This window comes from Hippocampus guttulatus, chromosome 8, assembly GCF_054856545.1.
Source record: "Hippocampus guttulatus isolate MCC_2025c chromosome 8, RoL_Hgut_1.0, whole genome shotgun sequence".
In the NCBI taxonomy this organism is placed as follows: domain Eukaryota; kingdom Metazoa; phylum Chordata; class Actinopteri; order Syngnathiformes; family Syngnathidae; genus Hippocampus; species Hippocampus guttulatus.
This window is the reverse complement of record NC_141268.1, coordinates 5604836-5875000: the sequence shown is the minus strand read 5'-3', so window position 1 is coordinate 5875000 and position 270165 is coordinate 5604836. Positions and strand designations below refer to the sequence as shown.

The following is a 270165-nucleotide window of genomic DNA, read 5'->3' as shown; positions in this document are numbered from 1 at the left end:
AGGTCGGCCTTGAGGTCAGGAGTCTCAAGCTGTGCGAGCGCAGATAGCAGAAGCCGCCGGCGCTCGTATTTTTGTTTTGAGAGCTCCGATGATGGATGTGGCAGCCAAGGTGATTCACGAGGTAGCTGTGGTCACTTTGGCGTTGGAATGGAAAGGCAAAGCCTTGGTCTCTGAACCCATCCTGTTTGAATCATTTGGTGTGTTCACAACACTTGAAATTACATCTGCTTCAATTTTGTCATCCCGCGTTCACGAATTCTGAACAGATTAACCTATACATGTATTCTTAATGTGGAACCTTTTCACGGCTAAGATGCTGGAACATATTGTACCCATGTGCACTATGTTGAAGTGATGAAGCTTAATTTAGGGACGAACATCTTTGCATGTTGGGGAGGAGCTGCGATGTTAGTGGAAGCTATGGAGAGGCTTTACCATATGTGCATGTACATTTTTGATTCAAAATCAATATGAAAGCTTGATAGATTTGGAAGGCAGCACCCTAGTTGACTCACAGGGTTTGATTCCGGCTCTGGCATTCCTGTGTGGAGTTTGCATGTTCTCCTTGTGCCTGCGTGGGTTTCCTCCAGGTACTCTTGGTTTATTCCGGCATTCCAAAAACATGCATGGCAGGTTAATGGAATACTCACAATTAGTCACGCCCATAATGACAGCAAATGCCATAGAAAATTGATGGACGCCACAACAGAAATGTGAGGCTTCTTCAACACACAGACAGAGGAACGAATATGGTGGCCTTGAAGTGCAATAAGGCTAAGTACTACTGGAGGGAGTGTAGCTGATCTACGTACCTGTAGATGAAGGTGGTAGTAGATTACAAATGTATCCATCCATGTTCTAATCCGGTTACCCTCACAAGGGGCGCAGGGTGTGCTGGAGCCTAACCCAGCTGGCTTCGGGCAGTAGGCGGGTTGCCAGCTAATCGCGCACATAGACATGCAACTGTTCACCTTCACACTCACACCTAGGGACCAGAGTGTTCCATTAACCTGCCATGCATGTTTTTGGAATGTGGGAGCAAATCGAAGTTGGTCACAAATCAAAAACCTGCAAAAGAGTGAATCCGTAATAACTGAACAAGAACGTTTAGTGACTAAATGCTCTATTGAGTTTTTACTGCTCCAAGTAGCGTACATATGTGAAGTATCCCTTTAAAAACCACATGTGGCCCTTGCGCACAAAAGTGATTTAGGGCTGCATTGCTTTTTACTCAGCTTTTTTAAGGCTCTGGGAACGAAAAGTAACTTTTAGACCCTGGAAAAGCTATCACCTGTTGCCTCAGCTTCATCATTAATTGTACATTGTATGTAAAAATTTACGAGTGCCACTTTTCATTCATTTTGCTGCGATATGATGACTTTGCCTCATCCAGAGGTAAATGTGATATGATGTTGATTGTGGCGATTCCGCTTAAAATAACAGCACACTGTAGGGAGCTGTTCTAAGTCTCCCTCTGAACCCTCGCTTACCTTCATTGTTGCCAAAGTGTGTCTAGAGACATGTGGAACGGTAGGCAGGCTACGGTAAGAGGGAAAATAGGAAGCATAATGGCCTCAGGAATGGAGCAAGCCATCAATAATGCAGAAGAAGGTGCGCTTAATGCCCCCCGTTAGTCGAACAGGTCCACAGGCCGCCGGGACAGTTATTCTTCCTCCGCCGCAGACACTCGGCAAGAGGCCGCTACATCAAGGCTTTATGGCTCTGCGCGCACACTGCCTCTTTTGCCGACCTCTGTCCCGCAAGAGCTGTTAATGGGTTTTTATCAAGAGCCCGCCCGAAAAGGAGAAGCCATCTTGGCCCGCTCTCTTAAGAGGGTGGACAGCTGTAATCAAAGGCGAGTTCAGACAAAGGGAACCATGTCGTTTCAGGCTGAGGTTGAGTTGGGTGATGGACAACAGTGTACAAATACTACAAACTACAAAAGCCATCACAAATCGTGTCAGCTTAAGATGGAGAAGAGGAGATACAACAATGAAGCACAATATGACAGAAGAGGTTAATACAAAAAGACATCAATGCCATTGTTGACAAATATAGCATAGCTAGTGACAAGGAAGACGACAATGAAGAAGCTGAAAACGATGAAGAAAGTAGCAGACAGATGTGTAGGAAATAAAGACAACAAACAGGTGATGAAGCGAGAAAGATGGAGATCAACAATGAAGAAGATAACAAAGAAGACATTCCAACATTGTCAAAGACAGCAATGCCGATGAAGAAGAAGAGGAAGAAGCTGAGGACGACAAAAAACCACAGAAGACGACAACCAAGATGGAGACAATGAACAAAGCAAACAAAGACAAAGCTTAACATGACTACAAAGATGACAGCAATGCAGAAGGTGGCAATAGAGAAGACAACAAAGGTCAAGAATATGAAGACAAACTGAAGAAGTCAATGAAGCAACAAAGAAGATGGAGTGGAAGATGACCACAAAGAAAATGATGACAAACATGATATCTACGTCAACAACCATGACAACTGTGAAGAAGCTGAAGAAGACTAAGCAGACATTGACGCAGATGACAAGGGCAACCACGATGGCAATGAAGAAGAAGCCAAAATTGACGACGACAAAGAAAAAGGCAGATGATTAAGACCACAAAAATGTAGAATAGATGATGAAGAAGACAGAAGAGACGACACAGAACATGAGGAAGATGACGGAGAAGATGACAATGGAGAAATTGACTAAATAAGTTCAACATATTTGCCAATTAGTCGACCTAAGTGACAAAGAGACAAATACAAACTATGAAGACAATAAGAAGCTGACAAAAATGCAGAAGACGAGAATGACGACAGGAAAGACACCACTACAGACAGCGGCAAAGACGAGGACACAGGCAACAGAGATGTCGACGATGAATAACAAAGATGAAGACGAAGAGAAGCAGATGAAGATGACAAAGACGACGGAGTAGGAGACGACAACAAAGGTGATGACTACAAAGAAGCTGAAGAAGAAGACTGGCATTCAGGAGGATGGCTGCGATGAAGAGGATGAAGCAGAAGAAGATGGCGAGAAAGACGACAAGCAAGACTGCTACACAGACGACTACTAAGACACCACTGATGAAGAGGAAGGACAAAAGGACAACGAAGAAGACGATGAAGCAGAAGATGACTACAAGGAGAAGAGAAGATGCAAACGCCACACAAGAGGGCCTCGGACGGAATTGGACCGCGGAATGTGTTGTCTGTGTGGCATCCATGTTAACCACGATAGCATCGTTTTGCTATTTTGCTGGCACAACACTACAGTATTTATTACAATCACTAAAGTCTTTAAACCGCGGCAGCTATCGTTTTAAGTAATGCGTACATTGTATCAAATCAGCGAGCGCTTCATTTGGAAGCAGCGTCAACGCACCCCGCTTCATCTTGCAGTACTTGGCCGCCATCTAGAGGACAAACTCCAAAAGTGCAAGCTCAATCTTGGACTGTTGTCCCTTTCACTGTAGCAGCCCCGCCCCCCACCTCCCCGCTGAACAATGTTGGGTTGCGAAAATACACCTACTATTACTGCTAATTAAACAAAAACATAAAATAGCTCAATTAAAATCTATTTCAATCGAAAGAAATGAAAAAATAAGTGAAAGTATATAAATTGTATTTTAATCAAAATCAATTAGCTTGTGTGAATGGGCCTAATGTGGCCAATGACAGATGGCGTCACAATAACAACAGTCCCTTGCATTACAATCAAATACTGTAGTTGAATAATTAACGTGCACATGAGCTGATATCAAAGTAAAAGATAAGATGAGGGGTGGACAGTGGCTTCAGATAAAGGCTAGTTAGGTTATTTTCAGATACGTTACTTTGACATTGAATCAGTTGCTGTGAAGACTCAAATGAACAACAGTGTTTCACTATGTAATATATGGGTAACCAAAATATTAAAAATAGCTGTCAGTAGATTTTGCAAAAAACAACCACAATGATAAAACCATATTTTACATAAATAACTATCTGATTGTGAAATCTACAAACCCAATTCCAATGAAGTTGGGGCTTGTTTCATTTTAAAAGCATGGTGGTGGAGCTTAGAGCCAAAAAGAATTGTCAATGTCTCAATGTTTATGGACCTCATTACCCTCATTGTCAAGGGCGTTGCTAAGGGTTAAACAAATAATCTGGAAGTGTTGCGTTTAAAAAAAAAACGGAAATATGCTTATAATTGTTCAGCCATTGATATTACTCAAAAACATGGTTGGCCAACTTTACTTTACATTAGGGTTTTAAGGATCTCGCCTGCAAAGGTCGTACGTCTGGACTGTCAATCATCCCCTCTAGTGAACAGTCTTGCCAGAACAAATTGGGACACCAGTTCAATCAAATGAAAACTGAATATAAAGATTTACAAATCATGTTCAACATATATTTAATTGAATACCCTATAAAGACAAGATATTTAATGTTCAAATTGACAAACTTTATTGTTTGAAGCAAGTAATCATTAACTTAGAATTTCATGATTGCAACATTTTCCAAAAAAGTTGGGACAGGTGGCAAAAAGCAAAATTGAGGAATGCTTACCAAACACCTGTTTGGAACATCCCACGGGTGAACAGGCTAACTGGGAACAGGTGGGTGTCAAAACTGGGTATAAAAGAGGAGCTTTGTGGAATTATTCAGTCATTCCGAAGCAAAGATGGGGCAAGGTTCACCACTTTGTGAAAATCCGTGCGAGAAGATACGCAAACAGTTTAAGGACAATGTTCCTCAGTGTAGAATTGCAAGGAATGTAGGGATTTCATAACCTACTGTCCATAATATCCTCAAAAGGTTCAGAGAATCTGGAGAAATCACTGCATGCTAGGGGCAAGTTCGAAAATCAACATTGAATGTCCATCACCATCAATCCTTCAGGCGGCACTGCATCCAAAAACAACATCAATTCGTGAAGGATATCACCATGTGGGCTCAGGAACACTTCAGTAAACCAACGTTAGTAAATGCAGTTCAGCACTACATCCGGAGGTGCAACTTAAAACTCTACCATGCAAAGAAAAAGCCATTTATCAACAACAGCTAGAAACACCGCTGTCTTCTCTGCGTCTGAGCTCATCTCAGATGGACTGATGCAAAGTGGAAAAGTTTGGTGGTCTGGTGAGTCCACAAATTGATTTTGGAAATTGTGGATGCCGTGCCCTCTGGGCCAAAGAGGAAAAGAACCATCCAGGCTGTACACAAAGTCCAAAAGCCAGCATCTGTGATGTTATGCGGCGGCGTTAGTGCCAATGGCATGGGTAAATTACACTTCTGTGAAGGCACCATTAATACTGAAAGGTACATACAGGGTATGGAAAATCATGTGTTGCCATCCAAGCAACGTCTATTTAATTGACACCCCTGCTTATTTCAACAAGACAATGCCAAATCACATTCTGCATGTGTTACAACAGTGTGGCTTGCATGCGGTCCAGACCTGTCTCCCAGTGAAAATATGTTGTGAAAGAATTCCACCGAGATGTACAAAGCTTCAACAGTTCAAGTCCTCAGTTCCCAAACTTTGATGGAATGTTGTTTTTTAAAAAAAGGTGATGTAACACAGTGGTAAACATGACCATGTCCCAGCTTTTTTGGAATGTGTTGCAGCCATAAAATTCTCAGTTAATGATTATGAGCTAAATCAATTCAATTTGAACATTAAATATCTTGTTTTTGTTGTGTAATCAATTAAATATAGGTTGAACATGATTTGCAAATCATTGTATTCTCTTTTTATTTATGTTTAACACAACGTACAAACTTCAATGGAATTTCCTTTGTAAAATCGATGATTATGCCTCTCATTCGACTGAACTGGTGTATCTTTTCTTCTGGCAAGTGCCAGTACACAAGAGGAGGTGCTTGACAGTCCAGACATTGGACTGTTGCAAGCCAGATCCTGAAGTCAGGTCCAAAAATATCGAGACGTCAACAATTATTTTTGGCTCGAAGCTCCACCACGATGGATTTAAAATGAAATAAACAAGATGTGCTTTTACTGCAGACTTTGAACATGATTTAAAAAGTGGGAAACATGTACAAACTTGTGATTGCAACACCGTTCAACTGATTTTAATGTGAATACACTCAAATAGGGCCGAGTGAAAATCTGCAGCACATCTTGTTCGTTTCATTACAAGAACAATCGTGGTGGTGTTTAGAGGCAAAAGGATAAGACATGTGTCCATGTGCCAATATTTCTGGCCCTGACTGAGGCTAGAGTGAATATATGCATCAGAAGATGATGGTAGAAACTACACAGAACCTGAGGCTGAAACCTGTACCGTAGATGGGGAAGGGCAGAACCTGTATAAAATAAATCACAGAACCCAAGAAGCAGAGCATGAAGGTAGAAAATGTGCAGATAACCAGTGGGTAGAACAACAACACCAAACTCTTGCAGCAGAACCGCATTTGAGGGTTTCAAATGGGTCAATAAATGTTTTTCACATTTACTAATGAGAAATAATGACGTAACTGTTGTTGTAGGCTAGTGACTGGAGACTACGTGTTCCGATTTACGGACAAAATCCTCTGAATCCATTCAGTTCTTATATTTAAATTTGTATTTATGTCATGAAGTTGGTGGATGTGCGTGGTGCGTTCAAAAGCTTTAGGATGCTTGTAGGAAGCTTTGTGCATGCTGCTGCAGGATTACTGGCAGCCAGTGGTTTTTTTTTTTTGGGGGGGGGGGGGGGGGTTGACTGAGACAAATACCGCTGGTCGTCACATGGGTGCTCAGAGGAAGCAAGAAAAAAAAAGCGAGATCGCTTCCTGAAATGCTCCTCGTCACTAGCCGCGTCTTTCGTTCGCCTCCTTAGCGCGAATCATTTGATTTCTCTCCTTTTTATTTTGTTCTTTTGTTTTTGTTGTGCGAGTCCGTGCTGACGATGATAAGCAAAGTGAAAAGCGCCATGTCCACGCTGGTGGGAGGGATGATGCCCCACGGCCACCACCACCACCACCACCATCACGGCGGCGGAGGCGGCGGCGCGCAGTCCGGGGGAGCTGACGGCCTGCCGCCGCGCTTTCCCTACGGCCGCCCGGATTTCCTGGAGCTCACTCCGGAGCTGCTGCAGTACTCTACCGAGCACGTCTCGCGGCCGGTGCTCACGCTCAAGCGAGGCAGGAAGCTCCCATGGCACACCGGATACGCCGAGTAAGTGCCTGACTAGCGTTCATTTGGGGGGGGGGTTCTTCGTGCATTTTTTGTTATTGTGGCGCGCGTCATGACCGAACGTGTTTGACGTTTGCAAGTGACAAGTGCTCGTGCAGGATGTTCACCAGCTCACAGTGTACTGCCGCATCCGCAGCAGGCACTAAAATCAAATGCCGCTGCGCTGGCTCACTGTGGTTCTACTGCAGAGGTTTTTCCCCTTCATCTCCTCTTGTGGCGCCCACTCATTATTTTCTGTTGTGAATGTTGATACCGCTCAGTTTCTGCTGTGGGGGTTCTACCATCAGGTTCAGATGCTGGGTTCTATTCTCAGGTTCTGCTATCCAGGTTCTATCCTCCAGTTCTGCTGTGCAGATTCTTCCATCAGGTTCTGTTCTGTAGGATCTACTTTGGTTCTGTTTCAAACGTTCTACCAATCTCTTCTGCTCCAAAGATGGATCCTGTAAACCTCAGCTGTGTCGTTTCTCTCCTTCCATTTCTGCTATACAAGTTAGCTTGCTGTGTAGGTTCTAAAATCCGGTTCTACCGCGAAAGCTCTAACCTCTAACTTCTTTTTCTGTTGCATAGGTTCTACTCCGTAGCTGTTGCTGCTTAATTTTGATTAGGCCCCATAACTGCTTTTGCCTAGTTTCTATACCCATTAGTTGCAGTTGTACATGTTGTACCCTAGTGTTGTTTACCTCAAAGGTTCCACCTTTAGTTCAAAATCCAGGTATCACCAACATGGTCCCCTTAGTAACCACACGAGTAGCTCATGGGCCTGTGAATTATCCATTAAATGACTGCTATATGTTCACTGAACACCAAAATATGTTTTTTTCAAATATTCAATGCTTTAATCCTAATTTAGGGTTAGGGCCAAATTTGACCCTTTGGGATTTAAGGGTAGCGTTTGAGTAGCAGAATTTATAGGGGCCAAATTTGACCCCGTGGGTTCTCCAGGGGGGCGTCCCGGTAGTGCAGTGGTTAGCACGTCGGCTTCACAGTGCAGAGGTACCGTGTTCGATTCCAGCTCCGGCCTCCCTGTGTGGAGTTTGCATGTTCTGCCCGGGCCTGCGTGGGTTTTCTCCGGGTGCTCCGGTTTCCTCCCACATTCCAAAAACATGCTGATTGGACGCTCTAAATTGTCCCTAGGTGTGAGTGTGGGCGTGGATGGTTGTTCGTCTCTGTGTGCCCTGCGATTGGCTGGCAACTGATTCAGGGTGTCCCCCGCCTACTGCCCGGAGATGGCTGGGATAGGCTCCAGCACCCCCCGCGACCCTAGTGAGGATCAAGCGGTTCGGAAAATGGATGGATGGATGGGTTCTCCAGGGTTAGAAGTGATCATTTAGACAACTGAATACTTGCATGGATGTATAGAAATATAGTGTTTAGTACGGTACTTCTTGTTAAATCAGTGTCTGTTGTGAGAAACCATTAATGTGATCAGTGGCTTGACTCTTCACATCATTATTGATGCCATATCATTAAAGGTAATGTGGGCAAATTTGTCATTTCATAAGGTTGTATCAAAGTGGTAGCCCTTCACATTAATCACTATCCAACATGTAGCTATGTCGCGTTTTCACCATCAGTAATAGGCTTCGGTTTCTGCTGTGGAGTTTCGACCATCTTCAACCTGCCTTCCATCAGGTTCCCCTGTACATGTTCTGACCCTTGACCCTTACCCGTAGGTGCTGCTCTTGTGTTTAAATGGATTGGTCCCACCCTCAGGTTCTTTTTATGACTTGGCGACAGCTGGCTCAGTCTCTCTCGTTTCAAACCAGGAAATTGGCGTGTGCAGTGAATTCCTTCTCGCATCGCTCAAGGAACGCCTAAGTCTGTAGGCCAATCAGCTGACCGTGTGTTTTCGAAGCACTCAGGAGGAGGTTCTGAAAAGCACTTTCATTGTAACTGCCCTCCCCGAAAAAATGTAATGAAAAGCGACTACACAGGGCGTTACCTGGCTGTTTCGGAGTGGAAAAGTAGCTTATATGTCTTGACACTTCCTTAGTTCTTATACATATCTTCAAGAGATGTCAAAATGAATCGATGAATCCACAATGAATCGTTTAGCAAATTCATGAACAAAAATTTTAGTACTCGAGAGACGTTCAATTTAAAATTGTCTAAATCCTCAAATTTCAGCTGCCTGTCAACAGTAATTATTCTCTGATTTCGGTAGTCCTTCATGAAAGCAAACTGCCTGTCTTTTCTTTTTAATCAGAATAAGACATTTGCAAACATCTGCTTTTACTTTGGCAAACAATGACAGAACCAGTAAATGAATCCGTTTCAAAAAGCTTTGTAAGTACCGGTACATCAATCCTTCCCACGTGATACTATTTACTCTTTTAGTTTTTAATTCATCACTAAACACTACCAAATAATTAACAATAATATGTTCATCAACAGCAATGGGGGGGGGGGGGGGGAAATGTTTTAAAATTCACTTCAAAGCAAAATCTATTTTTTTTCCGAAAAAGATTTGATAATGACAGCCCTCATATGTTCGTTCTATCACTCAGCTCCTCCTGCATTGCTTCTATCCCCCAGCTACTACTGCATGGTCCCATCCTCAGCTTTTGCTGAGCTATAACACTCTTGTTTGTAGGCATCGCAGTAAGTTTTATTTAGAGTTCTATCAGCATGCATTCATGTTATGGGCGATTGTTTTTGTTTTATTGTCTTTCAGTTTACAGCAGGTGTTTTAGACTATTGCTACACCTGCACCACACTTACTGGAATATCCACATTTGTCTCAAATGCGCTGTGTGGCGAAACATTCCCTGCTGTGCGATAACATTTCCACACATTCCACTCCCTCTGTGTCAGTATTACTGAGTACAAGGCAGTATGTTTTGTTGAGGGGCTGGGGGTAGGCGTTGGAGGTAACAACGCGTGTGTTCATGCAGAGACTCTCAAAGGAGTGCAACTGGGGACGAGAGAAGTTTCTGGATTGAACTTAGTGTAATGGATGTGACAGTTAAGTTGGTCCCTGTGTGTGCACGTTGAATTTTGAGTTTTGGCATGGAACTGGTTTTAATCGATGCTCACTGATGCGCCGACACGGTGAACGTCAATACAACCTCGAGAGTGCACTTAGTCTAAAATGCTTTTGTCTAATCGCTGCATGGTCATCTACAAGAGGCACATTTTCGTGCTTTGAGGTTCTCCAACAGTCCAAGAAACACAGACACTAAGGTAAAAAAAAAAAAATAGACATCAATGGCAGGGTTTTTTTCCTCCCCATCATTATTAATTAACTTGGAGATAATAATTACATGCAGGACACTCACAGGCCACAAGCTAATCCCCTGTTAAGTACTTTGCATTACAACAAAAGCAATAATACAGGATGCATGGTTTTGCAATTGGCTTGGATAATATTCACCCAATGGATACAACATTTGGTATTTTCGGAAACATTCGGAAAAGCCAATACAAGAGCAAAAGGGAGTTAGTTCAACAGTGTATGCCAGAATACGAGGTGTTTCAAAAATAGAGCATTACATGGATTTCAGTGTGAGCAAATGCAATATTTATTCAAATATTGTTCAACGAGTAGTTCAAAAACTGGAGCATTATTTTGAGGGCCCAACCACCAGTTGGTGTGGAAGCCCTCCTGGTATTGCTGTGTGCCATTTTATGGACTTCAGCATATCCAAAACTCACCAGTTTCTGGCAAATGATTATATCCTGCATGGGACAAATGTATGTTTAAGGTCTCCCATGTGTGACATTACAACCCACATTTTTTCTTTCCTTACACAATATGAAGACTCTCCTGAACTTCCATTAACAACCCATGCTAAATTTAGCTCCTCCCTGACATACAAAGCTCATTAATTATTTCAATTATGCCGGTACTTTATTGACGCAGTTGTCCTATTAGCCAGGGCTTTGGTGTCAAATTGTGGCCTTTTAGGGCATTACAGAAAGAGCACAACGATACCTACCGGTACATTGACAAGTTGTTTTTTCCAGAATAGGCTGAGGATAGGTTCCACAGAAAAGAAAAAAATATGTACACTTTTGAATAGAGAACTATGACTAGGTGGGATTTTCACTGTACCACATGACGTAAGCTATCAAAAGCTGATTTGCAACTTTTATTCTGCTTTGGCATGGAAACCCACTGAATGGCACAATGCAGGAAGTTGACACACAATTTATATTGCAACAACTATAAATTGTATGTAACGTCTGGCAGGCATGCTTTTTTATTTTTTTTAAACTGAACACCTCAGCTTCCTTCTGTTGAACTCTTTGCTCATTCCACCACACAGAATCCAAATCTTAACAGTCACTCAGTCGTGGCTTTTGGTCACATGATGCGGTCATTGATTTGATGTTTGGTCTCGCATACTCCCACTCCACTGACGCGAGGTTCAATGAAAAGCTCACTAAGCTCATGTGACAAGCATGACTCACAAGCGTTGGCTGCGCTTCAAAGCCTCCACTTGTGCTACGACTGTAAACCGGCATTTGTGAGTGAGAGAAATTATTTTAAAATCAGAGATGGTCAAAATGTGTTTCATCAATTAATGGTTAGTTGAATGTCTATTTCTCACCTCTTGAAGCTTTTGAAGCAAAACTGTAGAGATGAAATGGTACCAAAAATAATAATTATATATAGAGTGCAAAAAGAAAATTTAAATATATCAATTAAAAATAATCACTATGTCCTGTTTGACATTAAAGTTGTGAACAGCAACAACTAATGTGAATTTTCATGTATGCGAGACAAAGTAAAATGTAATTGAAATGTCAACAGTTATATAATTAATAGTGTTGAGACTATCACATCATTGATCTGATTGATGGATGTCCAACATGTCGATTGCAATCGAACATGAGAGAGCAGTCTGCTCCCAATTCGACCACGAGGGATGTTGGGAGTTATGTTAGTGCCGGGGGTTGTGTATTGTGTACTTTTTATTTTCATTACATATTTTATCTCAGTGTATCCTACAATTTGTGCTTCCTGTCGGTCTCATGTCCACAAAAATGTTTTTGTTTTTTTGTAAATAGACAAAGTACAAACCCAATTCCAATGACTTATGGGTCATGTTTACCACCGTGTTACATCATTGTTTCTATCAACAACATTCAATAGGCGTTTGGGAACTGAGGACCCTAATTGTTTAAGCGTTGTACATGTAGGTGGAATTCCTTCCCTTCCTTGCTTGATATGCCTCTTCAGCTGTTTAATAGTCCAAGGTCACCGTTGTTATTTTATGCTTCACAATGCACAACACATTTTTAATGGGAGACAGGTCTGGACTGTCGGCAGGCCAGTCGAGAACCTGCATTATTTTACTACCATGTTGTTGTAACACTTGAAGAATGTGATTTGGCATTGTCTTGCTGAAATAAGAAGGGGCCCCCATGAAAAAGTCTGCATATACTGAACATTTCAACATTCATGGTACCTTCACAGATGTGTCAGTTAACCATGCCATTGGCGCTAACAAACACGGCCCCGTACCATCACGGATGCGTTTACAGTCACATTCACACCAGTGGTAAATTTAGAGTCCCAAATTATTGTTATATCCATTTTTTTTGGAATGTGTGAGGAAGTAAGAGTATCTGGGAAAAAAAACATGTGCAAGCACGGGGAGGAGAACTTGCGCACTCCACAAGGCTGGGATTTGAGCTGAGAACCTTAAAAGACATATCCATCCATCCATCCATATCCTGAACCGCTTAATCCTCACTAGGGTCGCGGGGGGTGCTGGAGCCTATCCCAGCCGTCTTCGGGCAGTAGGCGGGGGACACCCTGAACCGGTTGCCAGCCAATCGCAGGGCACACAGAGACGAACAACCATGCGCGCTCACACTCACACCTAGGGACAAATTTAGTGTGTTCAATCAGCCTGCCATGCATGTTTTTGGAACGTGGGAGGAAACCAGAGCACCCGGAGAAAATCCACGCAGGCCCGGGGATACCTTGCAAACTCCACACAGGGAGGCCGGAGCTGGAATTGAACCCTGTACCTCTGCACTGTGAAGTCGACGTGCTAACCACTGGACTCCCGGGCCGCCCACACATAGACATATCTTGAAACATAATGTTTGCTCTTTAACCCTCGTTATATTTGTTTCTTGGAGAACCGTAATAATATTCCAGCAGCATACCGAAAACACTACTTTTCGTAATACCCGTAATGTGTTTATCATCATTATTCCAAATGTCTCCCTCATCAACACTTGACTCAACAAACACCCCTTGGACATTATTTGCGCAAATACGATATTGAAAAACCAAACATTGTTGGCTGGGTCAGAATAAAGCACAAGCAATTGGAGGGTAGGGCTGCGGGTTCAGAATGTAGAAGAGTGTCTCTCTGTGCTGGTTGTATGCCAAAGAGCCCAGCATGCATTGGCCTTGACAGCAAAGTTTAAACGACTGTCATGAGACCTTTAAGTCTCCCTCACCATTAGTCCTAATGTGCACCATCCCTGCCGTGCCAGTCCTCTGCTTTCAACTGATTAGATAGTGGGGAGAAAGCTTCTCCCCCCCTTTTGGAGGGGAGAAATATAATCCAGATTTGTTGGATTTGTCCATTTGGGCCTTTCCCATATTAGGCTTTTCTGTGGCGATTGGAATCAGCTAAACTATTTGGAAAGCGAGTGGTCATAGGTTGTGTTTGAGTTTCCCTTTGTTTGCATGTTTATTGGCTCTTCCTGAGGTCTCCTCTCCTGCTTGTTTTGTGTTCAGATCACAAGGGAATATTCCTAATCCTCTCCCTTTGTGACGCCAATCCATAAATTAGCAAAACTGTGCAATGGGCTTGAAGTGCAAATGTGATGTCAAATGTAAATGACAGTGACAAGATTTCAAGGTACAACAGAACATAAACAAATAAAATCTAAACAATGAGATTTAATACATAATTGGTATTGTCTAGAAATGTGTGCGGGTGTGTGTGTGGATGTGTGGATATTCCACCCCCCCCCCCCACACACACACAGTCCATATATAATATAAACGCTTATTATCGCTCTTTTCACGCCAACTCATTCCCAAGTGCAATTTTTTTTCTTCAGGAAAAACATCCATCCACCTATTTTCTAATTCGCTTATCCTCGCAAGGGTCGCGGGCGTGCTGGAGCCTATCCCAGCTGTCTTCGGGCAGTAGATGAGGTACACCCAGACCACCATCCACGCTCACTCTCACACCGAGGAACAATTTTGAGTGTTCCATTAACCTGCCACGCATGTTTTTGGAATGGCGGAGGAAACCGGAGTACTCGGCGAAAACCCACGCAGGCACCGGGAGAACACGCAAACTCCACACAGGAAGGCTAGAGTCGGAGTCAAACCCTGCACCTCTGTACTGTGAGGTGGATATGCTAATCTGTCAACCACCGTGTTGCTGAGGAAAAACATAACAACCTAATTTTGGTCTTATTGTGGTGGCTGGAATAGATTAATTAGAGTTTCATTCACTTTCAGTCAGAAAGATGATTTGGATTACAAACATAGTCATGGAAAAAAAATAAACTCTGAATGAATGCCCTCCTTTAATGATTTTTGTGCTGTCACTGAGTGCTTCCTGTATAATAAAATCAGTATGTACAATAATCAGATTCTGCATTGTAACATAAATTTGCACAATGGACAATCAATGCTGCAGCGCTTCACGTTAATGCCATTTTCCTCTGCACAGGCTCCTCGGCACAGGCTCATAATTAATCTCTTTTGCAAGTTCCCTGTGGGTCATACTGTATTTGGATCCCGTCCCACTTTTTCCACGACTCGCTGGGCAAATAAACAAACATTTTTATTATTCTGTGTCGTCCCACTAACTTATGGCTCTTGTGCACCAGGGTGATCAACGCCGGCAAGAGCATGCTGAATGAGGACCAGGCCTCCTGCGAGAAGCTGTTTGTGAGGAAGCCCAACAGCAAACAGCGCAACTCCACTCTGCTGGATGACAACGAGGTGAGCCAATGGCAAAACTGCAGTGATGACATCCAATCGGACGCCGAGCGAAGGGATGTGAGCTAAAAAGTCTGGCAAGCGATGCTCACTCATCATTTATAGTGTTCACTGTGTTGTCCTGATGGCAAAGTCACTGAGGGGCGACAACGGAGCCAAAAATCCACAGTCATCCCATCACTCCAAATGCTCCAAATGCCAGTAAAATGCGATAAGCACATACTGTAACTAGAAATATTCTGCGACATAAGAAAGTAGTACAAATGGCCCTCTCCTGGCTGCTCTTAACGATATGTTTTAGTCAAAAGCATTAACCATCCTGTTACATTTATTGTGAACAGCAATAATGTTCCTCGGTCAGTTTGACCCCTAATCCCAAAGTGTCAGAAACAGCGACAACAAAATTCTAAAAATAGTCAACCTCCGTGATTCACAGGGGACAACGAACCCAACTCTAAAAAAATTGCCTATGCTAGTAGTTTAAACGGTACAATAAATACATCACAAACTATGATCCCAAAAGAGATCAGTTGTGTCTTAAAATGTTGGTGGACTGCTGTTACTTGCAGAAAGTTAACAGTAAATAAACACTTGTCAGTGTGGCATTTATAGCTCAGCTACCTCACACCTCTTCGATTGAATGTCTTATAAAACTGACACAGATGAGCCGTTTCTGAACTCTTGAAAGAGTCTTCGTTAAAAAAAAAAAAAAAACCCACCAGTCTGACCTTTCTCTGCACTTTGCCAAATCTTATGTTGGAGATTTTATAAAAATTGGTTATATTCTTGGTCTGACATGGAGAAATGATCCCGATACAAAATTTAGTCAACTGTCATTGCTGGGCAGATAATCGATGATGACGGTGTACCTAGTGGTCTGACGTATTATGATCTCAAGCATCTTAACTCATTCAATCCCAGCCATTTTCACTGGAGCAACCACCTCAATCCCAGTGTTTTACTGGATTTTGACTGATCTTGCAAGGCCCACAGAATATTTGGTTCTAATGCTATGTAAACATCGAGCCTACTCAAATAAAGTTTGACTCTCTTCTTTCAGCAGAAAAAAAAAGAGAAATTCTTCAGCAATCGGCATTACAAAATGGCTAAGTTTAATGAAAATGGCATTTCCTGGGCAAAAAAGGGAGAAAAAGAGCTTTTTGTAAAAGCATGCATTTCAAGCACATGAGGCACCACTGCCACCTACTGCTCGCTTTTTACATGATTTACTATGCAAACGGCTTATTCTCATTCAGATTGCATCAGACCCTCCTCTCTATGACGCAAAAAAAAAAGATTTAGACGTACAAGTACGTCCTTGGTAGGCAGGGCCTAATTTTAAAAAGATTTGTGGAATGAAAGAGTTAATAACCTTTAAAATTAATCATGTATTTTCATTATTGTTTCAGGATGGCACTGGGATCCCCCTCTACTTCTGGGGCGTCTTTGACGGTCATGCCGGTTCTGGTGCCGCCATCATGGCCTCCAAACTCCTGCACCGCCTAATTAGGGACCGTCTGGGCGAGATCTTTCATTTGCTGAATAACCACGAGGGGGCGCCACCTCCCATCTGCTTGGCCAAGAACGGCAGCCCCTACCAGGCTGAGATCAAGAAGGGGGCAGCGCAGGAGTCGGAGGAACCTGACGCTGTCAGCGATTCAGCTGTGCGCTACCACATGGAGAAGGTTGTCAGCCTGGAGAGCCTCGTGATGGGCGTGATTGAGACTGCATTCAAGCAGATGGTGAGTAGACGTGAGATAGCAAATTTGTCAATAGGGAGACAATCATAGACCCATTCAAGTGTAATTAGGCGGATTGGTGCGATGGCTCACTTGGAATAACTGTTTCTCATTCTTCTTTCGAGGAATGAAACACTTTTTTAGGTACCTCAACATACATGAAAACCAATGCCTTCTGATTGTGTTGAGGCAACGAGGCCTCGCTTGGTCTGAAAACTCACCAGTTTTTAGCAAGTGCGTTTATGCTGGTGAAAATGTCGGGGGTTTGGAACACAACGCCCAAAAACTCACTCAATGGTGCTCTCCTAGAAAGTCTGAAGAACTGACACCCCGAATTGAACACAATGTCGGCCATTTAGTTATGACACCACCACTTCTAGTAAATTCTAGCACTTGTACTTGAAGAGAATTCGCCCAAAATTGCAGTAATTCGAAGCAGGCATCTAAGACCTAAACAGATGGCCGATGCTGTATGGTGAGGATGTTTTTTTTTGTTTGTTTGTTTGCTTTTTGCCGATGCCATCTCAAGTACCGTCTAAGTTTGATGGTCATTTTGCGGTTTTGCCATGATTATTATGTGTTTCCTTTTGCACATGTGGCTTTTTTTCAGGATGATCTGATCGAAAAGGAGAAAGTGTCATATGCTATATCTGGCGGCTGTTGTGCCTTAGCTGCCATTCATCTCATGGGAAAACTTTATGTGGCCAATGCTGGAGATAGCAGGTGAGCTCTATTGTGTCGTGACTATCATTTGTTAGACCCCTCCTATTAAAAAAAAAAAGTGCAGCTTTGTTATTTCCTTTTTATTGATTGATTGATTGAATTGATTAATTAATTTATAAAGTTACTAGTTTGTTATAGTTATTTTGATGTAGCAGTGACTTTTTACCTTTGTAATTTTTGCAAATATTATACACTTCTTCTGATTTGTGTCTATTTCTCCTCAACTTGTGTGGGGCGGGGGGAGCATATAATATCATTTGATTTTATTTATTGGCATTTTCCAATCCAATATTCACCCAAAAATATTCTCATTAGACCCTTTCACATTTTTGATGTCCAAAAGGCACAGACGTGGTTAATTTGCACAGAATATAGCTCAGTGATAGAGCGTGTGCTTTGCATGGGTGAAGTCTTGTTTTCAGTCCCCAGCATTGCAGTCATTTTTGGATTAAATTTAAAGCTTTGAAGCCGCAGTCTGTTGGGACTTTGAACCATATTGTTGTAGGTTAAATACCAGCTGAAAGTAATGCATGTTTGCACCAGGCACCTTCAGGGTTTTACCACTGCTGTGCATTTCTGAATAATGCTTTATTATATCCATACAGCATCACAAACAGGTTTATACTGTGCTGTTCTTTTATGGGTATCTCATCTGCCCCCTAGTGTTAGTTTTACTTACTGCAGCCTTCAGAGGACTAAATGTGTTGCTTAAGGAAAACACACACATGCACACTCACACAATCTTACTGTTGCACTTCTTGTCACTGCAGGGCTATAATAATCCGGAATAAGGAAATTGTTCCCATGACCAACGAGTTTACACCAGAGTCGGAGAGACAACGGCTACAATATCTGGTACTTTTCGTGTTGACATGATGCACTATTGAAACCACTGAAATGTTTCCTTTTTTGGGGGGGAAACCATCTGGCTTGTTAAAAAAAAAAAAGTCCCCCCCAATATGAAATATCTGTTTTGCCTTTATATTTGTAATGAGCATATAGAAAGGAAACCACCCATCCATTGGTCATGGTTATTTGCATTTCTGCCTCACAGTTCCAAGGTTCTGGGTTGGATTCCCGACGATTCTTCTGTAGAATTTGTATGTTCGAATTGTCCGTGGGTGTGTTTTCTCTGGGTACTTTGCCATTCCAAAAATATTTGGTTTAATCACACTAAATTGTCGCTAGGTGTGAAATGGTTCACTGTAAGGCTGTCATGATATCATATTTTTAGAATCAATTATTCCATTGATTAATCAAATATTTGGATAACATTTTCTTTTGTATTACAATACCATTTCCCCCCCATTACTGTTTGTTAACCAAATATTGTTGTTCCTTTAGTATCTTTTTTTTTTAACATCACACAAGTAATTGATGTTGTATTCACCTTTTTTTAAACTGATTAGGTGACTGGTTTGCGCATTGTTTTCCAAAGTAAAAGCAGATGTTTGCAAATGTCTTATTTTTATTAATCAGTCTGCTTTCATGAAGGACATCAGAAATCAGCAAATAATTACTGTTGAGTGGCGGCTGAAATGAGGATTTTTGACGAATTTATTTTGGGGAAACAATGTCTCTAAATGATTACTTGATTAAAAAAGATGTTGATGAATTCGATAACTGATTAGTTGTTGATTAACCTATTTATTTTGACACTTCTCGTTCATTGTTTATATGACCCCGGTGATTCATTGGTGACCAATCTAGGGAGTAATCCTCTTTTTGCCTAAAGTTAGCTCTCTATCCTCTCATTATTGACCATCATGAGGACAAGCGCTCTTGAAAATGAATGGACGTTGGACTAAAGACAGTTTGACATGAGTGTTCTTGGTTTATTGGCAGGGCTTCCTGAGGCCTGAACTCCTGGGCAATGAATTCACTCACATTGAGTTTCCGCGCAGAATCCAGCAAAGTGAGCTGGGCAAGAAGATGCTGTACAGGGACCACACCATGAGTGGCTGGTAAGCCCCGACAGCGCTCACTAATTCACGCTCATTCGTTCACTCACAGCTGCCAACTTCTGTCGGTTGACTTCCGGATGTCCATTCAAGGGCATATTCTCCCACGTGCTTAAGTCATAAAAGGCACGCTGCTGCGCACTTTTTCAACTGCACAGATTCTCCCACCGATTTAAGTGTGTCACTTACGCACCTTCATGAAATGTACGCACTCTCGGTGGAGCGATCACGGCGGGATGCTGTCAAACCTCTCAGAGCGCGCATTTTCCCGTAGACTTAAGGGTCTTTCGGCCTCTGCGCTCCGGAGGCTGCACTAAGGTTTCACACTTCTCAAAGGCAAAACATCATATATTGCACGTTATGAGGCATTTTGCAGTCGCTGAGTTATGACTGTCACTGGCCGACTCTGCTGATTCGTTCTGTCGGAATGACGTGTGGACAGAGGTACCTGTCCCATATACGCTCACTGACTTCCCAACGGCTGTGTATGTGACACTACTATATTACAATGATGGCCTAATGTTGACATTATATCATATTAATTGATGAAAAAAAGGATCGGTGCGAGCGGACTGTCTTCTTCACCTGCGAGGAGCATTTCCATGTGCAGATGGGACTTGCAGTTCAATTGCCGATCACAAACAGTGCAGGTTCCATCGTACGTGCTTTAAGTTAGAGATTTTTGGGGGTATTTAGTATGCAATGTGCGCAGTTTGGCAACCTGGTCAGCTCTAAATCCGCACGGTCTCTGAAACATTCTGTTAATAGCACGATATTCTGATTAAATTACTTGTTCTTGGATATTTATTAAAAAGTGAATGCAAAAGCACATGCTCCTTCAAAGTAGCCTGTAAATAAGCCTGGCAGAAGGTACACATCACTAGCGATAACTTCCGGATCCATGATGCAAGTTAATGTCACAATCACCGGATCTCAGTGGAATTTTTATTTCTAATCAAAGCTACACGAGATTAGGTCCCACCCTCAGACTTCACCAAATCACGCCTCTTTGGTGGTTGCGCACATATTTCCAGGTTACGCATGGTGGATGTGTCAGGAGCCTAGACGGGAGAATCGCCGCATCTTGAAAGCGGGTAAGAAAGGTGCGTAAGGAACTGACTTAAGCGTGAATGGGAGAATATGTCCTTAAGTCTCGAAAACAATAGCACACTATTTTTAATCTTCCTTGATCGATTAAAAATAGCTCAACACAAGAGGCACGTTTGGTTTCCGGCGGTTCTTAATGTTTTTCATTGGATTGTTTTAAATGTATTTTTTTAGACAGATGCTGTGATTATAAAATGCAGTTTCTGTAGAAAATGCATGTGAATGCTTAAGAGCTAAAACTACACTGAAAGACTGAAATTAATTGAATTGTTGAAATGTGGAATGTGAGACTTCAATTTGGAGTGATTCAAAAGGGTCAAGAAAGGAGTAGGTAGATTTATACAATACAGTATCTCTTAATTTGGGAATTTTATTGTGGAAAATCATTTGATCTTGAATTTCTTTGGACGGTGGCATGATGCATTGTTTCTTGAAATCTTATAGCCTCCTTCACGTTCTGTTACAGATTATATTGAAGCGATTTCTTGATTCAACAAGTATGGTTGTAATCAGGTTTGGGTGTGGCTTTTGAAATTTAACTCGCCTTACCCAAATTTGTGGTTTGTCACAGTGACTTTGTGATATTATAATAACAACACATCAAAGCTTGGGAAGGATCAATATGATGGCTCTCTGAGTTCTAGTGGAAACAAAACGGCGCCACTGTGTGGTTGACGGCTCATCGGTGGAAAGGAAATGCCAAGAAAAGACTTTGATGCTGTAACTGCAAATTTATCCCCGCAAAGCAGACTTGCACGGCAAAGAACGTGGACATCACAACACTCCGTGCATATGGTCAATTCAGTCGGCCCATGACGATAATTTCTCCATCGACTATTCCCTCGATCAATATAATACAAAAAGAATAGTTTTTCCGTGCTAGATAAATAATCATTTATATGCACTTTTGTTTACCTATGTGATCAACATTCAGTCGCGCTGCTTCGTTGCTCGCTGTCGGTCACGTTGCTTCTTCTCTGCAAGATGACACTCACAAGCACACGTACAACCGAGGGTGAAATGTTTTTTGAAGAGAGTTTAAAAGGTTTGCTTTTACTGTTTCAGTTAGGTTCCTGTCCGGTCGGTTCATTGGCACGTTCAACTATTTTTCTCATTTATTGATGTGGCGCTACTGAGTTCAGTAGCAATAATTGTGCCAAATAGCGCTCATGCTAGCTGGCGCAGCCATGTGCATCGGCAAGCAGCTGTCCTCTTTGGTGCTCTTTTTGTCCTATTTCGTTGCTTGTTTATGCACGGTTCAGCAAACATCGCTATGCCCGCCAGGAACTTAAAGATACTAGCAACTGGCATCAAATACCCATTTAGAATGCCAGAATTGACAGCAAGATCTGCGTACCGAGTCTGTATCGCTCCAAAGCAAGATCTCTGGTGCACAGAGATCTTGCGATGGAGAGATTACAAAATTTATCGTGACAGGCCAAGAGTTCAGAGACATTTATTTTTTACTTTTTTTATGCTTGAATCGCTTGAGAAATGTGGGAGCAGTAGAATGTAAACTGTTTTTTTCTTTTTGGGTGGAATAGCAATAACATATTTTTGTGCTCTTCAGCATTCACACAAACAGAACTTTACTACTTGTGCAACCTCAGGTATTGTCGACTTTAGAGGTACCAGTGTCCAGAATAATTGTGACTTTTTATTGAAATTTTGGCGCTGTCTTGTTGCAGGGCTTACAAGACAATCGTTGAAGATGATCTGAAATTTCCGCTTATATACGGAGAGGGTAAAAAGGTGAGATGCAGCTCCGGCAAAACATTCAAAGCATTTTTCAGGTCTGTGATGCTTTATCGGCAATTCGAATCAAAACACATTTTGACACCTGCACTCTATAAATATGAGTCTGCAACATCATGCACTGATTAGTACTCAGTTTCTCAAATAAAAGAAACTCTGCACATAACAGGGACAAAATCAGCAAGAATGTGCTTACTGCTCTGCTAGTTTGTGGTGTACTCGAGAGGATCAATACATACCTGTCAACCTTGGCTAATACCTGCCCTTATAAACGATTACGATTCCCCTTACAAAGCAACAAAAACCCGTACAACGGCTTACCGCGCATGTGCACATCATGCTTTATCAATCCGACCGTATGCAGCGATGACAAAAAATATACGATTGAGGATTACTTTTGCTGGTTTGCCGTGACAATAGTAGCGATCGACGACAGCACTGTCGTTGGCTACCAGCAGGTGAGACGATCTGGATTTGAGCCAAAATAGTCTTTGTGAGATGGGTTCACAATTGTTTTTTTGTTTTTTTTTCCGTATAAACGTTGTAATACGCCGTACATGATTTGAAATGATTAAAAAAAACTTATAAAATATGGGGAAAACGTACAAGTTGACAGGTATGTCAATACCGCACAACGCGCACATAAACATTGCTTCACTTAATACGGTAATCATCCCCATGAGCCAGATGTCTGTTGTAGTACCAAGACTTCCCTGTGATAGGCAACATCATGCCACAGGGGAAAAAAAAGATTTGTGCAAGATTTTTTTGTGTAACATTAAAAGGTGCTGGCCTGGCCATTTTTGTAGCAGACCAGTAAGGGAAACAAATCACAGCGAACACACTCCTCACCCCAGGATAATCGCTGAGTATAATTTCTTAGAGACATCCAATAATTGTGTCTTTGCCAGCTTTCCTTGAGAAAATACTCCATTTATGTGTCTGATTAACAACGTGTGTGTGTGTGTGTGTGTGTGTGTGTGTGTGTGTGTGTGTGTGTGTGTGTGTGTGTGTGTGTGTGTGTGTGTTAATCAGGCACGCGTCATGGCGACTATCGGAGTGACTCGTGGTTTGGGGGATCACGATCTGAAAGTGTATAGCTCCAATATTTATATCAAGCCGTTCCTCTCGTGCGTCCCAGAGGTGAGCACCCACCTTCAAACATCCTGTAAAAATGATCAGCAACAACTTTTTCAGTATCAGCCAAACATTTTTTTTTCTGTCATCTTGTTTTGTGATGATAATACACTTAGATAAACTTTAGTACCTTTACTTCAGCAAACAGACGTTTGATCATTCTCATGTTAATATTTATAGATCCATCAAGAATAACACCTGAATGAATACACTCTTCTGACAGGTGCAAGTCTACAACTTTGATGACAACAAACATGCCCCAGACGACGTCCTAGTCATGGGCTCAGATGGACTTTGGGATGTAACCACGGACAAGGAGGTGGCTGACGCCGTCTTAGCCTACCTGGCATGTTGCGATCCCTCGGACCCCATGAGGTAACTGCAATCTGCCTGTCATGAAGGCGACAGTCTGGCATGTGTCATTAACGGGTTTTAAAATTGGCTCTGATCGTGACCTACCTCACGAGAGCTTAGATCTATTCTTGACTAACCATGCAGTGAAAGGCTACTATGAACACCACTGATCAAAACACGAAAATCCGAGAGCAGGGGTTTCATGGAAAGTCTATCCAGTGCAAGTTTATCCTGAGGGCTGCAATGGATTGATATAAATTTGGGGACAGAAAAACAGAAAACGGGCTCTCTCTGTTTGCGAACCATCGGCAATGGAATGGTATGCTTGGTGTGCTGAAATATGTTTACAGTGTGCTTAAAAAGTGTATATTGATAAGTTCATGTGAATTTTCCAAACGTTTAAAGGGTGGGTGGGGAATACCTATATATGTGGAAAAAATGATCCAGTCTTTCTATAAAATGTATTTTTCAGGGGTTGTGTTGCAGACCCATCTGCAGTTGGTGAAAATTTGCACTAGAGACCATTAAAAAATATATCTGATTAGTTTTACCCCATCCATACCAAACATGTTTAAAAATGGTAGAACACATTTTTTTTAAAAAGACATATTTGCATGTAAGAAAATACAGAATGTATTGTCATTGATATGTATCCATGTATCTTTAAGAGGCGGGGCCTTATACTGGGACTGTTAGTCTGTGTGTGAGTGTCTGTGTTAGAGCTGATGCCAACAGCTGCTTCTTCATTGAGTGTGGTCATTCTGGTAATGTTTATACTGTTCCCCCGGCGTTCAATAAATAGCTTAAAAGTGCATCAGCAGCTGTGGCTCTCCTTTCCCACGTGCCAGGCATTCCAGTGATTTTCCAAAGTTAATTAATGACCTATATTTATAGAGGGGATATGTGTGTTTTCTGCAGGTACACACTGGCGGCACAGGACCTACTGATGCGCTCCCGAGGAGTTCTGAAAGAGCGCGGTTGGCGGCTCCCCAACGACAGGCTGGGCTCGGGAGACGACATCACTGTGTTTGTTGTCCCATTGGCAGGACACGAGGCAGAGACATGAGACATAACATCTCCCAGCTCAAAAACAGAGTGGCGACCACCCCCATCCCACAACCCCTCCCAAAGAAGACTTGGGTCTGAGCAGCACCTTCATCCACCTCCAGATTTTGGACCCTACACCTCCTGACTCATAACAGAAAAATTTTCACTGGTGTCGACTTCCTTGGCGATGGTTGCTGGTGAAATTTAACCCCCCTGCGTAGTACTTACTCTTCACATTCAAGGCTGGGCAGCTAGTTTGAAAACTCAGCATGGACTGTACATCTTCACACCTCTCACAATTGTGATTCCTTTTTGCATAAACGAGCCTCTCTGTAGCGTCACGATTGTGAGGAAACCAAAGAGATGCCTCCGTGGCACCAGGATGGAATGAAAACATCATGAAAAAAAAGAAACATGGGGTTGAAGTAAATGGACTTTTTCCTGCACCACACACGTAATCATTATCAGTCTGTATTCTCCTTTGTTGGTGATGAAGGTAGGACAGCACTTGAAGAATGTTTGCACATATGTTGTCTTTGGTGTGGAAAACAGCAGACACTCTACATGTTAAGCATGAAGGATCAGAATCATTGCTTTTTTGTTATTTTAGGATAACGTTAACGTCTAGGTATAGTAAGCTGTGATAAAATTCACACATATGCCTTATTAAACGATGACTAAAGTATTTGTATTGTCATACCATGTGAGAAATATGACCTTAAATGTACCGTATACCTCTCTTCTATTGTTTTTGTCATGATGATCGTGATTTAGATTTTCCATATATTTTTAAAGAGTACGGAAAATGTTTTATTTTTTATCTTTCTTATCCATAAGTGCTTGTTTAGGATGGTGACCTGTATTATATAAGATAAGGCCGGCTGAAATGTGAATGATGTCATGTTCCTCCTTAGAAATAAATCACAATTTCCCATTTGCCTCTCTAGACTATTATATTTGTTTATTATTATATTATTTTGTTAGCATAGCACCTTCTAGCATGTTATAGGTTTGATCAGTTGTAATTAGGGATAGCACCTGAATAACAGTAACACACAAAATCCTCTAACTTTCTTGATGCCTTTATTACTCTGGTTGCTTTCTTGCACGGCAATTGTTGCCTAGCAACTGTTGGCATTTTATCAATTCTCAGTGAAATAGTGCTCAGCTACAGGGCAAGATGTAAACTTATCAATCTGCCTTAGTACTTTCACATCTCACATCTTGGTTATATATTCCCTTTGCAACTGTTGGCTTATTAGCTTTTTATTAGTAGTTGTACCTGAAGAAAAGGCAAAATGTTAATGTGTCAATCATTTATTTTAGAAATGTGTTTTAACAGTTTGCTATCTTTGTGGGACATAAAGTACACAGCAAAACGTAAGTGATCTTTCTCGACACTTTGCTTACACTGGTTGTTATCTTGTTAGCATTTCAGCCATTCTAATTAGAAATAATTCCTTAATACAGGGTGAGATGTAAAATTCGTATTCATCTGCCTTAGCGTTTTGGCTCCGCAGGTTGCTGTTTTTAAGGAATATGTTAGCATACCATCTAGCTTTAAATCACAATACTGTATAGAATCACATAAATCAGCATTTATACATTTGCCATGCCCCACGTACATTTCCTACATTTAAATTGATTCTAGTTCAGTGTGAGGTCTTAAGCATTCACAAGCAATTTCTACGGGACTTGTATTCTATATTGTTGATTACCACTCCTTGTGCTAATGTCCTTCATTGATTAGAAACTGATTTATTTACGACAAATAACGTATCTCTGTTCAATTAAGCTGTGGATCCACTTGTTGCAAGTCATACAATAGAATAATTGATTCATCTTTAACCAAATAGGCCCAGATGTCACACAAAATAGATTTGTGAGTAAATTGAGGCATGATCGTTTATGTATTGAATGAAATTTTATTTGGCGTGGTTGAGTGCAGTGACATTTTGTAAATACTGTATATGCCATAGCACAATAAGCTTGGGGGTGGGGGGACTGCTATCTGCAATAATTAAAGCTTTAAAATACATTAAAATTAAAAGCATACTAAAAAAATGTGATTCTGAACACCATACAAATATATTAATTTAAAAAAAATAATGAATCAGTCATTGCTGAAAGGATGATTACATATTGTACAACAATATTAAATTATTGCTGGTTCACGGTGAACAAGGTTCCAACTTCCAACTTGAGCGCTCCACGCCCAGTAAATCGGCCTACCACCAACAGCACCTCCTGTTGCATTGGACTGGTAGTCCTTTCACACTTTACAGATGATGTCATCTTCAACCAGTGAGGGAGGCAAGCGAATGACTCCTACCGCCATGCAGCAGTAGCTTCATCAACAGCACATTACATTTTCCGAAAACTCGAATAGTTCGTCTTCAAAATAAAAGTAGCTGTCGTAAAGTTATCCTTGAGGTTCGGATAATTCTCCTATACAAGCTTATAAATGATAGAAAAGTAAATTCAAACGTTGCGGGGTCATTTGGTTGATTTTAATAAAAAATGGACCATATTTTTTAGATAGGTGTAATATTTATTACAGAAACGTAGGCGGAAACAGTTGGGTAATGTCAGCAGGCAGGTGGGCGGGGCTTGTTCTCCTAGCTGTGTAGCATTTGGCGAGCACTGCAGTGAAGAAGAAGGCGAAGAAGAAGTCACTGGGAAGGAAGCTCCAACAGGGAGTTAATATCTCGGACGAAAACTCTAGTTGTTGGCGAGAAGGTATTTAAGATTTTTCTTTTTCGTGTTGCGGGGTCGAGGCTTTTCTTTTCTTCATATTATTCCTTTCGCGTGACACAATAGTTGTGACTCATATAGGGTGGTGGCTCCTGCTCCAAACATTGACCCTTTTCCCTTTTTGGACAAACTAATCTCTGCGCTTCCTAACCAGTGGTTGACTTTTATCTTTATTTTATTTTTATGTTTATTTTATTTGAAATGTTTATTTATAAAGTTGGTAGTGTTTAAGTATTTAGAGCAGATATATTACCCACCCTCCTTCGCTTTGTACACTTTTTTTCACCGCAGCGACCTGTATGTAAAAGGAGGAGGTAAATCTAATGAGCCGCCGTGTCTATTCGAAGAAACCGCTCCAGTTCCTCATTATTTATTCATTTATTAATTATCAGTAGACATCGCCAAACTCAACAAAACGTGCATAATGTTATTTTATATACGTTCTGTTACGTTAGTTGGAGGATTTGACAATACGTTGAGCAACCTCAAAGGTCCTAGAAAAATCATTTTCTCTAAGAAGAAAACGTTTCCCCTCTGGAATGTCCCCATGTTCTCATCTGCATTCCCATGGGAATGACTGGATCACAGGGTTATGTCACAGAACCTGTAAATGTGTCATTTCAGTTGGTCTTTGCTGAGACTAAAGTAAGCATTGATCATGCAATTTGGAGTGTTAATAGATCCAGAAAGGCACACTAAGCAGTAAAACAATACAGACTGTATACAAAACTCCCGGCGGGGGTTTGTTCAGGTGCAACCTATCGAAATGGCCAAAATCCCCAGATGCCAGGTAGACTGCAAACTAAAACCAAAAGTTTGCATTTCACGGTACAGTACAGGTTTTCTCAGTTGTTATGTGTTCTGCCATGCCGTACACGTGTGACAGATTTGTGAACAGTAGATGCACTGCTGGCCGGAGAGTGTTTTCTAACACTTCGTGGCCTGCTTGTGTTTCGTTTGCATCAAACTTTGTTGCCAAGTTATACGACTTTTGCAGTTCAGCTTCACTAATTTGTCCAATTCAGCAAGTTTGATTGTGGTGGCGATCTATGGAATTCTGAACCTGAGCTTGTTCAGATAAGAATCCTGGAAATGACCAAAATCCCTGGAAAAATGTCATCGTGAAACAACATTGGCACACCATTTGTACATTTGCTGGGAACTAATATTTTGTAAGACTGCACGACTGTCCGTGTTTTATGTTATGTGTTGTGTTTATTATTTTACTTTATGTTAACTGTTTTGTTAAGTGCTTTGTTACAGCTGCCGCTGTTGTGAAAGCGCTATATAAATCAGCATGTATTGTATTGTATGGTATAACGTACCAGGCATTTCATTTTCAAATCAATAAAACGTTGCCAACAAGTTTTGCCCACATTAATTGGTTAAAAAGTCAGTTTTTCAATGAAGCCTCACCCATCTGTTTGATTTACAGTGGAACCTCAAGTTACGTATGTCTCTTTTTATGATCAATTCAGGTTATGCACATATGCGGACAAAAATCACTGAGCTACGTTATGTGACAAAAATCACTGAGCTACGTTATGTGCTATTTTCGGTATCTTGGCATGGACGACGGGGTGGATGATTTGTTTTTATTCCACGTGCAGTCGTCAGAGGCTATATAATGTTGTTAGATTTGTGCCACAATTATAAGCACCTCAGGGAAGACGTTCTGAACCACTGAAGAAGTGCATGAGTGAGTGTGAGCGGCATATATACGCTGAATGAAATTATGGCTTAACCTTAACTTGGTTCAAATAAATGATCTGTCGCCTCAGTGCATATCAAGATTAGGTAGTACAGAGCATACTAAAATGCTGCCAACTGTTCCGCATTGTTCGTATTTTGTTCGGGATATCTCTAAACGAGATAGCATGATGACCAGAACAAGCGGGGTTGCGCATATGAAACGGGCAAAAACCTTTGGTAGACAAATGTGATCTAGGTTTGCATGGCTAAGTGGTAGAGTGGTCATCTTCCCAACCCAGAGGTTGGGGGTTCAATCCCTGGCCATTGCAACCTTGTTAAATTGTCCTTGAGCAAGATATTGGCCCCCCCCCCTCGTTGCTTCTGATGCTGCGTCATCAGTTGGTAAATGGGGAAACAGTGTAAAGCGCTTTGAGTACCAAACCAAAGAAAAACGCTATATAGGTGACAGCCCATTTACCATTTATCTAGCGACCAATACAATGCTTATATCGTGACATACACTTCAGCCATATCACATATGTAGAGAGAAGTTCCGCCTCTGCTACGATCATCCAATCACAAATAATTGTATGACATGTTATCGTAAACTAGTCTAAAAATCATTTTATTTTTGTCTGAATACTCCAATTTACAGTCTGTATTTTTATTTATTTGAATGTTACATCTGTAATTATGAGTACAAATGGTTAATGTCGGCGAAATCATGTCAAAATAGCTGTCCACACATGTCATCATGAGGCGGAAGTTCCACCTATGTATAACATACATTCACCCAAGTCACAGATGCCAGAAGCGGCCACATTGTATGAAATACTGTCGGTCCCAACTCCTTGACCCTTTTCTAAACAAGTGAACAAAGCGCTAAACTGTCATCATGGAATTGAGTGTTGGAAGGAGTTTGCGCCGTGTTTTTTCTCATGTTGTGTAACCAAGTTCTGTGCACCACACAAGGCTAGGAAGGCGGCAGAACGGTATTGTTAACTATTTATTTTTTGCTCTTAAACAAATGAGGGAGGTCGCTGGTGTTAGTGTAAGCAAGGCAATCAAAAATTATGTAAATGAGCAAAAGAAGTGTGTAAAAAAATATATCTTTTTAATCACAATGGGAGGTTCCACTTCATGACACTTTTTGAGCAGCAAAAGAAACGCCAATATCAACTCGTGCAGCTTGACCGCAGCGTAACACACAATGCAAAATGCCACAGACGAGCTCACAAAACTGGCATTGACATTGTGCTGTTAGAAGCCAATACTTGAACAGAAGTAGTGTAGCAACACATGTTGACAAAAACTGGGACCTACAACCATCAGCATATTGTGCGAGACCTCAGTTTAGCCAGCATGCAAGGATTAGTGCTGCCTCTTTTTTTGCGACACTTATTTTGGGAAAAGGACTGGCCTCAGTCTTAAGAGTGCTCGGGAAGACTTTACAGCCAAAGTTGAAAGCTAAAATTAGTTGCTAGCTGTGGTGAGGTCATATTTTTTTTCTTTTTTTTTGTTTTTTGTTTTGTACCGTATTCTCCGGACTATAAGTCGCAGTTTTTGTCATAGTTTGGCGGGGGTGCGGCTTATACTCTGGAGCGACTTATGTGTGAAATAATGAACACATTCTATCATTTGACATGTTATTTTCACATTAAACCGTAAGAGGGGGCTCTAGGCCTGTGTTGATGCTTTCCACATTGACAAAAAAAAAAAAAAAAACTACGATGACTATGACGTCAGCGAAGTAAAAGAGGAAGCACCGTCCGTCTCTTCTACCTACGAAGTTGGCAGAGTTGCTTAAAAGTGACACAGAGGATGAAGATTTCATTGGATTTAGTGATTTGGAGTGACACTGATGGTTTGGTAAACTTGTTAGCATGATCATTATGCTACAGTTATCTGAATAACTCTTAATATGTTGCGTGAACATACCGGGCATATTCTCAGTTCAATGTGTATGCGTCATGTAACGTTAACATATCGTACTCTTATTCAGCCTGTTTTTATTTGCCTTCAAAGATGGCATGTCTGTTCTTGGTGTTGGATTTTATCACATAAATTTCCCCCCAAAATGCGACTTATACTCCAGTGCGACTTATGTATGTTTTTTTGTTCTTTATTATGCATTTTATGGCTGGTGCGACTTATACTCAGGAGCGACTTATAGTCCGGAAAATACGGTACTTGTATGTACTTGCACCAAGTAAGATGATCGCACTGCTTTGATGCTAGAACAGAGAACTTCTATTTTCATATGGTATTAGCAAATGTAAGGTATAAGCTCAGTTCTGTACGTTGATGTTCCTACTAGTCACTATTGCAAACTCCCTCACAAGATTAATCGAGGAGCATGTCTGATCCTGCATATGATCTGTTTTTCGCGTCAGATTTAGAGCGGTAAGATGTTTTCAAGTGCTGCTTCAAGGTAGCGGGGACAGTTGGCACCCCCGGTTGGCTCTCCCTCTGCTCCTTTATAAACTTGTTTGCCCCACTTACCAGGCAGACTTTACTGGCATGCTTTCTCAATTTTATACAGTATTCTGGCATGTTAATTTTTAATCGGATGCGTGAAAATGAGAACAACCCAAAATCATGGGGGATGTTTGTTGTTGTTGTTCTTCTTCTTCTTTTTTGTTTGTTTTTATTTTAATTTCAAGGTTAGATGATTGGGAAAGCAAAACTTTCCTTTGCAGTCAATTTTATTTGGTAATAATTCCTTTCAAAGTCAAAACCCAGTAGCCAAGTAATGATGAGGCAATAATTCTGTGTGTGTGAGAATATAACTTGTGCGTGATATATCACGTTGATTTAAAAAAAAAAAAAATCAGGAAGCAAACCCGATCCTACAATTATGTGTGTGGTAGCAGAGGCTACATAATGATGTTAGATTTGATTCACAATTACAAGCACCGAATAGAACATTTGAAGCACATACGTGTGTTTTCAGTGCACACAAGCCATTACTGTATACCATGCCAGCGGAACCAGTGAAAATGTGCCGAACTAGCAAAAAAGTACATGCATGCGCGCTTGCTCACGTGTGTGGGATTTCTCCATTGAATGAAAGTGTGCCTTAACCTTAACTTTATTCTAACAAATGAGCAGTCAGCACTTGTAATTAGATTATTTTCTGCATTGTCATATGATCAACCACCTGCAGATGGATACGTGATGTCAAAATAAAGGACTTGCTCGCTGCGACCCGCTCAGTGTCACATTCATGAAATAGAAATAAAATAAAAAGTTATTGAAGGAAAATAAGAGTACTTCAAGTCACATTCAGGTTTTTAACTGTAGTTTCTCTCTGAACACTGGGTGGTACCCACGTGACCTTGAAGAAGAAATCTGACGTGGCGTCATATTGTGGTGCTCTGATACACCGTAGATACGTGAGTAAATAAAGAAATATGATTATTGACATTTGTGCAGCTGTCGAACGTGAATGTGAACAAGTCCAGACAGCAACCGCTCCCCTTTCTGAAAGTCTTTGCGGGGATTGAAGTTTTGAGATGCGCGCAACTTGGTGAACTCATGGATGTTTTTTTTTTTTGCTTTTCTTTTCATGACGCCGATGAACAGAAAGCAGCAAACACTGGACAGGCGGGTAGTGATCAAGCCGCTCCGAGTGCATTACGTGGCCCAATACATTTTAATTAATACAGTTATAAGCACATTAATCCTTGTCATTTGTGTTTCTGTTTCCAGCAGCTGAATGTCATGTTTAAATGCTAACATCTGTCGCTTTTTAAATTTTTTTCCCCTACAAAAGCCGTGACTTGAACTATAATTCCTTGACATCATTCGCAATGCATTGTGCATTGCTGATAAAACAATGGAAAGAACAGCCAGTAACATATCTATACCTATTTTCTTATGATACACACAAATAATAGTAATTGTAGCGAAGCACTTAGGGAAAAATATGCTACTCCCTTACCAGTACAATATGATACATAAGGTGATCGATCGGCCTTTAGAGGCTTTGATCGGATTCACCGATCACACACTTAATCGCAAATATCGATTGATAGTTATCAGCCAACGATCGATCAAAGCATCTCGAGTGAAAAGAATGTCAAAACTGAAATGTCAATTTAATTTTTATTTTTATTTTGGGGGGGGGTAAAATATTTTAATGCAACCATCCTATCTCTCTGTTGTGCTGGTCAACTGAATGTGTTTGCACGCCTCAGTAGAAAAGGTTTGGACATCCCTGCTGTGGAATAATGGTGCGGAGATGAATTGTCAGCCTCTGTCAAGTGGCGACATCCAAGTGTGCCTTCCCAAAACACGTTTTTGCGTGCTTGTTGGGGCTCATCCTCGTGAATGCCGATCATGATTAAATCTGCGAGGTGGCCCTACCTCGCAGGACAGGGTCACGTTCTGCTTTGCGGTAGCGCCACTGAATGTGTTGTGTAACCGCCATCGGCCCCTAAGCCTCAGGAAGCCTCCTTAGAGAAAGAAAGGCGGTGTGTTCATTAACCCAGCACATTGCTGGAATAGTTGCGCCGCTGACTCGGTGTGTCTCAGTGGGTCTGCGCTAAACGCCGCTATTCTTTCGTGCCTTTTACAACGTATGCTTTGTGATTGTTTCCATTGCCAAGTCGCGTGCGATGCACCCCATGAACCAGTTTATCGTCGACTATCTCCGTACTTAATTTGATTCAGTATTCCCAATGTGTGGCTGGGTTTTCCGTTAGACCGGAAAAGTTTGTTTTGTTAGAGCTGTTTGCCGTCTGCTGTTTTCCCTTCAATGAGCTCATTTAAGAAATACACTCAATTTCCAGTAAACGGACGCATCAGAAGCAGAACGGGAAAGCCAGGATTTATTCGCAGGTACTTTTCAGGCATTATTGCAGTGTCCAAAAGAAAATTAGAGGTCATTGGGTCTGTGACATTGTGTGTTTGTTTCAATTCCAGGTATACATCAAATTGGATTGATTTTGATACAAACCAGTTCAAGCAACTTTGCCATCAAGTAGAAATAGAAGTGGTTCATTAATTTAAGAAAATTGTTCTTATCGCATGACTAAATGAAGAACAACGTGCTAATTATGACATGATTTCCATTTGTTAACAACATCGACAAAGCCGGAGAAACCCACAAATGACTCACTTCTGTTGTTTCAACTCTGAGGTGGACTTCACAAGAAACTCTTTTAGCTTTTTTTTTTTTTTTTTTTTAATGAAGCAAAACACTGTATTCGTTTGCACGTGTGCACACACAAGTGTGATTAATCATAAGTGCAGGTTCGCAGGTCCAGGCAAAGTGGAATGGCCTCCACAAAAGCTCTGCCCTGGCTTCACGGAACAGGAAGTGGATTCTTTTTCTTTTGTGCGTGAGGGTGGTTTTGTGCTTTTCTCCCACTTAAAGTGTCACACTCGCTTCAAATAAAACCAAGTACTGTCGTATTATAAAACAGGTATGGAAAAACTGTGATGGAGCTAGTTGAGGATGGGGAATTCATTTAACTGGCAGCTTGTTACTACCCCTCCTCTCTAAACTTGATTGTCCTCCTCTTCTTTTTTTCTGCTTGGAGCATTTTGGTCTGATTTTCTTGGCAAGTGAAGGTCTACAGTGACGAGTTGTGTGTCAAGTCCATCTTCCAGGTGTATAATACAATGACACATGGTCTGTCATAGAAGTACGCTTCTAAACAAATACGTTTTCTTTTTTTGACATCTTTCAATATCGTGCAACTGCCATACAGCTTGCTGGGGTGGGAGAACAGCTTGAAGTCACCCATTTACTTTCCCGTGTTTCTGTTTCCAACTGACTCCAGTTCCACTTTGCAGTAATGACGCAAAACTTTAATTTTGACAATTTTAAGGACAAAAACAACCCCAAACCCTCGGCATAATCAATGGATGGATATTTCTGACGATTGTGATTTCTGTCCGGCTGGCCGTAGCAACAAATGTCTTTGCAGAAATGTGCGACATGGGCTCAATGGCATTGCAAATCTGACTCAGACCTCTCCCAAATGTAAATAAAAATCTCATGGGTATCAGATATCTGCCAGTGCGAGTGGAGCATAAATGCGCAGATAAGATATACCCCGTCCATGTGATCTTGACGCCATCCAAAAAAAAAACAATTGGTGACAAATACACACCCACGTCTGTCCAAACAACACAACGCATGCTGTAAACGTAAACTACAGAGAAAACAGTGAAGGAGCAGTTCTACACGGCCAAACTGGAGCTAACTAAACACTCTGCAACGTTGAATATTTGTATTATGTTTTTTTTGTTAACTTCTGTGTTCACTGCCTGCTTTTAATACCTTGCTGTTTTATTTTCATTCAATTTGAGCAACTGCGGGTTGTTTCATGTGTTCTTTCGGTGATAACCACAAGCTGTGAGCTGTGTCACTTGAATGATACATGAAAATAGAACTCGGCTATAAGCATTACATTGGAATTGGGCACTTAATTCTGTCCCGCTAACTTCAACATGATTATTTATATCCCTGGCAGATATGGCGGCCATACGGAAGAAGCTGGTGATTGTCGGCGATGGTGCTTGTGGGAAAACGTGCCTCCTCATCGTTTTCAGTAAAGACCAGTTTCCTGAAGTCTACGTGCCGACGGTGTTTGAGAACTATATTGCTGATATTGAAGTGGATTGCAAACAGGTTTGTATCACGCTTGAAATCCAAACAATGGTAGGGCGCAATCCTCTGTGTTTTTATTCTAACCAAAAAAAAAATAAAAAAATAAACAAGTTTTGACTGGTCCGACATAGGAGGAAGAAAAATATATAAATAAAACTGCAATAAATAGAAAGCTATGGTCACAAATGAAAATGTGTAGTAAAGCCGCAGAAACTGAACTGCGATGTGGCGAGGGGAGAAATGTATTGCAGAACAACGAACATGTAAAACAAAATAACATTTCGCATGTGACACACAATTACACAGGATTTGCATGTAATGCAAGCGTACCTGTGATGCTGTAGTACCGAACGACAACTCTGGACTCCCAATTCATGTTAATCTGTTGTTTGGGCAGCTATGGCTCAGGAAATGGAGTGCGTCATCCAGTTACCGAAGGGTTGGTTGTTTGAAACCCGCTCTGCCCGAGTCGTGTGTCGTTCGTTCGTTGGGCAAGACACTTCACCCACCTTACCTCCAGTGTCACTCACACTGGCGTACGGCTAGGTGTGAATGTTTTTGTGGTGGTGGAGGGGCCGTAGGTGCATACTAGCAGCCACGGTTCCGTCAGCCTGCCCCAGGACAGCTGCGGCTACAGGACGTAGGCTATCGCCACCAGAGCGTAATTGTCTGAGCGCATAAAAAATGGGGACACATGAAACTTCATTCCATCCATTTTCTAATCCGCTTATCCTGACGAGGATCGTGGGCATGCTGGAGCCTATCCCACCGGTCGTCGGGCAGGAGATGGGGGGGACACCCTGAACCAGTTGCCAGCCACTCGCAGGGCACACATAGACGAACCACCATCCACGCTCACACTCACACATAGGGACAATTTAGAGTGTTCCATTAACCTGCCATGCATGTTTTTGGAATGTGGGAGAAAACCCGAGTCCCTGGAGAAAACCCACGCAGGCACAGGGAGAATATGCAAACTCCACAAAGGAGGGCCAGAGCCGGAATCAAACCCCAACACCTCTGCATTGTGAGGCAGACATGTTAACCAGTATTATTATCACTACTAGTCCTCTAGAAAGCATGCATTCTAGATTGAACATTTTTGACAGTGCATTTTCCAGAAAACACTTCATTGCCCCAGGTAAATTAAGTTAGCAACTGGATATATCTTTTTCATTCAAGGAAACATATAATGAACTTTTTTTACAGTCTCAGTTTCCAGGTTTTACGCCAAAGGATTGAGAATATACGCGTGGGTGCGTGCGTGCGTGCGTGCGTGTGTGTGTGTATTTGCTCATCAAAGTTCTGAGTGTGAGCTTCAGATAGATGTCTTGTTCTGTCGGGATTTGTTCCCTTCACACAGGATCACCACTTCGTAGCATAACAGGAAATGTGTCTACCTCCCAGCTTCCTGTTCAGACGGGGAACGAAGACGTACTTCGTCCTTGCAAATCCCCCGCTCCATCCCTCAGGACTTTTTTTCCTCCCGTGCGATAAAAGTCTCTCATTTCCTGTCATTTTGGCACTTGGATGAAAGGAAATTCAAATTCACAGTGGACTTTGTTCCACTGGGGGATCACTGTGACTTTTAGAGGATTTACACCCCACCCCTCCCTCTAGAATTAGACCGTTATACAACCAGATAAAATGGATTTGTGCTTTCACTGAAATCTCTCACCTTCAAGCCGATCCGACCTTCTCTAAAATTAGATGTTTCTGGTTCTGTTTTTCCTCCCAAAAGTCGAAAGCCCATGGGAGCACGGTCGCTACACTTGCTTATGCAACGTGCTGCCACCTCCTACCCTCTTCCTCTGCAGACCTCTATTTTGGGACTGATGCCTGCACTCTCTGGAAGGCATCGTTTTTGAGTTTTAAGTGAAGGGTCTTTTTGGTTTGCCATACTCTTTTTACCTTCAATTACCAAAAGATTGCAGCAGGGCAAGAAGTGGCTCTTGTTTGCCCATATGCAAGCACAGAAGGTACTTTGATGCCTGCTAATCTCCGACTTCCCCTAATTGAATTAATCAGCGGGAGATTAGGCCAATCCCTGTGTAAATTTCCACAGCGGTGACAACACAAATAAGAAACCGATTAGGTCTGAGTGATCATCTTCTCTGCAAATTTCAGCAGAAAAATACATAACTTTTCCAGTTTAACCCCAGCAACTAGGGCACACATCGGTGATGCCTTGAATAGAGAAGTGAATCGTCCATTAAAAACGAACACCAAATCAGAGTTACCTAGTACTACATAAGCGGGTGGATTTAAAATTTATGGAAAGAAAACCCTGGGGTTCTGCCGTTGGCCCGGGTATGGCAAGGGATTTAGTTACACAGCCTACCCTATGGTTGTAATTGGCTGTACAGTACAGGTGGGTGGGATGAGCAGTGGCTCATTTGCATGAGGCAGAACTGAGCTTTCAAAACCTGTATTTCAAGTATGATGCAATTCTTGATTAATTTGTGTTTGCTAGCCAAAGATTGTAACAGATTATTTTTTGAACACCCAGGACTTGTTCTTGACTTTGAAAAAAATACTAATACTGTATTTTCCGCACTATAGGGCGCACCAAAAAGTCTTCAATTTTCTTAAAAGCTCACCGAACGCCTTAAAATCCGGTGCGTCTTTTGTATGGTCATTACGGTAATACGTCGACTCCAAGATGGCTCCTTCCTGGAGACATGCTTCCAATGTTATAACTTGCTGTTGGTTCAGTGAACTGTGTCGCTGCTTTATTAAATAAGTATGTGTTGCAGCGCCGAAAAAAGGAGAGCTGTGGTGTTGATTTTTTTAAAACAGTCTCAACAAATACAGGTACGTCTTTGTCTATCTCCGTGCTTTCTTCCATTCGACTCGAGAGGCGTTCAAGACCGCCACCGAAAAACGTAAACTAATGATTACTTCCAATGAAACTACAAAAATTGAAAATAATACATAAAAACTGAAAAGCAAGCGAGGATATAACAAAATAAATTATATTGCCCCCCCTACAGAATTTATATTGTGATTTCATCATTTGTGAATACACAACAAAGGAATAAATAACTACGACTGACATCTTGTGTTATTTCAAGATGTGACTTCAAGATGGCGCCGCGAGAGTGGCTGCCTTTCCAGCAGCTCCTATTTATTTTGTTCTTCCACTTCTTCCTCTCATAACTTTGCTGCTGTGAAGTGGGAATTTCTCCATTGTGAGACTATTGAAGGTTTTCTCATTTTATCTTATCTGATTGTACGGATAAAGTACAAGTCTTCTCTGATTGGAGCTACGATAAAGGAAAATGCCAATGGGGTTTTCAGAGGCGGTCATTAACGCCTCTCGAGTTGACCAGAAGAAAAGAAGGGAAGGAGACGGACAAAGACACACCTAAGTTTGTTGAAAAAAATGAGAGCTGTGTTTGTGGGTTTATAATTTTTTTAAACGCAGACTTTATCAATGGTTTTCACAGTCTCAGCAAGTCCAGGTACTGTATGTCTTTGTCCGTTTCCGTGCTTTCTTCCGTTCCACTCGAGAGGCGTTCATGGCCGCCTACGAAAAACGTAAGTTACTTCTTACTTCAATGAAACCACGAAGAAAATCAAGCGAGGAAATCACAAAATAGTTCTGTAGGGAGATATAGAATTTATTATGTGATTTCCTTGCTTGGTTTTCTGTTTTGATGCATTATTTTCAATTTTCGTAGCTTCGTTTAAGTACAGTAATAGTTAATTTACATTTTTCAGAGGTGGTCATGAGCGCCTCTCAAGTTGAACGGACGCCTCGAGTTGAATGGAAGGAGCGTAGCACCATCTAGTGGACGCATTGTAGATTGCGCATTTTAGTCCGAAGCGTCTAATGTATGAAAAAAAAAATACAAAATTGCCATTCATTGAAAGTGCGCCTCATAATCCAGTGCGTCTTTTCGTGCGGAAAATACGGTATATTTCCTTTTAGGCATCGTAGGGAAAAATGTCTCACAGGCACTTTAATTCCTACATCGCTACTTTTGGCAGGAGAGGAGACAATGCTCAACACTAATGTAGTGACGATTGTTTGTGTAGCTTTCCGCTCTAGTGATTAATTTCTTCTCTGAATAATATTGCAGGCTCCTGAAACGTTTTAACAAGGGAGTCTTTTTTTTATTTTTTATTTTTGCTACTTTTCATGCAGGTGGAGTTGGCCTTATGGGATACCGCAGGTCAGGAGGACTACGACAGGTTGAGGCCTCTCTCCTACCCAGACACTGACGTCATCCTGATGTGTTTTTCCATTGATAGCCCGGACAGTTTAGGTATTTTTGGATTCGCGAGTAGTTTCCCCAAGCTTCACAGAAAATGTTTGGATATTTGAGATTATGTCAGTACATAAGCAACCTGAAAGCAAATGGGAGTAATGTAGCTAAGAACATTGTTGCCTTGAGCACCCTGCAGAGCTATCAATCATGAGAAGTGACACTGCACTGCCTGTCCCCCTTTTTATAGTCATCTCCCTTGAGCATTTCATCTCACTCTCTCTGTCTCTCGGTCACTTGGGACAGAAAACATTCCAGAGAAGTGGACGCCTGAGGTGAAGCACTTCTGTCCCAATGTTCCCATCATCCTGGTAGGGAACAAGAAGGACCTGAGGAATGACGAGCACACACGGAGAGAGCTGGCCAAAATGAAGCAGGTACACGTTCAAAGGACTGGAGAATAGTACCTTTTCAAAATCAGGCTGTAGACACAATTAAACGATTTCATTTTATGGAGCTGGAAACTCATCGGGTCAAAACACAGATATGGTGGTAGCCCCGTAGCTACTTCCCAGCACTAAATGGAAGATGTTTTGGGGGGGGGGGGGGGGGGTTATGTGGCCTTCAACTTGGCTCCCTCAAATTTGTAGATATCCTGGACATGGAGAAATGAGGTTTGCTGAAGCCGGAAATGCTCCAACATTGCAATGCAAATATTAAAAAACGAAAAAAACCCCCAAACAATTTAGGCACTGACCAATACCTTGTCAAGGATTCTGCAGAGATGAACATGTGGAGCAGAGGTTTTGAGTTATTTTCGGTGAGGAGGTGTTTGTCCGAGACAGGACAGTGAGAAAACGGGGTGCTGCAGCCAATTGGAGACTGTGGAGTCTGCATCCTTGAGTTAGCGACCAGCCGTGGCAAACCTGGGTAGAAAGTAAGAGCACCTGGTCCTACCAATGGAAAAGCATCACTGGTCGAAGTGGAAAAGGAGACTAAATAGCAGCGCAAGAGCCCTTCGGTTTAAATGGAGTTCCATTCCTCCGCTAGCAACGGAACCCAAATATGTTGTTAAATCTGAGTCGGTAGTCGTAAGGTACTCATTTCTGAAATCAATCAAATGAACAGTGTGTTAAATACGTCGGAAACTGATGTGACAAACCGAGTTCATTGTGCGCAATTTGTAACCTTGGAACATAATTTTTGGGACCATTGTAAACCAAGAACTTCATATCTACCATGCAGGAGCCAGTCAAGACTGACGAAGGCCGCGAGATGGCCAACAGAATCAACGCCTTTGGCTATCTGGAGTGTTCTGCCAAGACCAAGGATGGCGTGCGGGAGGTGTTCGAGATGGCCACCAGGGCGGCGTTACAAGTCCGCAAGCGCAAGAAGAGAAGTGCCTGCACGCTGTTGTGAGCTATCTGTCAAGACGCCATTGTGAAAATCAAGAAACGAGGTGTGAGAGAGAAAAAACACAAAAAGGACTTACCTTCCCCGCCCCCCCAATGGCATCTTTGTACTGTAACCTGCATTTCATAGTAGGAGTCAGGCAGGTGAATTATACGCAAAACATACAGGAAATGAACTTTGTCTATATTAGAAATTGTTGTTTGGAAAAAAAAATCTTTGTTGATTTCCTTTACTTTGTGTTTAAAGCAAAAAGCATGGTTTCTTTGATCTTTTATAACCCGCAGTGATTTGAAGCGCATGTTAGGATGCCATATTGTCGAGCGAGGGCAGGTAGTTCTTCGCCAATATCCCGTCCCGTCCAAACCGTTTGCCCCGCTAAATTGACGCCTGTGTTAAAAGCTAGTGCCTTTTTGTACGTTTTCTACATCCCTGGTTACTTCTCATTGTGTTGTCATTGCAAATTACGCCAAGGCTTTCTTGTTGAGAGCGACAAATGGCTGCTGTTCTTGCTCTTGACTCGGGCGCGTCACGGGTCAATTGCCTCCGTGCTTCTGTAACGTGACAAACGCACAACACAGAAGTGCTTGCCACGCCACTCACTTTGTGATTACCAGCATGCGTCTACAATTGGCATGGTGGAAAGCGGTCAAAACAACATGAGCAAGTTTGTACGAGTGACAGATTCTGCAAAACTTCCCTGAACTAAGGGGCAGGCTTGATGGATTCTGCTCACTGGCGTCCCCACCCGCCACTGGAATCTGCGCTCGACTGGTTAGCCTGGAACTCGTGTCTGGTTAGCGTCGTTTGCTCGCGTGGGTTTCCAGCAGGTCGTCATTCTTTGTGTATTTTATGGGAGTTGAGTGAGTGACAGTGAGGAGTTTGCTTTTCCCCTCCTGGTGCCTTCTCTGTTCTGGTGCGCCATTGGCATTCTCTACCAGACCTGGTAGACCAGTTGAGCTTGCATTTTTCCGTTCTTGCGGCTCGAATGCAAACATTTCATTTGTAGCTTACACTATTCAGTAAGGGATACTGCTATTCAGCTATTTCAGTATGAATATAAAAATGCACTACACACAGTTTCCATTCAAGTGATAGGTATTTCAATATTTTTTTAGTCCTGCTGGAGGTTGAGATATGGGTAATATCAGCTGCTATAAATTTTCCAAGTCTTGTTAGATGTGCAAAGATGAGTATGAAAAAGTCGGCGAGTGTAGAGAATTTTTGGATGTGGCAGCAAAGACATAATATGGAGACAAAGCGGCCATAAACACCGACCGTCCTACACAATTAAAATAGTTCTCACCGCCTGTGTCCGAAAACAAGTGGAAATGAAGCAGAGACTGTTTCACTCAACGACTTGGTGACAGCTTATCTTTATCTAGCTGAAACAAGAGTTATGCAAAAAGTACTGAAACACTTAAGAGTTGGACATGGACATTCAACATTGTAGAGAAGGTCAAATCAACCTCAACGGAAAGATGACCAATGTTTCACTCTTTGGTGGTTGTCAAGTTGGGCTCTGCTTGTAAAATGACAAAATTACATTTTCATCATGCAGCGGGAGCTCCAGAACGGTCATAAAACGCTTCCTTAACTGCACTGGCAATGTGTCATGCTTTAACAATTATGAACTGACTCACCCCTGTCATACGTTAAACTGTTAATCTCTCTGTAGCAAGCACCACTTGGTCACACGAAATGCAGGCGATCCAAATCATATCCTCCCATTCTCAAGCTGAGAGTCCTGAATGGTAAGCAGGAAGTCAAAACCTGCCCCCCCCCAAAAAAAAGTAACCTGAAACATTGTCCACATGACAACTAGTGATGAGAGTAAATGTCACTCGTGTCATTCTTTCAAAAAGTACATTAAACCCCCATGAAGAATGAATCTGCTTATGTTGACTGAAGTGAGGTGGAGAAAGATAAGATAAGATAAGAAAACCTTTATTAGTCTCGCAATGGAGAAATTCCAGATTCACAGCAGCAAAGTTATGAAAGGAAGAAGTAGAACAACAAAATATAGGGTGCTGTGATATCACATTATGACAGTTTGGCGTTGGAATAAAACAAATGTACTTACTGGCAGGGATCAGACAGTTCCCTGAAGGCATTCTAACTCGCCTTGTGCATTCTTTCAAGGTCCAGCCAACAACCTTGCTCAGGCAGACTGCATCCCTCCCCATTTGCCTCCGCTGCGCATTGATATACATGAACACGTGTTTGCATGGAGGCTGCTTGTGCCCGTCAAATTTCTGTTGCAGGATATCCTTATGAACGTACAGCAAAGATGAATTGTCTGCTGCAGCTGCTGCGCAATAATGCAGAACAAGCACACTGACGTGACAAGACCGTTCTAATCAGTGAACAGAAATCTTGTCCCTGGAAAAATGTAGTTATTGGATAACGGTAGTCAAATAGCAAGCAGAGCAGCATTCCCGGAGTGCACCGTGCATGCGTTTGCTTCTGCTCAGTGTCATGTCACTTTCTTTTCTCCCTCTTCTCTCAAAGACTATTTGAAATGACAATGCAGATAAAGAGACAAACTCACTGGCAAACACAGCTTTGCTAACAGCGAATGTTTTATCTCAAGTGAACATTGTTAATAAACAATTTTTGCGATAAGACGAAATGGCCATGCTGGGGATTTTTTGGGAGCGCGTTTTAAACTCATGACAATAGTGTCCCAATTTATTGATCATTTCTGAATTCATTTTGAGTGACTCTGTTCCTTACAGATAGATTTTTAGATATGGATCGAGCAAGCTGCCTCCCAAGTGAAAATAGAATGATGCCCAGATTGATATATGCTTTGCAAACTACATATTGGGTGTATTATTTGTCATTGTTTAAACGTCACTCTTGGTATGCTCTCTATTTCACATTCATTGTGCACATATTACTGGAGCATTACTATTACCATAAAGTATACTAGTAATGTGCAATTGAACCTGTTGTGCAGCACCGAACCAACCATCCATAGCATCTATTTTCTAATCCACCTATCCTCACGAGGGGTGCTGGAGCCTATCCCATCTGATTTTGGGCAGTAGGTGAGGTACACCCTTGAACTGGTTGCCAGCCAATCACAGGGCACACATAGACAAAAAGCCATTTGCACTCACAGTCACACCTAAGGACAATTTAGAATACAGTGGTACCTCTACTTCATACGAAATTTTCAAGTTACGAAACGTCTCAACAGGAAAAGATTGTCTCTTCTTACTAAATACATTTCAAGATACGGAAGGGAAAAATAAAATATGGCCAGCTGGTGGCAGCTCCGAGTTTCCTGAACGCAACATACTTATAGCTGCTCTGCCATTGGCTATTACCGAGCATCATCCTGGCAACCCATTGGCTAAGAGGGACTTCTACCGTATGTGTCTGAGGTGTTCTGATAGTTTTACGTTAATTAAAATCACCCAGAAAAATACGCGTCTCTTGTTACAAAATTTTCTAGTGAAGAAATTTCATCCAAAACCAATTAATTTCGTAAGTATAGGTACCACTGTCTTACATTTACCTGCCATGCATGTCTTTGGGACGTGGGAGGAAACCGGAGAACCCGAAGAAAACCCACGCCGGGACGGGGAGAACATGCAAAGTCCACACAGGAAGGCCGGAGCCGGAATTGAACGCTGCACCTCTGCACGGTGAGGCGGACGTGCCAACCAGTCGACTACCGCAGAACCCAAGCGTTTGGAGGAATTGCTTCTAAATGAGTTTCAGATTTAGTTCTTGAATCTTCAGCTTTAGTGACCTCTCTTGGTGAAAAACAAGAATGCAGCAGATTTAAAACAGGCACGCATACGAATCAAATACAGGATCATATATAATACAAACGGATTATATATATATATATATATAAAGTGATGAATGTGTATATTGTAGTGATTGGATTTTTTTGGAGGAAAGTGTCATATTTGGGGTGTGCCTGTGTAACTTTTGTGGCATGCGGAACCCCCCCCCCCCTTTTTTCTTTTTTTTTTTTTTTTACACCAGACGCATGCATCTAAGAGGCGGCATACTACGGAGCCCCTAAGGGGACATGGAAGGGAAAAAAAACTTTGCGAGATCTCGCAAAGTTTTTTTTTTCCTTCCATGTCCCCTTAGGGGCTCCGTAGCGGCAGAACATAAGGTCTCATCAGAAAAACTCAGACATCCAATACATATTTTCTCAGGGAACATCTCCCCCTGAAATATCAGCAGAACTGGCAATCGATTGCGCCACTATCCATTCACTGATCAAATTACTGTAATCTTTTGGCCTCCATTCCAAATCTTCATCCACCGGAATCCCTTTCATAACTCCTTGTACCACCCCGCTCTTGCCCAGTACCTTCTTTGCACTTATCATTTTCCCCAATATTCACAAAGGTGAAAACCTTCTCTGCACCTCATCTTTTAAACTTAACACATTTCCATCTTTCAGTACCTTCACAAAAATATCCATCCATCCATGCATTCAAAATAAATGCTACCCGAATGTGTTACATATCCATCCAACCTGCGGGCGGCGGCACCGAGCAAAGGAGTGTAGCGGAAATACAGATACGCATTCATCTGTCCTACAAAGCTTAAAGAAGAAGAACGAGGGGGGTCGACTTTGTATGAAGACAACGAAGTGGTAGACTTGACGGGATAAAACCAGATCATATTCTCTTTTGAAGGTAACTACGAACTCAGTTTTGATGTCCTAAAACAAACGTGGTTTCTCTATACTTTAAAGAAAAAGCTCACACCGATTCTTTTGCATGTGAGCTAACCTAACAGCTAATGGCTAAAACAGTAATGGACGTACGACAGCGACCGGAGATATGTACGAAAGAGGACGTGAGGTACGATTAAGTATGCGACTGGATATGCTCGTTAATCACGGAAAACGATTTTGGTTTGCTCTTTTGGGGTTCATATTGCCCCCGCCGCTCCAACTTTAGCCGTTAACTGGGGCTTTCGCCTCCTTTGGCGGCGGACTCCATATTGTCTTTTTCACAGTCGCGTCGAACCAGGCATGCAGGGGCGCAAAATACAGTAATTTCCCGCTTGATTTGAACCAACATTTGATGACTAGAGACGATAATCGCCTTACAAAAGGGTGCTTGTGTCGGTTAGTGCAATTGTGTGGGGGAATATACTGACGAAAACGTGATTTGAACGCTGGTTTATACGCCACAGTTCGTCGTTGTATCGCGTAAACTCTGGTTGTCGTTGCAAGTACGCCGCCTAACGGTTATGAGCGGTATGAAGGATGGCCAAAGATAAAGTTGTCCCGAAGTCAATCAACCCACTTTAATTCGATTTAATAATTAAGCACTTGCTATTTATAATTGAAAATATGGGCATAACATATTCGTAACAACACATTCGTATGTGTTCAAAGTGTATTTCTTAACACTTTACTAAAGGCAAAAAAAAAAAAAAACTTGGCTAGTATGCATTAAATGTGGCCCCTAAGGCTGGGTGATATGGCTGAAAAGTATGTCATAATGTAAGTAATTATCAGTCAACATTGATATAACTACTCCCAAAAAGTTAGGGATTTTTGCCTTTCAGATGAAATTAATGGAAAATATAAAAAGTTCACGTTACAGCGATATCATGAAAGTAGGACATTTATTAGAGGGGTGCACTCATGTTGTTCACAAGTCGATTTATTGTCGGCTGAGGCATGTCATCCCACTCTTCTTGAAGGCCAGCCGTCAGGTCTTTGAGGTTCTGAGTTTCGAGCCTCTACATGGCGAGTCAGCTGATCCCACAGGTTTTTCAATAGGATTCCATTTGAGGTATACCAGTCTCCAACAGCTGTTCTCTCATAATGCAACCTCGATGAACTTGAGCATTGTCCATGAAGATGAAATTAGGCCTGTGTTGTTCATGTAGGGGCACAATCAGAATCACCTTTATTGTCATTGTATTATATACAACGAAATTTGGGTGACACTCCTTAATACATTTCGTAAAAAAATAAATAATAAATAACGGTTTAATTAATACTAGAGCTGTCAGTTTAGCGCGTTATTATCGGCATTAATTTAAATGAATTTTAACGGGATTAATTTTTTTCTCGCGAGATTAACGCGGCACACGTCACAGCAGATGTTACGTTGCTTTATAAATAAACCAGAAACAAAACAACAAGCACGCTGCACTGGTCCACGCACATGTTTGTTTTGCCGGCCACGGCAGCGCGAGACACTGAAAACGGATACTTAAAGAGTTTATGAATGGAAAGTTTACTTTTAAAAAGTTGCCGGATTGTTCCACTGACAAGACCAAAGTTACCTGTATGTTTTGCAGTCGTAAACTGAGCTATCATCATAGCACGTAGAGTCTGAAATACCACTTAATGGCCAAGCACACAGCTGACGTGAGTACTCCACCCCCTCGTCTCAGCTATGGATCATTTCAAAGCGAAGAAAATGGATGACACGACGAAGAACAAATTTGCTGAAGCCATAGCTAAATGTATGGCCACTGCATACAAGCCTGTCAACATTGTCCACAGCTCGACTCAAGTTGAAATCATTCGCATTGCATCTAAGACTCCACTACAGATTGCCAGCGAGAGCTTCCATTACAAGCTATGAACAGAAATTGTATGAGAAGGCTATGGTACACCAAGCGGGAGAAGACACTATTTCGGGAGAGAAATAAGAGACTAGGTTGATGAGCCTCTGGTGAATAAAGAGCAGGCATTCTGTTGAGTTCGATGTATGCCACTGACACGATTGTTACTTCTTTGGAACAATTTTGTGTGGAAGGTTACCGTGTTCCGTGTCCATATAAATAATGGGAGTGAAGCTTCTCTGTGTTCGTCTGACAGCGACGGTGCGCTGAGGCACGTCGAGAGTTCAGCGGTGCAGTGGTAGCGACCTAGCGACCACACTGAAAATTAAACGTCTCCAGTGTTGTCATCGAACCAAGTGTAGTCGTCCGAAATAATGTCTACACAAAACCATAACCATAGAGAGACTTCCGCGCAAGAAGGACCAACAGAATCAACATACAACTGCTGTGTTCAAAGCAAGCTTGAGAAAAACGAAGTATGCAACCATGGCTTAAATCCACTATAGGCTGAGTACTAGTTTACCTTAGATGTGCACTTTATAATTTTATATTGCTCTGTTTTGATTCCATAAAAAGAGCTGTTAAAGCAGCTGTTGTGTGACAAAGTATTTTTTTCACTGTTGTTGATGGACAGTAATATTGTGTGAGAGATTATGTGTGAATAACTGCTCCAAGTGAAAAATGTTGATGCAAAATTGAAAATCGAAATTGTTATTTCAGTAAATATTTGCATTTTGCACATAGAAAACTGATTCATGTTTCCATGTTGATGAGAGCATTAAAATGGGGGAAAAATAGGACAAAAAAATATAAAAGGAAATTCAGAAATGATAAAAAATGCGTGAGTAATCACGATTAATTTTCAATTAATTTGAGTTAATTATCCATCCATTTTCCGAACCGCTTGATCCTCACTAGGGTCGCGGGGGATGCTGGAGCCTATCCCAGCCGTCTCCGGGCAGTAGGCGGGGGACACCCTGAATCAGTTGCCAGCCAATCGCAGGGCACACAGAGACGAACATGAGTTAATTATGACAGTTGCATTTTTAATTAGATTAGGCGTAGAAAAAAAAAAGTAGTGTGTTTCCGGTAACCTGACCGACCGAGAATTTCTACGTCGAAAAAAAACTTTACGGTCGGCATTTTTTTCAAACAACCCTCTCCATTTTTGTGTAGAGGGTTTACATCGGTGCAAACTCTCGCGATATTAAAGTTGAGCGCGTGCGTCGGTTGCCCTGTCGTCTGTCAACAACATTGAAACATGGCGGCGGCCACGATCTGCGACGACAGTTTAAACCGCGTTTTCTGTGTTACAGTTGCATGCTCGCACCGTAATGTTAAGAAAATAGCATCCATTGATGTATCGAAAAAAATCAGTGAACTATTTGATGAACACCATGGGCAGAGTAAACACCGAGGGCGGAGGAGGACGTCGGCGGCGGCGCGCCCCAGCCCCCCGATTCCTGAGCCTGGGAGTAAACTAAGGATAGCGGCGGGTTCAATGTCTTCTTGTTTTATGTTTTATGGTTATTTTGTTTACATTTTTGATGGAAAAAAAAAGATAAAAAATAAAGTAAACTTTGTCCGGCCTACCGACCCTATGCTGAAATTTCATGTTACCGGAAACATACTATCTTTTTTGTTTGGCCTTAAATATTTTAATCGTTTGACAGCTCTAATAAATACAAAACTCAGCAACAACACACTGTTAATATTACTCACTGGATTAATAATGTTATCTGGGTAATTTGAGTTTGTCACTGTACCATTCACAAAGTGTAGGGCAGTCTGTCCCGACTGTACACACCTGCCCACACTGTAACACCAAAACCTCGTACGGTGTCAACACTGGCTGATGCGAAGTGCTCTCCTTGATGTCTCCAACATCGCTGGCGACCATCATTTCAACGTGAATGGACTTTCATTAGAGAACAGCACTGAGGCCCACTGGTCCCTCGTTAAGTGTAAAATGCTCTTTGACCCATGCAAGTCGATGATGCCTGTGCCCGGTGGTGTGGTAAGGTAATCTTGTGGATTGTCTTGCTCGCAGACCACACCGATATAAAAGGTTTCCATTGGTCTGACGTGACACTTGGGTGCCTCTCACCTCCCTTAAACGTGCCTGGAGTTGAGTGGCATTCATCAACCAGTGTCTCGGGGCATTATTCACAATGTCGCGGTCATCAGCACGGGATATGGCCAAACCCAGGTTTCCTGAAACATGTCCTCTCATACAATTGTTTGTCATCTCTTTCAGACATTGGTCAAATTGATTGGAACCACCATCCTCAACTCCCAGATTGCTCCAAGGTATTTACGAGGCTGTTTGCTAAACAGTTTTACCTCCTACAATAATATTTTGCCTGCCAATTTTTGTATGTGAAGCCTTCAATTTTCTTTGGATGAAACAATTTCCGTCGGGCCATCAACATCTTTCAAATGCAGACGTTTGCCTGATGGCAAGACACTTAAGGAGCCTTTTGGTTTCGGTATTTTTCAAAACTATTTCATTTCTCCAAAATAATGATTCCTCAAAGACATTTGCATTTGATTTACCATTGGTGAGGAGGGCTTGCCAAAGGAGAACAAGGAAGCATCCATTAATGTGTCGATTATGCCGTCTCAGATCTTGATTTTTACAGCATTCAAATACTTGATGTCGTTTTGGTCAGTAAGAGTTGATACATTTTCACATGGGCTCATCAGACTGAACAGGCGATGAATGGTGTGCCTTTATTTTATTTGTTTTATTCCCATATTGGGATGTGCCTTTGCCAAGACCAACGTTCTCTCATTGTGTAGGGGGTTCTCGGTCTTGAGGTTAAGAATGGCGCTGAATGAACTAGTTTGCCCAGTGACTAAAGAATGCATAAATGCAAGAAGGCATGCTCTCCTGCTTTTCCTGTTTTTTTCCCATTTGACTGGTTTATTTTCTTACCCTAGAAGTGTCTTTCATACAAATATTTATTATGGCTTTACTACGTTAGCATGGGGTAGTGATGGACTTTGGCGTGTTCTGACTTGCGTAGCTGCCATATATGTCAGTCGTAAACCAAAGGACACTCTCTACTCAACTGTTTTATAATATTAGACCAGTGCTTCTCAATTATTTTCTGTCATGCCCCCCCCCCCCCCCAGGAAGAAGAAAACATCTCACCCTCCCGCGCGACTATAAATAGTATAATGTGTCTATAAAATTGTTATAAGTACAAAATTACATAAAATCAATAAATAATAATGCATTCAAACTGATCACCAACATTAACTCAGGAGCACAATATTAAAAAAACTTTAACCTGCAAAACAAAAATATATAAAATAATGTGTGGTGATTTTTTTTTTAAATCAAAGATGATGTCTGGATCAATGGCTGCAAATGAGCACGTTTTGCAATGCACAGCTTTTCGAAGCGAGGTTGAAGCAGGACACAGCAACTCTCGGCTCCTGCTCAATGTGTAGCCGGGGCCTGTATTTTAGTTTACTAAAGTAGCAGTCACAAAGCGTCATGATTGTTGGCAATATTCGGCATGGTTTCGCTGAAAAAAAACAAGGGGCTTATCAGCGTGATTGGGGTGTAATGTCTTTAAGTGACGCCTTAATTTATTTGGCTTCATGCTGTCCGCTACCAACATTTTTAGACACAGTAAGCACACTGATCTTTCCGCGTCTGCCACCTTCGTCACAGTGAAGCCAAGCGCTACATACGCCTCGTCATATTTCCTCCCTTCGAATGCTCCCTGCGCAAACTCTGACAATGAGAACGCCACTGCCCCCTAACGTAGTAGAGGTGCAACTGCACTTTTTTCAAGGACAGTAAAAAGAAAATCTAAATAAAAAAGCATGTTCTCCGAGGTCAAACGCGCCCCCCTTGACAGAGCCTCGCCCCCCCAGCGGGGCACGCCCCACTATTTGAGAAACACTGTATTAGACTGAGGCCTCACACATTTTTAATTGGGACGACATGGATCCAGATCTCCGTTTTGCCACCAGTGCGAAATGCCCCCCATACAAATTGCTGTGGGGAACCTTGTTGGTGAACTTGTGCGGCCATCAATAAAACCAACGAAAACAATCCCAGCCGTTTCATTGTCCCAATCGTTTGTTGCATCAAATTCAAACCATGGATACAAATATACAAATCGTGTTTTTTAACGAAATGTGCCCGGCCGCTATTTGCTCAAGAATTTCCGAATCGCTGACAAGTTTCCTGCGCCGTTTGAATTTCCCCATTTCCAATACGCTCCGTCTTTGCTCCGTTTACAATTTTTCATCCTACAGAGAAATTTTAATCTCTTCTGTCACCCCATTGACATGTTTCAGGATCGTGGATGCTTGTATCCATCCGCTCAATACTAAACATTTCCGAGCATTTCCGAACATACGAGGAACGAATCCGCAAAACCTTGGGATCAAGTCATGTCTCGCCGAAGAAGCCGGAGTCCATCGCCGGTGCAGTTCTCACGCACCTGTAGCAGTACCGATCCCCGGGAAATGGAGCGAAGGATTTTTGTTGGGAATTTGCCGACATCCGACATGGATAAGAAGGATTTGGAAACTCTTTTCAGTCCGTATGGAAAGATACTTGGTCAGTAAATACTTCATCATGAGCAACAAAATTCACAAGAATTCTAGATAATTGTCTTATCTAATTTGCAGCTTTCATTTACCTTTGACTTCTAAGCATGTAACCCTGTAACTTTATTGCATCAGTGCTTGACTAAGTGGGTAGGTATCCACTACAGTGTTTCTTTGTACCATTTAAAATGTCCCTTTTTCAGGCGTTTCCCTGTTACGTGGATATGGATTTGTACAATTTGAGCGTGTAGAGGAAGCTGAAGCTGCAAAGCTGGCCCAAAAGGGTCGAATTTATAAAGGTTATAAAATAGGTAAGCCTTGACTGCACCAAGTATGACGATACTTCTTATGCATAAGCTGTGTAACAAGCAGAATTAAAAAAAAAAAGATGCTACTACATGAAATAACTGGACTAAATACAAATTATCTTCTGTTTTGGGTGATCAAAGTTGGCTTTATGAAGTCAAATACAGCACTAGGATGTATAATAGATTATGACATCATTCCTTCCCATGTTTTTTGCCTTCTCTGCATGGAAACTTGTTGAAGACATTTTGAATGATCAGCATACACACTAAATAAACATATTTGTACAATTAGTTTAATTTCCCACAATTGTCTTTGCATTTACTTCGGAATGGCCTTAATGCGTCGTCGAAATCTGCCACGCCACCAACTTGTCGACGGAAAAGAATTTTCTCCTCGTCATTTCAACTCCTTGCGCTGCATTTTTGACCTCTCGTCCAATAAGGAAGCCCAAGTTTGGAGTAATGGAGCGCATTTTCATTTTGGACCGTGGGAATTTCTTTGACGTGGCCAATTTCCGTCCGTTCTGCGCATTATCTGATTGACTTGCCATTGTTTTTTTTGTTCAACGTTTGGATTGATTTATTTTCAGATGTAAATATGGCAGTGGAGCGACGGTCCGCTAAACCTCATTCCCAGCAGAGCCCTCCACGCAGGTAAAGTAACACAAATTCGGTGGGAAGACCTACCATCGCCTCCAAAGCAGCCGGTCAAAAACCAACAACTTAAACGAGATTTTAAACCTTCAATGGTTATGGCTGATGGACATATGTAAGCTTTTATAGAGGTGTGCAAGCCAGTATTTTGGAAGTTATTTCCATTATTTCACAAACAGGAATTTCAACAAGTAAAAAAAATAAACCTTATAAGGGAATGTCAATATTTGTCTTCATATTCACATCTTTTTAGCCTCTCATTTTGTTCTGACTGCTCCATTTACAGTTTTTAATGAGGGATGTTATCTATCATAGATCTGTCGAATAATACATAGTTCAGAATTAAAGTGAGACAAAATAGAGTGGGTAACTTCTTGATGTCAGCAGCTACGAGAAGGTCAGATACTGGTACATTGACGCTTGGGCAAAACCCCTCCAGGCAGCATACTGCTCCGTACTGCATTTTTTGTCAAAACAGGTGTGAAGAACATTCAGAGATTTTTCCCATCCTTATGAGACATAAAAATGATGAGGATTGACCCTTACTTCTATACTTTCTGGCCTCTTCCTGTATCAACTGAGCGCTTGCGTCCTAACCTTTTGTACAGATTTTCTTCAATCGGTGTGGAAAATGTCAACAGGTCAAGCAAGGCGAAAAGGTACTTCATTTCAAACATGAAAGAAAGCGCTGTCCGAAAATAAATCTGACTCCACATTTCCCAACCATCGTCATAATGTGACGACAGGTATTAAAAAAGCCGCTAGCATAAAACAGCAGTAAACTTTAGCGGTGGCCTGCAATTTTTCATAAATGTTGGTCAGGTGTATCCAGAGGAAAGTGTGTTAAAGGTTGCATCAAGACACCTTTCCAAAGTAGTTTGAGAATTTTAAGAACCCTCCCCAAAGTAACTGGATCATTTTTGCTCAAATAGCAAAGGAAAGCTGAAGGGGGGGGACGGAATCCAAAGACATCCCTGTGCAGTCCTCCAAGCTGCCCCGAAATCGTGGCGTTTTGCTCCTAAAATTTGAGACAGGACAACTAAAATGTTGTCAATATATTGTAATTACCATTCTTGGAATATTTATTTGTTGCTGACAAACTTCTACTCTTCCCCCCTACAGCCCATTAATTAGTAATACTGTAGAGAGAAAATTAGTTGAGTGAATATTTACCTTGTCAGTCAACTTTCAGTTTGTGCCCCCAAATTTTCTGCTTATGCACCCCAAATTTCAGGTGAAGGGCCACTGTTGGTCCGGAGCCCTGCAGTGAGTCAAGAAAAATTCTCAGATAATTGTTTTCAGCCAACCACTAAAATTGGTTTCGACTACAGTCTCTGAGCGTGACAAGTTGCTCATTTTCTGTGAATAAAATTTCTACTGCCTTCAGTAATGAACTTGTCTCTTGACAGGCTGCGCTGTGTTAAAATAAACTTATTATCCATCATGTGACCTGCCATTCAATATGCCGGCATGAAAGAAATTTCTCTCCATCTGCTGCATCCAGCAATTTGCATACCAACTGCAGCGGGTTCTCGGTTACGACAGTCCTGACGTTCAACATTTTGCGGTTCAGAACGGGGTGTACCGTACGAATACGCGTTGACACAGCACGAGAAGGCGCGCGCACTCACCGCTGTGTTCATCACTTTGCATCGTGTTTTGTTTGTTTCGTACTTACGGACTTGTTAATGAATTTGGGTTATGTGGCGGCCCTGTGAACAAAACTCTGTTGGAAGAGAATCTCCTGTATATGCTACAAACATGGTATCAAGTATTGGTGTTATTCTGCTTAACCCTGGGTTTATTTTTGGTCTTCTGTACTTGCACGAGCATCCGCGTGATGGCTCAGACTTGGTGACCACTTTTGAATCCGCTTTTTAAGAAGCAAATATTGAACACATTTTGGTAGATCCCAACACCTATTCAGAAGTAAAATTAAAGATGCAGTGCCAAGAAATTCAGTTTTGATCCTGGGCCAGTATTTTATCTCAAAGTGAGCTTTGACAAAATCATTTAAAGCAGAGGTCCCCAACCTTTTTTGCCCCACGGACCGGTTTCATGTCAGACAATATTTTCAGGGACCGGGGACAACAATATAATATGATATGACCTGCATGAAAAGTGAGGTATTTTCAAAACATAATAAACACGAATCATGACACGAGGAACGTCCTCTGGTCGCTATGGTAACGTTTAAATGTGCCTTCAAAATAAGATACGCCGCAAATAAAAAGTGCATGCAAAATACGACTCACCATCGCCGCTTATTATGCAGGGATGGCAATTTTCCGCGAATACGTGGAAATCCGCCGTTTTATTTCTTAAATTGATCGTTTTTGTGAATCGTCTAAATCCGTTGAGAAAATTTTAGGGGGGTCAGGTACCTTATCGTCGAGTTTTCACGAGCTCTCCCGATCAGTCTTTCCATCTTCCGATTGGACGTGTATAATGTCTTACTTGTTGTGATTGGTCGCCCCGTACAGGCCACGCCCCTTTCCGCTTTTTTCATCACTAGCCATTGCCATCCCTGATTATGCAGAGTAGGCTTGGTGCGTGTGAATCTCCCATTGGGATAAAGCCGTATTTGAAATGGGACTCCTGATACTGTTTATTCATTGTAATGAATTAATTGTCTCTTTATTGAAAGTCATAGGCTCCTCTTCTGTCTCCTGGCTGGGCCTTTTTACCCTTCCCGAAAAAACTTTTCAACGACATTTGTTTTTTATCCATTTGCTAGCTCCTGGGTTTCATTTCCCATCACGTGACCAAGAAGCGCGCATTCACCTGCGTCAAGTGTGACATACTGTAGACTGATATAACAGAGAATCCGATAATTTTTCAAAATAAAACAACTGATTCTGAAATGAATAAAATGGTAGGAATGTTATTTATTCTTTCTGTGCGGCCCGGCTCCAAATGGCCCGGCGGTTGGGGACCCCTGATCTAAAGAGTTTCTACAGCTTGCTTATGACACATCTGTCAGAATTTCCTAGACTGGTATCACAACAGGTACATTTTCGTGCACTCCTGGAAGGATACTTCCGGGATCTTGGGCAGATCTGTCGTACTCGTCTTGAAATCGTACCCTCGATGACCCCCTTGAAGTTTGGCGAAAGGGAGAAAATCATATGGACCCAGGTCAGGTGAGTGGGGAGGTTGCTCAAGGACAGCGTTTTTCTTCAGCCGGAAACTGAGGAGGCTTGTTGTTCTGCCTCACCTCTGGTCTCTTGCCGCACGCCCAACAAAGCCAACGCCGCAGGATCTCGTTTTACTGGGATATCATCTGGCACACATCGAGGGAAAGCTTGTAGTCTGAAGATTGGGTTTTAACTTTTGTAACACCAATCATGGAAGTTCTCACACGCCTCATCCACTTTGATGCGTATCGGTCATTTGTCACATGAGCAGACTTTGCATATTTTACCCCAGCCTCAATTTTGACAACCGTTTCCGCCCATTGGGACCTTGTAGGAATTATTTCAGGAAGTATAACGTTCTAGGGCAATTTTGCATATTTCTTTCATTTATTCCTCACATTACGTTTGAGGAATTATTTTATTTGCCTTTCTGAATGTGTGACTGCTTATTTACAGCATTGGTGTGACTTTTGGGGAAATGACACTGAAATATCCTGAATGAACTACAATTAAAATGTGGATTTTTGTTTTTAGCGCTGGTTTTAAGACCATTTGGAACAAGGACTTGTTGAAAGAAACACTGGAGTCTCCCGGACTGCATTTATTTGGCCCAGATGTACATTTCAACTATTCGTTGTCATATTAAAGCTTGTATTTGAGGCATCCATGATATTGTAAAAGAAGCTACAGAATGTACCATCTCACTACTTTTGCCTTCTTACTCAGGCCATATGGCGGTTACGGGGACGGCAAGGATCCCCGACCTCGGTCCCGCTCACCAGTGTTTCCCCGTGATAACCGAGATCGCGATGCACGTGAACCTCGAGATCGTGATTCCCGTGACGGGAGGGACCCTGTTAGAGATTCCGGCCGAGAGCAAAGAACAGGAAGCCATCCTCGCGACCATGAGTACCGCTACCGCGGTTCGGAGAACCGAGACAAGGACCTGAGAGGCGGGCCGAGAGATCCTGGCTACAAGTAAAGTCTGCATTGCAGCTGGAACCAACCACATGAAAGACTTTTGTGCTGAATCCCTCTTAAATGTTTTGATACAGCAGAGAGGAATATGACCGTTACTACCGTGGTGGAAATCCCGCAGATGACTACTTTGCCAGAAGGAAGGATGACCCGTACAGGGACCAGTACAAAGACCCATGGAATGGGAGGCGTGAGGCTGAAGGTATGTCATCCCTGTGTTTCAAGTGATGGGACATTTCCAAACTCCATCAAGGCTACCATGCATTCCTTGTTTTAATCCACCATGGCCAATTGTGCGCTTTAGCTGCTATTTGGGAGGTTACAGGCACGATATGCCAAAAAAGAAAAGCAGCACTCACTTAAATGTCCGACAACCAAACGTTAATTCTTGTATGGACCAATGAGTCAATTGGGCAGGAAAAAAAATCTGAAATAATGGATTTGACTGTTCAGTATTATAAATGTAGCTGCTTTTACTCTGTAGGTCCCAATTTTCAATTGAATGCATCTTTTCTTTTTTTTTTTTGGGTACACTTAGACATTATGGCCTTGTTTGCAATGACGACACAAGTGAAACAAATTTCGACCACTAACTCGACAAGAGCCATTCACAATAGAGGTAAAGAAATACATGCCATGAACAAATACAAAACAGTACGCATTAGTATATACTGTAGTTGGTCTCCGCCGACTCTTCTCCTGTTGGTTTAAACGTGGGTCATGTTGGCATTTCTCCACTGGCCACTGTTGGCAATTATTTTGCTTCGGGAATGAGCGCCATATCTCTCATGTACCATAATTTGAGTACATTTAATTGTCTAGACTTAAGATGTACTTTACAGTGGGTGCATAGACCTTATCAATTGGCATTTCAATGACATCAGGCTTCCATTGACCGTGTACTTGAGTGCTGTGCTCATGAGGTCTTGCGATGAAGCGGAGGAACTGTTTATTTATATTTAATAAACAGGTGTTTGTGGAAACTCCAGAAGTCTTTGCTCCTTTGGCTGTCCGGTGGCACATGTCCAGGGCTGGTTTCTTCCTCGGCTCACACCACCACGTTAGTTTGTGCCACTTGAGAGCAAAGATTTTTTTTTTTTTTAACTTTAACCATACACAGTAAATCCAGCCACAACATGCGTGCCAGATAAATTGCGCATTCGAGAACGGGAGTGACCGATTGCGTACTGAGAGCGAGTTGACTTCACATGGTGCTTTTTGAACCTAAAAAGATGCTGAATGCTAGCCTCTTTGTCGTCAACAACAGATGACCGCGCCCGTCTGGAGGAGCGGCGGCGTAATGAGCTCTATCGACAGTACTATGAAGAACTGCAGCGCCGCCATGACACCGAACGCCCTGTTGACTGCTCTGTGATCGTCGTCAACAAGGCACAGAAGTAAGGCGGCGCTCTCTTCCTCTGAAAACATCAATTCCAAGTCAAGAAGTCCGAGCACTAGTCTTTTCGTGTTTTTTCAATTCGTGTGTGCGTGGGTTTGTTTAACCCACAGCAGGGAGTATGCTGAGACGGTCGGGCGCAAAGTCCATGACTTGGGCATGGTAGTGGACCTGATCTTCCTCAACACCGAGGTGTCCCTGACTCAGGCCCTGGAGGATGTGGGCCGCGCTCGCACTCCGTTTGCCATCATCATTACCCAGCAGCATCAGGTGCACCGATCCTGCACGGTCAACATCCTGTTTGGCACGCCTCAAGGTAACTTAACTATGCTATATTTAGTAACATGCACTATACACAAATTTCAATGCAGAACCGACTTTATATGCTGTTATCTAGTATCCAGAGATTTATGACTATCCCAACATAGTGTGCAAAGATATGCTCAGGTACCACTGAACTGTTTTTCTTTTTTTTGTTTTGTTTTTATAAATGGCTAATACAGTAAGTGTTTTTTAAATAATAACGTAATTTTTACTTTCTTACTGCGTCAGTGTAATTTATTTATAGACTGTGACATGTTTCAACTTGCAAATTTGAGTTCTCACCGTCGCAGGAATGGAAGTTTGAAATACACACGCGGAACCAATGTATTTCCAATTTCAAGTTGGAAGCCCAAAGCACTTTTTCCCTTCACAGATGGGCAATTGAGAAATATTATGGTAAATTTCCCAATTTATCCCATTGACCGCATTCACAAGAACCACTTTTCACTTGTACCCGTTTCATACTCAAACAGCCTTGCTCCACAATTAGTGGTCTCTTCTCAATTACACTTTTTTGGGGCTGTCTGGTTACAATGGAACCACTTTTCAAAAATAACGGAGTGGTTCTAATGTAACAAGTAACTCCACTGCACACTCCCATTCACTGGTTTTAAGTGAGCGAGACAGAGCTGACCGCCGGCCATCGCCAAATGATAAAAATACATTTTAAACAGTATGCACAGTTGTTTTACAACAATACGTATTACCGTATTTACAATTTTATATGCTCATGTAGCAAGGGATGAAATCGTAAATGAGAGCTTCAGCAGTTACCCGGCCTGACAGTCATGGCCCCTGGCCTCGGGGACTGGGTGCTGGGGAGGGGGAGTCTTGGGGCATCTGCCGCAGGGCTTTGGACACCAAAGGGTGATGACTAGGGCCATGCAATATGGCCAAAGTTTCATATCTTTTTGCCAGATATCAATACAATAATAAGCATATCAATACAATAATTATATTACCATGGGTTCTGTAAAAACTTTTACTTATTGTATTTTTTTGAATGAAAAAAAAACAAAACGACAATAAAAAAGGATGTGGAAAGTGTAGTTTTATTTTTTCTTAGAATGCAACATTAACATCAACATTAACGGTCACAACAAATTTACTGCAACAGTGCTGTGATAAGAGACAATTTTATGCTACAACAGAACTGTTTGTTGTGTTTGCGTGCGCGCGTTAACTGCATGTTGTGTGTTATGTACCAATTTGTCCATGCGCATCCCTAGTAAGCATAACAGGTTTAGAAGATTCTTAGATGACATTCATCTTGTCTATGGTTAATTTAAGGACTGGGTTTATTTTTTTGCAGGGGGCAGGGGGTAAAAAGAAAAACTCTTACCTGACTGACAGTTTCGGCTGTTGCTTCATTAGCGTGTTGTGTGGCTTGGGGAAAAAAGTTAACCACTCAACCCCCACACATGGCTTAGTATGTATTACATGGCGATGTGATGTGGACTTTTCAGCTTGAATCGAATTTTGATGCTCCCCATACAATACGTTGCATTGTATGACTTTTTTTTTTAAGACCCAGAAAGATAATGAAATAGGATGTGGGCGATAATCTTGAATAATTTGCACGAGACAGGACCACACCATGAATCCCGGCAGATTCCAGCGAGGAAAGAAAATAAGGCTGTGAAGTGTGACTTTTTTTTTTTTTTTTATCCTTTGGCTATTTTTTCAATAAGCATATCAGACATGGTATTTAAACGCCTCATAATTGTTTTAAATTGTTGGGAGGAAAAAAAAAGCACGGCTGTCTTAACCGTTCACAGAGCACCGGAACATGCCGATGCAGGACGCCATGATGCTGATCGGCCACAATTATGACGCCTACAAGATGGAGACCCGCGAGAAGGATCGCGAAGAGATCGCCCGCAAGGCTGCCAAAATGGCCGACGACGTGCTACTCCGTGAGCCCGACCGCGAGAGCCACCCCGTCTCCGTGCTAACGTCCATCACGCTGCTCACAGAGAACAGGTAAGAAAACGCTCGAAATTTCACTTCATTGATTGAAAAATTATTGAATAAAATGTACTCTACCCCACCTAGGAACAAATTGTTACAAAAGGCTGGTTGTCCCTTGAATTGTTGGTAAATTTTGAAAAATAATTTTCAAAATTTACCAACAATTCAATTTTTATTTTATTTATTATTATTACTGTGTACTCGTCAACGCCCTGTATATTTTAAGAGGGCTGTTGGTAGCTGCATTGGGAGAGAATCAGAAGCGTACTTGAACTTTGGCTGCCAATAAAACATCATCTCTCAGTTCAGTTTCTGAATCTGAATCTCACATGCAGACTGCAATAAACACTGTGAATGAATGAAACTTAACACCACCATCCAGAGTCCACCAGATGGTGCTAAAGAGGTAGCACAAAAAAAACTGCAAAATGTGATGGTTCACAGGTCTACTATTTTTGGCACACTTGGGTTTGTTGTCGCTTGGTAGGTTTTTGACGCCCGAGGAACTGGATGGTCTGATTGTGTACCTCACTGACAAACGGGCGCGGCTGACACGAAATCCAGCGGACCCTCACACAGGTACAACTCATCATTCTTCATGCCGTCAAAACGGACAACGGGGTCATGCTAACATGCTAACCTTTCTCTCTGGACAGCTGTGGCCCTTCCCGCCACTGCTGAGGTTCAATCCTCGGCCACAGGGCTGCCTGTGGTGAGTGCGATAGGTGTGGCGCCGGCGGCGGTATTACCTCCCGGGTTTTCTGCCCGCCCGGTGCCACAACCGGCCGGCCACATGGCACCACACTCTGGCCTCATAGCGCCCCAGCCTGGCCTCATGGCACCACAGCAGTCTAGCCACATGGCGGTTCAGTCCAACCCCATGGCGGTTCAGTCCAACCCCATGGCCGTTCAGACCAACCCCATGGCCGTGCAGTCCAGCCCCATGGCGGCGCAATCGGCCCACATGGCACCACTGTCGACTCCTCTCAGCACGCAGACCAACCCCAACCAGGAGCTCCAGGCCAAGATCCTCAGTCTTTTCAAAAACAACTCGAGCTTGCAGGGAAGCGCTTCAGGCTCCTCCTCTACTACCGCCGTCCAGTCCCAGGACTACAGTTCGGTGCGCCCCGGTGGGGCGGCGGCTCAGGGCTACGGTGCCCCCATGGGGCGCAACGCCTCTGCCGCCGCCTCTGCAGGTGGTCTGAGAGCCGCCAACTCTACCGCTGGTATCAATTTTGATAACCCGAGTGTCCAGAAAGCTCTGGACACTCTCATCCAGAGTGGACCGGCTCTCAACCACTTGATGAACTCCGGCGCCCTGCCAACTCAACAACAACAGCAGCAGCCACAACAACAGCAACAGCAGCAGCAGCCACAACAACAACAAATGCAACACCAGTCCCAATTGCACCTCCAACAACAACAACATCAGCAGCAGCAGCTTCCACCAGTTAGACCAGCAGCCAACATGGGCCAGATGACACAAATGTACCCTCGACATTACTGAGTAATAGGAAACGTTATAGACATGTTTTGTAAACGATTTTAACCTTTTGTTGTTGTTGTTATTATTATTTTTTTTTTTACATCTTTGTGAAAATTTACATCCCATGCTTGTGAGGTCAATGTTCTGTTGGTTTTAGGACAATTCTGCGGTCTTCTCCCAGCACGTGAATGTTTCAGTTCAAAGACTGCTCTTTCTCCTTTTTATGTATTCATTCAAAAAATGTCACCACACAACTGCTGTAATAAAATGGTATTGGTTTATTGCATTTTGTGCTGACAAATCTATAAAATAGAATGAGTATCATAGCCAGAAGCCATAGAGAGAGAAGCATTTGAAATGTAAGATAAAACTACTCTTTCCTCTTTGTTTTTTTTAAATGTACCATGAAACACAATAGAGATTACATGTTGACTTTTTTCCAATTTTTTTCAAACCTTTGAATATTTAACTTCCACTAACACAGAAAATAAACATTTCCACACTCACTGTATTTAATTTATTTACATGTAGCCCACCCTCTCACCACCACCAGCCCCCTCCACCCCAGCACATGTGCAAAACACACCACACCCCACAAAACCGAAAGGAACGATACAGCTTTACCACACAATGACCGGTTCTCAATGGCAAAAGTCTTTCGTCGCGGTGACTTGTGTGTTTGCAATACATAATAACCTGCACTACATTTCAGGCATCCATATAGTGTTTCCCACGACTCCAGTGAATTAAAAACAAGGTCGGCATTATTGGCATGTACCAAAGCTGCCAACAAATATAAAAAAACAATATTCAGAAAGTTAGCATTAATGCTCTTTGCATTTTTTTACCCATATGGCAAAGCTGAGTGATATTAAGCATAGCATACCTTTGACCTTTTAGTGTTAACAAAATGTTGATCCTATCTCGATCAGTGGGGTCATCTCAATAAATGGATACATTTCAGTAGTTCTATTCAAAAGTAAAATGACGTCGGAGAAATATCTGCGGACTTTGTATTCTTAAACAATTGTTACAGCTTGGAGCTTCTCAAGAAATGACCTACATTTTGGAAATAAAAATGTTTGTAGAGAAAGAAAACAGGGATTGGCTGTTTGAAACCTATTTAAATGAATGATCTAGCGCACGTGTTTAACTTATTGATATTAGTTTCTGAAAATATCTCCACAATATTCTCAACTGTTCAAATCATAAAATTGGCTTTTCTAGCTACTTTGGCTCTTTATTCAACTTTTGGTTGCATTTTTTTTTCACCCCCAAAAATATTTGCATCTAATTCACTGGAGCACATATTTGCACAATGTCATGTTTTATTTTATATGTACTGTATATATATATATTTATATGAATGTATATATAGTTAACATAAATATACTTTGGTAGTTATTTTCTCCAGACAATACATGAAAAATAGAATCTTGTACTCTACTATAGTAATATTCGTCATTTGGAAACACTTCTAAAGGAATAGCGAGGGGACGTGGGAAATACATAGTCGTGCGACCGGAAAAAGGAAAAAAATAAACACTTGAGAGCATTAACACTCAAATATATTATTGTCATGTTCATACATGCATGCACACAATGTTTACACTGTGACTGTAGAGCGGCTCTGCTCGCAGCACTTCGGCAGCTGCAATTTATTCTTTTTCTTTTTTTGTAATGTACTTTGGTGATGAGATTGGGGGTGACCTCCTTGCCACAATGCAAGGTGTGTTGTTTTTGTGGTGTTTTGCTCCTCTACCTGCTCACTCATATTTAATCAGAGCCCTTGACATCCATTTAAGGACGGAGACTTGAGGAATGATCACCGGCAGCCTTTTTGTCTCATGCTACAGTTTGTTGCTTGGGGTGGAATCGTGGGAGGTGTCGGGCGGGGGAGGGTATGTATGTGTGTGTGTGAGTGTAGATGCTGGTTCCCAAATGAACTGTCGTTTTGGTGGTGTCCAAGCAGAGCCGCTCCCAGCGTTGGAAGCGCGAGTTTTGTATTCTTTGATCACTTTTGGGAATGATACTGCAGTCACATTTAAAATACAGAGCTGGACAGGATGAGGAGCAGAAGGAAGAGGAGGGAGGCAGGAGTAGGATGAAGGGCTTTGTGGGATGATTGATGAACATTTTTGAGCACGACAAACTCAGTAAGTTAGGAAATCTTGTATTTTGGCGTGAGAGAGAGCAAAATGGCCAGAACATGCAAGATTTTTTCAAAATAAATTTGCCAAAGTGAGCAGGTAGTACTTGCAGCTTGGTACCAAGCAGTTTTTGTGGGGATGGTGTAGGATGAACGGCGGCTGATGGCGAGACAGTCCAATTAAAAACATTTTAATCACCACATCGTGTTTTTATTCTCCAAAAGGTAAAGAAATGTATTTGTCACTTAACAAACAAAATAATTGTTTGGGGATACATGCTTTTGATTGGACAACAACGACATGCATCGCAAACTGAGAAAACATATCCAAAATGAATTAAAAACACATTTCATGAGTTTTATCCAAAATGTTGACAAAAATAATTTTCCTGACTAAATGTGGAGATGCATGCTTTTCTTCGGACAGTAACACTCTCAGGCAGGGGTGTCCGAAGTCGGTCCTCAAGGGCCGATGTCCTACCTGCTTTCCAGCTCTCTTAGGAGCAACACACCTGATTCAAATAATCAGGGTCGTTCTAATGCTGCTTCAGAGCTGGCTGATGAGCTGATCACCTGAATCAGGTGTGTCGCAAGGCAAGAGGCAGGACAGCGGCCCTCCAGGCCCGGAGCTGGACATGCCTGCTCTAAGGTGTCAAGGCAATGGCGTTTTGTCCAATCAAAAGGATTTATGTTGCATGTTCCCCATACCGCCACCCCCCAAAAAATGTTGGTGCTTTTGTGTTTTAGCTCATAAAAGTGAAGATACAGCACATACAATTTTCCAAATGAAAAGCACAGAATGCACTCAAAATACAGTTTTTTTTAAATTCCAAACACAACAACAAAAAAGTATTTGATCAAAAGACAAAACAGGTTTTCCAATGAAAAGCTTGTTTAACCAAAGTTTGTTCTAAGATTTTTTACCCAACACCCCCCAAAACAAGTCTTGCTTTCTGGATACAAAACTCCAAATTTGGAGTCCGAGAGATAGAAAAAGACAATATTTGGACATATCATCATACCTCAAAAATGATGTTTTTTTAAAAAGATTTTTATCTGAAGACCCAACAAAGAAAGCAATTTTCTCTTTTGAGGGAGAGAAGACATTTGGAGATGCATGCTTTTCATTGGTCAGCAAAAAGAAATGGTTTGACAGATGAACATTTGCTGTATATATTTTTTCATCCTTAACTAAACCGAAAAATATTCTTTTGCATTTTAATAAGAAAACAAAAGATGCTTTTTGCTGGACAGCGGCATTCACATCTGCACTGCACTCTGGCACCACGAAAGGTGATGACAGTGCTCAAGGTGAGCGCTTTGGATGCGGCTGACTGACAATTTGGACGAAAACAAGCAAACGTAGTAGAGCTTGGATAGGAAAAAAAAAACTAAACAAAACGCGAAATAATATTGCACATCATCTTACAAAAGTCCAAACTTGAGTCCACAGTGATTGAACAGTGTACAAGAAAAGACAACACGAGTAAGTTACAGTGTTTGTAGTGATTCATTCATATGTACATATGACCAGCCCGAGGCCTCGAACAACAAAATCAACTTTTTTCACAATACTACTTTAAGCAAAATATAGAACAAGTAACGGTAAAGAGAACTCTTCTTTTTTCCTTATGATTATTATTTTTTTTTTTTTGCAAAAGACCTTTCGAGATCGTCGTTTGGCAGCCCGTCCCCCTCCCTCACCATTGTCTTTAGCGCACATCGTCACTTTAAAAACCATGAAAACAAATATCGCCACACGATACCATGCAAACGGCAAGTATAAAACATTATATATATATATATATATATATATATATATATATATGTATATATATATATATATATATATATATATAGGGAAATAGATTACGCCAAAACATTATGCGCGTCTCCTTTTCAGACTTTGTCAAAGGCTCAGTTGATGCAGGCAAATGTTCTTAAACCACTCCCCCCAAAAAAACAGACAAATCATTTTTTTCTGTTTTTGACTTACTCACCTAGATTTCTAATAAATTATAGTCACATTTTGGCAAGTTCCAAAGCAATGAATAAGTTATTGATAGCTAAAGGAGCATGTTTCTATTGCATCAGTAGAGCTTTTCTAATACTGTCGCGTCAAGCGCCTCCGCTGATATGTACTGTCTATACACATTTTTTTTAGTTCTTCACTTCTGAAATGACCACCTGGGGTTGATGTGGTTTTTATATACAGTACAAAGACATCTACCAGTACTAGCAGCATTCACCACAAATGGTCCTGGACATTCAAGCAACACCAAAAAACAAAAAAGAAGCCTTTTTGTTTTGTTTGTTTTAGACAGCTCAATAAACTAATTTCAGTTTTGAATTCTCATATACTTTAGACATACATATTATACATATGTATGAATGTATAAATATGTAAAGTATCTATTTATAATTCTACGACAAGTGCAAGTGACTACCCCCACCAAAAAAAGAAAAAAAAACTAAAATGCAAATAAAGTGATTCGTAATGACTCTACAGAGGACGTTTACAAAAATAGATGTCTTAAGGACAATGAACAAAACAAGTCCTCGTGTGAGCTATTGCACGTTCGTTCCCAGATGCACTTCTCAACCTCATACCACAATCCAGCGGTTTAGTCACTAAAGTCTTAAACCACCAGTAGAATGATTTTTTTTTTTTCCAAAATAGATTGAAAAAAGTTGGTGTCAATGGGGCTACTTCCTGGTTTGTGGGGAAGGGCAATTTCTGATTTCTCTTGGCAAATTCGCTTCATCAGTGAACTTTACATATGCTTAAACTTCAGCTTTCAATTTATTTTTAATCCAGTCCAGCACATTTCTTCAGTACAGTTCAGTTGTATTTAACTTAGGGACATTACAGTTGCAGTTCAAGGGTGATTTGTTTTCCGATATTTATGTTACAGTTTGCCTTCAACTTTTTGTGCAATACATTTTAACTGAATCTCAATCGAATGTATTTTCTTTTGTTTTGAACTTCCTCTATTTAACATCTGTGTTAATGTTGAGACAGCAGACTCTCCCCACTTAGATCACAGTGACTTGAATATGCTTTTTAGGACTAAATACGTTGTTTTTGATGAACATCGTTTTGACTGTTGTCATGACGGTGGGACCACCGACAAACGGAATGAGGGAGCAAAGTTAACCCTTTCAGGGCCGGCGGCGACCACGGTGGACAGCTTATCATGATCAGGTTACAGGTTACCATGACTGGTGCATGAAAGGGTTAAACAGCTGCAATTTCCTCCCTCCGGAAGTAGTTCGAGAGCCGTAACAGTACACGTGAATAGGAACTTGAGAACACATCACATCTCCCACCCTGGTTTGTTGAAGGTTGTCCCCCTGCTCAAAGCGCACACAGTTGCAGCAATATCCTGCTCCCGCGAGGTTCTGTGTGAAATCTAAAGGTGGATAAATGCTAATGCTAATCTCACCACTTTACTGTCAAAAAAGGTGGAGAAAACAACCAAGCTAGTGGTGGCTTAAGACTTGCGCGCAGTACTGTATGCTCGTGTATACATATGTATTAAATATGTACTGTATATATTTCTGTATATAAAATGTCACTGGTGCGTCTACTGCATAGAAGTCTCTCTGGTGGACAAAGTCGGTTTCCTTGCTACAGAAGCCGCTGTCCTCTCGTCAGCCCGTTTGAGAAAAGATAACACGCGGTCATCTACTTCCCAAGCCCACACTTTAAAATTCACACAGAACTCTTTTCCTTATTTTCTTTTGAAAGAAAGTCAGCAGACTTGTTTTCCGATTAAATAGAATTTGACTCTGTAAATCATATGGCACATATAATATATACATACAAATTTGGCAGACCACGACACGAAACATGTAGTCGAGTGAATGACATACTCTGTCGATAAGCTCTGTCTATAAACATAAATACGTTTTTTTTTCTCTAGATGAAAAAATACCACTTTTGCATGAACGGTGCAGGTGCAGTGCACGTGGAGGCAATACCATAAATAAATAAATAGACATTTAAAACCACCGTTTCCAAGGGCTCCCTCTGAGCGTAGGACTGTTTAGCCTCCTTTTGTTCTGTTTTTTTCTTTCTTGGAATATGTCAAAAAATACGACACTCATACCCAACGAAGCGCGGAGCTTGTACATTATTTACAGGGATCCACACAAAGGGCTGCTGGTCGTGAGTGTTTACCCCCGCCCCGTGATTCGTCGTCGTGACGCTAGCCTGCTGCTAACATGCTATTCACAGTTTGTGTGCAAGCAAGGCTATCCTTGTTTGTTTGTTTTTTCGATCCGTGTACCATTCACTTGGCACTGGGAACACGAAAAAGGGACGGATTATTTAATTTGTTTTCTACTCTGACACACACACACAAAACAAAAACGGGGAAGAAAATGCCTTGCAAGCAACACAATCAACCTGGACTGTGACCGCGATCCATCAGTCAAATGTGTTTGACGAGCTCGTGCAATTGACTAAATGTATTTCATCTGAGACAGAAGATATACTTCCCCTTGTTTTCAATTTATAATCACCCGGATTATGGTCTAATAAATGCATCAATTTTTTCTTCTGTCAAACAAAAAAAACCTCATCGATGTTTAATTTTTGGATTTTCAGCGACTGAAAATGGAGGAAACAAATGACATTTATTTTCCTCTTTTTTTGTGTTTTTGGCACATCATGTGGCAACGGAGAGGCGGGGGGGGGGGGCAAACAGCCACTGAAGAAAGACAAGGACGGCTATAAGCACTAAAGCGGCCGGCGTAGATTTCACAATTCGTATGTGAAGACCCCTTTCCTGGCTGGTGGTGGTCTTGGCCACAGTCTAGGGTCCTGACAACGGGACTCGTTTTTAAGAATCTTCTTTGCCCCCCCTCCCCACCACAATTTGGGTAAGCAAACGACACAGATTTAAACGGAAAACACAAGTTTGCATGCATTCGCAACCGCGGCTCGGCAAACGCTCCCAACGGCCGATGCCAGGCTCAGTGAACCAAGACTGAACCAATCGAGGTCTGGCGACTAAAACAGTCTACAGCTTGACCCGGCATGATTCTGCTCGTCAGGGCGCTGAAGCCGAGTCGAGCTGCCTGTCGGCTATGATACGCCATTAAACAGTGAGGGCGACATGAAGATGAAGTTGCATTTGAGTGAGTTGGGTGAGACGGATGACACAGGAGCAGGGCTGATGGGCGGTGAAGGGGATTGGTAATGGTCAAGTTGGAGGGAGGCGGGATGGGAGGGGGTGGGGCTCTGCTTTTTCAGGAGTAGATGGTGATGACCTCGCGTCCGCCTCCGCGGACAAGAAGGACCCGGTTGAGACCTTCAGTGAGGACCTCAAGGAACTCCATGTCTGGTTGAGAAAGGTCAAGGAACTTCAATATGGCATCACAACAACAATTTAAAAGTCAGGTCAACTTATATCCATATATAAAAGATATATCACAATGTTGCGTCTAAACGTGTTTTGCAGGAATGAATGCTGAACCATTTGGTATAGCATGAACTTCTTCAAACAGCATCGCTGTTTGAAATCTCAGTCATCCATAATAAATTAGCATAATGTGTTTGTAGTGAATGATATATACAGTATGCTTTACCAAATGTGTGCGTAGTAGTAGGAATTTGAAAATTTGAAAACATTGGATTTCACTGCTCAAGTGCAACCAGCAGAGGACACCATTGCTCCCAGGACCAACCTTAGCTTGCTGTTCTGTTCACAAAAAGGCCCTGAGCATATTTTCTCAAACAGTTGCTTGCCCCTCAATTCAATGTCTCCCTTACCCCTCATCAAAAACAATCAGGAGTTATAACTGGAATGTCCGTCGTTCAAAAATGTCATCATTCACCACCCAACATAAAAGAGTTGAATGCTGAGCCGATGAGACTGCTATTGCTCACCAAAACAGTAGCACCGACTGACCCATGTAAATGCTCTCCCAGATGAATTAACCACACGTTGTACAGCCGTGATTTCCAAACGCTTGCCAGCCAAACGCCGTTCGCATATTAACCAACATACACCAACACTCACATCGACTGTACAGACCGTTTAGAGCAGGGGTGCCTATTAAGTAGATCGCCGGCTAGCAGTAGCTCGCGGAGGGAGTGTCATGTCGGTAACTCTCATCATGGTATTGTTAACTCCCGCATATCATCCCTTGTGAAATTTGTTCCTTGACTGTCGCATGCCTCACGGCGTACATCAACAAATATCATACATATAGAATAGCCTCATGCCCATTCATCCCAAGCACGTTGAACACTTCATTTTTGAACATTCTTTTCATCAAGTCCAAAATGACCTTGTGAAATTCAAGCCTGGCATTCTCATTCTACCCCATCCACACTAGTCATGCATAGGAGCCTTGAAATAAGCATGACCTTAAACTCTATCATATTTGTTTTATCCTACGTTATTTTCACAAGTCTTGGGGCTTACTGGGTTAACCTGAGATCTCCGGGATTGGAGTTCGTGACATGTCGTGTGTTGGTTCAAGTCAACAACAACAAAAACGAAAAGTTCTTGGATTTCTCTATCCGTGAAGTTGGAGGAAAGGAAAATTCCTTGAATTCTTGACAACTCAATTTTAAATACGACTAGAAAGTCATCATTATTATTACCATATATGACCTACAGTGTGGAAATATGAGGAAATGCCTGCAAAACAAACACACTGCCTATTCTAAAACTACAAAAAAAAGCAATTCGAATTATTAATAGATCAAAATATACGGAACCCACAAATCCACTATTTACCAAATTAAATACGATGAAATTTTATGACCTGGTTGACTTTAAAATCGCCCAATTAATGTACAAAGCACACAATAACCTGCTCTGCCAAAACATTCAGAAGTTTTTCGAAATTCGAGAAAGCAGCTATGATTTAAGAGGTACCAATTTATTCAAAAAACTCAAAACAAGAACAAACATCAAGCAAAGAAGTGTATCTATCAAAGGTGTTAATCTGTGGAATAATTTCGAAACGGACCTGAAAATGAGTAAATCGCTTGCTGAGTTCAAAAACAAATTCAAAAAAATAGTACAAACAACCTACATCAATCAGAGTTAAAATGATCAATTCTAAACATTAAATATAATGATAAATCAGAACTAAGTTGATAAATAGAGAAAGGTATTGAAATATCCATTATGAATACAAGAGAAAATTGACAAGAGTGCCAGGGTGTGGATGTATATAATCCCGATACAAACCAAAAGTTGTAAAAATATCACGGTTAAGGGTACAGTATGAGCCTTAATGGAGACTTCTTTCTTCTTACTTTTTTTCTTTTCTGATTGATATAAAAATGATTTATTAGATATAAACACATAACGGCGTAGGACTAGATACGTTTTTTTACTTCTTCCTACTCCATCCATCCATCCATTTTCCGAACCGCTTGATCCTCACTAGGGTCGCGGGGGGTGCTGGAGCCTATCCCAGCTGTCTTCGGGCAGTAGGCGGGGGATCGAACCCTGAATCGGTTGCCAGCCAATCGCAGGGCACACAGAGACGAACAACCATCCACGCCCACACTCACACCTAGGGACAATTTAGAGCGTCCAATCAACCTGCCATGCATGTTTTTGGAATGTGGGAGGAAACCGCAGCACCCGGAGAAAACCCACGCAGGCCCGGGGAGAACATGCAAACTCCACACAGGGAGGCCGGAGCTGGAATCGAACCCGGTACCTCTGCACTGTGAAGCCGACGTGCCAACCACTGGACTACCGGGCCGCCCTTCTTCCTACTCCCTTGAACATAATAACTGTGTTGAATGAAGACTGATTTCTTTCTTTTTTACTATTTTTATCTACCTTATTTTCTGTCAAATTATTACTGTATATGTTTTATGTTCAGTAAACAAACCAAACCAAACCAAAGGACAAGGAGACAATAAATTAGTAAAAAGGCAAATAAGCATATACTGTACTACATTCATAGCAATTTTAACCTCCCCCCAAAAATACAGTCTGTTCCTGCGCACTTTGGCCTCTGAGGGTGTGTGTGCTGCCATGCATGCATGAAGTACACACTCACAAGTTTCAATTGAGCTCTATTAATATAATTATTATATATTAATTTAGGTGGGCCTTATAGTGCGGAAAATACGGTCATCGTCCAACCGAGCTGGCATGCTGGAAAGGTGTGGGCACAACTGATTTAGAGTCTAAAAAAGATGCACTCTCTTTTGAATCAAGATTTTAGCAAAGGATACAGTTCTCATCACCTGTCCGGTTCTTAGGTGGCCCGGGCATGTTGAGCAGGACCAGCTTGGCCTCGGAGGACTTCTTGATGATGGCCTCGTTAAGTCGCAGCGCCGTGTGCATACGTCGTACGTTGGACTGGTTCCTGGATGGACACACAGACGGGACAAGGCTGTCGGGACTTGTAAGGCAGGACAGAGCCACTCATGTGGTCGTGGATGACAGATGCTCACTCTCACGCATTTTAATTGTCCTCATCCACTCATGTCATGTAATAAGTAGTCGGAGTGAGGTTTGAAGGATCTTTGGTACTTACAGGTTCTCCCATTCACTGCAGCAGGAGCAAGAAGGGAAAGACGTAGATATCAGAACCAGAGTAGCAAGAGTACTCACACTCTGTACTTAAGATTAAGTACAGATACTTGTGTTTCAAACAAATGAAAACGGCTGACCCCTGAGAGAGATTAAAACGGGTGGATTTTGCAGTTTCATTGATATTCCACAAACACGATATTCATCAGAATGCTGTGTTAAGACTAGTGGGGGTCACGTAGAACCCATTATTGCAAAGAACATTTTTGACTTGGCCTCCCTTTGAATTATTCAGCTGCGAAGCCAGTTTATTACCTGGCTCAGTCCCTAGCCGTAGTAGTAGATGTGTGGGTATCATGTGGTGGAACCCCTGTGAGCACTCACGGCTTCATGTTGAAGATGTCCTTGATGCCGCACGGTGTGGCAGCGGCAGCGGACTTGCTGGCGTCCCCATCGCACTTCTCCGTCCAGGTCATCTGAATCTGCTCCCCGGGGCTCTGGACCGACTCGGCCGAGGCTGCTGGGGCCGCCGGGGTGGCGGGGCTGGTCGGGGTGGTGTTCTCGTGAATGAGCTGCACCTGGGCAGGGGTGGGCACAGGGGGAGAGGCCGACTTTGACTATGAGGAGGAAGAGGAGGAGGAGGACGGATGGTAGCGAGGCCAGAGGTGGAGATACATGTAAATCCACGAGTGTTGGAATGCAGGTCAAAGTCACAGAATGTTTGAGAGGGACAAGAGAGAGGAAGTGGGGTTCAAGAACAGTTGTCTCGTCATTTGATAGCTTGACTACTAAACAGTAACACAGAGCAACTAAAACATGTTGGTCAATCTGAACATCCACGACCAAATTTGGATGCAGGGTCGTTTCTATGCCAAATCACCAGGTGGGTTTAACCCAGCAGTGCATTTAGGTTTTAATTAAACATGCTGTACTTGTTGATCATGATGGGACAACACAAAATGTAAAATGTTAGGGTCAATCAGAGGTTTGGGCGGAATTTTGACATTTTCTGCCAGAAGGGGCGGGGTCGCCCTCCTTTGCACCCTTAGATCTCGGGAAGTACGGGGTCAGTTTTCACCAAACAGGTATTGTTGGAGGGGAACCCACATCCGCAATCATTTAGAAGGTTGGTGAATTGGTGATTTCCGTAACTTGACCTTCCATCCATCCATTTTTTTTGATCCGCTTATCCTCACGAAGGGTCGCGGGGTGTGATGGAGTCTATCCCAGCTGATTTTGGGCAGTAGCTGGGGTATACCCTGAACTGGTTGCCAGCCAATCGCAGCGTATACATAGACGAACAACAATCTGCGCTCACAATCACACCTGGGGACAATTTAAAGTGTTCCATTAACCTGCCATGCATGTTTTTGGAATGTGGAAGGAAACCGGAGCACCCGGAGAAAATCCACGGAGGCATGGGGAGAACATGCAAACTCAACACAGGAGTCAAGTCTTTTTGGGGGAAACAAATAGCTTAATGGCATTTGCATTCATTTCAGTGAGGAAAGACAATTTCAGATATGGTGATGGCAATTGGTCACGAAACAAATTAACTCGTATCTCAAGGCACTTCTGTCAAATAAGTCTGCAAAGTAATAGCACACTTGTTGCTAATGAGTCGCTCATTTTGGTGTCTGATGAGCGAGATTCCTTTGAGCGATGGCAGCACTGAAAAGTGTGGAATAAAATGAGAACATATTCATTTTGACGCAAGACTGCATTAGCATTCCCACCTTGCTTTCGTGTTTCACCATTGCGAGAAATATCACGTGGTGCACATCTAATCAAAAGGCTTCTTAGCCGTCATTGATTGGGGGAGGCGAGTGTGCAAATTGTTATTACCAAAAAAAAAACGAAATACAAAACATGCAACCCAAGAAGTTTGACTACAAACAAAAGTAAACCCATGGAAGCGCTCTACCTCCTCCTCCGGCTTTTCCTCTTTACCGGCCGCTGGCGGTTCTTCGCTCACACTCAGCTGGGTGGTGACAGACGCAGGGTTCTTGCGCCGAATGGAGCCGCGGGATGAGTCAGTGATGCTCTGGATCTGTGAAGATACCACAGCAAGAGAGAAAAATGTAAAAAGAAAAAATATATAAATCAAGAACTAAAGAGATGATTTTGACCAGTTTCAGTTTGTGGTGCATGGCAGGCAATGACTCACATAAAAGTGAAACATAAAGCAACCATGATTTGACTGGGGGAGGTAATAATTGCAAAAGGTTCAAATAAGTGTCTGTATATTCCATCCCTCTGCCAAGACATCATGGCGTCATGCTCCACAGCAAAGATGCAGAAAAGGAAAATGGCATCTCACCGTTCTGAATTTGCTCAAAATACACTTCAGTCTAGGTGTCACGTCAAGTCAAATCAAGATGAGCCACGCCGAGCTAAACCCGTCAAGTCCCATTCGCGGGCAGATTTTTGAGTGTCCCTTTCTCAAAGATGAGGGCAGGAACTTTCTTACCTCCCTCTCACGCTCAGTCTTGGTCAGGTTGATCTGCTTCAGCATCTGTGAGCGTTGTTCCATCACCAGGGTCTTCTCGTAGGTGTATGCTGAGATGTCGCTGTCGTGCTGCAGGGAAACACACCAGCGGCTTAAAAAACACAGATAGATAACACTTTGCTTCAGTGATAGTAAGCGGAAACTGTCTTGGACAAGAAATATTTTTGAGGCAAGGCCATCCATTCATCCATTTTCTTCCGCTTATTCATGGTTGTGTGGTGGGGCAGCAGCGTTAGTAGGGAACTCGAGATGGCCCTCTCCTCAGCCACTTCATCTTTCTCCTGCTGGGGTATACCAAGTTGTTGCCAGGCCAGCCGGAGACAGTGTCTCCAGTGTGTCCTGGGTCGCTCTCGAGGGCTCCTACCGGTGTGACCTCACCAGGGAGGGGTCCAGGCATGCTAATCAGATGCCCGAGCCACCTCATCTGGCTCCTCTCGATACAGAGGAGCGGCGGCTTTACTCTTAAGTCACTCCCGGATGACTGAGCTTCTCAACCTATCTCGAAGGGAGAGCCTGGACACCTTACGGAGGAAACTCATTTCAGCCGCTTGTATCCAGGATCTTGTTCTTTCAATCATGACCCACAGCTCGTGGGCCAAGACCATAGGTAACAGTTGTATTAGATTAGATAGACCAGTAAATCGAGAGCGTCGACTTTCGGCTTAGCTCCTTCTTGAACGATGACAAACCGAAAGAGAGTTCGCATCACTGGAGACACCAATTCTGCTTATCTCTTAGTTCATCCTTCCCTCACTTGTGAACAAGACCCCAAGATACTCGGACTTCTCCACATGGGGAAGGATCTCATCCACGACCAAGAGAGGGCATGACATCTGTTTCCGACCAAGGACCATGGTCCCAGATTTGGAAGTGCTGATTTTCATCTCGGGTGGCCCGTTGGTCGACTGGTTAGCGCATCGGCACAGAGGTGCAGGGTTTGTTTCCGGCTCTGGCCTTTCTGTGTGGGGTTTGCATGTTCTCCCAGGGCCTGTGTGGGTTTTCTCTGGGTACTCCGGTTTCCTCCCACATTTCAAATGCATGGCGGGTTAATGGAACACTCTAAATTGTCCCGAGGAGTGAGTGTAAGCGCGGATGGTTGTTCGTCGATGACTGCCCTGCGATTGGCTGGCAACCGGCTCAGGGTGTCCTAATGCCCAAAGACAGTTGGGACAGGCTCCAGCGCGCCCTGCGTCCCTTGTGAGGGTAAGCGGATCAGAAAATGGATGGATGGATGGGTTTTCATCCCAACGGCCTCAAACATGGCTGCGAACGCCTCCAGTGAGAGTTGGAGATTGCGGCTTGAAGAAGCCAATGGGAGCGTGTCATCTGCAAAAAGCAGAGATGCAGTACTGAGGCCACCAAACCAGACAACACCGAGAAATTGGGGCCATAAAGGGAACAGAATTGGTGACAAAGGGCAACCTTGGTGGAGTCCAACCCTCACTGGAAAAAAATCCAACCTCCTGCAGGCAATTGGAGTAAACTCTGATATTTTTTTTTTCCATCGCGGGAAAAACATGGACCAATAAAATGAATGAGTCTTTCACTGAGGTCCAATGAGATTGTATGTCTAATCACAACTTCCGCTCTTTTTGCCGTAGCGGGGGAAAAATGTGTTACCCGGCAACAGTCGACCAATAAAATGAATGAGTAGTACAAAGGGGTCCAATGAAATTGTATGATTACCGGTAATCACAACTTCCTTATTTCAGTCTTTCTTCTAACCCTGATCAACATGGAGAATACCAGACGAAAAGCATATGATGCAGCTTTTAAACTAAAAGCGATCACTCTGGCAGTTAAAGAAGGAAATCAAGCTGCTGCCCGTAATCTTGGCATAGACGAGTCGATGGTGCGAAGGTGGAGGCTCCGGCAAGAAGAACTGAGCCAGTGTAAAAAGACAACCAAAGCTTTTAAAGGTTCTAAAGGTGGGCCGTCGTGGTGTTATAGATTCATGAAACGGAAAAGCCTGTCTATTTGGGCACGTACGACGCTCCCTCCCAATTACGAGGACAAACTTGCTTCGTTCCGCACATTCACACAAACAAAGATAGCAGAGAATTCCATCAGCCCAGATGAAATAATAAATATGGACGAAGACTCCTCTGACATTTGATTTGCCTCTCACTCGGACTGTAATTAAAAAAGGTGAAAAAAAACAAGCGGCCACGAGAGAACATATTTTACCTGTGTTTTGAGCCGCGCAGCATCGGGCCTAAAGCTGCCAACAATGATCATTTTTAAGCGGCTGACTATAGAAATAATTTCATATATCTTTTCCCATTTATATGATTTGCATTATTCTATTTAAAGCCTAGTGGGCTGCAGTATTTCTCCTCGTAATTACGCAAATGCACATCAAGATCTCTCTTTGTCTGGCCTCTTATTCTGTGTTTCAGCGTAATTTCGTTGTGCAAATGCATTTATCATGCTCATAAAAATATGGAGATTATTTTAACCTTAAGAAATTTTGCCGTTTTTTTCTGCGGGGGTTCAGCAGGGGACCGCGTCAGCCTTCTCACCCGGAGGCGCTCCACGGCGGCAGGGACGCAGAAGCAAACCCCCGCCTACTCATTGGCCAGCGGTTTATGGTACGGTGCGGCGCATATAATTACGGAATTGATTTTTCTTCACAAATCTGAGCATGTGGCTCTTAATCAGGTGGGGTCTGTAGCTGGGAATTTACGGTATATATATGTATATTTTTTAAATTGCTATGTTGGTAAGTCACCATTTCCACCACTTCCACCATGGCGTCAATACGGAGATGATAGAGGAAGGTGGTCAGGTCCTTTTTCATCTGGATGCTGTTGTCGTCCATCTGGGCCACGGTGAAGATGCGCATCTTGCACTTCCTCCAAACCTGAGAGTGAATGAACAAATGTTGTTGCACCGGGACGCTTTTATTTCATAAAAACAGAGAAAGGAGCTCGAGGAGCACCTTGTGTTGGCGCAGGAGGAAGGGCAGGAGCATCAGCATGCCTCCGTCATGGACGATCCACCACACATCGATGTGACCCTCGGTAAAGCGCTCGCCGTTGGACGGGAAGGCTGCGATGTTTTTGGGTACGAGCAAGGCCAGGTGAGCTGCAGTGGTTTCTCGCACCAACTCTACAAGGAGTTAGAAGATAGAGGTGGAACTCTCAGGATGCAATATTTTTACAATCGATTATCCCGTGGATTAATTGAATAAAAAAATGAATATGCATTTATGCAAATTTATCACCATTTGTACATATTTCTAACCAACCCACCGACAAAATTCCTCCAGGTCTGGTGCTCGTCGCCTTGTTTCCAGTTGCGTGGCCACGACAGCAGCATGGCGTTGTGCTTGAGGCCGCCCAGGCCGCTGGCCTGGAGCAGGTGGGAAGTGGCATCCCGCAAGTTGGACGAGACTGTCACCTGACAGAAGCCCTTCACCTTCTCTGTCTCCATCAGTTTACGTAGCGCCTATGAGGATGCGTGTGGGGAGGGGGGCGTTGTTTGGAATGTCAGACCCCAAAGTGAGTTATAGTTGGCGACATGAAATGCCTGAAATGATACAGGAAGTCAGCCCTTTTGGTTTGAAGTGGTATATATATTTTTTCAAGTTCCAGGGCAAACCTGTCGTAGAAATTTGGTCCAATTGCTACATTTTTGACCATAAATACTACACAGATGGTGGGGGGGGGACACACTAAATTGTGAAGAATACAAGTTTTCATCACTGCCCATATTATTTTATTCCATTGCGGTTAACTTCTTTATCACACGTGAATTAAGAACAATGCAGGAAGTTGACTCACTTTCCACGATACTCCCTTCTCCAAGCATCATGAAAAGGTGAGTAGTTTTACTTTGTTTTATACGATGTCTGATTATACATTCAATCAGACTTCTTCTTAACTTGCATGAAAAAAAATTGGAAAAGTGAGTAGATTTTATTTTAGTCTGAGAAAGTGAAACCCTCCTGTTTCATTTGTTTCTAAGGTACACCAAAAATTTGCAATTTACTCAAAAAGGTTACCTGTAAAATGTTTATTTATTTAAAACGTTTTATGAGGGTGAGTTCGGTTTACAGTAGGCTTATCGTAATCCAAATAAATCGTGAAAGAATATGACTTTTGTATAAAATTGCTTGTATTAATAGATGAACTGTAAACATACTGCAAACTATGAGCCCAAAACACTGCAATATTATTCAAAACTATATCAATTCTCCTTGATATCTATCATCTTACAGCTTTGATTTCCCATGCAGCGAGACCGTCCATAGCTTCCACTAACAGCCCGGGCTAAATTTAGCTCCTCTCCAACATACAAAGGACATGTCCCATACTTTCTGAAAACCACTGTCAACTTTCCCATGATACAGTTCTTTGACACCACCTTGTGGCATCTTTAGGAATTACAGAAAGTGGACTAATGTACATCTGGAAGCCGCTCATTTTTTATTCAGCAAGTGATAGAGGTTAAAAAAAGTCTAGAATATATGAATAGTGAACCGCAAATATTTCCTGTATCTCATGGAGAAAATTGCCTACCTGCTCGGCCCTCTGAGTGTGTTCGTAGTTGTCCAGGTAGGTGCCCACCAGGGCCGTGCCCACGATGGTCAGGCCCTTGCCTGCCTTCAGTTGGTTGGTCAGCGAAAGCAACCTGGGCTGCTCCACATTCTGCTCGGCATCCATGCTTACCAGCACCAGCAGCTGAGGCCTGGTGGGGGACAAAGCCACAGTACAGGAAGGGGCGAAAAAAGTCCAGGGTGAGGGAAACCAAACAGAGCCAGGGCGCGAAAGGGAAGCAGCTGAAGGGGGGCAAGTAAAAAAGTACAAGTGGGGAAAGAGTGTGATGTGTTAACTCTTGTTGGTTTGTGATGGCTGTGATGTGGAGATTCACATGAACTGGCAGATATGAGATTGGCAGATGTGTTGTTCATTTCTCTAGAATTAGCCACATCCACCACACGGCGATGTTGGTATGCGTGTGTGTGTGTGTGTGTGTGTTTACCTCCAGTTCTTCGTGTGGGGAGGACCTTCCTCCAGACGCATAAGAGCATAACGTGCAGCGCTCAGGGACAGACCTCGAATGCCGTCACCCCACTCCTTCTCCGCACTGCAAAAACACGTGCACGCACGCACGCACGCACGCACGCACGCACGCAGGCACAGACGCTTATCAATCATGTTGTCATTCATCACATACTCAAACATAAATGCAATGCGACATGACGGTCTGCTCGCTGCAGCTTTAGGTACTCTTGCACAGGCGGTTTACGGAGAAGATAAATATGCCCGCTTCAGATATTTTAAAAATATGTTTCACATATCAATATGTTCATTATTGTGGTTATATTGCATACCCAAAATACTAAATAGGTTCTGTTTGTATTTTGCTCTTTTTTTTTTTATATACAACTATAGTTTAAAAGTTCCTTCTAATCATGATAAGACAAATGACAAATTACATGATTTTTAAAGTTGTACATTTTTAAATTTTATTTTTTCTTCCATTCACCGAGTTACTTCCCTATTTGTACTTGACAGAACAGATATAAAGTATAACTTTGGTATGTATTTGATCTGTGAAGTGAATTTTATTTTTATTTTTACAAAATCTCTTTGGGCTTATTAAAGTGTTTCTCAGTGGAGTGGCCGGGATTTTTTGGGTTGATTTTATTCAGCTATTTATGTTATTTTATAATTCATGAATAGCCTATATTCATGTTATTGTTAGACGTATTTATTTTTAATTGATCATTTATTGAGTTAATCATTTCATGATTCCGTCTTTGTTTAAATATTCACGTTATTTATTTATTTATATTATCTGTTGTATTTTTGTCCATTTTGTTTCACTTTTCTCAGAATTTTTTTTTTCGAATGTAATCAAATAAAGGTTCAATAAATGTTCTTATTTTGGATTCCACTTAGGGGAATCTTGGTGCTACCAATGAATGTTGACTTGATCTGACTCCACATCAAATTAGAGCATCACAACAATATTCATATTAAGCTTCATTATCACTCACCCTGCAAACTCAATATACTTGTAGATGGAGCCGGCAATCACCATGGCAACAATGGCGTAGTACCAGGAACACAGGAACATGAGTGTGAGGCACAAGCTCATCCCGAGGAAGGACAGAGTCCTGCGAGGAACAAAAGACACGGGCAGTGAAAGGACATGCGGCCTTCGTGAAAAAAGGGCAAGGAGGAGAGTTGGTGTTTTGGATGCACGCACCAGTGGTAGAACTTAAAGCGGGGCCTCCAGTTGGGGGTCCGCAGGAGAGTCTGTAAGGCGCAAGCCAGATTCACGAACATGTAGCACATCAGGAAAAACCTGAGGGGTGCACACAAAACACAGGGTGAGAATTTTCTGGAAAAATACACCTCGGAAGTCACAAAACGTGTTTGAATGGCTTCTGTTCACACATCAAGCGTAAAAGTAAGTTAATCTTTTATCTATTTTGGAAAACGTGACTGTGAGCGAACTGTTCTGAAATATTCGGCACAATTTGATTAATTTAAATGGAAGAAAAAAAATCTTTCAAATTTGTGGTTAGAATATTTTAGCGGGGTTACTTAATCTTTTGGTGACATATTTTAATTTTATATTTTAATTTTTCTCACAAATACCACTTTTTACGCTCATACTAATCCTCTTCTTTTTTTGTAAATCATATGTTATGAAGTTAAAGGACTTACATTATAAAATAATGCAACAAATGTTCAGAGCAAAAGCACAGTTGCTTCCTTAATTCATACAAATGTTCTTTTCAATTTGAGAGTCCTGGTATGATACGAGAGATGTTTGCAAGTTTATTGTACAAAAATCTGTGAAAGAAATGCAAAGAAGATGAGTTCTGTTGTTAAAGTTAAATATTGGAATGACGCACAGATAAATATGAAAAATTGCAATTCACTTTTAATTTGCACTACTACAAAAAGATGAAAATTGACAGTATAATTAGCCTTGGTGTCCTTTTATTAATTCATGCATTTTGTTTTTTGTTTTGTCATGATTAAACTCGAAGCAGGTCACATTGACCTATCTGCTTTACCAAAGAAACAAACGCAGCAGGAGCTTTTGCAATTGTTGGACCATGTCATTTGCATTTTTCTCATTTCCTATGGGAAACTCCATAAAAAAATTTAAAAAAGACTTTTCACTACAAGCACCAGAATGCAGTTCACTTAGCTCGTCAAGAACTGGTTAAAGAACTCACATGGACAAGATGGGAGCCACTGAGTCCAGGGAGGCGATGAGGATGCCGCTCTCGCAGATGAATGCGGTCAGCAGCAAGGACCACGTGGGCTCCCCGTTGGCCTTCCCATGTCCAAAGATCTACAAAACATACCCACCCCGAAAAACATTTGTCGAAACTTTTAAAAGGAGTTGAATCGGTATTTCTAATCGGTGGCGCCGATAAGACTGACCCGTAGCGCGGGTACGATTCCATCTTTGGCGATGGCCTGCAGCAGACGCGGCGCCCCTGTCAGGCTCTGCAGTCCGGCTCCGCAGGTGGAGAAGAAGGAGCCGATCACGATCACCCATGGTGACGGCCACGCCAATGTGCCGATAACCAAGTTCCCGTGCACCCCTTCCCCAAACCTAAGCCAGGGTGGGCGGCGTCAAACCTACAGAGTCACCCAAAAACCAACGTGTGGGGGACGCACTTACTTGTCTCGGAGGACCACACCGTCAATGCAGGCACCGAAGAGAATGACGCTGGACATATCTGTGAAGGTTTAGGTAAGGAATGCAAACAATGTTGAACAGCATCCATCCATCCATTTGCCAATCCGCTTACCCTCACAAGGGTCGCGGCGGGTGCTGGAGCCTATCCCAGCTGTCTTCGGGCAGTAGGCGGGGGAACACCCTGAACCGGTTTCTAGCCAATCGCAGGGCACACACAGACCATCCGCGCTCACACTCACACCTAGGGACAATTTGAAGAGTTCAATCAGCGTGTCATGCATGTTTTTGGAATGTGGAAGGAAACCGGAGTACCCGGAGAAAACCCACACAGGCATGGGGAGAACATGCAAACTCCACACAGGAAGGCGGGATCGAACTCACAGCCTCTGCATTGTGAGGTCAACGTGCTCACCACTGGACCACCGGGACGCCTATGTATAAAATGCAAGCGTAAAATGATTCAGGTGGACAAAATGATGTGGACTATATTTCATTAAACAGTCCTCAGGGCAATGCAGACGTTGTGCGCTGGGCTTTATTTGGAGGGAGCCATCCATTTGAGAGAAGCCACTTATTGGTACCAAATGCTCATGTAATACGGCTTGACCATCTTTCTTGATAAAGTGTTCGCTGGTAGGTGTCTACTCACTAGTGCCAGGTTTTCATTTGAGTGAGGCATCCGTTTAAGAAGACAGCTTCAATGTGCATGAAATGCTTGTTGAATAGATTCAGAGTTACACACAATGCTGATTACTTCATATAGTGGCCATGGGAAAGTTGCACTGCCATGCTCTTATTTGTAAATTCTTACAATGGTATTTGAAACCTTGGATGGATGTGCGGGGCACGCATGAGTAAAATACAAAAGACTTTCCAGTAGTTGATGCACGTAGACCTCAAGCTAAGAAATCGATTTAGTACGTGATAAAATCTCAGTGATCAATGACTATGTAATTAATATCCTTCAGCTTTATTCAGTCACATTTGCATTAGGGGCCCGGCCATGCGATTAGGAAACCTAATTAAATCTACTCAGACCCCACCAGCTGATTACTGTGAGACAAGATGGAAGACGCACATCAGCTCACTGCGTGCAACTGCAGCAGCTATGTCACTTTCCACCCGCGATGTTACTCCACCGTAGACACTTTCATTTAAAGGGGATGTCTCTTTGACAGGAGGCCTCCATTTATACGAAAATGTCCGCATGAAAGGGTGGTGCTGCATATAGCGCTGATGACTGTATTTGTTCAAACTGTGGATATTGCAAACAATGAGAAATTCTGTGGAAGCCTTTATTGAAAGGGCTTGTGGAAAAAGGTTTGACCGATACACGGTGAGGGTGGACAAATTTCTTATGGCCATGGACAGTTGTCTAATCAACTGCCAACATTGCCAGGTGTGGCGTCTCTCTGAAAGGAGGTATTTATTTGTCCAAATTGCTGTTATGAAAAAAGACTGGTGCTTAACACAACGCTGGCAACCATATTTCTTACTCAACTCAACTCAACTGTATTTATAGAACACTTTAAAACAGCCATCGCTGTATAGTGGTGCGAGGTCATTTAAAGATTTGAAAACAAATCAGATCTTAAAAAGAACTCTAAAATGTATAGGGAGCCAGTGAAGGGATGCCAGAGTCTCAGTTATGTGCTCCCTCTTACGAGTGCTAGTCAAGAGGCGAACAGCAGCATTCTGGACCAACTGGAGATGCTTAATGGAGGATTGGCTGACTCCAAAGTAAAGTGCATTACGGTAATCGAGCCGGGATGTGACGAAGGCATGAATTACTGTCTCAAGGTGCTTATGAGAAAGGAGGGGTTTTACTTCAGCCAGCTGCCTTGATGAAAGAAGCTGGATTTAACAACAGCACCAATTTGCCGGTCAAGTTTAAAATCACTGTCCAGTTTAAGACCCTTAAGACCCAAGTTTGAGACGGATAAGTTGATAAGATACGATGACTTAAGATAAGTTTGAAGATTTTTTTAAAACAGTGGCCTTGGACAGTTGTCTGATCAACTGCAGACATTGCCAGGATTTTATTTGAGGGAGGCCTTTATTCATACCGAACGCTGATAGGAAATGATGGAGCGAGACAAAATACAGATGAACACATTTCTTCAAATAGTGGCTGTGGTCTGTTGTTTCCAAAACAGCAGACTTTGCCAGACTTCTATTTGAGCGGCACCTCCACTTGAGAGGAGGGATTAATTTGTTACAAATGCTATAGTAAAAAATGGTTGGCGCTAGAAACATTTTTGGCAATTTTTTTTTTTTTTAAACAGGGCCCACCGGTTGCTTGACGCAACTGTATGCATTACCAGCTGTTTATTTGAGGCAGGTGCATATTTGAGAAAAGGTCAGTCTTTGGACAAAATGCTCATGCAAAAGGGTGGAGCTAGACACGATGATGCATTAAACCACCGGTGTCAAAGGGAAGGCCCAGGGGCCAGATCTGGTCCGCCACATCATTTTATGTGGCCCGCGAGAGCAAATCAAACATGGCAACTTCCATGATGCTTGCTAATATATGGACCAACATTCAACATTCAAATTCTCATATGTAATAAATAAAAGAGACATTGTAAACATTTTCTTGTTGCCAAACATCTCATTACAGTAACTTAAAGAATAGTTGAATAAACCGTCATTCTTGACCCTCCTTATATGATTTCAGTCATAATGGCCCTCGAAGGGAAATGGTAACTAAAATGTGGCCCGCGTTGATATGTGTTTGACATCCCTGCATTAAATCTAATTATTGAAATGGATTTCCATGGGACAGGAGAAGTGAACCAATCTCTTTTTTCGTCAATGGATGCTACAGCTTCTTGTTGACTTTGAAACTTAGCTTGTAGCCGACGTGTGCACATTTTGAGCATGACGTCTCTGATCCACTGGTTAAAGGACACTTTGATTCTCTCCTCTTTCATCTCAAACTGCTTCAAACAACAAAGCGTGTGATGGAAAAGTGGTTAGAACTGCATGACTGTCCATGTTTTATGTTATGTGTTGTGTTTATTATTTTACTTTATATTAACCGTTTTGTTAAGCGCTTTGTTACAGCTGCCGCTGTTGTGAAAGCGCTATACAAATCAGCATGTATTGTATTGTATTGTACATTGCGCAGGGGTATGGGCGAGACTATCTGAATAGGCCGAGACTGCGTTGGTTGTTGTGCTGCAGGGGCCAGTACTGAGAGGATACAGACAAAGGAGGTGGTGGTGATAGCGGCGATGGTTCCCACCGGGATGGACTTCTGAGCATCGCGCAGATCACCGGAGCGGTTGGAGCCGGCCATGATTCCTGGGCAGAAGATCTAACGTCAGTATCAAAGGCAAAACAGTTGACCTTAACCGTCTGGAGGGCGTCGTTCACCTGTCACCGAAGGGAAGTAGATGCCAACCAGCAGTGTGAAGAAGCTGGTGATGTCGGCCAGCACGTAGCGATTGGCGTTGGTCAGAGGGTCGTCCGGCTCCTCAGCAGACTCCATGTTGACCCGCGCGATCAGGTCCCCTTTCTCGTAATAGGTACCAAACAGGTTCTCTGCATGGATGACAGCAATAACCACCATGATGACTAAATACGGACGTGTATGATGCTTATGTTCAGCAAAAACCAAACAAGATTAGAAAGAGAGGCAGTCATTTTTTTTGCCTACCACCAGTCTTTAGATTTTGATAAAAAATGTCAAAAATGTGCTTTTTCTTCACCCAAACTGTTTTTACTGGTTTCAAAAGTGTAGAAGCTTAGCAGGAACTGATTCAACCTCATCTATATTTTTTTATGTTATTTGAAAAGAGGAAGGATGAGGCGCGGACCTGTCCAGATGCCGCTGGTCAGTCCGGGGATGCCTTGGATCTGTGTCACGTTGTTGGCGACAAAGTATTTGTCGCAGGTAGCGTTGAGCAAAGACGAGTCGCAGAACATGTTCCACAGCTGCGTGGTCACCGTCCCGTTGGCCGTCTCCACCGTCTTGGCGCACACGTCGAACGTCTTCCACACCAACGTGCGGTTGCCGAGCACACAAACTCTGGAGGAAAGACAGAAAAAATATATAAAAACTCTCAACATGTTTAACTCTTGTCATTGCAACGGAAACCGTATATGGCCAGAGATTTTTGGGTGATGTGTTGGGTTGAATATAAGCAGAATTGGGTGATGCTGTACTGAAATGCTCTCCAATGAACCAAAACTATGTATGTCCACTCTATGATTATTTTGACCTTTTGAAACACTGTGAATTTCTCCAACGGTCTGTTGTTGCTCTAAGTTTGCCAAATCTATTTTCATTTTCAACTAATTTTTTTCCCGGTCATCTCAGGATAGTTGTTTTTAGGGGACTGAAATCCTCTCCAATAAATAACATGCATGCCCACTTGTTGATTATTTCGACTATTTAGTGTGAATGTATTGATTTTTTTTTTTTTATTCAGTGAAAGCGAATGAACTGAAGCGGCAATGAGAAAGATTTATGTCCCGCTTTGAAGACAAGGCTCATTAAAAAAAAGTTTTTATAAACACACGGATTTTGGAAATACCATTTTTATTTCACACAAAACTAAAACAATGAAAACTAATTTATCTTGTGTCAACAGGGTTCAATGAGATCCAAGTATCTCCAAATGTGTATCTTTCAAGAAGTACACTGAAAATCAAATTTAATTTACTAATATGATGAGTGTGACAAAAAAAAATTATCTTGCTTTTCGAAGCACTTCCTTCCCCAAAACAATTTTCAACATTCCCAGAGATGCAGGGTTCGATTCCGGCTGCGGCCTCCCTGTGTGGAGTTTGCATGTTCTCCCCGGGCCTGCGTGGGTTTTCTCCGGTTACTCCGGTTACATCCCACATTCCAAAAACATGCATGGCAGGTTAACGGAACACTCTATCCCTTGGTGTGAGTGTGACTGCAGATGGTTGTTTGTCTATGTGTGCCCTGTGATTGGCTGGCAACCGGTTCAGGGTGTGGTGTCCCCTGCCTAGGGTCTCCATTCTCTTTTTGCTGTTCAATGGAAATCCTGCTTCTCTAAATATATGTTTTAAATGTTTATCGCCCTGTTTTTCAGATCATTTAAAAAAACAACAACCTTGGAGTGGATGTTTTTATTCTTTAACTGAAACACTCAAATGAATAGAACATATGTGCACTTTGGTGTCTGTTTGGACTTACGGGAAGTCGGGAGGCTCAACCCCTGTCTTGATGACGCCGGCATAGACGGCCAGGATGGAGAGAATGACGCAGGCCAGGAAGACCAAAGCCAACTTATTGACGTATTTGACGCCGACAAACACCACGGTGGCCATGGAGGTGAGCAGGATGGTGCCGTACACACGCATGTTGTTGAGCAGAGCCGCTTCTGCCTCTGCGCCTTCCAGGCCCTCCAGTGGGAAAATGGCCGCCTTGGGCACAATGTAGATCTGAACGAGCACAGATGTGATGTTATTACAATTATTATTATTATTATTTAGTGTGAACAATGTAGATGTATGTATGAAGTATACAGTCATATAAACCAGATACAAAAGTGGGGTAAAAAAAGTATACGTTGGTGCAAAAAAATAAATAAATAAAATAGAAAATAGAAATACAAAGGGTGTAGAGTAAAGATGTATTGAGATGATGGAATATAGCAAAAGTAGAAGTTGTCAAATTTAATTTATGAAAATAATCAAGTGCAATTTAACATGTGATCAACATGGCAAAACAAAACATGAAATATAAAAAAGTACAAAGTTAAATCAAATAAATTTTAAAAAGTGAAAATAAAAAGAAAAACATTACAATTTAAAAATATAGTTTCAAATCAAATCCAAAGGGGATAGGATGCATCGTGATTTAAAAGAAAACAACATCAATTAACATCAATAAAATATGATATACAGTATACTGGATATAATCACAGTGGAAAATACACACCTGTAAAATATTTACATACCCTTTAAAAATAAATACCACAAGTATGCACTAGTTTAGAAACAATAAACCTAAAATATGAAAAAATAATAAAACCTAATCAATTATCGGCGGCCCGGTGGGCCAGTGGTGAGCGCGTTGACCTCACAGTGCAGAGGTAGTGGGTTCAATTCCAGCTCCGGCCTCCCTGTGTGGAGTTTGCATGTTCTCCCCGGGCCTGCGTGGGTTTTCTCCGGGTACTCCGGTTTCCTCCCACATTCCAAAAACATGAGTGCAGGCTGAGTGAACACTCTAAATTGTCCCGAGGTGTGAGTGTGAGCGCGGATGGTTGTTCGTCTGTGTGTGCCCTGCGATTGGCTGGCAACCGGTTCAGGGTGTCCCCCGCCTACTGCCCGAAGACGGCTGGGATAGGCTCCAGCACCCCCGCGACCCTTGTGAGGATAAAACGGATTGGAATATGGATGGATGGATAATCAAGTATAGTTTAACCCTTTGAGGGACAGCTGTTGCTACAGTGGACATCTTCTCATGTGTTCAGGTTACAGGGTGCATGTGAAAGGTTTAAAAAGTAACTATTTATTGAAAATGATCAAATCTGACACATCTTGTGTAAGGGAGCATAGAATTAAAAAAAATCAATCTTTTTTCAAATGGAGTGTCAGAAATCCAATCGCCTTTCTTTGCCTGCATGCAGATTTACACTTGAAGGTCAGAGGCGAGCTCCTGCTGCCTCCTTGTTTATGGTGCAATTCAATCAATTTCTCCCACGGCGACAAATTTTCATGTTTGTTTATTAATAATTTTTTTCAAGTGATGAAAGAGGTGAGAAGAGACCTGCTGGAGGTGTGAAAAGACGGCATTCTCATCATTTTCAGCAAAGGGTTCAGTATAAAAAAGGAAAAACAATGAACCCGACCTTGGATGAATCACACACCCTTGTTCAAATGCCAGGCTTTTGTAATAAAAAAGAGGACCAAAGTCCAAAGTTTACCCAACATTAATGTGATGTCAGGGCCAATGTGGTGACCTAGGTGAGATTTTCTATGCCAGCCCCTTTCATAGACAATTTTCATATGCTGACAAAAGAAGCAACATTTAGATAATGTCACACAACTCCATCCATCCATTTTCCGATGTGCTTATGATGGGTGCTGGAGCCTATCCCAGCTGTCTTCGAGCAGTAGGCGGGGGACACCCTGAACCATTTGCCAGCCAAAAAGTATTTACTGCAGAGTACTGTTTCGGACTCTTTTGATAAATATGCGGAAATAATAATAATAACAGCAACATAACATATATATATACTTTTAATTTCTACAAAAGCCTCCCATTTTTGGCAGCCCCTACAGTCTGCCATCTGCCTATCAGTTGAGCCAGCCCTGTATGATGTATAACCTATACAATCCAATGAAAGAGACAGGAAATCAAAATAAACTACTGGGATTATATGGTTTGCATAAGTGTGCCCACAACCCTCATAACTTGTGATGTGCCCTGCTAAGAATTAACCAATCACATTCTAAATCATGTTAATGGTGAGTCGGTCTTTGATTCACCCTAAATAAAGTTTCAATGCTCCAGCAGACTTTCTCTGTCATTTGTTTTTACTTTAAAGATGTGCAGACATTTTAAAACTGCCGCATAGGAATGTGAATGTTTTCCATGTGATCTGATACCAAGAGCAGCGTATCAGTAGGCAAACGCGTTTCCTGCATCACCGCCGTCATTTCCCAAAATAGCAGCATTCGTTTCGTGCGAGGATGAAACATATTCAAATGAGCCCTTTTTTTTCCCCCTTCCGAGATGGGCTCCTCGGAATTGTTATTCCACAATGAAAACTGTAAGCCAGCATTGACCCAGAAGACAGAATTAACCTCCAGGCATGATCAAACTCTGCACATCATTAAAGACACATGGACAATAAGAAGAACACACAAATAAAGACAAAGACAAACACACGCACACACACACACACGCACACACACACACACACACACACACACATACACCTACACACACACACGCGCGCGCACACACACACACACACACACACACACACACTGTGGTCTCTTGTTGGTAAGGGGCTGCAGCAATGAGAGATCCAGTATTTCAAAGTACGCTCTTTGTGTCTTGATGTCCCCCTGAATGCAGTATTTGCATAATTAGCTGTATGAAGATGGAGATGAAACGTTTCATCAGCATTCAGCGTAGAGAGGAGGTCATGTGATAAAGTCGGCATCTTAACTCATTCAGTACCACCCAATTCTAGAACAAGTCTGAAAAGACGTTTAAAAACGTCTTTGGGAGTGAATGAGTTAAATTTAATGTGGGACACTTTGAAAGGGATGCTTCAGCGGAGCTTGATCTTAGCCAATTGGTTGCTTTTTTTTTCTGTTTGTTTGCTTTTTTGGGAATTTTTCTTTCGAACATTCGGTCAAAAAATGAATAATAGTACACACCCAAAATAAAACCAAAATATAAAATATAAATATTCCAGAAGAAAACACACGTACTGCTAGTCCGAAAAGTCGAGCTTCACATTACCAAGATGATAAAATTGCTTCTTAATGACAACGCAAATGAGACTTTTGCATTTTACAGAAAGAAAATGCATACCAGTGTACCGTGTTATCAAATTCTAATGTAATACATTTTCTTGTATTCCTACAGTTTGTCTCACAATTATTTCCATCCATCCAAGCAAAATCTAAAACAGTGGATGCCCCTATAGACTTGGCCGACCCAAAAATCCACGTATAATTGGCACACATTGAAATGTAATGTTGAATATCTTTGTTATAATTTGCATATTTAATACAATTTAGCTCATAGATCAATACATTATACAGTATAATATAAAACGTTTTATCATAAAAATGTCAGTGACTGTGTAAATATCAGTGTGAATGGTTGTCTCTCTCCAAGTGTGCCCTACGATTGACTTAATAATAATAATAATACATTTCATTTATAAGCGCCTTTCAAAACACTCAAGGACACTTTACAACCAAAACAAGAACAATAAAACCACAGATAAAATTATAAATCAGCAACCAGTCCAGGGTGCACATCGCTCCTCTAACCCACAGCTGACCTGCTGCAGAATAAAAGTGAAAGGGAAGTAAAGAAGGTTTTCTCACCAGGAGCAACTCGATGGCACCCAGGATGTACATGGCTCCGGCGTAGGTGGTCCCCAGGTAGAAGCAGATCCCCACCGCGCCCCCAAATTCGGGGCCCAGTGAACGGGATATCATGTAGTACGAGCCTCCAGCTGCACAAACACACCAACACAAGTTGAATATGTCATATGATGATTGTGCAGTTCCAAGTTATACGAATGACAGCTGGAAGACATTCATATCATTAGCATTTTCATTTTTTTTGACTTGATGTCACAATATCAGTAAAAAATGGGGTGGGGGTGGAAACCGGAAGATACTATGCGCCAAAGGACTGTAACTTCCACTAACAATCTAGGCTAAACCTGGATCCTCTCCATCATACAAAAACCTTCTTTCGTAAGAGCTGTATTACTTCAACATTCGTGACACCAAACATTACTTTCCTAATGAGCCGGCGCTTCGATGCTATTGTCTGGCATATTAGAACATTACAGAATGAGTGCAAAAATTTGCAGAGATCCGGGAACATGTGAGTTTTTCACCACGCTAAAAATAAGATGCAAAAAGAAAACAAGCAAAAAGGTGAATTTATGAACAGGCAGGGGCATTGGCGGAGCCGGGATTTTTTATTTGGGAGGACCGGGCGTTAGGGGTAGGAGGCTCTTTTGGTGGGGTGGGGCGGGGTGGGGGAGTTCCACAAAATATGCCAAAGAATCTATTCCTAATATTTTGCCTTTTTGTTTGATGAATTGTCATATATATATTTTCCCCTTGTCTTTTCATTCCCTGGTTAGCTTTACTTAAAAGTTAAACCACATAGTATTATTAACATTAATAATGTGACATTATATTAAAATCCCCACTTCGAGCCTAAAAATGTTAATGCCATTCGACCACTGTTGACCTAAATTAGCGTCTGTTAGACCTTTCAACCATGGGAGGGCGCTATTACACTGTATATAACAACAACCCATTTATTTTAGCTTGTGCAAAACAACGCAAGAGTGTCGATGTCCGTCCAAAACAATCAGGACGTAAAAGTGATATGAAACAATGGCTCGCGTTTCACGGAGAAACCAACCTGACATTTGTTTTATAATGTCAAAAACGAACTCTTGATTGGGGCCAGGAGAATTTTCTTCCTAAATTGTGAGGTGCATTACAACATTTTGTGCTACATAGCGCCAACTACTGTGCGGCAAAGGCGTAACAGTTGGGAGGTGTCACTGATTTAAAAAATGCTAGCAGGCTCAATTAGCGTGAGTTGCGGCTCTGCTGCTGTCAATCAATTGACGTAGTGGGGACGGGGGGGGGGGGGGGCAGTGCCACGCCGACCTCCCCCTGTCTTCACCAGTGGGTGGGGATTCGTGGTACAAATTTTTTTTTAAGTAAAAAAAATAGATTGGGCATACAAAGCAAACACAATTTGGGGAAAATATTCCTTTAAAGTTGCACAAAACTGACCTCTACTTTTTTTTTGTGTAATTAACTCTGAATGCATGTTGTGTTTGTTCATTACAGTATCATTAAGTTGAGACTTAGTGGATTTTCAGGATTCAAATTGTTGACTTGGCATACCTGTCAACTTTTCGGAGCGCCAACCTGTATAAACTACCAAAAAAATCCTTATAAAGAGCAAAAAATCCTTATAACATACCAAAGCATTTTATATGTCAAAATAACGGCAGAAAAAAAACTTGAACTTGCTTGTACATTACCGAAGTATGCAATGAATACTCTGCTGTTTTCAACTAGGAACCACGTGATTTACTGGAAAGTTACCGGAAATGAAAGCATTTGAGTAGACTAGCACCATTCTGGGCAAAAGCAAACGGAACTACCTGTTAGGGGGGAGAAAAACCCCCGGACATTTTCAGAATCCGTATGATTTGTGCGGTACGGCCATATACGTAAGATTCACCACAAAATCCGTATGAACTATGGCTAAACCGTATGAGTTGACAGGTATGACTTGGTGTTTCAGTGAGCAGGACGGTTGTGACAGAGCGTCTTTTTCACTCCATGACTGGTGCGCGCTGTCTGTGGCCGAAGTGGGCAGCTGATGTGAACGCGTGCCATGCGCTTGTGGTTCCCACGGAGCCAAGCTCCATATGAACTGTTTCCTTACTAGCAGCCAGAAAAAGTTATTAATTTGTAATGAGCAGGGCAATTGAAGATCCTTGGCCAGCAGCCACACTCTAATGTAAATTTTCAGGATCAAGATTCCCAATAAATCCTGCTATTTAATCGATTTAATGATTACCACTGTAAATGCAGTGGAATCTCCTTAGAACTAATGTGAAAAATGATATCCAGCCGGCCGCCAAACTTCATTCATCGCTCCGTTTATGCACAAATCATTTCATGAACATTTTGTAAAATTCCTTCCGCCAGGTCACTGCTAAGGTACATAGCATTTAGATGAAAGCAAAATGGCTGTGTGTTACCGCACAAACGACTGCAGGAGCTTGCAAACAAGCCTTTCATTCTGTGTCTTTGGGCCTCTTGAACGGGTGTGTACTTGATGATATTCCTGTGTGAATGAGCTCAGCTCATGCATTAAGTATATGTTACTTCTTCATCTCTTCATTCATGGGACATGAACACACTCTTTGACTATAAACACCACCACACTGGATTCCCAATGAAACAAACGAGATGTGCTTAACTTACAGGTTTTCAACTTTAATTTGAGGGAATTTGAGGGAAACATTCAAATTCTGTAACCACTGTAGGATTTATAACAGTTAGTTAGTCCATATGCCTCCCAGCCTTTATCGGATGCCGGCCAGCTAGCTGCATGCTAGCATTGAATATCCTCGAGTTAAACCAAATTTCTGTGAGAGATACACCACCTCAGTCATGAACGTAGCGGTTTCCAGCCGGTTGTAATTGCAAGATCAATTTATTGTACCAAAGAGAACAGCTTATGATGGTGACACTAGCATCATTATGCTACATTCATACCTAGCATGACTCGCACATGTTTGTTCCCGTGACTGACTACATCAGGGCTGCTTTGAGAAAAGACCAGAAAAGTTGCCCTGTCAAAACACACAATATAAAATGAAGACCAAAGACTGTTGGAAACAAATCTATACAATATTTTACAAATTTAGACCAAGTACAAAGTTTAATGTTAAGGCCAGCAGAGAAGGCCTGTGCGGTATTTCATTCAATGGAGCAGATTAAGACCCTGCAATAGTGTTCATATGAGAGCTTATACAGACAATACTACTTGGAAACTTTATTACGCCACAATGAACTTTAGACCATGACATCATCTACTTGCTAATGACGTGTTTTTGAATTGAGGAGGAGTCAGAACGTCATACTTCAAGCCACTACTTAACTGAAAAAATATCAATGACGCCATCCGCGACTAGTCGAGAGCGACTTTCATTTCACTTTTTAGTATTGACTTGAAAAACATGCAAGCAGCATTGTTGATAATTGACTAATTCTTCATGCCCAGGAAATACATTTGTGTCGCAATTTGCTGGTGTCACGCGATGCCTTCCCCTGCAGTCGTACTTTCACTTCAGCCTCGCTCGCCTATCTCTTCTTCTTGTTTTACCACGGCACTTGCGTTTTCTAATTCTGCCCAAATGAAATGAATAGAAATCAACCATAAGCTTAATCAGCGCTGTGCAGCTACACTTCCGCACTTGCCGCTTATTTCCTGTGACCCCCGGGGCTCGTCAACACACACAATTACCGCCATATACCACATAATGTGTGTTTCAGACGTGCGGCCGCCACTTTGATTTGGCGTAAATATCATTTGTGTACAAGAATCCCAGACGGACTCTTTTAGTAGGGGACGTCAAGCTGTGCTCAGGCTAACTTGCAAGGTGTGATCGGCAAATAAAAAAGGGAAATTTAGAAGCGGACTGGTGCCAAACAGAGACTCCGTCGTCTGCTCACCCACCTGGCACGACTCCATTCGTGGCGATGGCGCTCATGGAGATGGCAGTCAGCATGGTCTGCGCAGTGGAGAGAAAAAGATACCTCATTTCAAAAGCTCTCCTTTGAACATGCAACCCTTAAATGCTGTTCCTTTTCCATGCAACACAGAGTAGGTTGTTCTGGGTCAAGTTTGACATTTGTCATTTTTTGAGTATATCGGGTACTTCCAAGGAAAGTCATTAAACGTTCATGGTGAACAAATCCGTTTTGGGATATTTTTATTTACCGTAGATGTATTATTTTGTTAAATGTCCAAACAAGTCAAACTTGACCCGAAACGTATGTAAAGTTAATGTGAAGTAAATTCACATGGCAGATAACAAAAGACTGATCTATATGACAGTTCAATTTCACATTTGATAGGTGGACAGCAACTCCAGAGACACAACTATATGGATTCAAACAGTTATAAAGTCAAAGTTCCTCTCATTGTGTGATTTGGTACACACAGTTTTGGAGCACATACTATACACACATTTTATTAGAAATCGTTGAGAGGCACACTCAGGTATGTGGCAGACAAATGTCTTCCATGTTTGACTAAATAACAGCTTTATAAGCACCATACTGCATATCATCACGGTCCAGTAAAAATCATGCATCTTTTTTCATGTATTTTTTTTCCATTTTCTATATCTGACACACAGAACAGAATTTTGGGGCGAAATAAAAACAAACTCCTGTTGCTGTCCAACAATGTTCCGTCTAATTTCCATGCGTGTGAGCATTCACACAAACTCGCTGAGCAACCCTTGGACCATAATGAGCAAGTGAGTGATAGTAGACATGTGCACGTCTGCCAAAACAGGCTCACACATGTCGCAAAACCCGGAACCAAAAAAAGTTATCAAAAAAAGATGTCGATAAGTTCAAACCACCTGTACATCAAAACAGAACAAATTATTCAATATAAATGTGTGACCCGAATAAAATCAGCCTTTACTTTCATTTCAGCATACAGCTGATTTTAAGTACAATTAATGAAGTCTCAAAGACATCTGGAACAATATAGTCCCACCTTGCACAGTAATAAATAATGGAGTATGTCATTTAATAAAACACAAAAAAATCTGGTCACCTGACCTCCGAAAGTACGATAGAGCCTCATTTAAGGGGCACGCCAATGTTTGGAATGGAGCAGGCCGCGTTACTAGCATCTGCGTCAGTGGTGAGTGTGAGTGCATGTATGCTTCAAACTACAGTCAAACAATTGAGCATGCACCCTTTCACTACTGAAACCGTAAAGGAAGTGGGAATGCTGTGGTGTGGTGTTTGCAGATTAAACTTGCGTAGAAATGAAGGAATGCATATCAAAATGTAATGTGTGTGAGTGGTGCACGCTTTGGGTCATCATGTGCGCTGAGAGGGTCAGAGGAAACACTGTTGTCCAATAAAAAGCATGTATCCCCCCTCAAACCCCCAAAAAAGAAAAAAAACCCAGACTGTTGGGAGTTCCACTTTCTTCATTGGCTGGCAACAATATGAGAAATTGACACTGTGCTAGTATAAATTAGCATGCTAACATAAATATAGTGTACAATGTGTAGGAGCTAACTTGGCTTCTGACTTCATCCGTCCATTATCTGACTCGTATATCCTTTTGCAGGCATGTGAGAGCCTATCCCAGCCATCACCAGGCACTAGGCGGGGGACACTCTGAACTGGTTGCCATCCAATCGCAGAGCACACTTAGACAAATAACCATCCATGCTCATAACCACACCGAGGGAAAATTGAGAGTGTACCTGCCATGAGGTACACACTGAACTGGTTGCCAGCCAATCGCAGGGCACACATAGACAAACAACCATTCATTCACACACTCACAGTTGCAGCTAGGGACAGTTTAGATCAGGGGTCGGCAACCCAAAATGTTGAAAGAGCCCTATTGGACCAAAAAATAAGAATAAAAACCCCAAAAAACAAAGATGTCTGGAGCCGCAAAAATTGTAAGTCCTTATACTGTATAAGCCTTATAATGAAGGCAACACATGGTGTATGTGTCTATATTAGCTATATGAGCCTACTATCAGTTGGCTACAATTATAAAATGAGCCTTCATGATTAAATATTTTTTTTCCCTGCGGTGCACAACCTTTTTTGACCGAATATCTACTTTTCGATCAACCAACCTCCCGTGATCGACCCGTTCCCGCAAATGCGCGCAGACGCACACACTTCCACACGCATGCCACAATGAGCAACAACCTTAACGGCCCCTAAGATGAACGAGGCATGTGATGCATTTTTGCTGCGTGTTAACTATTGCAGCTCACGTGTACCGTTCGAAAATGCTTCGCTTGGCCCTCCAGATTCCCATTCTTTGCCAGTACCCTCAGTGAAATGTACATGAAACGCCATGTTTTTTACAACAGCCACCTGCCAGGCATCCCAGCCTGCTCATAGAAACGTGCGTCGCAGGCTATGATGCAAATCTTCGTTGACAGAAATGTTGATATTTAATATGTATTTTATACATTTTTTACAGCATTGGAAAACGTTAAGAATGTTTGTGTCATGTTTTGCCTCCTACAGAAAACATATTGAAACAAAAAATATATTTCCCTCCCCAATCTTTTTCCATTTTCAAGCATTTTTGAAAAAGCTCCAGGGAGCCACTAGGGCGGCGCTAAAGAGCCACATGCGGCTCTGGAGCCGCGGGTTACCGAACCCCAGTTTAGAGTGTTCCATTAACCTACCATGCAAGTTTTTGGAATTTAGAGGCAACCGGAGTACTCGGGGAAAACCCACGCAGGCATGGGGAGAACATGCAAACTCGAAACAGGCAGGCCTGAGCCCGGATTCCGATCCGCGAGCTCTGCACTGTGAGGCGGATATGCGAACCAGTCTACCATTCTGCTGCCCGCAACAAACTCGATGGACTATATTAATTATGTACCAAGTATACAGTGCATGTCATGATGGTATTTTGTATTCATTTGCAGCCATTTTGTCACAATCCATTTGATGGCTAATAAAAATGAATTTTCCCTTTGCCTTGCAATGTTCTACTTCATCATCAATGGGATATTATTCAGCAAGATATGAAATAAGAAAATCAAAATGTGTGTAGATTAGATCATACAGTATATGGTTAAAGTGCTGCCTGGCTAGAGATAGGCTAGGGGGGTAGAAAGAGCGAGGAGAATGTTCCGGAAGAGAAAAAAATGACAAGTGGAGAAGGAGAATGTTGGGTGACGGCGCGAAGATGGCATTAAGATTTCATGGGTGCGCTCAAACGCTATTGTTCAACTGTTGCCAGCGACGTTTCACATGGTTGGCACATGAAAAGAGCTTGAGGCAGGACAACTTTTGTTCAACTATTTTTCTCTTTTTTTGTCTGTCTCCACTGCAATGATGTCATTGTTGTTGTGCTATTACATAACTGCTCATCCGAACACCGTTGCTTCCATTAGCCCAAATAGCAAGCCTGACATTAAATAAGATTGAAAAATAATTGAAACAACACTGATAAGCATATTTGATGTTGTTATTAATATTTTTAAGAAGACTTTAAAAAAAAATTAGGCCCTTGTGGTTAGCCCTTCTACTTAAAAAAAAAAAAAAAAGGACCTGGAGCTGATCCCAGCTGTCTTCGGGCAGTCGGTGGGGGACACCCTGAACCGGTTGCTAGCCAATCGCAGGGCACACAGAGACGCACAACCATCCGCGCTCACACTCACACCGAGGGACAATTTAGACAGAGTGTTCAATCAGAATGCCATGCATGTTTTTGAAATGTGGGAGGAAACTGGAGTACCCGGAGAAAGCCCATGCAGGCCCACCCAGGGAGAACATGCAAACTCCACACAGAGAGGCAGGCCAGAGCCGGAATCCAACCCTGAACCTCCGCACTGTGAGGCCGATGCGCTAACCACTGGACCACTGGGCCCAAATGTAATGTTGATTAAAACGGTTTGACTTGAAGGATATTTCCGAACAGAAATTTTTGATCTGGGAAAAATTTTTCCCAAGAATTTGGGTTAAAACGATCAACATTGGAGCATATTTTCCATAAGAATTGTGGTTGAAATTCTTGGGAGGCATTTTCTGCCTGAAATTTTTGGTTTGACTTTGAAAGATACATTTGGCATGAAACTGGTTCACATTCTTTTTCCGCAGCAATTTTGATTGAAGTTGTTTTTGGATTGAAGCCATACATATTTTTCCTCCAAAATTTGTTTAAAATTTTTTGACTTGGGAGGCATGTTTTTCCCCCAAAATCTATGGTTGAAACGGTTTAGTTGTTTTAACCACAAATTTTGGCTGACATTTTCGGAGTGTGCAACACAATTTCCCCCAAGCAATTTGGTTAACATTGGTTAACTTGGGGATACATTTGTCACAAAATTTGTGATTGGTTCTGTTTACTTGAAAAACTCTTGACTTTGGAACATATGATTCATGGGAAATTTGGACTGAAATTTGTTGACTTTGTAGCAATTTTTGCCAAGAATTTTGGTTTCATATGTCGGAATTGGAGAGAATACCCCCCCCCCCCCCCATTTAGACGGATTTTTATAGGCAATCGGTCAAAAAAAGTCCTAACCTTCTAGACTACTTCACAGCAAGTTAGATCCTCCAAGCTAAAAAAAAACAAGCTTGACCTTCATTGTTGGACAACCACTGACGACGCAGTGACTCCCCGGCTACGATGAAAGAAATTTGCCTATCACCTCATCCGTCCCCGTGAAGGTTGTAATGTGGTTAGTGGCACCTGGGGGCCCGCACGATGACTAGCCAAGTGACGAGCGTCAGGGCTCAGGTTCTTCGTGCTAATCTGCTCCTAATGAGGCCACAAGCTCTTCTCCCGCCACAGCAGATAAGGCCGTAATTGTTTAAGTGTTTTATCTGATGGCGCGCGGAGGTAGCCCCATCGCATATGCAATCGTTGAATCGCAAGACGACAACGGAGGAGGTGCGCCAAATCTGTCTGGATGTTGAAGGTGGCGTTTAAAAATGGAACACTTCCTTCTGTCGCGGCCTCCATCAACAAAACTGCTCAGACAAGGTGACACTTAACCACCAGGATGTCTCCACTCCTCCGTCTCATTTTCAGCTCTGTCATTTTGGTGACTTGACTTTTAACAGCGTCCTGCTTTTCTCCGCGCCATTTTCTGGCTGTCAGGGACATGATTGAATGTCATCAATCGGCGGATGTCTTTGACTCAGTGGATAGCTCCGTCCTATCAAGTCAGCACCCGACCTGGCCTGCAATCAAGCCTCCTGCCGTGAAAGTACATTAGGATGGAATACGGGGTAAACGTGAAGCCAGTGCTTGTTAGCCTTGAGGAAAATACATTGAGCATTGGACTTTGTAACTCCTCAATGGTAAATGACATGTTGTATGTTCTGGGTGTGACGTTGTGGAGTTGGAGAGAAAAAGTCAACAAAGGACCGAAGTTGTAAATATTGCTTTTAAAAACTGCGAGAATAACTATTTTGCAATAAAGAAGCCGTCAATTTACAAGAATACATTAAACAATTCAAAAGTTGGGGAAAAGTTGGAGTTTTATGAGTATACAGCTGCAATATCGTGAGTATAAAGTCGTGTTGAAAGAAACGTTTAGATTTTAAGAAACGTATAAAGTCATCATATTTAATGTGACAAAAATGTACGATTTTGCAAAAATTAAGTTGATAATTAGGGAGTCTATCGTGAGTGAGTCAAAATGTGGCAAAAACAAAGGTTGAGTCTCTTGTGGTTTCTGGAAAAAAAAGGCTTAAAAAAAGCCATTATTTTAGGAAGGGGAGGATATGTTCGCGACAATATGAGGAATAAGTCTGACTTTTGCCAGATTTAAGTTGCATATCAGGAGGACAATTTACCTGCAGGTTGGAATATTACAACAATAAAGTCAAGACTGTGCGAAAAAATTGTTGGGATTTTAATTGAATTAAAGAAAATGTTACAAGTATGAGAAGGGTTTGTAATGTAGCCAGCTTTACTCAAAATCACTCAAACTCCTATCGTTTGAATTTCCTTTGTTTTTATTGCAAGTTGTTAGTTTTAACCGTTTCATTTTTGAAAATTGCTCTAAAAAGCGTGCGATGAAAAGTTTCATGAGCTCGTCGGCATTGAGTGCGAAGGACACTTAAGGTCTGCTTGCATCCCGACCTAACGCTCCTATTTGGCCTTTGGTGGACCTCGGGAGCGCAGAAGAGATTGCTTGTGACAGAAGAGTGTCCCGCAGCACGAGAACCCCCGCTTCATTAGCACGCTTCACTACGCCTCCGTTGTCAGATGATTTCTTCCGTTGTCCGCTGCAACTTCAGCAGGAGCCCACTCGCGGGGGGGATCTGACATCCTGGCGGAGGGCAAAATGGACTCTCAGGTGTAGGGACATGAGATAGTGAAGACACGCATTGCAGGCTGCCTTAGTGCTGCATTTGTGTGGTGGTGGTGGGGGGGGGGGGGTTAGATGAGGTATGGGTAGGGGAATCAAAAGTGAGGGAGGAAATAATGAGAGCGCAAAATGAAAAAAGGCTTCCAGAAAATTGAGGAAGCGTACGAGATGAGAGTAAAAGAGAAAAAGGATGAAGCATCCGTAGCATATAAATGACTCCCCCCCCACCACCACCACCACCATCTACGAACCCCTCCTTCACCACCACTTCCACTGCATTTGGATTCAAGACCTGGAAGTAATGAGGACGACCAGACAACAGAGGGCCTTCCATCTAGCATATTAAACCTCATTGTGTCCAAGCCTGCTTTCATTTTCCGGGATAGAAATATGCAAGAATGGAGCGTGGTGTGTGTGTGTGTGTGTGTGCTTTTTTTAAAGCCACTTTCACATCTGTCATCCGATAACGAATCCAGTTCGTTCGATGTCCAGTGTTGGAAATGTAAAAAAAAAAATGCAAGGGGATGAAGGGAGCCAAAAGCAAAAAAATAAAATAAAAATTATATATATATACTGTATATATAATCCCATATATGACGTACTGTCATCTTTTGGGAAAATTGAATGCTTGTAGGTGACAGTGCGTCCTGTAATCCGATGCGCCTTATATATGATGTTAACAGTCTCTTCATAGTCCCCATTGAGTTGTTTCTCTGTTAGTGTTCCTCTGACATCTCGTGGTGATTATGAGACGGAACCAATTGTAGCCTAAAAGGGTTCTGCTTGGCACTAATTGACATGTGCATCCGCCAACACACACTCACAGACAACTTTGGGAGCTCTGCACAACCATTATGAAACGAAGATGATACCAAAAGCATAGTTAACTACTGACTCAACGAAGGAAGGAGACAAGCAAGACTTTTAAGCCCCTTGTGGATGTGAGCCCATGAGTTTTGTGTGCCTTTTTGTTGAAGCAATTGTGTTCAGAACTTTTGTCTTTCATTTATTGTTTTGTAATGCCGTTTGTATTTATGCCAAGGAATAAACCCTGTGGACTTGGACTTCGTTTCGTGCTTAATGCGACATTCCTGAGGGATATACGGATCAATATTCAGATTTCTTGGAGGTAGTATTTTAAATATTCTGTAAAGTGCTTTGTTACAGCTGCAGCGGTTGTGAAGCGAATAGGTGAATGTTGAACTACTAATATGCAGGGGTATTATGAGATGAGAGAACCAATATTTCAAGAATAAAGTTGCTGTCCCTGAAAGGGTTAAAAAAAAAAGAAAAAAAAAAGAAAACTGAAATTTCCATTCTGGCACCCTGTCAATCAAAAGTGGGGCTCATGCTCTCAATGATGCCAAGTTGAGGCGTACTGCACACTTTGCCTCTTCATGTCCTGTGGATTTTCACTTTTGTGATGGGGAGAAGGAGGGGGGTCGCTGTGGTGATGTGTTATGTAAGGAGCACAGGAGGAAAGAGAGGTGGTGGGCGGGGGTCCACACACACCGTTCATGCTCAGGCTTATCACCCGGGGGCCTATGCAATGATCTCAGTAGTGCGACTGATAAGAAACACGCCTCTGTGTGTGTGTGTGTGTGTGTGTGTGTGTGTGTGTGTGTGTGTGTGTGGGTGTGGGTGTGTGTGTGCATGCAAGAGAGAGAGAGAGAGATAGAGACAGAATGAGAGATGGTGATGAAATTTGAGTGTGTTTGTGTTGCTGCCAGTGCGAGCCAGCTCGGAGCTTGTTTTTCCTCTTTGTGCACACTGTTTTCATCACGCTTACAAGATCAATATAAACTGGGATGGATGGCTTGCAAATACGAGTGGCATGCAAAACGTGCCCAAGTACAAATAGAAAAGCAGGGAGAAGAACGTCACGATTGTGGGAAACGTATTGATGCTGTGCACGTGTGTGTGTGTGTGTGTGTGTGTGTGTGTGTGTGTGTGTGTGTGTGTGTGTGTGTGTGTGCGTCGGTGTAGGCTAGTTTGCCATGGTGGGGATTTGAGGGGGTTGTTCTATAAATACACCCGGTGCTGGAGGAGAATCTAGGCTGCTCACATACTCACACATGCACCACACACACACACACACACACACACACACACACACGCACAAAACGACACACATTTGCACACATGCACGCCAACATACAGTCCTGACAAAATGCTCAGTGAAAACGAAGAGAAGACACACTAAAGCAACCCCGAAGAAGGAACGATTTGGAATTCGGTTGACATGTTTCAACAAGGTGAACTCGTGGTTAGTGCATCCATATCACAGTCAAAGGGTCTCAGGTTGCAATCTTAAATTTGCTTGTGCGACTTTTCTTTGCTTTCCTCACACAATCCAATGCATTTGAAGACTCTATATCAGGGATGGGCAACTGGTAGCATGGGGAAAAAATTTGGGGGGGATTAATTTTTTTCTGACAACTCCCCCCCCAAAAATCTTCCAAAAAAATGTTCATAAAATTCATCATATACTGTATGTAACAATTATTTTCCATGAGAAATGGGGGAAATAGGCAGGGGGGACCAGGAAAAATCCAATCTATGAAAAAATATTGACAAAAAGAAAAGGACAAATCTGTAAATATGCTAATCCACGGGTACCAAACCGCAAATAAAATGCAGGGGTCAACTGTAGTTTTAAGATGTAATATCACCAGGAACCACTAGATGGCACACATGTCATAGTTGCACTGACTGTGTGTTATACTGCCCGAATTAAAAAGTGATTAGGCCTAATCCTTTCTTGTGGATTTGGAATGATACGCAGGACAAACATAGTACCTCAATTATATTACAATTATCAGGGAGTTGATTTTTGTGAAAATAAATGCACAAAATGAGTTCTTGCACATCCATCCATCCATTTTCCGAACCGCTTGATCCTCACTAGGGTCGCGGGGGGTGCTGGAGCCTATCCCAGCTGTCTCCGGGCAGTAGGCGGGGGACACCCTGAATCAGTTGCCAGCCAATCGCAGGGCACACAGAGACGAACAACCATCCACGCCCACACTCACACCTAGGGACAATTTAGAGCGTCCAATCAGCCCGACATGCATGTTTCTGGAATGTGGGAGGAAACCGGAGCCCCCGGAGAAAACCCACGCAGGCCCGGGGAGAACATGCAAACTCCACACAGGGAGGCCGGAGCTGGAATCGAACCCGGTACCTCTGCACTGTGAAGCCGACGTGCTAACCACTAGACTACCGGGCCGCCCCAGTTCTTGCACATAATGTTGGTTTCTTGCCCAGCTGTTTTGAGCCAATTTTAGAGACTTTTTTTTTTTGTTTGCTTGAAACCCATTGTTGTTGGGTTAGAATAGTAGATCTTTGAAAATGCATCGAAAATTTTATTCAGAAAAATGAATGATATTAAGTGCACACAATTTGCACATATTTTGTTCATATTTAAAACAGTCATTTTTGTCATAAAACGGATCAGGAATTGCATAGTCCTATGCGGCCCCTCAGTTACCCTCCTGTGTTTAAGTTGCCCATCCTTAGTCTAAATTGTCCACAGGTGTGAATGTGAGTGTGAACTGTTGTTTGTGCCCAGCAATTGGCCGGCGAACAGTTTAGGGTTGCACCCTGCTTCTCTGCTCAAAAGACAGACAGGAAATACTTACGGTGGTGCAGCACATGAAGACGATTATGAAGGTTCCGATGATTCCACCGATGCCAACGAGCCAGGTCATCCTGAGGAAAAGGATGACGCCAAAGATGTTCTGGATGCAGGGCAGGTAGACGCCCATCAGCGTGCCGAGCTGGGGGGCCTGCCGGGGGACACAATCGGTGCTGGGGTCAGAAGAAGTCAAATATACAAAAGAGAGAAAATATATGGCAGATGCTCATGTAGAAATAAAATAAATAAGTGATTCAAGGTTTTTTATTTGTTCTCATATTGTTCTGACTTGATAATGTTACCATTTTGTCTTCTAAAATTCTGGTATTTTGCTCAATCTTGCTCATGTAGAATGTAATGGAGCTTTTGTGCGCCACTGTGGGATGCAAAATGTTTCCTCGAATTTTCCTGGCGTCCGAGAGTTCACACAAATTCCCTGAGCATTTTTTGGACCACAGTGAGCAAATATCAGACATGCACACAGTGACCACCGAACGAGTTTCACACCTGTCCGAAACCGAGATCTTAACAAGGTATATGATGTAAGTTACAAAAACATTCAAACCTACTGTATATCAAATAAGAACATATTGAATAGATTTGAATACAGACATGTGGTGAATGTGTATGCATGTGTGTCAATGGTCACACTCATGAAACTGTAAGGTAAGTTGGAATGCTGTGGTGTCCTCTTCGTAGATTCAACTGGGGTTGAAATGAAGGAATGAGTGTAGAAATGTAATGTGCATGCGTGGTGCACACCAGCCTCTCCGTGGGCACTGAGAGTGTGAAAGCAGTGCACAGAGGGAACATTGGATGGAATTTGTTTTTTCCTGGCCAATCCTAGCTGCATTCCTCAAATGCATCAAAATCAGGGTGTTCCGGGCGCAGTGCGCCCGAGTATACCGTGCTTGACATTGTTGAAACAGAATGTTCTCTATCCTCCATTTTCATTTCATTCCAAGCTGCTCATCCTCGCTGCCACACTGTAATCAACCACTCATATTTTTCAATTGACTGATCCTTGTGGAGGAGGGTGGGGCTAAGATATGGGCTCTTACACAACAGCCATCAGATGTTGGCTTGTATCGCACTACATAAAAACAAATCTGTCACAGCTGCACAATGCAGCTCATGAAGAGGTCGGGTTGGATTTTATTTTATTTTATTTTTTTTTAGTAATTGTGATCTTATCCTGAAATATCAAAGTGGATGAATGTGCTATATTTAGATGCTTTATTCAAATTAAAGCGGATCTGGGATAAAAAAAAAAGGCTGTGACACTGGCAGGCGAGGAGGTGTATCTATTGTTAGGCTTTTCGAAAAGGAAACAAAGTTAAGTCAACATCTCAAGATTGAATAGAAAACACTGAGTAATCACTGCACATGACTTTTTATGTGCTCTAAAAGTTGAAGAAATGTGATATTTATGAAGATTCATGCACAGGAGAGCTCATTGTAGACAAAAAAAAAATCAGGTATCACTTTTCTAAAGCAAAGTACAAAGGGCAAAAAATGTTCCTCTACTTCCAATCAAAGTCAGCAAAGACCTGATTATGGAATATCTCTAATTTGTTCAATATTTCCACATACTCTGTCAAGTCAATGTGACCTGACGTTTGTTCTGTTCCCTGACACAAAACACAACACAAGTGATTGTGTTGAATGTTTGTATAATTTGTCTCAAGTCATCCTCGAGAGTGAAAATAACAAGAAGAGGTTGTACCTGCAAAGCGCTAGCAGTTAACAGTATTCCTTTCTTTCCCGGTGGGATGGGAACAGAGCCCTGGTGTGATTAGCGAAAAACAAAAAAAAAAGCGACGCCTTCCAAAATGTTTGGAATTACCGATATTAATAATTGAATATCTGAAAGTGAAGTTTCAAATTTGCTTCATGAACCACTTATATTTTTGACTCCTGTAGATGGCACTCTTTGTTTGAATATAAGGGTTTAAGAAATGGTGTGTGTACTTTCAGCCCAATTCAGCCCAGGAGTACCATCTCGAGGAGTGAAAAAAATAGAACCAGTTCATGAAGCAAATTTGAAGCTTCACAACACGGTGAGGGCTGAATGTAGTTTGAAGCCATACCCAGCGTGTCTTAAGGTTAAAAATGATTCCGCGTTCTTTTTGTTGTTAGCTTATTCTTTACCAAAGCAGGAGTATTCATTGTTTGCATTCACTTACGTCATTATTTACTCATTTTCATTGACTCTGATTTAATTGTGCACCATAGGTCTGTCATGGAGCAAGACTTTATATGACTTACTTACTCATTGATTTGTTCAGTCTGCCACCTGGTGGCAGCTATGTGTGATAAGATTGCACAGTGAAAACATCTCTTCATCTAATCAACTATTTCGGACAATTTCATACTGTGTGGGTTGTTGCAGACGACAAATGGCGATAGACACGATAATTAAAAAGAGACACCCTAAACTCATTTGTATCGTTGTCACGATACATATTGTCATATCCCTCATCTCTACATCTAACTTTGACTAACCTTGGCTAAACTTGGCTCTAAGTCAAGTTCATTCACTTCATCATACTTTGTACCTCCTGTGTACAAATGACTACTTTCCAGTAACCTGGAGGTATGACATCATCTTATTATATATACATATATTTTAGGGGGTTTCAGAAAGGGAACAAAACCAGGAAGTTGATTTTTCCAGTGAATTGCTGAAAATAAATTGGAAAAATGTGAATGCTGTAATTTGTGAAGCGTGAACCATGTGTAAGCAGACCCTTGTGGATTCTCTCTTCATCCTGTCTGGGGTCTCAGTTAAGATGTTAAAAATCAGGATGTGCATACCCCGCCTAATTAAGTAGCAGATGAATCACATTTTAGCAAAAAATAATCATTAGGGTACCAAGATAGGCGGGCTATTTTGATAAAAAGCTGAAGCAAAAGATGTGTGAATACGGTGAACAGAGAGAACTATCACAGATGTAAAGTCTGATAGCAGGAACCTGGTTCAACATCCACAGAGTTGGCGACTGAGTACATGATTGAAAAGACTCTTCTATACGGTGAAGTAGCTGTGGACAAATTGAACACTTGTGTATGCATTCAATCAGTGAGCTTGGTGGGAGGGAGGGACATGCACTAACACCCTTATCAAAAGTGCTGCTTTTCTATTTTCTTTCAATTTGTGTTTTATTTGCGGACTGCAGTCCTGTTCACACACACACACACACAAAATAGGTTTGGTAAGCGGGCCGGGAGTCAGCAGCAGCAATGATTTCCCGTGGGAGCTAGCCACCGTGAGCGTTGGGAGGGCAGGCTGCTGCACAGCCACAGGTAGGCCAGCAGGGCACCACTGAGCAAGCTGCGAGGAAACAGCTGCCCACTGAGGGGCAGGGGGGTTGGGGGGGGGGGTGAAGTCAGGCCACAGACTGGATGGCTCAGGTGGGTTAGATGCGCACCCTTTCAGAAATTTGCCACAGCAATAAATTCCACTTCCTCACGCTCTGTCTCTCGCCACAAGCCTCTCACCAAACTGCACTTTCAAGTAAATAGAGTCACATTCAAAACACTTACTCTAAGTCTCATTTCAATGTTGAACTACTTTTAAGTATGGTGTGATTTCACAGGGTAGTCTTGGGTGTTAAATTTCAAATTAATGGTTGTGGTTTTCCACTTTGGCTTTGGTTGTGCCTGTGTGCTGCTTCTGATCATGTCCTCTTCCCTCTTTGTGGCATGGCTGTCGTATATATCAGTCACTTTTTTCAAAAACTACTTTCCATCTGTTTACCATCTCTTGTAAGCGTACATGTCTCACAATGTTTTATTTTTGTCACGCCTTAGGTGTGACAAAAAGGTGCACATCTTGCTTCCTATTTGCCTGTGGACATCTACACAACTGCAGAAATCAGCACTGTTGACAACCTTGGTCCAATAAATAGAGATCGTGGTGAACTCCATATCCTTGGTGCGCAACGAGGTAATGAGGAAAAAGAGGCCGAAAATGGGCGACTATTTACATCCACGGGCAATAGATGAGTAGATGCTCCAGAAAGTCAGGATGGAATGAGTGCCATCACATTAATGACTTCTGATGGGATTGTTCTGACCAGGAACCTACCGGAGGCCACTGCTTGGATCGCATGGATATGGGGAAGTAACACCTCTGCGGCACATTCTCGTTGGATTTCCAATTTGAGTGAGGGAAGAGGATGTAATTAAATGATGAAGCGATTAAATGGAAGAGAGGCGGGGAGGGGGGCTGAGGGCGAGCTTGTAACACTGCCGCCACGCTTGGCTGGACAAACAGGAGTCGAGAGAGCGAATGTGTTCCTGCTCAGGTGTGCTGAATTATTAAAGAGATGGCAAGAGAAGAGGCCAACCAAACTCAAATGCACTGAAATGAGCCAACCAACATAATATTTGGTCGGCTTTCCAGGACGAAGCTAACGCAAAAGTCCTGCATGGGAGTCTGATAAAACTGCTGTTACATGATTGACCAAACTGAAAAACTTTTCAGGGGCAGTCATTGTACACACTGAAACAGAAATTAATATCTTGTGGACCGTATAAGCAGGGGGATAGGGACTGAGCCATTCTGCAAACAGCAAAAATTTACAAATAATTGACCCCCCCCCAACATCCCCACCCAACACGGCTTCAGAATCACTACATTTCTATCAGAGAAGGGTATATCTTGATGAAATGAAGCTCCTCGCCTCACCTCAAATAGGTGAGTTTTTCAACAAAAACGGAGGATAGATTCTTAAAAAAAAAAAATCAGGAATAGGTGAATTTGCGAATTTGCCGGAAAACTGTGCAGTTTGAGTCGTACGTACGAGCACCTTAAACTCTATTTAATGCTCGCGAGTTGAGAACTACACATTATTTCTCCGATGCGTACGGTGAACATGAAGGCCAAAGGAGAAGATTTGCAAAATGTGGAGCAGGGCATATGCACAATTTATTATTTAAAAGATTCAAAATCCATGTTAAAAGGCCCAGCTCACTGAATGTTTCATTATGACTGAGACACATTTTCTTGTTTTTTTTTGTTAGTTTGGTGACATAAGAGCTTGGCAAAAAGCTGAATAACCTGTGCCGTTCTTAAAGAGGGAACCCATTTATTCCTGGGAACAAGGTTTGTCACATGGTAGACGGTAGATGAATGGATTGTGTGTGAAAACACTTCTGGGCCATATATTAAACAACAAAATGAAAAACAGGAAGCACAGGTGTAACTGAGCGTGCATTCCTGTACCAAATTTATACACTGCTATGCAAACTAAATATTATAATAAATATTGTTCAGCTGCAATGGAAATTTGACATATAACAGCGCTAAATGGAAGTAACCGTTCGTACTATTGAATGCTGACCAGTTATTTTGCGGATAAGCAAAGTTGCCTGCACATGCACTAGTCTGTACGCTGTGTAGCTGTTCAAAGTGCTGATTGCGCTGACCTTCGCCATCTCCCAACAAGATAGAATGAGAGCGCAAGACGCGGAGGGGTAAAAGGCTCCCTTGACAGATCTGTGAACGGTGGCCCTCCATGTTTGTTTCTTTTCTTTTTCTTTCTTAAATAAATCTCATCATTTTTGATCAATACTTTTGTTGTCTTGGTTTCCCTGGATAAGACACAGCTGTCCCAAACCAGGCTATACTGAACTCCTCCCTGACATACAACATGCATCTCTCAGTCAAGCTGTATTGCGCCACCAATTCTTATTGAGACAGGGCTTTGGTGCACAAAAAACACTTAAAGGTGAGGTTTTCAGCAAATAGCTGGGGATAGTTCCACGGGGAAAAAAAAGCATATCGGTGAATTTGTGAATTGCGAACATATGTAAATATGCGTGGGATGCCAGTACTGTCGTAAACCGAGGAGCCCCTTTCATGAAAAATCAACATATTAATCAAGGCTGAAAACAGATATTTCGCTAGAGGCCATGTATGGAAAAATAATCCCATGAGGCTGTTGAGAGGACAATCGGCGCTGTGAAATGTCAGTTTAACAGCCAACTACACTCGGACGCTGCGCAAAACAGAAACTCACATTTATCAAGATAGATGCTCATGAAAGGCTGATGATGGGAATACTGATCCGATGCACTGGACTAATGAGTAGGTGGAGCAGCAGTGGATGTGTGTGCGCGCTTGTGTGTGTATGCAGGGGTGGGGAGGATTAGTGCACGACAATAAAACACAGTGAAGGGAAACGGCATTAATGTGGAAGAACACGGAGGCTGTAAAAAGATGAGTCGGAATTTATAGAATGACGTCCGAGCTCTGAACTAGAAGATTATTTAACCAATGTGTGAGCGAGTTTTTATGCTGCTAGCGCACGCTCACTGAACACATCATTAGGTATCGCTAGAGAGCCTACAATTACGTCAAATATGTTAATTTTGAGATTTTATCTTTTATACATGGGGCAATACAGTGCACCCCCGATATTTGTGGGGAATGGGGACCGGGCCAGCCAAAAGACATGGGGAAAATGGAGGGAAATGGGGGACAAGGAGTCCCCCACCCCCATGTTAAGAAAATATTGAAAAAAATGTGGAGACAAAAAAATCTGTGAAAATATGAATCCACAGGTGCATGCCGAACATAGAGTATGCAGTGGTCCAATATATTTAATTACGAAAGGTGTATGGAAAGCATAAAATAAAAATATATCAAAGATAATGTAGCTGGAGGGGCGGCCCAGTGATAGACAACTTAGTGCGTCGGCCTCACAGTGCAGAGGTGTAGGGTTCGATTGCGGCTCCGGCCTTCCTGTGTGGAGTTTGCATGTTCTCCCCGTGCCTGTGTGGGTTTTCCCCGGGTACTCTGGTTTCCTCCCATTCTAAAAACATGCATGGCAGGTTCATGGAACATTCTAAAATTGTGGTGTGAGTGTGAGCACGGATGGTTGTTTGTCTATGCGTGCCCTGCGATTGGCGAGCAACCGGTTCGGGGTGTCCCTGGGATAGGCTGAAGCACCCCCCGCAACCCTTGTGAGGATAAAGCGGATCGGAAAATGGATGGCTGGTTGGATAGTATATTGTAAACATTTTTGCATGAGTTAAATTTAACCATTCGAGCTGAATGAATTCAGTGGATATACTGTACTTCTTTTTCATTTCTGTTTTCAAAAACAGTTTTAGTTCTGAGTTCATGTGTTTTAATTGCCCAACCAACTGTAAAGCAGTTCCAGCTGCATATAAAAAAAGTAAACTTTTTTTTTTAATCCACTGAATTTAAATTAATTGGTCAAATTTGGATTGCCTTATTGCATTGCTTGTCCAAAACATACACAAATACACCAGATCACAGGGCAGTTTGCGCGTGAACTTGCCCGACCTCTCAACATCTAATTCATGTCGCAGGACAAGCAATCTGCTAATCTCGCACTGCAACATAGAAAAGCCATCTCCTTCTCCCCACCTGGCCTGGCCCCCCCCATCCCCAAGGGTAGTCGATGATGAGGGAAATGGAGAGTGGAGTGCTGAGCAATAAATGGAGAGGGGAGGTGATCGGCTGCGGAAAGCGAGAGAGAGAGAGAGAGAGAGAGAGGGAGAGAGGGAGAGAGAGAGAGAGAGAGAGAGAGAGAGAGAGAGAGAGAGAGAGAAACCGCAACAGACCATCTTAATGAAAAGCCTCTCATGTTGATGGAGCGATTGTTGGTTGAATGGGCCCCCGATTGGCCGAGCCGCAAAAGCATACATTCTAATTAATGTATTGGCAGGGTTGGGGTGAAAGGATGGAGATTAGATCTGCACCTCGGCTTAATGGACCTCAGCTTCTTCCAGCAGTATTCACACCATGGTTGGGCAAACCTTTGCGATCATCACATTTAATTTTTATAACGGACAGATGCCTGGCAATTTAGAATTTGAGGTAAAAATAATCATGGTTCAAATGTTAATGCAAAACAGTTTATTTAATAAAACAATAAAGGACTACGGATGGAAAGTGGTAGATTTACTGACGGAAGCGATGACGGAAGCTCCTTTGAAATAACATAATGGATTGACTGATGATTCTAGTTTTGTTTGTCCGGAAAAAAGTCATGGACCGACAATGACGGATGGGTGCCCAGGCCGCTGACTGATGACGAACCGGCAAAATGTTGTAAATTGTCCATCTTTGTCTTTTTTATATACAGCAATCCCTCGTTTATCGCGGTTAATGGGGACCAAAACCACCCACGATAAACGAAAATCCGCGAAGTAGCGACCAATTAAAATATAAATTTAAAAAAAATGATTGTGGGCCTTTGCGCTTGAGCAGAGCGCACAAACACACACACACACACACACACACAGGCCAGCGATCCCACAGCGTGCACCAGACATGTTTATGATTTGGATGATTAGACAATTAAGGATGGAAGAGACCTGCTTTTGTTCTAATAGGCCTCCTCTCTCTCTCTCTCAGCCACACACACACACACACACACACACACACACACACACACACACACACACACACACACACCGTGATAGGACAGAAAGAAGATGCACAGCCAATCAACATGGCTTTACATCTTCTCAACCCCCTCCCCCCACCCCAAATGCACTGTATATGTTGCTCTATGTGATTCACTGTCGTTTTGCTGACTTTCACTGCTTCTCGCGGACCGTTTGCGGACTTAAAAAACAAACAAAAAAATATATATACATATATATATATTTTTTTATGAATATGTTTTAAAAAATCCGCAATGCAAAAGCCGCGATAAACGAACCGCAAAATAGCAAGGATCACTGTACAGTCAAACCTCGGTTTTCGAACGTCTCTGTTCTCGACCAAATCGGTTTTCGACCAAACATTTCGAGTTTTTTATGCCTCGGATGACGACCGAAAATCGGTTCTCGAAAAAACTGAGCGCATTTGAATGCGCCACTTGACTCCTCTCACCTTCCTTACACGAGGAAGTGATGCTTCCTCGGGTAGACGAGGGAGTGACGCTTCCTCGTGTAGCGTTCCATTACTGAGCAGACGTGTTCAATCACGATTTTTTTTTTAAAAAGAGCGTGGTTTCGGTTTTCGAACAGCCTTCTGGAACGGATTATGGTCGAAAACTGAGGTATGACTGTATACACATATATATATATATATATATAATTTGTTAATTGACTAACCAATTATTTAAGTAAAATAGTAAAATATTAATTATGTACTTGTAAAACAATGTATGCATATTAATTATATCAATTCTAATGATCTTTTTTGGTAGGAAACAACTATGACACGATCCTTGATAATGAAAATGCCCCGTGGATCAAATTAAAGAATGTAGTGGCCATAGATGGCCTGCGGGCTATACTCATCATATTTACACAAAATAATTGACTATTTAAATGGCGGATTCACTCAAATATACTGAATGAATCCACTGTGAATAATGTTGTACTTTGTACAGTGTTCCTTAAACACAATGTCGTCTGAGTGAATCCTTTGCCTACTACCTCGGGCATTGCATCTGGCTTGCTGCGTAATTGAAAGCAGCAATTCAATTTGTCCAACGGTGTCTTCATGTTGCCTTTTACTAAACTGAATTCCGTTGGTTTAGATTGAATGAGGCACAGTTCGCCCATTTATTTTCTAGGGCGCTTATCCTGTTGAGGGTCACAGTTGAACCGCAGATCATTTCAGCTGACTTTTGGTGACAGGTGACAGGATACACCCTGGACTTGTTGCCAGTCAATTGCAGGGCACAGAAAGAAAAATATGAAATATATACAGTATAAATCTTTTTTTTTATTACGCCTGTCCTTATTAGGGTCAGGGGTGAGCGAGAGATGATCTGGGCTGACTTCTGCTCAGAGAGATGGCGTACACCTAGACTGGTTGCCAGTCAATCGTAAGGCACATAGAGCATCGACAAAAAAACATTCACAATTTCGAGTCTCCAATGGACCTAACATGCATGTTCCTGTAGTTGGGTGGGCAATTCATTTTTCAAAGGGGCCAAATGAGAAACACGAATGCTTGCCAACGGCCAAACCAACATGCTAACCTCAACTTCATCTATATACAATTTTTAATGTACCAGTATTTAGAAAAAAAATAATATTGTCTTGTTTCAATAAATTGTGACATGTATGTATGCATATGGTATGTATTCTTATAATTAGGAAATACACATTTTAAACAAAATTGTAAGTGGTCATTAAAATTACACCTTTAAAGTTTTGAAAATGATCACTTCAACTTTGTGCACCAACCACCAATTAATATTAGCCATTCCTAGTCAGGACTCCCAATTATCTAACTATAGTCGAGACTATAATATTGTTGATAGTGATGTACAATGATACAGTGACAACAAAACCATTACGTACAGAATATGAAATTGTACATTTGCATACAGTAGCATTAGGCCAAATGTTCTTGGTCGTCTTTCCTCCACTATGCAGAAAATAAAAATATTACTAACATTTCTGACCACTGTTGTCATTTTTGCGAGTCGCTTTTTTGGAAAAAATAGTTGCTGAAGGGGTTTGAAAAAATTGCTAAATATAGCAAAAACTTTGCTGGCATACCGTGTAGCTTTTGCTTGCTAGCCCGCTTGTACTCGCGTCCACGCATATGCACATAAAATAAAATACTGTTTTCATGTTTACTTTGACTTCATGGTCACTTTGACGGCCGTTCAGAAATTATGGGCTGGACTGTTATGATCCCAGGGCCATACTTTGCCCAGGTCTGTCCTATAGGATACTTAAGTGTGTAGAATTTCAAAGCCCTTGATGGTGTTGAACTATTATCATGTTTGTCGCATAATTTTTCTATTTTCTATGCCGTTTATAAATATTAGGGTCGTGGGTGAGCTGGAGACAATCCCAGATGACCATCAAGGTGGAGTATGTACACCCTGGGATGGGCGCCAGTCCATCGCAGGGCACATATAGAATAGGATCCATTTTTAGTCGTGCTTGACCTCATTAGGGTCGCAGGTGAGGCAAAGTCTATCCTAGCTGACTTTTAAAGAGAAGTGGTATACACATTGGAATGGTCGGCAGTAAATTGCAGGCAAGCTTATCAGTGGCATCAGGTAAAAACACAGGAGGACACGCTGGCTTATCGACACAACTCATCAGGATCTACACTAAAGGAAGTGTCTGGTGTACAGACAGAAACGTCTAAAGTTGTCATTGGGTTCAAGGTGAGGACGATGGCGGTGGAGTGAAAGTGTTGCGGCCCGTGGGAATTGACATGTGACAAGGAAGGAAAACATCGTAGGGGATGCTGATGATGCACCTGGGCAGACACCACGGGTCAAAGGCGGCGGAAAAACTGTCAAGCTGTCAACATTGCATAAAGCAGGAAGCAAGTCCAAACCAAGTTCCGCCTCCGATGATCCAAGCTCTTCGTTATGCACCTTGTTATCTTTCTTTGCCACCGTGGCTAAAAATGCATCCGGCGAACAAAGTCCCTGAGAAGCAAACTGCTGCCTGACAGAAATCGTGCTGGATAATGTGATGGCGACTCATTAGTGAGTGACATTTAAGATGCGACACGGGAACACAATCCGGGGATTTAGAATGCCATTTGAAAGTGATTGACGGCTTCTAAACTAGGAGATTTTTTTTTGTTCTTATCACTCGGTCGCTCAGCAGAGTTTCTTGAAAAGCATTCACTGGAAAAGCTGATCAAGATTCAATATCTGAAATCAAGGCAATATAATTTGCTTGTTCTTTGTCTGTAAAGGTATTTCTCAGAATCGGGCAGTTAATGTGTACGAGTGGTTCACTTGTAATTGTAGAAAAATGCACTTATGAAAAAGTGTATTGTTTTCACATAGTGGACCTGGGATTTTTCTTTTCAGACATTACACACAATAATAATGATTTTGGCGATCCTCGTTTTCATACTGTTTCATCTCTACTTCCAAGTACCATTAAACACAACCTTGTCAAACAAAGCGAAACCTGCGATACCTTGACTGGTTTCTTGCGGGATGACTCAGCCTCATTGTTCTCTGCCTCCTCGTGTTCCTTGCTCCCTTGCGGCAGGTTGGAGTAGTTGGCCAGGCTACTGAGCAGAGATGACACCATCGGACTGGTGTCCATTTCCTCCTATACATGCACAAACCAACACAATCATCATTGAATGCAGCCTTGAGGTTAAAGTATGTATTTATTCAAAGGGCATTTGCATTAAATATCGTACACATTAATAAAAATAATCTATGTCATATATGTTAATATATGCACCACGTGAGCTTGCAAATAGTAGGGGTTTTCTGGATGTTGGTAATATTATGCCCAAACCTAATTTTGCCTCCCACTCTCAATAGTCGCCATCTGTATTAAACGCTGCCTTTCTTCTATCCCAAATGTCATATGGCAGGGACCATTTCAGGATGTTTGTGCAGAGGTTTGTAACAAATTGCCTCCTTTACACGTTGATCCCTGCACTCGTGAGAGATTAGCTTGCATTAACCCGACGCTCCCGCGCGGCCTTCATGGTGTTGTTACCGACATCGATCAACCAGGGCCACTGTTCAAAACGTGAGAAGGATCCTTTGCACTGCCACGCGGGTATACATGCAGAGCTTTGTGCGGGTACCTCAAACAGGGCCATGTTCTTGCCATCATACTGCTGGCTCTTCTCCGCCGCTGCGTCGCTGCTGTTGATAAACGGGCTGCTCTCCTTGGGGTTATTGTCACCTGAAAGGAGAGAAGAAAACAGGAAGTCAAACACACATGGCAGACGAGTTCAAGGAATGCTCACCAGGAAACAGGTGGAGATGCCAAAGTGTCCACAGTTGGACTTTACAGGGAAAATGAGTGCGGCTAATGAAGTGTGTGTATGCAATATGCTCAGTCTTACACAGTGCATTCAATGCACAGGCCCACACTGCAGCATCACAATCAGTCTCTTGAAAGGGGCCACCATTATGCAAGGTGGCAGCTAAGTAATTTTTACAATTTAAAAAAGGTATTACAAAAGCAATTGATGAGGCATGTTAATCAGACTTGCTCTGTATCCCCAGTGATTATCACATTTTGATCAAAATGCATTTGTATAATTATTTTGTACTAATAAAGTAGGTTATGTTAAATTATTGAACCAAATATCAGATGCACACACTCACAGAAAATAAAGGGAGTGAGGCAGGAATCATGAAAGAAGGAAAGAAGGAAGGAAAATGGAATGAGTGATGGTGGTAGGATGGACATTGTCACGTTTTGCGTGATGGTAGTTGTAGGACCCCAAAAAGCAGGGAGGCAGGGAGGAGCAGGGTGGATTGACCAAAATGTATTTAACAAAAAATACACACAGGAGTACAATGGAAAAAACACTAAGTCGAAGTACTCAAAAAAAAATGCCTGGAAATCACAAGTATCAAACCAAACTACAACAGGAAACAAAACATGACAGGAGCACACGTATGCTCACATACTGCCAGCTCACAATGACCCAACAAAGACTGGCAGAAACTCGGGGAACTAAATACAAGCTAAGTGACGAGACAACGAGAAACACCTGGACAACACACAAAGGGTTGAGGAAGCTAATTGGTTACACACAAGGAACACTGATAACGAGAACAGGTGGCGAAAAAAGGGCACATGAGGAATCAAAACCAAACGTAACCAGATCGAAACATAACAGACATGAGGAAAAAATGACTTCAGAAGGAAGGAAGGAAGGAAGGAAGGAGGGAAAGAAGGACTGAGTAGGCAAAGGAGGAAGGAAGTAAGGAAGGAAGGAAAGGGAAGGACAGTTTTTCACTTTGGAAAGGAAGCAAGGGAATTTCAAGAGAGTCACAGGATGATTGAGTGAGTGAGTGAGGAATAAAGAGCAGAAGTAAATGACTTCGGAAGAAGAAAGAGTGAGTGAGTGAGTGAGTAATATATTATTATTACAATTAATTATTGTATCCACTTTCTTCCCCCCTTTTTCACTTTTCAGTTTCACACTTTTTCCTGCGACTCACTCATTATCTTTCATCCATAAGTCCGTCTCTTGGATGCACCATTTTATTTGGACTTTTCTCCATCGTATTTCAAGTGGTTCAACATTAGTCCGAAAAGAAAATGACCCTCACAAATCTTTGTGCGCTTGGTCTTGTCTGCGCCTCAGCCCGAGAGCGCTTACTTAGGGAGACAGCAGATTGCTCTCCCTCTCGCTCTCAGCCCTCAATGCCGTGAGACCAGGTTATTTATAGCGGCGCCGCGGTGACCATGTGGTATGACGCCTGCCATGGCTAGACACAGACCAGCAAATGAGTCTCACAGACGAGGACAAAAGAGTGTGAAAACGCTCAGACAGAAGAGTGGCGACTGGAACACAAAGATGGCCGAATACTTTGAAAAATCTGAACCTCTTGACAGCCTCGCTCTACTATTGAGTTTGAATCTACGGATGCTTTTGTTGAACATTATGGGGGACATGACTTTTTCCTCCTTATTTGGGCTGCTGGTGAACATTCTATGACAAGCATTACCTCTGGAGCCGATCCCTTAGCAAAAAGTAGTTTATTCAAGTACACTTTGAGTCAACTTTTTTTTTAATACTAAATTGGAGGCAGTATTGTGCACTTTATAAATAGTGTATTTTCTGAACTTCACAGAAGTATGCTTAAGGATACTTGGCGTGTACTGTATTCAGACATATACTTATAGTCTCCATCCATCCATCCATTTTCCAATCTAATTTATCCTCACAAGGGTCGCTGAGGGTGCTGGAGCCTATCCCAGCTGTCTTTGGGCGGTAGGTGGGGGACACCCTGAACCGGATGCCAGGCAATCGCAGGGCACACAGAGATGAACAACCATCTACGCTCACACTCACACATAGGGACAATTTAGAGTGTTCCATTATCCTGCCATGCATGTTTTTGGAATGTGGGAGGAAACCGGAGTACCCAGAGAAAACCCATGCAGGCATGGGAAGAACATGCAAACTCCACACAGGAAGGGATCAAATTCATGACCTCTGCACTGTGAGGTCGACACACTAACCACCGGACCACTGGGCCGCTCCCTTATTGTATACATTTAAAACTTTGCTTCAATACACAGTGAAATTCCTCTGCAACGAAACCTACATGAATACCCTCTAGTGTGAAAAAATGTTCATGCATGAAAACCATTCCCACTTTTTTGCTCCCCCTATGACAAAATGTCCCCCTGTTCCATTGTATGAAATCTTTTTCTCTGCTCTTGCTTCGCAACGAGATTCACTACAACGAAAACAAGCCTCCCGCAAAAGTCTAATCCAACCTCAGCATGCCACAGCGACCTCTACTGCTTCGTTAGGATAACAGCAACCACCACACTGGTTTACACATGCGCAGTAGTCCAGGAAGTGTTTGTCTCAGACGCAGCACGAATGTTGCATTGCTAACATGGCGACAAAATAGACCTCTGCATACCAAGGTGTTAAGAAAAGAAAAGCTTGAAGACAGGATAAAGGTAATAAAAATGAAAGATGGAGGAAGCAAAATAAAAGACATGCAAGAATTTGATGTAAGTGAAAGTTGATTGACATTTCTGGATTGAGGGACGTAGGCAAATCCAGTAAGGTAAACCATCACTTCTGGCCAGAGTCATTAATAAGAGATAAGAGCCAACATGTTATATGCAAATAATTTGTCACAATTTGCTATAATAAGGAACCTTTGCTTTATTGTTTGTAGCTATTAGCATTTCTTTCAAGATCAAAGCATGTAATGTTGATCAAGAGAGCTTGCGGTCTGATGAAAGGGACAAACAAATGACCTGATGCACACAATGCTGAATACATGTGAAGGTCGCATGTCCCCAAAGAACGTGTTTCTTTACGGCTCATTTCTTGCTGCTCCCTCACAATTAAACTCCATCATTGCACAAATGATGGACGGCCCATTTCAGGGAACATGACACAGCTCAAGAAGAACTCGCCTCCCCCTGAGCGGCTTATTGTGCCGCGATCTCATGGGAGGCGTCCAAAAGCGGCTCATGCTGTCAAAGCCTCTTGCTATCGATGATGCAAATCCACAGATTTGAGGCTCACTGCGAATGGGATCCTCTTATGTAAAAAAAATTAATAAAAAATAAAAAACCACAACACTGCCCAATTCAAATGTTTCTTTGAATACCACTCATTTTCTGTAACGTTTGTCCTCATTAGGGTCACGGGTGAGCTGAGGCCAATACCAGATGTCTTTTGGTGAGAGAGATGGGGTACACCCTGGACTGTCTGTCAGTCAATCGCAGGGCACACAAACATCTATTCATGCTCATGGAGACAGCTATGGACAATTTAGAGTCGACAACGAACCCGACGTGCATGTGTGGAGTCTGTCCCGGTTGACTTTCACCCTGGACTGGTCACCACTCAATCGTAGGGCATGTAGACGAATGACCACTCGCCCTCAGCAGGGGCGTCTTTTGGTGGGGAAAATGAGGGCTATCTGGTGAACACTGTTGAAGCCCACATGTGTCAACAAAAAAATATTTTTTGTTGACACATTTTAAAAGTAAAATATCTGTCAAATATCTGCTCTGACATCAGTCAGGGCAGACACTCGTGGTAAATTGTAAACGGAGTGCAACTTAGATAGCGCTTTATCTACACCATATTGTGTTCAAAGCGCTTGATAAAGCCTTACATTCACCCATTTATACACTCATGGGAGGCTGGCGCCAACCACGTCCACCGGGATCAAATTTAGGGTTCAGTATCTTGCTCAAGGACACTTCAACATGGTCACAAGGGTTGAGGACAGAACATTTCATTGTCAGGGATCAGTCCCTCCCAAAAAAACCAAAAAAAACATTAAGACATTAAAAATTGCTGCGGGTACACCATTCAACTAACTAATGCATACTACAGGGGTGAGCTGAAATGAACTGCACTTGTCATCTGTTCTCAAAAAAACATAGGTTGCTCTTGTGCGAAGGTGCCTTTCTTTGTTGATTGTCGTTGTTGTTGTGAGTGTGTTGACGATCTTCCGGGCAACCAGCCAAAGCAGATCGCAATGTCCCAGACACGCCATCTACTCAATTTAGGCTTCTCCGAAACATGCTGACTCCCACAACGTGTCCATTACTCAATTTGTCACACAGAGCTACATTTTGGGATACATTTTAGGCTTTAGCAGTAGACGTGGAACTGTCCCATACATATCAATGTTAGGCCTAAATTATACACATTTTTTTTAATGATACAATTCGATACAATAAAGCCCGTGTTTCAATGAGTTGCAAAGGTTTGAAAGTGTGTGCACGTTTTTTTTTTTTGTCAGTTCAGTGTTGCAAGCTGTTGCAATGACGTTCGCCTGATATTTCCAAACACTTGTGATAGTCACAAGAGGTTTTTCTTGTCCCCATCAAATTTTGAACATGCTCAAAATTTCTTTGCGACAAGTAAAATTAAGTATTGGGAATTTTGTTAGTTACACATTGAGTCAATCAGTCAATAATGATCATTGGGCAGACACATATATACACCGATTAAATTGTTACACCTCTATTTAACAGGGTTAGTAGAGTTCATATACTAAGTCAGGTCAGACAAAAAGACGACCTAAACAAACAGGCGGAGTGAATAGAATGATTGTTGGTCCACAAGTGCTTCCCTCAGAAGTACTGTGTTTGCACATTTTACGGCTCACGAGCCCAGTTCACAGTTCTCCAGTTCTTTGGACAGAGCCATGAGGGAGCACTCGTCCTGAAGTATTTGAATTTGCGCTATCGACCAGCGCTGTGCGCTTGTGAAGAGACTGAAAAACTAACAACAGCCATTATTATGGGAGGGCGTAAAACTTTAATGCGTCATATTGAGTGGCAAAATAGAAGAAACACAAACAAGTACGATGCAATGCAATTGTACAAAACAAATTGTTATGGAGATGTTACCCCCTGATGCTTCTCACCACCAAAAAATAAGAAGACCGAAAACATGCCTAAAATTATCAAAAATGTGATGAATGATACATCCTTGCTCATGATACTGATACATTAAATATTTCAACAAAATTGTTGCAAACACTTTTTTAAACCACCATTACTACTAATTACGGTATATCAATCCGTTAAAATAAAATAAAATAAAAATATATAAAATACAAATGAAAATTAGGCCTTGTAATCCATATATATTTCACCTATGAAAGTAGAAATAAAAAATGAAACATAATGAAACATTTGCCAAATTAATGCTCGCTCTCTAAGGCAGGATGACTTTGGAAAATGATGCAAATTATGTGATAAGGGTGTTGAATTTTGCAAAACACACACATACACAGACACTATTTGAAATGTACACATCAATTTATATATGTTGTGGCCCCTTAGCTGGAAGCATGAAATAAAAGAGACATTTAAAGATTTTAAAACAAAACAGCAAGATGCACAGAAATGAAGTTGCATTTTCTGGCCATCACTGCTTACGATGCATCACCGAGTTCCGCTGCTAATTCTGTTCACAGGAGTACACAAACACTCTTGTCTGCCAGCAGAGAGGCTCGAGGTCTCTTCTGACTCGCCCGCTGCCGGTGGAGCGACGTGAAGGATTAAGGTCACCTTAATCTAAATTCCAGTCAAATCGGGATTGAAAATATATTAACATGTAGCCAGAGTGATCCTCGGGACGTTCGGACAACACAGCAAAGAGCTTTTTTGGGCGTTATTAATCATAGAGGCAGATCACAAGGATAGTTTGATGAAAAATGTTTTGAAAAGGGCAGCCGGGTACTAAAGTGGTTCGCATAGGTGGCTCACAGTTCTGAGTGTCTGTCTTAGAATCTAAAAGATGGACTTTCAGAGGAACTGGTTGAGACTTGTGCCCACTACTTGAAAACCAAAAACTAGCATTGTACCTGAATGAGTTCACTGAACAAAAGTGCAAACTAGTTTGCAAAGAAAAGTAACTTTGCCAACACTGCCACAAAAGCACTTCACGAATATAAGCATCGGTGGCGATCAACATTTGGATCCCAGTTCAAGCATATTAACGTCCATAGCAGTGAATGAATTTAAATTAAACTGGATCGTGTGTGGTAAAGGTTGACTTCTAAAAAAAAAATAAAAATAAACTCAATTTAAGCAGAAAGTCAGCTATTTTTTTTTTTCAAAACTGCAATGTCTTCCAAAGCAATGCGAACTGAAGATATATTTGCCGATGGCAAAGTTACAACACTGCTATTGGCTGATGCATCCTCTCTTCCAACAAGCTACGAAGGACAAAAGAATGTGTGTGTGTGGGGGGGGGGGTAATTTATCTTGCATCAAATCCTGCACAAGTGAATTACACACTTTGACAGGCACAAACAGAGTAATGTGGGGAGGAATAACATAGCAACAGCATATGGTTACATGCCCACATCTGCCCACACGCACACACGCACTGTCATAAATAGACATTTTCTTATTTCCTTGCTGCTTCCCAGCTGCTGTGGCGGCAATGGCAGAAGCACATCAGAGACGGAGCATCCTTGTATAAGAGGAGCTTCCCCCCCCCGCCTCCTTTATTATTCTCGGCCAGGATGCATGTTTTTGTCACTGTTACTGTTTGTGACTGCAGGAGTGGACCCCTGCCCTTATCAGTATTCAGGCTGCCGCTTTGGCTCAATATGAATTTTAATGCCTCGCTGCCTTCCCTTTTGACAAGGGTCACTCCGCTTTCCCTTCAACTTCTCTGTTTCCTGAGCCCGCTTCCTGATTGGCTTGCTGGCCCACAACGGAGGCATGGATAAGAAAGCACACGGAGGCTTTTCGCATGTTCTCCGGGTCTTATTCTCAAATCTCATGAGGATGAAAGGGTGAGTCTCTGTCCGCCCTCGCCGCTAGCTGGCTGTGAGTGTCGGGATTAACTTGGATTTAATGGAGGGTCAGCGTTTTAACAACGCCTTCCAAGCAGCACACTCGCTAATCTGGAGACGGAAATAACAAATAAAGGTGACTAAACCTCCTTGATTTAATCTACAAAACAAAAAAGTGCACATATACACGAAAGTTACACAAAAAAACCCACCCAAAAAAAACCCTTGAGACTAGAGAGATACCGTAAATCGTATTCACACAAATGCAATATTAATCAGAATGTCGTGTGTAGAATAATGGAAGTGTAGAACAGATTATTGTCAAGAACGCTTTTGATTTGATTTCCCCTTTAATGTTGGTTTCCTGTTCAGTCGATTGGTGTCATATATGAATTGATTTTTTTTTTTTATGCACGAGAACCCTTTGCACTAAAGAAAAATCACAGTTTATGTGTTTCTTTTTTTTGATTGTTCAAACAGACATCTGCACATATTTTTAACATATTTAACCCTTTCAGGGACAGCGGTTACTACAGTGGACAGCTAATCATGTTATCGGGTTACAGCTTGTCATTATTGGTGCATGAAAGGGCGGAAATGGCATTTATTATTATTATTTTTTTTATACAGTACATCTGGTTACGAAGGATTCTATGGGGACCCTTAGTAACGCTGAGGAAAAATGGTGGCCGTCATTTAAATTGCCAATCCCTGAAGTACGTAGCCCCTTTCATTATTAAAAGTGGGAATTTTCCACATTGTCATCCAAGTGTGGTGCAACATTTGAGGTCTATTTTTATTGCAAAATGGTTGCCGTATTCATAATTACCATTGGATATTAAAGATTGCCATACTGTGATATATGCGTTGTCCACCCAATAATAACACACTTCACAGAGCTGTCTTGTCATTTCCATTAAACCTCGTCATTCAGCGATAGGATTGAATTTAAAAGATGACCTTCACTCGTGTGATCAAACCACTTAATGATCGTGGGTGCTTTTACATCTTGTGCGATAAAGACGCAGATTAGCAAAGATTAGTAGATTAGCCGGTAAAGCGTGTTGAATTTTTGCGCCACTTTGGGCGTCAGCATATACTCGAAAAGAGTGGCAAACACTCAGGCCATCACAGCGAAATCATTTTCGAGCAACCTCTCCAGATAAAGTTTATTGGAATGGGAATAACCAGCACAAAGCAGAAAGTGATTTTCCTGTAAAAGCTTGTTTCAAGCTAAAACCTTGAAAAATTGCTTGTTAAAAAAATATATGGGAAGATGATTTTGAAAAATGATCGCATATTAAATCGTCATCTCAATATTGAAGGCAAAAACAAAATTGCAATGATGCAATTATTGATTATATGATTAATCAATCATCCCAAACTAATATGCATATTTTTGGAATGTAGACGGAAGCCCGAGTAACTGAAAACCCACACAAGGACAGATCTTGATATAGGAAGGTCAGAACTGAGATTTGAACCCTCAATTTCACAACATGCTCACCACGAGTACACCAAGTCGAGCCATTTCAGGGTTCCAAAGCATACTGCGTCAACCTGACCACAACTGGACCATTGTTTTAAATTGTTTTCATATTAGCATTTCAATGTTCCAAGCAGAATCCGACATCCCTGTGCAGTCATTCCTCGGCATGTTTGTGCAGTCACCAGAAAGTGAACAGGACATGGGAACGCTGAAGCGCGGCCAAAGTAGACACCACCCCACTCCGACAGAGCTTGACAATCGGACTCCTTCAAGTGGTGGTGGGAATGTTCCGCCAGCTGTACGGCTCTCGCTCCAAAGGATATAACAGGCCTGGCCGGAGCAACTCCGGATTGCTACTTGCTGCTGCTGTAATTGGCCAGACCTGGCGAGCCCAACGGTGGCTTCAGAGAATGGAAAAAAAGGGGAAGGTAGCGATAGTACCATGGAAGGGTCAGAAAGATTGAGTGAGAAGAGAGGGGCGAGGGCAGCTTGGATTACACCACGCTAAGGCAATTGGTGGAAGCGCAAAGATGGCACAGGACCGGCCATTTAAATTTTTTTTTTCTTTTTTATGAAGTGCCATGCCATGGTATAAGGGCAAACGCATCCATCCATTTTCTATAGGTGTGGTATCAAAAACTGAACACTGATGCTACCAATGGAACCAATATGTACACGCCACATAGTATGAATTTGATTTCGCACCAATTTTCTATGAATCAAGGCTAAAAGCTCAAAAAATTCCTTATATGTAAGTCAAGGGTCACGTGAAGCATTTCACAAGCACTGAAGCATTCTGTATGCATCACACCACAGATAAACACTTTTTGTTTCCATTTTTTTTTTTTTACAAATGAAAGCAAAAACATATAAGACTCCCCTTATGCAAACCAATAATGTGTGAACAAGGCTGGAAATGAGCGGTTTGCGAGTCAATATATGCATTTTGTGCCTCATTAAAACACAATGAACCACAAAACAGAGAATCGCAGATATTTAAGTTTTAAGAACTACAGAGACTGCTCCCCTGGGCAACATAGATGTTGCCGCAACACACTTCCGTCACCTACGCGTGGAACGTAGGCGGCCGAGGGAAGCTCGGTGCGACTTATGTCACAACCAGCTAGCAACAAGCTTTGGCTGGCTGCTAATAAGGGTAAACATGATGCGGACTCTCTCATGAGTCCATCAATCATAATAAAGTCAAAATCATAATGATCGCCTCCATGGTGGTGAAAAAGCTCCACTTCTGACAAATATTGTTACGAAGGGATGACGAGCAGTTATTAACAGAGGATGGAAAAGCTATGCTAATTGCTAAGCTAAGCTAATGTTATCGTGAAACATCGAAAATAAGTGCTTGGATGATTGGGTACATTTTTCACAGCAGTCTGGCTGGAAACATATTAAAGTGGAGTGTATCCAAATTTAAACAGCAAAATACCAGATAAATGTCTGGAAATAAAATTATACAAAATAATGCTATACACATTGCTAAACAGGTCCTGAAATTAATTATGTAACGCTATGGCAATATGTCAGCAGGAGTGTGGCCTAGAAGATAACAAGTATAAAACAGTTTTTTTTCATTCGCTTTAGTACATTTATCAGATCAGAATTAGCAAAACAGTGTGTTTTTCAAAAACAATTTGTAAAAATAACAAAACACACCGTTTTCTTTCTCAAAATCCTAAGCACATCTCTCAAAAGTAAATATTTGTGAATTTGTCAGTGCCAACAACACAAGTTTATGTCTCATTGTGTAAGACAGTTGAATTGCTTAGTCATGTCAACATAACATTAGAACTCTTCTGATGTACAGTATACCGCAGCTAACGTTTTAATGACAAATTCTGCGCTCTAAATTGAAAGTTACACCTTCGTGTATGTGATAGATGGATTCGAAGAAACTGGGCAAGAGTCACGTTTCAATTTTACTGTTCGCACTCTAATTTGCTGACTAGCAATCTCATTGTGATATCGAAAGGAAAGGACAGCACTGAATAGCACAAAGAAAAAAAATAACCCAAAAAATTGAAATGTGAACATTAGACAATCTCCCGAGAGGAAATCGTACAGGCAACACTGGAGGCAGAAGCGGTCCTGCCTAGATTTGCTCCAGCCTCAAAATATTTCAGAATGTCCCCATTTGTTAACATCATAAGCATAACACACTACCAATGATTTAAAAAGCTACTTGACATGTAGCTTAGCAAATGCCATGCCAATGTATGTTTGAAGTTATTTAACAGTTCAGAGCAGTGGTGTCAAACATACGGCCCGCGGGCCGGAACCGGCCCGCAAGGAGGTTCAATCAGGCCCGCAGGATAATTTAAAAGTGAAAAAAATGCATAAAAGACACAGAATTAATATTTTTAATAAGGTGCAAGTCATTGAGTATCCGCTAAGAGATACTGTTTTGATCAGAGAAGAAGACAACAGCAGCCTCAGTCCGTCACTGAAACAGACCAATGACAGCAGACGCTATCAATAGCACTCTCACATTTACACATTTAATAGCACTCTCCTTAGTTTGAAAGGTGTAGGCAGGATTACATTTAGATTTTTTATGCATGTGTAAATGGCTTAAAAATCCTTTTCTTCATAAATCTCGTTTAATCTTGAAGTGCATTACTGTATTTTTCAATACCAATTACTTGTTAAAGTTTGTACAATCAGTGGGATCAGTTGCAATGCATATATGTGAATGATAAAAGTAAATTGCACATTTGTCGAAGGAAATGTAAGGTGCTTCGTGAAATGTTTTGTAAAAGATATGTTCATTAAATTTCAACATTTTCCTAATGTTCTTGTGCTTCTTTGTACCAAAACAAAGGAAAGACATATTGCTTTGGTTATTTATAGCAAAGTATGGTTTCATTTTAATGGTCCGGCCCACTTGACATCTACCGAGGCCGTATGTGGCCCACCATGTGAAATGAGTTTGACACCCCTGGTTCAGAGTATAGGAAGAGAAAAAATATGAGTGTGAATTTGCACTTATTGTGTTGCAAACACAAACTTGACTAGGTTGCCTGTAGGGTGAATTTAGTTGCATGACATCATGCCTCGATAACAGCTCATCCAGCATAACTTAATATTAATTAGCTACGTATTAGCAAGAGGCTAAAGAAATAGCCTAATGCTATGCTTCGTGTCACCCACATCACTCGTAAAAATCTGGACAACTCTTTGTTTTGCCCGTTTCTACAGAAAAATACAAGTCAAATGATGTTGGCGTCCCCACATGCAAATCAAGGGCTATGCAAACCACTAGACTACCAATTACACGCAAGTAGAATCCTCCCAAATATAAGCAATTGTGGGTTTGCTTGCATTTTCTGTGAATTAAGACAAGATGTAAGATATGAAACCCAGGCCTCCTGTATGTGAACCACCCGAGCATCAACATTTACACCCCTCAAAAGAGTAGGTCATTTGGTCGCTTTGGTCGCAAAGTCGCTTTTTTGCCTACATCCATCCATCCATTTTCCGAACCGCTTGATCCTCACTCGGGTCGCGGGGGGTGCTGGAGCCTATCCCGGCCGTCTTCGGGCAGTAGGCGGGGGACACCCTGAATCAGTCGCCAGCCAATCGCAGGGCACACAGAGACGAACAACCATCCACGCCCACACTCACACCTAGGGACAGTTTAGAGTGTTCCATTAACATGCCACGCATGTTTTTGGAATGTGGGAGGAAACTGGAGCACCCGGAGAAAACAGGCCCGGGGAGAACATGCAAACCCCACACAGGAAGGCCGGAGCTGGAATCGAACCCGGTACCTCTGCACTGTGAAGCCGACGTGCTAACCACTAGACTACCGGGCCGCCCCTTTTTTGCCTCCATTTTAATGAATTAAGGTGAAAGTGTTACACGCGCAAAATGCAAACCACATTAGACCACCTATTGTGACAACATGAATATGTCTCCTGCAAATTGTGGGTTTGCTGCCAATATCTCTTAAATTCAGGGAAAAAGATATAAGGTTGCCCCCAGATGAAAAAATATAAATTTTCACATAGTTAAAAAAAAAAAATCTTTCTTTTATGATCATTCACAATTCATCTTTCAGAGGGGATTTTTATTTTATTTTATTTCTTACCTAGATGCTTGAAGGACTGCGATCGGCTGGCAACCAGTTCAGGGTGTCCCCCGCCTACTGCCCGATGACGGCTGGGATAGGCTCCAGGACACCCGCGAGTCCTCGTGAGGATAAGTGGATTAGAAAATGGATGGATGGATGGATGTTTGAAGGAAGACGACGCTATGATCACTGTGATTCAATGAGCTGTGGGGGCGGCTGCAGGGATGATGACAAGGCCGTTATCTCAGGTCAGTTTCAACCTCTTCAAGGGACACCTGGAGGTGTGAGCCCTGGTGCAAATTAACACCTGATTCTCTTCCTCAAGGACTGACACCTTCATCGCTTCCAGGTACGCTATCGCAAACCCAGCCAGCATACTACAAGAAGGAAGGATACAACTATTCATTTCCTGTCATCTCAGCATCTTTACTTCCTTGAGGTTCTTGAAGCCCAACATTGTTGAAGTCATTCCACTTCATTGTTGGGGGTGGAGGGAATGGATCTCAGGAAGAAGAAAATTAATGTAAGAATTGTATTTAAAAACTCATTCTTTACAAACATGATAATAACACCAACCTCTTTCGGTAAATAAGGTTTACAAATAAATAATTATTGAATAAAATAACACATACAAAAAGGAATTTTTCGGGATTTGTTTCATTTTTAAAAAAGGCATTTTCTTTCCCACATGTGATTTTAGATCAAACAAGCAAAACGTTTAATAGCAAAAATAACATGAAAAGCAGGTAAAAATGAAAATTTATTTTCAAATTAAAAATGCTTACATTTCAAAATATTATAAAAATTGGGAAAATATTTTTGAAAACCCCCAAATAAATACATACTTTAAAGAATAACAGAAATAAAACATTTTTTTTTAATATTTCAAAAGGGTTCTTATTAGGAGGCACTGCAGTGATGTCGCACACCACCACAAAATAGAAACACAATAATAGAAACCAAGTTATAAAAGTACTTTTTTGCCAAGTGTTGCTCAAAACTGAAATTTAGATTTTTTTTTCTTTTTATGATTCAGTTGCACTGAATGTTACATCGGATGAGTGAAAGTATTCTGTCCTTTTAGAAATGTATGTAGCAAAGTCAAAAGGTGGGTGGTGGCACTAAAATGGTTCAACACTATGAAGTTGAATGTGTGGTCAATAAAATCCAATCGATTTCTCTCTCTCTCTCTCTCTCTCTTTCTCTCTCTCTCTTTCTCTCTCTCTCTCTCACACACACACACACACACACACACACACACACACACACACACACACACACACACACACACACACACACACACACACACACACACACTGTTGAAGGGCTTTTTCATGTGAATACGTTTAAAATTGAATGCATAAAGTGTGCAGTTGAAAAAACATGAGGCCAGATTACTTCTGCATTATTTAGGGCCTAAAGAGCTCCTAAACTGTTTTTGTGCTGCACATCCTCAGCGAGGCAAAATGTTGCTGCACTACCGACATGATGCTATGAGGTCACCTCGACCCTCAATGGGTCGAGGTGACTGTTCCTTCATTAACTATAGGCACAGTAACGCCATCATTAAGTGACCGGAACCAAAACTAAATCAAGCACAACTGAAATCATCCAATTTAATTCTGCCAAAATCCTTCCATCCATTTGCTATATCAATCTTCCTTGTTAATGTTATATCCCCACTGACTTGGCGAGAGAAGTGGGTTAGACAATTTTTACCAACACAAGCAGAATTTAGTAATGCGACAAAACAAAAGGTTAAAAAAATATGCGCCGCAGTGCTGTCCAAGTGGATTATCAGCCAGCAAGATGAGCATGAGCCAATGTTAAAATAAATAAATAAACTAAACTAAATCCTGCCACAAAAATGTTTTTTTAGAGGGGCTGGTAGGTATTTTATGTTGTAAGCATCGAACAACTTGGTATGATGAAGAAGTGACTTTGTAAACGGTATTATGTACACAGTATCTACAACTATAAATTGCAATACAGTATGTAGAAGTTGTCTATGACTTTAACTAAAATGTGGGACTATTTTCATAACATTTTTTTATAGAAATTGCTAATGTTTTTCAACTAATATGTAATAATAAATTATGTACACTTACAATACAATACACTTATAACGTATGAGTCCGTTTGCTAGTTAAATTGGCTTGTTTTTGTGCAGTGTTCAACTTGTGAGAAGACGCTCATACACGGTGAAACAATGGCATGGACTGGTAGACGCACACACATGCCAACACACACGCGCACACACACAAACACACACACACACACACACACACGCAGAGGAACCTTCTTCAGTCTGCCTCTGACAGATAAGACTGCAGCATTCTGAGATTTATCAGGCGGCTCGGTACAAGTGCATTACCTGGACGACCCACTGAAGTCCCATTCATTTACTGATAGTGTGCACAAAGCGTGTGTGTGTTTGTGTGCGTGTGTGTGTGTGCGTGTGTGTGTGTGTGTGTGTGTGTATGATCGCTTTGCACAGAGACCCACCGCAATGTTTGGGGAAGGTGGGGGGGATCATCCTGTGGAAGACGGGCAGAGCAGATCTTTGCGGATATTTCCAGCCTCAGGCAGACGACTAAATAAATAATGAAACAACTGGTTAGCAGTTACAAGTTGAATGCTTCCAGGCCTTGCCTTTTCCCCTCGCCCCCTCTATGGTGACGACAAGCTAAGCTATCACCTGGAATCGCCATTCCAACATCTGTAAAATTGATTAGAAAATGATGATATATTTACGTCATGTGTAGCAAATAACCATTTTCTCTAGCCATTGAGGTTGTGAGAAGAAAAAGATAGGAAATTATGTATACTGGTCTCATTTTGTTCCTGTCACGAAAACCTGGTCTTTCAACAGCACACGGCATATAGCGTGGATGCTCTTCTGCATCACATGAAATATTCATTTAGCAATGAAGCCCAAACGCTTTCTTGCCCCCTTTGGATTTTCCGCAGCAACTCACACAAACCCACTCTCACATCATATGACGCAGCCAGCTCAGGGACTTTTTCTCCACTTTGGCTGGGTCTAGACAAAAGTGCTCTTTGAATAAAACGGGCGTAAGGAAGGCTGGAGGCAAAGGAGAAACGTAAAGAGGTCATCCCTCCATCTTTACCCCGGTGTGATGTGTTGGTACGCGTCCTGGTGGACCTGCGCGCTCAAAGACAGCAGCTTTTGTGTGCCTTTGATCACATTCATGAATTATGCAGCTGCTTATCCTGTTTGTGTGGTGGCCAGGGTGTTCGGGTGTGTGTGTGTGTGTATGTGTGTGTGTGGACCCAAGCCAAAGACTGCGGTGTTTAGTGACAATGATGACTGATGCTGGTCTGCCCTTCCCACAATCTCTCCTTTACACACACACACACACACACACACACACACACACACACACACACACACACACACACACACACACACACACACACACACACACCCACACACTCACACACACACACACACACACACACGCACACACACATACACACTCATATATGGAAACTGAGTTACAGTGACTGATATCCGTCCTTGGTGGCTCTTTAGTCTCTCATCAGTCATCAGAATCTGAGCTCACCAATGTCATAAAAGGTTTGAAAGCAATGGTTCATTTTATAGTACTTCTTTGGGCATGATTATGGATATTTATTGTGACATGGCAAGTTTGGAAAAAAAGACGGGATTTGTTGACTGCATGATAATGGGAGGGGATAATGTTGGATGGTACACGCGTTCTTGGTATATTTATTTCATCAATCTTTCTTGGTCCATCTCTATACATGAACCATTTTCGATGTAATTGCAATATTTTTGTGTTTAAAAAGCCAACATTATCTGGAAAATGTTGAAGATTCTGGAAAACTTTATTTCGGTGATACAGTACTCATATATTACAAAGATTCAGGATACACAGAGTAAAATATTTCCTGATTTATTTTAGTTATTTTTTTATTTTTATAATTTTATAAAAGCGCTCTGGTAATGAAAACCCCAAACTCACCATGCACCTTAGGATAGTACCTAAGAAATGTCCACAATAACTTATCGAAATCAGGTGGGAATTCCATCCGTCCATCTATGCCCAAAGACATCTATCCCAACTGTCTTTGGGCAGTAGGCGGGGCATACCCTGAACCAGTTGCCAGCCAATCGCAGGGCACACAGACACGAACAACCATCTGCGCTCACATTCACACCTCGGGACAATTTAGAGCACTCCATTAACCTGCCATGCATGTTTTTGGAATGTAGGAGAAAACCGGAGTACCCGGAGAAAACCCACGCAGGCACAGGGAGAACATGCAAACTCCACACAGGAAGGCCAGAGCCGGAATCGAACTCATGACCTCTGTACTGTGAGGTCGACGTGCTAACCACTGGCCCACCGGGACACGCTCAGGTGGGGATTGACCATCTGAAAACTTGCAACACTGTGTTTATCTTTTTTGTGCAGTAATGTTTGTTTGCTACATTACTAATATTCTATCCAAGCAATATTATAAGTAGTTTCACGCATAGCATCTGAAAAAAAAAAAAGACCGTTATAATGGCGTTTTGTAGGATTACACACAAAAAGTAATGCACTTACCACAAAAGTGCAACACTGGGGTAGAATGTGTTGGGGGGGGGGGGGGATCCATGTCACAATAAAATAATCCTAATCAGAGACCATAAATGTATGCCATTTATGCCAAACAGCCACACATCCCTCAGGAGCATTTCGTTTCCAATGAAAAAATAGGATTCAGGATTAAGAGTAGGATTTACTTTGAACTAAGGCACTAAATAAATTAAATATGAAAGCATACAATCGCTTGAGGCACGCTGGCTCACGTGGTACAGTGGTCGTCTCACAACCTTGAAGGTTGTGAGTTCGATCCTCATTCCTTGTGACCATGCCAAAAGTGTCCTCGGGGAAGACACTTAGCCCCAGTTGCCCCTGATACTGCATCACTAGTGGGTAAAATGAGGAGACAGCATTAAAGCGCTTGAAGTACCTCCATGGTAGAAAAGCACAATACAAGTGAATGTCCATTCTCATTTAGCATCCCTTGCACTCCACTTTGCATGGTGAATCTTTGAAATGATGGTCAACCTTTGATGCCGTACTCTGCCTGCAAAAGGTGGCATAGGCAAAAAAAAAAGTTTCCCCCGTCCGTCTGGTATACCTGCATCCGATTGGGGCTCATTCAAGCAAATTCCTTCGTCGGAATTTGTCAAAGTATGAGCTCTCGAATCCAGAAATAGCTGCTTCAAAACAAAATGGCAGACTTTCTGCTCCATTTTGGGTATAAGTCCTTGAGACTTTTTCATGTCTCTAATATGACATGTTAATAATAGACATGACTAGCAATTTCGGGGTCAGTTGGCAAAACTGGCTTTGAGGGGAGTTTTTTTTTTTTTTAACTATCCAGTGGGAACTACTGAGTTAATTTTAAGTAGGTCATGTTCAGGACCACTAAATCACATTCATTTTCACAAGGATACACTCATTCAAAAATGAATGCATTTTCAGATCGGTTGAGGACACCCAAAAGGAGATTTTTGTGGTAAAATATACGATTTTGGTGCAGTGTGGAATGTGTAACCTTGTTTTTGTAAGTTCGAAGGACACCTTATTTTGAAGCATATTACAGCAGGGATCTTCTTTTTCTTCTTCTTCTTCTCCTTTCGGCTTGTCCCTTTCAGGGGTTGCCACAGCGAGTTATTAATTTCCATCTTTCCCTGTTCTCTGCATCCTCTACTCTGACTCCAACTACCTGCATGTCTTCCCTCACGGCATCCATGAATCTCCTCTTTGGCCTTCCTATCTGTCTCCTACCTGGTAGCTCCATCTCTAACATTCTCCTACCAGTGTATCCACAGCAGGGATCTTCTGTCATTTGAAAATAATCCACTTCAAAGGCAAAACACTATGCATCTTTACAGGCAAAATGAATGTTTCAGATTACGCTATAAAAGCAAAAAGTAGGGCGATCAATAACATATGTCACTCGTAGATTTCACTTCTGTCAAGTTACTAGCTCAGACATGTTAGGAGCCCAGAGGGGACACAGCAGCTCAAATTTAAAATGAACATGCATAATCCCAGTGAGCCGCCATCTCGGTACATATGTACTCCGAGGCTGATTACGCAAGACGATGCTTTTGGTAAAACTGAGTGATTGTGGACTGTTCTACCGGAATCCTACAAGGCCACAAATTTTCATGAAGTGACCTGCTGTTGCCGCAGCCACACGGGAGAGGGGGTCTGGAGCTACATCATTACGCAGCGAGGAAATTCCTCCTGGGAAAAGATTGGATTGGATTGGATTGGATACAATTTTATTGTCAAATGTGCTGTATGTGTACATACAGCACAGATGAAATTTCTTCTCTCTCAAGACAACATAAAACATTAGGAGCCGCTGCGGGTGTCCGCGCCGCTATCAAAAGAAACGTTAACAAAAAAATTACAAAATAATACAAAACAACACATGAGACACAGACAATCGTGCAATCTTAACCACTTTCCTGCATACACTTTGTTGTCTGAAGCAGTTATAGATGAAAGAGGAGCGAATCAAAGTGTCCTTTTCATCAGTGGATCAAAGACGTCATGATGCAATGTGCACACGTCTGCTACAAGCTATGCTTGAAAGCAACAAGAAGCTGTAGCATCCATTAACAAAAAAGAGAGATTGGCTCTCTTCTCCTGTTCCATGTAAGTCCGCTTCAATTCCAAGCCGCGACTCCCAGTTCCACATACGTATCGGCGCTCTGCGCTGACGCTCCTTTCTTCTCATCGTCAGCTCCTCAATCCATGCATCCATCCAGCCGCAGACTGTCCATCAGCACCGACCTTTTCGCTGAACAAAGATGCTGCAGTACATGCAGACAGATGGACAGCCGATTCCTGAAATATGCAGCAGTTTGCAATGTGTCATAACTGACATGCTTGCATTATTGACCTCCTCCAATAAATCCAATTGACAAAAAAATTCAGAATTTGACAAAAATAATTGAAATTGAGATTCTGATCCAGACCTATCGCCTCCTTGTGAGATCCTCATTATAATATCTTCAAAAAGCGTACTCCAAATATTAGAAGGCAAGTGGAAGTTACAACTCCTGCAATGGATTTTAGGAAGGATTTCAATATTTACTTCCAATCCTAACAGTGGAAACCTGGAAGTCAGCCATTTCATTTAATTCTCAACAAGCACACATTACCTCTCACTCCTAAACCTAATCCCGAACCCCAAACCCACATCCATTCAACAATGATCTATAAAGTTAAAAAAATAAGATCGGCCTCAACCTTAAATGTTAGCCCAAACACATAGCCTCAACCCAACCCATACACCATAACCGCAACCTCTAACCTCAACACCTGATCAGAACTACTTTGAATTATTACTTGCATTTTCTTGTATGTGGGTGATAACCAACTCCAATGAAAGTCTCTCCTAGTCCCCAAACGTTTTAACCAGCCATACAAATAGTCTACAAGTTATAGGTGCCATAATTTACCAATGCTGCAATCTCGAGACCAATTGCTTTTTGCGCACAAGAACGAACATTACACCTTGCCAGAGGTAGGAAAATGATAAGGGAAAGAATATGGAAGTGTGACTGCGGGGAGAAAAATGTCATTGAGGTGCTGCATCGGATACGAGTTCAGAGGCAACTACTGAACAGGAATTGAGAGAGGGATCAACAGGAGGGATCTCTTCTTTCCAAACACGACTTTTCTCGATGCCACCACGCTACTACACATTTATCTGAGACACAAAGCACGGGTCTCCCATAACCGATAACACAATTGAATCAAAATTTGGAGTCTTAAGATAATGTGTTTTGAACATCATCTTCACGTCCATCTACCCTATCATTTGTCAATTGGTTCGAGCAGGATAAGACAGGCTACGCTAACAGTTGCTGTCCCTCAAACTAAATGAATGGTGTCTCATCAACATTTTTTATAAACAGATGGCAGGCATAACAAATGGTGCAGTCGGTTAAAGCAGTGAGTATTTACAAAAATGCATGTTGAACTAAATAAAGCACAAAGCAGGGACACAAACACAGTTGTCATTGATGGTGAGGCAGGAGAGACCCAGTGAGTTTCCAAGAGAAATACCTCTGCAATTCCACAGGAGTAGATGTGAATTAGTTATGCAATACATATGTAGTTGTTAAGAGTAAAAATAAAACGAGAAGAAATAAAAAGTGAAGTTGCAGTCACCATCTCTGGGTGAATTATTAGCCTGTCAAATTTTCTTTCCGATGAAGCACCATAATCAATAATTGTCCGACTATAGGCACCAACCCAAGACCTCGTGTGACCAAGATGCCTTCCTTCAATTCGTCTTCAGCCTGGACCCGGAGTCAAACTTTCAGCCATCTACTTCCCACCTCCAGTCTCCTGTCTCCTTCTCTCGTCTCCAATATGTAATCTGCAGCCTCAGGCTTTGGGAGCCTCCGACCAAATTTCTCAACAAGCTCCCAAACTCTGTTCTCCGGCCTCCAAGCTCCCAGTCTGCGGTTACCCGGAGCCTCCGAGCAAATTTCTCACCAATTTAAGATCTATTGTCAATTAGCAACACCTTCAGCCTTTGACCACTTGCCTACAGATCCTAATCGTCAAACTGCAACCTTCAACCTCTTACTACATCTCATCTCCAATCCCTAGCATTTAGTCTCCAATTTATAGTCTTCAATTTTCAACTTCCTTCCTGCAGATTACAAATTCAACAGCCAAGAACCTTTGGTCTTTGAATTCCAGTCTGCAGCCTCTAACCTCTGATCGCCAGTCTCCAGGTTCTAGTGTTTAGTTTCCAATTTACAGTCTTCAGTCATCCAATTATTTTCATGTACCTTGTCCCTTCAACCCCAAGCTAGCTTCTACGTATTCTTTCTTGAGCTTGCAGTTTTGTCTTGAACCTTCAGTAAAAAATGTTCATATTGAAGCCTTTGATATGCAACCTCCTGGCTTTAGCCAACAAGCCTTAGGCCTTCTGCATTTCTTCAACCTGCTTTCTTGGCTCACAAGCCTCAAGACTTCATCTCTTCACCTCAAATTTTTAGCCTTTAGCATCCAAGCAAGTTGAAAACTTCTGCTGACAGCCACCCACCCCTACTCTCAATCCTTCACCCTGAAGCATTCAACTAGACTTTCCATCAAGTCTAATCGACTGGATTGAGATTGGTCGATATTTCACATTTACAGTACATCCTGAATGTGAAATGAGCTACAGTAATCTCGGAACTTGATTACCTATAAAGTCGAAACAGTGTCATAGATAGGGCCAAATTTGTAGTGCTACACCGGCCGGATCCAAATGGCTTAGAGAATGTGCTTACCATGTCACATACACGGCACATACATTCCAACTAAAAAAGTGGACAAACAATGTAAAACAAAATAATCACTGCGGTCTGTGGGTACCGGGACTTGTACAACACAGCCAGTTTCCAATATGAGCCAAAAAGGAGAAGGCTAAGGCTACTTGGCATAGTTGCACACATTTTTGACACCCACAAAATGTTTGTAAGTGCCAATATTAATCATTTAAACCATAATTCTATGCAAAAACATGACCCAGAACTTGTTTACAGCTGTTGAACCAAGAAAGAAATAGTTTTAGCAAAAGCCCCATCAACTGGCGCTGTTCATGCAGTCTTTTCCATTAATGCCAGAGGAGATGTTAACATGTAAACATGACATGTTATAGTTCATGTTTCTCAGCGGTTTTTGAAGACTTTTTTGAGTTCAATTTTTTTTCCCAAAGAATTTTCGCTATGGCAGGGGTCAACTGGAGAGCAACTGCCCAAGTTGTTTACATATACAGTATATTATATTGCTCTGTCATCTGATCGAATCAGTTATCAAGTGTTTTTATTTTTTTCCCAAACTCGCTGATCGTTAATTGACCCCAAAAATCCTGATTACGTGAAGCCTACTTTCAACCCCCAGCCCAGAGGCCTGATCAGAACATCTGAAATCCACACTCACAGGCATTCATGTCCGCTCTCTCTCGGGAAGGTTTAGAGTTAAGTCACTACTAACAATCAAGTTTTTCAGGATAACGATGCTTGACAATAGTGCATACGAGACCGTGGGTTGATGCCATTAAGATTTATGAACCAATGAGCTCCACTGGGGCAATGAGCAGCAGTTCTATTAAGGAAAGAGACATGTCCCTACCAACATGTTATGAATGTTTGTCTTAAATGTTAGGTGTGGCAGCAACCGAAGCAGCTTAATAACAGCCGAAAAATTGGAAGGACTCATTTCTGATGTCATGTTTAGTGAGATAACCTTTACTTGGCTAGTCTTATTTGGATGCTAGCCACCACCACACTTTGCTGCATTCTTTTTCATCTATAATGAGACAAGACGCCGTGATAAATCCAGCGAGTCACTAATCTGCCTCAACTGCCAAATTCCTCCACCGCATGCCTCATGAATACCGAATGTCAAACCATGTGTGCATCTCGAATAATGAGCATTTAACGACAGCCCATCTGACTGCATCGCTAGCAGTGCGTGTGTGTGTCTGCGTATGTGTCTTTGAGTGAGCATTGCACGTGTGTGGATTTCACAGGTAGGCGTTGACGCATGATCGGCACAACTTCACAACCTGTCTAAATGACGGGACGCAAGCATAAATGAATAAAATATGATACGCTGTCACACATAAGTCAACATGGGGGTCGAGGAGACAGATGTACAGTATGTTGTAAATGCCATATGTAAGCATGAGACAAGAACAGCTCCTTTGGGGGTTTCCCTTGAAAACTGGCACTATTTTCGAGAGGACTTTCTTTCTAATTTAGGGGCGCAGTAAGCTGAAACCTATGCCACCTGACTTTGGACGAGAGGCAAGGTCCACCCCGGACTGGAAGGCAGGGGCTGAGACTCCAACCCGGAACCACAGAACTGTAAGCAGACATGCAAACCACTAGTTTACCATACTGGCCAGCACTAACTTTCGATGGCCTCTATCGCAAATCGTGAAAAGCCACACATTTTTGACACCCACTAAATGTTTTTAAGTGCCAATATTAATCATTTAAACCATAATTCTATGCAAAAACATGACCCAGAATCATTGTATTCTAATTTCAAACCCATCTTAAATATTCAAGTCAAGTCAAGTCAAGTCAACAGTATTTATAGAGCACTTTCAAACAGCCATCGCTGCATACAAAGTGCTGTACATGGAGCAATTTAACATGCACAATAAACAGTAAGACAAATCGGTAATAAAGGCGGTAGAAAGCACCAAACAGTAAAACCAAGAACAAATCTAAGTCATGCTGAGTCGAATGCCAAAGAATACAAGTGAGTTTTGAGGAGGGTTTTGAAGATGGGCAGCGAGGAGGCTTGCCGAATGTTTAGTGGGAGGTCATTCCAGAGAGAGGGACCAGCAACAGAAAAGGCTCGATCCCCTCTGAGCCTCAGTTTAGTTCTTGGTACTTCTAATAAAGTCTGGTCCACAGACCTGAGGCGCCGGGCAGGTGTGTAGGGGCGGATGAGCTCAGAGAGGTAAGGTGGCGCGAGATTATTCAGAGATTTGAAAACAAATAAGAGGATCTTGAAAATAACTCTAAAATGAATGGGGAGCCAGTGAAGGGATGCCAGAGTAGGAGTTATGTGCTCCCTCTTACGAGTACCAGTCAAGAGGCGAGCGGCGGCATTCTGGACCAGCTGAAGGCGCTTAATGGAGGACTGGCTGACTCCAAAGTAAAGGGCATTGCAGTAATCGAGCCGGGATGTGACAAAGGCATGAATTACCATCTCAAAGTGTTCATGTGAGAGGAGAGGTTTTATTTTGGCCAGCTGTCTAAGGTGAAAGAAGCTGGATTTAACAACGGCACCAATTTGCCGATCGAGTTTGAAATCACTGTCCAGTTTAAGGCCCAAGTTTGAGACTGTTGACTTAAGATAAGGAGACAGGGGGCCCAAGTCTACAGGATGGAATGTACAAGGGCCACTGGGACCAAACAATATCACCTCTGTCTTCTTTTCATTGAATCTCAAGAAATTTTGTGCCATCCAGGTTTTGATTTCTTCCAGACAGGATAGGAGTGGCCTTAATGAGAAGGCGTCTTTCAGACGAAATGTCTTATGGATTATTTGATTAAAAAAAACAAACAAAAAAAAACTACTCAATTTGAGTCCATTTCAACAGCACTTTAACAATCGTAGCTGTAAAGTATCTGTCAACATGCATTACTTCAACATAGAGTCTTTCCTTGACCCCAATTCATGAAACCCCCCAAATAGGTGTCTTTTTCAGTGAATAGCTGAGGATACGTTTGACAGGAAAAATGTGACTAGGCAAATATGTACGCGTGGAAGTTATCATACTTCTAGGATTCCATGTACTAAATATATTTTTCAAAGTTTATATGGTATCCAGAGACAACACGACACGAGGTAAAAACGACAAACAAATAATAAGCAAGTCCTTTCCGAGTGAACATCCCGCACAGCTGAGTCACCCGTGACTGATGTATGGTACGCGCTGTTCTGTCCCTCGGCTTAACCTTTCCCCATCCGCAAGACAGCATCATCTCCCCAATATGTTTTCTGTGTCTAATCCCTTCTTTGCCCTCTGGAAGGAAAAAAAAATCTCTCATGTCCTAACCCCTTAATTCCTTCTGTCTCCGCTATCGTCATGTCACACCACCATCTTCCCATCTCCCCCCCACATGTTTCATAAGCAGCTGCTGAGATGGCAGGCGAAGGCAGATGTGGTGCCGGTATCGCAGTCCAGCCAAGTACAGTTGATCTCTTTTTGAGCACACATCTGTCAGGGGCCCTTCAATGTGCAGCTTGATGGGAGCAAGGGACGTTTTCAATGTAACCAATGTAAAGTAAAGCACAATAATTAATGTGACATCTGACAATAAAACTATCTGTCGACAAAGACGAATAAGCGCTCCATCATTAATGTATACAAATATTGCACAAAACACAATCCGTTGTTTGGCATGGATATACGCTGTACTTCACAGACTCATGACATAAGTAAAGGAATAGAAAGTGAATCATTGCATTGGAATTAGGGTTTGACATCCAGGTACATTCTTCATCTATGCTGCATGTCATACATAAAGCATATTTGACAATAAAGATGACCTTGACTTTGACCTTTCTCCAGACAAATATCCATTCATTCAGCGAATGAATTGAATCAAACTCTATAACCTATTTAATTGAATGCCAATCACTGCTTTCCTATGGCTGATGGTAAATTTGGTATCCAGCTAGCGAGTAACTATGTATAATTTTAATCTCTATATAAGGCAAGGGCCCTGCAATTGGCTGGCAACCAGTTGAGGGTGTCCCGGCCTACTGCCCAAAGACAGCTGGGATAGGCTGCAGCACGCCCCGCGAACCTTGTGAGGATAAGCAGATCAGAAGATGGATGGATGGATGGATGGATGAACGTCACAATGTTATTATTTTTTTGTTTTTTTTGTTTTTTAACTCGTAAGCAAGAAAAATGAGCTGTCATGGAAAAGATAAAAAAACGGTACAGTATTTTCACATGCGCACAGCATAACACTGACAGAAGTTAGTATTTACGAGTGCGCACGCATGCTCCCGCACACACACTCGCGCTGGCACACAGATGTGATACTGCCATAGGTTTTTTTTTTTTTCCAAGTGTGCCATCGGACCTGGATGCAGGGGACAGGGCCTCTTTGATATGGATGTGCGTGTGTGATGCTCCTCGCCATCCCTTTGAAGATGGAATGCCAGGAAGGAGTTGTCAAAATAAATAAATAAATGAAGCTAATTACCGCAGGCCACGAGGCCGCACGCGTGCACGCTTTAGAAGCCGGGCTCGGGAGCAGCTGAAGCTCAAAGCGTCGCGCCTGAATCTGTTCTGTTCGGAGGCGCTTCCACGACCGCGGGCCCCACGCCGCAGCACACACACCTCCCTCTCTATCCCCCTTTTTGGGACGCTATGTGTGTTACGTAACCTACCTCCGGAGTGTGCGCGTTATCGTGTACGTGTGTGGGTTCCTCTTCTTGTGTAACCGTAGTAATGAAAGACATTACAAGAAGCTCCATAGTGGAAAAGGGGCATGAATCTCATTTAGTGTACCTACAACCTCAGGTACATCCTCAAGTAAGGAGAATCAATACCCAAAATGAAGATAATATTGTTCAGCTTGTGTGTTCTGACATTGGAGTGCCATGATTCCCTCACTACGGGACTTGCGTAAATCCATGCATCTATAAATCATTTTTTTTAAAAGGTTTTAACAGAATGACTGACTGCAATGCCCTCACATGGAGGAAATGAAAGCCACATTTGACAACATACTTTTTAGCCATTTATTGAATGCTCAAGGAGGAGCTGTTGTCAACCACAAGTCACAGCCAGTCATTCTCATGCAGACTCAGTGGCATCACACACCACCCCAGCAGGCCCCGCCTCTTAAAGACACATATTGAACACAGACAGCACAATACGTTATTTTGTACACCTTTCAGTCTTGCAGTTGTTTCCGGTTTAAATCAATTGAAAATAGCGTGTGCCATCCATTTTCAAGTTTTCTTTCTTTTCGCTGGCCAATAATAGCAGTCGTTTTTTCCATCTCCGATTTTATTTATTTATTTTTAGCATTGTTATTATTTACTTAGCTGAATGAAACACAAATATTTGAGACAAAATTCAAACATAGTCAGAGGTCTTTCAGTGGAATTCTAGTTCGGTATCTTTGAGCTTGTATATACTATGGGCGTGAGCTGGCCGGCATGGCAGGCTGCTGCACTGCACCAACGGCGCCTTTTCGGGAGCGATGGTGTGTGGCAGGTAAATAGAGGTCACTTTTTGAAGGAGGATGACAGAGGAGGATGCATGAGAAGCACACACACACACACACACACACACACACACACACACACACACACACACACACACACACACACACACACACACACACACACGCACGCATACATACACACACACACGATCTGCGCCGCTCTCCTCCAGAGGTGATTTATAAAATGTGTCCCCTTTGCAAGTGTTTGCATTTGAGGGAGGATTTTTGATGTATCACCTGAGAATGCACCGGCAATCCGCAAGCTACAGCTGGGTGTGTTTCTATCGCACTTAATCCAATATGTTTGCGTGTTGACTGAGAGGATATGACTAAGTTGGAGTTTCTCGTATCATCAATCAATGTGCGAGGAGGACAGTTAAGAGTTAGCTTTCAGTCAATTTTTGCACTTGTCGAAGAAGAATACATAAATACAACCAATACAAACCAATTTAGCTGATTTTGAGCCAGATTCATATTGAGCCCCTACTGAACAAAGGCAGGAAAGACATGACAGTCAGATATCTTCAGATTACAGGGGTGTCGAACTCATGATTGTCGGTGGCCACATCATACTCAAGGTGAACCTAAATAAATGTATGCTCGTTATTACGTAGCTAGGTGCGAGAACCGCGCAAGGGGCAATAATCCATATCACCAGGAAGCTATCACTAGGAACTAGGAAAAAAAAAATCAACCCATACAAATTTGTTCCCGAGCAATGTCCAAAGCTGAAAACTTTTAAATGCACTGAAAAGACTCGACTGTTCTATATTTGGCTCTGGAGTCTTGTCCTAGTTTTATGCCTTTGACGGAAGCAATAAGTGATTCTGAAGATGACGAGACTTCATTTCGAGTTGCGTCTCTCAGAGCTTGCCGGCATTCAGTCCTCGTCCTCAGCAGAGCTTCAAATGAATCTTTCAGATCCCTCAGTCAACAAGCCCAGCCTGATTAAAACGAGAAACGTGGTGACATGTCCCCTCGGCTTACATTTGCCAAGGGGAGAGATACTTTGTGACTCTGAAAGTTCCGTGTTGCGTAAGGAACTCAATGACAGCAGGGGGACCTTAAAATTTTAAGTGACTCTGAGCGCTGCATTTCTTCACACGTGATCTCCACAGACCTTAAACACTCACCTTGTAATCCCTTCATCCTCTAGCACCTGGGGTAAAACCGATCGACTCAGGAACAGGTTTTTACACATAAACCCTAAAGAAAGTGTGATCCCAACATTTTTCCCAGATCCTGATCAATCCGCTCCAACCCGAATTTATTCCGGTCACGGTGAGCTGTAGCCTATCCCAGCAGACTCTGGGTGGAAACAAAAAAAGCAAGGTGCACAACCACAAGCTATATGGACTAAAAATCATTCATGCTCACCTTAACACCGGGACTTGTTGCCAGCCAATCGCAGGGCACATTTTGACAAATCAGCATTCACATTCCCATGGACAATTTAACGTCTTGAATGAACCGAACATGTGAAAATCCAGGCAAGCACAACGAGAATAGAAAACAGATGAGGGCCTGAGCTATGAATCGAACCTCGAACCTCTTGATTATCAGACAGATGTGATCACCGCTATGCCTCGGCGCAAGCGCTTTCCTGATCTTTATCGCTCAGTCTGATTCTCAACCCACTTCCCAGCTCCTTCCAGATCTGCATTAAATCTTGCTGATTTTTAATCAGTCTTTTCAAATCCCAATGAATCATTCCTGAACATACTGGTCTTAATCACTGACTCCTGATTCTTGTTTGTCTTTCCTGATCCTTAACAGCAGTCATTTATACTAATCAAAATTACCTGTTTTAATTTGGGTTTTTTTTTTCATATCCTCTTGGACCATTTCTGAAACTAAATGCTCTTTCCTGGTCTTGATCCTCATCGAGCTTAATAAATCCCTGATTCCTTTCAGGGGCGTTGGCATAATTGAGGCTATTGACACATAGCCACAAATGTTAATTAGACCATGTGTCTGTTCAATTGAACGTGTTTCGAGCATATCGTAGCAGTCTTTCTGGAGATGACGGAGTTGTAGATATGCGTCGGTTTTATTCTGACGTCTGAGTCATTAATTATAGTGTACACTTGCCTCCACTCCTTAATGCCCTTGACAAGGTTTGCTCATCCACAATAGTAATGGAGCATCGTGTCTTATCCCCGCTGACATGTCACAACCATTCTATTTCATGTATTACATTGTGTAGAATTCCATTCCATTAGAATGACAATTCAGAAAAAACAAACAAACAAACAAAAAAAGAACATTAAAATGAAGAGATGCACGCTCAGAAAACACATCATATCCAAATGTCATGGAACACAGTTTCGAATAAGAAGTTTGCATTTAGCTAGCATGGATGGATGGACACACGGAGAGATAAGTTGCCTAGTGGGTAACGCAGGATGCATGGATGGATACTGGATAGATAGATTGGTAGGTAGATAGACAGGCAAATTGGTATATTGACAGATAGATAGATGCACACATATATGAATATGTACAAAGAAATCCATTGCGAAAGCAAAGAGGACATACATCAGCCTTATACTGACATTTAATACCTGTCTCATTCTACTTCTGTTTTTCGATCTGAGGGCAAATAAACTACTGTATTAGAATGTTGTTTCATCTTCATTTTCATGTCAGCACAAAGCGTGTACAATTAGCCCTGCGCTGGTGGGCGCATGTTCAAGCATGGTCGTGCATGACGGTGCATGCTTCAAATAGAAGCAAGACCCCCCCCCCCCCCTCATGATTAGCTGCATTGTCTGTTTTTCTTTTCTTTTCTTCCCAGTGGTTTGCTGCGTTTGTTTTGCACATGCAGATCGTGTGACCTTTTGTAGATGTCGCACTAACGAGCCGGGACGCCGGTGCCACCCCGCTGTATATGCCGCCATGCACTTTCAGTTAGACCAACGAGGTTACTTTTTGCTTTAATACCCACAAAATGTTAACGTGTCACACCAGCAGCACAGTACATCGGCCTTTACTAAATGCTTTCATCGCCTGTGACAAAGAGAAACACTTTTCTTTGAATTTCAACAAAACAGCCTCGGCAATTCAGAGGAAGTGTACAATTTGTAAAACGACTTTACTTGGCCACATTATCTCCAGACGTTTTCCCAGAAGATTGTTTTTCTGTAAGGCTCCATTCTAATGATGAGCAGTTCTCAGAGGGTGGGTGGTTGGATGGGCGTATTTCTCCCAGAAATGCAGCTAAGGCACTCGCGCAATGATTGCGAGGCTGCTCGGGAGGAAAAATGGAAAGGGGGCGCATCTCATTTCAGACAATTGTTGATTGGAAGGTCGGGAGGTAGGTAGGTAGGTCGGTAGGTAGGTTGGCAGATAAATGGATAAGCAAGCCAATGATAAAAATTAATTTCCATTTCGTTATCATTCAACTTTTCTTCTTTTGTATCTCTGGTGCCATTCACACACACACACACACGCACACATACACACACACACACATACAAACAAAAAGCAAAACAAAACCAGTGTGAATACTATAGGTGCTCACGAGAGTTTTCTGACATTTTGGCGTAATTTAGGACATATCCTTGGCATATACGGCATATTATAAGTATAGTATTTTGTGTCCAAACATCCTCCCAAGGAAATCTGACCGGGCTTCTGCTGTGAGTTCTCTCGCCTGGGTGCCTGGCCGCATGGCCGTGTAGTCTTCCTGATGGAGGAGCGGCTGTCACTTTCTATCTACGTTGCCATTACACGCAGGAGGCCTCACAGCACATCACTGCTTTGCTCCACGCGCTTGATTAAAACAGCCCAATTAGCACTCTGCAGTTCCAGGAAAAGCGCCGTTTCGTATGAAAAGTCGTTATTCGATATCTTTCACATGCATCTTAAGGTTCACGCGGCAGTACGCTCTTTGTTCCCACTAGTAAGACAATTCAGCGCACCAGCAGAACGTAGTACTCCGTTAAACCTGACTAGTAAACTACTGTGTTGTACACGACTTGGCCCAACTAATAGTCATGTACTTTGTCACGCATAAGTATTCTTTTGGACCCGACTAGTGCCACCAAAATGCCAACTATTAGTTTTGCCTCACTAGTAACATGTCCTACTAGTATGCCAATGCTGTCCTTCAAAAATGTCATAGTGGAGGACAGTGGTGCAAGAAAACGTTATATGCTTGATATCCGGCTAGTACGCTCTTTGTCCTCAGTACTCGGACAACTTTGGCATACTACATTGAAAAATATGGTTTGTTGAATTAACTGAATTTTATTTCGTCAAGGCGGCCCGGTAGTCCTGTGGTTAGCACGTCGGCTTCACAGTGCAGAGGTACCGGGTTCGATTCCAGCTCCGGCCTCCCTGTGTGGAGTTTGCATGTTCTCCCCGGGCCTGCGTGGGTTTTCTCCGGGTGCTCCGGTTTCCTCCCACATTCCAAAAGCATGCATGGCAGGCTGATTGGACGCTCTAAAATTGTCCCGAGGTGTGAATGTGAGCGTGGATGGTTGTTCGTCTCTGTGTGCCCTGCGATTGGCTGGCAACTGATTCAGGGTGTCCCCCGCCTACTGCCCGGAGACGGCTGGAGGCTCCAGCGCCCCCCGCGACCCTAGTGAGGATCAAGCGGTTCGGAAAATGGATGGATGGATTATTTCGTCAAGTGGTTGCATGAATCATCAAATCAATGCGAACCTATTGTGTGCAGCCACTTGATAAAATGGCACCATTTGTTTTTAGTGTCGTAAGACAACTACATGTGACATTGTAAAGCTCTACCAGTAAACATGTTCACTTGTACAAAAAGCAGCACACATCGGACTGTGCAGTTTTGCCTCACTCGTCACATTTAGTTGTCTTACTAGTATTAAGAAATGTCATACGGCATTTGAAGGGAGTAGTGGGGGAAAAAAACTACGAGTACGACACAGTTGTTCTACTAGTGTGCCATAAATATTCCACTACTGTGCTGAAATGTCTTGCTCGTGAAGAAAAAAGAATGTACCATATTGGCCCGAATATAAGACGGCCCTGATGATAAGACGACCCCCTCTTTTTCAAGACTCAAGTTTGAAAAAATACTTTTTGAACATCAAATTAATTTTTATACAGAAAATAATTACAGTACATCTAAAACAAATGATTATAACAATATATTTGAGAGAAAAGGCATGTTATTTTGCCTCATTCAAATCTTAATATCTGAAGATTTAAATATGTAAACTAAAGTGCAATCACATTCGTAACTGAATGGCTTCTGGTTTTTGAAATGTAAATTACATCATAACTTCTCCTCAGCTGTCGGTTAACCTGGCCGATCTTCGACCCACTTTTCTCCAGATTGTCGCTACATTTCTCCATTTTCTGTTATCTCTTCTATTGTTTTCTTCTCTTATCTTTCTTACCGCTATTTTTTTATTTTTCTTCTTCGTGCTACCGCTATTTTTATTTTTATTCTTCGTGACAGGGGTTCGCTTTGGCCTGGGGAGTCAAGTTAAGCATTCGCTTCAATGGTATCTGGCGCCATCTAGCGTCGTGAATGGGTATAATGTTTAGACCCCGAATATAAGACGACCCCCACTTTTTCAGTCTTATTTCAATGCAAAGAACACCGTCTCATATGTGGGCCAATACGGTACTAGTATCTGGACTTGAAGCTGGGTATGAATGACACCTAATAAATGCTCTAATGGCCTTCCATACAAGTAGCACAGCTCGTGCACAGCTTTACCTCACTAGTAATATTTAGTTGTCTTACTAGTATGCTAAAGTTGTCCTACAGTACACAGAATGTCATACAGTAGGGGAAGCAGTCATGGAAAAATTATTCTTTGCAAAAGAGGCATTCTATCGGTGTGCCCTAGTTATTCCACTAGTTTTCTGAGTTGTCTTACCCGTGAGGACGTAGAGTGTAATGTATGTACAGTACTCGGGTACATGGCCCCTAAGCTGGATATCATATCGAATGAATGTTCAAACGGCTTTCCATAGTTGGGACTATGACCCCAATTGCCCGTGAATCACCGAGCCCCCCCCCCCCCCCACCCCCCATCCCCCCGACGAGTCCTTTGGTAGTCAGCACTAGTGAGGGGATAATAACAGTGTAGCACATTGCAGCTATTAGGATTTACACGAGTGCTGCGCATGGGTGGCTGGGGAGCAGCGGGCACACGTTAGGGACAATGAGAATACATCAAATGCTCTTATTGGAGCTAATATCTGCAGTATTGACGCCATCCCCACCTAAGGCGGTGGAGCTAAGTCAGTCGATCACTTTCATCGCAACGACAAGGAGTGCTCGCGGAGGGAAAGATGGTCGAGAGCGAAAAGCGATCCAAAAAAGAGGCGGCAGGCAGGTGAAAAGGAATGCAAAGTCATGTTGCCATGGCAACAAGACCAGGATGGAGGCTGGAGATGGAAGGGAATAAAAAGGCGAGCGAGCGCGCGGCTCTCCCAGCCTCCTGGCGACGTCTCACCGAATGGAGCGGAGCTGACGAATTAAGCGGTGGAGCGCAACAAGGCTTATTATGCATCCACCCATTATCGAAAGATCTATCCATCCATTATCCCTGTCACGTTCCGTACGAAGCAGGAAAAGGGAACTGCTTCGTACGTAACGGAGAAAACGAAAACAAGCGGATCCCCGAAATAGCAGGCTCCGACAAGGACTTTGTAAAAACAATAATATTTATTACAAACAAAAATCCCGCCTAATAAACAACAGAAAACGCTGGTCAAAGGACGATAGCCAGGAAAGGAAAAACGCGACAACAGAAAACGCTGGTAAAAAACGAGAACCAGGAAAATAAGAAAACACGACAACAGAAAACGCTTGCAAAAAACCGGCAAGGAACGTATGTTCATACAAATACTAGATCAAGCACGATACTATAAGAATTCCCTTGGAACGACGAAAATGTAACTAACCGCGAATGGTATCGAATAATTTGTGAAACATGGGCAACAGCAGTGGCACGGCATGTAATACTCCGGCAGTGATTTGACTGTCGGAGCGCCTAGATATAGCAGGTGCAATCTCTGGCAAATAGGCAGCAGGTGTGCAGGCGACAGAAGTGAACGCGTGCCACCTGCTGCCGAATACGGATCATGACAGTACCCCCCCCTCAACGGACGCCTCCCGGCGGCCCACCCGGTTTGGACGGGTGAGAAGCGTGGAAGTCATGAATCAGGGATGGATCTAGGATCCAGGAGCGGGGGACCCATTGCCGATCCTCTGGCCCATAGCCCTCCCAGTCGACCAGATACTGGAACCCCTTACCCCTGCGCCGAGAGTCCAGGATGGCCCGCACAGTGTACACGGGGTCACCGTCGACAACCCGCGGAGGAGGAGGCGGGGTGGGAGACGGAGCCAAGGGACTGGTCGCCACCGGCTTGATCAGCGAGACGTGGAACACGGGGTGAACCTTCATTGAGGCCGGCAACCGGAGCTTGACCGTGACGGGGCCGACGACGGAGTCCACCACAAACGGTCCGGTGAACCGTGGCCCCAACTTGGCAGACGTGCCGGCCAGGCGCAGGTCCCTCGTAGCCAGCCACACTTTCTGCCCCACCACATAGGTCGGCGCCGGGTGTCGCCGACGGTCCGCGATCTGCCGGTTCCTGGACGCGGTGCGGGACAATGCGGCCCTGGCCTCCTTCCACACGCGATGAGCCCGTTTGAGGTGGAACTGCACCGACGGAACCTCCACCTGACCCTCCTGGGACGGGAACAGCGGTGGTTGGTATCCGTAGGCCGTCATGAAAGGGGACCGCCCAGTAGCTGAAGAGACGAGGGTGTTGTGCGCATACTCCACCCAAGGTAAGTGGTCAGCCCAGGACGAGGGACGGTGGAGACACACGCAACGGAGGGCCGCCCCCAGATCCTGGTTAGCGCGCTCCGCCTGCCCATTGGACTGCGGGTGGTATCCCGACGTCAAACTCGCCGTGGCCCCCAGGGACCGGCAGAAACGCTTCCACACCTTGGACATGAACTGGGGCCCCCGGTCGGATACAATGTCCTGAGGGATGCCATGGAGGCGGAAGACATGCCTGACGAGGAGGTCGGCGGTCTCCAACGCCGACGGCAATTTGGACAGAGGGATGAAGTGGGCCGATTTAGAGAAACGGTCCACGATGGTGAGAATGACGGACCACCCACGGGAGGGGGGAAGACCCGTGACAAAGTCCAGGGAGATGTGGGACCAAGGTCGAGGAGGTATGGGGAGTGGTTGGAGCAATCCCGCCGGAGGCCGATGCGAGGCCTTGCCGCAGGCGCAGGTGGAGCAGGCGCTGACGAACTCCATGACATCCTTCCGTTGCGCCGGCCACCAGAACCTCTGGGAGATGAGGTGCAAAGTCCGGTTCACCCCGGGATGGCAAGCCACCTTGGACGCATGCCCCCACTGCAACACCTCCGAGCGCAGTGGTGGAGGCACAAACAGCTTCCCTGCGGGACAATCAGCCGGGACTTGGACCCCATCTTGGACCCCCTGAACCCTCCGCTCGATCTCCCACCTCAACGCCCCAAGGATGCGATGATCCGGAAGGATGGCTCCTGGTGTGGGGTCCCTTTCCGCAGGATCGTGGAGGCGGGAGAGGGCATCAGGCTTGGTGTTCTTGGATCCGGGACAATAGGTCAAGGTGAAATTAAATCGTGTCAATAGAAGCGCCCACCGGGCCTGTCGCGAATTCAGTCTTTTCGCGGACCGAATGTATTCCAGGTTCTTATGGTCCGTGAAAACTGTGAAGGGCTCTTTAGTCCCCTCGAGCCAGTGTCTCCACTCCTGTAGTGCCGCCACCACAGCTAGTAGTTCACGGTTTCCCACGTCGTAGTTCGCCTCGGCGGCACTGAGACGACGAGAGAAAAAGGCGCAGGGGTGCAGCTTCTGGTCAACCGGAGAGCGTTGAGACAAAACTGCCCCCACTCCTGAATCCGAGGCGTCCACCTCTACTACAAAAGGGTGGTCAGGATCAGGATGCTGCAGTACTGGTGGGTTGGTGAAGGCTCTTTTCAAGTTTGTGAACGCTGTGTCTGCGTCCGAGTCCCATGTAAACGGGAGCTTAACGGAAGTCAACCGGGTTAACGGTAGAGCCTGTTGGCTATAATTACGAATGAATCGTCTGTAGAAGTTGGCAAACCCCAAGAAGCGTTGCAGTTCCTTGCGGCTGGTGGGTGTAGGCCACTCCACCACCGCCTTGGTCTTTACGGGGTCGGCTCTCAGTTTACCCTGCTCGATGATAAATCCCAGGAACGAGATGGCTTGTACGTGGAACTCACACTTCTCTGCCTTGACGAAGAGCCTGTTCTCTAATAACCGTTGTAAAACGAGCCTGACGTGCTGTTTGTGCTCCTGTAACGACCGGGAGAAAATTAAAATATCATCGAGATAGACGAAACAAAAAACGTTCAGCATGTCCCTCAACACGTCGTTAACCAGACTCTGGAACACAGCGGGGGCATTAGTCAGACCGAAAGGCATGACTAAGTATTCGAAATGGCCTAATGGGGTCTTAAAAGCCGTCTTCCACTCATCCCCTTCTCGCACACGAACCAGATGGTACGCACTACGCAAGTCTAATTTTGAGAAAATGGTGGCCGATTGTAATGGAGCGAAAGCGGAATCTAACAACGGCAGAGGGTATTTATTTTTGATCGTAATGTCGTTGAGCCCCCGATAATCCACACACGGCCGTAACGACTTGTCCTTCTTCTCAACGAAGAAGAACCCGGCACCTAACGGTGATCGTGATGGTCTGATGAGACCTGCAGCGAGCGAGCTATTAATGTAGTCCCTCAAGGCCTCTTGTTCAGGTCGAGACACTTGATATAATCGAGAGCTCGGCAGCGGGGCGCCCACCTGCAGGTCTATGGCACAGTCGTACGGACGGTGCGGAGGTAGAGATCGGGCGCGATCCTTACTAAAAACCTGTTTCAAATCGTGATAGTAACTAGGCACCCCGTCAAGGCAGATGTCTTCAGGGGCATCGTTACCGACACGCGTGTGCCCCCCTACGGCAGACCGCAAACAATGCTCGTGACAGAACGGGCTCCATAGTTCTATGGCCGGGCGGTTCCAGGAAATGCTTGGGTTGTGAGTCTTGAGCCAGGGTAAACCGAGAATAACCGGAACGGCTCGGGTATGCATTAAATAAAACCGTCTGTGTTCTACGTGATTCCCTGACAACCTGAGTTTAAGCGGTTCGGTGATCCGTGTTACCACCGCTAGAAGGCGTCCGTCGAGGTCGTGAACACGTTTCTTTTCGGCTAGTTCCTCACTCGAACAGCCTATCTCCGAGGCAATGTCGGTGTCCAGGAAACAGTCATCGGAACCGGAGTCTATCAGGGCCCAGATCTGACGCGCACGAGACGCCCCATAGATCTCACCCTCGAGTTCCAGTCTCCTGGTGCGTCCCGGTCGAGAGTCGACTCTCCGAGGTTCTCGAGATTCAGCGCGGGGTCGTGACTCACAGTACTCGACGGTCGTAGGTGGTTGAGGTCCCGATGGGCAGGGATCAGCCCGATGTCTCGGTAGGTCGCGGTTTGAACCAGCCTGGTCCTCAAACTGGCGCCGTCTCTCCTCCGGTCGGGAATTGCCGCCCCCCAGCTGCATCGACTCCTCCCTGGCGGCAGCCCTCCGGTCGCTGGGGTGCTCCCCGGACCCAGCTGTCCGAGTTGTCTCGGGGGATGCACCGTGGTCCGCTGTGTGCCGGAACGGGAACCATCCACCTCCGCGCTCCCGGCTTCTCTCTCTCAGGCGATTGTCCAAGAGCAGAGAAAGATCAATCAACTCCTCCAGGTCTGTACTGTTGTCGCGGGTGGCCAGTTCGTCCTTCAGCATCGTGCTAAGCCCGCGACGAAACAAGCCACACAGCGCCCGGTCGCCATAGCCACTCTGGGTGGCCAAAATGCGAAACTTGATCGAGTAGTCCGCCACGGATTGTCTTCCTTGGCGGAGCTCCAGGAGTCGACCCTCAGCCTCTCTTCCCCGCACGGGATGATGGAACACCCGACGAAACGCCGCCACAAAGTCGGGGAAGGAAGACCGAAGGTTCGGTTTTGCTTCGCGCACTGCAATTGCCCATGACGCCGCCCGACCAGTCAATAAGCTCATGACGTAGGCAACCTTCGCGTCATCGCTGACATAAATGGAAGGCTGCTGGTCAAAGATGAGCGAGCACTGGTGGAGGAAATGCCCGCACTGACCATGCTCGCCTCCATAGCGTGGAGGATGTGGAAGCCTCGGTTCCCTACAAAAGGTAGGAGACGGGACGGGTACCTCCGGGGTAAATGCTCTCCGTCCTTCTAAAAAATTTACGCGAGGTTCGTAATCCTCGAGCCTGTGAGCCAACATGTTGACCGCGCCGCGGAGCTCGGAAATGGTTTGGTTCTGCTGACTCCTAAGTTGCTCTTGGCGGGACAGAGCCGACAAAACCTTATCGATGTCCGCGGGATCCATGGTGGCCGGAGTATTCTGTCACGTTCCGTACGAAGCAGGAAAAGGGAACTGCTTCGTACGTAACGGAGAAAACGAAAACAAGCGGATCCCCGAAATAGCAGGCTCCGACAAGGACTTTGTAAAAACAATAATATTTATTACAAACAAAAATCCCGCCTAATAAACAACAGAAAACGCTGGTCAAAGGACGATAGCCAGGAAAGGAAAAACGCGACAACAGAAAACGCTGGTAAAAAACGAGAACCAGGAAAATAAGAAAACACGACAACAGAAAACGCTTGCAAAAAACCGGCAAGGAACGTATGTTCATACAAATACTAGATCAAGCACGATACTATAAGAATTCCCTTGGGACGACGAAAATGTAACTAACCGCGAATGGTATCGAATAATTTGTGAAACATGGGCAACAGCAGTGGCACGGCATGTAATACTCCGGCAGTGATTTGACTGTCGGAGCGCCTAGATATAGCAGGTGCAATCTCTGGCAAATAGGCAGCAGGTGTGCAGGCGACAGAAGTGAACGCGTGCCACCTGCTGCCGAATACGGATCATGACAATCCCTTGATCCAACTATCTCTCTTTCTATTATCCATCTCTCGATCATCCATATATCGATCTATCCATCCGTTCATCTACCTACCTACCCATCCATCCATCGATCAAGCCTCTGTCTATCGCTCCCTCTCGATGTATTTGTTGATTTGATTGATGCGTTGAACATAGACAGATCTTTATCTATCTATCCATTTCCCAACAGTATACATCTCTCCATTCGTCCGTCCAGCCATCTTTAAATGACCAAAATATCTATCATCTATCCACAGAATAGATCTCAGCACCACCAATCTAACTGAGTCCATCCCTCCAACCATCCATCTACTCGCTATTACATAGGTTCATATACAGTATTCATATTTGTGTCCACTGTACCACATCTAACATTTTGCTGAGTGAATTTTAGGGATAACCCTTAAGAGCGCAAAACACAGAAAAACAAACACAGTGGTGTCAGCATGCAGACGATGACACCTGAAATAGAATGTGTACAGCAATACACCTCATTTAAAATCCCGTTCGCACAAGCGTTAGACTCTAAATTCAACAAATGATGAATAATTGATGTGTTTATATTTGATTGCGTGATTTATGTGCAATATTCACCAGAATAACGAAGCCTTTCCGTCTTTGGGCTTTTCATATTCACTCACGCTCTGCACAAACATTTTTCACATTTGCATTTTCACAGCTGAATATCTTTTCTTTTTCTTTTTTTTTTGTTTGTTTTACAATTCAGTGGTGAAGATTAGTGGCCGGAGCATGTTTAAGAGGGCAATCGTGTTGTTGCTCATGCAGAAAGTTGGTGAGGAATTTGAGCAAGGAGGGCTTGATGAATTTTGGCGCTTGTATCATTTGTATGCTTAAGGTGGAGCTGCTGCCACTGTCATTTGCAGAGGCTGTAGTGGCGAATAATGGTGGCCGAGAAGCAGCATTAAAATGTATGACAGTACGTTCACCTTAAGTACAGTGGAACCTCTAAAGTGGAATTTTCTAAAATATGCCTCAAAATACCCAACCCCAACCATCCAACCCCCCGCAGCCTCATGCTGACCTGTTACCTGAGTATTCAGGAGATTTACCAGTACTTTCTACATTCAATGTTAAAAATGTTTTTTATTCATTTCGATGCCAGGCTGTCAAAACTTGGCAAAAGCTATTATTCCTAATATAATGTAGAAATGTACATTAAGATTACCGATGGTTGATTTGATCCTTGAAATGCAACCACCGACACTAGGGGGCGCTCTGGAGCGGAGAAGCCATTAATTATTCTAACCGTCGCATTAAAATTAGCAAGCCCGGCGGCTGCAGAGATGTTTGCATAACATTTGCCTCGATGCCATCTGTGTCGATGTTTGTAGGTTGGGAGAGGAGCAGCTACTTAGTAGAAGTAAGAACAGACGCCTCCGATGTCTTTGCCAACTGAGCATTAAGGCACTAACGCCAACATATATTGTAGCCCCCTGCCCTAAAAGCCTAAATATGAATTTGATGGCCTCATTCAGTCAGAGACGGTTTGGCCACCAAAAACCCATTAAGCCTGTCAGGCCCTCCCAGCTCGTTCCATCCCAAACACGGATGCTTATTATTCCCCGTTGTTTGGAAGCCAGTGTGACAGCTGCCATAGAGGAAAAACAAGAAACCCTCAAGGCTTCCGTCTTTTAACTCATATTTTTTCCTTTTCTTTTCCTCCCTGTCCATCAGAGCGGGAAGCTGGGAGCGCTCACTAATTCACAATCTTCCCCACCTCTCATGACCAATGCTTCACCATCACAAAAGTACTGGCAAAAAATGACTCACTCCAGATTGTAAAGTAAACCACACTGGATAAAACAGAGCATGGGGCCTGAGTTGCCTGTTTTTCTTGTCAAGAAAATTGGAGCTGGACGAATGGGTTACAAAGCCATCGGCAAAAGCCTCGGGGAGAAGGTGATAATAATAATAATAATACATTACATTTGCAAGCGCATTTCACAACACTCAAGGACACTTTACAACCAAGAGCAATAATAAAACCACAGATAAAATAATAAAGAAAGAAAGATTTAAGGTGGATAAGCAAGTCTGAATAGGTGGGTTTTGAGCTGGGTTTTGAATATGGAAAGAGAGTCAATATTACGAATGTTGGGAGGAAGTGAGTTCCAGAGTTTGGGGGCAGAGCGACTGAAGCACCCCATTGTACTGAGACGGGCAGAGGGTAGAAAAAGGTGGAGGGAGGATGAGGACCTCAGTGAGCGAGAGGGAATGGAAATTTGAAGATCTGACAGGTAGGGGGGCGCAAGGTTATGGATGGCTTTGAATGTATAGAGAAGTAATTTGAAATTGATTCTAAATTTGACAGGAAGCCAGTGGAGCTGTCGGAGGATGGGGGTGATATGATGGAAGGAGTGGGTTCTTGTGATGATCCGGGCTGCTGAATTCTGAACAAGTTGAAGTTTATGGAGGAATTTTTGATGGACACCGAAGAGAAGTGAGTTACAGTAGTCGATACGGGAAGTGACGAGACTGTGAACAAGGATAGCAGTGGTGTGAGGAGTGAGTGAGGGACGGAGGCGGTTTATATTGCGAAGGTGGAAATGAGCGGACCGGGTAATGTTATTGATGTGGGAGTGAAAGGATAGTGAACTGTCAAGGATGACACCCAGACTCTTCACCTGGGGGGAAGGAGATATAGTGGCATTATCAATTTTGAGAGAAAAACTGTCGGCTTTGTTTAGAGTAGATTTGGTACAGACGAGTAGGAGTTCTGTTTTATTGCTGTTTAGCTTGAGGAAATTATGGGTGAACCAAGATTTGATTTCTGAGAGGCAGTGAGAGAGGGATGAGGGTGGGAGAGAAGCGTCGGGTTTGCTGGAGAGGTAGAGCTGGGTGTCATCCGCAAAGCAGTGAAATTGTAGGCCAAATCTGCGAAAAATGTTTCCGAGCGGAAGGAGGTAGATAATGAAAAGGAGCGGACCTAGGACAGAACCCTGGGGAACACCAGAAGAGATGGGGAGGGATTGTGAAATAAAAGAATTAAGTTGAATGAACTGAGAGCGGCCAGTGAGATATGAGTGGAACCAACGTAGAGGGGTGTTGGTGATGCCTAGGGTAGAAAGTCTGTTGAGGAGGATGGGGTGAGAGATTGTGTCGAAGGCTGCACTCAGGTCAAGGAGGATGACAACTATTGGCATCATTGTTCAAAAGGGGACGGCACATGAAATGACCATCGCTTTTGTAAGTATTGCTTAAATTCTTAAAGTGTAGCGCAGGGGTGGCCAACCAGTCAAAGACTAAGAGCCAAATTTTTTACTGTATTACTGCAAAGAGCCACACACATGACCATGCCCTCGCGCACATATGCATGCACGCCACGACGAGCAACAGCTGGCGCGCCCGAACATAAATACAATCTTAAGACACAAACACACAAATCCCCCCACGCCCCACCGACATTTCCTCCTCCCACTGCTCGCTGAATAAATTGTCAGTTTATCTGAGTGAGCACCTGCCTGGTAATCATTTGTGTCACTGGTTCCATCCATCCATCCATCCATCCATTTTCTAATCTGCTCATCCTAATGAGGGTCGTGGGCATTGTTGGAGTCTATCCCAGCTGTCTTTGGGTATTAGGCGGGGGACACCCTGAAACGGTTGCCAGCCAATCGCGGGCACGCAAAGACAAACATCCATTCGCACTCACACCTAAGGACAATTTAGAGAGATCAAATAACCTACCGTGCACATTTTTGGAATGTGGGAGGAAACCAGAGTATCCGGAGAAAAGCCACACAGGCATGCGGAGAACATGCAAACTCCACAGAGGAAGGCCGGGGCCTGGAATCGAAACCTGCACCTCTGCCCTGTGATCGGACGTGCTAACCAGTCGATCTTCGTGCTGCCCGTTATAAAAGGCCCATTATACTCAGCTATTTATATATGAAATAAATAAATGAATATGTAAGATACAAATGTAAAATAATCCAATAAGATCATAAAGTGTCACGAAATGGATTATAAATTATGCGATGGTATCTATTTCCAGAAGCTTTTAGATCCCTTAGCAGCCTTCTAAAGATGCATTATTGAATGGTAAAGGCCCGAAAAATAAATGCATTATTGGGGATTGAAATGGTGAGGAAGTATATCGTTTTTGTGGTGTGTGAAAGGAAGCGTTCTGGAAAAAAAAAAGAATAATAAAATTGCTTCAAGTTAAGCTGGATGGAGCTGGTTCTATTTAATGCAAAGATTAGTCCATAGAACACAACAACAGGTGTCTGATGAGCTCTGCTTTGTTTGTCCGACGTGCTCATGGCGAAGGTCCCTTGCCAGACCAACCGTCAAAGCAAATATTTGGCTCTTGAGTTGCCAAATGGGCCGTAACCTCAAACAGCAAGTAACTGAAACATTCAGACCATGTACCTTCTTTGTTGAACATAAATAGTCTAAGATGAAAAATGCGAAACAATTGCGATTTGAAGAAGAAGCGTGTGGCTTTCGATCCAAGGTTATTTTGCACCTCCTATTTTGCGTAAATGTCAGCAATTATATGAATTAAACACAAGGTTGCTCAGCGTTCAATACAAGAGGGTAGAGTAAGAAAATCTTGATTATTTGGGTCCTTGAGGCTTTTCGTGTATTATTTTAGGGTGGACTGTTCAATTTCATGTTTAATGGTCAGATTATTTTTTAAAACTTTACAGTGTCGCTGGTGAGAACATTTTGGGGTTTGGGACCCTGAGAATACTTTACCAGTAGAAACTTGCAATTCATTGCTGTGTATTTGAGCATGGTGTAATCAACATGAAAACCCGAGAGCTGTCTCTGGGTGAAAAACAAGCACTATGGTCATGACAATGCCAAATAGGCTGGAGGTGGGTTAATGTTGTCTCTGGCCCGCAATTCTGGCAGAGATGCCTGCATGACAATCGCTTTATTTCCAATTACCAAAGAGCAGGACAGGAAGTACTATTCATGCAAGCATATCTGGCCCAGACACTATCTTGGCGGGAACTTAAAATGACATGACAAGGTGGGATAGAGGGAGAGGGAGAAGAGAGGTAGGGTGCTTGAGGTATCTAAGCGGTCAGCATTGCCAAAGGCGACACTCCACTCAAGGGAGCAGCGCGTGAAATTTAAACCGAGCGGCATACATATTTGATGGGGAGATTACACATTTCATCTATACGTCCACTTAGCCTGCTCCTGTTTAAGCGAAAGGCGACCAATCTACCACCGCCGCCGCTCTGATGCGTTTTCAAGTGGTGTTTGATTGCGCTGTGAAAATATGTCACATGTTTTGACACACGCTTGAATTATGAATAAAAGTGCTCATATGGAGAGTCAGCACAGTTCGGTGGGACCTCCAAAAGGTTGTGGTTCAAAAAAATCAGCAGCACATCATAAATGTATTTAAAAAATGAATGGATTACTACAAGCAGCTTTTATAACTCATGACACAAATGATCACCAAGCAGGTACTAACTCAGTTTTTATTTTTTGTTACTTTCTTTTGTGGTTTGGGATTACAGATGAAACAGCAGCAATTATAAAAACAAACAAGGTGGCAACACATCCTTGAATATTTCGCCATTATTGTGATTTGGCTACACTACACTTGTCAATTTAAAGCAATAGTAAGAAAACACCGAAAGGTCATGCGTCATCAAACTACAAATTTAAAGATGGAGTTTTTTTTTTGTTTTTTTTTAAAGAAACCACTGTACTCGACTAAGGACAGCCGATCAGACATAAGGCTTCGTCGACAAAGTATCAATGATTTACTGTACACTCACATGTGGGTCATCTCTGGTTTGCCAACAACTACACATACGACTGGCAAACAGAAGCACAGGGAGTAACTCCTGGCAACTGGGAGGATTCCGAAGCAAAGCGAAATTAGCAACAATTTAATTGAAGTATTGAAACAGCCTGCTGCCCAAAGCCAGCCCGGATAGGGTCCGGCACACCCGTGACCCCAGTGAGTATAAACGGATGGATGGTGGAGTCAGGAAATAAAAGCATACATTTAGTAATGGAGTCAGTGTGAACGTTGTCCGAAATATGAATAATGAAATAAACCGCGGATATGTGAAAATTCTATTTATATAAATTCATAAAATATTTTATTTCATTACATCACAAACCTGAGCTTCCATTTGTCCATTACTTCAAATACGTCAAATCGGGCTATGGGTAGATCTAGATATAGATCGGAGCATTTATCTAATGACACCTTCGTGTCTGAACGGGTGCTATTGAAATATCCAGCAGCATGAGGGGGAAAAAAAACCAAATGACTATTTTCCCAACACAAGGCCGTTCATAGCCCTGCCACTGTAAATGGTCAATTTACAGTGTGGCTATTTGTGTGCCCCTTTTGTAATGATGGCCCCTAAACCTTTAATGTCTTTGCGTTTATCTGTCGCTTCAAGCAAGCAGGGATCAGGAATCGAGGACTTGTTACACATAGATGCACAGAGATGAGTGTGTGTGTGTGTGTGTGTCTATCTATCTATCTATCTATCTATCTATCTATCTATCTATCTATCTATCTCGCTAGATTCCAGCTAGCGAGATAGATAGATTTTTTTGGTCATAGTGTAGTTGTGCATGCCTTCTGGAAACGGTGCAGGGGAACCAGATCATGCCTTGACAGCCTGTATTTGAAGGCCCATGACATCATAATGGTAAAAGCCAGTCGTTGGGTGCTACTGCATGACTTTATGATGAACTTCCTGGTATACTGGGAACTCTAAAAAGTCCATGAGTTGTCAGAATGATTATGATATTATAAATTATGATTCCAGAGACTTTGGTGGTTGGGTCCAAAAAATGCCTCAAGGGCGGTTCTTAATGTGCACTCGTCAAGATTGTGAGTCACAGTGCTTACCCCCCCCCCCCCCCCCCACACACACACACACAGGTTGCGGACACGTGACTATAAGTGCATTGTACCGAACGACCACTCTCAAGATGAAAGGGGCGAAAACACATGTTTTATGAAGCCGCTGGTTACCTTGGCAATTAAAGACATAGCGGAGATGGCAACCAGAGACTATGTAGATGATTTATCCACACAGGCAGCATAGTGTACTAGTGGTTAGCACATATGACCGCAACTGGGTTCTAAGCTCTAGTTTGCTTGTTTTCTGTTGAATGTCCATGGGAATGGGAATGCTTGTTGGTCTGCATGTGCCCAGCGATTGACTGGCAACAAGCCCGGGGTGCACCCTGCTTCTCTTTCTGACCAAAAGTCAGCTCGGCTATGCTCCAGCTCACCCACAATGAGGATAAGCAATGCACTGTTGGATTTTTTTTTTCCACAACTTGATGGAAAAACCCCCAAAACAAAACATTGAGCGATCCCGGCACCCATGAGGCACTCGGCGTGCATGCCAGGGCCGCGCAGCCGTTACATCAGTGCCTAAAGGTAGCTGGCCTGAGTGAGAGCTAATCAATGCACAGCTTTTCATTCCGCTTCCATCTCCTCACTTGGTTACGTCAAACATGGGTGGAAATTAAGAGACCAGTCAAGGACTTGTGAGGCCGTCTCTCTGGCAACAAGACAGCGTACACCAGCTCCATGTACAACAGAACCAAATAGGAAAAATCTTCCATGCACATTGTACACATGTAAGCTACATAGCGTTTGTCTTCATGATGGGTCAACATGTGAGTTAGGGACTATCCCAGCGGATTTTTTGGTTTCGCTATCCAATTGTCGAGAGCAGGGGTGTCAAACTCATTTCACATTGTGGGCCACATACGGCCTCAGTAGATGTCAAGTGGACCGGACCATTAAAATGATACCATACTCCGCTACAAAGAACCAAAATAATATGGCTTTCTTTGTTTTGGTCTAAAGAAGCACAAGAACATTAGGAAAATGTTGAAATTTAATAAACAGATCTTTCACAAAATATTTCATGAAGCTCCTTAGCATATAAAATCTAAATGTAATCCCTGCCTACACCTTACAAACTAAAGAGAGTGCTATTAAAAGTACAAAGAATAAAGTATTTACATGTCCTGGATCATGTCTGCTGTGTTGGGTCTGTCTCAGTGACAGACTGAGGCTGCTGTTGTCTTCTTCTCTGATCAAAACAATGTTGTCTTTTACTCTGATCAAAACAGTGTGACCCCTAGCAGATACGCCATGAATTGCACCTTATGAAAAATATTCATTCCGTGTCTTTTAAGCATTTTGTCCTGCGGGCCTGATCAAACCTCCTTGCTGGCCGGTTCCGGCCCACGGGCCGTATGTTTAACACCACTGGTCTAGAGTGTAGCGACTAACAAGTATTCACTCTCATGTCCACACCTAAAGAAAACTTTGAATCTTCAGTTAGACGAAAAAGCACATGTCTGTCAAGAGATGCGGGGTGTCTCTCTATTGTAAAGTTAAACACTAAAGGGCAAAGTATTTTTAAACAGTACAATGTCCTCTAATGTATATCTTTATTCTAAAGCAATTTCATTGATTGAAAAAATAAATAAATATAGTTGTTGAATCGCCCAATGAATCGGTTATCTGGATTTTGTTCTGCTGAATGTCGGGATCTGCATCGGCCTCAAGAAACCAATATCGGTTGGGCTTTAGTGCAAAAATTCACGTTGGATATCCAAACGCAATGAAACCACAACTTGCTTTAGTGGCAAGCAATCCCTTTTTCTTCATCCATCACAATGTAATAACACCACTGAGTCCATTGCAATATAGCCGCTTAAATGGCGCAGTTTCACACCATGTCGGCGATGCAGTGACAACCTCAGAGGCTGTTTTCATTTATCGAGAGAGGCAAAGTTTTTTTTTTCTTTTTACACAGCCATGTCGCTCTCTTTTGATGATGAAATAAATGAGAGAGAAGATGAAGGTCCCTGTGTTGGGCTTGTTTGGGCATGATTCATCTCTTTGCCTCTCTTCCACCGAGCCCCTCTTTCCTTCCATAAAGACCTCATCCATCCTTCCATCTGGTGGGAATTTATTACCTCAGGAAACCTTGACACCACCCAATTTTGGGGGGTGGGAAAGGGATTTTCTGCATACGGTTGTGGGATTTTAACCATAGTGGTCTTGAAACAAACTTCAACGTGTCAAAAACATATCCACTATCATCATATACGAAGGAAAGAATGACCAAAAGTGGTACAAATAAAGAGTTCAACAAACATTTCCTGAAAAAAGCCTGTGTGTGTGTGCATCTGTTGTTTTTATTTTTAATGTTTTTCTTCATTTGGAAGCATGTTGGCTTGTGCGGCGCCTGCTTGTGACGTTCTCGATACTGACTGGCTTGTCGCCAACGAGGGACAGACTGAGTCCACGTGGGTCTGCCTGAAATCCTGAAGGAAGCAATGAAGGGCTGATGGACATTCCATCGGTCTGATGGCATACCCACCTCTGGTAAATGCACATCCACAACAGTAGGTGGCAGTGGCTCAAACTTATTTTATATACAGTATATATATATATATATATATATATATATATATATAGATATAGATATAGATATACAGTATATATATACATACACACACACACACACACACACATATATATATATATTAGAGCTGTCAGTTTAGCGTGTTTTTATTGCCATTAATTGAAATGAATTTTAACGGGATTAAATTTTTTCTCGCGAGATTAACGCGTCACACGTCACAGCGGATGTTACGTTTCTCTATAAATAAACCAGAAACAAAAACAACAAGCGCGCTGCATAGGTCCACACACGTTTGTTTTGCCAGCCACGGCAGCGCGAGACACCGAAAACGGATACTTTAAGAGTTTATGAATGGAAAGTTTACTTTTAAAAAGTTGCCAGATTGTTCCACTGACAAGACCAAAGTTACCTGTATGTTTTGCAGTCGTAAACTGAGCTATCATCACAGCACGTCGAGTCTGAAATACCACTTAATGGCCAAGCACACAGCTGACGTGAGTACTCCGCCCCCTCGTCTCAGACAGACAGCTATGGATCATTTCAAAGCGAAGAAAATAGATGACACGATGAAGAACAAATTTGTTGAAGCCATAGCTAAATGTATGGCTACTGCATGCAAGCCTGTCAACATTGTCCACAGCTCGACTCAAGCTGAAATCATTCGCATTGCGTCTAACGACTCCACTATGGATTGCCAGCAAGAGCCTCCATTACAAGCTGTGTACAGAGATTGTACGTAGCGGAGAAGGCTAAGGTACACCAAGCGTGAGAAGACACTATTTCGGGAGAGAAATAAGAGACTAGGTTGATGAGCCTCTGGTGAATAAAGAGCAGGTAGCCTCTCGAATACGATGTATGCCACTGACGTGATTGTTACTTGTTTGGAACTATTTTGTGTGGAAGGTTACAGTGTTCCAGGCCATATAAATAAAGCGGGTGGAGCTTCTCTGTGTTCGTCTGACAGCGACTGTGCGCTGATGCACGTCGAGTGTTTAGCGGTGCAGTTGTAGCGACCACACTGAAAATAAAACGTCTCCAGTGTTGTCATCGAACCAAGTGTAGTCATCCGAAATGATGTCTACGCAAAACCGTAGAGAGACTTGCGCGCAAGAATGACCAAGAGAATCAACATAGCCTGACTGCTGTGTTCAAAGCAAACTTGAGAAAAACGAAGTGTGCAACCATGGTTTAAATCCACTAGAGGCTGAGTACTAGTTTACCTTAGATGTGCACTTTGTTATATTGCTCTGTTTTGATTCCATAAAAATAGCTGTTAAAGCAGCTGTTGTGTGACAAAATATTTTTTTCACTGTTGTTGATGGACAGTAATATTGTGTGAGAGATTGTGTGAATAACTGCTCCAAGTGAAAAATGTTCATGTAAAATTGAAAATCGAAATTGTTATTTCCGTAAATATTTGCATTTTGCACATAGAAAACTGATTCATGATTCCATGTTGATGAGAGCATTAAAATGGGGAAAAATATAAAAGGAAAATCAGAAACGATAAAAAATGCGTGAGTGATCACAATTAATTTTTTTGTTCATTTGAGTTAATTATGACAGTTGCATTTTTAATTAGATTCAATATTTTAATCGTTTGACAGCTCTAATATATACAGTATATATATATACACACACCAGCTCCGGCCTCCCTGTGTGGAGTTTGTATGTTCTCCCAGGGCCTGCGTGGGTTTTCTCTGGGTACTCCGGTTTCTTCCCACATTCCAAAAACATGCATGGCAGGCTGATTGATCACATCAAATTGTCCCTAGGTGGGAGTGTGAGAGTGAATGGCCCTTTCGTCTCTGTGTGCCCTGCGATTGGCTGGCAACCGGTTCAGGGTGTCCCCCGTCTACTGCCCCAAGACAGCTGGGATAGGTTCCAGCAACCCCCGCGACCCTCGTGAGGATAAGCAGATCGGAAAATGAATGAATGAATGAATATATACAGTATGTATATATATACACACACACACACACACACACACAGCATGCCTATTTCCCCAAGAATGGACAGGGTCCACTGCACTGTATTTCCGACAGAAAAAAAATATTAAAATCAAGACAATGGTGGATTTAGTGGAAGTTCTTCCTTAAATCAGCAATGATACCTTGCTGTCTTTGGTTCTAATGTGCAAACTAGAGCCATTATATCTGGTCATCCGCCACTGACATGAGCAAATAGAAATCTATTCATCTGGCGCGGGCGGCCCGGTAGTCGAGTGGTTAGCACGTCGACTTCACAGTGCAGAGGTACCGGGTTCGATTCCAGCTCCGGCCTCCCTGTGTGGAGTTTGCATGTTCTCCCCGTGCTTGCGTGGGTTTTCTCCGGGTCCTCCCGGTTTCCTCCCACATTCCAAAAACATGCATGGCAGGCTGATTGAACACTCCAAATTGTCCCTAGGTGTGGGTGTGAGCGCGAATGGTTGTTCGTTTCTGTGTGCCCTGCAATTGGCTGGCAACTGGTTCAGGGTGTCCCCCGCCTACTGCCCGAAGACGGCTGGGATAGGCTCCAGCATCCCCCACAACCCTAGTGAGGATAAAAGCAGTTCGGAAAATGAATGAATGAATGAATCATCTGGCGCCACCAAAGACATTGTATGAGGTGTCGTCTCTGCATTTCATTCAGTCACCTTTAAGAAAATCAATTGAGTCCCATGTAATTATGACCTTTTTAAGGGTTCTAGTGAGACTGCGGTCGCTGCAAAACTGACTCAAGAGCTGAGGAAATAAAGAGGAATGGCATTTGTTTAACGGCCACATGTGAAAAATGTCAAAATCAAATCGGTGATAATCAATCAGTGTCCTTAAAAAGTCTGCTCACCAGTTCAATGATAAATTAAACAACCAAGTATATGCTGCGAGTCATTCTGCCCCAACTGTTATGTAACAGTGGGGCATTTACATAATAGCCGCCCCACGGTGAAAAAGAGATTTCAGTGCATCCCTAAATATAGAGTCCTTCCAAAATAAATAAATAAATAAAAAACACGAGCAAAGAGCATACACTCCCGGTCAGCCGATACGATTAGCACATCAGATGTGGCAATTACATATTGAAACGGTCCTATATTGCTGGACTATGTGCGTCTACCCGTGTGGCTCTAATGCACTTAAGTGAAAACTCACGTTTTTGTCCACGCGCTATAGAGCGACTATACCCTTCTAAGTAACAAGTGCTTTCATGTAGCCAACTCTCTCACTTCCACTGCATTGGTCCTCACTCGCCTGCCCCGCATGTTCTGTCTATTCACAACAGATAAGTCGCAGGGCGGAAAGCCAGAGAGTAATGACGGCCGGCGTGCACAACAAGCGTCTCCTGAAGAGCAAGAAGGGGTAGGAAGGAGAGGCAGGGGGGGGGGAGTTGTTGGGGCGGGGGGGGATGCCTGGGGAGCATTTTGCCGTATTATGCAGTCAGCTATGACTAAAACATGATTACAACTCTATTCACAGCATGAAAAGAGCACAAACTGGATGTCGAGAGGGCACACATTTTGCTGTAACTTCCACTAACAACCCAGGCTGAACTTAGCTTTCATCTAGAAATGGAGGCGTATTACTTAACGATACTTCCTTAACACCAATTGCTACTTTCCTATAAGTCAGACAGTATATGCGGAATTTACACCAGACTTAATGCACACTTTGTGCACATGCGGATGCAGTGTATTCGCCTACTTAACAACCCAGATTAAACTCTACCCCTCTCCGACAGACGAGGAGCTTCGTCTCTCAGACGAGGTGTATCACTTCAATGTACTACCTTGACAACAATTACTACTTTCCTATTAGCCAAGGTTTTGACACCATCTTGAGGCATTTTGGGGCGCAGAAAGAGGCAAAGTTTTTAGAATAGGTTCCTCAGGCAACAACGCAAATTGGTGAATACACAAATAGGTGCTCGTTTATTTTATATTGACATAATATTTACATTTCAATCTTGTGATCATGCAGATCAGCGCAATCCTTCCGGTGACAATAACCGTGATGTGAAAAGTTCATCTGTACAAACAAGGCGTCTCCACCTCCTCAGGCTGTTTCAACCGAGCATGTTATGAACGCCATCAATCAGCACCATGGAAAGCGGCACACGTACAGCAGAGTAAAATGAAAACATTCAGAACCGCGGACAGCGACAGAAACCACCGCAGCTCTTGTCCGACAGAGTTGAAAAGACCCCCGCGCTCAACCCCAAACCCCATCACCACCACACCACAATGTGCACAATGTACTCGTGAAAACACGTTTCCCTAGGGTCGTTGATTTGCTTGATTGGGATGGATGGAGACATTCTCGCAACTTTTGCAGAGTTCAAAGTTGGGGAAAAAGTTGACAATAATACACTCGTAAAAAAACAATGTACTGTAAATTTGGGGTGATTTTAGAATCGATGCGGTGGGATTTTTAAATAGAACCCATGCTGCTGTGATGGGGAAATGGAATTGTGCGTGCAGAGCGCAAATAGGACTGCAGTACAGTCAATACAAACAGGATATACATTGAGCAATACAGTAGATGTGGTTTAAATATTCCAATTACTACTATATGCCTGTTATGGAACAACTAAATGGTCATTTGGAAAACGTCTTCTTGAGTCACATTTTAACATATAATAACACAAAACAAGAACATAGATAAATACATTAAAAATCCTGTATATACAACACCAGTGACTCTCACTGTGACACCAAATCATCTAATTTTAATTAATTAGCATGCAAATGATTATTTATTCACAACTAATCCGGTGTCTATATTACTATATCCATGCCAGTGACGTATGGCAGAACCACAAAATGCTGTTGCTCGAAATCTGACGTCCCCAACCTTTTTTGTCCCACGGACCAGTTTCATGTCAGACAATGTTTTCAGGGACCGGCCTTCAAGGCCAGATAGATACAACAATATAATATGATATGGCCTGCATGAAAAGTGTGGTATTTTCAAAACATAACAATAAACATAATCCACCAGTTTATCCACCATTATTTCAGTGCATAAAACAGATTTTTTTTAGCATAGAATGTTTTTGTTTTGAGGTGCACTGTGAGATGTATTGATAAATATTTGCCTTGGAACTGCATTAAGGCACCTGTATAGATTAGGTCTGATGTAAATATTGCTTATAGACGAATCTGCCATTTGGAAAATGTTCTGTGTATTCACATTTTAATATATACGATAAACACATTTTGAACAAACACACAAACAAATATATTACATATATTTTTTTCTAAATCTGTTATTTCTCACAAAGCAAATAAATGCCCAGTGCAAAGTGGCCAATTTTCAGTCAGCAATGCTGACAAATGATGCCTTGTGAGGACTTCTGATGAAGAATGAAAATGACCCCGTTTAAATATTACATAATGGATACACGGAGGCATGGTAGGGCGACTGGTTAGCATATCGGCCTCATAGTGCAGAGGTGCTGGGTTCAATTCCGGTTGCGGCCTTCCTGTGTGGAGTTAGCATGTTCTACCCATGTGTGGGTTTTCTCCCGGCACTCAGGTTTCCTCCCACGTTCCAAAAACATGCTTGGCAGGTTGATGGAACACTCTAAATTTCCCCTTGGTGTGATTGTGAGCACAAATGCTTGTTCGTTTATGTGTGCCCTGCGAGTGGCTGGCAACAAGTTCAGAGGGTACTGCCCGAAGACAGCTGGGATAGGCTCCAGCATGCCCGCGACAGTTGTGAGGATAAGCGGATTAAGAATCAGATGGATGGATGGAAAATGGACACGTTACAATGTGGTCTTATGGTTGAGTTCCATTCATATGGCCTTAATCTTACATCTATCACTAACCTACACTAATGCAGCCGCAAAGTCATGATTACAGTACATATATGTATGGAAAACACTTCTGGAACGCCCCCACCCCCCAAAAAAAACCTGAATGTACCTTGTTCTAAGTCCAAGACACACTGCATTTAGGAACTGAAATAGGAGGAGCCTACAGACAGAGTTGAGAAACAGTAGAAAAACCAGGAGTAGGTGAGCTTTTCAATGAATGGCTACGGAGAAAATATGAAGCAGTGAATTTGCAAAGAGCCAATAGGAGCCGTTCTACTGTTGAGCTGAACTTGTCAATGTTGAGATGAAGTTAATGTAAATGCTGATTATGCTGGTTTCAAATGAGGCACCAAGACTAATTTTAGCCAGGAAATTAAACTGTGTGCTAGTAAAACCTGCGCATGCGGGACTAGCTAAAAGCGGAGGGAGCTGTAATTCAAAATGAAATGCATGTGTGTGTGAGTGAGAGAGAGAGAGCGAGAGAGAGAGAGAGAGTCAATGAGGATGCTAAAAGATAGCAAGACACGGCAAGGGCCAGGTGGGGGTGCATATGAGGCATCCTCTCTGCATAGGTTATCTACCTTGCATTAGCCTGCATCAGATAAAGACGCACTGCTTACAAACGAAAACCATCAATGTGCAACAATAGCCTCTCGCTAATAATCAGGCCATGCCACACACCACCCAAATCATCAAGCAAGAGCAGCATCGTCACCTCAGCACCACCCCGATTGAAAAAGAAAAAAAAGAAAAAGATGCCTGCATGAAGTTAAATATTCATGCTCCATAGCTGGTCTATTTTTATCATTAGGCTCTCACAGGTAGAGGCAACGGATGGCGCCCTCATCCGCAAACCTGTCTTCGCACCAGATTACTGAGAGCCCAAATTCAAATTTAAGAGAGAAAATAAACACGTCACAGCCTGTTTGCTTTCATGTAAAGGAGGGCGGGTGGAGGGGTGAGGGCAGGGGGAGGAGTGTGTGTGTGTGTGTGTGTGTGTGTGTGTGTGTGTGTGTGTGTGTGCAAAGACATCATGACACAGGTTGTCCCGCATAGACACGCGACTGGAATGGACTGGATGGAATGAGGTGGGTTTTATGGGGGTGGGAGGGTGTCCTGATATTTGACAGCTGTGGGCAAGGGGATTAGTTAATAAGGTCAGTTTGCGATTGTGTGTATCTCTGTCTGTTGGTGTGTTTGTACCGAATGTCCACATGAGCGCCATATGGTGTGGGACCATTTACACTAGCTGTGGTGGCCAATCTACTTTGTATTTCATATCAGGGGCCATTGTCAATTAATAGACAGAATACATTTTTTTAGACACATTGTAATAACAAAAGAACATAAAATGTAGATAAAATACTGTATGACGTACATCGTATGTGGGTTCAGTATGTGCCTTTAAGAGGCGGGGGGGGGGGGTGGCCTGAGACGTCGGTGTGGCCACAAGATTTAGCTTCAGAAATCTGCAATGTAGTAGTGGAACACTGAAGATAAATGATTTATTCATCCAGGGAGTAATACAGTACTAGGATCCGTTTTTTTTTCTTTGTAATCCAGGGAGTAATACAGTACTAGGATCCTTTTTTTTTGTGTGTGAAATGAAAATTAGTTTATGAGATAATATTAGTTTTTTTACACTGAATCTGACACAAATATAAATTGAGAACACTTATAAGGAGTTGCTGTAGGCCCCAACTCAGGCCCAGCTGCTCACATCCAGCTGCTCAATCCAGGTCCGACAGTTGATAACTACGCCACGCCCCTTCAAAGAACACACCCAACACACAAATACAACAGTACAGTAATTACATGTTATAAAACCAGGTAATGTGTGTTGAATTCAGGCAACTTTATTTTGTGTCTCCACACAATAGAATTATCTGAATGCTGACACATTTATGGAGTAGATGTATTGTCTACTTTCAAAAATGTATCTAGATCCAGATGATTTTATTTCGTGCAACCACTTCACAAAATAAAATTGAGAACATTTTCAAACCATTTTCTTCAGTGTACATCCTCTTTTATTTTGTTTTCGTATGTTGTTATACAATGTTTCTTTGTTAAAATATGTAAGAATTTGGCATTGCGATTCATTTTAAAGGGAATAAATGATTTGATATACTGTACAGCTAAATATAGTGAAATTCTGCCACATTTTTTCCCTTGGGCACACATCTGGTCATACCTGAAGAAGACGGCTGGCGGCTCAGTAACCTGCAGTAATTGTACCGGTAATCATTCTTCACAGAGGATAAAGAAGAGACAGTATGCCTCTGCATACTGCGAGAGTTAACTGTCTACACATGCTGTGCCATGATTTGTGCTCAAATATCCGTTGCATTAAGGCTTATAATGCCACAATGCTGATCCTATTTGTTGGACGCTCTACAGTGTTGAGCATTATTTGTTAATAAAAAGATAAGCAGACTTATAAGGCACGACATGTAATTTGCTTTGGTTAAACTAAACTGAACTAAACTAAACTAACGATGGTAAACTTCAACTGGGAATGGCATTGGCAGGTAAAAGCCTCTTTATTTTCAAGAATTGCTCATTATCTGCCAAACTTCTGCTTGTTGTTGTGAGTTGATTTGAGGTCAGTGCCATCATATAGAGCTCATCTCAAATTCTGGCTTGCAAGACGAAGAAAATAAAAATCACCTGAGCGATGACTTATATCTCAAAAAACTAAATTGAGGGCACTGTTGGTTTACATATTACACCGTATTTGTGGGCTTTATAAATAACTGCATAGTGGACCAGATGAAATCCCACGAGATGCCACATATGGCCCACATGCCACACGTTCCTCACCCACTCGGGCGACACTGCTGCATGACCACGGCGAAAATTATTTGTGTGTGTGCCCAGTGTAATGCCCTCACACTAGTGCCTGGCGTCATATATATGGGACGAGCGCATTACTATTCTTGTCACAGCATCCTTGCAGTAAGAGGAAGGATGCAAGCGGGCCGCACACATGCATACATTTTTTTTTTCACCACTTCGAAACCAGCATACTATGCGCAACATCCACCTAAACTTGTCATGTCATTATATAATCCCCCTTGCATGGACAGATTGGAGCACGTGTGTGTGGGTGCATGTGTGTGTCTGTGTGTGTATGTGACACATCCCATCACTCACCCTGGTTTTGCGCTCCCCCGTCCCCCTCCTCCGTGTCAGTCAGGTTGTTAAGCATCCCGACGAGGATTCTGCTTGTCTTCTCCTGGTGCTCTTCTTCTTCTTGTGGTCAGTGATGGAGGGGCCGTGGGGCAGCTCTTCTGCCGCAGAAATGGCCAGGCAAGGCGGCGTGGAAATGTGCCAAGCCGCTTTTTTTGGTCTCTCCCTCCGCGCTGCTCTTCGCTGGATGCTCGAAGAGAGGCGGCAGAATGGAGAGAAGGATTTTTTTCCCTCCCTCTCTCTCTCTCTCTCGTTAGGTCCTCCTCTTGACGTCTCTTCTGTGGCTGCCTTGTAAAGCGTGACTATCTCACTCGCTCACTCTGTTGCTCGGCCCGATCGCTGTTGCTCGCTCTCTCTCTCAGTGGTGGAGGGAGGATGAGGAGGATGAGGAGGAGGAATCTGCAGGAGTTTGGCAAAAAAGCTGCACTGTGGAGCTCCTGGCTCGACTCACCCGATCGAGCTTCGAGGGAATTCATAAAGAAAAATGACTTCGACGACAAGTATGGTTTATCTCGTCACATCAAACTTGTTGCTAGGCAGATTTCACAGGGCTCAAGTGTAAATGCCCCAGAGCATGACCACCAACCCCTCCAAAAAAAGACATATGGTCTTTGAATGGCAAGCTTGGGGCTTCCATCAGCATACCCGTGCCCAGACAAGTGTAGCACCAAAAGATGGCCACGCAGACAGACATGCACCCAAAAACTTTCAATTGCAGTCTGTAATTTAAATAAATGACACAATCAATACAAAATTAATTTAAAGCAAATGAAATCAAATAAATACATGAATAAAATCTACAAATAAACATCTGTACGTCCGTCCATCCATCCATCCATCCATCCACCTTCCAAGAGCTTGGGTGGATTATTACCAGATATCCATCCATCCATTTTCCGATCCGCTTCATCCTCACAAGTGTGTGTGGGGGTCCTGGAGCCTATCCCAGCTGTCTTCAGGCAGTAGGCTGGGGACACCCTGAAGCGGTTGCCACCCAATCGTAGGGCACACAGAGACGAACAACCATCCGTGCTGACACTCACACCTAGGGACAATTTAGAGTATTCAATCAGCCTGCCATGCATGTTTTTGGAATGTGGGAGGAAACCGGAGAACAAAGAGGAAACCCACGCAGGCCCGGGGAGAACATGCAAAGTCCACACAGGAAGGCCGGAGCCGGTATCGAACCCATGGCCTTTGCACTGTGAAATCGACGCGCTAACCACTGGGCTGCCCCACCACAAATCCAAACACAATTTTGCTGGACAAAGTCAGTAGAGTGAATTGACCCATGTGGCCCATAAGTGTAATTGTAAAAAATAAAATAAAATAAAAAATTCTGATTGCTGTAATACTGACACGACAGTAGTGAAATACTGTACATATAGAGTGTATAACCACACCACTCACATACATTTGCAATCAGTCATTTAAAACAGGTATCTATCTTCCCCATTGCAATGAAAATAGCCAAGGTCATTCCAGTACACAAAAATAGTGATCAGGATACTTTTTCTAATTATAGACCACTTTCATTTCTGTCTTAGTCCTCAAAAATAAATTCAAATACTTTTTGCAACTGGATTATATCATTTTATTGGGAGCCATAACCTGCTGAACCAAAAGGAATATGGATTAAGATGAAATAGGTCAACTGCAACGGCATGATTGGTGTGGAAGGGCAAACACAAAATCCAATTGATAATACAGATTATGTAGTTGTAGTTTTCACTGACTTTAAAAAATGCCTTTGATACAACTGATCAACCTATACTATATTCATAAGTAAATTGGAAGGATAGTGAATCAAGAGAAAATGTGTTATCGTGGATTGATTTTCTTACAAACAAAACAATTTGTGCTGTTAAAGGAAGTCAAATCAGAATTAATGAAACTAATATATGGAGTTCCTCATGGATCAATTCTTGGGCCAATACTATTTATTATGTTTGTAAATTATAATATGATATTTTAGATATTCAAATGTGTACTTTTTTGCTGATGATGTATGTACAATACGTGTACGTGTGTGTCTGTGTGTGTGTGTGCGTGTGTGTGTGAGTGTAGGCACAACACCGTGATAGTCCGATCGTTTGATATTATGCGGAAAGGGTAGACAGAATTAGCCTTGGCTTTAGTGTACTCCTTTGGTCTTTGTTTGATTCGTGTGAATATTTCTTATGACTGATGATTTGGTATGTCCAAAATTAAACACCTTAAGGGGGAGAGGGCATCAATGATTTCCTTTATTTATTTATTTATGCAAATCAAATCGGATCTGTGCTCTGGGCCAATCATCTGCAAAAAGCCCAAATTTAGTCTAGAAGTATTGTCAGACACACTAATTGCACTATTGAATTGCTGGTCTGCATTCGCTATAAAATACATATGGGTGAGGTTAAGCACTCAAATGTGACCACACATTCCAACACTGATTACTCGAGCCGCCACCAAACTTGTGCTTTCAGACATGGTGTGATTGGGATCAATGCTGCAAGTGGAACGTGCCACGTTTCATGTCACGTGCAAGGGGGAGAACCGACTGACCTCAATTACAATCAGAATCAGAATCATCTTTATTGGTCAAGTATGTAGAACACACAAGGAATTTGTCTTCGGTAGTACAGGCTACACTAGTATAATCAATAACAAGCAACTACGATAAACAAGAACATGACAAATAAGTATGGAAAGACATTCCGTAATGGAAGGGTACCGTTGTGCGGTAGTAACACCCAATGACAGCTGTGATGCAAAGTATGAAGCACAGCTAAAGTGATCAGTGGTAGAATACAATACTATAACAGTTGTGTAGTTGGTGCAGATAATCGTTGCAGCATTTTAAAGTGACCAGTGGCAGTATTTGTGGAGCAAGTTTTAGTGTGCAATTGTAAAGATTTAGAAGACCTGCTTTTGATCCTTTAAAATTAACCCAATAATATACTGTATGTCGGGGGGGAAAAAGGAGATATTCTGTGTTTGTGCACCGCACGTTCACTGAGCACACTCGTGTTTCCGCCCAAAAGGCTTTTTTTTCCAATCAAAAAGAGGCAACAACACCTTGACGCCTGGCAACAAGTCCCTTCGCCAGGCTGCTCCCTCTCTCTCTCTCTCTCTCTCTCTCTCTCTCTCTCTGTCTCCCTCTCTCTCTCTTTCTCTCTCTTTCTCCGGATCTACATCATTAATAGTCACGCCACAGCCAACGTTGTTTGCACAAATTGCATGCGCAAATTGGACACCATTTACACCCTGCTTTGCTCAAATATGCTGCAGTTGAAAGGAACCCCATACAGTGTTCCCTTACTTTCGATGGTAAATACATTTCGGTGAGTGATTTCCAAACCGCGGCCCGGGGGCAATTTGTGGCCCACCATCCATTGTTCAGCGGCCCACGACATGACAAAAATACAAAAAGCAAAACAAAACAAAAACTAAACGTGACATTTGACAATGGCCACAAGGGTTAGTTAAGAAAGGTGAAGGTGGGCAAAATGGAAAGGGAGGGTGTCAGAAAAAAAGGTGCCATCACGACAAATAATTTGTGTATATACTGTAACTATAACTTTTCTCTATATTTGAAGCTACACATAAACCATTTATGATTAAAAGAATAACACAATTTATCTTCAAAACACTGTAGTGAAAAAGGTAATTCAATTTTGGAGGCATGAATAGTTTCATTCACTTTGTCCTCTATTGCTGATTTATGAAGACATCACATTAATGATCCTCAAGTAACTGTTTGAAAAATGGTCACTTTACTACAGTTTGTTGTTTTTCTGGCTCTGAATTGTGAGATGGTATTCGGCGTCTGTTTAGTGCAGAGCTGGATCTAGTCTGTGAGCGAGATGGCTGTTGGCCACCCCAAAAACTCCTAAACTATTTGCTTTAACACCTTTAACAGAAAACTGATGAGATTAAGTAGACAATACAAACAATATATTATTGCTAACTTGACTGCCTTTAGCGTGTTTCAAAAAGTTGAAGAATTTTAAAGTGGCCCTTTTACCCTTCCATTTTTCTATATGCTGTCCTCAAAAAAAATGTTTGGATACCCCAAAAGAGAGGTTGCACAGCAAGATTAACAAGGGTTTAAAAGGCATATTAATCCACCAGGATTGCAATCGTTGGCTACATTGGGAAGTGGGATTCTAGTTAACCTTTCAGGGATAGCGGTTACTACCATGGACAACTTATCATGTTATCAGGTTACAGGGTGCATGAAAGGGTTAAGGTAAGGTGTTTTCGGATCGAATTTAATAACAACTTTCACAATAGTTAATTGCGGATGTTTCGTCGTCCTCGTTTGCTGTCGCAGGCACAGCATGCTCCTCTCACAATTTTTGAACCAAGCTGTTTTCTATTGGCTCCTACTGTCTGCATTAGGCTCAGTTTTTGGGGGCCCTTGGAATAACTGAGCAGCACATTTGTACAATGTTCTGTGACTCTAAATGGTTCAAGTGAGGCAATACACTTGGAACATATTTCTGAATACCCCCAAAATGAGGGAACGGCACTTTTAGGGCTGATGAAGTTTACGGAGCGGTTGGAAAAATTCTCAGAGTGTGCACAGCTTCACTCCAACCGTTCCAGAAACTCAACAGCGGTGTCGAAATGTGCCGTTCAGTTATTCACAGTGCACCAAAAACTGAGCTCCGGAACGCGCCCCTAGGCGTTCCACCTGGGGACACGATGCATCAGGCAGTCCAGGTGGAAACAGTTCAACCACGAGCTCCTGATTGGTTTAGAACATAGGCTGCGTTTGGAAATTAATGAAAGGGGAGTTTGCTCTGCCTCTCTGGATCTACACACTCGCAGAGCAGTGCACGGGACTCAAAGTGAATTTCGAAACGCAACCCTTATAATCACGAATCGGTTTTGTAACAAATCAAATTTAAAAATAATTTCTCCTTAAAAAAAAAAAAAACCTTTCTTGACTGGTCTGACTGAGAAGGAAGAAAAATAGAAAGAAAACTGTGATGCATTAAGTTATGGGCACGATAGAGTGAATTTGTAATAACTGAACAAGTAGTGAGGGAACACTGTAATTCCCATTGGATAAGCAAGGTGCTGCGAATGTCAGTGGTTAGTTGATTTTTCCATTAGTTATATTATAACCAGTCTGGAAACCTATTGATCTATTGCAAGGCTACTAAGTATGGATATGCCTTAATCCGGCCCACTAAACATTTACATTATTAAGAGTCGTTATTTTCAATAAAATATCAATTTCGCCAATTTCAAAAATTGGTGAATTAAAATATATTTATATGAATTAGTTAATTGATCGGCGATTGGCTGGTAACCAGTTTGGGGTGTACCCTGCCTACTGCCCGAAGACAGCTGGGATAGGCTCCAGCATGTCCTCGTGAGGATCAGCGGATTAGCAAATGAATGGATGGATAGTTAATTGATTCATTGTTCAGAATTCAATAAAATATTGTTAAAATAAAAATTGATATTTATGAGGTTTTGAATGACTACATTTATCTGTCGTTGGTGATTGTCCAGTCACCGTTGAATTTCCGATGACGTTGACATTTGTCTCTGTTGTCAATTGTTTTGCAGGTGATTGTGGTACCAGTCTTACTAAAATATGTCTATGTGCTTGAGGCACAGGGGATTCCCCCCCTAGTTTTGTTAAATAAAGGGTGAGTTGATCAGTTAATTAAGTAAATTAACTCAGTTATGAATTTGAAATGAGCATGAACTATTTTATTTTTAAAACTATATTACCCGTGATCAGAAGCTGACGGTAGTCTGTGCTCACACTGCAGCTCTGCTTATCTTTTAGCTTTACCATGACAGTGCTTCCGTGCTATCGATTGAAAATGGCAGATTTTGAACCACCATAGCTGCCATGTCATGGGTGTACGACCTGAAAATGTAAATTAGCCGAACCATTGTGTCACAATTCAGTAAGGCTCAGCCCCATTTTCTGAAAAAGGGAGTAAGTTATTATCAATGACATGATATGATCCAATTAACGCTTGTTTTTATATTGCCTTGTGACAATTATTTCTGATTCAATTAAGGAGCCAATGTTGACTACAGCAGTAGTTACCATGACGAGCAGGGGCGGAGCCAGCAAACTGCGACAAGGCAAGCAGCTCCTACATGCAGAAAGGCAACTTAAAGTGTGAAGCTGAAAGCCAACACTATAAATGGCAAAACCATGGATTGTATTTTCCCTTGTGGAGGCAGCACTTCATCTGGCAACCGTCGAATTGTGTAGTTTCACACTTGATCGGTGGGCAGACACTCCAGACATTCAGCTATTTGCATACAAGACATAAAATGGTCAATTTTCATCTCCCCTTTAAGATCCAAACAGACCATGGAATTCATTACTTACTTCCCCATATAGTGTGTGGCCCAATTAATAGTCTCTGACTGCGGCAGAATAACAAAAGGAGTTACACCCATATACACTCTCATAAGATCCTGCTATGAACATTAACAGCATCGAACACTTCCAAAGCTCATTTAGCATTCCGCGCTGGACTTTTCTCGCATTCTCCTGCAGCCCGTTACGTTTAATGAATGCATCCTCATTCATTTTGTGCCAGCGCCATTCCGTGCACATACTGCTGACTCACTGGGGCGTCAGAAGGCTTTCTTATTTTCTTAAGAAGCAACATAATGCTGTCTTGTCTCCTAACAAGCGCCTGTTATTGGATTAGTCCTTACAGCACAAAATAAAAGCAGCGCTCCAAAAATGTGTTTAGTTAAATTTTGGAAAGGACATTCTTCGAACGGTAAAGTCAACCGCGGATACTGTCATAGTTAGAGGAGTCTCTTCTACAAAACCAAATCCAATGAAGTTTAGTCATTGTGTTGAAATGAATAAAAACTGAAAACAATAATTTGCGAATCATGTTCAACCTCTGTTTAGTTAATTACATAGACAAGATATCTTATTGTTCAAACCGATAAATGTTGTTTGTACCAAATAATCCTTAACTTTGAATTTTATAGCTGCAACACGTTCCAAAAAAGCTGGGAAAGGATCATGTTTGCCACTTTGTTACATCATCTTTGCTTTTAACAACATTCAATAAATGTTTGGGAAGTAGGCCAAGTTTTTACACCACAATCATAAATGTTGGTAGCCTTCAATATTTTGTAAGGAATGACTATGTTGATTGCAACACTTCTGGTTTCAACGCAAAGTTTGCAGACAGCACTTTGAAATGAAAGGAGACCCTTGAACAATGTTATGGTTCTGTTGCTTTGTAATTCAGTGCAGGCGGGATCCGAGGACGTTCCCTCCAGCGCTACACCTGTTCAGCGCAATCATCACCTGGCTTTCAGGACTGCCAGGCTGACAGCTCAACGTCGGATTATTCAGCCTTGCTCACGGACTCTCGTACCAAGTGTTTGATTTTTCTAAACTTTCATGATATTGCCTCATAGTTCTCTGGTTCAAGTTCTATATTCACTCTAGTAAGTAGTCATTTTGTTATATTGTTATTCTCTGTGTTATTGTACATGTAATTGGATATTCCTTGTCCTTTTGAGACAAGTGATTTTGCGTTTATACTTGTCCTTGCATTTTAAGTGCTTTTGGTTTGTCTCATTTTTTCCCTGGCTTTGTCAATCCTGTGTCTTTCCTTAATAAACATTTTGGTCAAATCTTCTCCTCATCTACATTTGTGGGATTCTGTTCCGGAAAATTAAGCAACCATGATAATAAAGTGCAAAAACTGCTGGAAGCCATCAAGAGAAATGCTTGAAGGAGGCGGAATGGGGGGCAAACAACTGCAGCTTCAAGGTTCTTAGATTTGATTGTGCCGTGAAAAACTACGCAAATGGAAGCATCCATCCATCCATCCATCCATTTTCTAATCCGCTTATCCACACAAGGGTCGCGAGCGTGCTGGACCCTGAGCTTGTTGCCAGACAAACGCAGGGCACAAAAAGACGACCAACCATCTGCACTCACAATCACAGCTAGAGACAATTTAGAGCAGTGGTTCTTAACCTGGGTTCGATCGAATCCTAGGGGTTTGGTAAATCAGTCTCAGGGGTTCGACGGAGCCTCTGCCATGGAAGGTAAGACACATGCGACTTGACATGTCAATTAATTATGACACGCCTGCTCGGCAATCGCTGGCTACAAATGATCACATGACATTGCTTGTCCAATCAGTGCTGCGGCAAATTTAGTTCGCTCAGTCGTCAATGTGTGCCTGTTGTGAAAGTATGTCGTACAATTAAAAAGAAAAAGTATACTTATCTCGTGAAGTTGTATTTACTTTTTTTCTGTTTTTAATAAATGTGTTTCTTTTTAGATCTTTTTTTTCCACTAATGAAGGGTTCGGTGAATGTGCATATTAACTGGTTGGGTTCAGTACCTCTAAGGTTAAGAACCACTGATTTTCTCTATATTTGAAGCTACACATAAACCATTTATGATTAAAAGAATAACATTCAAAATTACATTTTTGGAATGTGGGAAGATAACCGAGTACCTGAAGGAAACCCACGCAGACACAGAGAGCCCATCCTAACGACACACAGGGAGAACGGAGCCGAAATCGAACCCTACACCTCTGCAGTGTGAATCCAACGTGCTCACCAGTTAGCTACCGTGCTGCCGCAAATGAAGCAAGAACTCAAATTAGGCTTTATTGACAAATAAGAGTCATTTTGCCCAAGTAATGTGCGATTTGCTGTGCGCATGACAAGCTGCAATTCATGTGCAAAAACGCTTGGCAGTATTTTTTTTAACATCACATTTACTTGGCTAAATTTACCTAACCTTCAAGAGTGCTTTTCAAGCATCCTGAACATTTGAAGCATGCTCCAGCCCTCAGCGGGGAACACCATTATTGTGCACCGATGTCGTACGGACCCCAGCTGAGGTCATATCGACCCGTTCCCACCGGAGATTCAAACACTCCATCTTTCTTCGCAGCTACTTACTCGCTCTGCTTCGTGAGCTACCATGACCTTCGTCTTCGAAAAGAAGGTGGAAAAATAAAAAGGAAAGCAGAAGAAAAAACAGAGAGGTGACCCAACAGGAAGAGATAGAGGGAACCGTAAGGGACACAATTCAGGGTTACCTCTCACACATACTACAGAAACGCTCGCATGGGCACCCCTGAAATGCTTTCACACACACATTTTTCTTCTCTCACACATAGGAGAAACGCCCTCACACATACTACTGAAACACTCATAGTCACTCATCTATTTCAGTATCTCATCATTGCCTTTTTCAATATGACATGTGAGCATGACAGTAGTGTGTGGGAAAGTGTTTCATTTGTAAGTGAGAGAGCATTTGAGACACTTAATTCAGACATAGCTCTCACAAACACTACTTAAATGCTCTCATACGCACAACTGATACACTCTCACTGTCACCAGAGCAGTGTGTTTCCCAACTTTTATTGAGCTAAAGCACATATTTCATGTGAAAAAAAAATCAAGGTGGAACCCCTGAGCAAAACAATAAAGTAGATATATAAGTGCTGTCATTTGGTCAAAAAACATTTCATGAATTTGCCCGTTACTAAATGTGGTTGGCATAGAAAATGATCCAAAACATTTTTTTAATTTGTAAATATTTTTTGGTCGAATAATTGACATTGGATAACATCCCGCGGCACACCTGATGATCTCTCACGGAACGCTGGTTGAGAATCACTGCACTAGAGAAACACTTTCAGCACAGCTGAAATGACCTCACACACAAAACTGAAATGCTATTGTGCATGAGAGCATTTCAGTAAAGTGTGAGAACATTTCAGAAGTGTGTGAGAGTGTGTCATGCATGAGTATCAGGGACCATCACGGATATAAGGATTACCTCTCAGGTTTACAACCGAAACACTCTCACACTTGAAAAAACACTGAAACAGTCACAACTGAAACACTTTCATACACCACTGAAATTATCTCACATGACTGAAATGCTCTCACCCGTGACAGCGGTTTAGTAGTGTGTATGAAAGCGCTTCAGTAGTGCATATGAGGGTGTTTCATTAGTGTGTGTGAGAGGTAATCCTGCATTATGTCCCTGACGGCATTTAATACTCATGCATGAGTCCTCGCATCACGTTAGTCATGCGCCGATGAGATTTTAGCGTGCTGAGCTGGTCTGCATTTGCGAGCTACGGCGGAATGCAGACTAAATATTCAAATGTGCAATTAAGGTGCTGCAGCGCTGAATCATGCACAGCAACATTAGCGGACACTGAATAAGTCATGACACATGTTTTCCTGTGAGCTTTATAACAACTTTTGGGTGTCAGGGAATCATTTAAAATCTTACATTTTGCTGACTAAAATATGAGAAAACTGTCAACAGATTGTGCCAGTTTCTGGGTTACTGGTTTCTTTTGCACTGAACACCCGACAGTGAGCTTTGCTTTAATACATATTTTTATTCAGAGTTGCATTTTCAGGGTAGTAGCATGCTGTGCCGCAATATGCAGGCTGGCAATGAGGTCCACTGAAAGAAATGCAGCATAGGAGAACGGAGTAGAGAGAAAAGACACATGTCTGTCTGTATGTATTGTTGCATGCTGTTTGTTTTTGTTGCTGCTCGATAAAGTTGCAGTTGTTCGAGGGTTAAGAACAGTGGTGTCAAACGTACGGCCCGCAAGGAGGTTCGATCAGGCCCGCAGGATCATTTGATCAAGTGAAAAAATGCATAAAATGGAATTATTATTTTTAATAAGGTGCCATTCATGGAGTACCCGCTAGGGGACACACTGTTTTGATCAGAGAAGAAGACAACAGCAGCCTCAGTCTGTCACTGAGACAGACCCAACGCAGCAGACGCTATTAAGGACACGTGACTACTTGATTCTTTACACATTTAACAGCATTCTCCTTAGTTTGTAAGGTGCAGCAAGGGATTTAATTTAGATTTTATATTAACATGTTTAAATGGTTTAAAAATTCCTTCATAAATCTCGTTTAATCTTAAAGTGCATTACTGTATTTTTCAATTCCAATTACTTATAAGTTCTGTGCCTTTGTACAATCAGTGGGATCAGTGGCAATGCATATATGTGAATGATAAAAGTAAATTGCACATTTGTCTCAGGAAATCTAAGGTGCCTCATGAAATGTTTTGTAAAAGATATGTTCATTAAATTTCAACACCTACCTAATGTTCTTGTGCTTCTTTAGACCAAAACAAAGGAAAGCCTTATTATTTTGGTTATTTATAGCAGAGTATGGTATAATTTTAATGGTCCGGCCCACTTGACATCTACCAAGGCAGTGTGTGGCCCACAATGTGAAATGAGTTTGACACCCCTGGTTTATAATGATCATAACATCGATGAAAAGTTGAATTCTCCTGTGTGTGATTAAAGCACATAGGAATGTTGAAACTGTATTTTTAAAAAAAGGAATCTTCATTTACATGCTCTGTCAGTATTGTGGAAGTGTTTGGAATGTACAGTACCTGTGATAAACAGGGGTTCAGTGTCTTGTGTTTCCCCACTTCATCAAAACCAGAATGAAAGTTACAATCATATTTATTGTCTAAGTATGACAGAACATACAAGGAATATTTTAGTTGAAGACACTCTAGTCATACAACATACAAGCCACAATAACAAAAACCACATTTTAGACATGAAGTATAGACAGTCATGAAGTGCGGTCATACTCATACAACAACAAGTACAAAATAGTGCAGAGTAGGGCTACTGAAAATTCTATCAAATAAGTGGGTATTCGTACAATGTAGGTTGATTACTTAAAAAATAGATCTTCGAGCAAAAAAGGTTGGGGTAGATGAGGCGGAAAAAATGCCTTGCCCTGCTATATATATATATTTATATATTATATATTTTTTTCCAGGAATGCTGTGTAAATCAAGAGGTTTATCCATCCATCCATTTGCTGATCCGCTTTATCCTCACAAGGGTTGTGGGGAGCCTATTCCAGCTGTCTTCGAGCAGTAGGCGGGGGGCACTCTGAACTGATTGCTAGCCAATCGCACGGCCCACACAGACGAACAACCATCTGCACTCACACTCACACCTAGGGACAATTTAGAGTGTTCAATCAGCCTGCCATGCATGTTTTTGGAATGTGGGAGGAAACCGGAGTAACCGGAGAAAACCCACGCAAGCCCGGGGAGAACATGCAAACTCCACACAGGAATGCCGGAGCTGGAATCGAACCCGGTACCTCTGCACTGTGAGGTCACAGCGCTAACCATTGGACCCCTGGGCCCCCCTAAACAATCTTATATATACAGTATATGAATAATCAAAGTATTGTATTGAATGTGCGTTACCAATAGCTTACTCGGTTGATGTAAAATGTTTAAAAAATGTTAGAAAATTATATCAACATAGTATTTGGCAAGTTACCCATTGAACTTCGGGTGAATCTACGAAAGTCATTCCGGTGGAAGTATACATCAAATAGTAGATCGGCGGTGACTACATGTGGACACAGAAGCAACTGCATCTACCGCATTTTTTTTCTGGCGACATATTATCACATAGGAGAGCAGACAGCATAGGACTCGATTAATTGATATTGTGTTATATTGACCTTCTGGCAGTTTATTGATGACTGCTGTTTTTGAAACGGATGCATTTTAAGGCTCGGAATGACTTAATGACACGGGTGTGTTGGCATGACACAAAGGGGAATTGGTCACCACTCAAAATAGATTCACACATACGCAACAGCACGAACCTCAGTCAAGTCGTAAATGATGTCTGCAATATTGCAAGCGGTGAAATCTGGTGATTCGCTGTTCACTTTGCAAACTACAAAGTGCAACCTCCAACTGCAAAGGGGATTTCTTCTGCAGTTTAACACATTTAGGCCAGTTACTCCATCAAACACTTTTAGGAGGAGGAGTCATTTTATACTCCACAAGGTACAATCTAAAATAATGTACCACATTGGGCTGGTTATTGGGCTCCAAGGTAAGTGTTCATTCAGTGTGGTTTATGACAGTCGGCGGCTGATATCGTCCACTACGGTGCCTGCTTCTGCCAAAATGACAAATAACTTTACCGCATTGGCGTCAATTGGCATCACTGAATCAAGCAGCTGTTGTTTTGTCCTTCATCAAATCAATCAAATCACACGTCAGTCCCTTGTGTTGGACACGGGCCCGACAACACCGACTGTCATTAGGTCATTAAGGGACATGACTGGATCTAAGGGTAACCAGTGAGGCAAAATTGACAAACTTGTCCATTAGTGCGAAAAGTGTGTGGATGGAAGTAGCAAAGTCGTGGGCATTCGGGGGGGAAAAAAAACACCATCAGAAAACACCTAACGTCGACTATGTTTCATGAAATGTTGTGAATTTATTCTCGATAGTCTAATCATTTCGTAGTGTTGCTTTTGGCTGCACTACTTGGAGTTGGTGTATGTTGATTTTTATTTATATATTTATTTTGTAATCAGCTTTTAGCCTACGCACACGCCTTTCGGAATCAGAAGTGTTGGCCAATATCACTTCAAGTAAATTAGCAACGTGACTGTTTTATTTTTATTTTTTTAAACAATTCAGACTTCAAATCGCCTGAGAGTCACAATCATGTCATGATTTTTCCATCCTGATTGGATGGCCAGAACATAATTTGCTGGTGTCAACTAAGAATCGCAAAACATGTCTAAATACATTTCATATATTGTAACTCTGGTGAGTGGGATATACCTTATTTCTATGTTTTATGTTTTTGTCATGTTATTGATAGGCATGGCCTGGCATCAGATTCCGATGGTATGATATCCATCCATCCATCCATCCATCATCTACCGCTTATCCGGGGCCGGGTCGCGGGGGCAACAGCTTTAGTAGGGAAGCCCAGACTTCCCTCTCCCTAGCTACTTCTTCCAGCTCTCCCCGGGGGATCCCGAGACGTTCCCAGGCCAGCTGGGTGACATAGTCTCTCCAGCGTGTCCTGGGTCTTCCTCGGGGTCTCCTCCCGGTGGGACATGCCCGGAACACCTCACCAGGGAGGCGCTCAGGAGGCATCCGAATAAGATGCCCAAGCCACCTCATCTGGCTCCTCTCGATGTGGAGGAGAAGCGGCTCCACTCTGAGCCCCTCCCGGATGACCGAGCTTCTCACCTTATCTCTAAGGGAGAGCCCGGACACCCTGCGGAGAAAACTCATTTCGGCCGCTTGTAACCGGAATCTCGTTCTTTCGGTCACTACCCATAGCTCGTGACCATAGATGAGGGTTGGAACGTAGATCGACCGGTAAATTGAGAGCTTCGCCCTTTGGCTCAGCTCCTTCTTCACCACGACAGACCGATACAACGTCCGCATCACAGCAGACGCTGCACCGATCCGCCTGTCGATCTCTCGCTCCCTCCTGCCCCCACTCGTGAACAAGACCCCAAGATACTTGAACTCCTCCACTTGGGGCAAGATCTCCTCCCCGACCCAGAGGGGGCACTCCACCCTTTTCCGACTGAGGACCATGGTTTCAGATTTGGAGGTGCTGATCTTCATCCCAGCCGCTTCACACTCGGCTGCGAAACGCTCCAGTGAGAGTTGGAGAGCCCTGTTTGAAGGAGCCAACAGCACCACATCATCTGCAAAAAGCAGGGATGCAATACTGAGGCCCCCAAAACGGACCCCCTCAACGCTTCGGCTGCGCCTAGAAATTCTGTCCATAAAGGTTATGAACAGAATCGGCGACAAAGGGCAGCCTTGGCGGAGTCCTACCCCCACTGGAAACGATTCCGACTTACTGCCGGCAATGCGAACCAAACTCTGACATCGGTGGTATAGTGACCGAACCGCCCGTAACAGGGGGTTCGGTACCCCATACCCACGAAGCACCCCCCACAGAACTCCCCGAGGGACACGGTCAAACGCCTTCTCCAAGTCCACAAAACACATGTAGACTGGTTGGGCGAAATCCCACATACCCTCGAGGACCCTGCTAAGGGTGTAGAGCTGGTCCACTGTTCCACGGCCGGGACGAAAACCACACTGCTCCTCCTCAATCTGAGGCTCGACTTCCTGACGGACCCTCCTCTCCAGCACCCCTGAATAGACCTTACCAGGGAGGCTGAGGAGTGTGATCCCTCTGTAGTTGGAACACACCCTCCGGTCCCCCTTTTTAAAAAGAGGGACTACCACCCCGGTCTGCCAATCCAGAGGCACTCTCCCTGTTGACCACGCGATGTTGCAGAGGCGTGTCAACCAGGACAGCCCCACAACATCCAGAGCCTTGAGGAACTCCGGGCGGATCACATCCACCCCTGGGGCCTTGCCACCGAGGAGCTTTTTAACCACATCAGTGACTTCAACCACAGAGATAGGAGAGCCCACCTCAGAGTCCCCAGGCTCTGCTTCCTCCAAGGAAGGCGTGTTGGTGGAGTTGAGGAGGTCTTCGAAGTACTCTGCCCACCGGTTCACAACGTCCCGAGTCGAAGTCAGCAGCGCCCCATCCCTACTGTACACAGTGTTAGTGGTGCACTGCTTCCCCCTCCTGAGACGTCGGATGGTGGACCAGAATTTCCTCGAAGCCGTCCGGAAGTCGGCTTCCATGGCCTCACCGAACTCTTCCCACGCTCCGGTTTTTGCCTCGGCGACCACCGAAGCTGCGTTCCGCTTGGCCAGTCGATACCCGTCAGCTGCCTCTGGGGTCCCACAGGCCATAAAGGCTCGATAGGACTCCTTCTTCAGCTTGACGGCATCCCTTACTGCTGGTGTCCACCAGCGAGTACGGGGGTTGCCGCCACGACAGGCACCAACCACCTTACGGCCACAACTCAGATTGGCCGCCTCAACAATACAGGCACGGAACATGGTCCACTCGGGCTCAATGTCCCCCGCCTCCCCCGGAACATGGGAAAAGCTCTGTCGGAGGTGGGAGTTGAAACTCCTTCTGACAGGGGATTCCGCCAGACGCTCCCAACAAACCCTCACAATACGTTTGGGTCTGCCAGGACGGACCGGCATCTTCCCCCACCATCGGAGCCTACTCACCACCAGGTGGTGATCAGTTGACAGCTCCGCCCCTCTCTTCACCCGAGTGTCCAGAACATGCGGCCGCAAATCCGATGATACAACTACAAAGTCGATCATCGAACTGCGGCCTAGGGTGTCCTGGTGCCAAGTGCACATATGGACACCCTTATGTTTGAACAAGGTGTTCGTTATGGACAATCCGTGGCGAGCACAGAAGTCCAATAACAAAACACCACTCGAGTTCTGATCGGGGGGGCCGTTCCTCCCAATCACGCCCCTGCAGGTCTCACTGTCATTGCCCACGTGAGCATTGAAGTCCCCCAGCAGAACAAGGGAGTCCCCAGCAGGAGTACTCTCCAGCACACTCTCCAAGGACTCCAAAAAGGGTGGGTATGCTGAGCTGCTGTTTGGTGCATATGCACAAACAACAGTCAGGACCCGTCCACCCACCCGAAGGCGGAGGGAGGCAACCCTCTCGTCTACCGGTGTGAACCCCAATGTACAGGCACTGAGCCGGGGGGCAATGAGTATGCCCACACCTGCTCTGCGCCTCTCACCGTGAGCAACTCCAGAGTGGAAGAGAGTCCAACCCCTCTCGAGAGAACTGGTACCAGAACCCAGGCTGTGTGTGGAGGCAAGTCCGACTATATCCAGTCGGAAATTCTCTGCCTCACACACCAGCTCGGGCTCCTTCCCTGCCAGAGAGGTGACATTCCATGTCCCAAGAGCTAGCTTCTACAGCCGAGGATCGGACCGCCAGGGTCCCCGCCTTTGGCTGCCGCCCAGCTCACATTGCACCCGACCCCTTTGGCCCCTCTCATGGGTGGTGAGCCCATGGGAAGGGGGACCCACGTTGCTTCTTCGGGCTGTGCCCGGCCGGGCCCCATGGGTGTAGGCCCGGCCACCAGGCGCTTGCCAACGAGCCCCACCTCCAGGCCTGGCTCCAGAGGGGGGCCCGGGTGACCCGCGTCCGGGCAAGGGAAACCTTGGTCCATATATTTTTCTCATCATAAGGGTCTTTGAGCCGTACTTTGTCTGGCCCCTCACCTAGAACCTGTTTGCCATGGGTGACCCTGCCAGGGGCATAAAGCCCCAGACAACTTAGCTCCTAGGATCATTGGGACACACAAACCCCTCCACCACGGTAAGGTGACGACTCACGGAGGGGTGGTGGTATGATAACCTTGAGCAAAAGTGTGACGGTTTCACAACATCATGGTTTTGCAATTACAGCACTTGTATGTATGTATGTATGTATGTATGAATGTATTATTTTGAAATGTTTAGGCAAATAAATTTATTTGCGTTGAAAGCAGTCTATTTTATTTTCAAGCAACATGCATAATAGTTGGCGGATTAGTCAACATAAAAAAAAAACAAGAACAATTCTGTTCTGTATCAAATCAAAATGCAGTACACCACTCGCTTTGCTCTTCGCCGCTTTGTAATGTCAGAGCAGAAACGAGCTGACGTGACTTATGCCAGTTATAGACAGGCTCTCTCTCTTTTAGACAGCAATATAGAAATATATAACTTTTACGTTACATTTGTCAAAGATTGATAGGCGGTGCTTTCGTAAACATGACATTGGATTGGAAATACCGTAGAGCTGACTGACTGCTCACACCAACAATGGGGGGGAGGGAAGGTGTTGTGTCACTTTGCCTGCACTGACAACTAAAAAAAAAATGTATACAATTGATGGGAAGTGTTAGAAGCTTTGAAACTGGTACTTGGAAACTGGTAACTGGCAACAAGGGTCATTGAGATTAGATACATATTGATTCTAGATTGTTCCGGTCCAGCTGTTATATTGCATGCCAGTGGTGGACATTGTCATATTTTGACCTGAGAAAACCTCACCGTGCATTTGACAAGGCTTCAGAGGATGAACAGTAAGAATCTTGTTGCATCTGCAGGAATTGTGAAGCCAGCAAAGACATTTTGTTTGATTCAGGCAAGCCTCGAAGTGTTGTACTTCTTTTCTGACTGGCTTGATGTGAAATATGCTACGTCTGCAATTAACCCGAACTGATGAGCGCGGGAATGTGCATTTCATAACATGAAGGGCTCTAATTTCGTAGACAGGCACACATGCGCTCAGTTAAAAGCAGGTCAATGTTGTGGCACAGGTGATATAATGTGATTTTGGTGGACGTGTGCGGTTTATGCCATCAAACAGTATTTTACTCAAATATATGACAGCGTCCATCGATTCCTCTTAACTCATTCACTCCCAAAGACGTTTTTAAACGTCTTTTCAGACTTGGTCCAGAATTGGCTGGTACGGAATGAGTTAATCATTGTAGAAATCAATTCATTGAATGAATGACTATTCTTATTCTTGTCACCTTGAATATATATATATATATTTAAGAAAGCCCCCCTTCCCACTGCAGAATTATAGTTTGGAGCCACAGGGGTGATGGGTGGGGGTGGGGGGGTTGTCACAAACCGACGCATGGAAAGCGGTCTCCAAGTGTCGTATCTATTGGGCGGGAAATAAAGCATCTGTGTTCACTCCCATGATGGCGCATGCGTCCATTTCAACTTGCATGTATCTATGAAAACACCCAAGTTAGACCATGCTTTGCACAAGACTTGCACTGAGCACGAAAATGGAATGTTTTAGCAGAGTCTCTAGAGCCCTGATTGACTCGAATACCATAAAAATCATACACAATGCTAAACAACACTTGTTCTGGGTTTCAAAGGCTCTATTCCAGCTTGGAGGCAATGCAAGAAATAAAATGCCAACGAGATGAAGATTAAAATAGATGATCCCAGTTTTCCAAGCATTTATAACAGTGCATCGTGGATAATCTTTAAAATCAATAGCGTGCTTGTCCTGACAACGGAAATAATGATGTAATTGGAACGCTGATAAGGAAGCTCCACCATTACAAATCAGCTAAGGACAAATCCTGTGTCGAGGGTTAAAGGATTTGGGATATGCTCAAAGGTGCGGACGTTCTATGGGAGTCAAATTCAGCAAATAAGTTGGAATGTTCAAAACAGAAATTAGAAATTATTACAGAAATTAAATGACAAAAAAAGGAATCACGAAGTATAAAGTAAACTGATTGTCTACCGAACTGGCTCCCATCGATCCATCTTGCTAATCTACGTTCTCTGCCAAACAAGACGGATGAACTTCTTCTCCTCACAAAGACCAAAAAAACCTTTGCACGTTCTGCTGCACTCTGCTTCACTGAAACCTGGCTCAGTGACCGCCACCCGGATTCCGCGCTACATCTACCCGGCTTCCGGCTTGCTTCTATATCACCGAAGAATGATGCACCGATGTCTTTAAACTGCAAGCCATTCTACTCGCCATGTGAGTTCACCTCCTTTGTACGAGTCGGTGTTAACATTGCTCCACAAGCTAACACTAACACTGTGATACAAAAGCTAGCTGAACAAGTAAACAAACTCAAATTAAAATATCCAGAGTCACCCCTGCTCATTTTGGGCGATTTTAATAGAGCACATCTTAACCGTGAACCTCCCAGATGTAAGCAGCACATCGACTGTTTCACCAGAGAAGGCAACATTCTAGACCAATGCTATACAACACTCAAAAATTCATACCGATCGATCGCCCGCGCAGCATTGGGTCTTTCTGACCACAATTTAATACACTTAATACCTACATACAGACAGCAATTCAAATGTGTTAAACCGGTTGCTAAGACTGTGAAGAAATGGATCAATGAAGCAAAGCTAGCTCTACAAGAATGCTTAGACTGCACTGATTCGGGCGTCTTTGAAACTTCAACGGGCACACTGGATGAATACACAGACACATCATACATCAGTTTCTGTGAGGACATGTGTGTACCAACGAAGTCCTTCTGCTCCTTCAACAATAACAAGCCAGGGTTCACTCCCAAACTCAGGCAACTTAGAAAAGAGAAAGAGGCGGCATTTAGAAGTGGAGATCGGGCACTGTACAAACACGCCCGAAACCAATTGACAAAGGAAATTCACATCGCAAAGAGAAGCTATGCAGAGAGGCTGAAAAAACAGTTCTCTGCTAGCAGAATGGCCTGAAAGCAATCACAAACTATAGAATGCCATCCCCCCAAACAGTGAACAATAAGGGTCTGGCTGATGAACTAAACATGTTTTTCTGCCGATTTGAAAAGGACACCCCCATTTCCCACATACACCCACCTCTACCAGAAACTACTCCATCTACGCCCCCACCCTCTTTCTCTCCCCTACAGATTCACGAACAGGAATGTGAGACGGCTCTTCAAGCAGCAGAAGATCAAGAAAGCTGCGGGGCCCGACAAAGTGTCCCCCTCCTGCCTGAAAGTCTGCGCTGACCAGCTGGCTCCGGTCTTCACACAAATCTTCAACAGATCCCTGGAGCTGTGTGAGGTCCCAACCTGCTTCAAACAGTCTACCATCATCCCAGTTCCCAAGAAACCGGCAACATCGGAACTTAACGACTATAGGCCTGTCGCTCTGACGTCTGTGGTCATGAAGTCCTTTGAACGCCTTGTGATGAACCACCTAAAGAACGTCACCGGACCCCTGCTGGACCCTCTTCAGTTTGCCTACCGGGCAAACAGGTCTGTGGAGGACACAGTCAACAAAGGCCTGCACTACATCCTCGAGCACCTCGACAGCACAGGGACCTACGCAAGGATCCTGTTTGTGGATTTCAGCTCTGCGTTCAACACCATCATGCCGGAACTCCTCACCCCCAAACTTCTCCAGCTCGGTGTGTTCCCTACGATCTGCCAGTGGATCCTCAGCTTCCTGACGGAACGGACACAACAGGTGAGACTGGGAAGAACAACATCATCAACACGCACCACTAGCACTGGAGCCCCACAGGGATGCGTCCTCTCTCCACTGCTCTTCTCCCTCTACATGAACGATTGCACCTCAACAAGCCCAAGTGTCAAACTCATAAAGTTCGCAGACGACACCACAGTCATCTGTCTCATCAAAGATGGCGACGAGTCTGCGTACCGACAACAAGTGGAGTAGCTGGAGCTCTGGTGCAGCCGACACAACCTAGGGCTGAACACGTTCAAGACTGTAGAGATGATCGTGGACTTCAGGAAACATCCTTCACCACAGCTGCCCCTCACACTATCCAACTGCCCTGTGTCAACTGTCGAGACCTTCAAGTTCCTGGGAATCAGTCTCCCAGGACATGAAGTGGGAGGTCAACACCAACTCCATCCTGAAAAGGGCCCAGCAGAGGATGTACTTCCTGAGGCTGCTGAGGAAGCATGGCCTGCCACAGGAGGTGCTACCACAGTTCTACATGGCAGTCATCGAATCAATCCTGTGTTCTTCCATCACAGTTTGGTTTGGGGCTGCCACAAAAAAGGACAAAATCCGACTTCAACGGACAGTTAGGACGTCGGAAAAAATCATTGGCACCACCCTACCCACTCTTGAGGACTTGCACACTGCAAGAATCAAAACAAGGGGACGGAAAATCCTACTGGATCCCCCGCACCCTGCCCACCACCTTTTCCAGCTACTCTCCTCAGGCAGGCACTACAGATCCTTGCGCACCAAATCCAGCAGACACTTAAGCAGCTTCTTCCCTCTAGCCATTAACTCCCTAAACAGTCACTGACGTGTACTCCACCGCACCAGACACTTCAAAGCGCTCAAGGATATCTGCACAATTGCACACTTCTTGTACTACAAATGCTGCTACTGGCCACTTTAAAATGGTTCAATGACTTTCTGCACCAACTGTACAACTGTGATAGTATTGTATTCTACCACTGATCACTTTAGCTCTGCTTGATACTTTGCACACAGTTGTCTCACAGTTGTCACTGGGTGGTACCACCACACTACGGTTCACTTACATTACGAAATGTCCTTCCATACTTATTTTTCCATACTTATGTGAAAGTGCTATGTAAATCAGCATGTATTGTATTGTATTGTATTGTGTCATGTCCTTGTTTATGATGATACTAATGCAGCGTGTAATACCGGAGACAAATTCCTTGTGTGTTCTACATACTTGGCCAATAAAGATGATTCTGATTCTGATTCTCTGGTGGTCGTATTTGTAACGTAACGGGACATATGTGATTTTGGGGGAAATTGATAACAGGAACCTGGAACCCTTTCAACATTAATGCAAATTCAGGTTGCATTCCACTGGTTAGCATGTCTGCCTCACAGTGCAGAGGGTTCGATTCCGGCTCTGGCCTTCCTGTGTGAAGTTTGCATGTTCTCCCTGTGCCTATGTGGGTTTTCTCTGGGTCTTCCGGTTTCCTCCCACATTCCAAAAACATGCATGGTAGGCTGATTGAACACTCTAAATTGTCCCTCGGTGTGAGTGTGAGTGCGCAGGGTTGTTGATCTGTGTGTGCCCTGCGATTGGCTGGCAACCCGTTCAGGGTGTCACAGCCTACTGCCCGAAGACAGCTGGTATAGGCTCCTCATGAGGATAAGCGGATCAGAAAATGAATAAAGCAATGCAAAAAATATTTTATTAATAACATTTTGCCCAACTCCGTGCAACCATTCATTTTAGAAACAAATAGGAATGACATATGTGACAGTTGTACCAAACTATTAAAATTAACTCATTAAATAATGGTCATTCATTCAAATCATCATTCATCCTTGGGATATGCTGGCAGCTTGCGATTGATCCGACACCTGTGAGGCAGACGTGCTAACCACCAGCCCACCGTGCTGGACTAAAATCAATTAGACTACCAAAATGAGTTACCATATTTTCTACACTAAAAGGCGCACTGGATTATGAGGCGCACCTTCAATGAATGGCCTAGTTTGTCGTTTTTTTTCATACATTGAGCGCACCGCGTTATAAGACACAATCTACAATGTATCCACTAGATGCCGCTACGCTACAGGAAACACCAACAGAACGATCAGATGTCAGTAAAACTTTTTTAATAAAGCAGTGACACAGTGCACTTAACCAACAGCAAGTTATAACATTGACTCTTTAATGTTGAACTCTCTTGCCGCTGCTGTATTTCCGTCTCTTCTATAACCGATCTTTGTCAGCATGTCTCGAGCAAGGAGCCATTTTGGGGTCGAAATATTACCGTAATGACTATAGACAAGGCACATCGGATTTTAAGGCGCACTGTGAGCTTAAGAAAATGGAAGGCTTTTAGTTGCACCTATTAGTGTGGAAAATAAGGTAATATGTGTGAATTTACAGGAAAATGACAGAGAATCAAGAGAAAAGTCATCATTCGTCCTCTGGCATTTTGTGATTCCAGCACTGTTGAAGAATTGCAGTGTGTGTGTGTGTGTGTGTATAGACTGACATGTAACCACAGGAAAAAGGTGAAACTGACAGAAGTATTGAGCTTGGGCGGCAGGCGGTCGGCACTGAGATGCTAGATAAAGACGTGACGAAAGGAAAAACAGCAACCCGATGCGTCTTGTTGAGGAGAGAAGCGGGGAGAAAAAAGGCAACTCAAAAGCGGATAAGATGCACTCGAAGGGGGAGCCAAGTTTTGTTTCTCTCCGTCCAGAAGGTTGTTTGCATGTGCCGTCGATCCATCTCTGGCCTCCTCAGCATCACCTGCATTCAGTCCTGTTTTTTTTTTTTAATTAATTCCATTTGGTGCCAAGGAGCAGGAGGGAGGGACACCAGCAGGAGGGAGGATGTGACCCACTTTGATCTTCTCCAAAGAGAGGCAACACGGGGAGAAAAAACAAGGCCGTCGTGGCACCTGAATGAGAAGCGAAAGCAAAAATCAAAAGGCTCCAAAGAGTGGTCGGAGATGTTGTAGAGAGCATCAAGGTACTGCTGGCAGCTCCTTCATGGCCTACGGACCTGCTCATGTTATCTGCAACGGAGCAGTTTTTTTATTTGATTTTTTTTACGTCACAGAGGAGACACTTGAGCAAGATGGAACATCTAACGCAAGCTAATGTTTTTGCTTGAGGCCAAACAGACATTTGAGGAGAGGGCTGCATAGCAGCATTAACTAGAGTACAGTCTCTATTGCTTTGCATTTTCACCACGCACAAGAACACAAGTTGTTCATGATAACACAATTAATAAGAACATTACATACACTCTATAAAGGTGACCTAAAACTCATTACACGCTTATGAAATGTAAATAAATAAATACATAACTGTACATAAATAAATACATTCATAAAACGAAAATCTGTGAATTTGTGAAGAGCCAGTTGCAAATAGGGAAGTGACTGCAATCATTTTGCACTGCGACGACAACCTTTGAATCTGGTGGGTCACTGTTTCACTTGGCCCTGATGGATCAAATCACCAGTCTCTGACGGCTTTTATTTTTTTTCGAGAGCTGTCAGGCAATTTTGGTAATCATGTGCTAAGTGTGACCGTTATCAACGCCAATGAACACAGAGTTTAACACCATGGTTGTCATGTTGTGTAATAATGCTCTGCCTTGCTCGCAGTGCAAAAAGCTTTTGAGGTGTGTGGGCTTTAAGATTTATTTAGAATGCTCTCGTGGCTGCTGCCAGTTTCACACACACACACACACACACACACTCACATACACGCACGCACAAAAATAAAGTGTTGACAACGTTGAACAAAATTGTTTTTGGCGCCGAGCATACCATTTATCCTGATACCCATGTTTAGACTTCTGCCGTTAATGTTCTCGACATGAAAATTATCTTCGTCATTTACACCATTCTTGTGCAACTGTGACTCAGACTAAGCGCTTTGTTGTATGTGAGTCAGTTATATTCGACACTTAGTAAGATACCTGGCACACATATCAGTTGAAGATCAAACAACATTAACATTGTTTAAACGCTCATCAGATCAATCTTAACCAAATATTTACAAAAATATTGAAGTTCAACATTTATGATTGTCAACCCGGAGCATTTTTCAAGCAGATCAGAGGGTTTGAATCACTCTTAATTCAGCCCAAATGATAGGATCGATATTTCAGATCATTTTTGGGAGACATCCCATGATTGGGCCTTGGCTAATTTGGATCACAAAACAAAATGGTTGACTTCCTGTTCAATTTCAGGGATACCCCCAGAGATCAGGATCTGGTGGTTACAATTTTTAATGGTAGAATGCAATTTTCTAAATGTCCTTGAGACTTTTTACATTCTACAATGATCAATATCCATCCATCCATCCATCCATCCATCCATCCATCCATTGTCCAATCCGCTCTATCCTCAAAAGGGTTGTTTACCTCGTTATAGTTTTTGGTTTGGTATGTATTTATTCTGTCAGAATATCGCTGACCATTTGTTTTCTCGTTTGGGAGATTGAACTCATTTCATCTCATTTTGTGTATCACGGTACGTATTCCTTCCTTGCCGTTTGCAAGTGCTTTTTGTTCCTCATTAGTTTTTCCTGTTTTTTGTTGAGGACTTTGTCGTCGTCTTGCTTTTCTTTAAATAAATCTTTTTTCCAACTGGTCTGTGTGCAGACTGTGTCAGTTTGATGCTGTGCATCGGGTGAATTTAAGAAATAAAACTGTTTGTTGTGAAGTCAAATGTATTAAATGAAAACTCAAATACCCAAATATCGCACAGTTGCATTTATATTGGGAAATAAAATAACTCCTCAAAATTAAGAAATAGCTCCTCAAAATGAAGTGATTAATTCGCAAAAATGCTCCTCAAAAGAAAAAGTCATTGATTGCCTTGCATATCCATTGTCACCACCATACTTGTCAAATTTGGTGAGTGTTCCAACATGGTCTAACTAACATGAAAACCGAAGTGCAAAGTTGTATCCAATCCAATGCAATCCAATCCAACCTGTGGGTGAAAAACAAGCAGTTTAGTTAACTTTCCAGATGGCGCTGCTGGCTGAGTTTTGAGGGTGGTCATGCTCTACGTACATAAAAGGAGCAAACATCATTTTGCTCTGATTCGAAGATAAAAAAGTGAAATCCGCCTATCTTTCCATGCTGTGTGATATAAAAATAAAAAGGGATGTAAATTGCTTTGATAGTCCAAAATGTAATGAGGAGCTTCCACTTCAGGGTGTGTGCTGGGTCAGAGTGTTTGCAGTTTTGCACAGTCACATCCTAAACGCCATATCGGAGCAGAAGCTTATCCGAGCACGGAGCGGCCAGGTGCAACGTGTGTTTGTAACGCACTAGTTCGCTGCGAAGGGCCACGGGATGTGACAACCAGATCTACTGAGCCTTAAAAAGGCAGCCGTTCAACCGCTCCGCAAACTTGTCAAGCGTACTCAAACAGGGCACACTGTTTTTCGGAGAGAAAGCAAAAGCTCTACAATTTGGGCATGAAACTACGTTTTTCTTCGGAGCTCTGCCTGAAAAATCAAGTCATTACTTCAGCTGAATAAGCAGCTCACTGATCAACTTTCATGGTGTTGTTGTTTTTTTGCTTCTTCTTTTTTGTGATGGTTTGACTCAATCTGGGTCGATAAACACAGAGGAGGAAAGTAAAATTATGACAACATATGGAAATACAATATGAGCAATAACATTAATTACACATGAATTACATATACAATTTTTAAGCAATTTTTTTCAAATATTGATTGGGCCGTCGCTCTCGTCTTGTTTTTCCGCATTTTAAAGCAAAAAATATCTCAAATATTTAAGCTGCATACTTTGGCGAGATAATGTTAGTCTCTCATAGGGCTGGTGTATACCCTTTCAGGGGCAGCGGTTACTACAGTGGACAGCTTATCATGTTATCAGGTTACAGAGTGCATGAAAGGGTTAACTAGTTCCTGTTTAACAAACATGAAAGTAAAACGCGCCTTCGTGTTAGCCTGTGAATGACAAGAGAAAGCAGTCGTAGTTTTGTTTGTCTGGCTGGACATGAGACACTTTTTTTATTCCCTTGTCTTTTTCAGCCCCTTAACTGTATATGTGGTCAGTTTGTAGCTTGTTCCATGTCGTTTATTATTGAGGGTGGAATTTAGTTGTGTTGGAAAGCTGCGCCGTATAAACGCTCCTCCCATGGCCATCTCAGTCCCCAGAAATAAACCCCATTGAAAACCTGTGGACCCAAGCCGCTGGATGATGATTGCGCAAAGAGGACTGGTCGAAGGTCCCTCTTTCTTTTTCCTCCCATCTTGTGAAACATAGTAGAAGATTAGGTGCTGTTTTCTTGGCAAAAGGGGGCTGTACAGAGTCTTGACATCAGGGATGAATAATAATTATGGAACACATCATTAGATGTTCAAGAATTATTTCTAAAGGCGGAGTTTCTTTCGCACTGAACAAATGCACTTGAATAAAGGATTGGATTTCCCTCCATTTTTGGGGGGGGGGGTTCAATATTATTCTGACATCAGCTCAACCCATGAGTGTGTTTAATGCACAGCATGTTTGCACTGAGGAGGATAGAGAGAAAGAAATTTCATCTATGCAGCATGTAATACATAAAGCGTATTTGACAATAAAGATGACCTTGAACCTTGAAGCTAAAGAAAACATTTCAACCAGTGGTGCCAAAAATGATGGAAGGCGGTGTGCATAGCAAGATAAAATAAAGGATAAGCATCATTAAAAATCTGAAGGATGGATGGTTGCCTGTTTGGGTTATGTTTCTAGGGTGTGGCTTAAGACAAAATGTCAATTCCACATGAAATAAATGTGTTTCACCAATGGCACTGACATATAAGACAACACGTTGCAAAACATATCTGTGGGAGTTTTCAATAAAGATGATCACGAAGAGGCATCCATGTGTGTGGGTTTTTTTTTTCTCATCCGCTGTCTCTGAAGTATTTCTATCTGGGCTTTGGCGCGCTCGGGAGCTGCATGAAAGGTCAGCTCATCACTCCTGCCGCATGAAGTAATCCCATGTCCACTTTTACGCCCTGCTGATTCCTCCCTCTATTCCGGTCGTTCCGCGGTGCACCTGTAGGCCAAGTGATGCCCTTTTGACATTTCCACCAAAAACACCCAAAAAAGGAAGGAACCCTCATTTGTGTTTTTACACGCTCCTTCCTATCTGCTGGGGAATGAGAGGTTAATACCAGGCAGACACTCTTTGAAACTCGTGCATTCTGCATACATGGAGACAAATGATTTCAATTCTTCAAATAAAACTACCATGTCTGGAACATGGTAGTCAAAATACATTAAGGATTAACTCATTGACTCCCAAATACGTTTTTAAACGTCTTTTCAGACTTGGTCCAGAATTGGCTGGTACTGAATGAGTTTTAAACATGTTAGGAGATTTGAAATGAACCTGTTTGAGGTGATGTTCGAGTGAATGACTGGACACACCGCCGCAAATACTGCCAGGCCACTGGGGAGTCTGGATTTTGTTACCATGACAAACAGCGGGTGGGGCTAGTTGATTGAACAGACAAGTAAGAATCTTTTCCGGTACTTGCAGGAGCAGAACCCTGTTGTGTTAATACCCGAAAAGCTTTTTCACTCATGGAGGCAATATTTAATACATTGACTATGTTGAGGGAATTGCTACCGTATTTTCACGACTATAAGGCGCCATTAAAAGTCTTAGATTTTCTCCAAAATGGACAGGACGCCTTATAATGCGGAGCGTCTAGTGTATGAACCGAGTTCCAAAGCATGACTGAGAACGCTTCTGGCCGACACGCTGTTTATATAGAGAAAAGGCAGAGTGAGTGACGACAGGCATGCGGAAGTACGCCAATGAGTGAAGGGTGGGCGTGTAAGAGGACGCTAAAGGCACGTCCCTAGCAGGTACCAGTCGCCAATGAGGTGAAGGGTGGGCGTGTAAGAGGACGCTAAACGCACGCCTCTAGCAGGTACCAGTCGCCAATGAGGTGAAGGGTGGGTGTGTAAGAGGACGCTAAGGCACGCCCCTAGCAGGTGCCAATGAGTGAAGGGTGGGCGTGTAAGAGGACGCTAAAGGCACGCCCCTAGCAGGTACCAGTCGCCAATGAGTGAAGGGTGGGTGTGTAAGAGGACGCTAAAGACACGCCCCTAGCAGGTACCTGTCGCCAATGAGTGAAGGGTGAGCGTGTAGGAGGTGAAGAGAAAAACGTGAGTACATTGTAAAATGGCTAAATAAAGTACAACCGAACTCAGTTTTGCTTCCGTTGCCTTTTTAAAAACGTGTTTTTAGCGTGCGTGCATGCATGCCGTATGTTTAAGCTGGCGTATGTTTTACCATGCCCGGCTGCGCCCAATAATACAGTGCGTTTTGTGTATGTGTCAAATACAGAAATAGCACCCCTTACTGAGACTGCGCCCAACAACACGGTGCGCCGAATGGTCGTGAAAATACGGTACTTGTATATTAGTGTTTCTCAAAAAGTATGGTCCAAGGGGATGGTAACACGCTGACCCACTTTGAGGATCTATATTTTCTTCCCTTTGCAATCAATCATCCGGTTTCATTGCTCTACAACAGGGGTGCCCATTATGTCGATCCTGATCTACGGGTAGATCTAAAACAGGTCCCAAGTAGATCCAAAGAGTGTCGAGGAGAAAAAAAACAAACAACCATTTGTGTGTCTTTGTACATGTTAGTAATATATATTTTTGTGTTAATGTACAGTGCACCATAATCATCCTATCAGTCTCCTTTTCACAAAATAAATATTTAAAAAATAAAATAAAGCAGGTAAATCTTGAATTTATGGTGGCGCGGCATGACGTCACCGGAAGTTGTTTGCGCTCAACAGTCTGCAATTGCAGCTTGTGATCAGAGCTGTTGCGCTCTATCTTTTATCGACATTATTCTCATTCAGAGTTTGCTTCGTGTACAATTCACCGAGGGCACGGGCAAAGAATAGGAACCTAGGAGGGCCCAGGGAAGCACTTTAAAATGGTACGTGTGAGCTACGATAGTTAACAGGCTGCAAAAGTGCATTGCATGCCTCAGTTTCAGGCTGTTTCTCATCATGGCGAGTGTGTGTGTGTGTGTGCGCGCGCGCGCACACACGCACGCGCGTGCCGGTAAGGGTAGATCCCGTGAGGTTAGTTGATCGAAAAGTAGATCTTCGGTCCAAAAAGTTTGGGCATTCCTGCTTTACAGTATTGGAGACATATCGCAGAGATTAAAAAAAAGAAACAGCTTGAATGAGACTATTTTGCGGTTGTTTGTGTGTGAATGTGTTTTGAGTGACCCACAACCCACGCAGGCACGGAGTAAACATGCAAACGCCACACAGGAAGTCCGGAGCCGGAATCGAACCCTGCACCTCTACACTGTGAGGTTGACGTGCTAACCAGTCGACCACTGTGCCGCTTTTAAGGTAAATACTCAATTGTCGGCTACACTGAAACAAAAACCTTCCGTTCATTGTGACTCCCATTCCACATCCTCCTCAATATGGACTCCATTACAGTGGCGAGTGGGAGCAAGTTGGGAGCAGGTGCCATTTACGCCACACATGCTCCAATTTGCCACTACTTTCATCTGTGTTGTTTGTTCTATTTCCACGGCAAAATGAGCAGCGCACGATCCGGAGAGAATAAAGCGGCGCAGGCTTGTTTTTGTGGCCGGGCTCTGCTATTTCTGGACATTTAAGTCTTTGCTTTTAGGAGAAGCAGTGGTGGAAAACGACACACACACACACAAATCCACAGCGATGAGAATATCCACGTATCACGTTTGTGTCTCACTTGGACGACGTCCGAGTGTGATGTTGAAACATCAAAATGCTTCACAGTCCAAAATAAGGCCTTCCCGCAAATAGAATTGAATCATGTATTCTACCAGAGGTTTTAAAGAAGAACTTTGGGCTTGAAAAGAGACAATGCCGTTATGTCGACAAGGTTTGTCTATTTAAGAATTAAAATATGTGAATATGTTTTTGATGTCTTTGTTGTGGCTGTTTTGTGTTTGTTAGTTTTGCCTTTGTTCCAATGAGCAGTTAACACCAATAAGGACATACATTAAAAAAATTAAAATAAAGTAGGTTCTTGTTGACATTTTCCATCAATCCATTTTCAACACCGCTTATTCTGACCAGGGTTCCAGGGAGGGCTGCTGGAGTCTAACATAGCTGACTACACCCTGAACTGGTCGCTAGTCAGTCGCAAGGCACAGAGAGAGACAAACAACCATTCACACTCATATCCACACCTACTCGTTACATATATGTATTTTTTATTTTGGATTATGTTTTTCTCTTATCCCATCGATGTTCTTATGTTTAATGTGATCTTTAATCAACTATTTAGATAATAATACTAAGACCAAGCCATTGAAGTTTTATGCATAGTTTTATGCATAGCTGAAAAATGATTCCATTTAAATATGTAGAAAAAAAATCCCACTCCAATATCTTGGAAAACAAACACTTCTTAAATTCAAGAAACTGGAAAGCCATTTCTGTTTTGAGTTGTTTTTTTGAACGACATTATTTTCGAACACAAGTGTTGAAAACATGCACAGACTGGCTAGCAGTTTAGTACTGAACTCCTTTTCACCCTCCCAGGTATCCAGATTTTCAGGGCGGGGGTTGCAACTCAGGGACGCTGACCACCAAGGAACAGTTTCCTTACTGATGATAACTTTGTCATTTCTACCACGACAACATGCAGTTAGCCATTAAGCAATGCATGCAATCCCCCCACCCCAAAAAAAACAACTTCCCTGATGTTTTTATGTGTTTTGGCTGATACCGATTCTCATACCGATCAGTTAGATGAGCTGCGTACTTGTCAATTTTCAAGTTACAATTACTTTAGTCATCAATTATATGTCCATTTTTGTTTTGATTAACTGACGAATCAGATTTGAAACTCGATATTCCAAAAACAGGAGATTATTTCAAATTGACAGGGTAGAAAATGCACAAACATATAATTGAGTTACTGGTTGATTCTGTAACATGTGCTGTGTTAAGGAAAAGGGAGGGGTTCTTCATTGCACATAGGCTGGTCTGTTGTTGGCTGCAAAAAAAACAGCTGTGGGTGATGAAAGGCATTGCTCAACATTAAGACGATCATGGACTTTTCCACGGAAATTGGCCGATCGATCGGAGTGCCATTATTGAGTATCCATCCAATTTCTACAGCATGTACCCTCGTTAATGTGGCCGACGAGAAGGAGCCAATCCCATCTGAAATCTAACGGACAGTTAGGACGGCGGAAAAAATCGTTGGCACCGCCCTACCCACTCTTGAGGACTTGCACACTGCAAGAATCAAGACAAGGGCACGGAAAATCCTCCTGGATCCCCGCACCCTGCCCACCACCTTTTCCAGCTACTCCCCTCAGGCAGACGCTACAGATCCATGCGCACCAAATCCAGTAGACACTTAAACAGCTTCTTCCCTCTAGCCATTAACTCCTTAAACAGTCACTGACGTAGTCACTCTTCTTGTACTACAAATACTGCTACTGGTTACTCTAAAATGGTTCAATGATTTGTTGTTTACGATGATACTAATGCAGCGTGTTATACCGGAGACAAATTGCTTGTGTGTTCTACATACTTGGCCAATAAAGATGATTCTGATTCTGTTTCTGATTCTGAATTGCGATAGGAGCAGGGTACACCCAGGACTGGTCGCCAACAAATCGCACAACGCATGTAGACCACTCACATTGCATTCACAGCTATTGCCGATTTACATCATAATTTCTATATATACATTTATGCATCTAATTATAACTGTATTACGCTTCTTTGCTGATTGGCTTGGGAAATTGCATGTCTGTGCATTGGAACTAAAGTCTAATTCCAAATATGGTTAGATTCCAAGAGGCTATAGGTCAGCCTCAGTACTCACTTTTGTACATGATCCTGATACGATTCATTTCAAAAACAATCAAGCATCATCTCAACCCACAAGCGGTCAACATAATCAGCCCATGACGGAGGTGGCCCCGCCCTCTCCCACCGCCGAGACACTGTGATTGGATCAGTGGACACCTCTGGCTTATGATAGGTGATAACGTGCTATTGTGAGTGGATAATGTCGGAGTAATCTGGTCCACAAATCTCCATCAGTGGTGCGCCTCCGCCTGGCCTCCGACTCTCTTAATAGATAAAACGATTATGGCTCGCTGATGCAATTACCACTTTATCATGGTGCAACATTGTATTTTTTATTTCTTTTCCCCCCCTCACAAGAGTCACTCAATGCAGCGGGACTCAGAGGTGCTACATTTCCGTGTAATTTGTACTGTTTTACTGTGTGTCCCAGGGAATTGAGACATGGAGATAAACGTACAGTAAGGCCATGAGAAAAAAAATGTGAGTCGTTTACATCCCCCAAAAATGGTTAGAATTGCCTCTATTAAGGGGCATTATGGGATGTAATGATAACGGCCATATCGCGATATTAAAATTGCCGCGATATTGTCGTCATGTCGCGCGATTAAAAGCTGCACATCTGTTAAAAGGGCCAGATTGTGTACCATTTGTGCAGTTACAGCACTCTATAGTGTTTTTTTGTTGCAGTTTCATCTGAATTTGGCATGTTGTGGCCACCTACATTAAGACGCTTTCCAAGGTGAGGCAGAGTGTTAATTACATGTTTCTATTAGCAGCGGTTAACTTGTCTTTACAAAATGTGTTGAATGGTCTGTCGCTTGCAAAGCTCTTTTCGACCTAAGGTACTCAAAGCGCTTCACAGTTACCTCAATCACCAACTGATGACACAACATCAGGGGCAAACTGAGGCTTTGGAAGTATGTTGCTCAAGGACACTTTGACATGCTCGCAATGGCCGGGGATCAAACCACCAAACTCTGGGTTGGGAAATGACCACTATACCACTGAGCTTTGTGTTCATAAATGAAGTGCTCAAGCCAAGTGTAAAAATTAAGACTGTTCTACTGTTTGTCAAAACAGTAGTTTGCAGTTCAACTCTTGTCCACTTAGCCTTATATTGTTCATTAAAGTGAACATACACTATGCCTAACTTAGTTTCGCACAACATATGGGGACGCAACGAATGTGCATTAAACATTCAAGCGCGGCGGATGTATCAACACATATCCACAACATAGACAATATTCACCGAGAATGAATATTTGATGGGAGGAGGTGACTGTAATATCACTTAGATGTGAATGCTATCGCACTTACACTTGTCAGGCAGACGTGCACGACAACTGAACACATCTGTCCATCTGTCTGTCTGCCTGTGGGGTTGTCAGCATGCATCAGCGTGTGTAGCATGGGATATTAGTCAAAATTAGCGCCTGTATTTTTGCACAGGAAAGTCATTTCGTCTGCATCCTACCAAGTGATCAGTGGCCCAGCACGGAGTGAAGTGTTTGTGTTTCGAGATGTCTTTGATAACAGTGCCAGCAAGGGGGGGAAACACATCTCATTGTCTGTCGATATGAACACAGTTCCCGCGACTACTCTTAATTGGAATATGGGATATTAAATGATCAACATTGCTAAAGTTGATTAGATACTGTCGGATTCTACACAGTCACTGTTGAACAAAACCCTTGAAATCCGTTTGGACTCATAGGAGACCGATAATGCAATTTATTTCCCACATGTCGCAACAAAGGTTGCATCTTTCCGTCAATAGACAAAGGACAAAGGACAAAGAACTCAACACTTGACATTCACTTGTTACACTCAAGTAGAAATCAACTCCCGTTTTTTGGGCAGTGGGTTGAAGATTGGTAATCTTGTCAACAAACAAACAAAAAAAAGCCCCATTCGATTCATCTTTCAGGGACAGCATTTACGACAGTGGACAGCTTTTCATGTTATCAGGTTACAGGTTGTCATTATCGGTGCATAAAAGGGTTAAGGTGAATCCTAACCCCCCCCCCCCCCCATTGTTGATCAAGGAAATGTAGTCAAATGGGCCTCCCTGTCTTTTTATTTTTCCTAATTGAGATTTGCAGGCCATAATAAACTAGCGTTCAGGTGTTAGGTCCACATAAGCATTTTAAAGCGCTAAATGAGCATGTGTGGCACAGATATGTAGTTTTTTTTTTCCAAAGTCTTTCCAACAGCCATTCGGGGAAAAAGAAACATGAATGTGACAGACAGTTGCGATTGCATATCTTTCACATTATTCTGGAGTGTCAAGAGAGCCCCAAGGAACCAGCTACACAGCCACCCCCTCACCCCCTCTCCAAAAAAAATACTTGATGTGACACAGTGGGGTCAAGCAGCACCCAACAGCATCACCTGTTCACGAACACCAGCACAGACAACCTGCTGAGTCGAGGGTGAGGGGATGGGCCCTCCGAGGGAGAAAGACGAAATGCAAAGGTACGCTGGTGTCAGGAACGTTCGGCCGCATGGACATCAAGAAATGTGACGTGAAGGGAGACATTTTGACGTCAACTAACAAGCAAAAGTGACAAGAGATGGCGAGAACTGGGCCAAGAATCAGTCAGCAAAAACTGACAGGAAACATGATGATGCAACACAGGATATGCTAAGGGGAAACACACATTGTCCCAAGGAGACCGTGCTGTTGCATGCGTGGGTGGTCTTGCACAAAGACCTGAGCAGAGCGGAGATGCGAATGGTGCCTCTTGTGAAATCTCCCTCAGGATCAGCACTCCAGGCAAGACACTGTGACATGATGACCTGCAGGTGACTGTCCCATCTGCAACACCATTACACAATCAGTCTTCATGTTAAAGAAGCCACTCTACCAAAATAGGGCCCAATGTGTAGAAATCTTTAAAACCCAACTTAAGTCTTATTTGTACTCTTGCATTTAGTTGAACTACTTTGGCCTGTTGGCCTGCCGCTTCTTCTCTTTCACTTGCCTCTTAAATTGACTCTCACATTATTCTAGAACTAACACATAGCTAACAGCGTTATATTGTGTTAAACGTTGACCATTACTTCTTCTCTTTCTACTTCTTCGGTGATTGGTGGATTCAACGAAGAATAAAGCATTTCCATATACTGTATAGTCGATGCAAGCAATCCTGCTTGTATTGTGCCCTGCGAACAAAAACAAGGCGGCGTTTCTGTCAGTCCTCAGCAAAACAAGCATGTGTCAGTGACAGATTGAGAGGTCCGTCGATACTTGATCAGTGGTGGCGATTACACTGCAGAAAGAAAAATAACCCACTTCTCCCAGTACTTAGTCCCCTTTTTTTTTTAGATTTCCCGCCATTCGTCAGCAAAAAGGGTGTCTGTCAGTGACGGACCGTGCGTCAGTCCTGATGGAATGCCCACCTCTGGTTATTTCACCCAGTTTGCTACAGATGACAAATGATGGTAGACGTGATAGTAGAAAAATGACACAATAGAATCGTCTTCACAATATATTTTGTGAGACTGCCCAGCTCTATTAAAACATTGTAAAATCCCATTGAGATGCTAACATGAAATAAACATCGACCTCCGGGAGTGAAATTCCTTCAAATAACAAATTTAAGGGAGATGATTATTCACGGTTTGAATGTGTGCAACGATGCAAGGTAGCCAAGATGAGGAGCAGAATGAGAGTCAAAGAGGCTTGAATTTCACATACTGTAATTACAAGGTTATTTTGTACTCGACAAAAAGAATAGTGTTCAAGAATAGTGTTCAAGAATAAAGTGTTAGACGTGCTTGAAGAAATAGGCATGAGGCTATGGACTTTTGAGTGGCTCAGTGTTGGGAGAGAATAAATACTAACTTTTGAAATCAGTGAATTATAATCTTATCAAGAGTGATTTCAATAACAGTCAAAATAATTTGGATTATTATTTTTTGACCTCATCGCCCAACTCTGTCAACAAGGTATAGTTGGTCAGTAGTGGTGTCAAACTCTTCTTTCTTCAACTTCAGCTAGCTCTTCCAGCGGTATCCCAAACCCTTCCCAGGCCAGTTGGGAGGTATAGTCTCTCCAGCGTGTCCTGGGTCATTCCTCCCGGACCTCCTCACAGTAGAACGTGCCCCAACGTCCTATCAAAGGAGGCACCCATGAGGCATCCTAACAGAATACCCGATACCTCAACTGGATCAGCTCAATGCAGAGGAGTAGCAGCTCTATTCTGAGCACCTCCCAATGAGCAAGTTTCTCATCCCACATCTAGAGAGAGCCCGGACACTCTGTCGAGGAAACTAATTTCGACAGCTTGTATCCATGACGCAGCACTCTCGGTCATGACCCACAGGCTGGTGAACATAGGTGAGTGGTGGGAACGTAGATCTGGTAAATCAAGTGATTTGCCTTGCGGCTCAGCTGCTTCTTCACGACAACAGATTGATGCAGAGTTTGCATTAATATAGACGCTGCACTGATTTACCTATTGAGTTCCGGCTCCATTCAAAAGTCTGCTAGACTTCATATCCCCTTGCTCAAGTCGTCTCTTACCTAAGATGTTTTGTGTCTCTATGCCTCTGTCCCGCGTTGAACAATCTGTACCAAAAAATCTAAATATGAACACTCTAAATGTAATTTTATACCCCTCGTGGCCAGCGTACACGTAGAAAAGCTTAACTTCCATTACCTTTCTAATACAACACATGTTCCCTTTCCCATAACAAAAGAAGAAATGACATGAAGAAATGCAAAGAAATTGTGCTCTGGACCTAGCAGAAAAAAATCTATTAACAGTCAGCTTCTAGTTTGTTGCACTGGAAGGTAGAAAAGAAGCCAAGCCTCGGAAGTCACATTTTAAGGCAAATCAGCCCTCTTCAAGACAATCATTCTTCTTCCGAACCACACCATTAGGTTACGTTCGGTCTAAGGAGGTAAAGCTATCTAGGATGAAATAAAACGTAGGCAGTGGAAAATAGGTGGCAATGGGGAGAGCTTTCATGATCAATCAATATGATTTGATTTGGGACACAGCAGATCAGTAGTCATGTCTAGCTATGCTTGTGGGAGGTTTGCTCTCATTGGAGTATCCACTGTAATGCGGGATCAATAAAAATGGCAAATGAAATGTGCACAAACAAGAAGGCATCGGATTCATCATGTTTCTGACCCAACCAGAGCTCAGAGGGTATGGATGAGGAGCTCATTTCGTTTTCCAACCTTCAGTCAACGTAGCTGTCCAACAGCAAACGACGGACTGGAGGTTGATAGATTCTCGCCGCGAGTCGATTCGCATACAAACGCGGCGCACTGCGACCGAGCTTGGGGTATGGATGTAGCGCGCCCTCCCGGAGGACCAATAACACTAATATGAATGATTGAAAGGCATACGGTGGTAGACAAGGGTAAAGAGCGTAAGGTTTAGCCGAGTGGTGAGGAACAAGACGGGATAAAAGGAAAGATGGAGGGATGTAAGACGGTGATGGTCAGAGGGGAAAGTGGCATGGGGTTAGACATACCAAGAGTGGAAGAAAGGGTTGAGGTAGAGAGAATGTAAACCATGATCCAGATGGAAAGAGGCTTGCTGTTAAGAGCGGCTAGGGATTGGGGCTCTGCAGTGAATATGACGGAGTTGTTGGATAAAAATAGCCCAGGGAAACGGGGCAGGAGTCCTCAATGATAAATAATACACAAAGGAGCCAAGGGGATGAGGATGCTTTTTCTCTTTGGTAATATTCAAATTAATTCCCGGATTCTGCCGTCTCAGGACCCTTATAGAGTATGACAGTGGAAAAATATCAAGTGTTGTCACGTTGGTACTTTATATTTATCATAAAGATATATAAATATTTGATATAAGTGAGACCAAAAAAAAAGAACATGTTTCAAAACCATCTGGGTCCTCAATAAGTGTCAGGATATGAGGTGCTTTTATCCCCACAATATCCACAGAGACACGGGGGCCTATACCATGCGGTCTTTACATCAAATATTTACAAAAGGGAGAAAAGTGATTGCGTAGCATGGATTCCCCCATGGATTTGCCGATGACATGGGTGGGGAAGTTTTTTTTTTCTTTCTTTCTTTTCAGGGTCCAGTTCTGATTTTACCAAGTCCTTCAAGAGCCAAACTAAAATATAAAAAATATGTATGTGTCTTATTATACGTTAAGAGCAGTGGTGGGTTTGTTTTGAGGTCATTTTAACAGTTTCTTTCTAAGTTTGCGGTCTGATGATGCTGTAATTAAGTTTTGGGATTTCAAGAGACAAATGAGAACACTAATCCAGGTCATATCTACCTATAATCTACTCTCTCTCTCTATATATATATATATAGAGAGAGAGAGAGAGAGATCTATAGATATATATATATCTATATATATATATAGAGAGAGAGAGAGAGAAAATAAAACATTTATTTGTCTCACGATGGAGAAATTCGCAATTTACAGCATCAAAATTTTGAAAGAAAGTAGAAAAACAAAGTATTTGCATGCACACAAGTACATTTAAAAATGACCTGGACACAGTACAGAATGAAATATAAAAAATGTGTGTGTGTGTGTCTCATTAAGTGCAGCCCAGACATTCCTATTAAGTGAGGTACAAACACACCGACAATTGGTTTGAATTTGATCAGAGAAAGCAAAGGGCCCATTAACGAAGGCCTCGAACAGATTACCTTGAATGATTAACCTCTAGTATGATGTGTGTTAAGACTGATTTCTTTCCCCTCGCTACAATTGTAAATATGAAATCTAAATAAAACATGATAATGTTTGCATCACCAAAAAATGTGTGCACAAACTGTCAGAAACTATCTCGTGGAAGCTCATCTGCATGCTTGTCATCCTCATCGGGGTCTCGACCTAACGGCAGTTTGTCTTCGTAGCCAATGTTCACTCGAAGCTGCACGCTGAGCAATTGCACACTGCTGTCACCCTCTTGGTGCACACGATGACGCTGGGCTGGCGCGCACCACGCACGCACGTTACACCTCTACACTCATTCCTTTATTTCCACCCCAGTTTAATCTACAAACAGCACACCACTTTCCTAACAGTCTCAGTCGCGTGACCAATGGGGCACATGCAGTTAGTTGTTCCTCTATAGCTTGAAGTATACATTGAGACATTCACGCACGCATACTCACCACTGACGAGGCGCTGCAGGCGACATACAGATCACTCCATTCAGAATGTCCAAACATGGGTGAATTTTACGAGCCCCCTTAAATGAGGCTCTTTCGCGTGTTTCAGAAGTCAAGTGACTCGAAATCTTCTATATTTTCCATTATTTATCATATTGCACTTAATTGAACGGTGTTTTTTTTTTCTTCTTTCTACCCACAATCTTGCTGCTGTAGACTGTAAATTTCCCCAGTGTGGGACAAATAAAGGATATCTTCTTATCTTATTTATGAATGGACAAGATTAGTATTTATACAGATTGTAATGAGAATTAGTTATGTTGTGCTGAAATAAAAATAAGAAACTAGGGCTGATTTTATTCATGTCACAAATTTCGAGTCAATGATATGAGATTTTTGTGGGGAGATGACATACCTGCATCATGTAATGTGTTATGATCTCAGGTTCTGAACAGGTGTGACACTGCTTTGGCCTCTGTGTGCATATCTGATGTGACGAAATTATATACGGATGCACTAACAATTGGGTCCCCTGATCGTAGTGGGCAGCCATCTTACGTTGCCATTGGCACAGATAACGTAAAACAATGTCATCAGTGTGAGTGTTTTACACCAGTATCACTGTATGGAATAATGACAGCCACTCAATGAACGAACTTCATTGCAAGCATAAAAAATCCCGAGTATATTATCTCAGTATCATGAATCAAGATTTATAGGGGTTAGTCCCAATGGGCTTTGCTTTCTTTTTCTTGTTGATGGGTCTGACAACATGAGCTGACGAATCTTTGAGTAGCACTTGCAGGTATACCTTATAATTGTATTCATACCAATGAAATGTGCGTGCAGCGCTTCCTCCAAACATATCGGTACAACCGTATGCCATATACGTTGGCATTTTTCGCCAGAGAGACAGAAAATAATTTGAAAACGGCACAGAGAAATCAATGTATTCAAGTTAGGTGAGCTTAGCGAGTGGCAACATAAAACGGTGGCCAGCGGCATCATTTGTCGTGTGTGTGACATTGTGTGGGTGAGCGGTTTGCTGATACCAATGTTGTGAATTGAGTGGCCCATGGTGGCTGCGGGGTTGTATGTTATGGGCAACGAACATAGCTGCATTTTATTGATGTCATTTGCATTGACAGAAATACCGTTGCAAGGTGTCTGCGTACAATTCCCGAAAGCTGAAGAAAATATCCAAATTCTTGCATGGCCAGCATACTCACCAGACCATGCATGTCACCCAGTGAGCATGTTTGGGATGCTCTAGACCGGCATCTGTGACAGCGTATTCTATTTCCTGCCAATTTCAAGCAACTTCAGACAGCGATTGAAAAGGAGTGGACCAACATTCCACAGACCACAATGAGCAACCTGATCAACTGTATGGGAAGGAGATTGCGATGGGTAAATGGTGGTTTTTTTGACCCCTCAGATCCCCGCAATAAAGCAAAACTGCACAATGGCCTTTCATTGTTGCCAGCCTAAGGCACACCTGTGCAATAATCAGGCTGTCTAATCAGCATCTTCACATGCCACACCCTTGAGGTGGGATGGATTATCTCGACAAAGCAGAAATGCTTCGTAACACAGATTTAGACATATTTGCAAACTACAGTTGAGGGAAATGGTGCTTTGTGCATGTCGAAAAAGGTTTTTGATCTTTGAGACCAGCTCTTGAAAAATGGGAGCAAAAACGAGTGCTGTGTTTGTATTTTGATTCAGTGGATGTGGGCATATTTTCAATGTGTGGAAACATATTTCTGTATGAATAAATGTAGGTGTATATACTGTATGTATGCATGTACAGTATGTATACTGTAAGTGTATGTGTATGTATATTCTGTATGTACGTAGCTATATGTTTGGTGATAGGGCTGGGGGAAAAAAAAACGACCAAGTCAACCACAAAAAATGGTCAACGGAAATTTGTTTGCCCTGAGGCATTGCCGGCAACACTGTACGCCCAAACAGACACTTCCACACCAGTCCACTGGACACTCTCATGACCTTATCAAAGTCCATTGTGTCTTGTAAGAAACTTGACACTGCAGTAAGTGAGTTTTTCTCTGTTATATGTTGGAACTTTGGAAAGATGAATAAAAAGAATATGACATATCTATCGATCTCTCTCTCTCTCTCTCTCTCTCTACATATAAAGTATTATTAGCCCAGACTGTTCTATTTCTTATGCTACTAGTCTTTGTTCTCCTTTATATTTTCCAATGATTTCGATGCCCTGTGGCGCCATGCTGCCTTTCACAGGTCAGTCTTGGGAGAATGACTTCACTTTTTTGTAAGAGCAGTCTTGAGCATGACATTTTTTTCCTTGTGACATGTGGTCTCTCATATTTTCAAAAACAATTTTAAGATATTAAAAATCCTTGCATGTACACAAAACTAGATGATATTAGAAAAGCAGGGTGCGTGACGGTTTCTTTATCGTCATTAAATGCAGCATCCTGACACAAATGACTGTGTGTGTGTGTGCGTGTGCGTGTGTGTGTGTTGATGCACATTTGTTTTCACATAAACAGCCTCATGAAGCGGGGAGGGTACAAACAGTACACAGGCAAAGGATCCACAAGCGCAGGCTAAAAATGGAATCAAAGTGCTTGCCGTCTTCAGGAAGTGAAACCGGCATTCAAATATTTAAATGACAATGCTGGTGTGATATTGAAGCCTTTTAGCACATTTATCAAGCCAAGTGGAAGGCAGTGAAGGGAAGCTGTAATGAAAAGTTGCCCGGTGAACCGCAAGAGGACTGCTGTGAATGTCTTAGAAAGTACTACTGCTCTTGTTTGGTAGCGTAGGCACACATACATGGAGCTTGTTTATCATATGCAAACTGATAAATCCCATTTATCATAAATAAGAAGCAGAAGTTGAATGCCATAAAACTCATAAAATTTGGAATTTAACCAAACTCCATACATCATTTTTTATTGGGCTTGTGCTCATTTGGGTTGTGGGTGACCTGGAGTCTATTCCAGCTGACTGTTCTACCCCAAACTGAAGATCAGACAAATATAACTTAAGCAAACATAAAACACAGTTTTGAAATGGTGAAATGGTGATTTGATTTATTACGAGAAAAAAATATTCAAAGCTAATTCATAAATCAGGATTTACTATGACTCGTCATATTTTTCATTTTCACCGACCCTACCCAAGACTGATTTGTCCAGGGGCCTCTTCCAATTCTTGTTTTTGCCTCAGAAATTTCCTTTCCTCCCCTAAATCGGCATGTATTGTATTGTATTGTATTCAAGTGAGATGAACTGGAATTACCGTATTTTCCACACTATGAGACACACGTAAAAGCATTCAATTTTCTCAAAAGCCGACAGTGCACCCTATAACCCGATGCGCCTAATATAAAGAGACCATAACTCTCTTTATTCATTTCCCATTGAGTTGTTTCCCTGTTAGTGTTCCTATGCCATCTAGTGGTGATTATTAGCAAGAACCAATTGTAACCTAAAAAGGTTTCGCCTGACACGAATTGACATGTCCATTTGCCAACACACACTAAATCAGACGGCCATAATGAAACGACGATAATAGCAGCAAAAGCATAGTTAACTAGTGACTAAACGAAGGAAGAAGCAGACAAGCAAGATTTTTAGCTCCTTGTGTATGTGCGCCCACAAGGTTTGTGTGCCTTTTTGTTGAATCAATTGTCTTCATAACTTTTGGCTTTCATATATTGTTTTGTAATGCCATTTGTATTTATATGTTTCATGTGCATGTTTGTGACCAGTTCCCATTGTTACAGCTGAAGCTGTTGTGAAAGCTCTATCAATAAAGCTGTATTGTATTCCCTTGAGCGTAGCATTATCTAGTGGATGCATGGCGCAACCGCAGCCACTATTGTATGCGCCTTATAATAAAGTGCGCCCTATGAAAAAGTTTTAAAATAGGCCATTCATTGAAGGTGCACCTTATAATCCGAAGCGCCTTAGAGTGCATAAAGTGCGGTTCTTGGATGATAGGATATTTCAAATCCGACAAAAGCTTAGGAAAGGTGGCTGGATGCAACCTTGACAAAAGGATATTACCCATAATTATTTACGGTAGCAACATTTAAAGCAAGAGGATACCAGCATAGTTGGTAGACTACGTGAAGATGCTCAAGTTTCACGATTAAGTCTGAATTATAATGTTAAAAAAAACACTTAAATTTGTAGTAATAACATTGCCTTTTTGTCGAAAGTGCATCATCAATGAAGCCAAGAAATATACGTTCAAACACAAAGGAAAGGTGTGGTTCTACATAAACAGAAATAAAATTATAAACACCTTAATTTATTAGAGAATGGGCATGTTAAAAATCTGTGAAAAACATCAGTGTTCCTTCACCAAAACAAGAATATTTTTTTTTCATTTCATTATTAAGCTAATAATTTGTATACAAGCTCCAGACGTCATAACAACTCGTTGCCGTCTGATGACGTCGGGAAAAGTGGAGTCAAATTCATTTAAAACAGTGCTGTACTTTCCAATGTTGGAAAGCAAGCACCTTTTAATCTCTCCTTAACCTGATGACGTCATCCAACAAATTAATTATTTTAAGTATCTGTACATACTGTTTATATTTTGTGTCTTTTTTGGAAGGGTGGTGTCCAGTGAGATTTCAAATATGTGCCTTGGCTTAACAAATTGGGCCACATTGGACAATGCCAGTGTGCTGCCTTAAAATAATATATTAAATATTTTAGCATAATAATAATAATAATAATAATAATCATGTGTCAGACCTGGGAATGTTGCTTTCTCTTTCGTTGCTGTTGGTGGGGGGAAAGAACACCAATCAAGCGTGCTAACTCAACTACCATGTTTACTCCTGCGAGTCCAACATGACAACATGAACGTCTGTCATGATAGAGAGAAACGTTCTGGCACTCGGTGAGAGTGACAGAAAGAGATAGAATGAAGGAGGATGTTTGGCATCAGTCTTTATTCATTATATTGTGTGCTATGTTGTGGTTATGCCATTTTGTAGTGTTTATCAAACATAATTTATCGCCTATATAGCACCATTAATGTATACCACAATGTACATCCAATAGTTCTGAGCAATGATGCTCACTTGATTAGCAATGATATATTCTGTGAGGCATTGCACTGATGCAAAAAAAGGATTTTCAGAATGACGAGGTGTGGCGTGACAAAATCTTTAATATACTTGAAGTTGAGAAACACATCACAAGACACACATAAACATGAAGTGCTGTGTATGTATTCATTTTGTGAAATACACTTATCTCAAAACAATATGATGTTATTATCCATCCATCCATCTATCCATTATCCGAGCTGCTTATAGTCACGAGGGTCGCGGGTGTGCTGGACCCTATCCCAGCTGTCTTTGGAATGCAGGGGAGGTACACTTTGAAGAGGTTGCCAGCCTGTCACAGCGATCTTATAATTTATTTATGAGTTCGATGTTTGTTATGGGGAGACACGTTGGGCGACTCGTTAGCACGTCACAGTGCAGGGTTTGATTCCGGCTTCGGCCTTCCTGAGTGGAGTTTGCATCTTTTCCCCGTCCGTGCCTGCGTTGGTTTTCTCTGCGCAGTGCAATTTCCTCCCACATTCCAAAATCATGCATGGCAGGTTAATGGAACACTCAAAATTGTACCTTGGGTGTGAGTGTGAGCGCGGATGGTTGATCGTCTATGTGATTGCGATCGGCTGGCAATGAGTTCAGGGTGTCCCCCGCCTACTGCTCGAAGACACCTGGGATAGGCTCAAGCACCCTCCGCGACCCTTGTGAGGATATGCGGGATAGAAAATGGATGGATGTTTATTATGGAAGACACACAATTTCTCGGAGATCCAACAATGAAGTAATTGACGGCGTGCCCGAGTAATGTTCCGCAAGTAGTTTTCCTTTCTATAAGTGCTGTAACAACTTTTTCTTTGAAGGACCACAACAAGAAAAATTAAATGGATGCAACTGTCACTTCGACATTCGTAACCTTCAATATATTAACAGCAACATGCCAAAGCCAATCAATAATTGAAGGCAAAGAAATGAAAAACAATTTCTAGTTTTATATATTGCATATAGATTTCAAAAAACAGCCCGGCGATGAAGCATAAAGTCAAGTATTTTTTAGAATTTCTTGTGGCCTCAACCCGGCACCCGACTAGAATAGATCCACCACTGTACTGATAGCGGCAGAATCACATCTTCACATTCCAAACCAAAACAAGAGCAATACAAACAAAGATGACCTCGACAAAAGCAGAGCCTAGAGCAAAACAATTGCAATTCACGTGATTTGCTCCTTTATTAGAACCATCCTCATTCATTGGGGCATTATACTATAAATAGAAACGATGCTACTGCAGTATTTTTGTGATGTGTGATTGGTGGAAAACGAGAAATTGAGAGATGAGAGCTAATTTCTTCTTTTGTTTCAAATAGCATCTGTTGTGTGTTGTGGTGTTTTAACCTTTTCAGCAACGGATTGCTCACAAACGGTGCAGCAACATAAGTAGACAACAGTACCAACAAAAACAATTATTTGTGGCGTACCAACGAGTTGAGTGAGGATTTATTTTAGATGTCTCAACCAATATTACATCTGTCTGTCTGTCTGTCTTCGACTGCCCCCAGGTGGCCAAAGCAAGCACATCAGAAGGAGCGGCGCACCGGCCATTCAATTGATGTGGTGTGACAAAAGTTGTTTCATTCTTTTTAATTCTATTTAATTACATCATTACCAGAAAATGGATGGATGGATGTTTTTATAAAGTCATATGCTATGGAGTGCTATATATATGTATATATATATATATATATATATATATAGATATACTGTATATATGAAAACAAACCTTTTGGGGGGTGGGGGGGTTGCTAGAACGGATTGCTAGAACGGATGAAAGGCATTTGCATTCATTTCCATTTAGTTTTTGTGGACTCGTTTGATAACCCTACCGTATTTTCCACACTAAAAGGTGCTCTCAATTATGAGGCTCATCTTCAATGAATGGCCTATTTTGTAATTGTTTTCATACATTGGGCGCACCGCATTATAAGATGCAATCTACAATGCATCCACTAGATGGAGCTACGCTCAAGGAAACACCAGCAGAACGATCAGATGTCAGTAAAACGTATTTAATAAAGCAGTGACACGGTTCATTTAACCAACAGCAAGTTATAACATTGACTCGTTAATGTTGAACTCTCTTGCTGCTGCTCTATTTCCGTGCTCAACTGCATAACCCGCCTTAAATTTGAACTCTGCGTTGTCAGCATGTCTCGAGCAAGGAGTCATTTTGGGGTCAAAATATTGCCGTAATGACCATACACAAGGCAAATCGGATTTTAAGGTGTGCTGTAAGCTTTTAAGAAAATGGAAGGCTTTTAGGTGCACCTTTTAGTGTGGAAAATACGGTATTTGAAAATCACGTTTCACAATAACAGCGCTCACGCCAAGGGGGCTCAGTTGGGTAGGTAGCGGCATATGGCAGTCTTGGCCACTACCATATTATCCGACCCCAGATGTGTAACAAACAAGATCCTTCCTCCGCAGTAATTCCACCCCGCTGCTTCAAATACCAATGGAGGAGCTGCCGGTCGCCATGGCAACGGCGCTCCTGCCCAACCTAGCGTGCTGTGGATCTCTCTTCTTCTTGCTTCTGTCTCTCCAGCTCATTCCTTTTCCGATGTGGAAACAACCCCAGTGTGGATCTGCTATGTGTGATGGTATGACTGGACGCAATTACATAATTCTTCCATGTGTGCTCCTGTCCCGTCACGTTTCATCAATGCTGGGTTTTCGCTCACTCTCAGAAGCACTGACCTACATTTACGAAAGCAGAATGAAAGATTTTAATGAAAAGTATTTTCCTCCTTGAGGTTGTTTTCATTTGTATATGTGTGTTGGGCTGCTTGTCCTGTTCAATAAACTGCTGAAAGAATGAGTTTGACACTTTTTTTTCCACATAAGCACAAACCAAACATGCAATTAATTTGTGGCCAACAGTCTTTTCTTCATTGCATAGTGGTTCCCTGGGCTGCACTGTCTCCAGAATCAGAATCATCTTTATTGACCAAGTATGTAGAACACACAAGGAATTTGTCTCCGGGAGTATAGGCTACACGAGTATTTCAATAACAAGTAACTACGATAAACAAAAACATGACACATATGTATCAAAAGACTTTCCGTAATGCAAGAGTACCATTGTGCAGTAGTACCACCTAATGACCGCTGTGCGACAACGTGCAGAGTCATTGAACAGAGATAAAGTGATCAGTGGTGCAACACAATACTATCACGGTTGAGCAGTTGGTGCAGATAATCATTGCACTCTTGTTTTAAGTGACCTGTAGCAGTAATTGTAGTATAATTTTAAGTGTGAAATTATACAGAAAGTCCTTGAGCGCTTTATAGTGTCTGGTCCTGTGGAATGTTGATCAATGACAACAGTTCAAGTATGTACCGTATTTTCTGCACTATAGGGTGCACCAAAAAGTCTTCCATTTTCTTAAAAGCTCACTGCGCGCCTTAAAATCCGCTGTGCCTTGTGTATGGTCATTACGGTAATATGTCGACCCCAAAGTGGCTCCTTGCTGGAGACATGCTTACAATGTTTTGACTTGCTGTTGGTTCAGTGAATTGTGTCGCTGCTTTATTAAATAAGTTTTTGTTGTAGCTCTGAAAAAAGGAGAGCTGTGGTGTTATTTTTTTTTTAAATGTCACAGTCAAGAAATACAGGTATGTCTTTGTCCGTCTCCGTGCTTTCTCTTCTTCTGTTCAACTCGAGAGGCGTTCATGACCGCCTCCGAAAAACGTAAATTAACGATTCCTTCAATGGAACTACGAAAATTGAAAATAATGCATCAAAACAGGAAATCAAGGGAGGAAATCACAAAATAAATTCTCTAGCCCCCCTACAGAATTTATTTTGTGATTTCCTCGTTTGTGAATACACAACAAATTTCTGTTTTTATGCATTATTTTTAATTCTCGTAGTTTCATTGAAGTACTGTAATTGTTAATTTAGGTTTATCGGAGGCGGTCATGAACGCCTCTCGAGTCGAAAGGAAGGAGTGTAGCTCCATCTAGTGGATGCATTGTAGATTGCGTTTTATAATCCAGTGCATCTAATATATGAAAAACAATTAAAAATAGCCCATTCATTGAAGGCACACATCATAATCCAGTGCCTTCAATCCTTTTAGTGCGAAAAATACTAATCTGCCCAAAGTGTTCAGAGTAATTTGAGCTGGCCAATGTTACTATATACTTTATTAGCAATGGCACTTTTGTCAATCAGCTTTCAATAAGCTCCGCATGGCCTGCTCGCTGATCCACAGTAATGTCAGCATTTTTCCATCCTCTGATTGGTTGGTTAACGACAAAACCGTAATGTGCACAAATTAAAGTAGTTGAATATTCTCTCACCCACCATGGCTAACAGAGAAGGAGAAATTGCCCTGCCTGGGAATCCACTTAAACTCATTTTCAAGGCAGACATCATGTGATTTTTTTGTTGTTGTTCAGAAGTGAACATATTTGTAACTGCAACACAATGGTGGGTATAAAATGAAGTCAGGTAAATCCTCTCATTGAAGGCCAGGGTAACAAACGAGCAGTTCGTTTATTTCCCATCCAATAAACAAGTGAAAATGCATCAGTGACTTGCTTTCACTTCACACGAGCAGCGTCATTGCTGAAGTTTACTTGTAATTCAAATTTTAGCTTTTAACACCATTTAAAATATTGCCAGTTCATAATACCACATTACTAACTGGTTGAGACATTCTGAAGTCGGGGAACAGCTGTTTTCAAGTTTTGGCCTTAAATGGAGGTCAGTGATTGTGTTAACGCCAGCAGAGTCTACAGCTCACCACTGGTTCCAACTCAAGAGCATCCCAGCAAGCTGGTTGAACCCTTCGACCCTCTTCTATTGTGTAATTTAACAAATAGCACGGGTGCCTCCACTATACTTTGACTGCCCGTCCCCCTACTTAGTCACTGGCCTTTTTCCACTTGGCTGCTCGGCTGTGGTGCCCACCACCCGAGCTCTGCTCTCTCTCGGGCCGTGGCCCTTCCTCCGCCTTCTGCTGCCCACGGGCAAGCACGCTCTTGCTCCTCTGCTACACCTTGCTGCCCCTCAGCAGGCTTCTCCCAGATTCCAATCAAAGAAAAGTTTGATAGCAAGTGTCTGTGCTGTCAGCGAATTCTCAAAGCTGTCAGGAGATGTGAGAGACACTCTCGCTTGTGCTTTTTTCTGCTTCTTGGCCTGGTGCACCAAGACAGCTATTGATCGAGGAGTGATTTTGTATTTACAGGTGAATAAAAAACACAAACTGAATTCCTAGCCATTTCAAGACATCTAAATAATGGATCATGACAAAAAGTTTATCATTATATCCGAACGCAAACCGTTCATAACCTTTTCACTTTAGCCTGGAAACCGCGGTACACAAGTGCAAGGCCAAATTTGAACAAGTTGTCTTCTTTGCAATACAAGTCTGCAAATGTCAAATTATCAAATGTCTCTAATAGATTATTCTAAACTATCATCATGACATGAGGTGGAGTGCGTCAAGAGTGACTTTCTTTTTCTCCCCAGACTGCTCAGAGAACAATAATGAAAATCTTGGATAGGTACGACTAAAGACATCTGGGAGCACACATGGTCATTTTTCCCCTTCATGTGTGTTTTTTTTTTTCATTTAAAACATCTGTTAAAATGATAAAAATTGGTATATGTACAGTATATCTTACAGAAAAGTTACCCAAATAATAGCTCTGGTCAAAAATGCATCATTAAGAAGTGTTTGGTGTAAGTCACATTTTTTTGAGGAAAATGTATTTCACAAAAACCGAGACCATGAACATTAGAGCTCAGACTTGCACACAAAATTCCCGTTCTCATGGGTGCTTTCGGAAATACACTCAGAGCATGCACTGCTTCACTCCAATCGTTTGGAATCTCACAGCGCTGTTCAAATGTGTATGGTTCAGTGGCTCAGAGTACCCTAGAAAAAGGAGTGCCAGAGCCTACTGAGTCAGGCAGTACAGAAGGAAACAGTTGAAGCACGCACTGCTGATTGTTTTTAACAGAATGCTTTTGGAAATGAATGTGATGGCAGCATGCTGTTCTGTGCCTCTCTCAACATGCACACTCTGAGTGATGTCAGAGCACCAGAGTGAACTTTTGAACGCACCCCTGCTGCTTTACAGCAGCAAAAGAATTCCGCTTCGACGAAAATTCCATATGCAACGATGGAAACTTTTTCTTTTACGTTTAAAATGACTTACCTTGTGCCTTTGGCTGTTTTAAATCCTTGATGTGCCGTAAAGACTATATATATTTCTCTCTCTCTCTATTTTTTACTGTCTTGGCGGTGGTGGCCACCGGTGTGATGCATAACTACTACTTCTACTTGTGGTGGTTAGTAAATACTTGTGGTGCTAACACCTTCTGGCCATTGGCGGTAATTCACAAAAAATATTTGCCAAGCGGCTAAAGAAATTCAACATGATTATGGAACGGGGATTTTGAATGCTGGTTCAAGCTCTAATTTTAATACATACAAGTTGCACCTGATTGTACGTTGTAGAACCAGCCAAATTTGGAAAAAAAAATACAGTAATTTAGAACTCTACTCAATTCAAACAGTTCATACACAAACCACGCAACAAATTTCATCCAAATCTGTTCTCAATGTTTTTGTCGCGACCAGTGCCAAATCCTGATTCTGGATCGAGATCAGGATCAAATGAAGTCTTTGTGGGTCAGCACAGAGAGATTTTATCCAGAGTGTAACAACATGTAAAGTGTGCTGTCATTCTTTACCCTTTTTGTCTTTTGAAAAGAATGTCAGGGACATTATATTACAACCCTTGCTTGGAAAGTGTCTTAAATTGTAAAAATACATGCATAGTATGTATCCTTTAAGTCTACAAATATGCACAGATTATTATTATTATTTATTTTATTTGACCACAAACGAAAATACAGTTAATGGGCAACAGCTACAGTTTGCTGATCAATTTAAAATCTCTACACTGCATTGAAAAGACATACAGTACACATTAAGCGGGCTACCCACATACCGATAATCGATGTATCTCAATGTATTTCATCCAATCGGCTCAAAATCAACAAAAGCAAGATTGCCAAATGTTAAATTCATTTTTCTCCGAGATCTGCTCACTAAACAATCGTTAGTGTTAAAATTGCTCAAAATTTACGATCAAAATTACACCAGACATCTGGTTTGAGGGAGGAGACCCTTGATTATCGTGGAGGTATGATTATGTGTGTGGTGTACAATGTTAATACGACAAACTATAAAAGCAGGAAGCGCACACATTTTCCTGCTCATGTGCGGGGTCTTGGTTAAGATGTTGAAAATCAATATGTATATCGCCGACTTTAGTACAAACCTGCAGTTGACCAACTAACGACAGCGTAGGTCACGTTCAAAGAAGCCACCGCTGGACAGACGCTGAAGCCAAATAGCTCACCACTGGGAGTATGTAGCCAAGAAAAGCATGGCCACATCTTAATCTGTTTTCACAGCTCAGCATATTTAGCCAACAGGATTACAAGCATGACTATCACGGCGTGCACACGTCAGCAGAGAATATCAAACCGTTGTTTGCCGAATGCCTAAGCCTCTTATGCACACGCCGCACGGGAGAAGCACATACCAAATTATTGGGAGGTGAGGGGGCTACAACCGGAGTCAGGAGGTGCGACACCTCCAGAGAGAATTTAGCAGTGTGCTAATTTGCACAGTTCATTACTCTTTCTTCAATGAAACTTGTTTGCTCACGGGTGAAAAAAAAAATAGCTGGGGAGAGCTTAACTATGACATGTACATGTGCCTATACTAAAATATGCAAGTTGTCAATGCAAATCTTGATGGGGCTAATTAGTAGGAGTGGATACAATAGTACAGTGAACCGCCACTTTTTCACAATGCACAAATTCACCGACTCACAAATTCAAAAATTAATCTGCAATTTTTACCAAATCACAACTTTTGTTCTCTTTCTGTAACAAAGGAACCATACATCGCAGTCTCAAAGAACCATGCCCATAATTGAACAAGAAGTAGGACATTTTTCATTGAAGTGGCCATTTTGACAAATTTCAGAGATCATACGCTGACAAATACCTTTGACGGGATTCGCCTAAATTAGAAGCTCATCTCTGAGATCTATGGTCCACAAACACCAGGCTATGCACGGGTACCTTCTGAAAGAACTTCTAATCAAGTGTATCTGTTTGTGTGTTTGTACACCGCTCATCTTGGTTACGTGATACCACAAAGAAGAGGACACAAGTATGCCATAAAAGGTTGGGAACCGCTGTCCTACTTTGCGAAGGTTTGATGATCATTTTGAGGAATTGCCATGAAAAAGCAGGTACGAAGGACCATTATTCGCTGCATGCACCTTCCACTACAAGTACTATTTAATTGAGAAGCACTGACTTACCAGCATCCATTGATCCATCCATCAATGGATATACAGTATATTCATTCATTCATTCATTTTCCGACCTGCTTATCCTCACGAGGGTCGCGGGGGGTGCTGGGGCCTAAACCAGCTGTCTTCAGGCAGTAGACAGGGCACACCCTGAACGAATTGCCAGCCAATTGCAGGGCAGGGCACACACAGACCAACAAACATCCATGCTCACACTCGCACCTAGGGACAATTTTGAGTGTTCAATCAGCCTGCCATGCATGTTTTTGGAATGTAGGAGGAAACCGGAGTACCCGGAGAAAACCCACGCAGGCCCGGGGAGAACATGCAAACTCCACACAGGGAGGCCGGAGCCGGAAATGAACCGGTACCTCTACACTGTGAGGTTGGCGCGCTAACCACTCGACCACCAGGCCGCCCGACTTACCAGCATTTACAACTTAAATTCTAATATGAATTTAAGTTTTAATCTAATATGAATCTAATATGAATGCAGTATTAATTTATTTCCCCAAATCGATTTTTCTCATTCTGTATAGGTTCTTCTGACAGGATCGCTTCGATTATGAGGATGTTCCAATGAGTCGTCCAATCAGATTTCAGCCTATTTGTGCTGCCATGTCATTAGCAGTGGGTCCGTTTCTTTAATCGATTGAGTTTCTGGCTGTTTGAAAGTGCTCTACAAATACAGTTGAGTTGAGTTGAGTTGAGAGAGTTTCAATTCATAGCCTGCAATGGCATGGGCATTTTTACATCATCTGATGGATTGGTCAGAGCAAAACTTGTTATAACCAAGTTTAACTCGTGTACAAATGTTGACTCTGAACTGCTCCAGGTTACTGTGTTTGTGCCATCAAGGCGTTTTTTAAACTTGTGACTTGATTGTGGTCGTAGTAAGAGGTGGAATACTGAAGAGCCATGTACATTGCAACAGCGAGTTCAGCTCTGTCATGCCACGTATTAATGCCATGCATTAAAAGTTGACACCAATCAACGCAAATTTGACGCTGTTATTTAAGAGTGCAATTACGACAAATTGTTGTTTTGACATCGCTGGTTTGTGACAAGCGTAACGTCGGAGCAGGGATCCTACACACAGGATGAGAGTAGGCGAGCCACTGCTGCTGCTTTTGTTGCTTTTGCTGTTTTTGCCGCTATCGCTGCTGCCGCCGTTGTTCTCGTTCTACCACAGAGGCAGCGAGTAGCACTGTAGTGAGATGAATCACTCGATCAATCTCCCACGTCGCCCTCGCTTGCCAAAGAGAAACCAATCAGCGTGGCCAGAGAAGTCAGAAGCAAAGGAACTCCGCCGGACCTCACTGAGCTAATTACATTCGCGGGAAGAGTGTTTTCTTTCATTGTTTGAAAAAATAATATTTTTTAAAAAAAGCTGTTTTGTTTACCATGCAGCGTAATCCCACTCTGTAAAATCAACAAATAAGCATCCCTATGAGATGGTTTCCTTGACAACACGGCATCCTGGCACATCCAATAATAGAACAGTGTGACGTGGGATGCTCTGGCTTTCTTTTTCAGAGGAGACAAAGCTTGAAGAGAGGATATGTGATCCACTTTTAACAACTAAGTGGAAGAAGTCCATTACCGCCCTGATCCCGTTAGACCCCGAGGGTTGAGGGAAGACCCCGTTAGATCGTAACACCACTCCACCCCATAGACCCCTTGAGCAGAAGCTGCAGTATTGATGCGGCAATGGGAACGGCGATAAATACTCACCACATCCGGTTGTGTGGAGAGTGGCGCGGGGGCCGTAATTGGTCAGGTCTGATTCGATTAGTGATGCACACAAACAGCCGGGACAGATTTCATTCGCTCAGTGCGAAGCTAATGCTGAAAGATATGCCTCGACATCCCTCTTGTCACCTCGACCAGGGACTTATTATTTATTTACCACAAATAACGGATTTTTGCTCATCTATCTATGGCAATGACGTATATTGATACAGAAAAGAATCAAATGTTCTTCTACCAAACAGAAGAAGTTACAATGAACTGGTTCATTGCTGCCATTCATACATCAGAATAATAGTTGTGTTCAACTGAACAGGCCCAGATTTGACACTAAATTAATGGAATACATTGAGATGGGTTCTCACTTTTCCAGCATACTGTCAATGTTTGTGAAAATGTCATTTTTGCTTTGCCCCCAAGTTTCTTACGACAAGTTTAGGAGTAAACGGTGACGCAATCTCATTATTTCAGTATCCTGTATCATTTTTGTGATCATTTTTGTTTGGTGGTATGTCATGAGATTTTTATCATGCAGAATCTGTGTATGCCTTGACTCAGTAACGATTTCAGAACTCAAGTTAGTTTCAAGAGCAAACCAAAAATGGAAACGCGTGCTCATCTTATTAGTCCCCAGTTTAGTCTGTTTTCTGGAGCATCCGAACTGATTTTGGTGAGTGGTAAACACCAGCTTGGTTGCCAGTCAATCGCAGTGGGACTTTTCAATACTGTATTCTTTTTTTTTTAATCTGTTTTACGGGAAGAAAAACAATTAGAGGCCATGGTTGAAAACAATTTCCAGCACGGCAAGTGTTTTTTATAGGGTTTTTGTTTGTTTGTTTGTTTGTTTGTTTGTTTTATGGTTAAATGGTCAGCAGGTCACAATGGCTCATGAACATTTTTGGTGCACCAAAGAAATAAACATAACAGGACGGCCAAAGCAGTGATTCTTACCTGGGTGAGACAGCACTAAAATTATCATTTCACTCCGAAAAGTGTGCACCTGAAACACGCATTAGTCGGTTTTATTGGGTGTTTATCATTTTCATTTCTTTTTTTTTTTATATATTTGTGCTTTTATTGGCGTCGTAACTTGTGTTTTAACGCTTGTAAAGCAAATTTGGTCGACGCTGTTCTTTTAAATATGCTCTATAATTAAAATTGTATAAGAATAGAAGTTATTGCAAGTGGTTGCTGATGTTCAGGCGCATGGATGTAGCTCCCATATTCTAAAAAGATGTATGGTAGGTTCACTAAAGAGTCAAAATTGTCCATAAGTATGAACGTGGGTGTCAGTAATTATTTTACTATATTATTTGTCATTACAAAATATAAAGAACTAATAATATAGACTCTATATTATTAGTTCTTTATATTTTAAACACACAATAAAAATCTAAATGCAAAAGGTATGAGTGAAAATTTTTGGGGCTTGTTTTGTCATTTCTCTACATTTAATTTTAACTTTGCTCCTCAGTTTCTTGGTAATAGGCTCTGGAATGCACTTTGCACATTTAATTGTTTAAAAATGATCACATACTCATCTTTTATGAGGTTATTATTGAAAAAACAAAAAATTGGCTGCCAGGGTGAGACCAGGATTTTGCTCATTGTTGGCTACGTTCACCATTGACTGCATTTCTATTACATGGATGTACCTTCTGTGATCTATGGTGTCTTTGTTATGCAAGTGCAAAATAAATATCAATTACCTGGCAGCGGCGAAGAGATGTGGTGACTTTTCAAATCCAACAAAATCCACAGATAGCCAATGACAGCCGCGACATATGCTGATGAAAGGCTGGGTCGGAATCAACTGAGCCCATGAGGAACATACAAAGGACTTTTTGATGCTAACAACAGGAACTTTTAAAAAGGAACCATTCCCTCATTTCCCTCTCCCTCTCCCTACCCAGTGTTTTCCTTTCTGAACTCTGACTGTAAATTTCCCCATTGCGGGACAAATAAAGGATATCTTAATTGTTTGTCTCGGCCATTGATGTATTGTCCAAATTCAGATCTAGGGTACTATCATGGGGCAAGATAAGATAAGAAAACCTTTATTAGTCTCGCAATGGAGAAATTCCCAATTCACAGCAGCAAAGTTATGAAAGGAAGAAGTAGAACAACAAAATATAGGAGCTGCTGGAAAGGCAGCCACTCTCGCGGCGCCATTTTGAAATCAAAAAAACAAAAATAACACAACACAACACATAGGACACAGACAGTCGTGCAATCTCCACCAATTTTCTGCATACACTTTGTTGTCTGAAGCAGTTCTAGATGAAAGTGTGCACACGTCTGCTACAAGCTAAGTTTTGAAAGCAAACACGAAGCTGTAGCGTCCATTGACGAAAAGAGATTAGTTCACTTCTGCTGTCCCACGTAATCCGCTTCAAACTCCAAGCCGCGACTCCCACTTCCAAATCCGCATCAACGCTCTGCGCTAACGCTCCTTTCTTTTCATCGTCGGCTGCTCAAGCCTTACATCCATCCAGCCGCAGACCGTTCAACAGCACCGATCTCTCCGCTGAACAAAGCGGGGCTGTGAAAAATGCTGCCCATTACAGGCGCAAGACACAAGCGCCCCGGGACTGTCCAGCAACGACAGTCAAATGGCGCCGACATTCCTCCCAGTCAAAAACAGTGCTGGTATACCCATGCTGCCGAGAAAACCCCATTAGTGCAGTCGTAACATTGAGAAATTCAGCAACTGTTAGGGTTGACAAGGATTGTTTTTTGTTGTTGTTCCGTGAACGGATATATTTCTTTTTTTTTTCCCTGAATTGCAAGGACCTATAAGTCAAATTTCTAGAATTTTAGGTTCAAATACAGCTTCGACTAGTGCGCCTTAAACCAGGACTGCATGACCTTCAACGCCACGCGTGTTGGCCGGCCTGGCTGGGTCGGCTTGTGCTCCTCGCGACGGCGATGTTGCCGGCGTCAATATTTAAAATCGTAATTTAAAATCACATATTCCGTTTAAATTAATCTCTCCTTTTATTATTTATTATTTTATCTGTGGTTTTATTGTTCTTGTTTTGATTGTAAAGTGTCCTTGAGTGTTTTGAAAGGCGCTTATAAATGAAATGTATTATTATTATTATTATTAATGGCCACAGGTATCCCACTGTACATCATGTCTTTTATACTTTTGCATCATCCATGTGTTGACGTGGTTCAAATTTGGTAGCAGTCGGATAAAATCTCAAGGTCAAATTTGTTTGTGAAGGAGCAAACAAATGGCCCTTGGTGAAAATGGCCCTTTTATTGCTGCTTCAAACCAAAATGGGTGACTTCATGTGTGTTTGCAGGCATGGCTCCTTGAGACATTTTTGTGGGTCTGCTCCTGACAGACAAGCCTACCAAATCTCATGCTGTTACAGTGACACTGGCTTTGGGGGCTGAATTTTGGAGTGAAGAGGTGAGGAATTTGTGTTTCATGGCACGACGTCGATTTTTGTTGCCTCTTCCACCCACAAACAATGACAAAAATTCTAAATCAGAGGTGGCCAACCCGCGGCTCACGAGCCGCATGCGGCTCGTTGATGCGGCTCCTGGGCTTTCAAATGGAGTTGCCATTCAAACAACGGCGTTAAACACACAGAACTTACTATGTCAGCCTATCATCAATCCCGTTACATACAGAGCAACCAAACAGATGACAACTGAATAAACGCTAAACTCGTCAGCGAATTACCTCCGATTTTAAGGCAGTGGTGTCCAATACGTCAATCGCGATCGACCCGGAGCCAGCGGACTGGTCCCAAGTCGAGCGCGAACGTTGGAAGGAGGAAATAGGGGCGAAAAAAACGTGTGTCTGTGTGTTTCGATTCCGTTCATGTTCGGTGTCGCTCATCTCGGCGTGTGTTTGCGTGGTTGGGCGCTTACGTGTGTGCGTGTGTGTATATGCTTGCACATGCGCGATCAGGTCGGTCGCGGAAGGTTCGTCGCTTCAAAAGTCGATCTTCGGTCAAATATGTAGCAAGCTGACCCAAGTAGTAAGTAACCACTGCAGCTCGTGTGTGTGTGTGTGTGTGTGTGTGTGTGTGTGTGTGTGTGTGATGTAGCTCTTTGCAGTCACACAGTAAAAAATTTGGCTCTTAGTCTCTGACTGGTTGGCCACCCGTGTTCGAAATGCTTGTAAATGTTTTTGTGTCATCCATCTGTCTGTAATATGTGGTTCGAATTTGGGAACAACTGAACCAAATCTCTAGTACGAGTTTCTCTTTGAAGGAACCCTTGAAATGGCCAAAATGGGGCTGAAATGGCCATTTCAAACCCAAATAGAAAACTTAATCTCTGGGCATGCCTTCTTCAGACTTTGTTTGTGAATCTGCTCATGACAGACATTCCTACTAAAAGTCACATTGCCAAGTTCAACCAGCTTCTTTAGGCCAGAACCAGAATCTTTCTTGCAAATGAATGAGATCACACATGAAAGCTGAGGATGCTAACTGCAGCCTCAATCATCACAGACAGAAAAGGATAAAAACACAGTGAAGAACAGAGCCAACAACTCTGCAGTATTTTGTCACCCAGCAGAGTGCCAAACAAAACGTGTTTGCGAGAGCCGTAGTTCAGTCCGTGAACATAACGTGTCATATGCCATCGCGGCAATGTGGCCAATCCGTGCAGTCTTGACAGGTCCTTTTAAAATCAGCCGGAAAGACTAACGCTGACCTTTCATGGTTGAAAGCGGCAATGTCGCCATGTCAAGTGCACGGGAATCCATGCAAATCTCAACACAAACACACAAGAAACACACAGCCAACTACAAGCATGCACCAACACACAGAAATGACGTAGTTGTGTTCACTGATGCGCATACGCACAGACGCATACATACACACGCATATCATCAACCACCACCCAATCATGCAATCCGTATTAATAAGGCAAGACCGTCGTGCCTGGAGAGGAGTTCAAATATGAAAGACAAAACGTTATGTAACGTATGCATGGAATTCTAAATCGACATACTCGGCTGTAGCTTTTCACAAGTTGAAGTGTTGGCTTTAAATAGCTGCAATTGTAATGAGCACCACTGGACACTGGGCTTGTTCTGTTCTGGTAAGGGGGTGGGGGGGGTGGGCGGGCTAATGTGCAGCTTGTGAATACAACTGATCAATCGATACATATCGCCATCATGCTGCCAGTCATCATTTTATGCATTATGTTATTGTCACAATTAATAGATAATAGTAAGGACTAACTGTAGATCATGGAGCTCCCTCTACTGTTGGAACTGATGTTTATAATATTATAGTCTGGCAAATATAAATGGACAGTGGTAATCAAGGGACAAAAGGACATGAGCAGAAACTTAATTTAAAAAAAATAAAGTGTCCATGAATATATTTCAACGGCCAACGAAAGTATGTAATAGAGGGATGCCACGGCAATCAAAGATGCTATTCTACTTACTACAAACTCGAGCTTTTTGAAATCAATTGACTGTTGCGCAGGCCCCTGTGCCGTGATGATGATTGAGACATTATTTATTTTCAGCTTGCATTGATAAACTGGCACAATGTTCCCAAATAAGGTATTTTTTTACAATAGTAGTCCTCCTTCTGAGGTAGATCAAGGATACAACGGCCTGAATGGATGGGAAGTCCATCACGTCGAAACGAAAGTGAAACATTTAACGTTTGACGTTTGGTGTATTGAGACTCAACCAAGCCTTGAACTACAGGACATGACAAGTGCGTGCTGCCCGTTTGCATTTGAAAATTTGAATTTTCTGAGCAAAGTTCGATTTTGTTTTGTGTGCACAACCTGACAACCCAAGAGTATGCTATGCTGCAGAGTGTCAAGATCACCTCGTGACGCAAGTATCACGAAGGCCACTTTGAATATCGTTACATTTAGATCCAAGGATTACGCTCTTGATACAATTGTGAAAAAGGCAATGGAAACAACATAGAAGATTTGCAGCTCATCAGCAAGCTCCGCAGGAGCTGGATAATGATTATAATCATTTGAATCAGGTATGTTGGAGCAGGAAGACATAAAACAGCCAGGGTACCGGCTCCCAAGGACCGGAATTGCCCACCCCTAATCTAACTTCATCCATCACTATAAACGCACAAAGATGGGTGAGCTACATTCAGTTCACAGTTTAGCTAACTCGCCAAACCTTAGCACTCGACTTGTTAAGGACCAGTAAGACGGGAATGTTCTAGCACAGATAACTAACGCTCGTCCAGGCAATGTTGTTAAAAGGGCAAATATTAAGGAAGATGTACAGTAAAGAATAATCCAGTTCAGGAATTCACTTGACACTTACTCGCACCTCTGCTGAGTTATACGTCATTTCAGACAGTAACCCTGACATCATTTATTGATCTCGTTTTAGAATGCAGGCGGGAAAGTAATGGATCTTTTTTACGTGTTCTGAAGTGATCATTTTGCTGGATCTCTGTGGAAACTAAGTTGTAGTGTTGCCACAACAGCAGTAACATTACGAAGCGGAAACAACAATGGAAGAATGTACATCCGTTGAAAGGTCTCCATAGTTAAACTTGACTACACTAAAGACGTGCCATTAGTGCAGATTTGATGCACTGTACTTCTGGCGGCTTCCTCGTGTAGATATTAAACTTTGGCTCAAACACAAAAGGCACTTAGAAAGCGACGGCAATAAATCCGCGACTTCATCATCCCCGACAAAGTCGGGAATGTAAAGATTAAAAGGGCAGACGGGACAGAGGTGATTTAAATGAGAACTCGGCGACCACGTGCACATCATTATCCGACGGAATGCATATCTGACAGCTTCAATTGCATAAGAGCTGGAACATTGACCGTTATAAGATAAGATAAGATAAGATAAGATATCCTTTATTTGTCCCGCAATGGGGAAATTACAAATTATGAATACAAATTGCTTTTAAATGAGTAAATACAGTCTGAAACATAGATGTGTATGTTGAGAATGGATTTTTTTGGGATTTACATTGTTAGTGGAACTTCGGACAGTCTTTCCCACATCTTATTTTGCATGGTATGGTTTGGCTAGTATAATGTGAAAGCATCCAAACCTTTTTAATTGAGGAGCCGTGTTCTATGCAAAGTAGTGTGGCACCATGCTGCAGCATCAGCAGGTGTTGGTGACCTCCTTTGTCTTACTACAGCCCGTTGTTTTTGATCGCAGGCAAATTAGGACAAGAGGCCCAATAAGAACACTGTGTGATCATGAAATCCGCATGCCGTCCAGCTGAGAATACAGGACCCCTTCATCAAACATGTTTAATCAATGCCGACCGACGGGGTCCATTGACGTCTAAGAAGAAAACTAGGACAGTTGCCTTCCTTGATAAGTTAAAAAAAAAAAAAAGAAGAAGAAGAAGCAAGCTGCAGCATGGAGCGAGGGGCAAGAGATTGCTCTGTGCCTTTTATACCCCTTTCCAAATCGGGCACAGCTTTATTTGAAATGGAAATGGTCGCGGCGACAGTTGGGCTCATTCTCACGGCTTTGTCTCTGGCTACCGATAAGCCTCAAGAGGGAATGAGAGAGACTTAGAGAGACAGCGCGGCGAGAAAAATTGGGAGTCTAAAATAAGCGTCCGCAAGAGCGTTTGCCTGCAAGATTGTGAGAGAGAGAGAAACTGATACCGAGGAAGAAGGGGAAACCTCGTTCGGCGAGGCTGTTGCGTCTTCCAACGTGGCGATGGAGCCACTGCAATGCACCAAAACCAAGGGGAGCGAGGTTGAAAGGAGTGAGGGGGTGGGTAAGCGAGACGGCAAGGAACGATAGACGAGAGACTGGGTAAAATACAGAGAAAGGGATGGGGTTTGGGGGGGGGGGCACTTGTATCAAGAGAAAGAAAGGATTCATGCAGGGGAAGGCAGACACGTGGTGCGATGGCATGCGTGCGTGTCATCAATCCACATGCTGACAATTTGGACTGGCAGAGAGGTGGGAGAAATCAACATGTCAGTGTCTTACTTGTAAGTCAGGAAGTAAAATCTGCTCATTTTTGAAAGGCCAATGTGGACTTTTTTATGAGGCCGATGCATTGCCCGTCTTTGGCGGACAATTAATTACAAATAAATATGTATAAAATGTCTAAAATTACTTATTTTTTGGTCCCTAAGCCATCCAATAAGATTAATTGCAGACAGAAAATTCGGTTATTTTACAATACTTTGTCCTTTAGTATTTAACTTTATGACAGAGAGAAAAATCCTCAATAGTTGAATGATTTAAATTTTTTATTTTTTAGGGTAGGGGTGTATGTTTAAAAGTCATTATCTTTGTCTTATGTTGGAATGTGTAAATGAAAAAAAATTTGGCAAAAGTCAGCAAAAATTTTTTTGGCATATTTTAAAAGAACGGATATGAACTGATTAAATCGACCTGGCAATAAATTGATCGGACCCGATAGTTCATATTAATTATTTAATAATTTGTTTGACACAAATCTTACAACTCTATCTACTTTAATAGACAATTCATTTCCCAATTACATATGCAAACTGAAATGCACCCCCCATCCCATTTTTTGGTTGTTGTCTTTTTAATGAAAAATTAAATAGCACTATAAAAAAAATGCAAAGAAATACAGTAAACTAGCACATATTTGTCAAGTCAAGTATGTATAGAGCACTTTCAAACAGCCATTGCTGTATACAAAGTGCTGTACATGGAGCAATTTAACATATACAATAAACAGTAAAACAAATCGGTAATTTGGTTTCTCATTTGCCTATTCGCAGATCTTTGGGAGGAATCTATTGGCTGTCAATTATCAAAGGCAAAGCAAGAATGCTGTGGATCAGAGTGAAGCTCCACTCAACTAGGTAACTCTAAAACAAAACAACCGCAATTTGTAAAAAAGTCTCAGGTCAGACCAAAGTCAGGTCTGACACAAAAATGAAATCAAGAATAATAATAACACAGTTTGTGCCTTGGCACCATTTTGTGTCACCTTGGCTCCAAGGAACTATGTTGTAGTGAGGCAAGGAGCTTGATTTAAGTCAGGCACTAGCCTTGTCTTACAGCAACACGCACGTTGTCGCCACCTTGTGGTGTCTTTAAGCGATTCAAACCTTTTTGGGTGGTCGTCCATTACTTGTGTTTTAATAATGAGAAATAGCACTGTACCATATTGAAAATACCATAAGAGAATGAAGAAATAAGTAATTTTTATCATTTTTATAAAGGGTAATTATGTTACATACTGCAGTATTCATGTGTTGGATGTGCCTTTGAGAGGCAGGGCTAAGCGAGTAACATCATGAGATGGCATCGGGTTGGCCAGTTCATTTGCATGTGAGCGTCTGCGCATGAGTTGTGACTTACAGCAGCTCCTGGCAAGTGTCCTCATTTTGTATTTTTGTGTTGGACTGTCATCGGCGTTATTGCCAACATGTGAGGGCATTACAGTACCCTACTTCACTCGAGTGGCGCCATACCTGAAGCACTCCTGTTTCATGGATGCTGTTCTGCTCTGTCAAAGCACTTTTCAAGCATGTACAGTATTTTGCAAGGTAACACAGAAATAAAGATCTTGTCATTGTTTACAGCACAAGGCCTTCATCCCTGCTACCGTCAGCCTCTCCTTCCGGCATTAATAAAGTGAAGCTGTCAAACAACCTGCCGCCGACCATCCAGAAGAGTGTGGTTCAAACAGCCTCATGCTTTAGGAATGACAAAGTTCAATGGCGAGCGCCGCCAGCCAGAACTGTCACGTCTGCAGTTTACTCGGCCGCCAAATAAATGACTGCGGGACAAAAAAGAGGCTGGTTGGAGGGCCTCCTTCAAGCGCTCATTGTCAACGGTGTTGCCTCCACTTTTGGTCAGTGAGAGATAAAGGGAAAGGTCACGCAGACCTGAGAGGGAAAAGGGGAGACAGCTGAGCGGAACACAAAGGCGGGAGATAAATAGGCTGTCGTCGCTCAATAGAAGCTCAGAACATCTGTGCTGACTTGCGAGGCTCCCTAAACGGCCGGTGGTCAAAAGGCCAAAGTAATGAACTTGTACTTGACAATGACTTTAATCCACCGATTCCCAACAGCTGTCCGTGAAAGATCAAGTGTGCAATGAGAAATGATCCAATTACAATTAGTTGGCCCAAAAATGAGGATGCATGGTGGTTGACTGGTTAGCACGTCTGCCTGACAGTGCAGATGTGCCTGTTCTCCCCATATCTGCATGGGTTTTCTCCAGGTACTCCAAAAACATGCATGGTAGGTTAATGGAACAGTCAAAATCGTCCCGAGGTGTGATTGTGAGTGTTGATGGTTGTTTGTCTGTGTGTGTCCTGCGATTGGCTGGCAACCAATTCAGGGTGTACCCCGCCAACTGCCCTGAAGACAGCTGGGATAGGCTCCAGCACGCCCGTGAACCTCGTGAGGATATGCGGATTCGAAAATGGATGGATGGATGAAAATGATTGATTGTCGCTAAATATTGTCCATCAATCTGTGCCAGCGATGCATCGTTACACGCAAAGCAATTGTGGGGGGGGAAGTGCAATTAACCTGTTGCATACCTGTCAACCTCAGCTAATACCTGCCCTTATAAATCATTACGACTCCCCTTAAAAAGCAACAAAAACCCGTACAACGGCTTACCGCGCATGTGCACATCATGCTTTATCAATCCAACCGTACGCAGCGATGAAAAAAAATATACAATTGAGGATTACTTTTGCTGGTTTGCCGTTGGCTACCAGCAGGTGAGACAATCTGGATTTGAGCCAAAATGGTCTTTGTGAGATCGGTTCACGATTGTTTTTTTTTTCCCCGTATAAAAGTTGTAATATGCCGTACATGATTTGAAATGATAAAAAAAACCTTACAAAATACGGGGAAAACGTACAAGTTGACAGGTATGCTGTTGTCATTTGATCAGATTGACATTCCAACACATAAAGGCTCAGAGCAGTGAAGCCACAGAAAGAAGAGAATAGACACCTTGGAATGAATGGGAACCTAACAAAGATTTGAATTTAGGCAGGTGCGTGCATCTCTCCAACAAAAGACGATTCAATACGCATCTTTTACGTTTCTGTCATACACCTAAATTTGGGTTTGTAATGAAAGTCATTGCTTCTGACAGTATTAAGGCCAGCAGAGAAGACCATCGTTTAAACAGCCTCTTATTTCAAATGTTGTCCTTCCTTCTGGAATTCACTGTGAAGGATGGTGAAAAGCTTGCCAGATGGGGGACGTGTTCTACCTTCCTCTTCCCGACTTTGTCCCATGCTCATGTCTCTGAGGTCTCGCCTTGCGGCCCGCCTCCGAACGAGGAGGATTTTACCACTTTCTGTCCATTTTTTTCACGAGCCATGAACCACATACACAAACATACATAAAGTACATACTACATGCATACACACCTCCCCCACAAACCCCCAGCATGCACTGTTACATAACACACACACACACACACACACACACACACACACACACACACACACACGATGATTTCTGGATTTACTCCCTCTCTTCGACTGCTACCCTTTCCCATTACTCTTCTCACGGTCTCTTTTACACACACACACACACACGCACACACACACACACACACACACACACAGTGTTCCCTCAGCCATATGCTTAGCACGCACCTTCTTCTATCACACACACACACAAGGCGGTTGTGTAATTTACTGGTCTTCTTTTCCTCTCTATCTCTCTCTCTCACACTAGGGCTTTTTTCACAACATGATTCTGACTGACACTAGCTGCCTGCAATAGCCTTGGATCGGAGTGAGGAACATCAGCGCCTCCTGTCGTCTTTTTTTAAAAATGCACTTGCAATTAAAGTGGATTGATATAGCATTTTTTCCCAGCACATTTGTCTTTCAAAGTCTCTTGCACATTTACTCCAGATAGTTGATTTAACAAAGATTTCAAAACATTTAGCATTGACTTGCCACCAAACAAACAACAAATGAGAGTACGCCAGTCACACGAGCTGCCGTTTAATCAGCATCACCGCCCATCTTCTAGCCTGGATTTACATTGCAGTTCCAAATTTGATTTATTTGATGTATGTTGGTCTGTTTATTTTTCACATATTTGCTCATAAATCAAGGCTAAAAACTGGCCAACCAGTTCAGAATCCTAATCCAGTCTGAAGATAACAGATTCCATGCATGGTTTCCTCTTTACCATGCTGTAGGCATCTACTGTATACTAATTGTGCCACCTGAGAGAAAAATAAATCTGAATCGTGTCACTTGCATTCAGCCTTAGATTCTCACTGAGCTAAATTTGTCTCACGAAATGTGTGATGAAATCTGAAGTGACTGAATGTTTGAGACCTTCAACTTTGGATGTTACGCGACCCCCTCACCCTAATAAAACAAACACTATCAAACACTGACACACAAATGGTTTGACACTTGTCAGAAGCAGGATAAAATCGCAGGGTGTCCCTAATTCTATAAAGAGTGTCACGATACGTGGTGGTGGAGGACCCCAAAAAGCAGGCAGGAAGGAGGAGCAGGGTGAAGTTGACAAATTGTATTAACCACTGAGGAAAATAAATCCAAACAAACAAAGTAATGGAAACAAAAAGAATCCAAAGTCACAAACAAAAACCATGGCTGAAGCAAAAAAACTTACAGTAACAGAAACATGACAGAAACAATGACCCGACACTGAGTGGCCGTGCCGTGAGTCCTTTTAAACAACTAATGACACAATGACCAACAGGTGTGCAGCTGCAGGTGGAGCCCTACAGTCCCACCTGTTGGTCACAAACAGAACCATGACAGTACCCCTCCCTCAAGGGACTGATCCCAGAAGTCTCAAAACAGTCACCAAATGGCTTGGCTTGGCCTGACTTGGACGGAGCTCGGCATGACGGAGAACATGGGACGGCCTGACGTGGACGTGGCTCGGCTCATCATGGATGTGGATATGACTCAATTCAAACAGGCACGTGCCGTGGCTCGGCTCAACGTGAACGCGGACGGGGCTCGGCCTACCGTGGACGTGGCTTGATGTGACGGAGAACAAGGGACAGCCGCATGACCTGCGCTGCCTGAAGGGGAAAGGGTGTCGGCCGCAGACGTATTCCACCAGTCTCAGGGTGGAACTGGGACCTGTCCTTTCTACCTGCGGGATCCAGTAGTTGGTCGGGTCATTCTGTTACGATGCATGGTGGTGGAGGACCCCAAAAAGCAGGCAGGAAGGAGGAGCAGGGTGAAGTTGACAAATTGTATGAAAATAAATCCAAACAAAGTCATGGAAACAAAAAAAATCCAAAGTAACAAACGAAAACCATATATTTGAGATCTATTTGAGGCCACTTCAAGGTCAAATGCATTAGAGAGGGAAGGAGGGAGAACGGGGATGAGGGCAGATAGAGGAGATGCACTTGGCGGCCAGACGAGACTTGCTCGCTCATATCTCGGTGCAAATCAATGGAAACAAAATCAAGGACCAAGAATCCTGAGCTAAAACGCCGGAATGTCATTGGCACACTGAAGACATTTTACAAACCAAATGCGATTGAGGGGAAGTACCCACATTCTGACAATCGGGACAAATTTGAGCATTTTCCCTCCCTTGTGATCAAAGTCGGCAAAGCCCTAATCATCGGATCTCTCTGCAAGACTATCCTGGGTGATTGTTTTGTGGTGTGGATTGTGTTGAGTGCTATTCCTTTTTCCCCTTCGCAATGTGCTCGGAAATTTTATTTTGTTATTTTTTTTTAATATGTGTGTGACCCAAAAAATAGCATGTGTGTTCTTAATGCTCTTATCACTCGAGAAAAGCACACTGTGGCATAGTACCAAGGCAAAGAACTAAGAGGCCATGGGGCATCAAGACTGGTCAAAAATACAAGGGAGAAGAAAGTACCTAGGCTAACTGTTAGCTTATCTGGTAACTACTACAAAACTTCTCCTTGTCATTTTTAAAGTGATGTATTGTTCTGTTTCGCGTCAAAATCACAGAGCCCGCGAATTGGCCAATTGCTGTGCCAGATTTGCCGTCATATCTATTAAACGGGAGTAATATTTACTCTCGTTGGTTGGCCCCGAGTGTTTCCTGAACTGATCGAGAAGATTCAGTCAACTTGTAACACACGCAGCACCTCAGGATAATCGCTCCAAATAATATTTTAGAGCCAAATGACAATCTGGCCTTTGCTCATTAAGCTTGGAAGGCTTGAAATATGCTCATATTCGTTTCGATTGCGGTATGTGTGCAACCCTGCTTTCCTGTGTTTTGCAAGACCATATCTGAGATTGCCCTGATGGGAGAGGTGCTGTGTCGCCACAGCAACCCGCACGGTTGACAATGAGATGCAGCGCTGCCGTCGAGTGAAAGCAAAGTGAAGCGGGGAAAAGAGCACTCCTTCATGTCCCCAGAGAAACCGAGACGCAGAGATTTGTTCCTAAGGCAAAGGAAAGCAAGTTTATTTGTATAGTGCATTTCATGTATAAGACAATTCAAAGCGCTTTACATAAAACAAAAAAGCAAAATCTCAAAACATTGCACAAAAATCATAAAATCATCTAATATAATTATGACAATAAATATGATCCAAATGATTCCTACAGAGTATCCATCTGGATACAGTAACAGATAGTGTGCAAATGGGGAATAAAACAAGAGAATAAAAGGATTGATGAAAGGCCTGCCCAGCCACGTGGCTCTGTCCGGAGCCGTGACGGCTGGATTGGCATGCCAGGTGCAGAAAAAAAAATGGAGATGCTGAAGAAGCATAAAGTACTGTGCTTCTAATTCAGCAGCAGTGGAGAGCATGAAGGCACGTCTTATAGCTTTAGGGCTTCCTTTAAGGAGAAAATTAAGACTGCAGTGTAGCCTCTATTCTTAACCTCACTGGTTCATTCGTACTAGACATCCATGAGAAGGGTGATCGATAATAATCAATACTAGAAAATTGCCGTGGACATTTTAAATGGGGCTGCTGACTCAAGTCTGAAAGCCACATTTGCGAAGGCAGTCTTGCTGATATGAATGAAGTTGTTTACTTTCGGCAAACGTTGGACTTGTCTGATAACTTGTATTGGTCATGACGTCACTGGGACCACCACCAGAGGAACGCCGCTTCTGCAGCGTGTTGTCAAATATAGATCGCAAGCATTGACCAAGTATTTGCAATGTGACCCATGATTTTAGTTTTTTTACTATCCAGCCATAGGATACCAGTATGGTTGGTGTAATGTGAGTGTGATTTCCAACAATCCATATCCGTTAGCAGCTCTGCAGTAAAAGGAGGAAACATTATCCGTGTGTTCGATGGAAGCCCTTATGTGATCTCGCTTCAAGTGGAAAAAAAAAGGACCTACTTTTTCACATAGGGATAGGTAGGTTTTGTGTGTCTAAACAAATTAAATTGGCATTTAGAAACTGCATTTTGGATTCCCTTGGATTGTCTCTGTGGGATTTTAAAATTAGTTTGATGAACTGAAATCTTTGTGTGTGATAAACATGCAAAGACCACAGAAATCAGGAAGGGGCAAATACTTTTTCACCCCACTTTAGTTGCTAAGCGAGTGCCCCATAGGCTGGCAAAAGCCGTCGGACTACTTTTCAAAAGGCAGTTCAACAGGCGAAAATGACATTGCACGCTTTTGTTGAAAGCGAGGAATAGTTGCTACTGATACATTTTTTCACAAATCAGGCTCACTGAAATATGCTGCTTTAGACTGTGAAATTGCTAATGTGGTTTTGATATCACCTCGTCCATTACGCATTAATGTCAGGGAAGGAAATACAGGTCCTTTAAGATATCCTTTATTCTCTTGTTTTATTTCCCCCATTTGCACGCTATCTGTGAACGTATCTAGACTGATACAGTGGGTCGTCTATTAAGTGAAATGTTTTATTTTTTGTGTTCATAACTATTCTTTAACCAAGCAAAAACCTGTTTTAAAATATTTCTGCCTGAATATTCGTTTGATAGCTGCAAGCAGACCCAAATGGACACAAAATGAAAGGCTGCCACTGCTTTCATACTTTGCTCACAGAGAAATGAAAGAGGAAAAAAAAACATTGTAAAGCTGTGTTAATGGGAATCCGTCCGCCTAATCTTAAATGTCATTAAATGGAAAAGCCTCCTTCTGAAACGCATTGATTCATTTGTAGAGACGCCCGCTTGCTCTCGACTGCATGGGAGCGCCTGCTCGTTTTGTATGCTAATCTCTGCCAACACTGATGGGAATTTGAGGGAGCCTTTCAACTCTTAACGTATTACGGCTGTGAGTTTGGTGGTGGCAGAGCAAAGACGCAAGAGCAGGAAAACGCCTTTGTTTACTGCAAAGCCGAATAATGGACTCGTTGTGATTAATACAATGTGCATCTGTAGGCTCCTGAGATGTTCTATTAGCTGAATATGCCATAGTGTGCATTTTGTGATGGTTCTATTTCGCCTTTGCCATGTTGACATTGAGTCCGAGTGGACCATGTTCCTTGCCTCGATTGTTGAGGCGGCCAATCTGAGTTGTGGCTGCAAGGTGGTTGGTGCCCGTCGTGGCGGCAAACCCCGTACTCGCTGGTGGACACTAGCAGCGAGGGATGCCGTCAAGCTGAAGAAGGAGTCCTATCGGGCCTTTATGGCCTGTGGGACCCCACAGGCAGCTGATGGGTATCGACTGGCGAAGCGGAACGCAGCTTCAGTGGTCGCTGAGGCAAAAACCCGGGCGTGGGAAGGGTTCGGTGAGGCCAAGGAAGCCGACTGCTGGACGGCTTTGAGGAAATTCTGGTCCACCATCCGACGTCTCAGGAGGGGGAAGCAGTGCACCACTAACACTGTGTACAGTGGGCATGGGGCACTGCTGACCTCAACTCAAGACGTTGTGAGTCGGTGGGCAGAGTACTTCAAAGACCTTCCTTGGAAGAAGCAGAGTCTGAGGACTCTGAGTTGGGCTCTCCTATCTCTGTGGTTGAAGTCACAGATGTGGTTAAAAAGCTACTCGGTGGTAAGGCCCCAGGGATGGATGAGATCCGCCAGGAGTTCCTCAAGGCTCTGGATGTTGTGGGGCTGTCCTCTTCGACACGCCTTTGCAAATTCACGTGGTCATCGGGGAAAGTGCATCTCGATTGGCAGACCGGGTTTGTGGTCCCTCTTTTTAAAAAAGGGAGATCGGAGGGTGTGTTCCAACTACAGAGGGATCACACTCCTCAGCCTCCGTGGTAAGGTCTATTCAGGGGTGCTGGAAAGGAGGGTCCGTCGGGAAGTCGAGCCTCAGATTGAGGAAGAGCAGTGTGGTTTTTGTCCCGGCCTTGGAACAGTGGACTAGCTCTACACCCTTAGCAGGGTCCTCGAGGGTACATGGGAAATCGCCCAAACAGTCTACATCTGCTTTGTGGACTTGGAGAAGGCGTTCGACCGTGTCCCTTGGGGAGTTCTGTGGGGGGTGCTTCGGGAGTATGGGTCCGGACTCTCCCTGAGCGATAAGGTGAGAAGCTCGGTCATCCGGGAGAGGCTCAGAGTCGAGCCGCTTCTCCTCCACATCGAGAGGAGCCAGATGAGGTGGCTCGGGCATCTGATTAGGATGCCTCCTGAAAGCCTCCCTGGTGAGGTGTTCCGGGCATGTCCCACCGGCAGGAGGCCCCGGGGATGACCCAGGACACGCCAGAGAGACTATGTCACCCAGCTGGCCTGGGAACGCCTCAGGATCCCCCGGGAAGAGCTGGAAGAAGTGGTAGGGGAGAGGGAAGTATGGGCTTCCCTGCTAAAGCTGCTGCCCCCGCGATTCGACCCCGGAGAAGCGGTAGAAAATGAAATGGATGGATAGATTGAGTTTCCTTGTGTATGGAACATGATACAGAGCTGCCTTAAAATAGTCTTAAATATCTCCTCCGCCTTCTGCTCATGACACTTTTTTTTGTGAAATCAGTCTTAAGTCAATGTTAGTATATTATTTTTTTATAAATATTATTGTCATTATTCTTTGGTTGTTGTTGTAATTCACTGATGACAATCAAAAAATTAATGAGCTCAACTCCAACTTCATAGTGTGAATTCACACTAAAGCTTCATAACTTATCTATTGAAAGGCTTGTCCATGGTTTGGAACTTTCTTCTGTTAGCTAGACTGGGGCTGCAGCTAACTAATTGTTCCGATCAGCAGTGATGAAAACTTACTTTCTTCATATCAATTATTCTTTAGGTTATTTTCCTCCCCCGTCTGCTTGCCAGATAAGCATCAAATATACAATACACAAGATGCTTACAGCAGCGGGTTCGGGAGCAAGCATGGTCGTATGGAAAATACCGAATGGTGTGGAACAGATGGAATTGGAATTTTAAAAGAAACAAAAAACATGACAAGAGCTATCTTTACCAAACAGTTTGAAGTGAAGGAAATGTATTGATCTATGATCATGACTCAAGTAATTAATTACGGTCCATTCTTCAAGTCAAGTCAAGTGTATTTATAGAGCACTTTCAAAGAGCCATCACTGCATACAAAGTGCTGTACATGGAGCAATTTAACATATACAATAAACAGTAAAACAAATCGGTAATAAAAACAGTAGAAAGCACCAAACAGTAAAACCAAGAACAAATCTAAATCATGCTGAGTCGAATGCCAAAGAATACAAGTGAGTTTTGAGGAGGGTTTTGAAGATGGGCAGCGAGGAGGCTTGCCGAATGTTCAGTGGGAGGTCATTCCAGAGAGAGGGACCAGCAACAGAAAAGGCTCGATCCCCTCTGAGCCTCAGTTTAGTTCTTGGTACTTCTCATCATGTCTGGTCCGCAGACCTGAGGCGCCGGGCAGGTGTGTAGAGAGGGGCGGATGAGCTCAGAGAAGTAAGGTGGCACGAGAAAATAACTCTAAAATGTATGGGGAGCCAGTGAAGGGATGCCAGAGTAGGAGTTATGTGCTCCCTCTTACGAGTACCAGTCAAGAGGCGAGCAGCGGCATTCTGGACCAGCTGAAGGCGCTTAATGGAGGACTGGCTGCCTCCAAAGTTAAGGACATTGCAGTAATCGAGCCGGGATGTGACAAAGGCATGAATTACTGTCTCAAAGTGTTCATGAGAGAGGAGAGGTTTTATTTTGGCCAGCTGTTTAAGGTGAAAGAAGCTGGATTCAACAACGGCACCAATTTGCCAATCAAGTTTGAAATCACTGTCCAGTTTAAGGCCCAAGTTTGAGACTGTTGACTTAAGATAAGGAGACAGGAGGCCCAAGTCTACAGAATGGGATGTACAAGGGCCACTGGGACCAAACAGTATCACCCCTGTCTTCTTTTCATTGAATTTCAAGAAATTTTGTACCATCCAGGTTTTGATTTCTTCCAGGCAGGATAGGAGTGGCGTGAATGAGAAGGCGTCTTTCTTGACATTATTTACCTTATGTTGCTTTGAGTCGGCAAACTTGGCACACTCTGCTACCCCGACTGAAGCACGGATCACTGCAAGCATAGTTGTAGTGAACATGGGCCGGTATTCTACTAATAAGAGTGTTTTCTATATGATTAAGTGAAAAGATTATGATTATATTCATGAAATGATAATTGCAAACAAATAATTTAGAGCAAGGATGGGTAACTCGTGAGCCGCAAGCCACACATTTAGCATCCCTTTGATTAATTTAAACAATAATTTAAAAAATATGAATAAACCCATAGCGTTCTTTCAAAAACACTGATTAATGTTCATTACATGTTTTCTACAGAAGATGGGGGAAATGCCTAGAAAAATCGGAAAATATCCAAAAGTCAAGTCAAGTTGCCCATCCCTATTTTAGAAGGACTTAAGAGCATTCTAGGGAGGCTTCAGCCACCCTAAAATAAGGCTAATGACGCCACTGAAGGGTACATATCATGGGAAATTTACTTTTTATTACAATATTGGGACACATAGTTGGCACTCAGCAGTGCCTGCCCACCCATTAAGTGTGAAATTAAACAACAAGCAAACCCCAACATCCATCCATTATCTGAGCTGCTTATCCTCACGAGGAGTGGGTGCGTGCTGTAACACATCCCAGCCGACTTCGGGCAACAGGCGGGGAACACCCTGAACTGGCCAGCCAATCACAGGGCACACATAGCCAAACAACCATTCGTGTTCACACCTATGAACCATTTTGAGTGCCCAATCAACCTGCCATGTATGTTTTTGGAATGTGGGAAGAAACCGGAGTACCCGAAGAAAACCCACAGAGGCATGAGGACAACATGCAAACTCCACACAGAAAGGCTGGGGCCCGGAATCGAATCCATGACCTCCGCACTGTGAGACAGCCGTGCTAACCAGTAAACCATGAGCCATCCTACTTTCAACATACATGGTTAATTTATCCAGATGTGACTTTTTGCAAGTTAAGCAAAGCTACACTGAGTTTTATTGAATGCAAAGAGTAGCCTGAGCGAACAGTGTCCGACAAAAAGCACCTGATTGCTTGATGCAGTTGTTGATGCGATACAGGTGAGGGATGCAGTTTCTGTCAAAATTGCATTAGTCACAATAATAGGATTAATGTCGTATCTTGCCCTACAAATGACCCAACTTACAATCTTTTTTAGACAAAAGCGAATTCTTTGCCTTGACTTGTGGGCAGAAATTTGAGGTATCAACAGTTGATGTGGAAGCAAACTCAACTCACCAACAAGCAGCAGTTTAGCAGATAATTCTTCAAAAACAAAGCTTCTCGCTGTTTATTGCCACTTTCAATTGAGTGTGCTATCGAACTAAAGATAAAAAAAAGAATTTCCGGTCACGTATTTACTGTAAAACAACCACATAACTGCACGAGGAAAGTCCACATCTTGAAGCCTAATACACAATGCCATAGATGAGCTAACAAAGACTATATGTTGCGGTTTGATAACTCTTTAAGCAACAGATATTTGAACACTAATGGTGAAACAACACATAGCAATAGTCACAGGCAAATAAGTCTTTATTCTATGCAAAAAAAAAAAAAAGCTAATAATGTAGCATCTAAATCACGGGTGCCCATTACGTCGCTCCTGATCGACCGATAGATCTAGGACTGGTGCCAAGCAGATCCAAGGGGTGTAGAAGAGATAAACAAACAAACAACTATTTGTGTGTCTCTGTACATGTTAGTAATATGTGTTTGTGGTTATGTACACTGCACTCTGATCATCCTATCAGTCTCATTTTCCCAAAAAAGTATTGAAAAAAAAAAAGTTAAATAAAATAAAGCAGGTAAATCTTTGACCTACGGTGGCACGTGACCTACGTCACCGGAAGTTGTTAGCGCTCAGCAGTCTGCAATTGCTGTTTGTGATCAGAGCTGTTGCTCTTTTATCGTCATTTTTCTCATTCAGAGTTTGCTTCGTGTACAATTCACCGAGGGCACGGGCAAAGAATAGGAATCTAGAGGGCCCAGGGAAGCACTTTAAAACGGTACGTGTGAGCTACGATAGTTAACAGGCTGCAAAAGTGCATCGCATGCCTCGGTGTCAGGCTGTTTCTCATCATGGCGTGCGTGCGCGGTAAGGGGCGATCCCGGGAGGTTGGTTGATCGAAAAGTCGATCTTCGGTCCAAAAAGTTTGGGTACCCCTGATCTAAATGAATCACTGTACTGTAGTTGTGAAACTCTTCTTTGTGTGTATCTGTATGTCTGTATACTATTAACCTGTGGTGGCCAAAACAACCACAAGGACCACAATTGGGGAGTGTTTTGAGTTGAGTTGAGTTGAACACTAGATCACCGGGCCGCCCCACCACAATAATAATATTAATTAATTATTTCGTATTGTTGTTATTATATCAATAGAAATAAACCTATTATTATTATGGAGTTGCCTATAAACTGGATTCACGCTTTAAAACAACACGTGTTTGCACATCATGCAACAAAAAGCAAAGCATTTCAAGTAATGCAGAATAGGCAGCAGTAACAATTGCGCGGGAGGGGGGGGGCGCATTTGTCATCTTAAATGTCATATTACTTCATCCAGATAGTGACCTTTTTGTGGCCCATTCCACATTCAAGTCACACATCTGCGCTAGCATGTGGCCTGTAGCCATGCGAGTGTCCTACCTTTCAGAGTCACCACCGCGGACGTCCACGCCTCCGTCCCCACCGCCGCCGAATTGGCTCCTTCAGCCCCAGCCGCATCGTCCTCCGACTCGGCTCCGCTCGGATGCTTGTCGCCCTCACCCTCGCCCTCGAAGAGCAGGTTCACTTCCCCCTGGATGTCCGCGGGGAGCCCGACATCGTCGCTCTTGGAGACGGTGAACCTCTGGCTCATGGCTGAGAAGGCGACACGAGGGCGTCGGGCAGTGCGAGGGTTCTTTTTTTTTTCACACCAAACAAAGCGCTCCTCGCTCGGCTTTGCAGCGCTCCGATCGCTCGGTGTGTGAGTGACACAGAGAAGCTTCGGTCCTCGTCAGGTGAGAAGATGCAAAGTGGACCGATTCATCAACCGGTGTCCGCTGTCTGGAAACGAGGCATCCGGGTCCTAATGCCACCTAAAATGAACCAACGAAAACACGTTTTGATGCTCTTTATTGACGATGTGATTGCAACACACGCAAGACCACGCTATATGATGTGAAAACGTTTTGACTAGCACTCAACGCCGCTGAAGTAGGCGTTGCTATGCAACCACATCAGCCGGCAAGCGGGTGAAGGCAAATGTAGCGGGACCCTTCTTTAGGTACACTTTACCGTCGAAAACAATGCAGAAAACGTATGGAATTGACTTTAATTTTGCAATGGCTAAAATATTAAGAGTATGCTTTTTTTTAAACTTTTTTTGTTTTCAGATTTGTGAATGTATTTCAATGAAATTCCACGGAACCTCAATATTATTGTACAAAAGGTACACTAGGGGGCGCCATTTAACCACATTTCGCATTTGTCATATCTTTTCTGGTCTGAAACCGTGAACTCCTGTTTACCACGGTCCATTTTCTAACATATATGTATTGCGTTAATTAGATGTCACACAAGCTTTTTATAAACAAACACAGTGCAAGCCATGTAACTATACTGCTCTTTTATAATGTCGGCCGAGACAAAGTCCATTTGTTTAAAAAGACATGAAGTAAATTGCACCAATTTTCTCCAAAAGATGGCCAATTAGAGTACTGGACCTATTAATCGGGCAATCCCGGTCAGGTCTTTCCAGATGATCTGGTCTCACAGGACTGGTCCTGCGCTGTCCCCTTGTGGCTTGACAAACGTCCGTTTAGTAACATGAACTTGAAGACTGTAATGTATTTCTTGCCGTCGTTTTTGAGTTAGTGTGTTTTGGATTTCTGCAGCGTATTTCGCGCGCGTGTGTGTGTGGTTTGTAATGTTTTCTTCCACTTAGTTGTGCTGTGATTGCAGCATTTCTTTATGTTGTTTGTCCATCCATCCATCCATCCATCCATCAATTTTCCGATCCACTTTATCCTCACAAGAGTCGCAGGGGGTGCTGGAGCCTATCCCAGCTGTCTTCGGGCAGTAGGCGGTGGACACCTTAAACCGGTTGCCAGCCAATCGCAGGTCACACAGAGACGAACAACCATCCGTGCTCACACTCACACCGAGGGACAATTTACAGTGTTCAATTAGCCTGCCAAGCATGTTTTTGGAATGTGGCATGAAACCGGAATACTTGGAGAAAACCCATGCAGGCCCAAGGAGAACAAAACTCCACGCAGGAAAGCCGGAGCTAGAATTCAACCTGGTATCTCTGCACTGTGAGAACCGGACCGCCCATCTTGTTTATGTGATATATATTTATAAACACACACACACACACACACACATTTTTCTTGGACTTATATTTTTTTTGTTCGCAACATTGGGCTGTTTCAACATTGGGCATCATTTCTCGCTTGTAGCGTTTCTGTTTTTTGCACTTTTTGGCTGTAATTTAATTTGCATATGTGTGATTGTCTGTTTATGTTTTTGTGTTTGTTTGAACCATTTCTGCTTTTGGCCGTTTGCCCCCGTCAGCCGCCATCGGTTTTGAATAACATAAATAACATTGAAATGCATCTCATATTACAGCATTGCATAGTATTGAATAGTGTGCCATTATTTTTTAATTGTATTTGATTCAGTACTTTAGTTTAACGTATTGTATATTATTTTACTCGATGCTGCGCTAAGGTAGGTTGTATTATTTATAATTATTTTTATTTTCTCGATTTAATTTGCTTGTTTGTTTTGTCGTGTTTTTAAAACAATCCATTATCTGAACCGCTTCATCCTCACGAGGGTCGATGTCATGCGCAAATCTGAGCACATTTGTTCACAGCGTCATTTCGTCGACTGAGTCGGTCAATCTGGTGTTTTGCTTTTCGAAATCCACTGGATGGTGCTGAAGGTTTCATAACGAGAAAGCTCACGAATGTTCATTTTGAGATTGAGCACTGTACTGTACTGCCACTGCGGTACATTATATTTCCATAATTTTATTCTTTCAGTCTAAATCTAGCATGCAAATACAGTATATTTGTATTATGATGTACTAACGTTTACGGTTAAATTACCGGTTTACACAAATTCCCTTTTCATTGTGTGGGACAAAACACACGCTCACACACGTCTTGGCAAACGCGCGTACAAAAGCAACACATGACACTTGTTTTGAGTTCATCTCTGTGCACATTTCAGGTGAATGACACTTGGCTTGACTCCAAAGCAAAGAGTGTAATTGGGAAAGTAAAGTTACTCCTGCGTGGCTTGTTACAACACTTGGCACACTTGGCTGTGTTTTTGTGTGCGGCTGAAAAAGCCGCATTGGGTTCAAGCCAAACGAGATGCCACCGCTGAATCTGTGTCACTCATACGTGAGGACGAGGGCACCATGATTGGATGGGGAGACTTAGGCCTTGTCGGATGGTCAACACCACTGACCAGCGTTTCTACTTAAAGATCTGTGATCTGAACAATTCCTCTTTTCAAATGCAAGGTTTTTGTGATATAAAAAATGAGATCAAGCCAAACCATTCATATAAAAAATACACAATTGAATTGAAAATAAGAGGAAATCTTTGAAGAGGGTAAAAAAAAAAAAAAAAGATTGTGTCCATACAAGTGTGCACATCCTCTTTCATTGGGGGTTCAACAAATCACAGTCAAACTCATGTTAAATGTGAGTCACCGCACATCTGCTACCATCTCAATTTGCCTCTGGTTCACCTCAAATTAAGTTCATATGTTATAGTAGGTTTTTCCTGACATCTTTTGTTCACTTTCGAGGAGAGCCGACAGGTTTTGTGCTAATGCAGACTACTATTTTGAAAAGTATAATGCTGCCGCCACCATAGTTCATTGTAAGTATGGTGACGTTTTGGTGAAGAGCCGTGTTGTGTTTGCGTAAAACATACCTTTTCGAATTATGACCGAAAAGTTTAAACTTGGTTTCATCCTACCATAACATATTTTCCCACATGGGATGGGAGATTTCATGTGTATGTTTTCTTTGTTTGATGGTTTCCTGGTCTGCCACCCTACCCCATTTTCTAGATATTTGAAGGAGATGTGAGTTTGTTGTCACAAATACTAAACAGTACAACCAGTACTTGCCAGAAAATTCCTGCTGCTCTTCCATGTCCCTGTCGGCCTCTTGGCAGCCTCCATGACCAATTTTCTGTTCTTTTCATCAGTTTCTGAGGAACATCCAGTTCTTAAATCCTGGCATCATTGTGGCATATTTTCTCCACATCACAATAACGGTCTTCACTGTGTTCTATGGTATATTTAATGCCATGGAAATTCTTTTGACTGACTGCTAACTTTGAACAATAAGATTCATTTGATCATCTGGAAGCTAATTGCGGACCATGGCTTGTGCTCTAAAATGTGATGACCAAAATGACTGGAAAAGATTTTTAGAACAGCTGAAATTCATTTAGGGCTAATGTGAGGCACTAGAAATGGTGGCAGGTGTGTGCTGATTCCCATTGAACACTAGTTTGAATATGACTGATTAAGTCTGAAGACAGACACATACTTACCTTTTAATAACTACCAACCTATCTATTAGGGGTGGAACGTTTTTTGAAAAACATCTAATTTGTTCAGTTTGACAATTTTGTTTCAGTTCGCCTACGTTTGTCCAATCGCACAACTCAATTGCTTTTTTTTTTTCCTCGAGCGCTCCGCCAAGATGCTGCTCTGCAAGGTTTTACAGCAGGGATGAACAAACTAATTTTATTGGACAAACCGAAATCATTTCAATGGGTGTGTCGATATCCATACTTTTTTTAAAAATGTCAATAGATTTTTTTGACTATAGATTTTTTTCAGCATTTGTGGTAATATTAATTGGACTTTCTTTCAATTCTAACTTCCATGTTCAGAGTAAATTATCAAGTTAATGTCAATATGTACTTTTAAAGAGACTCATTAATCAACAGAAGATTTGATCTGAATTTTATTCAATGATCAAGCAACCAAGGTGGCCTGGTAGTCGAATGGTTAGTACGTTGGCCTCACAGTGCAGAGGTGCAGGGTTGGATTCCGGCTCCGAGAACTGCGGTTTCCTCCCACATTCCAAAAGCATGCGTGGCAGGTTAATGGACCACTCTAAATTGTACCTAGGTGTGAGTGTGCCCTGCGATTGGCTGGTAACCGGTTCAGGGTTCCCCCACCTACTGCCCGAAGACAGCTGGGATAGCTTCCACCACATCCCAACACCCTTGAAAGGATAAGTGGATCAAAAAAATGGATGGATGGATCAAGCAACCTTCTTTTGAGTTTTTATTTTAACATTCAGTGGTTTGAGAGTTCATCACAAAGTTTCATTACTTACATCAGTCACTGGCAATGAGGTGCATGAAGCACATTTGCATCTGAACTAGATTTAGGACTGAGAAAAATCTAAAAAAAATGTTTTTTAAAGAAGAAAATGTTATTCTATGTTTAACTCTAGCCAATCACAAGGCACACACAGACAAACAACCATCTGCGCTCACACTCACACCTAGGGACAATTTGGAGTGTTCAATTTGGAGAACATGCAAGCTCCACACAGGGAGGCCAGAGCCGGAATCGAACCTGGTACCTCCTCGAACCCACGAACTCTGCACTGTGAGGTCAACGCGCTAACCACTGGACCACCCTTACTCCCAACCATACATCCCAAATTTCTCCCGCATCGCACAACCCCTGCATAGGCTTCTATGCACAGGAAAAAACAATGGTGGTCGGTTAGAAAGGTCAAGTGCAAGTAAAGGTAGATCAAAAACTCAAGAACCCAGATCAGCTCCCTTCGAGCCAGCATAGCGTGTTAAGTGGATTTGACAACACCAGGGGTGGTCTGTCAAATCAGAGAGTACCTGATTAACCCATGGCTCCTGGCATACCCCGAATATGAAGAACCGTTTGTGCTCCACTAGGATGCTTCTCAAGAAGAACTTGGTGCAGCCCTCGACCAGAGACAGCAGGACAAGCTCGATGAAGCAAATGAGCGATCAGATGGTGATGATGGTGGAATGGTTGAGCCTGAAAGAGAGTTGTCCAAATGATCAGCTCATCAGCAACCTCTATTGGAGCCTGATAATGATCCTGATCATTTGAATCAGGTGTGTTGCAGCAGGGAGACATGGAAAACATGCAGGACGCAGGCCATCAAGGACCGGAATTTGACACCCGTGGTCGGAAATTTAAAGAAAAAAAATTACAATCATTATGAATTTGGATATGTGCAAACATAATCGTAATTTAACAGTGGCTATTTAGGTAAGAGTTGTCAAGTTAATTAAGGCACCCGAGACAGCTACGGGTCCTTTGAACCCGGACACTGTGCAATTTGATGCATCGTATCTGGCTTTAACTGTTGTTGATGTGCTCTGTGTTGCAGGTGAGTAAAAGCGCCAAAGTGACGGTTATAACTTGCAATACTTTTGGTCGTCGAGTCAAAGTGTCTCCCAGTAATGTGATAATTGCACGTAATGTACAGTAGATATGAGGCACATTTTTTAACATGTAAAAGTAAGTGTTCAATGGTGATGAATACAAATTAGCAAACGACTATCAACCAACAAATGTTACAACACTGTTTTATTTTTAAATATTTCACGCCTTTGTGATAATCTATTCAACCTTAGTATTTCACAAAACGAAAATAGCTACTATGGTAATAATAATATTAATAATAATAACAATAATAATAATAATAATAATAATAATGACAATAGTAATAATAAAGTGTATTTTTAGAAATCGGTGCCTCTAATCGGGCACAAACATCTTGGAGGGTGGGCACAGCCCCCTATGGCCCGCCTGTCTGTGACTAAGAAAAACAATGTTGAACTGCTCTGGCAGGAGGATGGGTTTTTGATCATTACACCCACAAAGGAAAGAGAGAAGGATGTTTACGAGGCCAATTACAGATTTCCAGTGACAATCAAAGTGTACATTTCAAATTTGGCCAAAATAACACACAAAAAACAAATTTAGAAAAAGGGACAAAAACATTCTTCCTACCATGTACCATATCAGCTATAATTAGTTTTGTCATTTAGGATTGATAGTTTAGTTTCAGTTGACATTTTAACATTAGACAAAGCCCTGAACATGATCTGAAATATGATTCCCTAAATCTGATGTCTTTTCATATGTCCAGGAGAAAATGAACACCCTTAGTGTTTAATTTTAAATCGCATTTCTGACAACCTGTAAAATTCAGGTCCATGATTCACATTTAAGTTACACTGAACAGCACAGCACAACACAACAGCCTGAGATGTATAAATCATGATCAAAAAGACAACAGCACCGACTGAAAAAAAAAAGGGATGATCCTATTTGAAATTAACTACATCTCATTTATTCCTACCAGTAGCACAGTGGTTCTCCATTATTTTTGTTAAAAATGGGAAGAAGAAAATATTTTACGCCTACCCAACTCTCCCACATGACTATTAATAGCATCATTTGTCTACAAAATTGTTTTAAGTACTCCTCTGCAGGAGAGCTAATACTCATCGAGCACTCTCTGACAATCAGAGTGCAACTGCCACCTACTGTAGAGGATGTGCAATTACAGTTTATTCCAGTAAGGGAAAAAAAGTTCCCTGTTGTCACACACAGCCCTCCACTGTCATCGCACCCCCCATCCCTCAAAGAGCATGCCCCTTCTACTTGTGAAGGACTGCCGTAGCACTCGCACATAGCCAAGTTGCCCTAAGAAATTTAAATAAAGATGTAATTTCATCTGCTTCTCTCATCAAAAAAAAACAATTTATGAAACACCACTCCTCGACTCATTTTGTTTCTATTCAAACTAGTCCTCATTGTTATATTTTATACATTCCATCAGTACATGTATTGATTGCCTGACATTCCGAAAGTCACGTTTCCCATCTTTGTTTTCACCTGTTGTAAAAAGTCCTTTACTTAGTCCAGAATGTCTGACTGTCCAGACACATCTGACTTGTATTCAGCTTATAAAGGATGCTTAGAAGATTTTTGAACACATGACTGTTAAGTCAATGCAGAAATGGATGTTCACAATCAATATATTATTGAGTTCACACTATTTTCTCTGTTTTAAATAACGCCAACTTATTAAAATGGGTTATCAACTCATTACAATGTGTACATGTAAAAAACTTCCTAACCCCATAAATAATTTATTAGAGTGTACTACCTAAACTATGAACACAAATTATCTGAACAGATACTGAAGTAGTTCTAACCAAAAACAATGATCATAAAATACACACTACAAGCCTTCAGAAAAGCTCATATGATAAAAAGAGTAACATCTTTGGAGGGCCGTAAATATGAAAGTTGTTCCATCCACAATGGGCGTCCACATGTCCCTCTAATTTCACAATAAGCCACTAGTTGTACTGGCAGAGGACCCATGATTGCACAAAAAGGATGACAGGTGGCCAAGAAAACACACACACACACACACACACACACACACACACACACACGCACACACACAAGCTGCCAGCCGTTATAATATTTACGTGATCTGGTCATGTTGACAGACACAGACTTGCTTTAATGACAAACAGACATGCATCTCCTCCAGGGGCCACAAGGACATCGCCGGATCTCGGCTTTCTCCAAAGGATGCTAAATGGTAACACAGCTCATGTCAAAGCCATCAACATCACAGCTGTACTTTTTTTACCCGGAGTTAAGTGATTCGTAAACTGCATACAACAGCATCATTTTGGAATCGAGTCATCCACCTTTCTTTTAGCCAACACTTTTATGGGATAACGGCTACAGAAAATCTGTTCTTTTTTTTATTTAATTTTAGACGAAACCAGTATGGGGCCCTATTTTCAGGAAGTCTAGTGCAAAGGACTGTCTAACTGTGCACATGGGTCGCGTTTTCTTTCTTTTGTTATTTCCCTAGACTCGCACAAGTGGAAGAAGCCATTTCGTGCTGTTGTGGGATGGAACATAGGCAGTCGAAATGGCTCCCCTCATTCTCTTTCCAATCAGGTCTGTCAAAGCGCAAATGATGCTTGACATTGTGAAAGCAGAAATTGACTCGCTGGGGTCTCTGAATGAGATTGCCGCACGCAAAGTGGATTTATGAAGGGAAACTGCCAGATCTACCCATGCGGATGATGTTGTCGGCCACGTATATGATTTTGGCAATTGCACCACAATTGTACATCCGTGTCTGACAAGCCCTGCAGTTCGGTGGAGTGGTGCTCCATATTTCTGCCGCATGGTCAGCAGGGTGCTATTAAATATTTTTAAGATGATAATGATAGGGTAGCCCGGTTGTCCAGTGGTTTATAGCACGCCCACCTCACAGTGAAGAGGTCGTGGGTTCGGCCTTCCTGTGTGGAATTTGCATGTTCCACACGCATGCGTGGGTTTTCTCCAGGTACTCCGGTTTCCTCCACATGCATGGCAGGCTGATTGAACACTCAAAATTGTCCCTAGGTGTGAGTGTGAGCACGGATGGTTGTTCGTCTCGGTGTGCCCTGCGATTGGCTGGCAACCGGTTCAGGGTGTCCCCTGCCTACTGCCTGAAGACGGCTGGGATAGGCTCCAGCACCCCCCGTCCCTTGAGAGGATAAAACGATTCAGAAAATGGATCGATGGATGATAATGATAATAAGTCCTTCCATGAATACATTTCTACAATGGTTTGGATGGAATTGCAGTTGTCATATTTATGAATGAAATACAATGGCATCCACCAACACACGGTGCATTGAATCTTTTTGCCTGTGCCTCAATCAAATCCATTAAAATTGTGTTACACCACTCGTGCCACTTAGACCTGCGTTTTGCAATTCGAAAATGTAGTCGACATTTTGTCACCAAAATGCCAGATACGCTGTTGCGCAAGAAGCTCCATCCGCGAGAATGCGCAGCAAGGCATAGCCGCATCTACCATGTTCACAAACCACAAAATTTGATTTGCCCTGGCATGAAAATGAAGATGAGTCTATTTTTAAGCTGAGTGCATTCTTCTTTCTGTCATCAAATTGCCAGATACACCAGGGGCGCGGCAACACAATCCGCCGGAATGACTAGCAAGACCCAGTGCGGTCCCAAAAAGGGTAAACTAGATGTGTCCTCGCAAAAAAATGACGATACGCCCATTTTTGGCAGCACCTACGAGCGTCAAAATATCTCCTCAGCCTTTTCATTCTACAGTTGGCTGACAAGTTTAAGTATACGTATCCGAATATCCAACGGTATAGGTCATATGCGTCAATATCCCAAGGGTTTCTCCAAGTCGAAGCATCAAAATTACCGTCACATTTCAAATAGTGTCACTTGCCCAAAAAATTCTACTTAAATTGCACAAATTCAACATTATTTGTGAGAAGAGCAATTCGGGCCATAGAAGAGATAATATATTTTAGTAATCAGTTGTTGTTTTTTCCTGAATCTATCATGGAAGATTTTCAATTGTTTGAAATGCTCATTCCATGGTTTTATGTGTTTTTTGACAAAAACGGCGACCGCTTATTGCTGCTAGATACCTATCATGACCTACCTATTGACCCACATACCTACAGTATCTCATAAAAGTGAATATTCTACTCTATCTTTCAGTGGGACAACACTGAACTAGTTTCACTTAGACTCTACATGGCTGTGACGTCAAGTCATTGACTCGGCTGCCATCTCTTGCACCCACCAGTTGCTATTGAGTGATACAACAGATCCCTTGCCTATGGATATAAATTTGTCTTATTCTTTTCTCGCTCGGTGACCCTAATAAGCCATCATAGAAAAGGTCTTGGCAAACTAAAAAAAGAAAAAAGTCCACTGCCTGGGAGGCTGAGCATACCAACGCTGCCTGCTTCCTCATTCGTGATCCATCCAGCTGATTAGATGCACTGTCCAGACACAGATATTCATTCATTCATTTAAACGTAAAGAATAATACTTGACCAATTTCTTCAGCATAGGTGCAAGCAAAATGTCATTACAAAGGAGTTCTTGTGTTCCCTCAAGTGACGAAGAAAGTGCATTGCATTTAAGATTAAGATTAAGATATTAAGATATCCTTTATTTGTCCCGCAATGGGGGAAATTACAGTCAGAATTCAGAAAGGAAAACACTGGGTAGGGAGAGGGAAAAAAACCCACGCTCGAACTATCCTCTTCTGAGGATAATTTAAGTCCAGGATAAAAAAAATTTAAAAAAATTGTTGCACATGCTGTGGTGATTGATCCAGCACATTTGTGATCGGGTGATTTGTCTTCTTCGGATATCCGTAGCAGAAAGATGTTGGCAAAACATGTTAGCCTCCTGTAAGGTGAGGCATGATCCAGATAATATAATTAACGATTACTAGACCTACGATTAGATGAAAAACGTGTGTTGATGTAATAAACGATATTTGGTTTACATATTATTGAAATTAATAGTGTTCTTATAAAATGAATGAACATTTTAAAAAAATCCAAACATTTATAGTTAGAGTTATAATTATTCATATCTATGCATCCATTATCTGAATCTCTTAACCTTATGAGGGTCGCGGGAATGCTGGAGCCCATCCCAGCTGTTTGCGGGCAGTAGGCGGGGTTGACCTGAACTGGTTGCCATCCAATCGCAGAGCACACACAGACAAACGATCATTCATATTCACAATCACACCTAGGGACAATTTCGAGCGTTCAATTAACACCCCGCACCCCTCAGTCCTCCCTTTTTGATTATCCTGGGATCTCCCCCAACACACTCCCACTGTGGGTCAGAGTTTAACATCTCTGTCCTTGCACCCCACGGTCCTCCGTGGGATAGGCTCGGCCCCGCCACCCTTGAGAGGATAAGCGGAACAGAAAACGGACAGACGGACGGACTACGATTATTATTGTTATTTTAAGTGTCAAAAAAATAAATGCAGTCAAGAACATGCACTTGCAGCAAAAAATCAGAACACAGTGGAGCAAAACAAGTAACTGGAGCACTGTGAAATATTATTTATCACCCAATAAAGTGTCAGTGATGTATTACTATTTTAACAAGAATATTTTTACAGTGACGTTAATTCCCGATCAGAGGCCGTATGTGTCTGTGTGTTTTCCAGAGCATAACAAGTTTACGGCCACAAAGTGCAGAGCAGAGTCCTTTGGCAAGCAGGCCTTGAGGAGGTGCTTCAGGGAGAAATCGATGGGGTCCAATGAAAGACAGTGGGTGGCAAAAACAGCCTTTGGAAAGGAGCGGGCCACACACACTCACACACACATGCACGCACACAAATGATTACACAGTGAGTTAATGATCAGATGGGCGGCCTCATCGATGTGTAATAACATGCATGGAGAGGTCAGTCACTTTTTGGCCCCATTGCCCTCCTGACAATTGTATACCGTGAATGCAAAAACACACAAACGTCATGCTCACAAAGTTGGACAAAAACAAAAAATAATATATTCGACATTTGTAACGCTTGAATATTCAAATGATTCCACATTCGAACTGTTCATCTTATCGGAACATCTTGGGAATTCTTACTTGACAAAAATTCCCACTTTTTTCATAGTTCCCATGACAAAAAACTCATCAAAATGAATGGAGAATACAGCCAATCGTCACATCAATGTAGTTTACTGTAGAACTGTAAGAAGTTCACCTTGATAGTTGGAAAGAAACAACAACACTCTCTGAGTTGCATTAACAGTCATGAAAAGCCAACTAAAAATAAAATTGATTTGAAATTTGTCCCCTCGGAGCATTGCTCTACTTGCCCTATGAGCTAATTTGCTAGCTCGCAATTTCATCGGTAAACACCAAAAATTCCACTCAATGGAAATCACTTAAATTTACTGTGTATAGTGCCAGTTCTAGTGCCAGTTCACAACAGAGGTTATGTCAGGTACTTTAGATTGAGCAGGTGTATGAACTACACTCCTTATACATGAAAGAAAACCAACTGAACCAATGGGCATGCAAAGGTGCATGTCACCCTCTTCAAGCATTGTAGGGCTGCTACACATAAGCCACTCATTAGCCCAGCTTTGGTGTTTCACGTTTTCTGCCCTATTTCCTGTGAAAAGCGTAGCCTAACTGCGCATGGATGGAGTTTTTTTTCTTTTTGTATTCTGCTAGACTAAGCGCGAGTAGAATCGGACATCGGGGCATTTGAATGTTTGTGCGCGGCTGTGGGATGGAAGTAGTCTTTTCCAAACTAATCGCTTTTGTGCATCAAATTCAGGGTGGTTATAGCGCACACCCTAAGTAAGCAGTGCCTGACTGAACAACCCACTTTGAGGATCGAACCCCGCCCATCGCGGCTGAGCTAAAACTCTGGGCCGCCTGCTTGCCAAATTGCCTTATATGTCCCATGGAAAGAACACCACTTGCATCTTATATCCATCCAATCATTTTCTGAACCGCTTTATCCTCACAAGGGTGCTGGAGCCTATCCCAGCCGTCTTCTGGCAGTAGGCGGGGGACACCCTGAACCGGTTGCCAGCCAATCGCAGAGCACACAGACGAACAACCATCCGCACTCACACTCGCACCTGGGGACAATTTGGAGTGTTCAATCAGCCTGCCATGCATGCCTTTGGAATGTGGGAGGAAACCGGAGTACCCGGAGAAAATCCAAGCAGGCCTGGGGAGAACATGCAAACTCCACACAGGAAGGCCGGAGCCAGGATTGAACCCACGACCGCTGCTGGTCAACGTACTAACCACTGACCCACCGGGCCGCCTTGCATCTTATATGTGACGCAAAATATTTTCCTATTTGCAATGTTGATGGACCTTTCTCGAAGTAGATGCCCCCTCTTTCCCAGCAGAATGCCCCTTCAACATGCGCATTAATCATTTCATCAGCCCATCAACGTGCACCTAATACAATTCAGGGGAGACGGGTAACGGGGTGTGTGGGTGTTGTGGATGGATTTTCGGATGAGTCAGGGGCGAGGCAAATCTGTGGACCGAAATGCCCAGATGGGCGCAACATGGCCATGCAACACGCAAGTCTAAACTTGCGCTGGCACAAAAATTAAGTTACGCCTGTTTTTATGCCAAGCACAGGCACCAGTCTACCAAAATAGGGCCCAAAGTGTTAAAATGAAGTGAGCGGACTTTCTCTAACTTTCTCCTTGTAAGTGGACAATAAACCTCATTTGAGTGGTTAAAAAAAAAAAAAGGAGCCATCTTTTCATTCGATCCAGCTACAGCCGGCTGGAAAAGGCCACGCGGCAGACCCCACACCAGATGGCTTGATATCATTAGGGAGGATCTCAAGCACCAGGGCCTTACCCTGGAGGGCCGTCATTGGCGGGCCCTGGTGAAGCTGATCGGCTCTGCGCACTGTGACGAACCAGCCGCATGAGACTGGGCCCTCGCATCGCAAGAGCATTTATTATTATTATTATTATTATTATTATTATAGTTTTCCTGCTGACCGTTGAGGCACTTGGTAGCCCGGATGAATGTCAGGTTCTTATGGTCCGTCCAGATGGTAAATGGCTGCTCTGCTCCCTCCGGCCAGTGGCGCCACTCCCCCAGTGCAGCCACCACCGCTAGCAGCTCTTTGTCCCCAATGTCGTAGTTCACCTCAGCAGGAAGGAACCGGCGGGAGAAGGCAGCACAGGGGTGACCCTTTTGGTCAGTTTCTGACCGTTGAGAGAACACAGCCCCCAACTCCGTGTCGGAGGCATCCACTTCCACGATGAACTGTCTTCTGGGGTCAGGATGGAGAAGAACGGGGACACTGATGACGAGAACAGGTGGAGACAAAAAGGGGACAAAACCAAATGTAACCTCAACAAAAACATAACCATACTAAACCGGCAGTTGCATTAACAATATATTATTGTTAACCTACGATTTATGCCCCCTCAAAACAGAAGGGAATCCTTATCATAATATTTTTAAATGGTAGCAGCCACCATTTTTACCTTTCAAGTACTGTTTTTTTCTTTTTCTTAAATCATCATGTTATGTAATATTTTGTTTTTCTAGCCTGTTTCATTACTGGCCTGCAATGTCTTCTTCCACATGCACACGCACAGAAGCAGTCCTGTTTCTGTCACTTAGCACATTACATTGATTTACACTCATTTCTGGGAAACGAGTGCATATGCTGTGAACGTACCGCGCCGGTGAGTCACAGAGAAAACGCGATGATTTATGATGAAAAAGCAAAGTTAGGCAGCGCCCCGGCCCCTGATGTTAGGAGTAACAAATGGTAAGTCTAGCGTACAATAATGGGGCACATGCAGGAACCAGGTCGAAGTGTGTGCATAAAAAGCAAACATGCCACTTGTACGTGCATTTGGAAATGGAGGTTTAAGTGTCCAGATGAGCCAATTTTTATTATTATTTTTTGCTTATTTATTACCAGTAGTAGCGTTTCATCCAATGCATGTTAGCCAGTGATTTTAACGAGGGACAAATGTTCCATGTGGAATGGAGTCTTTTTTTTTTTTTTCTGCACCACGTCAAGACAAACATACTGTATGTTTGAAAGCACGGTTGATGTTAAGGTCACGGTTCGGTTCACATTTGTACAGTAAAGAAACCAAATGCAAAGCATTAAACTGTTTCCCAATGTGCGCACATTTTAAATGAAGCGTAAAATAACTGCAATCAGCGCGCAGTATGTAATCTGTGTAGTAAATTCCCAAATTAACACAACAAATTTGTTTGACAATGAAACAAAACACTAATATCTTAAAAATAAACAGTGGCTTGAATCATTTTGTGAAATGCAACGTCATTACTAGGGAGCGAACGATGAAATTCAAAATAAAATTCAGTCACAAATAACAATGTAAATCTTTTCTTTTTAATAAAAGGGCAGAATCAACAGTTTTTCTTCTTTTTTGAACTAAATTATGCAGATAAAATATAATAACACTTATTGAATAACATATTATAGCTTATATATTTTCATTTCAGGAAAGCAAAACTTCAATAGTTTCTTATTTTGCGCAAATGAACAATGCGAATAAAATACCAAAATAAATATTCAACAAGAGCTTATCATTTTGGGAAAATGCAACATTTCATGGTTTATCTTTTTTTTTTAGGAAATGAAAATGAGCAATGCAGAGGAATGACCAAATTCAATATTTGACAAGGAAAACACATACATTGTTTCTTTTTAGGAAAGCGTAACATCAACAGTTTATCTTCTTTTAAGGAAATTGAAAATTGAAAATGAACTACAAAACTAAATGATGAACCATATATAACACCTTCATTATTTTTTTCTTTTTAGGTAAGCGCAACATTCATTAATGCCTTCTTTTTCAGGAGATGATCAACAAAAATAAACTGATACAAAACATGTACTAAATTGGAGGTGTCAGTTTAGCGTGTTTTTATTGGCATTAATTTAAATGAATTTTAACGGGATTAAAATTTTTCTCGCGAGATTAACATGGCACACGTCACAGCGGATGTTACGTTGCTCTATAAATAAACCAGAAACAAAACAACAAGCG

At 42.6% G+C, this 270165-nt stretch overlaps 4 protein-coding genes and 2 long non-coding RNA genes across 12 annotated transcripts; 5 read left to right on the top strand and 1 right to left on the bottom strand.

The window, feature by feature from the left end:
* Positions 1 to 6746: 6746 nt before the first annotated feature.
* Positions 6747 to 25886, top strand: ppm1j (protein phosphatase, Mg2+/Mn2+ dependent, 1J). Its single transcript, XM_086118271.1, has 10 exons — positions 6747 to 7177; positions 15014 to 15128; positions 16535 to 16867; positions 17475 to 17587; positions 18358 to 18442; positions 19433 to 19551; positions 22344 to 22407; positions 23446 to 23553; positions 23771 to 23922; positions 24820 to 25886. Exons 1-10 carry the CDS (start codon positions 6909 to 6911, stop codon positions 24965 to 24967), a joined length of 1506 nt encoding a protein of 501 aa, XP_085974397.1. The 5' UTR covers positions 6747 to 6908; the 3' UTR covers positions 24968 to 25886.
* A 1679-nt stretch (positions 25887 to 27565) lies between these two features.
* Positions 27566 to 44269, top strand: LOC147200931 (rho-related GTP-binding protein RhoA-D-like). Its single transcript, XM_086116841.1, has 5 exons — positions 27566 to 27687; positions 35880 to 36037; positions 40167 to 40287; positions 40534 to 40664; positions 41473 to 44269. The coding sequence occupies exons 2-5, from the start codon at positions 35882 to 35884 to the stop codon at positions 41644 to 41646; spliced, it is 582 nt and encodes a 193-aa protein (XP_085972967.1). The 5' UTR covers positions 27566 to 27687; positions 35880 to 35881; the 3' UTR covers positions 41647 to 44269.
* Positions 44270 to 46185: 1916 nt separating this feature from the next.
* On the top strand, positions 46186 to 63542 carry ncoa5 (nuclear receptor coactivator 5). 6 transcript variants are annotated; one of them, XM_086118449.1, is made up of 13 exons: positions 46186 to 46310; positions 50465 to 50517; positions 52528 to 52792; positions 52986 to 53093; positions 53681 to 53744; positions 54353 to 54403; positions 57608 to 57859; positions 57937 to 58061; positions 59127 to 59256; positions 59369 to 59571; positions 61358 to 61562; positions 62038 to 62129; positions 62207 to 63542. In XM_086118449.1, the coding sequence occupies exons 3-13, from the start codon at positions 52624 to 52626 to the stop codon at positions 63055 to 63057; spliced, it is 2250 nt and encodes a 749-aa protein (XP_085974575.1). In that variant the 5' UTR covers positions 46186 to 46310; positions 50465 to 50517; positions 52528 to 52623; the 3' UTR covers positions 63058 to 63542. The 6 variants fall into 6 exon arrangements, with proteins under 6 accessions (XP_085974575.1, XP_085974578.1, XP_085974577.1 ...); XM_086118452.1 differs by lacking the exon at positions 52986 to 53093; XM_086118451.1 differs by lacking the exon at positions 54353 to 54403.
* On the bottom strand, positions 63295 to 254726 carry slc12a5a (solute carrier family 12 member 5a). Of its 2 annotated transcripts, none has more exons than XM_086118447.1 (26): positions 254345 to 254726; positions 119421 to 119521; positions 118790 to 118927; positions 106890 to 107036; positions 96864 to 96918; positions 92951 to 93081; positions 89067 to 89314; positions 87715 to 87926; positions 87272 to 87439; positions 87101 to 87199; positions 83876 to 83933; positions 83632 to 83806; positions 83421 to 83539; positions 82436 to 82534; positions 82224 to 82343; positions 81203 to 81307; positions 80740 to 80908; positions 79471 to 79666; positions 79158 to 79327; positions 78948 to 79079; positions 76178 to 76285; positions 75632 to 75757; positions 74092 to 74324; positions 73712 to 73726; positions 73407 to 73540; positions 63295 to 70533 (listed from the first exon to the last, which is right to left on the bottom strand). In XM_086118447.1, the coding sequence occupies exons 1-26, from the start codon at positions 254553 to 254555 to the stop codon at positions 70442 to 70444; spliced, it is 3561 nt and encodes a 1186-aa protein (XP_085974573.1). In that variant the 5' UTR covers positions 254556 to 254726; the 3' UTR covers positions 63295 to 70441. The 2 variants fall into 2 exon arrangements, with proteins under 2 accessions (XP_085974573.1, XP_085974574.1); XM_086118448.1 differs by having other exon boundaries at positions 74092 to 74285.
* LOC147200929 (uncharacterized) lies at positions 101749 to 104312 on the top strand. Its single transcript, XR_015101531.1, has 2 exons — positions 101749 to 101912; positions 102030 to 104312. It is a non-coding gene; the product is annotated as an uncharacterized LOC147200929 (long non-coding RNA).
* Positions 240212 to 244284, top strand: LOC147200928 (uncharacterized). The gene is made up of 3 exons (XR_015101676.1): positions 240212 to 240300; positions 241101 to 241184; positions 244041 to 244284. It is a non-coding gene; the product is annotated as an uncharacterized LOC147200928 (long non-coding RNA).
* Positions 254727 to 270165: the final 15439 nt, after the last annotated feature.

What these genes read in the sequence shown, in the direction of transcription:
- ppm1j (XM_086118271.1), top strand. Translation starts at nt 6,909, where the DNA reads ATGATAAGCAAAGTGAAAAGCGCCATGTCCACGCTGGTGGGAGGGATG. An exon ending in TCCTCTCGTGCGTCCCAGAG is followed by an intron (nt 23,554 to 23,770) that starts GTGAGCACCCAC and finishes CTCTTCTGACAG; the next exon opens with GTGCAAGTCTACAACTTTGA. An exon ending in GATCCCTCGGACCCCATGAG is followed by an intron (nt 23,923 to 24,819) that starts GTAACTGCAATC and finishes TGTTTTCTGCAG; the next exon opens with GTACACACTGGCGGCACAGG.
- slc12a5a (XM_086118447.1), bottom strand. Translation starts at nt 254,555, where the DNA reads ATGAGCCAGAGGTTCACCGTCTCCAAGAGCGACGATGTCGGGCTCCCC. An exon ending in GACCAGCGGCATCTGGACAG is followed by an intron (nt 87,440 to 87,714) that starts GTCCGCGCCTCA and finishes TCATCCATGCAG; the next exon opens with AGAACCTGTTTGGTACCTAT. An exon ending in CCGGACAGGTGATGAGAACT is followed by an intron (nt 70,534 to 73,406) that starts GTATCCTTTGCT and finishes TTTCTCAACCAG; the next exon opens with ACATGGAGTTCCTTGAGGTC.
- ncoa5 (XM_086118449.1), top strand. Translation starts at nt 52,624, where the DNA reads ATGTCTCGCCGAAGAAGCCGGAGTCCATCGCCGGTGCAGTTCTCACGC. An exon ending in CAGCAGAGCCCTCCACGCAG is followed by an intron (nt 53,745 to 54,352) that starts GTAAAGTAACAC and finishes CCTTTTGTACAG; the next exon opens with ATTTTCTTCAATCGGTGTGG. An exon ending in AGGTCAAGCAAGGCGAAAAG is followed by an intron (nt 54,404 to 57,607) that starts GTACTTCATTTC and finishes CTTCTTACTCAG; the next exon opens with GCCATATGGCGGTTACGGGG.
- LOC147200931 (XM_086116841.1), top strand. Translation starts at nt 35,882, where the DNA reads ATGGCGGCCATACGGAAGAAGCTGGTGATTGTCGGCGATGGTGCTTGT. An exon ending in TGATAGCCCGGACAGTTTAG is followed by an intron (nt 40,288 to 40,533) that starts GTATTTTTGGAT and finishes CACTTGGGACAG; the next exon opens with AAAACATTCCAGAGAAGTGG. An exon ending in AGCTGGCCAAAATGAAGCAG is followed by an intron (nt 40,665 to 41,472) that starts GTACACGTTCAA and finishes TCTACCATGCAG; the next exon opens with GAGCCAGTCAAGACTGACGA.